General features: G+C 41.4%; 17 protein-coding genes across 22 annotated transcripts in view; 7 read left to right on the forward strand and 10 right to left on the reverse strand.

The window, feature by feature from the left end:
- The window catches only part of tdrd1 (tudor domain containing 1), a gene marked incomplete at both ends in the record, with an annotated part of 11,342 nt that extends 8,968 nt beyond the window's left edge, over positions 1 to 2,374 (reverse strand). The window contains 8 exons of the mRNA XM_083993938.1: positions 1 to 47; positions 147 to 326; positions 434 to 514; positions 635 to 701; positions 851 to 965; positions 1,529 to 1,589; positions 1,689 to 1,726; positions 2,026 to 2,374. The exon at positions 1 to 47 is cut by the window's left edge and continues 97 nt beyond it. Coding sequence (XP_083850064.1) covers positions 1 to 47; positions 147 to 326; positions 434 to 514; positions 635 to 701; positions 851 to 965; positions 1,529 to 1,589; positions 1,689 to 1,726; positions 2,026 to 2,374 — 938 coding nt within the window. The remainder of the gene's footprint in view (positions 48 to 146; positions 327 to 433; positions 515 to 634; positions 702 to 850; positions 966 to 1,528; positions 1,590 to 1,688; positions 1,727 to 2,025) is intronic.
- Positions 2,375 to 4,096: 1,722 nt separating this feature from the next.
- On the forward strand, positions 4,097 to 31,769 carry ccdc186 (coiled-coil domain-containing protein 186). 2 transcript variants are annotated; one of them, XM_083994684.1, is made up of 16 exons: positions 4,097 to 4,210; positions 5,568 to 6,560; positions 6,936 to 7,062; positions 8,410 to 8,538; positions 11,514 to 11,726; positions 12,026 to 12,145; positions 12,907 to 13,011; positions 13,769 to 13,867; positions 15,259 to 15,345; positions 15,435 to 15,577; positions 17,095 to 17,350; positions 17,485 to 17,674; positions 18,983 to 19,081; positions 19,335 to 19,563; positions 25,841 to 26,060; positions 28,783 to 31,769. In XM_083994684.1, the coding sequence occupies exons 2-16, from the start codon at positions 5,587 to 5,589 to the stop codon at positions 28,864 to 28,866; spliced, it is 3,075 nt and encodes a 1,024-aa protein (XP_083850810.1). In that variant the 5' UTR covers positions 4,097 to 4,210; positions 5,568 to 5,586; the 3' UTR covers positions 28,867 to 31,769. The 2 variants fall into 2 exon arrangements, with proteins under 2 accessions (XP_083850810.1, XP_083850811.1); XM_083994685.1 differs by having other exon boundaries at positions 18,983 to 19,063.
- Positions 31,770 to 41,970: 10,201 nt separating this feature from the next.
- Positions 41,971 to 43,149, reverse strand: adrb1 (adrenoceptor beta 1; the record flags this gene model as incomplete). The annotated part of the gene is made up of 1 exon (XM_083993615.1): positions 41,971 to 43,149. The coding sequence occupies one exon, from the start codon at positions 43,147 to 43,149 to the stop codon at positions 41,971 to 41,973; it is 1,179 nt and encodes a 392-aa protein (XP_083849741.1).
- A 6,685-nt stretch (positions 43,150 to 49,834) lies between these two features.
- On the reverse strand, positions 49,835 to 71,409 carry nhlrc2 (NHL repeat containing 2). The gene is made up of 12 exons (XM_083994039.1): positions 71,240 to 71,409; positions 69,139 to 69,291; positions 65,038 to 65,087; positions 61,931 to 62,336; positions 60,759 to 60,880; positions 60,537 to 60,666; positions 57,465 to 57,558; positions 56,936 to 57,167; positions 54,580 to 54,702; positions 54,145 to 54,354; positions 53,753 to 53,966; positions 49,835 to 51,164 (listed from the first exon to the last, which is right to left on the reverse strand). Exons 1-12 carry the CDS (start codon positions 71,400 to 71,402, stop codon positions 50,902 to 50,904), a joined length of 2,160 nt encoding a protein of 719 aa, XP_083850165.1. The 5' UTR covers positions 71,403 to 71,409; the 3' UTR covers positions 49,835 to 50,901.
- Positions 71,410 to 71,939: 530 nt separating this feature from the next.
- On the forward strand, positions 71,940 to 81,825 carry dclre1a (DNA cross-link repair 1A (PSO2 homolog, S. cerevisiae); the record flags this gene model as incomplete). Its single annotated transcript, XM_083993709.1, has 9 exons — positions 71,940 to 72,351; positions 73,247 to 74,608; positions 74,706 to 74,839; positions 75,679 to 75,797; positions 77,057 to 77,200; positions 77,313 to 77,458; positions 78,964 to 79,118; positions 79,994 to 80,135; positions 81,456 to 81,825. The coding sequence occupies 9 exons, from the start codon at positions 71,940 to 71,942 to the stop codon at positions 81,620 to 81,622; spliced, it is 2,781 nt and encodes a 926-aa protein (XP_083849835.1). The 3' UTR covers positions 81,623 to 81,825.
- A 3,697-nt stretch (positions 81,826 to 85,522) lies between these two features.
- Positions 85,523 to 93,395, reverse strand: LOC311002545 (pleckstrin homology domain-containing family S member 1-like; the record flags this gene model as incomplete). The annotated part of the gene is made up of 12 exons (XM_083993939.1): positions 93,239 to 93,395; positions 92,820 to 92,917; positions 92,605 to 92,723; positions 92,374 to 92,508; positions 91,700 to 91,775; positions 89,930 to 89,979; positions 89,788 to 89,829; positions 89,556 to 89,681; positions 87,813 to 87,938; positions 86,949 to 87,044; positions 85,715 to 85,850; positions 85,523 to 85,594 (listed from the first exon to the last, which is right to left on the reverse strand). Exons 1-12 carry the CDS (start codon positions 93,258 to 93,260, stop codon positions 85,523 to 85,525), a joined length of 1,098 nt encoding a protein of 365 aa, XP_083850065.1. The 5' UTR covers positions 93,261 to 93,395.
- A 1,656-nt stretch (positions 93,396 to 95,051) lies between these two features.
- LOC311002546 (E3 ubiquitin-protein ligase TRIM58) lies at positions 95,052 to 99,048 on the forward strand (the record flags this gene model as incomplete). Its single annotated transcript, XM_083993940.1, has 6 exons — positions 95,052 to 95,087; positions 95,195 to 95,290; positions 96,369 to 96,602; positions 96,693 to 96,712; positions 97,857 to 97,999; positions 98,471 to 99,048. The coding sequence occupies 6 exons, from the start codon at positions 95,052 to 95,054 to the stop codon at positions 99,046 to 99,048; spliced, it is 1,107 nt and encodes a 368-aa protein (XP_083850066.1).
- Positions 99,049 to 100,062: 1,014 nt separating this feature from the next.
- On the reverse strand, positions 100,063 to 109,234 carry casp7 (caspase 7, apoptosis-related cysteine peptidase). Its single transcript, XM_083993682.1, has 8 exons — positions 109,205 to 109,234; positions 108,631 to 108,844; positions 108,170 to 108,273; positions 104,999 to 105,150; positions 104,786 to 104,914; positions 103,232 to 103,407; positions 102,823 to 102,961; positions 100,063 to 102,710 (listed from the first exon to the last, which is right to left on the reverse strand). The coding sequence occupies exons 3-8, from the start codon at positions 108,271 to 108,273 to the stop codon at positions 102,484 to 102,486; spliced, it is 927 nt and encodes a 308-aa protein (XP_083849808.1). The 5' UTR covers positions 108,631 to 108,844; positions 109,205 to 109,234; the 3' UTR covers positions 100,063 to 102,483.
- A 175-nt stretch (positions 109,235 to 109,409) lies between these two features.
- nrap (nebulin-related anchoring protein) lies at positions 109,410 to 129,303 on the forward strand (the record flags this gene model as incomplete). Its single annotated transcript, XM_083994254.1, has 42 exons — positions 109,410 to 109,688; positions 110,527 to 110,621; positions 110,790 to 110,877; positions 112,999 to 113,106; positions 113,358 to 113,465; positions 113,567 to 113,671; positions 113,757 to 113,864; positions 113,950 to 114,057; positions 114,249 to 114,356; positions 114,747 to 114,863; positions 115,737 to 115,841; positions 115,976 to 116,083; positions 116,305 to 116,409; positions 116,491 to 116,589; positions 116,729 to 116,833; positions 116,998 to 117,105; positions 117,226 to 117,333; positions 117,475 to 117,672; positions 117,768 to 117,872; positions 117,967 to 118,065; positions 118,154 to 118,258; positions 119,385 to 119,492; positions 119,632 to 119,789; positions 120,111 to 120,264; positions 120,375 to 120,479; positions 121,757 to 121,855; positions 122,090 to 122,194; positions 122,348 to 122,455; positions 122,584 to 122,697; positions 122,811 to 123,008; positions 123,297 to 123,401; positions 123,601 to 123,699; positions 123,818 to 123,922; positions 124,017 to 124,124; positions 124,885 to 125,196; positions 125,280 to 125,384; positions 126,154 to 126,252; positions 126,349 to 126,453; positions 126,575 to 126,682; positions 126,936 to 127,247; positions 128,760 to 128,915; positions 129,001 to 129,303. The coding sequence occupies exons 1-42, from the start codon at positions 109,623 to 109,625 to the stop codon at positions 129,301 to 129,303; spliced, it is 5,322 nt and encodes a 1,773-aa protein (XP_083850380.1). The 5' UTR covers positions 109,410 to 109,622.
- Positions 129,304 to 130,192: 889 nt separating this feature from the next.
- LOC311002547 (uncharacterized protein) lies at positions 130,193 to 150,592 on the reverse strand (the record flags this gene model as incomplete). Its single annotated transcript, XM_083993941.1, has 25 exons — positions 130,193 to 130,350; positions 130,809 to 130,951; positions 131,116 to 131,253; positions 131,361 to 131,500; positions 131,598 to 131,838; positions 133,026 to 133,117; positions 133,782 to 133,953; positions 134,058 to 134,174; positions 134,362 to 134,481; positions 134,585 to 134,695; positions 134,791 to 134,868; positions 135,140 to 135,152; positions 135,268 to 135,320; positions 143,308 to 143,470; positions 143,562 to 143,707; positions 144,247 to 144,384; positions 144,492 to 144,634; positions 144,729 to 144,987; positions 145,382 to 145,473; positions 145,996 to 146,167; positions 146,276 to 146,392; positions 146,475 to 146,591; positions 147,352 to 147,462; positions 150,114 to 150,206; positions 150,490 to 150,592. 25 exons carry the CDS (start codon positions 150,590 to 150,592, stop codon positions 130,195 to 130,197), a joined length of 3,228 nt encoding a protein of 1,075 aa, XP_083850067.1. The 3' UTR covers positions 130,193 to 130,194.
- LOC311002767 (hyaluronan-binding protein 2-like) lies at positions 136,251 to 140,727 on the reverse strand. 2 transcript variants are annotated; one of them, XM_083994255.1, is made up of 12 exons: positions 140,517 to 140,727; positions 140,045 to 140,101; positions 139,863 to 139,973; positions 139,637 to 139,756; positions 139,399 to 139,503; positions 139,081 to 139,252; positions 138,635 to 138,726; positions 138,307 to 138,541; positions 138,086 to 138,225; positions 137,694 to 137,837; positions 137,369 to 137,511; positions 136,251 to 136,552 (listed from the first exon to the last, which is right to left on the reverse strand). In XM_083994255.1, the coding sequence occupies exons 1-12, from the start codon at positions 140,590 to 140,592 to the stop codon at positions 136,400 to 136,402; spliced, it is 1,548 nt and encodes a 515-aa protein (XP_083850381.1). In that variant the 5' UTR covers positions 140,593 to 140,727; the 3' UTR covers positions 136,251 to 136,399. The 2 variants fall into 2 exon arrangements, with proteins under 2 accessions (XP_083850381.1, XP_083850382.1); XM_083994256.1 differs by having other exon boundaries at positions 140,243 to 140,641.
- An 831-nt stretch (positions 150,593 to 151,423) lies between the features above and the next one.
- dnmbp (dynamin binding protein) lies at positions 151,424 to 198,295 on the reverse strand. Of its 3 annotated transcripts, XM_083994669.1 has the most exons (17): positions 198,156 to 198,295; positions 185,781 to 185,935; positions 184,919 to 185,041; positions 179,729 to 181,978; positions 161,996 to 162,210; positions 160,578 to 160,677; positions 160,059 to 160,206; positions 158,924 to 158,941; positions 157,747 to 157,946; positions 157,487 to 157,617; positions 157,285 to 157,389; positions 156,623 to 156,751; positions 156,198 to 156,533; positions 155,911 to 156,102; positions 154,866 to 155,064; positions 154,023 to 154,768; positions 151,424 to 152,526 (listed from the first exon to the last, which is right to left on the reverse strand). In XM_083994669.1, the coding sequence occupies exons 2-17, from the start codon at positions 185,923 to 185,925 to the stop codon at positions 152,341 to 152,343; spliced, it is 5,223 nt and encodes a 1,740-aa protein (XP_083850795.1). In that variant the 5' UTR covers positions 185,926 to 185,935; positions 198,156 to 198,295; the 3' UTR covers positions 151,424 to 152,340. The 3 variants fall into 3 exon arrangements, with proteins under 3 accessions (XP_083850795.1, XP_083850793.1, XP_083850794.1); XM_083994667.1 differs by lacking the exons at positions 184,919 to 185,041; positions 185,781 to 185,935; positions 198,156 to 198,295 and having other exon boundaries at positions 156,201 to 156,533; positions 179,729 to 181,598; XM_083994668.1 differs by lacking the exons at positions 179,729 to 181,978; positions 184,919 to 185,041; positions 185,781 to 185,935; positions 198,156 to 198,295 and adding an exon at positions 171,980 to 173,848.
- Positions 198,296 to 206,181: 7,886 nt separating this feature from the next.
- On the reverse strand, positions 206,182 to 220,024 carry cpn1 (carboxypeptidase N, polypeptide 1). Its single transcript, XM_083994739.1, has 9 exons — positions 219,550 to 220,024; positions 216,688 to 216,884; positions 214,713 to 214,868; positions 210,759 to 210,935; positions 210,561 to 210,672; positions 208,318 to 208,457; positions 207,490 to 207,589; positions 206,716 to 206,834; positions 206,182 to 206,537 (listed from the first exon to the last, which is right to left on the reverse strand). The coding sequence occupies exons 1-9, from the start codon at positions 219,782 to 219,784 to the stop codon at positions 206,424 to 206,426; spliced, it is 1,350 nt and encodes a 449-aa protein (XP_083850865.1). The 5' UTR covers positions 219,785 to 220,024; the 3' UTR covers positions 206,182 to 206,423.
- A 5,329-nt stretch (positions 220,025 to 225,353) lies between these two features.
- Positions 225,354 to 242,528, forward strand: LOC311002563 (integrin beta-3-like; the record flags this gene model as incomplete). The annotated part of the gene is made up of 15 exons (XM_083993963.1): positions 225,354 to 225,426; positions 226,233 to 226,318; positions 227,152 to 227,350; positions 228,863 to 229,115; positions 230,330 to 230,492; positions 230,630 to 230,791; positions 230,930 to 231,025; positions 231,824 to 231,913; positions 232,546 to 232,680; positions 233,632 to 234,076; positions 238,324 to 238,546; positions 238,641 to 238,741; positions 238,843 to 238,962; positions 241,128 to 241,294; positions 241,959 to 242,528. The coding sequence occupies 15 exons, from the start codon at positions 225,354 to 225,356 to the stop codon at positions 242,025 to 242,027; spliced, it is 2,382 nt and encodes a 793-aa protein (XP_083850089.1). The 3' UTR covers positions 242,028 to 242,528.
- Positions 242,529 to 244,534: 2,006 nt separating this feature from the next.
- LOC311002261 (serine/threonine-protein kinase tousled-like 2) lies at positions 244,535 to 255,332 on the forward strand. Its single transcript, XM_083993564.1, has 21 exons — positions 244,535 to 245,084; positions 246,515 to 246,609; positions 247,948 to 248,019; positions 248,238 to 248,310; positions 248,578 to 248,615; positions 248,842 to 248,934; positions 250,212 to 250,319; positions 250,879 to 250,971; positions 251,426 to 251,536; positions 251,689 to 251,825; positions 251,919 to 252,071; positions 252,222 to 252,288; positions 252,396 to 252,493; positions 252,607 to 252,688; positions 252,839 to 252,930; positions 253,085 to 253,174; positions 253,389 to 253,558; positions 253,681 to 253,819; positions 253,997 to 254,108; positions 254,222 to 254,329; positions 254,797 to 255,332. Exons 2-21 carry the CDS (start codon positions 246,517 to 246,519, stop codon positions 254,968 to 254,970), a joined length of 2,103 nt encoding a protein of 700 aa, XP_083849690.1. The 5' UTR covers positions 244,535 to 245,084; positions 246,515 to 246,516; the 3' UTR covers positions 254,971 to 255,332.
- Positions 255,333 to 256,111: 779 nt separating this feature from the next.
- Positions 256,112 to 262,779, reverse strand: becn1 (beclin 1, autophagy related). 2 transcript variants are annotated; one of them, XM_083993576.1, is made up of 12 exons: positions 262,627 to 262,779; positions 262,298 to 262,430; positions 262,136 to 262,200; positions 260,584 to 260,642; positions 260,328 to 260,418; positions 260,072 to 260,208; positions 259,768 to 259,962; positions 259,534 to 259,680; positions 259,222 to 259,371; positions 258,890 to 258,950; positions 258,643 to 258,785; positions 256,112 to 256,924 (listed from the first exon to the last, which is right to left on the reverse strand). In XM_083993576.1, the coding sequence occupies exons 2-12, from the start codon at positions 262,422 to 262,424 to the stop codon at positions 256,756 to 256,758; spliced, it is 1,344 nt and encodes a 447-aa protein (XP_083849702.1). In that variant the 5' UTR covers positions 262,425 to 262,430; positions 262,627 to 262,779; the 3' UTR covers positions 256,112 to 256,755. The 2 variants fall into 2 exon arrangements, with proteins under 2 accessions (XP_083849702.1, XP_083849703.1); XM_083993577.1 differs by having other exon boundaries at positions 262,298 to 262,433; positions 262,627 to 262,763.
- A 423-nt stretch (positions 262,780 to 263,202) lies between these two features.
- LOC311002478 (uncharacterized protein) lies at positions 263,203 to 287,166 on the forward strand. Its single transcript, XM_083993861.1, has 21 exons — positions 263,203 to 263,276; positions 264,578 to 264,656; positions 264,786 to 264,839; positions 264,971 to 265,051; positions 265,164 to 265,252; positions 265,341 to 265,377; positions 265,471 to 265,601; positions 266,220 to 268,862; positions 269,069 to 269,142; positions 270,111 to 270,246; positions 270,768 to 270,825; positions 273,706 to 273,809; positions 274,219 to 274,397; positions 274,490 to 274,577; positions 276,869 to 276,946; positions 277,138 to 277,178; positions 277,696 to 277,779; positions 280,375 to 280,432; positions 283,279 to 283,352; positions 283,864 to 283,924; positions 287,002 to 287,166. The coding sequence occupies exons 2-21, from the start codon at positions 264,583 to 264,585 to the stop codon at positions 287,103 to 287,105; spliced, it is 4,248 nt and encodes a 1,415-aa protein (XP_083849987.1). The 5' UTR covers positions 263,203 to 263,276; positions 264,578 to 264,582; the 3' UTR covers positions 287,106 to 287,166.
- Positions 287,167 to 287,279: the final 113 nt, after the last annotated feature.

A 287,279-nucleotide genomic window follows, 5' to 3' on the forward strand; every position in this document is an offset into this window, starting at 1 on the left:
GTTTTCTGGTCAGCAGCCAAAGTCTGGACCAGGCCTCTGTACCAGTTCTGCAAAGAAAAACAGGTAAACACAGCCAAGGAGTCAGCTAATGTGCGTGCTAAATCTTGTGACACTTGTTAAATTGTTAAGAGATGATGCCTGCTCACCAGATCAGAGGAGAACTGTACTCCACAAACCTCCCCAACACAGGGTACATATGTTGTTGCTGTGGGGCAGCTGTACGTTTTCTGAAGCTCCGTGCTGATGCCCCGCAAAGCTTCCAGCATCCCTGGGGTTTGGGCAAGGAGGAAAAACCTGCCAGGGCTGTGGATCTCTACAACAGAGGCCTAAAACATCCAATCACAAGAAACAAATATTGCAATTTGGTATAACAACATAAAATAGCTCTGTTTTTTTTGTTGGTTTTTTTTTAGACAAACTGGGTATGTTATACCTGGATGTCTGCTCCCAGATTGATTTTAGTCATATTCAAGTCTTTCAAATAGACCCTCTGGAGGCTGGATGTGTCAGCTGCCTGCTTCAATAAACACAGGTAAAACAAAGATTGAATTTTGATTATTTTAAATCATGTAACTGCAACTGTGGTGCTTGAATGGTTACTTGCACGGCAAGACCATCAAAGCAGTGCCATTACCTTTATCTCCAATTGGCCAGCTCTGTCTCCCGCCCCTGGTGAAACTGTTGTTTCCTTTGGTTTCTCTCTTTAAATTAAGAGAAACAGATGACTGCTTTACATCATTTAGCAATTGAACTCAGCTAGATAAGTACAAACTGATCGGTTGTTGTTAGTATTGAAAAATAAACTGATGACAGTTGGCACTTAAGGACCCCTAGAGTTCAAACAGCTTACTTCGCAGGTTCTGGATCAGTGGCCTTGCACACATGTCTGTGTGCCAACCAGTCTTTTGTCTGGCACGCCGAAGAGCAGTAGGTCGTCTTCTTGCAGCATGAGCACCGAAGTTGCCCTATTGGTGGAGAGTAGTATAGTAAACTTCATTAACATGACGACATAAAAACAACACTGATGAAATATGTATTATACCATGCATCTACAATTTTGAACCACAGTTTTTTAATTCTATCTGGAAAGTTAAAATAAAAACCTGTACATTGGAAATATTGCACAAGTGTGATATAAATTGTAATCAATCTGCCTCAATGATAGGTAAACTTCCGACCAACTTCTGTATCATCATTTCCATTAATACACACCCACGCATGAGAAAACATCCAGGCCATACTGAGAGAACACAGGACCAAGGATTTTTTTTTTTTTTACTTCAACATCCATCATACACATTAGTCGCAGGTTATTGTGTTCTTCACGCGCAGCAGTATTTGTCCATATAATGGTTGTGAATGGATACCAACTTTCTTCGTTCAAAAAGACACACCAAAAAGACTGGTCAGTGCAAATCACGCGAGACTTTGTGAAAACCTTTTGACTGGAAATGCAAACTTATATTATTGGCACTCCATGGTACACAACTGGGAGACATTTTCAAACTCCGATAAATTGCAATATTACCTTGCTGCCCACAGAAGTTGCAGGGATAAACAATCGGTGCTTGTGGCATTGATCCCAACACCTGTGAAAGCAGAGAGGAAATAAATGGCATGGATAAATCACATGTGGTTTTAACAAATCACATTAATTCATGATGAAGAACTGCAACTTTGACACGTACTGCTGATTTATCCCTGACGACAAGTGGATGGATGGAACCTACAGGGGGAAAAAATCAGAATAAAATCGTAAAATAAAGACAGAAAATTAACAAGAAATTATATTGTCCATGTCATACAACGAAAATTTGTTCAGCAATCTCTCTCCTGTAGCAGCAAAACGTTTTTTGTTTTTTAAAAAGGGAGTACATAAAGTACACCAAGGAGTCAATAAATAATTAAATAGCAACATATGAAGACATGAACTACATAACATACAGTAAAAGCAATATCAACCACAACAAGTCATGTTGTGTGTACATGGATTGGTGGGGGTTTAGTAGGGTGCCATTGACTTACCTTCTCCAACACATGTAGGCAAAGGGCTCAGGGATGAAGGCAAAAGGCTCGGGGATGAAGGCAAAGGGCTCGGGGATGGAGGCAAAAGGCTCGGGGATGGAGGCAAAGGGCCCAGGGATGGAGGCAAAGAGCTTAGAGATGGAGGCAAAGGGCTCAGGGATGAAGGCAAAGGGCCCAGGGATGGAGGCAAAGAGCTTAGAGATGGAGGCAAAGGGCTCAGGGATGTCCCACCGGGCCTGATGAAGTGTCTCGGGGGAGTTGATGCGGTGGCGACGGCCACAGGGCTCGAGGATGGTTTCCTCAAAGGCAGGTTAGGTCGAACCAGGTGTGGCGCGAATGGGCGGTTCATGGTGACAGCTGTCGAAAATATATATATTAAAAAAGGCGGCTATATCGTACAGTTTATTAACATTATTTTAGCATGAGAATGTACTAAAATGCCCAAAGTCAAACTAGCTAACGTTAGCGAACGTGGCGTCGAAGCGACTGACACGCTTTCTACTCTCGACAAACTAGTTAAAAGCGACGGTAATTGACGATAATTGAGCTTACAACAACAAAAAACACAGACACTGGTCTAATACATGGGCGCGAAATATAACTATATATTTTTAAACCCAAGCAAATTCAATACATTTGGTACATTTTTGTGTTGCGTAGTCTGGATTTTACCTCTCGAAGCACGTGTCCGTCGAGCGACTGCAGGTGTTGGGCATGCGCACTGACTAGCCTCGGCTGCAGACAGGTCAAAAGGTCAGGAGGAAAGCGCCACTGTCTGGAGAGGAGAGGTAAGGCAGTTCAGGTTTATCTGACTCTACTGGTAATTATTTTCAATCGGTAAGAAAATGACTGTTTTTTAGGGAAATAAAGGCACATTTATCATTAACAGTTGTGGGGAACTTCTGTCTGGTGATGATGTTTTATCATAATTATGGCAGACAGTACAATAAAAATTGATTAAACTAAATTCAAGATTTTAATATTCGCTTGCCTTGAAATGATGTAGATGTTTTCCAACCATAACACCTTTTATCTTAAATTCAGAATCTCTTTAGATGCAGGAAAGAAAGTTTTGTGGTGTGACAGAGCCCAAATATAAAAAATGTTAACTGAATTATTTTTACACAGAGGTCTCCTAGGATGGCTGAGCATTTTAACAATCTGCAGTGCAGACATATGGCACAAGCCTGCTTGAGGCATCTACCATCTTTGCCCATGTTTCAGCCTCTTCCTTTTGTTGTGACTCATATCTCTCAGTCTCAGTTTGTTACAATCAGTTTCATGCCTATTTTCTTATAGGATCATATGCCAGCCTTATTATATGATATTCACAATATTAGTTCAATTAGAAACACCAAAAATGGCTCTGTATCATCTCTCTATCAAGTCAGCTTGAGTATACAAACCATAGCACTGAGCAGCACCATGAAAAATGTCATGCTCTAAAAGCTGGGACTCCACATTTAGTCACTGACATTGACTCACTTGATATATATTTATTTTTGATTGTGTCGTTAAATCCCCAAACACTCAAACCGTCTGTTTTGAAGCAAAAATTGAACACCAAAGCCTTCACAAAGGCTTTATAATAATAATAATAATAATTCATTTAATTTATATAGCGCTTTTCAATAACCCAAAGACGCTTACAAAGACACAAAAGAAACAACTGAGTAAAATAGTTTTTTGAGTAAACGTATGGGTGTTAAAACATTAGAGACATACCAGCTCACCATTTATGCATGTCATTTGAATTTGCCACATCAGTGGTATGAGATGCAAAAAAAAACTCAGCTGTCCTGTCCTGTATTAGGTACACCTACATAAAGCTAATGCAGTCTAATACAACATGTTCAACCTTCAAAAACTGGGTTGATTCAAATGTATACGTGTGGAGGCCAGGGAGTGTGTTATTGTGTGTATTTCTGTGTTTATTTGTATGTATACTTTTTAATTTTCTGTAAAAGATTAGGTGGGGGCGGGGCCTACTCGGTGTCGTCACACTGACGTAATTTCTCGCTGGCCTCTTATTGGCTTATATCGCCTCATCGTTTCCCCCTGCAGTGGCCATATTTGTTGATGTGTCATATCAAAGTGACTTGTTGGGGGCTATCAGCTGGATACACTGCAAGACAGAAGTTTGGTTGTCTCTGCGGTGAACCACACCATGGAGGTTTCGCATATGGTGGGTAAAACAAACACAGACATCATTTTTCATTTAGCTTTGTTTGTCGTGTATCTTAGACGCTAGCGTTAGCATCGCTAGCTGAAGCGTTAGCGCCTCTCTTATCAACGTTAGCCTAGCTTGCCAAAGTAAAAGCAGCGGCTTCCTATTTTACTATTTTACTATTTTATCACCCTTTATTTAGATGTTATGCTGTGCTTTAGCCTTAAGGTGCTGTGTTTTAGCCTCAAAGATGCGTGTTTCTGGTGCTTTGGCGTGGCTAACCAAACAGCTAGCGTTAGCATTGGGGCTTAAATGAACCGAAATATCCTTAAAACAGCATTAAATACAAATGACACAGTCAGTAATTGGTTTGCCTGGACTCCTTGAGACTGTTTTTGTTGAGGCTGGCCATTGTTGCTGCGTTAATTCCTTCTAGTAGTGTTAAATTGTAAAACACCTGTCACAAGAGCATCATTACTGTTGCTCATATGCTATAATTGCTGAACAGGAAAAGCTGGATTATGTTGCTGGATGTAGCCACAGAACTTCCCTGTATTATAATAGGGTGATACCAACCACAAGGCTGCATGGTGTTCGTGTAAGACCTGAAAATAACAATAGATCCCTATCTGTGGGGAGGGTTATTGCTGGAGGGTTATTGCTGTAGTGGCTATGTAGAAGATGGTATTGGAGGAGAAAGGTACAAATGGGGCTGGGGGGATTTTTGATCAGGAAGCATAGTGTAACAGAAGAAGGAGTCTCAGCTGCTAGATATTGTCTGTAAGGACAATAACTCTGTATCAAAGATTACATTGCCTCCAGTTATTCTTAGACATCTTTGTAATTACAGTAATATCACTGTAAAGGCTGACAAAGCCAGAGAAATTATGTACAGTATAACATTTGAATGTTTGATAAACCAAGCCTGAGTGAATAACACATTTTGAAGACAGCAAAAGCAGAAGTGTCATTATCTCAAATACCTATCTTGTAGGTAGTTGTGTGACGTCCTGCACTACGTCACAGGTGTTGACAGAACCACACCTCCCAGTTTGTGACAAAGCAAACATGTGTGTCTGTTTGGCATGCCTTTGAGCTACCTCTTACTTTTAGTCACAGATACATTTGTAAATTACCACAGGCATGACATGAGGAAATACGAAGTTCACCGTCAAGACTTTTCCTGGCTCAAAACAAGGTTGAAATTCTGCCCAATAATGTGTGATATATATACATAGCACAGTGCTGCTGTATTAGTGGCATCCAGGACTGTCATGATTGTAATGTTTTAAAACCCAAGCAGTTTATCAGTCTTTTCTTCCCCTCATTTTCCATTTCCCCCCTCTCTGTCCCCTTCTTTGTTTCTTTCTGACAGATTTAACTAAGGGAGGACCATGGAACAGCCTGGTCCTGCTTCAGACACACACACAATGGAGGGATCAGAGGTGAAATCTGCATATGAGGGCTTTCCCCTTGAGGATCAGCTTCATAACAACACAGACAACGTTGAAAATGAGGAGCAGATATCTCACAAGGGGGCAGATGAGGCAAATGATGAAGCACTCTTTGAAAGTGAATTAATCGAGACTACAACAGATGTTGAGACAGACACAAAAACAGAGCCAGAAGCTCAAACATGCAGCCAGGAGCAGGTGTTTGGGAGTGAGATGGATGCTGACACCAGCTGTAATGACAGTACACTTTCCGTGGAAGGCGGGATTCCTTCATTTTCAAATGAGGCTGGTGGAGGTGTGGTAGCCCCCGGCTCCTCTTTAGATGATGTGGTTGAAAGCTCTCCTTCTGTTCTTGAAGGCCCAATCGAAACCTCATTGACTATTGATGAAGATCCTCATGCCACAACTCCAAACCACAGTGAGCAGCCATCGGTCTTGGTTACAAATTGTTCTACAGAACCATCACTTGCGGATGATAATGGTTCAGCTGAGAGTCCATCATCCGCTTCCGTCCATAGCACTTCCAAAAACTCCCCTACCGAGTCCACGAGCACCTCTGGGATCTCTAATGGCCCCTCGACCCCTGGCTCTGACACTGTCAGCTCCTCTCTTGCTTCTAGTCCTCAAACCAGTGCCAACATCTCAGCCCCCTCAAATCCCTCGTCGAGCCCGTTCGACACCGACTGCAGCCGCAAGCTCATCTCCCAGATCCAACGCTCGCTGTCGCAGGAGTCACTGCTGGATGAGCTGGAGTCAGAGCTTTTGGGTTGTCAGCTGCCCGAGGGAAACGGTGAAAGTGAGAGAAAAGGGAGCCCACCAGTTAATGGACTCCCAACAGACCAGCAGGACTGCATGGTGGTCTTTGAGAAGTGTGTGCAGTACAAGTATGCACAACAGGAGAAAGCTATTCAGAGGTAAAGTGCTATTTTGTAAGTTTAAAGTGATGCAGTCTGCTTTCAGCTTTGGTTTATAGTGCCATTGGTAAAATGCTTATCTTCTTTTGAAAGGGGGCGGTTTAACAAGAGATTAACCTACTTGCTAATTGCTATTTTTCTTTTTCATTCCCCTTACTTTAGATTTGACACACAAGAATGATTGTAATTTAAAGCCTTGGCAGTCTGCATTTCTTCAGTAATGAAAGTGGCATTTTAAATGACCCAGAATCCCTCATACATGTCCTTGCTCTTGCACCAATAACATCAGTCTAAATTCTTCAGTGCTCTGTGTGAACTTGACCTGGATTGGTATTGAGTGCCTGCATGTGTGTGTGCTACCTTTTGTGTATATAGGTTGCTTGAGGAGAACAAGAGACACCAGGAGCTGATCCTGGGTATCTGCTCAGAGAAGGACAACATGAGGGAGGAGCTGAAAAAGAGGACAGAGACTGAAAAGCAGCACATGGCCACCATTAAAAAGGTTAGTGCCATTCTCTGTTGTCTATTTATGTTAAATACGGTCATATGGTAGTGACTGTGCACAAATAATGTGATCTGTATCTGTCACTTAGTCCAAACAAGCATATTCTAAAATAATGGACTACGTTCATCATTGCAGGCACATGTCTGTTCAAGCTATTAACAGATTTTTGAAAACAATGGAAGCAAACAAGGACGTGCTCCACTGCAATGTTTTGTCTGACTTCCTGTCTGAGCTGGACATTGACCTCTGCTCATAATTGTACCTGCCATTTTGAATTACTTAATTGTTAGTGTACAGTGTAGTGGTAGTGCTCGTTACCACAGCCGTCTGATAAGAGGACTGATTTGCTTATTAGATTCTCAGTTCAGCACCATTTAAAAAATATGTGTTATTAAAATATTTCCTCATCTAAGATACAGAAACTGCTTGTGTAACATTGGTTTTAATGAGTTAGTTACATATGTTTAATGGTTGAATTATTCATTTTGGATAATGAATTTAAAATATTTACATTTTAAAGAGACTGGAGATACGCCAATGCTGAGTGTTGAACAGTCAGAGGATAAACCAGAGGATAAATGATGTGTGGCAGCACCAGTCGCACTGACACTCCAATTCAATTAAATCTGGGGTCTAGCCCTGTATAGCTGGCAATTAAGGAAGTCAAACAAAGCAACCTGGTGGGGAGAGGAAAAGGCCACAGAGTCCTTATTCAACAGACCACATGTGCATCAAAGGCTGTATCCATTTGTGTGAATCGTTCGTTTTCCAGTGCATTGTGTGTTTTTGTGTACGTTTGTCTCCTGCACTTTGATTTTAAAAAGCATATCATATACCAGGCTCTCCAAAACACAAGTGATCCAGCAACGCTGTTGCCACAGAAGGAACAATAATTCATTCATGCTGTCTTCGAGACAGCATTTGTTTGAGCATTGTGCGAGCCAAAGGGTGTAGGAGGGATTTCTATTATCTACGTTAATTGTATGCATAGCTCTACTGTATTTATTTCCCCCATCTTAGATTTAGACTTGATATATTAAATCTCTATTACTACTGATTCTTTTAAAATAAACAGTTTAAACCTAACTGTTAGATAAAAGGTCTTTTCTGTCCTTAGGGATTATTTAGGCCTATTTCAATAGACACATTTCTTCTTTTATGATAAGTGTTTGATTTTGAGCTGTAGAACAAACTTCCTTCTCCTTCCTGTGCTGTCTAAATTGATTTTTGCCTACAGCATTTTCTTTTCAGATGTCATACTGTGTAGCAGGTTTACCTGGGTGTGGTCCAAGGTTGGGTGCTGCCCTGCAAGTTGTTAACCCTGTATTTTCCCTGTTCCTGCAGTTGGAGGGCAGGTTGGATGAATTACTGAAAGAACTGAGGGAGTCGAGGGATAAGCTAATTCACCAGGACCAGGCAGCTAAGGCTGCCCTCCAGCAGATGCAGAAGGAGATGGCTTACCGGCTAGAACAGGTATAACAGGGACCTAAATACTCTGAGACGTCTTGATAAGCTGGTCACACAACATACATACACACAGCGGTTTGACCCTTTTTACATGTCTGGTCTTGTCCATTTTAAGTTGTAACAATGTTTTTTTTTTTTGCTTAACTAAGGCCAAGGATGACATTTGTCACACTAACCCACAGTGTTATTACTTACAAAACAATCAACACAGCCCTTTTTCCAGTTTTATAGATTACTTTACAGGCATCTGATTCAATAAATTGAAATTTTAGCAGTCTTACTCTTGTATCACCCTGTCCTTAGTAATTTATTAATGCAGTCATGAGCTCAGGCTGCAGCTTCTGTGGTCAGAGATATCCCACTGAGCCAACAGCTTGGCAGAGATGAATGAACAGCAGCAAACACCAGACAGTTAATGAAGACATTTCAAACCGCAATATAGCTTAATCATCCCCAACACACATAATGTCAATAAATTAGGGCTGTAAACTCCTAGTCGACTGGTCGATTTATTGGTCGATACGTTCTGGCTCGACCAAAATTCTGATTGGTCGATTATTTGGCGTGTTAATTTCATCAGGAGGACCGGGGCCTTTATTTACAAAATTGCCGTGGAGACCCGGCCTTTATTGGGGCAGGCTTTTATCTGAGGGGGACTTTTATTTCTAAATCCCTCCTCATTGTTCAGTAGCTCATCTTCATCTTCCTCACGTGTTGTTCTCCTTGCTGGGTTGTCGGACCTGGGTCAGCCCTGACGCACTGCCCGCAGGAGTGCAGCGCGCGTCCTTACAGGTCAGGTGCTTGGCTGGACGCACAGGGAGCTGCTTCTCCTGCTCTCTGTGCGCCAGTCAAATACGACTCCACACACACAGCTCTGTCTCTAGCTCTGTGTATGGATGTGTGTGTGTGTCTCGTGTGCAGACGCAACTGACAAATAGGCTATTTATAGACGGGCAGCAACAACTTAATTAATCAGCATTTAATTATTTTTATTTTGAAATTGACCGGATTCTCTCGCCTTTTCTGTGCCCAACTTCCTGTCTGAGCTTGACAACGGCGCTCACGGCTCGCGTGAAAAATAGAACAGACACTGAACTGAAGCGCTGCAGCGGCCGCCCCACAACCCGAGATGTGCGTCCGGTCAGAGAGGTTAACATGGGCGCTGATCATAAACTGCCTCCGCTCCAGGGCGCTGCGCTTCGGTTCCGCGGGCAGTGCGTCCAGGCCGTGTTGCGCTGTAGCACGTCACTCCCATTCAAGTCAAGCATATTCACAGCATGTGCTGCAGTCCATCTCCCGTCCCGACCGGGATCCGGACACGGAGCAGAGACCTGCAGCTGTCCCCTCTAGCAGAGGATGAGGCCAGATTCACTCCCGTCAGTCTTCACCCCCCACCAGTTTTTTTTTTTTTTTTTTTGGACTAGTTTTTTGACCCCCGATTGGTCGATTTTTTGTCATAATTTCAGGATTTCAGTCGACCAACAATTTCTTTGGTTGATTACAGCCCTACAATAAATGCATACAGTATATACTCTGCATACTGGAGGAAGTAGATTCTCAATACGTCATCTTTGTGTTGTGATAAATGTTATCATTAATTGGCACTTTTGGCTGCATTAATATCTGCCAAACTTGTGGCTGGCTGTCTGTTTTTTAGGATCTTGTCCATAAATTGATTAAATACCTATGCATCATTGTGCCACCACCAGAGATAAAGATGTTCTGTTTATCTTAAGATAAACAAAGTTGCTGAAGTTGCAATAGCTTAAACAATGGTTGCTCACAACAGCCCAAAATATTTTTTGGGGTACTCAACATCTTTGAAGAGGTTTGCATATAAAGTTAGCAGCTGAACAGTCAAAGTCCTGGCACACCAAACTTGTGTTACTGCAGATTGAATTACTTGATAAGCGAATAGTGCAGGAAAGCACATTTTTCATCCAATAGTTTAGTTAGACACCCGGTCGAGTACTTTCCTCTTGACAGTTTTGTCACACCTCACAATTTTTAATTTCACTGTTCAGTGAACTGCGTGAGGTAGATCTTGAACTCGGTCATCCATTTCTACACTGTCACATGTATCAGTCCTCCCCTGCGTTAAGATGGTGACCTAGTCCTAATCAGCTTTTGCCCCAGGGGTTTGAAACATTTTCTCATGTTGTTTAATACTGTAGCATCTCTATGCCACCTGAGGCTTTCTTTCATCTTATTTTTTTGCTTTATTTTCATCAAAAGTATTCATTTATATTTAAAGTAGACGCTGTGATATCTGCTGCACAAAAGCCGACGCAGCATCTGTGAAACGGTTTGTAAAGTTATTCCTGGGCAGATTGAACTCAGGAACATTAAACTGACCAACTGAGAAATGGCACATGAGCCTCTCGTTGGAATGAGGAATGAACACTCAGGTGTGAGACTTGTGGGAAAAGCAATGAAAGAATCAAATTCAGAGTGAACAGTCTGTGTCCCAGGTGTACTTGAGATTTTTCATACTTTTCTGACTTTTTTTATTAAAAAAAACAGTCAATTGAAAATAGTCTACAAATTAATAAATGAGAATAATAATAATTGTTGCCACAGTAGTAAGTATTGACATTTTAATATAGGTGCATCTTAGAATAACAGACTTTATTATTGCACTGACAGTGAAATGTGGCAGTTGGATTTGTGCTATCACTGCCAAGAGAAACCATGTCAGCGCTGTTTGTAAAGATGGATGGACTGACAATACAGTATGTCAGCAGTTCTAACTTTTCATCCAGCTGCTCATGTTTCATCACTCGTGCCACTCCAGGTTGAAGTTGTCAGCAGACTTGCCAGAGTAAACTATGCATCTTTTCCTCAGCAGTTTCCTTTTAAGGACTCCCAGGGAACTGTCACTCTCCTCTGGTCTTGTTTTCAGCCTGACAGTATAAACAGCTGAGTGGCTGAAGTGTGGGAAATGCTCTAAACCTGTCTTATCATATCAACAACTACCACAGGCAAACAAGAAGTGCGAGGAGGCACGTCAGGAGAAGGAGGCCATGGTGATGAAGTATGTGCGAGGAGAAAAAGAGGCCCTCGACCTCAGACGGGACAAAGAGGGTTTGGAGAAAAAGCTGAGGGAAGCCACCAAGGAAGTGGACCGCCAGGCGCTCAGAGGAAACCAGCTGGCTCAGGACAAAGGCCGACTACAGCAGCTGTATGATGCTAAGGTAAAACAAGTTTTGATGTATCTGCTTGAGCTTAATGCATTCATCAATTTAGAAATAGTATAAACATTATAAAGCTGTTCCACTCATTATTTTGTGCTTTGTTTATCATGTTCAGGCTTGCTTGTAGTCTTAATCATGCTGGTTAGTTTTGTTACATTAAATGGACGTCCTACTTGAAATATGTCCTCTCTGCACTGTATAAATATTCAGACACAAGCAAGGGGAAAACGTTTAGTCACGTTATACAAGTAACTCAGTCCTGTATTATTCCTGCTTCACTTAACCCCCTCTCCCCACAGGATGGTGAGGTTGGCAGGTTGACCCGAGAGGGGGAAAAGTTGAAGGAGGAGATCAACTCGCATCTTATCAAGGTCAAATGGGCCCAGAACAAACTGAAGAGTGAGGCGGACTCACACAAGGTAATGCAACTGTGGTAATTATCTCTCCAGCCTTGGCATTAGAATAGGAAATATTATTTTATTTAACATATCAGAAAAAACACCTGAACATGGGGTATTCAAATTTTAATCAAATGATATGCTAAATGCAAACAGCTTAACATTTACATGGCAAATACTGTATGCTGAATATGTGAAGTTGTTGCAGCTCCAGTTTACAGTGTATAACAAATGAATTTGTAACAACATACTTGTTACTGTACAGGTTAATGTAGATTTCCTTCATTCACCACCCCTGTTGTTTATCAAACATGTGCGCCTGTTTTATATTTCCAGGACACAAACAACATTCCCTTCAGTCATTTCATCTGCAGCCACCCCATGAAAAAAACATGATTAGATGGGCCTCTTGATTGAGGGGGGTGAAATGAAAAGAGGTGAAAATGGTACAGTAATGATCCTGCAAGGAAATCATCATTAGCACTTTAGCTATTTTTGAAAATTTCTATTACAAAATAATGGGTTTTATTTTCAAGCGCCTCCGAGCAAATGCACAACTATAAACAGATAGAAAGAAAGCAAAACGCCCGTAGTCGCTCAAGGCCACTGCAGCTGACTTTGTCTCTGTGGCTGTTTGTGTGGTTGATGTCTGTATAAATCACTCTGTCTGCACATGTGTATTTGCTTGTAAAAGAAGACAGTGGAGGCTTTGGTTGGAAGAGAAATGCCCTGTCTTTTAGATTTACACTTACAAAGCCATGCTTATGTTTCTGTGTGTGCAGGAAACTAAAGACAAACTGAGAGAGACCACATCTAAGCTGGCCCAGGCCAAAGAGGAGACCGAACAGATCCGCAAGAACTGCCAGGACATGATCCGAACATACCAGGTCTGTGATAGTTGTGACGTAGGAGTATCAGTTTGTTCATGACCAAGGATGTTAAGCAAAGAGAGAATATCTGTCTGGGTGTGGGGTTTTTGACTGAGTAAGGATATGGATTAATTTGTGTGCTAATCAGTATTTTTATTATTGGCTGCAATCAATTGGTTAACTCTCAACCAACTGGTCATAGATGATCAAAAATTAAATGTGAAGATACGGTTTAGTGTGCAAATTTAAATTTACATAAACACGATTGATGATGATCTGCTGCAGGAGAATGGCAGTTTTCATTTGTACCTTATGATGGTAGTAAAGAGCTGCCTATGTTTTCTCTCTGTGTGGTTCGAGTGTAGTTTCAGCTTCCGCTGTTTCATTGCTAGTGTGTCACAGAATATATAAACAACGCTGGCAGTGTGATTCGTTGGCAGCGTATAGTCACACAAGACATCCAGATAAAAACAACTCATTCCATTAAATTCCCCCCAAAACAAAGGCATATATCAAATCTTAGCAATATGTATTTTTATCCATATTAAAAAAGGAAATTATCCTGTAATATACACATTAAAGAGAGAGAAAATAAAAATTAACACCTGAGATCTTTATTCTGATCGTGAGTTGGTGCCTCATTGTTATTATCAAACTAGTCTTCTCCATATAACTCTGCTGTTCTCTCAGCCATTGAACTCTCCCCATCACCCAGCTATACGTACTTTACCTTATCTTTTTTTTTTAACAATCTTATAACCCCCACGTCTTCCAGGAATCAGAGGAGCTCAAGTCCAACGAGCTGGATGCTAAACTGAGAGAGACCAAAGGAGAGCTGGAGAAACACAGACAGGAGCAGACCGACCAACTAGAGGTGACGACCACTGTGCAAACATACAAACATGTCTAATTTCCACAATATGAAGCAAAGCAACAATACCATAACATGAGTAGTTTATATGCTTATTGTTTTCTATTTATTTTTATCTACTGTATGTGACAGTCCACCAGAAATACCCACTAAACTGTAATACACGTTTGTTCTCAATTCTGAATTACATATACATTCTGCTCTGCCAGGCCATTATTCAGCCTTTTATTGATGGCATTAATGCCAGCCTTTCTAGTAAAAATGTTTATTTTCAGCTGTGGTCATTAGTTTGAGAGGTGTAATTGTCTTAACTAGGGATGAGTAACGAATTGGCACATGGACTCTGCAGAAAGACACGCATGCACACAGGCACAGACATGGACTCACTCCAAACACAATGGCCTGTTTTTCTCTCTGACCCATTCTGAGGGGAACCTCGCTTTAAAAATAAGTGACCTAGAAATAATCAATATGATGCTGTGCATATTAACAACAACCCAGAAGACATCACCCATTTCCTGCCATCATTCCACAGTTTGGTTTATCTCTCCAAGGTGTTTATAAGCCATAAAATGTTATAATATTGTAATGAAATTTTTTAAGATGTAAGATGCTGAATTTACATCTGAATTTTGACAAATTTCTCTAACTGAGATTTCAATATCGTGACATACATTTTGTTGCAAATATATACACTCATACTATTGTGCCAGAACATCACTTTTGGCACATGTAAACCCTGCTGATGAGCTGATTAGTCCATGCCTTTGTTTACTTTAGTGTGTGTGTTTTGCTCGAGTAAAGATGCAGCTCGGTCATAAACATCACAGATCAACCAACTGAGTTTACATCACGACGCTGAAGGGATGAATTTAGGAAATGGATGGTGAATTTCGCAGGCATCTCCTTTACTGACTTGTTGTCCTGGATACCATGGGCTGCTAATAGCTTCTCGGAAAAGTTGACGAGCTCTAGTGCCATTAATGGTTTTGTTTAAAAACATGAGACGAAACATTATTAAGCTTTGCTTTCACACGCTTAATGAGTGCATGAGCAAAATAACTTTAATGAATGCAACACTCAGATTTCCAGGAAATGCATCTACAGTGAAATGATGCTACTGTAAGATTTTTCATTAAGAAGAAATGTGTTCCATTAAGTGTGACTGAGGTTTAAGTTGATGTGTAAAACCACTGAGTTGAACTGGCAATGGATATTAATTGTTTTTTTAATCATAATTTGAACTGGCAGACGGAAAACCTTTTTTAGTTTTAGGTCTGCTGCTTCTATAATCACGATTTAGAGATTAGAGACAGAAACAGCTTATAGTGGGCTCAAAGGAAAATGCATAATAATGGGTAAATATCTAATGTAGACCTCAATGCATTTGGCAGGTACACAGAGTGAAGGCCAAAGAGCTGGACGACCTGAAGAGGACTTACAAAGAAGGCATGGATGAGCTGGATACACTACGCACCAAGGTTTGTTATACAGATAAGTGCTTCACCATCCGTGTGTGAATGATATCAGCAGGCCTTCAGCTCAATAAGTGGTTGTTGTTGTTGTGTAGTTAAAGTGTTTGGAGGACGAGCGTCCACGCTGGGAGGACGAGCTGAACAAGTACAGGGAGATCATCAACAGGCAGAAAGCTGAGATCGGCCGGCAGAGAGAAAAGCTGGACGAGATCACGGCGCTCCAGGAGCAGCATGAACGGTACACACGCACACGCGCACACACTAATCATGTAGGAACAGTGCTTACAGTAAAAGCTAACTGAAGAGTAAAATCAATAGTACACACCATAGGACAGTACTGCATGTCCAAAAGCAGAAGGAAATGACTATGGGATCATTCATTTGCACAGTCATTTTTAAGTGTTGCCCCGTCACATCTTAGTTTTCTCATTTAGTGGTGCTGGGTTGTTTTTCTGCTGCAATAAGTAACACTTGTAATTTCCTAAAAAGAAAAGTGCTGCTGAGTACAGCTTCAATTTGCTGTAAATGTAAGCATTTACAAATAAAAATCTGTCACTGTAGTGTTACTGAATTTGATCATGCTCTAGCCATAAATTTCAGTGTCTTGAGTTTTCCACTGTTCCTAGAAAATCCTAGTCCAGAAACATTGTAGGCTCCAGGACTGAATCTAAAGACTGCCAGCACAGAAATATGGCAGGCAAACCAGTCCAGCTAACAAGCTCGATTACAACCACAGCAACACTTGATAACACTTAATCATTGTTGTTGCTTGTTGGTGTGTTGATAACAGAGGACTCAGTAGCCCCACTGCATTTTGGGAAAAGACAATATGACGTGGAAGCACTTATTTTCAAATGTCAGTGAGTTACTCAGATCAGCTAAAATATACATTGTGTGTTTTAAAGATATTCTTCCTGACATTTGAGGATGGTGTGGTGGTGGTTTCAATGCTTCTTTTATCACCATTCAGACAGAAGTGGGTTTAATACAACTGTGCAGGTTATGATGTAGTTCTTGTCCCCTTTTTTTATTAGTTTTTTTTCTCCAAAGTATCTTAACAGAGCGTTTAAAGATAGGCCAGGGATGGATATAGCACACGGGGCAGAAAGGGACTCAGGTCCCTCTGTGGGTTTGTGGCTCTGCTGGCCATGTGCAGATGACTTGACAGAGAAACTTCTCCACTTTTTGAAATGCTGCTTTCTGCGTCTGCCAGAGTGCCATAAGTAGGTGGCGCCGACCCAAATTGATTTATGCAAAAGCTTCTCAATTTTTTTTTTCTTTTTTCTTTTTTGTCCTGGCTTTCATTTTTAGCTGCAAAAAGTTTTTTTTTTTTTATCCTCCACAAGCACCAACGTTTTTAGTTATTGGCAAGAGCAAAATAAGTTTGTGCCATCACTTCTTTAGTCCATAAACAACATCACTGTCAGTGAAGACTGTGCCATTCATTGCAAGTAGTCCTTATGAATGTAGATAACAACAAGCTTATTGAATTTGTCACTGATTACATGCAACATCTGGGTTCAATTTAATATGTACTTGTGTTTCAAGCATTCCTGTCTTAAAATCAGCTGTTTGTAACTTATTGTTGTATTGTTTGTGTCAATGATGTGTTTACAAATGATATATTTATATAATATTAATATATCCTTAATAGTATGAATTTCGCACACAGGGAAGTTCTTAAGTGAATGTCTAATTAACATGAGCTGCTGTCTTGTCTTTATTAACATGTCAAATTTCTTTTTCTCCACACAGTGACGCACAGGAGATCACGTCTCTTCGGGAGGAAGTGGACGGCCAGACCAACCAGATGGCCGACCTCCAGCGTGATGTACAAGGCAGCAGGGAGCGTGAAGCTGAGTTACTGGGCTTCACCGAGAAGTTGAGCAGCAAGAACGCCCAGCTCCAGTCAGAGAGCAACGCACTACAGTCTCAGCTGGATCAGCTCACCAGCAGCTTCACCGAGCTCCAAGCAAAGCAGGAAGAGACCAGCAGGCTCCTGGATGACAAGGTTGGGGAATGACCGTGTTTGGATTTTGTTTTTTTGTACAAGCAGCCATTGTCACAACATCTTAGCGCTCTGTCAGTGCTGTTGATGCATTATTGATCTCATTTCTTTCTCATTTCTCTCCACTAATCGTGCAGTCACGGCAGCTGAAGCAGGAAGAGGTGCTGAGGCAGCAGGAGGTGCAGGGCTTGCAGGAGGCGCGTACAGCACTGCAGGCAGAGGTGGCACAACTGAAAACCAGAGTTGAAGAGCTAAGAGACGAGCTGGTGACACAAAAAAGGAAACAAGCTGCCAACATCAAGGACCTGACAAAACAACTAACACAAGGTCCGGAAACCATCAGATATTCATGCTGCTCCATTATGGTCCAGAACCATGTAGACAAGGGAGGAGGTAGCAAAATCTTTAGCCTTTATGGAAGATATCTATCAATAAACATGGGTTATTGATTTCTATAATACGTCTGTACAGTACAGGTAGAAATCCATTGTAAATTGAAGAGAGTATATACAGTACAATGGTGTGTTTGATACATCCAAGGAGAAGTAATTTTTACAAACAAATACAAAGTGAAAGTGCGTGCTATTAAGAGACATCAAAGCCTTTATCCAGGGTCAGCACATTATGAAAGTGATGCTACCTGTACCTTATAGTAAGTGAACATATTGGTATTGGTCTAGATTTATCATTCGGCGTGTTTTTTTAGGAAAGCAGCTGATTTGTAAAAAATATTATGACAGGATTACTATAAAAAGTATTTTATTTCAGCTGTGAGGTTCGAGGTAAGACATAAAGACATAATATGTCATAAGTACACTCAGGATGAAACGTCAGACTACACGAGCAGCTTGAGAGGGGAATGTTCAGGTGATAAGAAACAAGAAAGATGGGTGTGTTCAGATAGGCGCCAGTGTTTCTTTCATGCTGAGCTTGGATTATACCATGTATAGTGAGCCACACTCCCCTGCTTTGTTCTGTGGACACACCTCTGGAAAGCATGAAGTTCAGTGCTATCATCATGTATGCAGAAGACCGCCTGTGATCATTCATCAGTTTTGTACTTAAACTTTATGACTACATTGAAGTCATTTTCAGGCCTTTTGTTTATGCACGGTTGCAAGGTTTGCTGAGCAATCAGTCTTCTTCAAAAGCAACACCACATTTATTCAGGTAGACACCTTCACAGAGGGAAACTCACAGACTTCAGTTGAGCAGTGATGCTTGGCTTTGACTTTCACTGTGTCTTCTTGAGGGCTTCTGCCTTGTTTGAAAAACTTCTATAGTGAAGCAAAAATTAACTGTGCATGAAATTTTCAAAGTCAGAATCTCTGTTTTGCTTTTTGCTCAATCAAGGCTTGTTTTGATATGAGTTTATGATAAATGAGTAAGAGATACAATATAAATTGAGTCCTCTGACATTTCAATAATAAGTCTGTTTAACAATTGAAGACATTTCCTCATTTCAGTCTTTTACAGCTTATTGTACTAAAGAAAAGGATTTTTTTTTTTTTTAATTTGAATTTGCCGAATTCAGCTAATGATATAAGTGATTCAAATTTCTACGTCACACAGATTTTTTGGTATCAGTGTGTTCTTTTGCCAGTTGATAGATCTTTATTTGTTCTTCTTCTGCAGCCCGTAAGAGGCTGGAGCAGGTTGAGAATGGAGGCTGTGACCGGGATGCCAGCAGTATGGGCAGTCGCTCTAGCTCCTCAGGTACTACTCCAGGATTTGGTTAGTATTTGACACATACTGTAGTAATGTCATTAAAAAGGGTGTGGTTGGTGTATTGGTTGGTGGGATGAATCTAAATCTAGAAAGAAGGTAGTGTTCATTTACTTAATTCAACATAATGGGAGAGGGTAAAAGAATACAAATTATATCTTGTGGAAATTTCACATAAAGGCCACAGTTAGTTGTGACAAGACCTAAAATAAGCAGTTTTCTCTGTTATTAATCTCTGTCTCTATCCGCCTTCATTTCCCAGGCTCCTTGAACGCACGTCACGGTGGGAGCAGTGGCGTTGAAGAGCGGTCGCCGGAAAGCATGTCAGGTCCTTCAGTCGTGGTCGTGGACAGCTTCCCAGAGGTGGACAAGGCTGTGCTCGTGGAGCGCATTGTCCGTCTGCAAAAGGCCCTGGCTCGCAAGCAGGAAAAAATTGAGTTCATGGAAGATCACATCAAGCAACTGGTGGAAGAGATCCGAAAAAAGACCAAGTGAGTGGCACGGGCCAAAGCACAGAGAGCAGGGAAAGAGAGGTGGTGGGAACCTGTTTTTTTTTTTTCTTTTTTCTTTTTTCTTTTTTACGGTAGTTTAACCATAGAGCACAAAGTGTTTGGATTTTGTGGTGCAGTGGGTGGTGGGATGTACTCAAGCAACACGACAGCACTTCCAATGCAAATACTAGAAAACCTCACAAACCTGAAACGTCTGCTACAGTGTTTCCCCATCTTAAACCTCCAGCAGTTTTAATGCAACAGTAGATCAGTAAGAATCTCAGTACTTGTGTAGCACATTCACAAGAACAAGCCACAACCAGCAGCCACTAAGAATGAACTAATGAGAAAATCCTCTGGGGCACACTCGGGATGCTCCACTACTACTCCAGTACTCTTACACAGGTCAAGTACTAACTACAGTAAGTGCTTCATATCCAGGTACCTTTAAACATCCTGTGGGCTCTCATGTGTCATCAGGAGTCACTCCAGTGTAGAATAGGAGTGCGAGCAATTTCCTGCAGCTGTGTGAAGGTGTGGAAGGGAAAAAAATGTAACAACAACAATTACTTGATGCAAAGTGTATATTTTCTTAGCTGCATGTGTTAAACAGCTCTTGGCACTGGCAAGAACTGTGTCGCGGATAAAGTGGAACATTTTCTTTATATTTCAGCACATATTGAAGGACACTATACCTCAGTCCTGGTTGTATATGGGACACCCGCTGACCTTGACAGGCAGTATACGCTTAAGCACAGAGTTTATGGCTCCCTACCTCCTTCTCTGTCTCATCTTTAGATTCCAACTCATGCAAGCGTTGCACTTCTGATTCGTGACAAACTTCATGTGGAGCTATTTATAGTCGAGTCAATGGGATGGGGGGGGCAACGCCTCCGTATGGATCCTTAATGATAATCCATCCATATTCATGGGTATCACCTAAACTAAAGAGACAGTGTGAAGGACGTTTTGTGCTATCTTAATCACAACACCACTTCATGTATAGTTTAGGCCTTGAAGTGGATCGCGGACCAATGCCAAGATAAAACAGGGTGTGAATATGAATTTTTTTACATTATATAATCTCACATGAATAAAATGAATGAAATCTTGTTCATTGATCAGTAAAGATCACTCCATTCAGTTCATTAAAGTTTTTGCACCACACCGGCTCTCATACCGTTTGCCAGTGGTTATGAACAGTGCTCAGAGACATCGAGCCATCTGAGTTGATTCTACTTGGATCGTCTCTTTTTTTCTTCTTCTCATTTGTTTCCCAGCTGTACACTTGGATTGAATCCATTAGCCTCAACCTAAATTCAAGAGTTAAAATTGAGGACGAATCCCACGGTTGCCAGTCTAAATTTAGCTCTGTAAAATCTCAGCTAAGCGGGGGGTGTTACGCTACCCAGGATGTCGATGTGAGATGTGAATTTGTCCTTTTTGCCTTTCTGTCCCTATCCCTCCAGGACAGCCTGGTGAACACTGGCGAGATACTGTGAGCCTGAAGCAGGTGATGAATAAAGAGACGGAGATATAGAAGCAGAAGCTTAGTGGGTCTCTGACAAAGGACAGTTAATGGGGGAAATTCAGTAGGCTAAGTTTTGATTACCGTTAGCACATTCACACCCCTCTCTTATACGACGGCAGTGTTTTGAATTTTTAGCTCATGGACTTATAACGATCGCATAGATTTAATACTCTAATACTTTAGTACTTTAATATATTGTGTAGTATAAGTATATGGAGTTGAAAATTGGGAGGAGCGTTTATGGGTACTGCTGGTCCTGGAAGCAAAAGTCCCAGACAGTTGGATCACCTCTACAGCTTGAATCATCATTGAGCAATTGCACTGGAAAAATCTAATTATATCAGTGAGGTTAAAGCTTGTGTACATAAAAGCATAGGATGAGGAATTGGACTAAACATCCCATTTGAAAGCTTAAAAGGGTTAAGCTAACCGTCAATGCAGCGCTAACCAAGATGTTAACCTACAGAATATGCTGTTTAGCAAACTGACACAATCTGCAGTTCAAGAACTTGCTGCAGCTCTCATCCATTCACAACTCTGACCAGCCTGTTCTCTTTTGCAACATCAGCGGACAATTAAGGGTGTTGCAGGATTTAGTTTAGCACTGGGCTATTCCAAACTAATGGAAATGGCACAGCTTCCAGCCACATTATAAACCTGCAGGGTTGTAACATTACTCAGGAGAGTCTGCGTCGTGTGGCATTTAGGATTTAAAAAGGCATTTTAATGCATATTTGCAATGGGGAAATATATTTCCAGAGTCAGCAGCTCCTCCCAGTTCACAATGTTATTGCTACATAATTAGTTTTATTTATTTATTTTCCCCTCACCTGTCGTGCAACAATTCATTCCCATTCACTACACTTCATCAGTTAATCATCACAGTGAACATCATCACCTCTTTTTTGTTTGTATTTCATATATTATGTTCCCAGAGTGCTGCTGCGAAGTCAAACATGGGTCATTGGCTGCAGTGTTCAAACAGTGTATGTGATTTGAAGGAAATGAGCTAAAAAAAAAAAACTGCTGAATTGCAGCATCATCCTTCAAGGGCAATGATGTCTGTCCTTCAGCCCCCACACCTGGTTATTATGACTATTAAGTCTAAATGGTCCATTCATGTGACTTGAATTAAAATGATGATGGAAAAGCAGATGAGAACAAAGAACAAAGCAGGAGGCGTGTGCTCCTGTGTAGGAGGTGTAGGAGGCCGTTTATCTGGAGAGCATCCTTTTCACTCCGTTAAGGGTGTGATCAATACAAACTGCAAATCAAAGCGATGTAAAATCTGTTGCAGGCGGCCGAGGATCCACACCTGCTGAATGTGTTAAGATATATTATAATGGATCCTTTTTTAGGTCATGTGGACTTTTTGCCCCCCTACCTCTCATGCCTGTTCATTTTTTGCTTTATTTTTAGTTGGTCGGTAAGCCAGTGCCTGTGATGTTTTGTGAACAGTGCAGAAGATTTGTTCAGATTCACGTAGATCTGAATATGAGTATCTACATTCATCAAGCATGTGCATTTGTACATGTTGTGACCAAAAAATCTCCATTAGTTGTCTTTAAATTTATCATCATCAACCTTTATTTAACCAGGCAAAAAAATTGCTAAGACAAATGTCTTATTTAAGCAATGGCCTGGTGACTTTAGCCTGTGTGGTACAGATAAAACCTGGCTTTCACACTACATCTTTATCTCTGCATCCTCTCTCCCTGTCTTGCAACTTTTTGGGCTCAAGGTTTGAGAGCCAGTCTTTGTATTGAGAGCTGTGCTGCAGCCAGAATTGCCACCCTCACTTCATGCATGCTTGACTTGCAGCCCTCATTGCTCACTCTCGGTCAGCTGGAAAGTAAGGACACGTTCACTCCCAAATCCAAGAGCAAAAGTCGTTGTCTTGCTTACTTCCCTGCCCTCTCCGCCGACCCGTGCATGCCATTCAGCACACATTGTGGCCACATCTTTAATTTCTGTCACTTTTTTGTTTTTACTAAACACTGTCGTGATGGAAGTGGGGTCCAAATATGGACCCTTGCAAGTCTAGTCAGAGGTAAGTCTCATTTTATGTCTGTGTGAGCCCAGGTGTTAATGTGTGTGTATGTGTGGGGATGGGAATGATTTATGATGACTGCTTCTTTGTAGTGCTGACATAGCTTCAGTTTTTTTGCACCATAGGCTTATTTGCTTTGTTAGTTTTGGAATACGTGCATTGCACTGTGCAGTTTTAGATTCATGTAGTGCATAGATATTGTGTTGACTTCTGTGAAAGACAGAACAGACTGCAAATGAGAACCAATACTGAGTACGAGAAGAACTTCTCTAAAAAACACAAAATGATTTCTGATTAAGTCATCATCAAAGAGGTCATCTAATTCCTCATTGAAAGTAAAATGATGATAATCGCTCTGCATTTTAAGGTGATTTGAGACCCAGGTGTCCCAACCTCACCACAACAACAACTTTATCTATTTATCTTGGCATTGACCACTTCATGTATGGTACAAGATGAAATGTCTTAAACAGAAGTCACTGGCATGTTTTTAACCTCTCAAAGATTTCTGTCACAACATGCTCATTTGAATTAACAGGAATATTTGAACAGCAGTCTCCTTTATCGTCACTTTGTCCCCAGTAAAAGACTGTCCCATATAAAATCTTTGTACTTAATATTTTAAGAGACCGCCTGAAAGTCAGTGTAATTGTCTAGATTGGACCCTTAAAGTTATTGATTCTTTGTCTCACAAAGTTGCACAGTGGAGCTCTGTTTTTTGCACATAAAGATTCATGACCAGAGTGCAGCACAGAAAGGATGTAGCACGCTAATTGTTTATCCATTTATTTTCATTTGTGGTATTTATGGTATTTATTCCTGGTCTGGTTTTAAGTATCTTTTTTCCATGATTGATAACTAGATCATGATGCACAGTAGTAGCAGTAGTAGTTTATGTTTTTGTGGTAGAATTTTCAGAATTAGATGTTCGCCTCCAGAGAACCTTCTAGGGATTCTGACTCTGTTTAAATAAACTCATTTTTATTGTGAGAAAATATTTCTGCAGAGTCTCACTGAATGGTCAGGAACGTCCCTTTGCACAGAGCTCATCCTGCTTCAAAAAACCCTCAGACACACATTGAATCTGGACTGAACAGTGAACCGTATGGACCTGAATGTTGTCTGCGTTTCATAATAGTGCTTCAGGTATATGGCTGCTGGGTAGAGAGCAGGGTTAGTATTGATTAGTCGCCCATCTTAAGAGGTTGTTGACCTTCTCTGTAGGTCGCTCCACAATGCTCTTCACCTACACACATACACACACTCCATATCTTAAGAGAAGATTAAGAATACAGATGCATTTGCAAAGCCTTTCTAGTTTCGACCCTCTTCATGTCTCATTTATCTTTAGTCCATGCAGTAGAGAATGTGGAGAAGAAATGTTTATGAATGAGTTTCAAACACTTAATAACCTTAACCATCTCCTTTTGCATGTAATAGTGCGTTGTATTGTTTTCTCCTTCTCTTGCATATTAAGAGACAGATAGTGACGTGGGAGGCAGTAATGGATTTGAATCACAATGACAGCTCTCTGTTTTACCCTAGTCAGTGTTTTCTAAGCTGCGCTGGGAAAATTGGACGACAGGAAATGCTGAACTTATGAATAATCTTCTCTCCAGCTCTTTGACGCAAATGTAGTTTAACCTGGACACCTTACTGTTTTTGAAATGAGAATAATGACCATGAAGATTTATGTCCCTTTCACACACTCATTAATTGCGTCATTCACCTTGGAGTTCCCACTTAATGTCATGACATGAATTTCCTTAAAAAACAAACTTCTATTAAATTCATGGGATGTTGCATAATCTTATTGATTTACTCCTATATCTGAGTTATTGGATTTTGCCCCCCGACCTAAATTTTACTGTTTTTGTGATACCTTGTATGTCTATTCCAAACCTCACCAATTGTTTTTTTTTTTAATTTTCTGCTCAAACTGATAAATATAAATATTTTTTACCCATAAAAATATGGATTAATCAGACTCATTTCAAAAATGAACGTCTTTTCACTTTCTTGCAACCAGTGTAGTATTACAGTACAGTCCTATCACATCTGGAAGTTATTTGATATATTTTCCCAGGGATTATTTTTATTTCCTTGAATCTTTTTTTTATGGGAGACTTATATTCACTGTAGACAAAGATTCAAAGCTATAATTAGCAACCTCTGTGGCACTCTGCTGTCTATGCAGGACCAAATATCTTCGAGATGCATGGACAAACTTTCAAAAATTCATAACAAAAAATGCATTTTGCAAGGTTCCATGAATTTAATAGAAATTTAAATGGATTCTTTTTACCCAAGAAAATCCATGGCATGAACTGGGGTGGTTGGCATGAAATGACCCAACTGAATCCTGGCTGCCCATTCTAATACCACTGTTTTCATTTCCTTCTTTGACTGGTAACACAGTAATAATCTCTCTAGCTATGACTGGATATACCCTGTGCCCATGAGTTCAATAAGGCATCCCACTGGAATTACTATTCTGGTACCGTCCTTTGCTGTTGCTGCTGGGAACAGTTTTATTGCTCTGTAGGAGCTCTTCATGCTCCCACCTGTAAATCCCTCTTTCTCAATTTTCTTTGCTCAACAGTCTCCAGCCGATACTACGCGTTCACTCCGCGTCCCCTCCTTTTTTATTTTGGAGAACACAGTTTTTAATCATCTCTTCCTTTTCCTCCCCACAGAATTATCCAGAGCTATGTGCTAAGAGAGGAGACAGGGGCCCTCTCATCGGAGGCGTCCGACATTAACAAGGCCCACCTGAGCCGGCGGGGGGGCATTATGGCCTCGCTTTACACCTCCCACCCAGCGGACAGCGGGCTGACCCTGGATCTGTCGCTGGAGATCAACAGGAAGCTGCAGGCTGTGTTGGAGGACACACTGCTGAAGAACATTACTCTGAAGGTAAGCCTCCCCCTGCAGGAAAACTGTCCCTCACGCACTGATGATACTGATGATGTGTGCAGTTCCCTGCAAAACACTGTAATTTGCAGCGGGTGCATAATTGTTTAAGCTTTGATGACCTGAGTGGATAATTAATTGGTGGTGACTGTGCTGTGCTCCACCTTTGGGCTACACAGCCTGATGCAGCTCGACTATCAAAGTGTCCGGACACTGACATCACCATAAGGGAAAAAAACAAAAAAACACTTTCAGTCAAATCTGCTGGTGTGTGTTGTTCTGAGGTCACAGCCTGATATGATATTGCACACGTAAATTAGAAGTGCAATGCACAGCAGTACTTATAATTTATGCCTGCTGTCAGTACAACACTTTCTTTGCTCTCATTGCATAGTGTGTGAGTGTGGGTTTACATATGTTCTACCTTCACGTGTTTTGTTCAAGAACTTCCATCTAGCTTTTTGTACATGCATCTAAAATGTTGTGTAATATTGTATTTAATGACATGTTAGTGTCCCTCTGCATACATTAGCCAAGGACACCTAGCAATTAGGTATTTTTTTCTATTCTGCGAACTTTATGCTCATTTCCTTTTAAGTCCTCACACCTGCAGCGGCCCAGGAGAGCGCAGCATCCCCGGGTGCCTCCACTGTAGCACTTTCACACAGACTGCAAACTATTCGTGCAGAATACTGATGAAGAACCTCTTTCAGTTCTTACGTCCTTCATGGTAATGATGCTCAGGTATCAAAGACCAGCGTACTCCTTCCTGCAGAAGCAGCTGTTAATCTTCCCTTCAAAGTCATTTATACTAGAAAGCTATACTTTATACTTCATGCTGCTGGGGGTATCCACTATTCGACTTTCACCTGATCTTACCCAGAGATTTGACAGCAGAAAGTGAGAGTAATATTGTCACTTGAACAGTTTTACATGAACGACAACCGTGCGCAAGCAATGTGACGTTGTAGGTGTGGATAAAAGAGTGAAATCAGGACGCAGGAGATGTCAGACCATACTCTACCTTTTGCTGACTGAGCTTCGTCTGACATTTGGGTTGTATCTCTCAAATCTTTAAAGTCACCCACGTAATGTAACCTTTAGTTTCATCTGACAGACTGACAGTCCTGTCAGGACAGTGTGCACGTCAGGTTGTCTGTCAACCATCTCCGTTTTGACAGAGATGACATGTTTGGAATTTGTGGTCTAATTCAGAACCTGAATTATTGATGCTGCTGCTAAGTAAGGAAACGGTGACCCCGCTGTAATGGAGTTGTGTGTTTTTCTTCCTTACTAGTCCATAATCTGGATAGTGAGTATAAGCCTGTGTTCACAGTGTGTATCCACACTCCTCCCGTGTGTTTGGGTACTGTAAGCTTTGCCCAGCTTCTCTACCTTAGGGCCTGTTAGGTGATTTAATTAAATTACATTTTTCTGATGTGTTGGTATTAAAGGAATGAATGTGTTCCACCTCTCAGCTCTCAGTTTACAGCAGCAGCACGTCTTGAGGTGATTTCTCCTAGTGGTTCGCTGTAACGTAAGAAAGTGAAGCACAATTAATTTCCACTCATGTACATTTCCCACATTTATCTTGTAAACATTTACTCCTATGTTTCATTCGTCCCACTTTGCCCTTTGTATTTATATTGGTACGTTTGCCTTTGATTTACTTATATTTACATATATTTTATTGCTGCATGGGAAGCTGTTGTCTCAGTTTGACTTTGATGGATGTAACCAGTTGTAGTAGAAGAGAATCAGCACAGAGCAAAGTTTTCCTTGCCTCCTGTGGGAAATATCTGCCTCATCTGCTAAACTCTCCACCATGACCACTGTCAAGATGCTAATTTTGTCTTTCTGCCAGTTTGTGCTGGATGCAGCAGATTCATCAGAGTGTTGTCAATGGAAAAAGTGAATTCTGAGTGAGAGTGACCATAATATAATAATGAGCTGAGTAACACTATGTTGATTTGTCACTACAAGAATCTCTCTCTTATTACAGTGGTTGGATTTGTTGTTGATTTAAAATGTATTGATTTGCACAGCAATTGATGAAGGGAATATCAAGTTGTGTTGTGTATATAGCTTATTGATTTCTTGCTGGTCCATTTGATTTTATATAGATTAGTCTAATTTCCTCCTTTGGTTTGATTACGTAGTGAAAAACTAATTATACCAAAGGCTTAACCTATCTTCCCCAATTATTTCTGTCCAAAACATGTCTCATGTCACGATGGCTGCATGCTGAAATTGTCAAACGTGTGTGAATGTCTATGGCCGGTACGTGTGGAATAATGTAGTCAGTGTGCAATCATGTAACCATGCTCAGTCTGGGTAAAGTAATCATCTAGTCTGAGCGTGTGTACATGTTTTATAACTCAACCAATCATGTCCAATCCTCCTGCAATCATGTACATCTACTTATTTTGTTATCTATCGGTCCTCTGTTTTTATGGACTTTCTATGTCAGATGTTTTATTGTTTGGGGACTACGGATAAAATTTAGCAGCAGTACACTGAGTACTCATGTACTCAGTATTCATCAATATGCACTGTCCTGTTTTAATAAACGAATAAATAAATAAACACAACCTCAACCTTCATTAATATCAAAATATAGCAGGGTAAACACAAAAGAAAGACAATGCAGAGCTCTTTCTAGATTATTTCTTTGTAGAAATATATTTAAAAAAAGCAGTCTAAAAGATTTTACTCTCTTCAACAGGAGAATCTCCAGACACTTGGGGCCGAGATCGAGAGGCTCATAAAGCAGCAGAGAGATCCTGAGGATGGAGTGAGGAGGAAGTGACATGGCCACATCATGAAATCTGAGACACCCCCCCCCCCCCCCCCCCCCCCCCATTCTCCCAACGTATGAAGGAGCATATTGAATGTTGTAAGTGCCAGTAGCACCTCAGGATGTGAGGACCTTGGTTTCTGTCCATGTTGTGGAACATGTCTGAACTTACTTGAACTTGTCACTAGTCCATCTGCGTTGTTCCACCTCCATCGGCTCCTTCAACTCAACAAATCTTCCTTGGGTCATTGTCCGTGTCCCCTGGAGCCTTTGCCAACATATAAATTCGTCAGGCCAGTTTCTTCAGGCTTGACGCCTATTGACTGCCTTGTAAACAAAATTTACTGAAGATGCCATAATTATGAATGTATAGCAAAAATCTAGCTAGGAAATGATGGCAAAACACACACAGATTAAAAGAACCAAGTCTTCTGGTGAATTTGTCCCTATCATACAGCTCTGCTGACAGTAAGTAAACTGAGATCAGATGATCATCGCCCAAGCATGCGCTCTTTACTTGTCTCCTGATGTCCGTCTGCCAATAAGCCGAATGTATTTCTGAGAGGCTGCTTCTTCAGCTGTCCAGCAAAGCACTCCGTATGTGAAGAAAAAGGATCAGTCCAGGATTGCGGGGACCTTGTGTGCCACCATTTTTCATTGTTTTCTGCTCCGCGCAGCACTTCCGACCAGGTTGGTGAGGCTGGGTGCCTCATGTCAGCAGACCCACTCATGTGTGCGACACCGGTGCTAGACTTAACGCAGACTGTCTCCCTGCAGTGTTTCATGCCGCCAAAAGCACTATGCCATCCGTGTGGAAGACTCTGTTTCTTGAGCTGCGTAAAAATTTGAAGAAAAATCTATGACAAATATACTATCACCTTTAAAGGTTTAAATGTAGAACTTTTTTGAATGTGATTTTTGTTGGTTTATTTTAATTTATTCTCATTTTTGCTGGCTTAAATTTGAATTTGTATTTTTATTTCCATATGTCTGATTTAGTTTTTTATTTTTTATTATAACCTTAGATAGCTTTATTTTAGACTTTTCCGTCTTTGCTCTTAATTTAAAAAAATGGACACCTTGAACATTTCTTTTGCCCCCCTCTCTCACTGTAATCTGAATGTTCCTGTTGCAGGCGTCATTAGTACCAACTGGCAACAACTGCTCTTTATCAGACACAAGCATCTTAAGATGTTTTTGTTTCAGCCTCTCATGTGGTTAGTTAGCATCATTAGCATTCCTGATCTCAAACAGCAGCCACAGACGTGCGACTGGTAGAAACTTTCCTGTGCAACATGTGCATGATATGATCTGGTGAGGGGGGGGGGGACTAAAATGTGAAGGTACTCCTCTTTATTTTTCTTTGTAGTGTCGCTGAGTTTGTCGAAGGAAATCTAAGGAATCAGAGGGAGCGCAGGAGATCTGTAGCTGTAGCTCAGGAAAGATTATGGAACCTGCAGAATTCTAACCAGGGACAAAGTGCAATGCTGTTCCTTTCTATGATTTTTTTTGTGTGCGCCTGTGTGCTGTTCTGAATGTGTTGCGTGCCAGTTTACTGTTTGTGTATTTTTATGGTTGTGTATGTGTAACATGAATATTTAAGTGTCCAAATTGTGTGAGTGTGTGTGCATGCATGTATGTGTGTGTGTGCCTTAAACCTCTCAAGCTTTTGTGTTTACACCTTGTGTACATACTTTAGCTATCGGGGCTTATAGGCTTTTACCAGATTGTCCATGAAGTTTGTTTCTTGCAGAAGGATAAAGCACCATTTGCATTTCGAGCTGGTGTCTATCAGCCACACCAACACGCTCCTGCAGCTTAGTACCGCAGCTACACATAATAATGCTTCTGTCACTCATTCACAGCTGTTTAGTCTATATACAAACACACACAGGTTGAAGGGCATATACCAGGCAAGCTCCATCCAACAATGCTAAAGTTTCTTTCGTCCTCATTTGATCTTATGGCAGAGGCTGACACCTTCATTTTTTTTCTCACAGCCAACCAGAAAACAGGTTTTTTTGTGCCATGGATGTTTATAGGCTAAACTCCTCCTAGTACAGCCTGAGGCTTCGCTGGACTGGCCCCACTATGTAGAGATGTAAGTTTCCAGGATGGAGGTCACAGAGTCCTTAAAGCCTCCCTGCTGCTGCAGTAGCTGCTCGCTGATTGATGTAGTCTTATTGAAGCCAAGCTGATGTCTCAATGTTAGGCTGTTATCTCAGACAAACCCTGAGATAATGGCTTGATTCTCCTTAATGTTGAAATGTAGTCACTTTTTTAAACTCTTAATCCAACACTGGCTCAATAAGGTTGCATTGCATTTATGTTTCTTTGCCTATCAAGTCATCGTTATGTGCATCTTAACTAATGTGACTGTGAGCTGCTGAGAAGGTTGAAATCGTAGCATTTTTTTGTTTATTTGTTTCTTTTTGCACAGTCTGTTTTCTGGTGCAGAAGTAAAATAACAACCTATGCAAAATAGTCGCATGGGATTTCCCTAATGAATGCCTCCTAATTCTCTGAGGCACGCTAATACGCCTCATCTGATTTGGTCACCTGTAACAATCGCGTTGATCCGAGATGTGATACATTTCCGCAGCCTTGAAACGAAGCCATGCTGCAGCCTCACGTGGATGAACGAACAGAACCTCGTGTTTCACTATATGGATATGAAGAAATGGTGTTCAGTGTGTATGTGTGTGTTTGAAAAGTGACATGAAGTGAGAAATTTGTAATTTTTCTGTTTCCTTCTTGCTGTGCAATGAATCCTCCCCTCGCTCTGTTTTGTGGAATATTCAAACTGTGATTATAATATACATTTGTAGATATGTCATTCTGTAAAATTATGATGAGATGTTTTTAAAAACACTGATTCTGGGTTATGTTTGTATATATATGGTGATCCCAGGGAATAAAAGGAGATTAGTCTTAACTTTCTCTTGAACGTTCCACAGCCTTCTCGTCTGTATTTTTTATTTATTTTTTTGTTGACACTAACATCTGGTTGTTTCTGTTTTTCACCTACACTGGAATGATAATTCAGGAAACAGGACAGTGGTGCACAGAGATGACCTCTCGCACACTGACTCTTGTCAGATGCAGCTTTAGGTCCCACTTAAAAAGCAGCCAGGTCAGCATTGCTTGAGGTCGTGGACATCACTGCACCACTGTCACTCAAAGCAGCTGGCCATTGTGATGATTTAGGAGCCAGACGTGAGGGGAATACTCCCAAAATCCAGAGGAAAACAAGTCAAAGGTGAACTTTCCTCCACAACCTATCATTTTAACATGACGGACGGCATCGTTCTTGTATGTCACTGAGTTCGTTAAGGGCACTGGGGTCACAGATACTGTATAAAGTGAAGGTTTCAGATTGGGCTGGCACTAACCTTTATATCACTGTCGATTAATTAGATACCTACTAGTTGTTTGGTTTATAATATGTTAGAAAATGGCAAAACTGCCCATCATATACTGTATATCTGTGGCAAAGGCAAGGTCTTGAAATTGTTTAATATCACATACGACAAAGAAAAACAATAAATGCTCCTAAGTGAGCAGCTGCAACTGGGTATGTTTATTTTTTCTTAAAGGGACAACGAGGAGTTTCTATTTGGTTATAAAAAAGTCTCATGTTAATGTGGATGAATCTACGTTACCCACACTTGTTAATGGGCCCATTTTCGATAAATATATCGTTTTGTCTCTATCGTTATTTTGTTATTATTAGTGTTGGCGGAAATGCTGGTCGAGCCGACCAACGTTTCTTTACTTTCAGTTTCGTGGCGAGTCATGATAATAACGCCGCCGAATCGCTGTTTATGGTCGGAACTACGACGGTATCTGATCGTCTTCGAACATCTGACTTTAATTCTTGATGAATGAAAACATGAGTCTGTCTTGCACATAGGTCTTGCACCGGTCAAAGAAATGTACGGTGTGCGCGGAGGCTCATAAATGTAGTGTGAAAACACTTCGCTTTTCCAAAATTCCTCGTTGTCCCTTTAAGACTGAATTCATAAATCCATAAATCAATTATTTAAAGGAGCATTATCGCAAATCCAAATTCTTAATTCGGCCACTAGATGGAGCCAGGCGGAGCATATCAGATATAAACAAGCGGGCAGCTGTCAGAGAGAGAGAGCAGCCTCGTTTAGTCCCCCCCCCCCCCCCCTTCCTCCCTCCTCCTCCCTCACCAGGCTGAATGAACGTGCAATCGCGGGAAAGGAAAAAGAAAACTCGCTAGTGGAAGCGGCAGCTCTACTCGCGCACAACCACAACAACGGCAACAACAGCAACTTCCTCCTACAAATGTATGATCGTTGGTGTGACGTGCAGACCGCAGTGGGACGATTCAGTGACTGTAAGCAGCCTAACACTGCTACATTACAATTTACTGTTGCATTTTTCCGGTTCGAAGGTCGGATTTGCGAGTTCCGAGTGCAATTGAACGCAGCAAGCGCCGGGCCGGCTTGGATCATAACAAAGACAAATGCTGCATTTGCCCCACGGACACTATACTGTTGGCGATTTTTTTTGTAAATTTAGTTATGGCTCCCCCTGACCCATCTTTTGCATATTTCAGTTTGTTTTATGCTATTACTGCTGTATTTGCGATAATGCTCCTTTAAGTACCTTCAGTTAATAAAATGATTGTTTCTGCTCCTGTTCCCTCTGGGTATTTTGTGTAGGTACTACATCCTTTGTTTGGGATCAGAATGAGCTGAATAAAAGCAGTGTAGTTGAACAAGACCCTTAGTCACCCTGTCAATCTGCACACATGCATGAGCTTTTCCCTGGTACTCTGGCCCACACACATGCACATGTGCAAACATTGGAAAAACGCCTCCAGACCAACTGAGACTGAGAGCACCTGTCATCAAAATAATACATCATGTGGCATGACAATAACACGTTCCCTCACTTGAGCATTCTTGTCACGAATGGCTGAAATTTCCCATCTTCTCTACAGGCAACTGCAGCAGGTTCAAATATCCAATTCAGGCCAACGGTTACCAGCAGGCTATTTTTAGCCCTCTGATAACAGATTCTGCTATCAGCTTAGATGACCACCCTTGAATTCATAAAGCATTGACTGTGTCCTTTAGACGCGGCAGCAGGCGTGACAGTAGCTCCCAAGGTATGATAACAAGCCTGTCCTGTCCGTATTGGTCTGTTTTTTTGTTTACTTTGTTTCCTGCTACCCAACTACAGCAGCAACATCAGGATAAAACAGTCTGAATATCAATTGGTCTCTATCATGAGTGTAATTACATTCCACTTACTGTCTTTCAGAGTCAGAATTATGCAAATCTGTGTACAAAAATAGACTTTTTAATTGGGAATATTCATGTTTCCATCTGGTCCATCCCATCAGATCAAGTGGAGTCACTTGGTAATGCTTTTATCGTGTGACGGTCTCCGGCTCCTTCCCTCAGATGCTCAGAGCTGGAAAATGAGAGGGATCATTCTCCCCTGTAGTGCTGCAGTACATTCGTCATGTTCATTCATATTTTGGGATTCATAAAACCCAAAGTACAGCGCAGCAAGTGTCAGCTGAGAACATTTTGTGAATGAAAAGGATTTCGGTTCATGTTTGAACCAGAACTCCCTTGACTTACATTCATACTCACAACCTCGTGTCTGGAGATTGTCTTGTCTTCTTACACTGGAGGTAGACAAGTCAAGAGAAGAGGAAGAAGCCTTGAGCCTAAGTTCTTATTAAATGCAAAAAGAAAGGTAGATGTAGTGATGGCCATGGGTGCGATGAGGGCTTTTCATAGTTCACCAGTTAGTGTAGAGAGTGCACTGCGTTTTCATTTCCATTCCATGTCACATTTTTGTTTCTTAACATTTCAGATAGAAATCATCCAGTATTTCACTAAGAAACAAAACCACCTAGTTTCCTTTGCACAGTGGTAGTTGTTCCTTGTTCGGGAATCACTGGACTAAACTATTAAACATTATACACAGAAATAGATTCTGGTTATGCTTGGGCTTTCACTAATACCATATTTTCAGTATTGTATTGGCATGTATACCCTTCTCCAGTTAAGGATGTTTCTCACCAGTTTCACCTTTTCTTCTTGTTAAGCCGGTCTAGAGCAGCAGGAAACTGAGGTGCTCAGCAGAAGTCCAGAAAAACATCTGAGGAGGCCTCAGGAATCTGATGCACCACTGCGATGTTTTACTGCTGTGACACAGTGGCCCTTTACTGTGAGGGCTAAAAACCCTCAAGTCAGTTGGAAGTCAGCAAAGGGGCACTTTCTGTGACTCAGAATGGTCTCTCAGACAGCTTTGAACTGTCTGTGAAGCCACTTACCATGGATATGAAAGTCCACCTCTAGAGCTGCAGTGTTATTGCGAAAAACTGTTCATCCGGCCAGAAGTGTTTAAAAGATGCACATAGGATTAGGGGACCTGGGGCTTGGTAGAAACACCAACAACCCCCCTTAGAAGAAGAAAGGAGTCCTAAAACATATTTTTGGATTGTTGTCTAAAAGCTCCGACAGGAGGTCAGTCTTGCAAGTGGCATGGCCAGTGCTCAAGGCCAGTTTCAATGCCATCACCAGCTGCCAGCGGTTAAAACCAGAGAAAAGCAGACTGTCATCTTCATCAGAGCTGGAGAGAAACCAAGAGCAGTATCAAAGGCAACACGAGGGCTTCCCAATTCAGGACTGGCAACTGACAGCGGACCTGGCTCCCACCCAAACCTCAGGCCTGATATTGTTCTCGTATCAGAAACAAATAAGGACATTGTTATGCTGGAGCTGGCCGAGCTAAGGGAGGGCCGTGTGGACCAGGCTTCTGAGTGGAAGAGAGAATGAGGGGTCTGGTCGGCGACTGCATCAGACAAGGTGCTTGCCTCTGGAGGTACAGTGGGATGCAGAGGCTTTGCAAGGAAAGTTCCTCAATAAGGCTTCCAGTCTGTTCAGCATCACGGTCCAGACGAAGAGGAGAGCAATCCACAACAACACAGAGGTTGCTGAGGAAAGCAGGCGGCTGCAAAAGCACATCTGTATCTGAAAACACTTGCATGTGTGTTGATAGTGATCAGATCTCCACGACCTGGAACTCTTGATCAAAAACTGAAAGCTGGGCACGGTATGGGTCCGTGCTGGCCGACCCAGTGGACCCCGTGCAGTCACTTCCAATCTTCTGATAATCTGCTACAGATATTGGTGACTTAAAGGGAAAGTTTGACATTGTTTACATGCTGAGAATTTCATAAGAAGATTGGTATCAAATTTCAAATTTATTAAGGGATAACCCCTTGAGATGCATCATCTCGTCTTCCAGGGGGTCCTAGAATCACTGGCATATCAGTTAAATGTAAGGCTTTAGCTATCAGCCACCTTTGCTTAGTTTATCTTATGTTATAGTTTATCTTAGCTTAGCATAACAACTGAAAACAGAGGCTAGTCAGGCTAGTTGTTTCTGTTTGTTTCATGTGTTTATGCTAAACTAAGGTATCAACCATCTCAAGGCTGTACCTTCATTTTTTCATTGGACAGGCATGGGAGTGAACTGATCTAACTTTAGACAAGAAAAATAAACAAGATGAACAATACAATCTCTGCTGGCACACAGAGTTCTTGTAACACTAAATCTCAAAGCTTAAAAAAGTTCCCCTTGGGACCATCAGACACTGAATCATCAGCTTATTGGGATTCAAGTTTAGGAGCTTGTGAAAGGTTAAGATTCAGAAGGTTAGCACCTCCTTGGAGAGAAAGTTACAGCTTGGCTTTTGCAGCCATTGTGCATCAATGTCTAGCTTGTGCCAAAATGTTCTCATTTGGAAAGAGAAACCAGTTTGTTCATCCTCAGTTCTGCAGTTTTATCGAGGTTCTGATCGACACCTCTTGCCAAAGTGGTTCATCTATAAGCACCTTGTGCCATCATGTGTAAAATTACAGCACTCTAGGGCTGATTGGAGTTTGTTACCGTCCCAACTTCATTTATGCCAAGGTCTAATCTAAAAAGTAATGTTTTTTCTTCATCTGTGACCAGCCTCTTTTATCATTTGGTTATCATAATCTGGAAATCTGGGTTGAAGTGTTTACTGGATTTGACACTGACAGAAAATGTAGGCCTACCTTAGTCATGTTTTCTCTGACTAGTGCCAGTGATTCTAAATTTATGTATGTCCTATGCTCATTTTTCTTACAACAGTACAACATCATCTTACATTATTGAGGTGAACACAAACACTGAGTGTGAATGACCACATTCACATCGTCTTCATGTAAAGCAAAGCTAGCCCAGGCACAGCAGATGGACTCTGCGCCAAGTTCACGTGGGAATCCAAACAGATGGACACACGAGGTGAAGCACCTGCTTTCTGGCACCACACCTCAACAGTCACAGTGTGATTTAGAGAGGGGGGGGGGGGATCACAGCAGGATTTATATCTTATATGGCATTTATTAGACACTGGAGGTTGAGTTTTATCAATGAGACAGATACAGTGAGACAGTGAGCTGGAATTCAACTCTTACTGTTTGCCAGTTTACAGTTTGATTTCCTTGCTCTCCAGATGTCCACTGAATCCATCAATTGGATCACCTTTGAATATATGGGCCTTTTTCATGTAATGATACACTTTCATTAGATTTAATGTGGCCAAATCATAGATTTTACACAACATAAAAATGGCTACGGGTTGCAAAATGTACACACTGCTCTCCCAGCATAAATTTGGCACATCCGCTGGGGTCTGATAAGGTTGTAATCATTAGCAATCAGCAATAATTACCACCAGGTGCTGACATTTCTTACCTTCCGAAATGTTTTGTTTTTCTTCCTCAGAGATAAAGCCTCCCCTCCAACTGCCTCCTGAGGAAAATGACAGTATTTGCATAGTATTTTACACTAGTATAGTGTTTGATAAACATGTTTCTCTTGGCTCTCTGCACCTCTGTTTACAAAATACTATTGTTTTGCCCCCATCCACTGAAGCAGTTTGGTAAGTGTCATCATGAGTTATCTACCTTCCTTCAGTTAACTTTGATTTGTGTGTTGTTTTCTCTGCTTTTGAATCAGCATTTGGACGTCTTGTTGTTCAGTGGCTTCTGCAATGAAAAAACATGTTATGTAGCACAGTAACATTTTGGGGGGAAAGAGTAGATTATGGAGATTATCAAGTGAGACATCCCATCTTTTTAAATGTTTTTAATCCTCTCTGATGACGATGATGATGTTTGTCTTGGTTTTTAATCATGTGCAGATGGCAAGAGGAGGTGGTTGGCAGCAGATACAGTATTCATGATCTGGACGAGAGGAGACGCAGTCCATTTAATAACTGAATGAAACCTCACACCTGTTGCTGAGTGGATCTGAGAGAACGCAGTGTCGGCTAGATGATGGGAAATGATTTCATTCTGCTGTGAAACCACTTTTGAATTAGGTATAAAGGTGCATGAGCATGTGGGAATATTGATATTTTATGGATGGTTGGTTGAGTTGTTTCAATTGCCCCCATATTCCTTATGAGCAAGTTTGAACAGGGGGTCGAATACAGTTCATAATTTGGCATTTTCTATTTCACTTTCAGGATTGGTAGGCTATCAACCCCATACCTGTAGCTGCCTGTACTGGCAGCTGGTTAGCAGGGCTGCTAGACCTGATATCCAAACATAACGGCTACATCTATTGGCTACATTTCTTTATCTACAGTAGGTAGAACTACCACCTACTATTTCTTTGCTGAGAACAGTTTCTCATAGTGTCTCTGCTGCTTGGTTTGAAGAGGTTTGTAGGTTTTTTCTGCCCCTGAATGTAGTTTCTTGCCAGGAGCAGGTGGTGGTGATTGTTGCTTGATAAGAGGTTTGGCCATCGTTGGAATAGGTATAATTTGCCTTCCAAGAACAGCTATCTTCAGGGCAGATTTGTGGCTACAGTGTGTTTTCTGTCAATAAGGAATTAAATGGCCCATGCTAGCTCATTTCAGTAGAAGAAAGGACTAGTGTATGTCTCAATATCAAAACAAAAAAATAGCTCCCTTTACCGCTCCTATAGCTAATAAATAATTGGATACGTATAACCTCCCAAAACACATAGCTTGATGCTTCACGGTAAATAGGATAGACAGCAAGGAGATGGCCTGGGGCTAGCTGGCTAATTTCAATAGAAGAAAAGACATGACTCAGATTAGATTTAACAGTGGCATTGCTTTCTATCCTCAGAGACAGCTTCCTATGCGGTAAGTAAAGGAATTAAGTTTGATGAAATCTCAGTGTTTATTCTTAACTTTTAAGTAAACAGCTACTAATGCGAACTATGGACCAGAATTAAAATGAACAAATAGTTCCTTTAAATGCTCTTAGCCAAGAAATACGATAACCGCCCAAAAACATAACTTGTTTGTTTTTACACTTTACACTTTGTAGGCTACTCATTGAAAAGGGAAACATAAAATGTTGCTTAAAGAGCTTTAGTAAGACGTTTTTTTTTAATTAAATCTAGAGAGCCATTGACATGCCCCTATTTCCCTCTGTTTACCAACAGTAACCTCTGTTACTGCAGAGGTCATGTTGATATCAATTTATCTACTCTGACTTGGAGCAGTTAAAATGCCTACTGATACACAAGCAATTTGAAACAATTATTCTTAAAGCCGCTGATTAGCTTCTCCATCTGTGAGCCCACTGCTAATCTGCCCAAACACAAACTTCCTGCCAAACAAACAATGCTTAATAATGAAGTGGGACTATGCCAGGAGGCCATCAGTGATACTGGCTTCATTCCTGTTATTATTTTTCCCCCTAAAAGCTGGGTCTCATTCACGCACATTAATTCAGCCAATCAGATCTAAACAATGTTCATTAGCCAAAACAGCTGAGCTCAGTTCCATTCAGTTTTCTGGTCTAATTGAAATGTACGACTCGGCCCTTCTGGGAGAGCATCATTAGCAGGACACATGCTAATGCATTTTAAAGACACCCAGCTCAAGGGCTGATTAATATTCCCCAGAAAGGACGGCAAATCTCTTTTGTAAGAGCCACTTCATCATTATGTTTATTACAACATTTTATACAGGATCTCAAAGCTTGTGAAAAATGCAGTGATCAAATGCGAATGGTATCTGTCCTCACTGGTTTCTATGTATCTTAAAAACAAAGGGATCAGTTGGATTCCAGAGTGTCTTAACAGGACTGACCAAGGAAAGACAAATATTTCCAATCATAAACAAGATGACACGTACCATTCGTTTGAATATGATGACTTTAGGAAAAATATTTAAAGGCTTCGGAAATAATCTCAAATTCAAATCAAGTCAACCTCGACATTGCTCGGGTTGCCTCATCTTAGATTTAGTGTGTTACAACCTATATGTGACATATGGGGTTTGAAACCCACATCCCAGCATCTGGCAAAGAAAGATGCTTCATAGTTGCATTATTGTACCCAGGACTAAAAGTCAAGATATTTTCTATTTTTTCAGGCTCTTGTCTGATATGAAACCTTTGTATTGTTTTTTGTGCAATACAACTTTGAAAGAAAAGTCACATTGATCTGTGGCAAAATGCATTTTAAAATACTGACATAGACAAATGCATTCATCCAGTAGTGCAATTTAATATGAATGAGAAGCACTTACAATGCTTTAACATTTTAATTAAGAGAAATATTATTTTCTTAAGAAAATTGGATCAACTCAACCACAACGTAGTTCAGTTTCTCATTGTGTGCTCTATAATGCATGTGCACATTGCTTAAAGTAACCCAGATGTTTACCTTGAATGCATGGCAAACATGTAAACACTTAAAGCAAAACCTTATTAATCCACTGTGTATGAAAGTGTAGAAATCAATTTTCTAATTAAAATAATAAAAAAAGGAAGAAAAGAAAAATCACATTTCATGGCTCATCTCTCCAGAGGCCAATCAGATTCCAGTTGCAAGTCCAGCACAGAAGAAAATTACATCCCATCATGTGTGCACAAATGCTGTCCAACCTGTTTAACTTCTGCATGTCCTGCTGTCTCACCAATTACTTGAAAAAGAAAGAAAGAAATGATTTCTCCTCATGCCTTATTTTTCGATGAAGAGTGAAACTTACAGTAAACTTTAAATAATTAAAAGAATAAAACAAGAAAATGAAGCTTAAACAGTAAGTAACAATGACACTTCCTTTTATTTCACACGAGTCGACACGCCACCTCACTACAGCATGTAGAAATGAGAAAGACAAAGGATGAGGCTCAAATTCCCCACTTGAGTACTAAACACCACAGGACTAATATATGTACAAAGGTCCGTGGGATTCAGACCCACGGCTTTCTGCGTAGTTGTAAAAGACAGCGCAGAATAAATACTTTTACACCAATGTTTAATATAAACAAATACCTGTCGTACAAATTGCACTTGCCGATGGCTGTGAGGTAAAAAAACAAACAAAAAAAAAACACATTGTGATCACTACATGACTACAGTACAGTCACTCCGACAAATGCTTCGCTCCAGTCCAATGCTTTTAAATTACAATCATGTTTTACTATTATTACACTGCGCCTGAGCGGTCAATTCAAGAAGAAACTGAACCTGGGCTTAACCTATAGGATACCCGCCTCCCATTAATAGATGATCCTCCTTAATAGGCTATAAACGATCCAATAAAATAAGGAATAAAGAAATAAACCAACAAAACATCAGGAATAAACCACAGGAGCGTGTGCGCGCTCTTTGGCAAACGTGTCAGTGCTTTGACACCTGTTTTATGGCAAAGTGCATACAATCATTATGATTCATCAGATGCATCAAAGTGTTGTTTTAAGGTGGCTATTATCTAGCAAATTGGGTCATCTCTAACGGATTCGGGGAATTTGCGCATCTTGGAACGTTGGTCCTGAAGGGTTAACCCTAACCCTATTGAAAAATAAATATGGCTTTCAGATGCTATTCTAGTGATTTGTTGTTTGTTTTTCTTAGATGATAAAATAAATCGACCCACTTACGCTCTACAATAACAGATCTCGCACATTCCTGCGCCCAAAAGGCGCACAAGCTACAGGAGTCAGCGCGCGCTGCTGCTGCTGCTGCTGCGCGCTGTGCGTCTCTCTCTCCCCGGGCTGTTGTAATCCACCTCAGTGAAAGTTGAATGTTTTGTTTCCCTCATAGCTGTGATTCTGAGTGAGACAGCTTTGCGGTCCCCACCAGGCTGCTGTCACTGTTGTCCAAGCCGGCGCAGTCCGACCACATCCCCAGAGCGCCGGGCTCCAGAGAGGACACGAAGCCCCCGGAGCAGCGCGTCAGGTCGCAGGAGCTGATGTGCAGCCTGCGGTCGGCCTGCCGCGGGCAGCACAGCAGCCTCTTGAACGCCTTCCTGAAGTCCGGGCTCCGGCAGTAAATGATGGGGTTAAACGCGGAGTTGACGTAGCCCAGCCAGTTTAGGAACACGAACAGGTCCTTGTCCACCACCTCGGCACAGAACACCCGCACCACGTTGACTATGAAGAAGGGCAGCCAGCACAGGGTGAACGTCCCCATGATGATGCCCAGAGTCTTGAGCGCCTTCTGCTCCCTGAGCGCCAGGATCTTAGACGGCTTCTTCTTGCACTTGGAGGTGAGGCCGGTCAAGGTGTTGTGGAACCTGCCCTCGCACTTGTCGATTTTCCTCAGCTGTTTTTTCGCCTCTCTATACACACGGGCGTAAACAAATATCATGACCAGTAGAGGAATGTAAAAAGAAATGACGGATGAGGAGATGGCATAAGCCCTGTTGGTGACAAAGTCGCAGCACTCGGGGTCGTCGTAGCAGTCTGTGTCCACGCTGTCCCGGGACCAGTGCATGAGGATGGGCAGGAAGGAGACCAGCGCGGAGATGGCCCACACTATGCACACCACGGCCTTGGCCCGGGCTTTGGTCAGCAGGCTCTGGTAGCGGAAAGGCGAGGTGATGGCCACGTACCTGTCTATGGCGATAACGCACAGGGTCTCGATGCTGGCGGTGACGCAGAGGACGTCCACGGAGATCCAGAACTCGCAGAAGAAGGAGCCGTAGAGCCACGAGCCGCTCACCTCGAGCGCGGCGCCAAACGGCACCACCAGCAGACCCATGATCAGGTCCGCGCTGGCCAGAGACACGATGAAGACGTTGGTGAGAGTCTGCAGCCGCTGCGTCCTGGCTATGGCCACGATCACCAGGATGTTCCCGAACACGATGCACAGGACGATCAGGGCCATCAGCAGGCTCATCCCCGCCATCCACTGCTCCGACCCCGGCGCGTGCGGCGCCTCGCGCCCCGTGCCGTTCTGGAAGTTTACCGGAGGAGACGCGCCGCCGTCCCCCATGACGGGCTGCTGCGCTGTGTGCGGGACCAGGTCCGGTTCATCCACGCAGCGCGAGGCAGCCTTGTCCTATAGGTGTGTCGCGGTCTCACGAGCTCCCACAGCTCTGCCCCGGTCGCCCGCCAACTCCATCTGGGGCTCCTCTCTCGCCCTCAGCCTGCGCGAGCTGCTGCACCGGCCGGGGTTGTCAAACGAGGCTGTGACATCACTACTCGCCGGGACCAATCAGGCAGCTCAGCAGAGAAATTGTACTGAGATACTCAGAGTGAAGTTGAGGACATAAACAACAGCTGAAGACACACACAGTCTCAGTTTCTTCTGATTGATAAACTAATGCGCATGAATGAACACACAACACTTTGACTGAGGCTGAGATTAGAAAGTTTGGCTGCAGAACTGATGCAACACTGTGTGTGATTGTGATCTCTGACAAATCTGCCAGTCTTTGGGAACATGAGGAGCCAAATATGGACCTCCAGAATTCACCAAGACATTATGAACTACAGGGATTTCCTTCTTTTCATCATTTGCCATCACAAACAATATTTGTTTTTCCACTTGTCCATTTTATATTTTTATCACTAAGAATACATTCCACAGCTACAGGGGTCAGGCCCAACCACAGATCTGCTCTCTGCCTCACAGCAGCAGCATGCATTACACAGACATTTCTTATCTTAAAACAACTGTAAAACATGTTTTGACTCACAGCCGAACAGACACAGAGCATGCAGGTCAGCTCATCGTGCAAAACACCAGCCTTGATGATTTGTGGTCTGCAGGATGAGGCAGGATTAGCTCTGAACTGGTCAACATCAAGATGTCAACAAAATGAGGAGAAGTAGACACAGAGGCTGAGGAACGTCAGGCGTGGACCGGCTGACAGACGGATCTTGTAAACGGTCTAGTTTAAACAAAAACATGGTTACATAACAGAGGAAGAGGGACAAGACAAACAAATAACAGTGGAGACAAAAAACTGTATAGCCTAGGTCTTATACGATAATAATTATAAAAATGATAAAGAATAGATTCTGTTGATAACATATCTGATTTAATTCATCTTAATACTTGAGAGTAGGAGGAGAAATAACCCTGTCTACATTCCCCTCTGAATTTTACAACTGTGAGACGTTGAAACATGAAGACAATGACAGGCATCTTCACCAGCAGTTAAGCATTTTGCACCGTCCCTCGTGACACACAGGCTTGCACACAGAGACGGATGACACCGCCGCCGCCGTGCTGCTTGTTTTTCTGTGCTCATCAGCATGCCTGCTCATGAACCTGACGACCCAGCGCCACAGGCTGTGACACGGCCCGACCCCGAGCAGCAGAGGCTCATCTGAGGGTGTGGACGTCTTCTCCTCGAGCACTCCCAGCTAGTTGCATGGGGAGGAGCAGAGGGGTCTCAGTGAAGGAGATATGAGGGGGTGTCTGACAAACGTAGGTCAAACAGAGTCCAGAAGGTCAGGTTAATGCATGAACTCTGTTTCAGTAACAGGTTTCTCATTCATAGAGTTTAAACGGCTCCTTGCATCCTGCGTCACTACAGCAGCTGCTGGTTGGCTCAGCGCTGGTTAGTGACACCTTGTAGTTTTCCCACCTATGCGTGACTTTAAACACAACCCCACTCAATATGCTTTAGGTTAAAGGGATAGTTCACCCAAAATTCAAATTTCACTCATTATCTACTCACCCTCATGGGAGCTGTGAGAATTTTCAGAGTCCTCCGTGCCTTCTCTGAGTTACGGGGGGGTACGTGCAGCAGTATTTGTCCATATAATGGTTGTCAATGGATACCAACTTTCTTCGTCCAAAAAGACACACCAAAAAACATCCAAATACCTCCATACTGCTCGTCTGTAATGTCCCTCTTGTATTGAAGCCCCGACATGAGAAATGCAGTATGGAGGTATTTGGATGTTTTTTGGTGTGTCTTTTTGAATGAAGAAAGTTGGTATCCATTGACAACCATTATATGGACAAATACTGCTGCGTGGACCCCCCCGTAACTCAGAGAAGGGACGGAGGACTCTGAAAATTCTCACAGCTCTTAGTCGACATGAGGGTGAGTAGATAATGAGTGAAATTTGAATTTTGGGTGAACTATCCCTTTAACACCCAGTGTTAAACAGTTGGGTACCACTTTATCAAAGCTCCCTTTTAAAGGCTTTCTAAGTATAATGTAGGCAAAAGGATTTTTCATAACATGGCATTTCTTATACCACTGGTCTGTAGACATCAACAGCTGATTTATTAACCATTAAGAAAGCCATTAGTTACAGCTCATAAACACATATAGACTGTGGTATTAAGTTGGTTCAACTTCATAAAACAAATAATCTATACATATTTTCCTTCTTCTTCTCCACCACGCACGCACAGATGACAACATCTGCATTTCATTTAGGCAGGTTGGTGTTTGTTGTTTTTTATTTTCAACCAAGACAGTGAGTATTTAACAGTCCGACTCAAGTTCGGTGTATTTTGAAGACAGAGTGTGAAGTCTGATTTGTGCAACAACAACAACAAAAAAAAACATTTCTTCACTGAGTCCTTTCTTAGCACTGTGGTGGTTAAACACATGAATTAGTCAACAACCAGTGGCACCCGGAACAGCAAATCAAAATGTCACCCCACTAACCCTAACCCCTAACCACCAGGAAATACACAAAATAGATAATCCAATGCTGAGTTTGTCTGTGAACCTTTACAAAAAGCAAAGGGAAACTCTCACTTAACCCGTTTGGTGTAAATGTGCAGAAAATCAATTAAGAAAGCTTTTCCTGCTTTTGCACTCATGATCTCAGTGTTTCAAAAAATCTTGACTAAGGCCATTGTTAACTAGTGCTACCTGTAGACAATGAGCCCATGGAGACCTGACAGTGTGGAATAATCATCCATCACAGCATGGACAGATGTGTTGCTGCTACTGAATATTTAAAGTGTCTACAGCTCTGTGAGCATCTCAAATGATATCTCTGTTGCCTTCACTCTGCTGCAGAAACTCAGAGAAAGATTGCTCAAAGTGACAATAGGCATAATTTGGGTGAATCAAGCCTTTATGACCAAAATCCAAATTAAATTTTTTTTCTCCTCTCTGAAAATGATCCCCTCAAACTCTTTGGAAAAGCTTTTGACCTTTGCTTAGAGGCTACATTTATAGCATTCACACCTCTTTGCTGTAATTCACCGTTCAGCTCCCTCGCTGCTCTCACGCAGGAATAAACCCAGCGTAGTGCTCTTGACCAGTAGCAGCAGCTCCCTCCTACATACTGTATCTCCACGCAGGTTTTCTACACTGGAAGAAAGGGGCAGTAGAACAGGTTCAACTTGACTTAGTAGCTTGACCTCATAGTGTTGACAATGACATGGGGTCAAAGGTCAAAGTTGATTCTGAAGCTTCACCTTCCTGTTTCTTAGCTTTGAGCTTCTCTGCAGAGAAGAAAATGAAGTTGAGCAGCAAAAAGGGAGACAAACTGGTATGATGTGTTCAGGTAACAAGCCCTAGTCACCATAAAACACAACTCTTTCAGAGTTAGCATTCCTGCTTGTGCTGTCACACTGACTGGAAATAATATTTGATCTCTTTCAACGATATGATCTAAATCGAGCCCACTCAGAGTGACGAGACAATTAAAACCGAGCAAAAACTGTGATTTTCTCCTTCACTAAACCCTCTGATAGTTTTTTATTTTTTAAACTTTCAGCCTAACAACACTGCCGACATCATTTCATAACTATTTACAATTAAACCAGTCATGTTGAGTGAGCAATTAATTTAGAGAGGTCAGTAACAATTAACCAGTGTCAGCTTCATGCATCATATGAGCATCATAAGAGGCGCAGGGTTTACAAGCCCTGCAGAAAGCTTTTAAAAGCCTTTTTTTGTGCTGCTGAAAGAAGCTGTGTGTTCATGGGGACTGTTATCTAATCATTCAGACTCAAAAATCCTCATGGCTTACTTGAGGCATGTGGTTACTTTTAAAGAAATATTTAGATCAATGTGTTATATCATATAGCTCGAAAAGAGGTAGTGGTGCCACGGCTCAGCTCCTGAAGACACCACTGACGTGTATTTGTGGGAACCTTCTGTATTTTATGGTTGGTGTACTCCCTGGTGATGTTTCACCTGTGTTTATTGAGACTGTGTTGATGTGTGTGTTGATGTGTGTGTGTGTGTGTGTGTGTGTGCTTGGCCCCCCAGAAGCCAGAATCACATGGGGTTAATGATGCTGTCAGGATGTGGGTGCAGGAGGCTGAGGGGGGAGACAGCAGGCAGCGAGTTGGTGATGGTGGAGGAGGAGGATAATTATAAATGTATTTATTAATAAATGCCACATTGATCTGCTCATACCTCATATTAAACATTTCTGTGTTTAAAAACAGATTCATAAATGTTTCCACGTGATGACTTAACTTTACAACATTACTATCTTGGCACCTTAATGATGAGTTGTATTTTGTGTTACGATTCATGCTGGCACCAACAGGGAATGTAAATCATCTTAGCAACTTCCTTCATTGTCACTGGCTGATCCTGTTATATACACCGCTTTGGCTTTTCATGTTTTTCCAGGTCATTCTGCTGTGTCTAATGGCATTTACATAACCACATGTATTATACTTTATATTCATTGTTGTGTATGGACACTATAAATAATGTTTTTGTCATCTTTTCTGATATCCTACTAGTATGAATACCTTAAAAAGGAAAAAAAGAGCTCATATTCAGATAACATTTAAAAGATCTGGAAATTAAATGTATTTTTTATTTTCCATAGATCTCAGACCAGATATGTCACACCTTTGCACTTGGTGACAAGCAATTAATACACTATCCTATTACTGTGATTACCCATGAGCACACCATTTTCACAGCTGAAAAATAGGCTTCAACAAATACTACTATATGTTTGACACCTGGTTAAGTAACATCGGCCTGAAACCAGCCACTTAAGAAAGTAGGTTTGTGACCTGTTTTTTTTTGTTGTTTTTTTTTAAGTTTTATGTCATCAGTAGAAATGGATGGGCTTGGGCCTGAGTGTCACAGACAGTGTAGTGAAGTCAGACAGTATTGTAACACACTTAGAGAAATATAGGGCAGCAGCAGCTTTATATCTTCAGTATATTGTTCTCTATCATCAAAGGTGTGCTGACTGATCCTCGATGCCACCACCTAGTGTGTGACTATTGGTATGTTTTTGTGATAGTGATTAAATGATCAGACAGTAAACTATATGTGTAATAGAGACATTTACACTGTGTTGTGGGCTCAGAGTGAGACTAATGAGATGCTTTTACTGCATGTTGTCAACAGGGAGTCTGTCATCTGAGGTCAGCTCACATGTAACCTGGCTCTGTGACAGATTTATGAGCGAACAAGCTCATTAGCGAAGCTTCTGATAATATCTCACATAGCAGAGCTGCAGCCTTCCACTTTATTAATGCATTAATTGTGGTTCTGCAGAGTGACCTGAATCACAAAGGCAGGAAATATGCAAAGATGAATATGAGAATAAAACTAAAGAATGTCTTTTTCATATGAGACCTCACCTTCTTATCAAAGCACACACACAAACCAGAATATTAAAAATGATTTATTAGGTTTTTTCTTATTGCTGTGCTGCATCTTAAAGTGCAGAATACAAGTATATGTATTAATAAGGAACCCTTGAAGACAAAAGCATGCCAAGATGTGCCTGAAAGTACAGTACAAAGAGGAAACACAAGTGAGATCTAGAAAACACAATCGGGACCTTAATGTCCACCAGTAGCCACTCAAGCTCATCACTGTTCATTAAGAAAATGCCAGAGGGAGCACAGAGAAGAGAAAACACACTGGCAAAACATTTGCAGTTCATTTGAAGAAAAAAAAATCTGGGAACAAAACACAAATATGTTGTTATTGCTTCTGATACAGTCAAAGTGTCATCGGTCCACCATTCATTCTGTAACGCCGCTTTTCCAAGGCACTTGGGCCGAGCAATCCAAACCAAATAAAAAAACAGTCCGACAAACACAATTACGTTATAAGGCATGATGACAGCGATGACAATCAAAACACTCTACGGCTCATTTCTGACAACAGCTCATAACTTTGAAAACCAATAAGGGAAACTGACAATAACAACTGCCACATTATAATATAACATTACACAACAAAACCCCCACCTCTTACAGTGTCTCATCAAATGGTTAAATCATCTCTTTCATATTATGTTCCCTTTGTGGGGGAGTAATGATGTATATAAATATAAATGCCTGGGTTTAATAAGACTTTGTTTTCTTAGTACAACATCCCATAGTGCACAGAGCCAAACAATGATCATTTGCCGTTATCAGTTAGAGAGGTCACTTCTCCTTATCAGTAACAGGCACTTTATTCATGACTTACACAACAGCCACACTTCACCATCTGAATTAAAAGGGCTCCTTGTGTCATAAATAAACATATTGTAAAGTGTATTCAGTCCATAGACTGAGGAAAGCTTTAAGCTATGGCTGCAAACTTTATGACTCTGTAAACAACTACCACTACTCATGCTCAGTCACATGTAGACCAATATTTATGAAAGCTTAATCGAAGCGCCTGAAGGCACCGTCAGACCGGCTGTAAACTTGACTAACCACACACATATGTATACACATGGAGATATATTATTTTTTTAAAGCATAATGGACATCTTAAATATACAGTATAACAGACACTAAAGAATGTGAGTCTGCATAGATCATTTATCATAAAGATTCATTTCTGTCCTTTTCCACTCGCTACTTTTTTCCCTGGACTGAGATTAAAGAAAAGTTTCCCTCTTGGGATTTCAATATCGTATTCTTAAGAAGCTGTCCGTAACTCACCATTAGCATTCAAAAGCATCGCTTGGCCGAGCAAAGCTAGAATAAAACATCTTTCTCTGGGTCTGAATCCAAAATCAGCTCCAATGAAGTGTCTCATTTTTTATTCCTTCTCTTCAATTACTCGAGGGACTGGGAAAAAGTTCTTGAACAATTCTTAAGAGAAATGGTTTCAAATGCAAACAGAAGGCTTCCGATAATTTCTTTTTTTTTTGCATCTTGGAAATTCACGTCCATCTGCCGGTTCAGGAGAAAATGTGAGGCTAATTGGAGGTTTTGGCTTTTACATCATTTTTAATATCTGCGAGAATTTTAAATCCTCCACAATTTTAAAAGACAGAAAGTCTGTTTGTCACCAGCCGCACCATCATTATTTCTTAGTCATTCATTAAATCCACAGAAATGTACAACATTTTAGTGTTAAAATTTTAAAGTCTGATGAAAAAGACAGTGTTTTTAGTTTTTTTATAATGGCGACTGTTTTCTTTCACTCGGCAGGACAACCTGTCCTCTGCATATATTATTATATAGTTACTATACTATACTTCAGGCTGCAGTTGTGTTTGCTGTACTGCCTTTTAGAAGATGCATGTGAATGCATCTGTTTGCGTTCCTATCAATAACTGTCCAGCACAGTCAAGGACATTGCAGCACTGATACATTATATTTCGGGGAGAAGCTTTTTCTGAGTAGTTTGAAATGAAATTCTGCTGAAAATCAGGTTTGTGTGAAATACATTTTTGTCAAAAGAGAAGTGACCCTGTCAGAAACAATCTGTACTTTTTTCTTCTACCTCTTCCAGAACAACGGACAAAACATGTGATGGAGTTAAACTGAGATCCGAACCAAAATTGCGCTGCAACGGCACAAAAAGTGGAGACGAGAAATGAAGCCTTAAAAGGCATGAGTTGTTGCCACGGTGACCTCTTTCTCTCCTTGATTGGGACTTATTTGAAGAGGCTGAGTGAAAGCCGCTGCTTTCATCATACAGGCGTTACCTGCTTCCATGCAGTAGTACACCCACACCCCTACAGTGAGGCTCGGAGTGCTGCTCGCTTCCTTTAGAACAGCTGGAAGTTTGGTTGAGATGGAGAGGGGCTTCGACAGATCCAGAATGTCGCCAGTAACCACCTCACCGTCTAACAGCCACTCATTACCTGTGAAAAACAGGGGGAAAAAATCAATAGTCTGAATTACTCTGGCTAATTGAAAAATAAACAACTGCCTAACTGTGCTAAATGACCCTAACGTTCATGAGGTGATTCACATAAAACAAGACCCAGATCATTCACACAGCTCATTTTCCAAAAGCGCAGATGAGTTTATATGGAAATGTCTGCCTGACATCTACATGTATTGTTGAGCGCAGCAATGTGCATTCTGCCTGCTAGACTGTCTCCAGCCTGAGCATTGCACTAAAGCACTGCTAAATGGAGTAGGCCAATATACAGTATTACCCCCAAAACCACATAACCCCACTGAATCAGATGAAGTGAGGGAGAGGACGTGAATTTTTCTGAAACAAAAAGGGGGATATTTATAGAAACAAATACTCATCATGAGACGGGAGCAGTGAAAGATAAATGGCAGCCGAAAAGAAATGGCTCAAGCTTCAACTGTGAGAAAATATTATTATGCCAGGGAGACCGTCAAATCCATGCCAGCGGTGATTAATGAAGCTGGTGCCTAACGTGAAATCCCAGGGAAGCCATTTCTAAAAAGCCACTAAAAAACAATTTAGATCTGGCGTGCACTTCTAACTTGATCCATTAAAATTCCTGCCTCTGCCGTGATCTGATCGGCATAAGTCTAGACCGGGTATAATCGGACAGCAGAGGATCACGTAACATAGCCTGGTAGCTAATTATGTGAACCAAGGCATGTCGTCTTATCAAAAGGCTCTAAAAATAGTCTGCTGATATCTCTGACTGCATGCTGCATCACTCACAATGATGGAAACACTTTTGTTCCAAACCTAATGAACAGACCATCAACCATCACTAACATGATATCTCTAATCACTTCACACTTGATCCGAGGGTCAGTCTGCTGTTGATTACAAACTGAGAGCACCAGGCGAAGCCTTTCTATAGATTGTGGCAGTAAATATCATACAGTATATTAAATCATCCATACCCATGTAGAAGCTTGTTGCTGCTTTAAAAAGACTGATCTGTTTTTCCATCCCTCAACTGGAAACTATAAATCTCATGTGTGGGCCGGATGAGTGTGGATCCACTTGTTGTACAATGAGAACAACATGAAGGTTAAGCATCATTCACTTGCATTTTTTTTGTTTGACAGAATCGTGGATCACTCACTGAAATAAAGCTTAGTGGGAGAGGTTGAGAGGCTCAATCAGAATGAGGTCATTATTAAATGTAGAGAACAAGATAGGTCACAGCTAGAAATCATTTTAACAAAGCAGGCCATTGAAACTAAATTAAACAACAGCAACATGATTTAGATTTTAACATGCCTTGGTTAACATGAGTTTAGACAACTGAGGACACCAATGCATTTCCTAAAGAGCAGCCAATTTCTGAGGTGTGGAAATGGGATTTGTCTGTTACTTCCTCAACTGTCCTCTTACTTAAATCCCCGCACTTCCCCCCAATAAACCTTTTCCAGCAGGTATTTGTCAGGTCTTTGTCAAATACTGGAGTCTTTTCAGAATGGACCATCAACAAAGCCCTCCTCCTGAACAGTGACTGTCCAATCAGAGCCTGCTAGGCTAGCAGCCGCCTGAGTAGGCACAACAGCCTTGTCTAGCTTTGGGTTTATGCACATGTTAAAGCAGCGTGGGACTGTAGCAAGAGTTCTGAACCCGTGCAAAAAACACAAGATTGAAAGTGTAAGAAATGTCATAAATTGGTGTTTGCTTTTAACATTAGCTGAAAAATTAGCATGCTAGCATCTAAATTGTTGTCATACGGTCAGCTTTGCTTTGAAACACAAAAACCAAACATGGATAGCCTTAGTGTTTTAGCATGATACATGCTAACAATACATGTAGCCAAAACATAGAATGGAAAACCTACTATAAGCTAATGATTTTAAGATAGCTAGGTTAGCGAGCTACAATACAAACACTGGGACAGTAAAACTAGCTAGAGTCGCCAGAATTGAACACAATATTTCAAAAATGACTAGGGCTGGGCCAAAAAAAATCAATTTTTATATTAATTGCGATTTTTTAAAATTATTTTCTAAATTTACGGGGAGGACGACCAATCTTTATTGTACGATCATGTATTCTGTGCCATTACACTCGACAAAGTCAAACCGGCCTGTTGTGTTCGTTTGTTCACAGATATCTATGTGAACAAACGAACACAACAGACAAACTGATGTGATGTGTGTATTGTTTTTGTAATTATGACTTATGATGTATTATCAAGTCTTTGGTTCAACCTGCTCTTGTTTAAGGAAAGAAAATCACAATAATTGAAATATAAAATTGGTAAAATCGAATCGCAATACTTGTTTAATCAGAATTGCAATTTAAATCGAATCGGGACCCAAAAATCGTTAGAGAATCTAATCGGCACAAAAGCATATCGGCCCAGCCCTAAAAATGACTAATTTAACTTCTGTATTACTGAATAGAAAATGATGACAGTGGCTTGGCCAACCCTAACACGATGCCATTTGAAGGTATGAAGTCAGATATACCTTCTGGGATGAGGCTGAATAAAACATTTTGGAGCATGACATTGGTCACTGTGATTGAACTGTGTCTCACCGTCGGCTGACAGGGCCCAGGAGCTCGGGGCCTCTGCGGTGAGCCTGGTTCCTTCTGGAAGGGACAGCGTGAGTGACAGGATGAAAGTCTGGCCCGGAGACACTGCTACTGGTGGCAACGCTTTCCTGACAGCTGATTTAGGAAGCGTGGGGGCTTTGGCAGGAGCTGAGAGCTTGGTGGGTACCGAGTCTGTGCAGTCCATGGAAATAGGAAACTGGAGAGAGGAGAGAAATTTGGCTGTTTGGATTAGATAGGAGCAGGGAGAAAGCTGTTGAGACTTAATCTGTCCTGTCTTTGTAATCTTTTACCCAAACTCTTCTAGTACAAGAGGAGTGTCAGCGTTTCAGGGCACATTAATTACACAAACACACACACGCACACACATATCTAACCAGTGAGACAGTCTTGGAGTCGAGGTCCAGCATTTTGATTTGGTGGTTGTTGGTATCAGCCACGTAGAGAAGCTTCCCGTTGTCGCCCACACAGATTCCTCCGGGTTCGTTAAAGCAGGATTTGATCAACTCGGGGCCTGTAGTGTCTCCGGCTTCCCCTGTCCCTGCTAATGTGCTACACTGCTTTGTCTTTGGATCCACCACCTTGATCTGAATCACACAGGCAAATAGACACAATCAAATAAAATAACAGGGTTATTAAATTAAAGGAAAAAGGCCAAACCCTGTATGTTCACAGTATGGTGCAAGATCAAAAGGAGATACCAGCTTTGTACATCCACTCATCAACGTAAAGAAAGCCCTTATGACGACAGAAGCTTCAAATGTGAGCACAATGCAGCTTTGAACTGAAGCCTTGTGACATGCAACAGTTACCTTGTGGTTGTAGGAGTCGGCCACATAGAGCAGGCTTTGTTTGGGAGCCCAGGCAACACCGAGAGGATGCTGCAGCTTGGCGTCCACCCCTTTTCCGTCTAAATCCCCGAAAGCAAAGAGGTTCTGGTTCAGAGAGGATAAAAAAACGTTCAGAGGAGATCGAATGAAGATAAAAACACGTACAAATGCCCAAACTGCAACTTGTGACCCCCTGTGTTTCAGCTCAGCCCGGGTCAGAGTACAGTCTAACCAATCTAAATTTGTGAACCGCCTATAACCAAACTTAAAACATAATCATCATGAAGAAAGACTTTCATCTGAAAAATACAAGCTGAACCCTTTTCTATAGACTACAAATGATCAGTTTCTATTAGATGATAACTTGGAATGAAAACATGAAAGAAAAATTGGCTTCATTATCTTGAGAGTTTCTGAATAATTCATACAGGAACAGTAAGACAAGAAATATAAGGCCATATTTGTATGAACCACCAGGAATATAACAATATCTTTAAATTGCAATGGCTGCTGTGGCAAAAAAATAGTTGGATGAGTCATTTTGGAGAAGTTAGAGAGATGTACAATAACATTGATGATAAATGCCATTAAGATATCACAAAGTGAAGCGTTTTCTAATTACGTGGAAGAAATTGTTTTTTAAAGTTGATTATTTGTGGGATATTTTCAGAAAATTATAAGAAAATGAAGTGAAAACAGTTTTAGCGCGACAGATTGTTTCAGGCCAACACGAATCAATAACTAGTTGGTGAGAAATAAGGATGAATTAAAATAAATAGCTTTTAATGCTGCATCACATCGATAAATAAAAGTCGCATGATTGTCTGCGCTCCACTGACTCTGCACAGCTGCAGCATTCACTACAATGGCAACTTCAAAAAAGAAAAGAGTTTCTGCACCAACACACCGAGGCCAAGGTGTTCACCCTCACTGCAGGAGCGTGCCCTCTGTTTCAGACTGTGACACAGCAGAAATGCATTCGGTGGATGTTGGGAAACAGTGCACTGTCTGTATAAACATGTCTACTGTTGTTTTCATTTGGAAAAACACAAGCAGATGATAAAAAAGGGTTTAGAGTAATAGCTCCACATTAGGAATTAGCCTCTTTTGCAAAAGTTAGATGAAGGGTTCAAAATCCCTCTCATGGCTGTTGGATGGATTTGAGCATATAGCCAGCAGCTAGTTAACTATTCAAGAAAGGAAAGAGGGGGTAAACAGCCAGCCTGGCTCTGTCTGATGGTGACATCATCCTACCACCACCTGTAAAGGTGTAAAAACAAAAAATATGTAGATGCTCTGCTGAAGGTCACGCAACCGACTGAGAAACAATCCAGCAACATCCCCCTGTGAAAGCTCAACTTCTTATACTTAGGAGTTTTGTTTTTGTATGAATTGGTTCGCTTTAGGGTTAGGGGGCAGGCACATGCAGGCTGCTGCTGCTGCTGCTGCTGCTGCTGCTGCTGCTGCTGCTGCTAAGATAACTGACTGCTGGCTGTGGCTTAATGAGAATGGGAATGATCCAGTAATGACCAGATACAATGCATGCTGATGTAAATGTAGTGCCGTTCAAAGTGCAGACATCAGATGTACATTTACTTGTAAAAGCTTTAATCCTGTTTAAGGTTTTATGTTTCATTGTCTCAGTTAAATGGCTAAAATGTCTACAGGCAGCGGAGCGTGCAGTGTATTAATGGATTTTGCTGGCTCGGTGCCATGTTGAATAAACTGTATATGACTCTCCAGTTAATTACTCTCTATCCTCATGGGTGACCACAAGCTGCAGAGCTCTTGGGACTTTCCAAAAATACACCAAAGAACACAGGAATAAAACAACCGCAACAGCGAGGCTGTGAGGACATGAAAGTGCGACCAAAAATTGTTTTTTTGGCCTTTGGATCAACAACAAACAAGAAAGACTGTGTTTATTTATGGCTTTTTTCAAAATCGATATTTTCTATCTATAGAGAAACGGCCCTGAAAGCCTGTGGTGTCCACGAGTCCAGAATAGTGTCAGTGTTTCTGTGCATGAGAGGATTTTCAAATCTGATCTGGGAATGAACTTTTCATTTTCTCTGTCATTATGTTTGAGATGCTGTTTGTTGTTATTGTCTTTAGTATTAATAATAATAATAATAATAATAATAATAATAATAATAATAATAATAATAATAATAATAATAATAATAATAATAATAATAATAATAATAATAGTAACAAACCACGTTATATCCCAATTATAAACAAATAAATGAAGAAGGTATCTAATAAAAAAAATCCACCCTTTGAAGAACAAAATGAGGCATCATCTAGACATCTGTCCATCAGCTGCTGTACTCACCATTGGATCTCTCTCTCCGCCCACCAGCAGCTTGACGCCTCCGTCCTTGAGCGCTAGCGTGCGGACGGTGCTGCTTTCACTGTCGGCCACAAACAGGCATCTCCAGGGCTCCTCTGGGGCCAGAGCCAGGCCTGAGGGCTGGGCGAAGCTGGCCTTGTGGGGGTAGGAGTTGTTTCGGTTCTCCTCGTTGCCGCTGCCTGCCCATCGCACGCACGTCCCCGCCTTCGACTCACTGTTTATGTTGCAGAGTAGAAGATAAAGACCAAATGAGCCCAGATTATGGCTAAATTAGTTCTAGACATAGACATGGCTTCTTTAATGATGCTACACTTTTTTTTCTCAAAGTGGACATCCGCTCCACTGGACATTTGTATAACATCATTTCATTGACTAGCCACACATAGATAAAACAAGTTTATGGGCAGAGGCAGGTATACTATGTCTTTATCTGCTCGTAATTCTTTTCATCCTTGGCTTTTGACCGTTCTTCTTGCCAGGTGGACATGGTGGTCTTGTACCAGTCTCTCACCTTCCTTTGGGCAGAGTCCCATCTTCTAGGAACAAAGCCCAGATCTGGTGGGTCCCTGCCATGGCTATCCACAGCACGTTATCTTCAACACCGCCTACACATGCAAATGAAACACACATATGTGAACACACAAAAACACTGGTTAAGACTGATTAGAGAGAGAGACTAGAATCAGGAAGCCTGTGTCACAGCTTCTGGTAGTCTACCTGACACATCAGGCAAAATCTACAAGTTACTTATATTCGCTTAACACATGAAAATCTCTTTCAGCTTTTTGTTAAAAAAAAAAAAAAAAAATTCACGTGCCTGAAAGATAAATTCATTCATAATTCAGAGATGCAGCGACACAGGTTGAAATGACAGCACGCTGTCTGTCAACACCCATTTGCCACCTCAGACGCACTCAGCAGAGACAACACTGCCATGATAATGGTTACACAACCCTTACAGGCATGCAGCTTCTCAGTTGGATTTTGAATGCAGCGCAGAGCTCAGAGCTCAGAGCTCAGAGCTCAGCCGTTCTCCATCACATCTGCTGGACTGTCAGGAACATTGGACATCTGACTCAACGACAGCCTCCATCACTCTATCACTGTATAGTTGAAAAGGTGTAGCGTCCTCCTGGTTCGGTCAGTTTAATTATTCATGCTCGCGGTGAATAAATCATGAATATGCAACGAGTGTTTGGATGTGGAGCATGTTAGCAGAGTTAAAGGTCTGATGCCACATCCTCGGACCATGTGGCCACGTTCCACAGCAGCAGGTTGTGTCATCCATCAGCCTGTGCAGGAAATGTGACTAAGACGGATTACCTCCTGCTCCCAGACCTGCTGCAACTGTTACACTACATATTGGTGCTAATGGCAAAAACAAATGACTATATGACTTATCAATCATTTAATTACCCTACCTCTAAAATGTAAACACAACCTGTTGATGAGTACAGGCAAAAAAAACAACCCCCTCTGACCTTCAGCTGGTGTTTGCTATCAGTTCCTACACAGTGTCACAAGGACGGAACAACACATGCTCCAAGTTGACTTCAAACACAGCCGAAGCTTTTCACAACATCTGAGGCTTGAAGAGGCGACTGAAAGTAAACACTGGCACCTGACGCAAGAAGCTGTAAGACCAACAGACAATAATCTAAAATAAATGTCCTCTGAAATCCTTCACCACTGTAAAGTGACATACTGTAGCTCTGAAATGGAAACTAAGAAGCTACTCTGTGGCAATTAACACTTACTCACACTTACAATTAACTCACTTACAATTAACTCACTTACAATGGCTTATATTAAAGGTGAATAATATTAATAAATTAACACAAATTTTAGGATAATTATCAACTTGAAACATATATAAGGCAGTTCAAGTACAACAACAACCATGTATTCAACACGAGGGCCAATGGGTGCAAGGAGCCTATTGTTTTTGGAAAGATCATTATTAACAGGCTCGAGCGGATCTTCTTCTTTTAACCTATAAAGCTTTGAACGGACTTGCACCTCTGTATTTATCTCAACTACTCACTCCCTACACTCTGTCACGTCCTCTTCCTTCTCTTGGTTCGAACCTCCTGGTCATTCCATCAATCAATAAAAAGTCAGCTGGTGGTAGGGCCTTCTCTTACCGTGCTCCTTTTTTATGGAACGGCCTCCCACAAGATATCAGAGACGCTACATCCACCGCAATTTTTTAAATCCCGTCTTAAAACATACCTTTTTACCCAATACTTTGATTAAACTAACTAATTTTAGCATTTTCCTCTGGTGTTTTACTATTGTAAACAAACTTTTAACTGTTTTATCCTTTTCCTCTGGTGTTTTTTCTAATGTTTTTTTTTATGATTTGTTGTTATTACTGTACTTGTTTTTATTGGAAAGTGTATCGAGACCATGTACCATGGTGATTTTGCATTTTAAATAATGAATTGATTGAATATTCTGCTGGAAAACTGATTTCTGTGGAGATTTGCAAGCTTGAAAACATGTGAAAATTTGCATGTGGCGGAAAGCGAGGAAAACTTCCCCTTTTAACTGAAGTTGTTTGCACTATTGTCAAAACAAAGGAACACAATACAGTCCTGAGTGAGGGGGTGTACATACAAACTGTGTGAAGGATCTGCTGTGTATGAAAACCATCTTGTGCTGACTGATTTTAAATCTGTAGTCTGAACTTTTTCGGATAAGAAGGCTTGATGGAAACACAAGATATACACGTAACATTCAGACATAAAAGGTCTAAAAGATACAAAAATAACAGTTTGAAAAAAAAGCTTTCCACTTAAGATGAAAAAAAAAAGTCTGGCAAATATTCAAAAAAGATCAATAATAAAAGAACTCCAAATGCCCAAGGCTAAATAATAAAAGCATGGTATAAAGAGGGACTGATGATTGATTCTGAAGCAGCGGCCTTAGATTACTTTGTGAGAATATGGACAACCTTATCAGAAAGTAGAGGTAGAAGAGGAATTTGTAAAAGAGGCTTATTGATTATCCCCCCATGACTTAGATAAATTAAAAAAGTATCTTCCAGTAACATAATCAGCCCTTTCAGTTCTTTGAACATCTATCTCTGTGGATCCCTTGTGCCCTGATGTCTTTTCTATTCAATCAGCTTCAGGAACACTGTCTGAAAAACTAAGGACTTGGATGTTAATGACTATTTGTCCAGTAAATTGCTTATGAAGGGCTGCTTTAAAAAACAAACTAACTCTTTTCTTTTGCAGCTCAGGATAGACACTTCAAGAAGAGGAAGCATTTGGAAGGTGAATCATGTCAGGCTTTGAAGCCGCACGACTTGATAACTAACTGAATGTACAAAGTGGAAACAGTGTCTCTGAAGGTGTGATCACACCACATCTCTTCAAAGGGGGCGAGATGCAATCACTTCCTGTTTACTTCCCTGTCACCTCCATCTGCCTGAACTCAGAATGACCCATCAGCGCCGAGCCGTCTGAGGGGAGGGGCCGACGGCTACCTCAGGAAGCAGGTGAAGGTGAAAGTGAGGAAAGATGATAATAGTCAGAAATGTCGTCCCTTGTGTTCTGCTCTGCACCTCGAAACTCACCTGCAGTGCCGAGCGTCACATCCCAAGGGGAGCTGATTGGCTGCTGAGGTCCCATGGCCCCGCCCTCTTTGTCTGTGCCTTGAACGCCCACACCAGCCAGAGTGCTGACTCTTCCCTCTAACAGGTCGATCTGATACACGGACACAAACAGACAGCCATGAATGTGAAGAGAGTCACTGAGGAATAAACACAGCTTTTTAAAGAGACAATAGCGGGCGCTACCTTCCGGATCAGGTGGTTTTCTGTGTCGGCCACGTACACGGTGTCTCTTTTAAAGGCCACACCCTGAGGGGAGCTGAAAGAAGCTTCAGACAAGTCGCCATCATGCCTCCCGCTGTCAGGCCCTGAAAGAGAAGTGATGATACCATGAACATTATGAAGACGTCACATGGATTACACCTCCGTCCTAACAGAATCTCCACTTTTCCAATACTAAACCAGTGGCTCAGAGCTCATTCTGAACATAATGCACTGTGCATCCTCTGCATCTCTGACAACAAACTGACAGTTTTAATGTTTCATATAGATCCTCTCTGTCATCCTCTCTGCTGAGAGTCCTCCCAGGACATTTCTGCATCTCATGTTCAGATATTTAACATTTATTTTGTGGCTGGTACCCACCAAATGAACTGAGCAATTTTAATCATTCCCTCATGTAGCGTACTCGAGAGCTGAAGTTTGTTTTCACTGCTTAGATGATTAGTAGAGAAAAGAAACAGATTTGATAAATGGTTTTTTACTCATTCACAGTATATTTACTGACATATTTGCGCATTTACAACTGGAGCAGCAGTTGTCTTTAATTTCCATAAGTGGATCAATTATTTACTTCATAACTGGTTTATTTGATCTAAAGTGCTCACACTGTAAATAAAGTCACGACCCTCTGAACCAAAGCTCAGAGTCAGCTCATGTAGACAAAACAACCAGTGACATAATAAACTTTTACTCTTCCGCCTGCTTTGAAATTCATCTTTATGCCCATATAAATATTCTTTATGCATAACGATGAGGTCAACCCACAAAAATAAAAACAAATCTTGTGTTTGGTTTTTTTCCCCTCATTTTGTCCACACTCAGGTCAGTGCCAAGTTCCCAGAGTGCACTTGTCCCTGCTGCTGCCAACCTCTCTGCTGGTCTGGGGACAGCACAGACAACCATGTGGCTCCTCTGAGGGTTGTTGAGACATGTGAGTTATCTAAAAATATTAATATTGCTTAGATTTTTGTTGTTTTAATTTGTGCACAAGCTTACTCTCAGCAAATAACAAGATTAAAACAATATCTCAATTTTAAATGAACACATTTTAACGAAGATTTATGTCCTTATTTGAAAATAGCACAGACTGGAGGTGTGAGGATCTGTGTGTCTCTGTCCTGGATCCTGCTTCTTACCTCCTATGACATGTAACAGCTGACCGGTAGAGGACACCACCAGAACCCGGTGATGCCCGGTGTCTGCTATGGCCAGTCTCTTCTTGCTGTCGTCCATGGCCACCTTCCCAGGAAAAGACAGAATGGTGGGAGGCAGGGAGTCTCTGTACAGCCTGATGCCCACTGTGTGAGGCTGCAGCAGGCCCTGCTGCCCGTAGTGGTGCAGGGCGCCGTCAGTAAAAAGCATCATCCTGTCACGGTGGCCTTCGCCCACGAGGGAGAAGAGCAGGTTGCCTCGTGGCCCCAGCAGAACCAACGTGGGCCAGCAGGACACCTCCAGGTCCTGCCAGAGCCGCGCCTCGCCGTCGTTCACCACTGGGTGGATGATGTCATAGCGGAGGACAGCGCTACGGACGTTGGCCAGGACCTTTGAAGGGTTGGTATAAAAACACAGAGGGAACTCTTAGAATTGAATCCCTTACAAAGGTCTTTAATCTCAAAGGTTTACAGTTCTATCCAATCATATGATGATCATTTACCCATCAAAACAAGGGAGACTTGGGAGCGTGAGTTGGGGTTGGTCTTTGATGAAGACTGGTGGGAATCTGCACTGAAGGTCATTCACAAAACCTCTATTTGTGCCCGCCTGACCCTCATACAGTTTAAACTTGTATTTAGATGCCATTATTCGAAGACTAAGTTGGCACAGATTTTCCCAGATACAGTATGGTAGATGTCTGTGACAGATGAGGAGGCACATCCTGCAATCTTACGCATGTGTGTTTCGCATGTTTTTTTTGTCTTTTGGCAAATTTACTTCAACACCATGTCTAAGGTATTTTCAATAACTATTCACATTTCACCACACATTGGCATTTTTGGTCTTCCGGATGACTATACCCTATATTCTACTAAAGAATTGGAAGTAATAGCTTTTACCTCACTAACTGCTAAACGCCACCTCCTTCTGAATTGGAAATCCACAACTGCTCCCTCCAGTACACAATGGATTAAAGAGGTTATGTACTTTTTGAAAATTGAAAAAATTAGATATTCAAGGGGGAACTTGAGCAAATTCTACAATAAATGGCAACCGTTTATGGACTTTTTTGCAACGATGTAACCCCCCCCCCCCCCCCCCCACACACACACACACACACACACACACACACACACACACACACAAACACAATTCTAAATCCAAGGGTGTATACAAACATGTTTAATGCTGACACCAATGTACCATGTAAGTGCCTTTGTTATTCTTGTATACACATTAAAGGGATAGTTCACCCAAAATTCAAATTTCACTCATTATCTACTCACCCTCATGTCAACTAAGAGCTGTGAGAATTTTCAGAGTCCTCCGTTCCTTCTCTGAGTTACGGGGGGGTCTGCGCAGCAGTATTTGTCCATATAATGGTTGTGAATGGACACCACGTTTCTTCGTCCAAAAAGACACACCAAAAAACATCCAAATACCTCCATACTGCTCGTCTGTAATGTCCCTCTTGTATTGAAGCCCCGACATGAGAAATTGTTCCGCCGGTCAATGTAAATCACGTGAGATTTGCACTGACACAGGAAGAGCAGTGAACTGAGACACTGGGAGCTTCCGCTACAAACAAGCTTAAAATATAGACTTATTTAATTTTTTTCGGAACAATTTCTCATGTCGGGGCTTCAATACAAGAGGGACATTACATATGAGCAGCATGGAGGTATTTGGATGTTTTTTGGTGTGTCTTTTTGGACGAAGAAACGTGGTGTCCATTCACAACCATTATATGGACAAATACTGCTGCGCGGACCCCCCCGTAACTCAGAGAAGGAACGGAGGACTCTGAAAATTCTCACAGCTCTTAGTTGACATGAGGGTGAGTAGATAATGAGTGAAATTTGAATTTTGGGTGAACTATCCCTTTAATAAAAAATATGAAACAGAAAAACACACAGGAGCTATGGATTACTCATCAATTAAATGTTTTTATAACTAATGAATCAATTAATACATTAATAAGAGTTCCCGAATATTCAGTTTATTTAATGTAATAAATGGTTAAATAATAAAGATGTTAGCGGGATATTGATTTTCTTTCTAATTATGAAATATTAAACAAATCCTTTCAATGACTACATCCTCATATTTTCATTGGACGCCTCAGCCTCAAAATGAAGCCAATTAACAAACTCATATTCTCTGTGAGAATGTGGAAATCTCTTCATTAAATTAAGGAATTAATGTTCTTCTGTCTACTGAGCTCATTTATAGTAATGAAAACTGTTACTCAAACTGAGAACCAAGATAATAATCTGCTGTTTCATAACAACATTGAAACTTCTTGTTATTTTGCAGCAAAAAAACAAACAAAAAACAAAATATGCAAATCTTTATTTTAAATGTGTAGAATGGAAATGTTCCCACATCCCCTCTAATACCCGCCCCCCGCCCCCCACTCCCCAATATCTTTATCCATCTTCTTCCACTTCTCTCACTAACAAGCATGAAAAGCAGTATGTGCGTCAGGCATGTTTTTCATGACTTCACGGGCTCAAGTCCAAACAGATATTTGTGCAAAACTTGAAGGGGTTTCCCTGAGGACTTTGTGAGGTATTATGTTCACAAGGCCAAAAGAACTGATCTTTGACCACCCAAGACTAATCCATTCACCTCTGGGTCCAAGTGAATGTTGCTAAATGAAAAAGTCAAGTCAAGGCAATTAGAGATCTCTTGTGTCCACGACAAAAGGACGTATAGACAATCTGAAAACAATTTGACTCTGGCTCTGGACGTCAGCGGTGCTGAGGCATATGAAGGTCAGGCTGTCAGGGTCAGGAGATGCTCTAAACATATTTTCTGGTCTTAGTGAAAATTGAAAAATACTGCTATGATAATTCTGATGATTATGCTCGTACACTGTTGTAACATCACAGATACTTTCCCTCTTTAGGGATTTTGCTTGAAGAAAAACTGCTTCTTGTTGACTAAAGATTGTCTTGCATCATATCCAAATTTAACAGTTTTGCCAAAATGGCACATTTACTGGAAGTTTGTTGTTATGAAAATGCATAAAGAAAATAAATCCTTCTCAAAGGCAAAATAATGCTGTGCAATTAAAACCACTTACCTTTTCATTGGGGAATTTGGCAGAGTGCACACCAATCACAACCAGCCCATCTGAGAGAGAGAAAGAAACAAACATAACAAAACACTAAGTGATTTGACTAAGACAATTATCAGAGTGAATCCTGACATTATTATTATTTTTTGATTTCCAACACGTGATTTAGCTTTTTCAGCTTTGTTCCTTCATATAAAACATCCACAGTCCAATGGCAGCAATGAAACACAAAGAAACTGTTCATCTATTAACCGAACATAACAAATATCTCAGTAAAATCTTCCCTCTAAATCACGTTGTCAACCAGTTGCATAAGCCTGATCAATAACAAGTTAACACAAGACACAAGCACCACACACACGTACACATGGATGCAGTGGCTGCTTGTGTGAAGTGAGGTAACATGTGATTCGCTACTGAAAACCGCTGAATATCTTAGACAAATCTCTCTCAGATATAATATTATATAAAATCATATCACTGAGCTCTCAGTGAGGTTCCTGGAATTTTTTTTACTGCCTCAAAGCTTTTTATGAGTTTCTTAGTGATTTCTCAGTAGTCCTCAAAGTCAACTAACACTATAAACTGTCTGGTTTACCGGTGTTATGCAACTGAATGGGCGAAAACTGTGGAAAATACATGTTTCTGATGCCCCTCTTTGAACCCACGATTTGTGGTACTAACAAAAGTGGCCTCACACGGTCTCAATACGTTTCCTTCCTGTTTCCCTATCAGTGCAAGGCTCTGTTGTGAAACAGTTACTTTTATGCTCACGTCGTCAAAACCCGACAATACTGTTTACAAAAAAAGTAGGACTGGAACGACAGAAATGTCAAAACTACACACAATGCTTTACTCACATTGAACCGAGGTTGACAGCTTCTGGAAAATATAGGTTATGTAATACACATACAAACAAAATTAAAGAATTTAAAGAATTGCACACCTGCCTAAATAAAACAAATATTCTACTTTTCTATTGGTAGTCCCTGACAATAAACATTTACATTCAATACAACTGCTTTGAGTGTCATTATGATGTTTTTGAAAATGACCACAAAGGCAGAAAAGACCAGACTCATGTGTGTGTGATTTCTCATATTCATATCCATTTTCAGCTTTTCATATTGCGAGCAGTTTGGCCAGCTCTAAATAAAGGTAGCGTCAGGCAGGCAGAACAATAGGTGATAAAAGCTTCAAAAAAAGAGAATAATATGCAAATCTAGGGAATTAAGGAACAGACAGAATTTAGTACATTGAGGGCAGTCATTAAAAATAGTGACTAAAATTGGTTTCCCATTTACTGAGGCCTTCAAATGAGATAAACTCAGAAAACAAAATGCATAATTTTGAAAAACAATTTAAAATCTGTTTCTTTTTATCATCAAGAAAATGCATATATTCACTCTAATTTAGTTGACTTTGTTGCAGAATATGGGGAAAAAGCTTATATCTTCATTTCAATTTTATAATTTTTGGCTCATGACATTGCATGCTATTTTGGAGAGCAAACAAAAGCCCTCAGTCCTCCATAAATGGACCCCACAGGACACTTCCTCAACAGAAGTAAAAGCACACAACTCCAAACCTTCAAACCCGGCAGCGCGGCAGCGCGGCCTGCAGTGCATGTCGTCATCCCCCGTCTCTGCCAAGCGCTATAGTACTGGGACAGATTGGAGTGACGATGGGTGGGTGGCGGGGTGGACTGTGGGAGTGACTGGACAGGGTGGCTCCCACACCTCACTGACCAGAGCAGCAAACAGAATGTACCCATAGCCGTGCCAAAGATAAGGCAAGTATGATAATGTGCAGTGGCACTACAGTGTGTGTGTGTGTTCTGGGTCCTGCATCGCTCACGACTGTATTACAAGCGGCACAGCTTCCTCAGATGATCCCTTGAAGCAGTGGGAGGGAGCCGAGCTGCAGCCGGTCCGATGTGACTCTGCTTTACATGGAGCGTACAGTGAGCTGCAGCAGGGTACAGTCATGGGCCAACGTCCTCACTGACACTGCAGCTCGGAAATATTTTTAGTCACTGTCTCTTCACAGCTGAGATAAGAGCCTTCATACTCACAGAACAGAGGAGGACAAGTTGATGTACTACACTTTTTCCTGCCCTGGTGAACCTACACGTCCCCATGACACAGCACCACATAATAAGGTACTGGTGGACTGTATTCCCTCAGTAAGACCTGCCAGGCTGCTCCCTCCTGCAGGGCCCACTCTACCTGTAGTCTGCCTTAATGACTAGGCTACATCTTAAAAATGCAGTCTGGCAGATGCATCTGCACATTTAAAGGGATAGTTCACCCAAGATTCAAATTTCACTCAATATCTACTCACCCTCATGTCGACTAAGAGCTGTGAGAATTTTCAGAGTCCTCCATGCCTTCTCTGAGTTACAGGGGTTCGTGCAGCAGTATTTGTCCATATAATGGTTGTCAATGGAGACCAACTTTCTTCGTCCAAAAAGACACACCAAAAAACATCCAAATACCTCCATACTGCTCGTCTGTAATGTCCCTCTTGTATTGAAGCCCCGACATGAGAAATTGTTCCGCCGGACAGTGCAAATCACGCGAGATTTGCACTGACACAGGAAGAGCAGTGAACCGAGACACTGGGAGCTTCCGCTACAAACAACCTTAAAATACAAACTTTTTTTTTTTTTCGGAACAATTTCTCATGTCAGAGGACTCTGAAAATTCTCACAGCTCTTAGTCGACATGAGGGCAAGTAGATAATGAGTGAAATTTGAATTTTGGGTGAACTATCCCTTTAATAATTCTGCAGTACAGGAATAACACTTTATTCAAAACTTATACAAGTCATTATTTAGTTTTACCAACTTAAAAAAAATAATAAGCCATGCATTTAATAAGATGGGAAATGAAGTGGTAACTCACCGGAGGAAGACCATTTCTTAATTAGCTCACATTTAACCACAGCTATGGTTAACAAGCTCTGGACAGCAACCAGTCATTTCTTTGTTTGCAGACACTGGGAACAGTTTCTCCTAATTAAGCAAAGCCTGCGAGCTCCACTACGAGACGCAGATTGTGTTGTAACTTCATTACAATCTGCTGCAGTCTTTCAGAGATCAAAGCCTATCCACTGACATGAGGGTGTGTGATTGAAATTCACAATGGACAGGCTTAACATTCACACACGACAATTTAATTTTACCCAGTTTGGTGAAATTACAATAACATGAGGTACCACAGTTTTCTTCAGCCAAATGACTTAGAGTAGACCAACGTGACCAGTCGTGCTTTCCAACTGGTAACAGCATCAGATCATTTCATGTGATAATTCATTCATGATTCGTGATGAGAATTGCTTCTCATAATTTTGACTGTGTGGTGATGTGTAATCCATTTGTGGAGGACAGTTAGGATTGGTCTATTTCTCTAAATCATACAGATCTATTTATTCCTGAGCTTAAAGGGATAGTTCAACATTTTGGCAAATTGGCCCATTGCCATAATCCCTATAGTCATAGCAGTAGGTTTGTTACCTTTAATTGTAGGTGCAAGCTATTTTTAGAAGCGAGTTGCTCAGAGCTACGCTACGGAGGCTCATGGGATTTATTGGTTTCCCTCATCAAACTCAAATCAATGTGTATCAAATACACAATCCAACAACTCCACAACGCTCTGGTGGACAAGTTGTGACCTGCACATTCACCACACTATGAGATAATAACAGAACGTTACCAGACAGAGTTGTTTTCGAGGCAAATGCAGAGACTGCTTGCCGAAAAACTGCGCCCGACAGCAATGCGCATCAGCGGTTTAGCATGAATTTACCTCGAAAACAACTCTGTCTGGTAACGTTCTGTTATTATCTCAAAACGTGGTGAATGTGCAGGTCACAACTTGTCCATCAGAGCGTTTTGGAGTTGTTGGATTGTGTATTTGATGAGTTTGACCAGGGAAACCAACCAAGAAATTATGCACGGACAATTAAAGGTAACAAACCTAGGACTATAGAGATTATGGCAATGGGCCAATTTGCCAAAATGTTGAACTATCCCTTTAACCCAGCTATATAGAGCCAGGGAGTCTCCCCCAGGATCACCATAACCCCCTGGGATGAGATCCGTACCTTTAACAGAGTGCTTCTCCTCCAGCTGGTGCAGGTCAGGCAGGATGTGCATGCAGTTGATGCAGCAGTAAGTGAAGAAGTCCAGCAGCACCACTTTGCCAGCCAGCTCCTTGTTCAGAGACAGAGGCCCCTCCGTGTTCAGCCATTCCAAGCCTGGAGCGAATCACAGAGTGGAAATAAATGACGCTGTCATCTTATTAATTATGTTTAGTCACAGTGTAGGCAAGCGCTTTACGGTGCCCATCACAGTCCTCGGAGGGTAATGGTAGTCATCACAATATACCTAAGGGTTAAATCTGTCTCAGGCCTCACACAGCAATCATGTCACATGGGGGAAAAGAGTTGGACAACGTGATGGATCAAAGCATTCACTTGGAAATACTCAGAGCTTTAGAAGCCTTATGAAGTTATCAAATACCAGAAATAAATTAAAGCTCATGTCTGATGAAGTTTTTTCACTCTTACCTCACATGCACTTTGAATATTATACTGCCTGTTTGCGATACTTGTGCAGCTGCTTAGCTTTGAAATGTCCACTTTGAAAAATGATCCTTAATCTCAGCAGCACTTGACCTGGTTAACCCAAGGTTAAAGTTACAGCGTTGTCCCTTTTTTTTCCATCTTCAAGAATGATGTATGCACAGCAGGAGAAAAACAGGAGAAAGAAGAAATAGCTCCACTGATTTCAAAGTCTGAAGATGTTATCTGTTAAAGAGAGTGTTTGCACATGGTGCACAAAATGGGGCATGTACTGTACTGTGTGCTTTGCTTTACACACAATCCCTTTCTTATTCTACTTAAACTGGGCTATGTGAAGAAGAGATTAAGGCATGGAGGAAAACTTGTATATTGTACACTATATTTTAAGGTATAAAACTGTATGAATAGCAATGATTACCCTTTGACTGTTTCGCAGCTCTGGAAATTTAAAAACAAATTCAACACATTGTGTATTCAGACCTGTTGTCTGTTGGGTATCCTCAGTTTGAGTCAAGGAAAACCGTAACACTACAAAATTCAACATTTTAGATCAGCGTTCGTTATACATTTTTGATATCTTCACCTGAGAGGTTGAGGACCCAGTTATTGTCCCATAAAGCCCTGTTTAACAGGCTGGTTGACGTACAACTGTAGATCACCATCTACTGGTGCTACGGGATACTGCCAACATGTGTCATTCCCAAAAAGAGGATTCAGCCTGCCAGTATCCTCACATTCATAATCTATAACTTTATATCATTCTCTATTTTGCCAATCATAGATAGATATAGGCTAGCAGCTATAATATAACTGTCATAAGTATGTTGTTGATGCTATTGTTTTAAAAATGGGAAAAACACTAAGTAGTTTTGATGAAGTCTGATATCTTATAATGATAAATGAATAGAAAACACACATAGATGAAGAAAACAGCACATTATTTTGTGTCATCTTGCAGTATTTAGATTTAGATTTAGATTATTTAGACTGGTGTATGAATGATTACAACTGATTGATGATTTTGTGTTGCAATACCCACTCCATCAACGATTAGGCTACTATTACAAGTGAAGTCACTTTGTGAAGTAAAGTACACTGATCTGCTATTTTAAAGACTGCTATTATTGACAAATCAGTGCTGTACAGTTGTTGCTGGGTGAGATCAGGCTAGTTTTAACTGGTTCAACCCTTCCTAATCAGGGATCATTCTGACCCCTCCCAGTAGAGTCCACAAATAAGTCTGAGGGATATGTGAAAATGGGAGAGGAAAGAAGACATTTCTGTCCATTGTTTTAAATATCATAACTGTCACTGAAATGAAACCGTGTGAGATGAGTGTTGTCTTGTTTTTTGTTTTGTTTTGTTTTGTTTTAGCTTATCTTGAGTTTTTAATGTACAATCTGAGATAACTGGAGAGGTAAACTGCACAATATTTCCATATGAAATGTAGTGGAGTAAGAAAAAAACGTGTTTTTTAAGTATAAAAATGACAAAAGACATGTTTTCCCCCATCAGCACACTAGAAAACCTAACGTTGCACTGAGGCGTGTAATGACATGCCATGACAGCAAACTCTGCTGGATCAGCTGGTGTACAGGAAGAGGGCTAAACATGGACTAACCCGTCTGGAAATCCGGTATCTTCAGGTCTTCTTTCTCGTCTAGTTTTTTCAAATACTGGAGCACCAGATTTTCCTTCTCCTGGGTCGTCGTAGCTTCTTCTAGGGCGATATCCAGCTGACTTTGAATAGGAAATAAAGTAGAGAGGCTGCACCGGGACGCCATGTTTCTATCAACAACCAGCCCGTTAAGTAAATCCACCACGTAGATTCATGCGTCTAGAAATAATCCTTAATATAATTTAACACGAATTCTTTGCTTTAACTTCAAACATATTCATGAAGGAAATTACGGATAAATTATCGTATGAATGTTTCTGTATTTATTCAGGGGCTATGTAGAAAATAATTCTTTCAAGATTTGTGGAAAGTGCTGCTGTGTTTCTGTAGTTGTCTTTACTCCGTTCATTGTAGCTGTCTGGCGGTAAGAGCTCCTGCTGCTAAACCTGTGCTAACATGTTGTTACCGCAGCACACATCATGTTTAAAATGACAAAGTAGGTAAATACTGTAATTATTAATTATGACATGCACGAGGATAAATGATTGGCATTTATCCTCACGTTGTTAAGGAATCTACCGTAACGTTTATTATTGTCGGCAAACCGCGGGATGTTATTGAACAGCAACTCTTGTGTAATACAAGAGGTTTTGAGGAGGTCGTTGGGTAACAACAGGGACATTACACTTATACTGTCCTCCAAATGTCACAAAAGGACGACTCTGAAAATGACATCTGGGAATATAAACCTCTGGAAAAGAGAAAGAAGAGACAGAAATCACCGACTCCAGTTACAAAAGTCACTAAAAGAAGATGTACCTTAAGAAAACCCTCCAAGAGAGACTCTGCTACTGTCTCAACCGAGACATCAGACAGTGGACAGCTCAGCACTGCTGCTCATGTTGGAGAACATGGCAGCTCAGAGACACAGAGAGATACTCTACCCTCACAGTTATCTCTTACTCATGAGACACAGCAAAGAGACAGTGCTGCAGATGGACCATCCTCTGGACACTTCTGCCCCATGTGTCAGATGCCCTTTTCCATCTTGGTGGTGCAGAGTCAAAGGTGGCATGTTGCCGAGTGTCTTGACACACCCAGGGACAAATGTAAAGGTACAGACCTACACACTACTTCTGAATGCTGATTGATACACTTAATACACATGATAACACATCAACACCCCTCCATCAAATTGTCTAGGTGTGTATTTATAGTTGATACATGTGTGTTGTCCTGATTTAAGCTGAAACAGAGCTGAGCTGGACTCACATAACAAACCCTACAACTGCCAGAGGCTCTAAAATCACATGTGTTATTGGAGCATCCTCCATAATGCCATAATAAAGTGAAAAAACAATCCTAATTATGCTGCCTTAATGCCAAATAGGATTAATTCACATTCTTATCACAAACTTTGTTGAGTTTTCATCTGACAACTGTATATTAAAAAAATAACAAAAATAAAAATAAAATAATTTAACTTTGACATAACACTATATCCATCCAACAAAGTCTGTGAATATTCTCATTTGTCAAGGTCATTGTTATCCCCAAAGAGATTTAAGTCAAAAGCAACTGGACTTGGTTATTTGTCCACACCTCCAGTTTTCTACAGGGTTTTTGCTCAAGTTTTGAGCTCAGCTGCAGGGGAAAACACAGAAAAAAACAAACAAAAAAGCAATGAAGCATTTGTACCAGAAATATTACTCAAGAATACAGTTCTTGACAGCTGGCAAGTAAATGTATGTGTGAGATTACAGGAATCCTTATTAAAAAATCATGTTGGGAACCATGATTGATTCCAGTATTCTTTAACTTGTATTAATTGCATTACTAGGTTGTTTTTTTAGGAACTGCAGATGGCAAAGTCTCAAAGTCAAAGCCTCTGTTAAGTATTGCATAGATCAAAATGTAATGCCAAATGCCAAATTTTGAATTTTGGTGCTTTTAAATGATTATCAGTTTTACTTTGCTCTGATTAACCTAATCTTCTGTCTGCTTGTACAGAGTGTCCAGACGGTCTACATTGCTCCTCCACCATCCCAAACCATTACAAGAAATTCAACCACTCACTCCTGGCCCACAGTCGAGCCAACGGTGACATGGCTCTCCTCAGTCTGTGCCAGCAGGCTGGAACCAGAGCAGAGACCAGCCCCAGTCGTCTCCGAGGACTGACACACAATGAGGTGGATGGGTCTGCTGTAGAAACCTCACCGCACAGTGCTGCCAGTCTTTCTAACAAAAGCGTCACTGGGACACCTCCGTCTAAACCTACAAATGGACTTTTGTTTCTGCGCTCGCCTGGCCCAGAGGATTTTAAGAAAAAGAAAGGCTGGTCATCTTCTACTAAAAGCAGCAAGGCTATCAGTTCTTCCCAAGAGGGTAAAACGGAGCTCGCATCCACTCCTGTAACAGAAGATAAAGGAGAACCTGCTTGTCAAGATTTCTCCAAAAGTAACCCTCCTCCTGAAATCGATGATGCTATATCTTTCTCCCCTCTGTCTGAGTTCCCTGCAGAGACTGAAGTCAATAATAATGAGTGTAGAAAAGCCCTTTTTAAGAGTGATGCATTTGAAAATGAGGATGAGGACTCAATGTTACTCTTCAATGATGACTTCTCAAGTGAAGACGATCTCCTGACTGAATTTATAGATAATTTGGAACAAGGTAATGTGCCATTGAAGGACCTGTCTTCCTCAAACACCCAGCTGGAGTCAGTTGCCTCATTAGCACCCACTAATCATGTGGCTGCTGCAGCAGTGGGTGAAAACAGAGCTGACAACACGGGGGAAAAAGGAGCTCCAGGTAAATCTAACATCAGTACTGTCACTCCATGTAAGACTTCTACTCAATCCCAGCAAAGTATTGTTTTGGAGCGCCTGAGAGAAACTCTTCTGAGCTCTGATAACCAGCATTTGAAAAGTGTAAAAGACAGTGTTCAGTCAGAGCAGCCTCACACTAATTCTCACCAGGTGCCTTCATCTCAAACCATGCCGCCACAAAGGAGCCAGAGCAAGGCCGCTCAGGCCTCTGGTCTGAAGCAGACAGACATCGGGGTGTTTTTTGGCCTCAGACCCCTCAAGGAGAAGGAGAAAGAGGCTGAGAGTGAAACAGCCCAAGTGTCTGCTCCAACACTTGGCGAGAACTCAGGAAAGAGACGACAGAGGAAAGAGAGGACAAGGAGAAATAGGGCTGACACAACCACAGACACCTCACAGGGGACAGAGGCCGTCAATAGCAGCGATGTGGTGAACGCTCAGGGAGAAGGAAAGAGAGGCTGGACCAGAGGATGGAGACAAAGAAGAAACAGAGTGAACGCTGATGGAGAAGTAGAATTTCCACGTTGTCCGTTCTACAAAAAGATTCCAGGTCAGTGCTGGACCATTCTTCTGTCATGTTTCTACATAAATCTGAAGGTTATGCAGTTTTTGTGCTTATTATCATTTTTTTGTAAAATCTTATTCAGGTACAAAGTTTGTCATAGACGCCTTTAGCTACGGGGAGATGGAGGGCATCACTGCCTACTTCCTGACACATTTCCACTCGGACCACTACGGAGGACTGACCAAGAACGCCACACTTCCAATCTATTGTAACAGAGTAAGTCATGTTTTGGTTTCTGTAAAAAAAAAAAAAAGTAATGACTTCTAATATTTTTTCATTGCATTAGTTGATAGGTAATCTGGTTGGCATGCTATAGCCACATGTTAATGTACTTATTATATAACCTGTTTTATGAATTGCTTGTCTTTTTTGTGCAGGAAACTGTCATGGGTGGTGTTTAAGTTTTATACCATACATGAATAGCAGTCTCCCCACGAAGGCCTGTTAGGTCTTGAATATTAAAAGATATTCTCAACTTAGAAGAAGCTATACATCCCCCTTTTTTCGCACCTCATTAAAAAGCTCCCTGTCTTCTATTTTCCTATGGAAGTAAATGCCTGATTCATTTGTTATCTCACTGCTTTGCATTGACTCAGAGGACTGAAATTTCATTTGCAGTTGGCAGCTATGAATACTAATTTGCCAAGTGGCTCTAACCATATTGGAGTTGATTGAAATTTGAAGACCTTTGTGTCATTTGTGTGAGGGGGAAAAAACACTTAAAATCCAGAAAATGTAGTTTGTCTGAGTTTCAGCTGGTCTTCACACTTATCACTCTGCAAATGTTGCAACCAATTAAGGTGTGAATGAAGCAATAAACTGAATGAATTGAGGTATTCAGCAAAACAAACATAATATTCAGACTTCTTATTGCCTCTTTTATGTTAAGTTACGCACATTTCGTATTGCACAACTCTAAGTTAGTAGGATATTTAAAAACATAGCCTCCTATAGGGAATAAAATATATTGATGAAAGGTTAAATTTAAGTTTTCCTATTAGACGTGACATGAGGCGCTGACATGAGCTCATGTAATTGCTGCCTCTTGTGGTCAGATTACAGGAAACCTGGTGAAAAGCAAACTGAAGGTGGCAGAGCAGTACGTCCACATCCTCCCCATGAACACCCCGGTCACTGTGGAGGGAGTCAAGGTCATCCTCCTGGACGCCAACCAGTGAGTCATCAGCTTGACGTCATCAGCCACTGAGCAGTGGTCATCTACTTAGGAGTGGCCAGGAGGGATTATTTTGTGGCGAATTTTTTATTTACAGACATTTAGGCTGTCTTTACACTGCAGGCCTCAATGCCCAATTCCAATTTGTTGCCTATATCTGATTTTTTTTTGACAGAAGTGACCCACATCTGATAATCTGCATTTACACCTGCTGTGCTTGCATGAAACAACTCGCTGGAAATAAACTATTGATTTTTTTTTTAATACAGGAGATTGTCATGTTATGATTCCATAATATTTGTGAGTCTGGTGTTCAGAGTTTATATCCACCACGTCACTTACGATGTGAACGTCTGTCCTTACAAAATAACGTTAGTAATAGTGAAGTGGCTGCGTGGAGCGGAGCTGCTGTGAGATGAGCAGCTGACAGTAACGGTAACGTTGTGCCACTGTTCGATCCTCCGTCGCTCACGTAGTGAGGACGGGAAAACGTGAAATCTGGTGTTTATCTAGCGCACTCTCTTTTTTCACACTCCCTCGCTTGGCCTCGTATCGATCCGCATAGAAATGAATGTTACTGTAGGCCTATATGAAAACAAGAACTAGTGGGGGTGGGGGGGGGGGGTGGGGGGGGGGGGGGGGGGGGGGGACAGACACGCAGACACGCAGACACCACAAAAATGAAACACTGTAACTCCTGTGACAGTGACCACAGCTGGCCACGGTAGTCCCGGTCAGCCCCACGTGTCAATCACAGGCTACAGAGGTTCAGCGAGACGCGTGAGCACGTGAATTAATATTATCATTGATGACGTATGACACGCATTGCTAGGAAACGTCCGATCTGTGTGTTTAGACTGCAGACGCATTGGTAGATATCCGGTTTGTCTCTGATTTATTTCCACATATAACGGGGGCCGGAATCCGATTCCATGCATATTTGTCCCGTTTACACATTCATGTTACAGATCTGATCTGAGCCACTTGAGAGGAAAAAATCTGAATTGGGCCACTTGAACCTTGTAGTGTAAAGACAGCCAGACAGCCCCAAGCTAACGACCTAGATTATATCATTACTAAGGAATGTGATGTTTTCCAGAATAACTCTGTCTGGAAATTCCCACTCAGTTTGTACCTTTACCTTTGAATTCAGGCCTAATTATACCAACAGTTCTGATGGCCAGTCCTTATATGTTTTCCTTGGTAAAGATGATGCCCCTGTCCTGCAGCTTCACCTCCATCTGTGTTTGTTCTTTCAGCTGTCCAGGAGCTGCCATGCTGCTGTTCTTCCTGCCTGATGGACAGACAGTCCTCCACACTGGAGACTTCAGAGCCGATCCCTCGATGGAAACCTACCCTGAGCTGCTCAGCTGCAGGGTGCAGACGCTCTACCTGGACACCACGTAAGTACCTCACATAAACATGTGCCCAAAGCAGGATTGGAGAGGTGACACAAGAGCCTTGAGCTTCCACAGATGTTATGTGTTTACAGTGTGAACTCTCTTATTCCTAAAGCTACTGCAGCCCCGAGTACACGTTCCCCAGACAGCAAGAGGTCATCAACTTCGCAGCAAGCACAGCCTTTGAACTGGTGACGCTCAACCCGCGAACACTTGTGGTCTGCGGATCCTACTCTGTGGGGAAAGAGAAGGTCTTTCTGGGTGAGTGTTTGTCTTAAATCGGCTTTTCAAGGCAAAACATGCAGACTTGGCATGATTTATAAATACAGATTATTAGTGTAGAATAATGGGTTTTTGTCTAGACTGAAGGTCATTTAAAGAAAGTAACCCTTTTGACTGGGACTAAATGAACAATAAAAGCACGCAATTCCTTTGAGGGGAAATCCTTGCATCTTAAAAATGTAATAATTATCAGGAATTTTAGAGATTACATTTTCTTAGCTTGACCACTATATTTCAGTTGAGTTTTTTTTTTTTTGCTTTTGCTTTTTTGTTTAAATGGCTGCTTTGTCAACCAAATATGGGTATTTTGTTCACAAGGTAATATTAAAACATGGTGCTCATGGAATTGAAGTCCCTGTTGATAAAGCTTAACCCTAATCTTTGTGCTTTTTTTTTTTTTTTTTTTAGAATTGAGGCTCTTTTAGTGTTTTAAATTTATTTTATCTATTTTCCCAGTTCTACTTTTTTCCCCAGCCTCCTTTAAAATCAGGGAAAAGTAATTTACCTTACTTTGAGTTTGATGTGAATACTCAGATGGCATATACTGTAATTACAGTGATCTTGTGGTCATTTAACTGGTTAAAAATCAAATGAAGTAATCAAAGTCATCATGGGGCCTATTCCTGAGCACCCACTTCAACCAATATTATATTTTAAACAGTTGGGAATTGGAGTTTCTATGTCGACACATAATTGAACATCAGTCAGATAATTATAAAGATTGATAAGTGACATTTTTGATGGCTGTTACTGCTACTGAAAAATGACATGGTAATTTATTCATTAAAGTCTGGGAATGGTGATATGACTGAGTTATAAAGTAAGGCATTACAACCACCACAAACTGATGGAAACCAAGACCAAATGTTTCATTTATTCTGTGGTCTCCATCACTACCTCCCCTCGCCTCCCACTGAAAGGTCAGCAGATACGTCTTTCATTAAAAAGGGAGCAGTTTGGAGAACTTGGATTAGAGTGTTTTGTTTTTTTTGTTTTCTTTTTTAAAGAGCCTCTCAGTATGTTCTGTCCTCATGGGGAGGCAAACTGTCCTCTGGTGACACAAATGAATAATGGTCTATTCCACTTTAGTATTGTGCTTTAGTGCTCAAAAACTTGTGTTTTCCTAAGCGAGCGGCCGATGTGCATTCATTCTGTAATCAACTTAACTTCAACAAGCTCTGCATGACATTGGAACGGAAAAAACAACAGCCAATTGAATTGTCTGTATGACTGTACTCATCCACTTCATACTTATTATTGCACAGCAGCATTTGTGCACTTACAGCACCACAGTTTACAAGGCAGGAAATGCAATGCATCATATACAGGAACTATTCCATTTAATGAATATACAGTATGTAGCCTGTAGAGTTTGCACAATGTGTTGCAGTGATGCAAATACACACCGGGTCTTAAAATAACACAAGCTAAATTTTCCACATCCTTCTTCTTCTTTCACTGACCCTGTTGTGTTTTATTGGTAGCACTGGCAGAGGTCCTGGGGTCTAAAGTGTGCCTCTCTAGGGACAAATACAACACCATGTGCTGCCTGGAGTCGGAGCAAGTCCGACAACGTATAACCACCGACTGGAAGGCAGCCCGAGTCCACGTGCTGCCCATGATGCAGCTCTCCTTCAAGGTGAGTGCAGCTGTGTGGTTTTTCTAGTCTGAACAGGGCAGTCATGCTGGGTACACTGAATGCTTGGGGAAACAAAGTACACTAGCGACGAGAGTAAAACAACCAGCAAATATATCAGACTTGTATCCAGTAATCTGGATCCTTGTTCTCTGGTGATAAACACTGAGAGATGGGATTAACTATTTCCTTTTATGATATTAAACTACTTAACAGAGATGAGGGTGCTAGAGCCGGTGATTGTAGTGATAAATCATTTCTGAAAGATCTTGTGATTAACCATGGGCTGCGGCTTCTGAGTATTTATTTATTTTGATGTGCAAACACCATCTTTTATTGGGTTCATGGTTTACCAGTAAGACTAGTGGCGCCTTTTGAGGCACGGCAAATGGGAATCCTTACTAATAAACAAACATACTCATCTACAAGTATGAAGGAAAGGGGTTAAAATAATTAGAAAATGCTAATTATGATGACCCCAGCACATCATCTCTCCTCAAAGCATTTAAATTTTCCATCTGTAGAAGCACAGATAAGCACCAGGCTTGGTATAATTCACACATCACTAGGTACAGAAAGGCTGACTGGGAGTAATGGTTGCAGGGTAGATTGGCGCAAAGACATTCTGAGTAGTGAGCAATAATACCTTGGATGGAATACATGAAAATAAATTGAAAACATTTAATGCTAGAGTTTTGCACAACCTGTGTACACATCTCTATTTTACGAAAAATAACTACATTGAAATATATTTCCATGTCTGTTTTTTGATTGGTGAATGTCAGTCTGATTTTCCCCCCCAACATTTGGCAGCTGATTAAATATATATATATATATATATATTCTAATTTTTTTTGTCACTGTTGTTTTGTCCCCAGAAACTGCAGGATTACCTGGCACGGTTTTCCAAACAGTATGATCAGCTGGTGGCCTTTAAACCCACTGGTTGGACCTTCAGCCAGCAGGTGGAATCGGTGGGAGACATTCAGCCCGAGATCAGTGGCAAAGTCTCTGTTTATGGTATGCATAGATTTTCCTACTGACATCCTTATATCCAGTCATTTGTCAAAGGACATAACAAACATAGATGTTTGTTCACATGAGGGCATCAACAGGGATAAAAGATAATTGTGGACTTGATGTGAGGAGTGACCGAAGGTATTTCCTTCTGAAAGTTAATCCTAACAGCAGCGTGTCGTCTGCCAAAAACAGGTCCCACTATGTTGCTGTATTTAGCCTACAGCTCCCTCTTTTGGCAAGGTGGGGATGAGGCAAGGTAGACTCAGGAGTATGACGATAAACAACGGCTCATATCTCAGATTCAGGCTCACCCAACGAGATGCTACATTAAGCAAGACGGATGCTGGGTCTTGTCTCCCCGAGTCATGGACAGCGCCACGGGAGAGTAGTCGAGCATTGAACCCCGGCGCTGAAATGGGTTATGACTCGATTTGCCACTGCAGATTTGGCTTGTTTTCCTTCCTGTCTGCTGTTTCACGTTCTGAATAGATCCATCAACAGCACCAGCCATCTGGCCCGTAACCCACAATCACCAGCTAGAGGCTTTTGCGACACACACTCGCATATAATTTCTTCCTCCTCAGCAGTTTGTGTGTCATTCAGGCGGAAGCCAATTTGTGTGCTCTCCCCCCCCCCACCCCCTTTCTCCCTCTCTCTCTGCCTTGTGTTTTATCTCCTCCTCCTTGCCCTTCGCAGCCATATGCTGCTACTCCTTCTAATATTGTTCTCTGCATGTGGGAGGATTGAATATACTTGAATGGGCTTAGTTTCAGCCCATATCTGCTAAAAGCGGTGGATGAGCACATTAAAACCTGTGGAGGAGATGGAGGACAAACAAGAAGCGGCGGCTCTGCAGCACTCAAGCTGTTTTCTTATTATCACCTCCGAACAGAAATGACGACATGTCCCGGTCTTAATGTTTCAACATCTGAAATCTGTCCTCGGAGACGATCTGAGCCTGTGGGTCACTCTGTTGATCATCCGGTCCCTACCCTGAGACTTTGCCCTGTTCCTTATCTGACTGGCTTCCTCATACTTCAAGACATCTGGCTCAGTGACAGTGTTTTACCGCAAACCAAACCTCTTCTGGATTCACCGAACTTGACATTTTTCTTAATGGAGAATTTGAGGATAAATATCCAAGCAGATGAGCCACAAGTGAAAACCATGTCTGAAAAATCCCTCTGGTTCAGTTCAAACTCTTTTTTTGAATTGAGATAATTAGTGAGTAACAAAACAAAATGTGCATCATCCTCAGGCCTATACGTCTTTTTTGAGTGGAAAAGTTCAAGATGTTTACTCCTCTTGTTTCCTCAACAGGAATCCCGTACAGCGAACACAGCAGCTTTCTGGAGTTGAAGCGTTTCGTCCAGTGGGTCCAACCTCTCAAGATCATTCCTACAGTCAACAATGGCAGCTGGGCCAGCAGGAAGGCCATGGAGAAGTGTTTCAGTGAGTGGCTCACGGAATCTAAATCTAAACTGTAGCTTCTTTACCAGAAAAAACAGTTACACTCTGCTGCTCAATGAAAATAACAGACCAACTAATTCTCATTACTTGAAACGCAGCATGAGCATGGGGAACAAACATCTCTTGACACACCATGCATTTTTTTTTCTTTTCACTTAAGTTGTTTGCCTCTGACAGCTGAGTAACAATAACAAACCAACACTGATTAAAAAGTATTAAGGTTTTGTTTTTATCCACACAACTCTATTAAATAAAGTGACAACATGATGTGAGGTCATGGCCCACAGTCGGACCTCTGTCACCCAGAAGGATTTTACATTGGAACTGAATAGATTGTGTGTGGCTGCTGTTAGCTGTCGCCACTCACAACTGTTTGTCACTGTGCTGCTTTAAAACTGTGCAATTCCTGTTTCCTAATGTGTATATATTTTTTTGTATGTAATCAACATTTTTATGCTGGAAAAATAAATGTTTTTAAATTCTTTCAACACTTTTGCCCCCCCCCTTTTTTGTGCACATGAAGACAATAAAAACGGTACAAGAGATTCAAGGTGAGAATTAGCAAACTTTGCACAAAGGGATTTCAAGCTTACATTATCTGGATTTTCACTTTTCATTTCGTTGACATCTTTACTATTCAAATCATGCATACTGATGGATTCGTGCAGCACCTTCCTCTGGCAAATATCATATTCTTGTATCATAGCTTTTGAAAAACTGGTTTTTAGAAAAGTGCTTTCAGACCAGAGACAGCAGAGACTTTTACATAGAGAAATAGCTTTTTGAATTTCACCCATAAATGAGCCTTGTCACAGAATTAAAGGAGATATCAGTGAAATGTTTTTGTTAATATAAGTCCTAATTAGTCATATTTTCCGTCAGCAATCACTTACATAGAGTGTTTCGACCGGAACACGAGTCTCTCCGTCACTCTGCTCTGCTGTAACCCGAGGAGAAAACATTTCTTCTGGGATACAAGTGTTATCCAATGAGGAGAGAGAACGGCATGAAGGGCTGTGTGTGCAGCCAAGGGATGCGCGTGAATGTGGTGACGTAGCACGAGGACCAATTGATGCCTGACAAGGGCGGGGGCTGCTAACTCATGGTGCGTTCAAAGAAACTCGTACTTTGTGTTTTTCCTTCCTGTGAAGTCATACCAGTTCGATCTGGTACGAGTTCACGGGTCGGAAGTTACGAGTGGCCGTTATAGGGAACTTTCACAGACAACAGGATGGTAAAAACACGAGCTACGGGTTACCTGGAACGCTACCAAGTCGTAGTTGTGACTTGAAGCTGTAACTTACGGTTTCAAAAGCCTGCCTTGAACGCAGCATTAGCCGAAACGGCCGTGAAGCTGATATCTGCTTTAATATAAAATATCTATACAAAATTATGTATAATATACATATTTTGACCTATGTAACTATGTTATTTTCACATTTAACACAGTCCCAGAGCTCTGAGAGAGGCCTGGCATATTTTTGTCAACCAAAGTTTCCTGTAAGTTTCCATCACGTGTAATAGGAACATCATATCACAAAGTCTGTTGTTTTTAAAAACAACAGTCTCTCTAGACATTTCATTAAACATCTTCCCTCGCCTGTTTTATGTGATACTTAATGTGTCTCACCCACTTTACTTGGTGACTGATATAATAACCACTCTATTACTTTGTGCTCTCAGCAAGTGATTCTCAGTAAGCCATGTCTAATAATAATGTCATTTGCTATTCTTCCCCTGGGCATGAATGAAATTTATGAAGTCTTGCCAAACTGAAATTGGATTGACTGGGCCGCTTGTTGAAGTGTCTTTCTATTTCAGTCGGTACGTACTGTATGTCTCGTCTCGTGCATTGGTATCTGATTTTAGAAAAGAATTGCATCTACAAATAATGACTCTGCCATGTGAATAACAGAAATGTTGTAATCCTGTATTCTTAAGCAATGATGATGATGATGATGATGATGATGATATTGGTCTCTCTGTACATGCTGTCCTACAGGGGGAGGACATTCAAACAAAAATAGATCAGGAATAAATTCCTCAGATTAGATTCTTGCACCTGCATGCATTCGCCCAGTTGAGTGTGAGACTGATTCCCTGCCAAGTTGTTATGCTTAAATGGCAGCTGTCCGTCACTGTTGCTTACAAAGTGTCAGTGTCATCACATGTTTTAAATAACAACAATGAAAAAGAAAAAAAAACGTTACAAATGAATAAACCTTACAGTTATTATGTCATTTTGCTGCATTGACTCTCCAACTTTTTGTTTCTGTTATTGTTTTCTGTTAAACTTGATGAAGAAAAACAAAACCAGGCCAGTGTTTTCAAAATCTGGTCAACTTTATTCATAATTTTGTTTTTTACAAAAAATATTAACATGTATAAAACAGGTATATTCTCCATATGTGACCTGCAATGGGTGAATGTATTTATAATGACACCTTGAATATCACAGTTGAAGCTGTGAAGTTGAGCAATTTCTTTGTCAGAACTCCTATCTATTGAATAGTGGAAAATGAGACATTAATATGACCTCATGGGAAAAGGACTTTTTAATATTATCAGTATTTATATAATGTTATATGACATTATTAGTTCAGAGACGTCACTGGACGTCTCCATGCCGCTTTTGTTGGGGGCAGAGGAATCAGCCAATAGACATAAACCCATCTTCCCCAGTCATGTTGAGATTACATTTCTGTTTCAAATCAGAGAGAAACAGGTGGAATTTAGCCTGAGGAGCAACACCACGCTGTCTGCATATGAATTCACTAAAGTCTCCCTGAGGTGTGGTCGACACAAAACACCCGCCTCTTCCCACATCTCATGTTCATCATCTTATTACTGTCAGGAAGTATTTTTTTTGGTCACATTTTAACATGCAATGCTGCCAATCTCTATATGTACCATTAGAAGCTGTAATTATCTTACTAAGACATGTGATTATGTGCAGCATGCTGACGTAAATGGAAACATTTCTGGGTGCAGCTCAAGCAACAGCAGTGAGATAAATTGACATATGAAATAGATAGTGGGATTTAAATATTTCTTTAGAACCATTGTATTCACAGTTTTGTACTTTCCTGTCATCTCAAATTAAAGCTGGTCACTAAAAATAGCTTTCCTTTAGAGGACACGTCAGGGTTTGATGCAACACTTGGTCAGAATCAACAGAAACCTTTTGCTGTCTGGGTGTTTACAAGTCATCTGCAAACTGTGACTGAGTTTGTCTCACGCACTTTGGCTTGGTTTATCAGTCTGCCTTTCCTGGCAACACAAGAGTGCTATGAGGAAACATTTCAGAAAAAGCCTATCCTGTTCCTATCTTTCTATTTTTTTAATCAACACTGAGAATCAAACAGACATATTTCAGACACTGTGTTTGTATCATACATTACAGTTTTGAGAGCCAACCACTTTAAAAAGGTGTACACATAACATAAAAAAGGGAAAATGCTCAACAAGTATAAGTTACATTTTTTTCTACAATGTTATTTCTTATTTTTGAAAACAAGAGTATAAAGCAGATTGTTCCAGTTCATGCTATTTTCTGGGGATATGACATAAAAAAAAAAAAAGTAATGTAAAGCATTTTGTGTCCCTCTGTAAGTCAATAGACTTTTATGAAAGGACACTCCCAGGATAAACATCTACTGCAAATACAACACAGTCATCATTGAACACCTCATAAAACACAGAGCATGTGTTTACATACACTGTGAGTCATGTCAAGTGAGATTGGTAAAGTAGGTTATATCTGTCAGGTGTAACCTTTACCGTCACTTTAAACCTGGTCAGCTGGTAGAAATGACCCTTTACAGTGGTGCAAACTCACCAGCTGTAGGCAGGAAGTCCAAACACACCCAGACACAGAAGAAGGAGAAACAGCTTTGTCCTCAACAGTCAACTGTGGACTAGTCGGTGCAGGGAGAGTTGGAGAAATGCAGTTGAAGACATCCAGGGAGACGCAGGATGGTGAGCTTCACCTTCAAAGAGAAACCATCTGACTCTCAGATCACAGACACGCATGGATGTGGATGTCATACAAACAGTAACACAATGAACACACACAGTGTGTTGACTTCTTTTGCGATTTGTAAATTTACCTCGTTCTTCAGCGACTTGCTGAGGTAAATGTTGAACTCGTCCACGCTGCTGACGTGCAAGTCATTGATGGCCAGAATCTGGTCTCCTTTGTGGAACAGACACACTGTCTGTGGCTGGCCCGTCCATCCAGACACACTGTGAAGTTGATTTTGACTTGAATATACAGTATAAGGCAAAGTGTTGAGATCACAATAATTACAAAAAAACAACAACTTCCTTTAGTATTAACAAAGGTTTGTTGACTCTGAAAATCGTCACCATTGTCAATTAATGGCTTTAGCTACATAATGTAAATTGAAAATATAAAGTCACTAATATCCTTGACAAAATCATTGTCTGTTCTTCTGCAAGTTTGTTTTAAATCACACATCTGACAGTGGATACGCTTTGATTTTATCAAGCCAACATCTTCCATCTTAGGTGATCTACACTGAACGCCTTGCATGAACACAACCTGTCCACAGACACTGGAAGAAGACTGAATGTGCTGCTACTGCTGCTTCACCAGCATACTGCCTTCATTAACAATTACTGCTGTTTTAATAACATCTCCAGAAGTCAAGACCAAAGCTGAGAGTCCCAAAGAGCCAGGCCTGACATAACAACTCAACCAGGATTATCATAAATTAGAGTAAATAGCAACCTAAGTGAGACATACATGTAAAAAGCCAAATTGCCTTGTAAAACAGAAAAGAAATTAAACCATGATCATATTTGTATTTTGTGCAAATAAATGAATGAATGCTGAGATCAATGTGTAAATCTACATTAAGTCTCTAAGTCTAACACAACACATATAAAAGCTCTGAACCAGAATGCAAATAAATAAATGAGCAGACGGCTCCTGCAGTGCACATTCAAGTCAGACTTTTCTCAAATGCAAAAAGTGCAAATGAGGACGTGCAGCATCGCTGCCAGCACGGCCTGATCTGAACCGTGCTTTCAAACAAATGGAAGCTGTAATTTATGGGATGAAGACAAATCTGCAGCAGAACAGTCAGGAGTGACTATGACACACATCTGTGACTTCAGTGTCTTCATTAATAATAATGGACACAGTGAAGGAAATAAAAACAGACTGGAACATTGGTTCCTATGCTCTTACGTTCTTATGTTTTATATTCTTTTCTTTAGGTAACATTGGTGAAGCCTGTCCAGATATTTTTGTCGAAGAAGTCTAATATGTGAGACATCTCTACAACAGGAAAGTCATTCTTCTTCCTCACAGCCTACCTTGGTTTTCCATCCACTTCTGTGACAGTCAGGTGTTTTTTCAAGTCTGCCTGCTTGACCTTGATATCTCTTTCCTCTGGGGCCATGAAGTCAAGACTAGAAGGAAAAACAACTGAAGCTGTATTCAACAGTTCTCTATATATTTTAGACACGATACAAAGAAACATTTAATTGTACAATACAATAGGAATATTGTACTCCTCAGAATTTTAAGTAAGACAATTTTCCAAAGATCTTGCTACATTTCTATTAAATCATTAGTAACTTAATTGCCATACATTACAAAACCAACACCTTAACTAAAATGGTCAAAATGTTATCCAACAATAAAAGTCTGTTTTGGACGTGGTGAACAATCTCATAAAAGCAGACGTTTGTGGTCCATTGTATTATTGTGAGTGTCTGTAAAGATAAGCACTTCTAATTTTATTTGAACGACTCATTCAAATTCTGAATGAGTCACTTGCAGAGTTATTGATGTTTAATGTCGGCTTCTTCTTGAACTATTATTACGCCACCGTCTGCCTTGCAAAAAATCTCTGGAAACTGCTCCAACGAGTTCTGCAACATGTGCCGTGTCTCAGTGCGCTGAGTCACCATAAATCTGGTCGTATCGGTTTAATTTGATCTGTGTAACCATTACAAAGCTGTTTCTGACATTTGTTGGCACAGGGGGGGGTTTCAAATGTCTCCTTGTACTATTTACAAGTAGAGCAACTTTTGGATTCGAGCCTCACTCAGTTGATCATCACATCCCACATTAATGTGGCTTTTCCCCTTGTTTGTCTCATTACCATCATTCAAACAGTCCCTTCCACTGGCAGCTACTTTCTGGATTCAGGGTCAGTTGCTTCACCATCTCACCTTTCAGTGGAGCTTTGATTTTCCTGTGTGTGCATGTTTGTACTCTCAAGTATCTCCACAGGAGGGATGGCGGCAGCGCTGTAGTTGCTGGGGCTGCTGCTGAAGTCTGAAGGAGATGTTTCTTCTCTGTAAGAGCAAGTGACATCATGAGGGATCTTATCGGGAACATGTCTCGGTTACATTCAGCTGGTAGCCACTTATATATTCTTGGCTGGCATCTAACAAAAGACCATGAGACAGCTTGGAGAGACGGTGGGAATAAACAGCAAAGAGAGAGAGCCAAGGCCAATACTTCATGCTGACGACACCCACTGCAGCTAAAGAGTGACACAGAGGAAGAACTATCTAAATCTGTATGCACTAACATGGGGGGTGACTAACACGCAGACAGCATAACAACAGAGTCTGGCAGTGTATAAGAAGCTTTGGATGAACAGAAATCCACATTTGTCTTTGTGGCGGAAAAATAACAACAATAGAAAAGGAAGAAAGAGTCAATATGGTGAAAAAGCATCAGGATAGGTTTCTCTCACTTGCATAAATTCGGAGCAGATGTCGTGGGGTTTTTTAAAAAGTAGAACATAATAGCAACATGAAAGGAGCAAATAATTCCCCCATCACTGCAGAGGCGCAAGAGGAATTCTAATTAAGAGGCACTTAAAAAAAACAAGTCTTTTGACCCATATGGCAAATGTAGTGGTGAAGACTGTCTTAAGTGTGGCAGCACAGTGGTCGGCTACTTAGAAAGAAATCCGCCATCAGGGTGAGGCGCAATTATCTCAGAGTTTGATATTACAGCAAAATGTAACAAAGCAAACAACAGAGGAGAGTGTGTTTACTGTAGAGATGATTGGGATGAAGAGGGTGAGACACCTGTTGCACTGGTCATTGATTAACACACATGTCTGAGGAACAGGAAGGTCAAATGCGATTGGCTGAAAGCGGCCATCACATGCTAGTTAGCCATTGTTAGCATTGTAGCAGCCTTGCTACTTCAAAAGATTTATTTGGGGAAAAAAAGAGATTTAGATCAAGAGACAATGTTCCTTTTACAAATTAAAAGCACATAACACAAGCTTCTTCAGTTCACTGCACACAGGTTCGTAGTGTGGTGGCTAATCCTTTGCAAATTATTTTGGCAAAGTGACTAAAATCTGAAATTGACTACTTGGACTAGTGTGCAAAACCTGGGCTATGGCTTTGATGAATATCACCATTGCAGTGCAGTCAATTGTGAATGCAGTTAGTTTATGTGGGATATACTGTATTAGTAAGAAATAACATCCGAGTCCAGGGAGATGTTAATCAGTCCTGAGCTGTAAGACCAAGTTCAGTTTACAGACGGTCTGAACCAACAGCAGTAAAACAGCTCTTGTAAAAATCTGTAAAGCTGATCAGATAAACAAGATGAAAAGACTGTATTTTATCTGGCCAAGTGCGTGAGTTACCAAACAGGCTCTCAGGTGCCTCCCTCAGATTCCTGACCGGTCCTGGAGTGTCAACAGTTTCATGGTATAAAAATAACACCCTTGTTATTGTCAGTGAAGATGTGTCAGCCAATGAGGCCATGGTTACCTCTGAAGAGTGAGTTATTTTGGTATCTGGGCCACTGAGAAAACATGTTGCACAAAGAGCAGAGGGCACTGACATCGGAGAAAACGTGAAAAGTCAAGAATACACACAAGGACCAACAGAAAAGAAAATAAAAGAAAAAAAACACTGTCATTAGTCTGAGACGTCTACCTGTCCTCAGAGTCTGTCTCCTCATCAAACTGAGGCAGTGGGGAGCTCCGGGTCCTCAGTCTGCTGAAGGCCTGAGTCACAGACAGCAGCAGACCGTCACTGGCAACATCTTCAACTTCACGGCTTCTAGAGACATTTGACACAATGAACTTCTTTCTATATAGGCTATACAGTATATATTACAATTATTAGAAAACATAACTTTTTCTTCAGTGATGTGGATCAAACTTACGCTGCCTGAGCTACATGGCTGAGCTCGTCCATTGATACGTATCTACAAGAGAAAGAGGTTTGCAGATCAACAGACAGGATCAACACTGGCGCAAATCCACATGAAGAGAAGTGACACATCTGGGAAACATTTTAACACTTACTCTGACTCCTTGCTTTGGTAATCTGTGCTGTATGAAAGGTTTTCATAGACCTGGCAAATCAGACAGACACGTGATCAACATCTCACACTCACACACTCACATTAAGGAGCTGTGTGTGTGTGTGTGTGTGTGTGTGTGTGTGTGTGTGTGTGTGTGTGTGTGTGTGTGTGTGTGTGTGTGTGCTACACTTAATTCACAATGACTGAAAAAAAAACCTTTGACACACTCGTTCAGAGAGAGAGGTAATAGAAATTAGTGACAATACACTACAGCACTACAACATCTCAATCAAAAGAATGTCTAAGTTGAAATAACAAATACAAAATCTGTTTTCCTCTGGTACCAAGAGTAGAATAGATAATGTCAAGTATCCGACTCCAGCTTCTTCAGGATTTTATGATTTATTTTGTTTTGAATGACAGTAAAATGTGTGTAAACTTTGTTTTAAATGTGCTTTATAAATAAAGTTTGACTTGACTTGACTTGAATAAGGTGAATGTGTTTTTTTCTGACTGTCTGTGTTCTGACACATCACAGACAATTACTGGATCATTCAAGAAAATAACTGGCAGATTCATTGATATTAAAAGCAATAGAAATGGCATCCTACTGGTGCTTGATTCGGGTAAGCTCTTGGGTAGTCGTAGACTGGATTCACAGGCTCTGATGCACGTCTTCTGGAAAAATATTTAGCCTGTTGTCAGAGAGCAAAGCACCATACTCATGTTACCAAAAGTGAAAAATAACTTCCAATTGCCCTACCAGATATTAATTAAAAATGGTTATGTTAAGATGTTGCACCTCTTCAGTGACATCCAGAGAATTTTGAAGCGGATAAGACATGGGCCGGTTTTTTAATGATTGCTGTAAAAGAAAAGAAAAACACCTTTCAAAGCATTAACGTGTAGCAATATTTGTGTGATTACAGCAAGTTCCACATAATTCTAGAGGCACTTTGTGTGCTGCCTTCGCCTCAGTCTGCCAGGGTTGGACGTACAGTTGGTATACATGTGGGTATATAAGAAATAAGTGTCATGAAACAGTGAAGAACAGTATTTCATGTGAAAGAATTTCAGAAAAAAATGATTTTAAAAAGCTGTTATAAATTTATTTGGATTAATAGGTAGTTAGAGTTCAATTCATGTTGGTAACAGGGGAATTTTTGTCACGCAGCAAGATCTTGTCACGCAAAACCGAAGGTGTGGCAGATATGTGCCATGCATTGTAACTATTCATGCCAGTGTAATGATGAAATTAGAAGTTCATCTGCCTCCTATAGAATAAATATTATAAAAGAAACACTGTGATTAAGTTATACGGATGATGAGTTAGTATTTGTTTGACAGGATGCATGCAGACAGAATTAGGCAATTCACGCAGCGTTCCAGTGAACCAATTTTTCAAGCTCAGTATCTGAATTCTTCTTGGGTCTGGAAATAGCCTGATGAAACAAGGAAAAGAAGGTCTAATTTCAAAAGTCAAAAGTAGTTGGGGGAATTCAAGTGCTGTGTGAACAAAGGCAGAGGGAGACAGCTGGAAATAAGGTTAACTAGTGACATAAATTATTTATATTTACCACGGCTATTTGCTCCGGATTATACAGTTCCTTCAGGAATAAGAAAATATGTCAAAAAATGATTGTCGTTGTCAGCAACACAGTCAGCAACAGGAGCTGGTAAGCATATGTGATATAAAAAAGCATGATGCAAGAGAAATGTAGGCAGACATTAACAAAACACAAAGAAGTAAAGCAGTCAAGTAAAACTCTACCTTAGAACTCGTGCATTTATGTGGCCGGTTTTTCAAAGCCTCAAACAGGTCAGTGAACCAACCATCCACTTCATCACTACAAGAAAAAGGGAGAAAAGAACCTGAATGAACCTTTTAATCCCCCACCACCCCACCACAAATTATGGATGTTACATTCAATTTAAAATTCAATTCTAAAGTCAAATATAGAGTGGTAATGCTGACATTTAGTGATAATTTAGTGTGGACAAAGTGGAAGGCAAAGCCATTATCAGCTGTAGACTGTTACTAAACACACAGGCAACATCATAATTTAATCCTGATTGTTAGACCTCCCAGAATAGTAGATGGTGTAAAGGGCAGGGAAGTGTTTTATGAGGCACTGTGAAAGTGTCATTAGGGGCCTTGAGAGGAGGATCAGCCAACCAGCTGTGGCCTCAAACCTGGCTACACTATCACTGCCTTTCAAATCAATGCAGTTCATTTACTTTGGACTTTGTTCTGAAATCCAAAACGGCTTCCTTCTGAATATAGTTTGTGGAAGAAGTGTGGATTAGTATTAACCCTTTTTTCATTAAGATGTCCATGTTAAGGTGCCCATCTAGACATAATGAGTCATAAAACTAAATGAAGTTGGTCAAATAAATAAAAACCATTTTGTGCTTTATATCACCATTTAAAATCAGATGACTGACCTGTTTTCCCCGACAAAGAAGTATTCCCGCTCTGCAGCCCTAATGAACAGGACACAGGACAGAGGGCACTTGAAGCTCCGTTGGATCCATTCCCAACTCTGGTGGTGCTCAGGACTCCCATACAGCAGTGAGATTCTAAAACAAGGACACAAAAGATCGAGGTGTGAAATGGAAGCAACATTAAGATCATCATCCTTATATTCTTATTAAATGAGTAGTTTGATGACATACTGTGACAAGTTAATCCCTCCGAGTGGCTTGTCCCTCTCCTCTGCACTCTTGAAGTACTTCAGATGATGCTCCTGATCACTGACTTTAAACAGCACGAAGTATCTCCTCTTCCATGATCTCTGCAGGACAAACCCAATGAAAGTAAATAAAACACACCCACACAAATGTAACTGATTGTTAATTATCTTTTGTGTAATTATCATGGTCATTGTCACCTCTGCCTTCAATCGTTTTGGCGGAGGAGATTTGTGCAGATATCCAGATCTTATTTCCGTTATGGTCTCAGCTGGTTTGTAGAAAAGTGTAGTTCCACCTGAGGGCAGAAGGAAAATCCCTCATTCTGTGATCAGTTGTTTAAATATTTGTTTACAGAAATCTGACTTTACTTTCCAGTAACTATCATGTGGGAAAAGCCCAAAAGGATTCATAGACTGAGAATAATGAACAAGTAATGACTCAAAGAAACATGTCACAAAAAGGAAGCAATTAAACATATCATATGTATTGCTTTGGCACATTCTTTCAGATCAGATGAATATTTTCACATCCAGTTTCCTGATACAATGTCAACAGCCCAACAATAATAGAAAACAACCTGTAAATGTAAATCAAGTTCCCAGATTTAATACATTACCTGCATTCTTCTGCTTATACATTGTAACCAGTCCTCTGTCTCTTCAAACGTGCATGAAATATCCAGAGGTAGTTAACCTTTTAAAGAAAACAATGTAGGGGTTAAAAATACTCTCATGCTTCTGTGTAAACAGAGTGGGCGAAGAAGAAAGTTCACATGTACACCAAATGACAGGCAACTGTGAGGGTCAATATATAAGTATAAATACGTACAGTATAAACATACATACAACATACAAACAGAATCTCAACCATGTGAAAATTGTATTTCAAACATAAAATTCATACAAAAAATGTATTTAAGTTCACACAATTTATATCTCACATGTCTAAGTCTCTTAAAATAATGTGTTGTCTTAGAGGATGCACATTAAATAATGTGTTGCATCACAGAGAAGTTAAAAAATAAATTAGAAAATATATTGAGGATAAAAGATTCTGACGCGATACAAAATGTAAACATAACATCCTCACCTCTGGAGCACCTGTCCGCTCTGCACACCTCACCCAAGTCAACCAAGGTTTAGAGCTGCACCAGGAAGCTGGATGGCTGCTTGGAAACTCAGGCATTCATTAAGAAAACTGGAGTTTCTGGTTCAACGGGTTTTTTTTCTTTCTTTTTTTTAAAGGTTTATTTGTGGGCTTCAGAACAAAACACCTATTCACTCACTGAAGCAAAATACATGTTTCATCCTTGATAGATTTGATATGAAATAAAACTTAGCCCTTAGACAACAAAAAATAAAGTTTGTGTCACAGACAATGCTGATTTTCAGTGTTTATGTATAGATATGATTGGTTGGTATCTCATAAACACAAATGGGGGGTGAAACTGCTACTATGCAAATATTTATTAGCAGAATCACTGTTACTGTATATGTTCCCTATAATGAGGTGATTAGTTAATCTGTCTCTAAATTATCTTTCAAATGTTTGTGTCAGTCTGAATGATGACATTCCTCACATGGAGCCATGTGGCCCTGCTGTGCTGTGCCGTGCCGTGCCGTGCCGTGCCGTGCTGTGCCACTTTGCCCGTGTCCTCTGATGAGAAACACGTCAGGATCACAGTGAAGAGGCAGGAGGGGGTCAGTCTGAAGAAGCAGATTTAAGAGATACTCTGTGGGTGCTAGCGTGCTAGCGTAGCGTGACTACATTTCAACGTTAGTCATGTCGGTCGTTAGACGGACGGGAGTCAGCTGCGTTAGTTGCTTTTGACGTCTCTCTACACGTGCATATGCACAGAGCATTTGTGCTATGCATGAAAGAAGGTCAGGGGGTCATTCACGCCGGCATCAGCTGAGACAAATTTAACTTTATTGTGCAGAAACCTCCATTTGTACTTTTGTATTTGTGAAAAGGCTGTGTATGAACACCAACTGTGTCTCACTCATTTCAAATTTCTTCAAATAAGTGGGTCAACACATAAACACACTCACACACACACACACATACATCAAGGTCAGTGTCAGGCTGGTATATATAGAGCTCTCATGGGCATCTCGATCAGTAGGACATGAAATAACTCAGGACTGACAGTTGCTTGTGTCCTGCTCCAAAGCCCTTCTCCACCTTCAGTCTTGTTTCTTCTTCTTGTCCTCACAGTTTAGATTCATGGGTACCTCCTAAATAAAACCATGTACATGCATGCCAGTGCACCAGCACAGTGGAGCTGGTGGGTGGCAGATATCCACCCCCACCGCCTCCCAACCCCCCTTGCTGTGACAGAGCCTTCACATCCATGGCAGGCCTATAAAAGCCCTAGTGGCTGTGTTGTCACTGGTTGGTGGAGTTGAATCTGCACTGCTCTACAGAAGATGAATGGTAAGATAGGAGGGAAGGTCACAAATGAAGTAAGCACTTCCTCTACCCCACCACTCTTAGCATTTGTCTTCACCTCCCTCCACCTGCAGCTGGTGAACTCTTTCTTTTGATTTTGTTGCCTGTGTGTTTTTCAAAGGAAATCCTTCTGAAACATCAGCAGCACTTGCAGCGACAAAGAGATGTCATTGCCTACAGGATGAAGAAGCTAGCGGCTAAGCAGGAGGAGATAACTGTAAGTATGTTTGACTTGCTGTCGTATGAGATTAGTCAGTCATTTCTAGCTGCTTTTTACATTAGCAAAACACCTGCAAATCTGAGCCCACACAGGGGAAAGTGACTTCAGATTTGAATAAACAATGATGAGAAGGATATGAATTCTTTGGGTTATGAGATCAACAACAACAGGAAGCCAGGCCTATTTTTTCCCATCAGCATTAACCTCTGTGAACGCTATGTTCCAAAGATTCCCGTTCTCATATTCCAAAAATCATGATACGTGCTGTGTAACCTGAATACCTCATTTATTTGGTTTGTTCAGTGCCTCTTATTGTTGTTTTTAGCTGATAGCAGCAGAGTGCACGTCCTTGTGCTACTGAAGCACATTCACCTCAAGGTTAAATGAGTTATGGATTGTGGAGTTATGGATCCTGCCAGTTTGTTTTTGTGTATGCGTGTGTGTGTGTGTGTGTGTGTGTGTGTGTGTGTGTGTGTGTGTGTGTGTGTGTGTGTGTGTGTGTGTGTGTATATCATATTGTGGTCGTTCTCTGTGGGCCTGATTTTGTTGATGGAGCTCTGCAGACTCTGTGCTGCATTTAAGCTCATTTCATAGAAACTCTCATTGTTGCTCACGTACCAAGTTGACATATTGTGCTCTGGAAGCTGAACGGGTCTGAAGTCTATTCAGAGTCAATTAATTTATCAATCTTTTGTCATAAAATGTATCTGCAACTATTTTTGTTAATCACCATCAATCATTTCAGTCACCGCTCAAGTAAACACATCCAACATTTATACTTTCAGCATCTCAGCTGATATGATCAGCTGTTTCTCTTCATTAGATGTAATGTGATTGTAAAAATTGCCATTTGATAGGCAAAATAATTAGAGGATTAATTTTGACAATTATTATCAGCTTAACTTATAATGAAAGTAGCTTTATTGTGTTTTGAGATGATTATATTCATGGCTCTCACAGTGGTTCTAATTGACAAATGACTTCACCATAACATTTAGCCATATGTTACCTGTATTATTGTGGTATTAAAGTACCTATACAAAGGCATTACTACTCTACTACAAATGTACCGTAGAAAAAGACCAATGCAGTGAAGGAGAAAATCCGGAAGAAGTACGAGGACATGAAGCGGGTTCTGGATGAGGATCTACGCATCACGCTGACCCAGCTGGACACAGAGCACGAGGCCACAGAGAGGTTAGTGGAGGAGAGGATAGAGGACTGCTACCACCTCACCCAGCAGCTCAACAGGGAGCTGGACAACCTTAGCGCACAAGTGAAAAAGGACACACAAGAAACTGACATCCAGGTAAACTACAAGTCACAAATTCATGCAACTCAAGCGCTCTCAGTGGAATAAATGTCAGTGATTATGTGTTTTTTCTTGTATCTTCTACAGAATACTGACACAGACAAAAGGTATGTTTATGCTAAGTTAAAAAAGCTTCTCTGTGTGAGGTAAATTGTAGACTCCTGCTTGATGAGGCAGCTACAACAGGGAGCTTTGATAGATCAGCCTGCGTAGTAGCTAGTATCTACCAAACATCTTTCCTCTGACAAACAGGAAGTGGAAAATTCCACAAAATTCAATCTGCGTAATTTATCTAGAGCAGTTACTCACAGTTTGAAACAAATTTACCTTGGACTCAATGACATAACTATGAGAGGCCGTTTAGGAAATAATTCACATTTGCTCTCACATGTTGCATCATACTCTCTTACAAACACTAGTATAGTCACGCACACATACTATCATACTCTCTCACATACACTACTATAGTCACACACACTTACTACTATAGTTACACACACACACTTACTATCATACTCTCTCACAAACACTACTATAGTCACACACACTTACTATCATACTCTCTCACAAGCACTACTATAGTCACACACACTTACTACTATAGTCATATAGTATGATAGTAAGTGTGTGTGACTTTAGTAGTGTTTGTGAGAGAGTATGATAGTATGTGTGCGTGACTATACTAGTGTTTGTAAGAGAGTATGATGCAACATGTGAGAGCAAATGTGAATTATTTCCTAAACGGCCTCTCATACATAACAGTTTATTTTAGTTAGATGTGATCACACTCATATAACAAATTTCAATTCTAGTAAAGTTCAATGTAGATATATTGTTTGTGGTTGGAACTGTTACATAATAGAAGAATTATTATCAACATCAATAAAATTAAGATGATATATATTTGTCAGCGTCCACTCTAATGCATTAGCTACATGTTTATTTGTGTTCAGTAATTGGGAAATTTGTCACATGGGTTATTGCTGGATTAAAAATGTAATTGAGCTGACAAAAAGCTAGGACTTATTGGGGCGTTGTAGAGCTCAGTGGTTTGAACAGGCGGCCCATTTGCAGGGGCTGAAAATGTTGTTGTTTATGCACAATGACAAATAAATCTTAAAGTCCTCACTGCAGCGGCCCCAGTTCGATTCCGACCGGCAGCCCTTTGCTGCATGCCGCCCCCCCTCTCCTGTCACTCTCCAACTGTCCTGTCCATCAAAGGCAAAATGATTTGTTTGTTCTTTTGTTTAGAATTCACGCGACTCTGAAGTTGACCGACCCCGACATGATTCAGATGGACGAGTTCAAGAGCGAACAGCTGCTGAGTCAAACCATCAACCTGCTGCTGTTCATCAGATCCCAGGTCCCTGTCACCAAGAAGCTGTTTCAGAGCTGTGAGTTCACACAGACACACATGAGACTTCGCTAACACTTTACTTGAAGGTATCGTCATAAGAGTGACATGACACCATCATAAGTTGCCTTTTTCTTTTTCAGGACAAAGCGTTTTTTTCATACCTTGTTGACGGTTTCAGCGTTATGATCTTATCTATTCCATACGGACATAATGAACTTTCATAGTATATGACACCATCATGAACGTGTCAAGTGTCATTCGGTTAACCATAACCCTAACCCTACAAACACCGAATGACACTTAATGACAACGTTATGACATTGACATAATGTTTATGACACGTTCATGACTGTGTCATGTCACTCTTATGACGATACCTTCAAGTAAAGTGTAACCGAGACTTCTTGCTCAAAGCTGCGTCAAAGGTCATGACTGTTGCATGTTGGGAAGGACGTGACTTATCACCTCCCTCCGTCTTATATCAATTATTCTGTTGTCTCTCACACAGATGCTTCAGATGTTGTCCTTGACGCTGACACCGCCCATCCCAAGCTGATCGTCTCTCCCAAAGGCGACTCGGCCTCCTACATAGACACCTGGCAGGAAGTCCCAGAAACCCCCAACCGTTTTGACACCACCCTGAACGTAGTCAGCCAGCAGGGCTTCAGCGAGGGCCGTCAGTACTGGGAGGTGGAGGTGAGTGAGAAGACCTACTGGGAGCTGGGGCTCACTTACCCCAGCATCCCACGCAAGGGCCGCGAGGAGGAATGCTGGCTGGGCCGGGGCAAAGAGTCTTGGTGTGTGGAATACTATAATGGAGCCTACAGCGCATGGCACAATGGAGTCCAATATGAGCTGCCTCTGCTGGCAGGGAGACAGTTCACACGCATTGGGGTATTCTGCAGCTTCCCCGGGGGGTTGGTGTGCTTCCTGGGAGCCGACACCATGACCCCCCTCTACTGCTTCTGTGCCGGGACCTTCACTGACACCTTATTCCAAGCAATGTGTCCTGGTCATGACAACGAGGGCACAAACTGGAAGTCCCTTAAAATCTGCGATGCTTCCCGATCACCTCCTGTTCTCTGAGCTTGGGGCAGGAAGGGAAGGGTGGGGCCAGAAGTGGCTGAGAATGTGTCACCCCCTTGGGCATAGCCTACGCATGAGGTGCTTGATCAGATTGTGGAGATGTGTGGTGCATGGCAGGTTGGTCAAAATACCTGTGAGGGGGAATTTTCAGGTGTATCTCGATTTTTAATCAGGTGTGATCCATTTCCAGTTATTGCTGCCTTTGTTTATCATGGACATACCAAAGCTCTCTCTCACCTGCACTTCGTGGGAAATGTCTATTACGTTTATAGAGTAAGCTGTGATGAATCAGAAGTCTCAGATGACAAATTGAGGAACAAGGAATTAGTTGGTAAAGAAAGAAAAAAAATAGTAATTTACACTTAACTTGGAAAGACAGATCTGCTTTTACCACTTGATCAAGGTTTTGAACTTTTCTATCATTACTTTAATTTTAGGAGTAAAGATGGTGTTATTCTAGATTATTTTGATCCAAACCCCGTCAGTCTTTTGATAATGAGTCGGAACAGATGGAAACTGTAAATCTGTGGTTCTTATAGTCAGGATTTCTAGGGGTTCCCAGAAACAAAAACATTAGAGAACCACTGTAATCAACACATCCCATAAGGGACTTGTATCTCGGTTTATATGCATAGATTTATTAATATTTTAAATGAATTTACGGTTGGCTTTGATCTTATTCTGGGATTTGTACACAATTAGAAAAATATAAACATCTCCAGCTTTATCATTCAGGTGTAAACAAAAAGAAACAGTCTACTGTTAAAAGTAGGGATGGCTAAAAATTAAACTGAACAGTAAGATTACTTTAAAACCTTCTAGTATATTTAATATTTGGTGAAGTAACTGAAACTAAATGTATTCATGATTCATGTATGAAGCATCAGAAAAGGTATCCCTTTCATTGTGTTCTGTGTTCACAGATGTACAAGAAAAAAGTGACACTCAAGCTTATTACACAATAAATTCTTTATGTTTAATACAATAAAATGTTTTACATAAGCATTCCTCTGTTTTGAAGTTATTTAAACAAGGTATTGCCCCAAAATGAAAAAAGAAATATTGGGCCAGATTATAATTTCTATGTAATTCATTCATTCATTTTTCCAAATATTTTCAAATATATTCCTGAGGACAACAGCATTTAACACCGGAAAGCATTAAAAATTTACCCATAAAAATCAATTTTTCCCTCCTTCAATTCCATTCCAAAACAAGTGGAGCAAACACTCCGTTCAGCACAGGTTGGGCACCACGTCACTGATCAGAGATCCATGTGTTGAGAGGGTTTGAGAGTTGTGGCTGTATTGGACAAAGAATGGGGAATGCCAGTATTGATCACACTCCTGGCGCCTATAAATATAATGCAAGTGTGATTAAAATAATTAAAAATGACTGATAAAAAAATACAAAGCGAGAAAAGGAGAAAGGGTAATAAGAAAATTAAAGCTACAGCTGAACTTCCCCCCTTCATTACTGATACATGCAATCATGTGAATAGTGATAAAACATTGTAGCAACAGTGTGTGTGTGGACATGTGGATTGTGTATGTTCAGACTTGTCACCACCAGTAATAGCTGCCTCTGTGAATGACAGACTTTGGAACAATAAGAGTGTATCTGCATAAACAAACTCTGTAATTTCTAATGACCAGCAGCAAATGTCTTGTTATATATGAAACAGCATATTTTCAGATTTTCACATATTTTTATAGTACGCCACTTTTTTTTTTTTAATGCAATATTATTTGGGGAAAAACTTGGTTTAAGAATAATATATAAACATCTTTTTTTTAATTATTATTTATAGTTTGGGTTTTAAAATCACTCGAAAGCAAAGCTCAATTTTTAAAATTAATATAGTAAGACATTGCTTGGCACCTGTTACTACAGTGTAGATTATGACAATGTACAACACAAATATACAGTGAAATGATGTGGCATTTGTGCTTTGGGCCCCAGTCCAGTTTTACGCTATGATATTTCCCATATTTATGACACTATTCAGACATTCTGAAATTCTCTCTGTTGTACAAATGCCTCAGCGTGAATCTTATCATTCAGTGAAGCTATTTTAGAGAAATGTCTATTGCAGGGAAATTCATAAAACTGATGTGACTAATAAATAAAACAAGTGCATTGTTTTGATCATATGCAAATACGCAAACTTCACCTTCTCGGGCAAGTGAAGTCTTCAACATCACGCTGTGAAAACTCGCAAAATTGCAAATGATTATTGCCGTCATGGGAGTGGACTATGTACTATGCACTTGACCCAAAATCTCATAGAACTAATCACTACACAGCAAAAGATCACACCTTCCTAGCCATACATATATGAAATTCTTTAACAGAACATTTACCCACTTCATGGGACATTAAAGAACCTGAGGATGCCAGCATGCTGCTACCAACTTAAACTTGCTAGGAAGGCTGAGACACTGAGCCTTTGGCCAGAGCAGCGTGATACGTCTCTGCTCAGAGTGTTGTCCTTTTATTTGTCTCTTATTTTCGGACGACTGACAGCTGATAACATTAAAACATTTATAACTGAAAATGATCTAATTCATTTTCCAGATGATACTACTGTAAGGATTCAGCAGACCAATTTTATAATCAAAGCAGGTCCATCATTTTTTCCATTTGAATTTATTAATCACTCTATTCAGTTTCAAAGTGCAAATTTCCGTAGACTTAGTGCTTCTCAAAAAGAGTGTTTTTTAAAAATCATATTACATAAATATAAATATGAAATGATACCTGAATAATTAATGCTTTAAAAGCTTTCAACTCTGACCCAGTTCCAAATTTATTTTTCTGTGACATGGCGATCGAGTATTGTCCTCTACACATGCACTGGACTGCTTTAGACAGGTTTATGATCAGTTTCTGGAGAGACTACTCTCCAACACCAAAAGCCAATTATTTCAGTTATTCAGAAGCCGATTCCATGCACTAAATGCTAGTGCCAACTTTTGCCTGTCCTTGCTCACCCTTGTCCAGTAGCTACTACTACAAGCTGGAAAATGGAGAGACACATATTCAGATATGATTCCCCAGACCCACAAAAACTGGCAGCAAATTTTCCGGGCCGGTAGAATAACATGGATATTTCACAATGCCTGTCGACAAAGATCAGATCAAATGTGACGCCATTATTCTGAAGAACAACCTGAAGAAGTGGAATAGATGTCACCATCAACACATGAACGCGGAGTGCCACTGTATTTTTTTTTTCTAACGAGTGCTGGTTTTCAGGCCCAACTACACATGCTAAATGCTTTTTTCATGTGCTCCGAATGTGCAGTGTCCTGCTGGGCCTGAATCATCCCTGAATGCTTTGACCGCTTAGCCAGTTCCTGAAACAGTCAGTCAAGTGCGTCAGTCAGTCGGTCAGTCTTTGATATCATCCGGTCCGGTCGGTCAGGTTGGCGGTCAGTTGAAATAGAGTTCTTTCGTCAGCATAGAGACCACGCAGGGAATCTGCTTCTTCTCACTGAAGCGTGGGTCTTCAGACCAGGACTCAAAGCTGGTGGCCACCATGTAGTTGACCCGTGTCAGGATCTGCATTATCTCCAGCTGCTTGCCAAACTCGTTCAGGACGTTGCAGAGCGCCTGGACAAACCAGGAGCCGCGTCCAGGGTTCCTCCATGAGTAATACCCTGAGAAAAAAAAAGAAATCACAAGTCAGGATTCTTTCATTTTAACCATTCATTAATTTGGCAAGAAAACTTTTACTTTAAAATGAGACTTTGGTTCAAAACAGTCTTGTACCTGGCACAGTGGAGTAGGCAAAGAGGAAATCTGCCTCTACAGGGATCTTATGTCTTGGATTAGCATCTGTCTCCAGGGTGTCGTTTGGCGGACCCGAATCTGTCTGTATACCATCATCAAATTCGGAACCCCGACAAGCCTGGTGAAGTAAATGAAATGACATTTCATTGTGATCCTGAGTAGTTTTCTCAACGATGACCTGGTGAAGCAATTAAAACATTAACTATTTTTAAAAGCTGGGATGGGCACATTTTCTTTGCACAGCAACCATCATCTGTCCATGGGGAACTACTGAGAGTCATTCAAATGTTTTTATTGACTTCTACTGTAACATTCATGTTGGATTATCGCTACTGCTACCACTACTTTGTACATCACATCATCATTTACAAATGAAAGAGCTGCGTACCTGGATGAAGAAGAGTTTTGGCTTTCCGACTAAGCTTTTGCACATGTCGCCCCTGAACAGCGAGGTCATGGTCTTGATGGGCATGGCTCCATCTGTGCCGTAGATCATGCCCTCTTCGCCGTGGCTTAGCAGGATACAGGCGAAACACGAGCTGTCACTATGGTCTTCCTCCGAGGCTGACCCATACACACACAAACAAATACTCAACTCTTAGCTCGGCTCGGGCCTTGTTAAACTTCTCGAAATTAAAGCACAACCTCAGTGATTTAATGGATTCTTTTAACCACACGACTTTTACATCTATGCTAATGTTAAAGATCTTAACAGCACTTAAGCTAATTAAAGTGTATAAAATGTCACATGTTTGTCCCCAGGGGAGCATGAAAGTGCAGATGAACGTTAATTATAATCATTTTATTGGATGTTGACATTTCTTATGAGGGACTCAAAGGTTCCATGTATCTAAAATTATTAGGATTTGTCCATTGAGAACATACAATAATGTCATGGGAGACCAGCCATTCATTTATAAGAGACTGTCTCATAGAACGAACAGCTGACAAAGGTAAACATTTTGAACTGATTGTAATGCAAGACCAAATTATGCATGGCTCATCCTGTAGGATGAAACCTATTGTTGTATTAATAATGCATCATTGGTACTGAATTTAATGCCATGGCTGACAACAAGACAGATTGGCAGCTTCTAAAAATAGCAGCCATTAAAATGTCACGTCATATCATATCAAACAAAAGGTTCACCAGCCATATGACATTAGAAGTGACCTTTCAACTGTCTTCACTAAGGCTAAAGTCATGCTGGTCACTTGTTATAATGCAGTTAGTTTTACAATGGCACCACCTGCTGTCTGACCTGGTGATTTTAGGGGGAAAAATACAACAAAATACAACATTCATAAAGATATCGGGGGTTTAAATATCAACTTGTGTGTACAGATAGAAATGCATATAAGGGAGATATTTCAAAGCACCTGACTGTGTGTATATCAAACCTAAGGACTGACACTAGATTTGGTGTCTAATACAACCTATCATGTATTTTTCTGCTACCAGGTCTTTAAATCATATTTTCATATTCACACTAACCCTTCCATTGAAAATGACACAACCAAGCTGCTGTTTACACATGTATTGCAGTCACAAGGTCATTATATGAAGATTCAATTGATGTATTGAGATCTGACCAGCAGCTGGTGAGAGTTACAGAGAATATAGCTGAAATTTGGGCAAAGTTCAAATTATCATCAATGACTTCCATAATTAAGGTGAGATGCATGACCATATTGAGACAGAGAAAACTCTGCTCAGAACATTTGTTTCTAAGCATTAATAAAGACATTTTAATCGTAGGTCATCATACCTTTAATGATTACTAGATCTGTCAGCATCTACGATGAGACTGACACTACACAGAACAACATTTCTCCAAGCAGTTGTATCTAGACAAAGTTCAAATTATCTCTTCTGTGACTGTGGAGCCCGGAAAAGGTGCTTAGATCCCAACACTGAACAACAGAGGATTTTCCTACTCACCTTCTCTGAGAAGACGTTCCATCTTCTCACATGTCTGATCATTGTAGATGCAGACATCGAAGCCCAGGCTCTTGAAGCACTTGAACAGCTCGCCTGCGTCGCGGTCCGTGCCATTGCGTACATTCATCCCTGTCGAAACAATTTGTTTAGGTCTGTCCAAAAATATTCTAGTCGAATTAAAAAGGCAACGTCCTCGAAACTTGTTTGCCGTACCTGTCTTTTCATCAAAGTTTTTGTTGTTGATGATGATGCACTTGCCCACTCGCTGGTGGCTCATCTTATACTGGAATGTTGGTGAAACAATTCTGTAATGGCTTTCAGAAGAGTAGTCCTGCTCCCGCGTCTGGCCATCCTTATTCTTCTTACTGGTGGAATCAGAAAGATACAAATATTAGGGTAACACTCCCACAATATCATTATAAAAAATTACTAAACTACAATATTATCTACTTATGAGTAGTAACATACATTTTAAGTCCAGCTACACATGTCAAAAATGTAAATGTACACAATATACAGTAATACATCAGATCCATGAGAAATTTCCTGATAGACACACAAAGACTAAACATAGAATTTAGAAAAAAAAACATTCAAGAGAATAACAAATGCACTGGCCTTTCAATTAAATAACAGTATTGTGATACAACCAAGCCAAAGTTCTTAGATGCTACAAGTTAGCAAGAAATGCTAATCTTCAAATCCATAATCTCACATAAAACTATAATATTCACTGTATATGGCAGTATATCTTGACTCTTAAAGAATAGCAGCAATTACTTCAGCAAAGGTAAATGTCCCTCCAACATAACTGAACTCACATCAAACTGAAAACACTGGAACCACTTACTCAGAAACCAAAGAGTACATACATTTTCAAATAAGGCATTAATGTCTCGGCCAAATTTGGTCGCAGTAATCCACCGTCTGGTTAAAGAAGAAACTAGAACATTTTCGCTCGGAGCAGATTTTAAAAATTATAACCACATCAATGTAGATTGAGCGAGAGGAAATCTTCAACGAGTGGCAATTCTCACACACCTGTCATATTTCCATTCTTTAAACGATGCATCCAGATAGCTAAGCCAACACTGGCCCACTGGGGGCTCACAAAATCCAGGCTTGTTCCAGAAGAGCCTAGTCATCAGGTTACTCAAGCACAGGAACAATACACAGCAATGCAGTCCAACAGTCTCATGCACAGACCCTCACAGGCAGCACAGCCATATTCTAACAAACATGTGATCCAGAACTTTTTGAAGCCCCCCTCCCACCTCCAAATTGTGCCAACATACTGTACCAAACAATTGCGTGAGGGTGGGCAAAGAGCTGCAACTCTGTTTTGCTGTGGGCTGGGCATGGCAGAAAGAGCAGCAGGTAGGAGGACGGTGAAGAGGAATATGAGGCAGTTCTGTCGGTCTTACCTGGGTTCGTCATTAAGCGCTACGCCACTCTGCATCTGAAATGCGTTGGTTTTGTCTCGTTTCTTTTTTTTTTCCCCAAAAAGAGTATGTTTCTCCAGACCTGGCAGCTTAATTTTTGGCTGTGTGCTAGGATACTGACATGCTCTCTGTACTGGATGGAGACCTGACTGGGCCAGCGGGTGCTGAGAACAGGGGCGGCGCACTGTGAGCCCCCTGAGTCAGCACCCTCGCCACCACACCAGCGCTTTCTAAAGGCCTATTCACACATGGCCCCTGCACCTCGCTGCCTGCTGAGGTCAGACAGGGCAACAAGTTGCTCCTGTGCTGACAGGCACAGAATCCACCTGTACTGACATACGTACTGTGAGTGACTGACTACTTCTACCTTTACACTAGAAGGAGTATATCTAGTACCCATAAATTCCTGAGAACCCTTACTAAACGACTTAAATTACTACAACTACTGTAACCAAAGGGTCTTTGATTGATAGTTTCTGTCTTGGTCTGTCTGTCTAAGATTTGTCTTCAATCCAACACGTATACACACATGATTACCCTCAGTCTTTATGATGTAATATTTATTTGAAGTCTTTTATAGTTTAAAGATGACTTGGCATCACAGGCGTGACTAACGAGGTGCCACGAGTTGATCTGTTGAACTGTTTCCTTGTACTGTAGATAAGGTGACATTAGTCTAACGTCATACGTGTAAATATAGCACCTCTGTCTGTTATAAAGAAGCCATGACTAAGTGGCTAAGCAAAACCACTCAGCAGATTATAAATACTGCCTTTTAATACAAAGTTTTTTTTATGTCCTAATGTACAATAAGATATTTTATATTTAAACAATAACTCTTATTATCTTAAATCTAAAATCTAATGTGCTTTTTTTGATTGTTTTTTTTTCTTCAAAAGTAAGAATCATCTTTTACTCTTGTGACAGTTTGAGGTAAAATTTTAAATACCAAAATACCAAGCACAGACTTGAGTTTGATTATAAGTGTCGGAAGAAATACTATGGATGACTAATATTCCTTCACAATAAAGACTCACAGTGCCACCTAGTGAGTGAAACTGGAACACAAAAAGGGGAATCACTTGATGATGCATCGTTTACACCTCTACCAAAAAGTCAGATGTAAGACACTGTAAAAAGACCCACACTCTGGAATATAATCTTTTTTTTGGATCCTAGTGTGGTATAGTCTAATTTTGAGCAGCCACTTGAGGACTGACCCCAGTCCCAAAATTGAGTTTAAGATTGTATTCACATTCATTCCCCCATTATACTAATTAGACTATCCAAAACTGGGTTGCAGTGTCAAATCAAGGGTATATATCTCATATCTTTTAAAGTTTGGATTAGTGAAGGCAAAGAGGGGCCAGAACCACAGAGCTGTACAGAGCTGAAAGGGCAAAGCCGTATGAAGTTTGTGATGCCTTCTTGTAGTAACTGCTTGAGCTAATAAATAATAAACCACCGCAGTGTTTTTACAACCACAGTTTGCCAGAATCAAACAGAAGCAAATCTGTTCTGGAGGACAACACTGAATAAAATAACAAACCATAAATTGCCAGTGAAAAAACTGTCAAAGGTTGAAGGGCTGCAAATCATGCATCTTCAAATCTCTACTTATGCATTACAACAGATGAAATCATGAAGAAAACACTAAAAACTAAAATACACACAGGAGGTTGCTACATACAACTATCTATTGCCCAATATATTAGACAATAGATAGTTGTATGTAGCAACCTCGTCCAATACTGTTGCAATAGTGATTTCCCACGAACTAGGGGGTGAAAAATAATGAAAGTGAAACACAAATGAATATGCAAAGGTCTGTATGAGCGAATTTAATCCGAAATGAGATTTATAAACCCTTACATCCCAAATGGTTGTATAGATTTTCCTGAGCAGATGCAGTAACGTTACAGGTGTAGGAGAATCAAGTTACCTCCCGAAGAGCAGAAATCTCCCCCTGCGGTCAGGCTTTGCATCCGTTTGGTCTCCTTCCTCAACTCCACCAGCAAGTTCAGCTCTCTCAGGTTCCCCAGCCATCTGCAGTTGGTATGATACGTGTTACATCTAAGCCTACAGTGGTTTCAGCAGCAGTGGTTTCCATGGTGTTAAGAACAATGATTATGCTAACTTCTCTGCATTATTCCTCAATCGCTGCTGACACCAATACTGTTTTTAAAAACTGTTCAAACTGTTTCAAAACATCATAAACTTTTATACAACAAAATTACCACTATATTACATCGTTAGTTTCATTAAAAAGCGTATACGTCATGGGTTAAACTTCACTTGCTAGCTGAACTGGGCATGACGATTAGCATAAACAAACAAAACAGTGCCAAGTCTCGCTAAACTAAAACAAACCCACTTTCAGCAGCTGTGTCTGCATGAACTTACTCTCTGTTACTGTTATTATATGATAATAATTGCGTAAAGGTTGGCGGTGAGTCGCTTCTTCTACTCCACAGTTGTCGTCAACTTTCTGTTCCTCAGAAAACTTTCTACAGCAAAACGAAAGTAGTTGACACTTCGGACACTTCGCCTCAAACTCCCGTGGTGCGTAATTACGTCATAGCGGTGCGTCATCAACCACGTCTGTCTGGTTTGGTACCTTAGCAACAAAGAAAGTTACGGAACAGTTACAGAAAACAGTAAGTCAAATATTTTTCTGGGGAAAAAAACTACACTTCACTACTATACCTAAATATAATGGGCACTTTATACAGCACAACACAACACCATTAACCTTCAGAATAGAAATGAGATTTTATAAGTCATCACAAGAGTAAGGAAACTCACTTTCATTGAGTTATTCTGTTTTTATTATATCAGTGACCATGAGACTGTATCCATAATCTGTCCATGCCCCATTTATATTTAATTCACCGTACAACACAACAACCCTGTATGTTCAGATGACACTAACTATTTGCCCATACCTCCAACTTTACAATGTATTACACACTCTTACTTCCAAGCGCTGTGGCAAAGTTGAACTAGCTGTCCAACTCAGGATGATTACTCATATGCAGTGACATCTGAACTCTCTTGTCACTCTCTGCCCCTCTCCCTCCTTCTCTCCCCCTGCAGACAGACAGCTGAGCTTGACCAGTCCTCTAGCATGAGACTTGGAAGAGGGCTGGTCCATCATGGGACATGGTGTCAAGTAAGAGACAGTTTCAGACTTTCACAGTCACAGAGCTAAGTTTACCGCCATCAGAGACGGACTAACGCCACTGTCTGGGAGTCACCACCACCACCAGTTGCTCCACTGAACTCCTGTTTGCCTGCCTGACCTGACTCCTGCTTTTGGCCAATATTTCACACTAGTTCTTTTCTTCTGATATATTTTTTTTAAAGGTTTTTTGGGAAAAGGACAAGCAGACACCATGCAGTCCTGTGCCAGGTGTGGGTTTGTGGTCTACCCAGCCGAAAAGATCAACTGCATCGATCAGGTAAGATTAAAAATTGCGAGTTTCTAGAGTGACAAGTTAGTATGAAATATCTATTCCTAAATACTCTTTTGACTACAGTCAAAAGTGAAAGTAACTTGAAAGTAAAAGTCTTTAATTTAACTATTTAGTATTGAAACATTTCATATACGGTATCTAATCAAATTTTAAAAAACAGATTTGTCAGTGGGTAAAATTAGGGAGATGGAGGGATCATGATAATAATCCAAGATCAATTATTTACCACAGAAAAACACAAACAACTTAAATATGCCAATATTTTACCCTGTCCCTTGACCCTAACCCCCAAACCCTGTAGGTAGAATACAGCATCTGCCAATAAAATGTATTTTTAAAAACACAAAAAAGTGTATTTAGACAAAAATTACACCGTACTTAATGAAAAGCTTTTAACATGCTGTTGATCTGACCATTATTCTTGATATAAAATGCATAGCAAGCAATTCATTTCCACAAAAAAATACACTATAACTACTAATATTGGTACTGCAGCATTAAAAACAGCAGTGCATTATAGCACTGACTGGTTTCTGTGATGAGATGTCTTTGTTTTAAACTGACTAGTACAAAGTTTAACAGTCACATAAAGTCGTACATCTTGAATTTCAAGTTTGAATTTCCAGTTGGAAGAACACAGTGATTTCTGTTCTTCTTTTGGGTCATGTTCAGTCAGAGCTATCTCATTGATCTGATGTTATCTGTCATCTGTGCAAATTTGTAAACATTTTCTGTTCCCAGCGTGATGAGCAAGATTGAAGTCATGTCTCCTAAGTTTGAGCTTGGATGTTAAAATAACGTGGTTTGTCTTTTCATCTGTCAGAACTGGCACAAAGCGTGCTTTCACTGCGATGTCTGTAAGATGGTTCTCACTGCCAATAACTTTGTCAGCCACAAAAAGAGACCATACTGCTCCGTGTAAGTACCAGACACCAGTAACTCATGATTCTATAACTTTTTATATGAGCATTACCTTTAAAACTGATCAAATGTCAGTCCTCATTGTCAATTTTGGTATGATACACATCACTTACCCCTTTGTTTTTATACACTATTAAATGACAACCATTTCTACTCCACCTCCAGACACAATCCAAGGAACAACACATTCACAAGTGTCTACGAGACCCCCGTCAACATCAATGCAAAGAAGCAAACCAAAGCGAGCAGTGAGGTATGATGATGTCACACGCAAAAACACAGCGGAGGCAATATGAGATGAAGTATTTCGGCCTTGGTCTGGTGTATTCCTGACAGGCTGACATAAGTCACTGTGTATGTGAGAGGAATGATCAGTCACCTGTGGTTGGCTGCGGAGATTGCAATTCACAGTGGTCATTGTGTTGTATATATAAAAAAGGGGGTTGATTCATGCATCACAACTGAATTTAGATACACCTACGCCTCATTCAGATCAATAAGCGCATGTGCGTATTGTTTTAAAATCCCAAAAGGGAATAAAAACAGGTCAGTTCTGCGGTGAGGCACCTATGGTTTGGTGCCTCATCCCTATTGACCTGTAAACATACATAAAGTCAGAACGCTATAAGAACACGTATCCTATTCTGTCCCGTCAAAACGGCCCCAGAGAGGTGCACTGCTGCTCCACGGGCACGGTGACAGCAGTCGTGTGGAATGGAGAGTGTGGCCCAGGTTATTTCTGTGACTGTGACAGAGGCGAGACAACCCCTCTGCTGAGCCCACTTTATGCCTCGGGGGGCTAAAATTATAGGTCAGGAAAAACAGCCTCACATCCCTTCCTCTCGTCTGCCCTGCCACCTGCTCCTGTCTGTCTGAGTCTGTCTGCGTCTACGAGTTCATGCAGTGCTCTTATGCTTATATTAGCAGTAGGCTAGCAAACTCTTCGGCTACACTGCTGAATGCAACTGGACATATTACAGGACTTAACTTGTTGATATTTGATCTGAGGGCTGACCTCAGACCATACTGATGAAAAAGCACACTGGTTAACAGGCAGTGCTTTTGTTTTTATGTTTTAAGTTTTTGTCTCAGCTGATAAATTTCAATATTCTGTATTTTATTGTATTAATTGTACAGTAAGCACCAATGATGCCTCACTGCTGTCTCACATCTCCTGCAATTCTAATATTAGTCTCGAGCTCTTCAACAGCTTAAGGATGATTAGGAAACAGCTCAGAGATCCATCATTCAGTCTCCATTTTGGATCCTTCCTGGAAGGTCCAGCTTCATCCCGACTGGAACATCTAAGTTATTAATAACAGCAAGCTAATATTATACCTTTATAACATGGGAGTTTCAGGTTGTCTGGGTTCAACCTGACTACAAGAGAATGAAGTGATGTTTGGTGCTGTGGCTCTGAAGTCCAGATAATATCAGTCAGGGTTGTCAGGTTTTATGAGGATTTGTTTATTGTCTGTGCATTAAAAGTAGATAAAGTAGATGCTGCAGACAGGGATGGTCCATGCATGTGCAAACGTGTGCTGGCCTTGGCTTAATGCTTATCGTCTATGTGCATTTGTAGCTGAAGTATCGCGAAGATGGCGAGCGCTTTATGTCCACCTTCCACTATGACATGAGGTCCATGGAGCTGGAGAAGGCTCTCCTAGCCAAACAGATGGCCAGCCAGGTGAGCTCCCGGCAGAGCAACTGGCCCTAACCCCGAGCTCAAAGGAGTCCCAGCCCAAAATCTTGATCTTTACTTAAGTAATAAACATTAGTAAATCTGTTTGTTTAACATATCTTGAATATACACAATTGCCCATAAAGTTGGCATTCTACTTTTTATTCCTGTTATTAAGGTTAATTGTGGTTGTTTTTTTTAAACAGTGATATGTTTGAAAGAGATTGGTCAATAACGCTTTGAGAAGATATACACTATATCTATCAAGAATAAATCACATTGTCAGAATCATTACATGAGAAGACGTAAAAAAAAAAAAAATCCAACTCAATGGGCAATCGCGTAGAAAGCAAACAGCACTACTCCTTTACAATTTGTCCATCGATGTTAACAGATCAGTGAGTGCAATGATACTGTATTATTGATTTGGAAAAGTGTGATTTTACTCATCATAAATAGATAACTAAATGAATGACTAAACAAATAAATAAATAGACTAAACCTAATCTTAGCTCTTTTCTACTTGGTGTAACATCACCTGTACAACTCTGCAGTAAACACAGGTGTATTTGCTGTTGTTAACATATGCTAACAGAGGCCTTAGAGGAAGTGCACAGGGTTGGGTGGAACAAGGCATGAAAGTGTAGAGTGAATGTATGAAAATGACTTGCTTTGTTTTTGATGTCCAAACAGGCTTTCCATTCTCAATCTGAGTTCTCCCAGCAGCAGACATGGTACTCAGGCTCAGTGACCAGCCAGGAGATAGTAACAATGTCTCAGGCACAGAAGGCCGTCAGTGATGTGAGTACACTTTTTGTCCCCTCAACAGTTTTTTGGGGGCATAAACTTCATAATACATGGTTGTTGTCTTTTATTCGGTGATTATATAAGCAATTTTGTTTTCATTTGATTCACATTTAATGGTCTAAACTTGACAGAACACGGCAAATACAATAAAAATGATTTTTTTTTGTGGTGAAAGAGTTATGTGGGTAAAACTTTAAACTCTAAGTACTGTTCAGATGTCTTGACTTGATTTTGTTCCATGACAGGTGAAGTACACAGAGGAGTATGAGCAGTCAAAAGGAAAAGGCAGCTTCCCTGCCATGATTACACCAGGTTACCAGGCTGCTAAGAACGCCAACACCCTGGCCAGTAATGTAAGTGGATTTTTTTTTTGTATGAATATTCATTTTAGCAGATTGCTTTAAGTGAACATGTTTCCACATCAGTGGCTGTTATTTGTTTCTTTTCTCTGCAGCTGGAATATAAAAAAGGACACGAGGAGAGAGTTTCAAAGTACACAACGTTTGTTGACCCCCCAGAGGTGATTCTGGCCAAGAAACAGGGACAAATCGTCAGTGATGTAAGCTTTATTTATTTAGGCAAGATAAAACTAACTTAAAGTACAGATATTATTACATGTCTGAATCATTGTTTTCTTCTTCTAGTATGCATACACAGAAGAGTATGAGCAGCAGAGAGGAAAAGGTAGTTTCCCGGCACATATTACCCCGGGATACAAGATGTCAAAGAAGGCCACCGAGATGGCCAGTGATGTAAGTGGTAAAATAAAAATGCATATTGTAAGTATTGAAACACTGTCATTGGTTGACAGAGGAGAATGTTTTCATGTCCAACCAGATCAAGTATCGTCAGACGTATGAACAGGAGATGAAGGGTAAAGCCAGCACCGAGGTTGCACTAGCTGAGGCAGCTTACGCCAAAGAAAACGGAGAGAACTTCAGCCAGGTAAGGAGTTACTCATACCAAGAAATGTTGTTTTAATTTTCTTGAAATGTTTGCCTTAATTAAAAAGTGGAGGGTGAATTATCGAAAATATACTGTAGAGAGGATGCAAGATTTCGTTGGATTCAGACCCCAGTATGTTGCATCTGCATTGCATGGCAAGGTTTCAATTTACTTGTGTCCTCTCTTCGCAGATCGCATATACTGAGGAGTATGAGCAGCAACGAGGCAAAGGAAGCTTCCCTGCAATGATCACTCCTGGCTATTATCAGGCAAAGAAGGCCCAGGAAAATGCAAGTAATGTGAGTATCTACTTTTCAACAGACATGCAAACATAACACTGGATCCATAAGAATAAGTCACTATAGTTGTTGAGTTAAGTATGCAGAATTTCAGTGGTTGGATCAGTTGTGCAACCATTTGAATTTGTTGTAAACGCTGTGAAAACAATACAGAGTCAAGAGTGTAAGAGCTTCATCCATCAAACGTCCTTGTCATCACTGGGCAGAATAGATGAGGGGACTACAATGAGAAGCCCTCGCCATGATGTCATTCTTCAAACCCTCCACCTTGACCGAATTAGACTCTGTGTGTGTTTATGCGTGTGTTCTGCTAATCTCCTGATCCTTCAGTAACACAACATGTTGGCCTTCTGCTGGGTTTGCTCTAAGTCATCTTTCATCCCTCTGCAGCTAAAATACAGAAAGGACTTAAACAAGATGAAGGGCACCTCGCACTTCCACAGCCTGACATCCGAGGACAATCTGGCTCTGAAGAACGCCCGGAAGATCAACAAGCTTGTCAGTGAGGTGAATTTGTCAGTCACTGCTGTCAGGCTCTCAAGGCAAAAGACATATCTTCATTCATCACGTGTGCTGTTTGTCTCATTCCTACCTTTTCTCCAAGAAACATCATTAAATCAATGTTAAAGTTGAGGACAAAGCATTTCCAGATACAAATCCTATTGCTCAGTGTGTGTGTGTGTGTGTGTGTGTGTGTGTGTGTGTGTGTGTTGAAGAGCTGAAGATACTGGGCATACAGTGTCAGTGTCCAGCTGACATGAAGCCACTCAACCTACATTTTTGCCGTCTCTGAAATGCCTGTCCGATGGGGTTACAGCTTACCTCCAAGGCTGCGGGACGTCCTGTCAAACAAATGTTACCTCACACATAAACACAGTGCTTCACTCTTCTCACATCTATTTTAAGCCTTGGGAATATGTCATAAAAAATATTACTCAACCACAATTATTTTTGATTTTTTTAAGAACAGTTTAAAAAAAAATATATATATATATATATATATATATATATATATATATATATATATATAAATATATATATATATATATATATATATATATATATATATATATATATATATATATATATATATATATATATATATATATTTGTTGGTGATAGAAATTCTCCATGTGTGGTATTTCTTTGGGGTGGTGATTGAAAAATCAAAACTCTTGTTTGTCTCAATGACTCTTGAGTTATGACAGCATGTCAGTGATGCTGAGTGATTGGTTGCAGGCACTTTATTGTGTATATATAGCACATAACATGAAGTGGAATGGCTGGCATCTCAGGACTCTAACTGTTCAACAACAAAACAAGAGAAGACGGTGAAAATATTACAAAGCCACTGCTTTAATTTGGCCTATTCTCCAACAGGTGGAGTATAAGAAGGACTTGGAGAACACTAAAGGTCACAGCATCAACTTCTGTGAGACGCCACAGTTTCAAAATGCAGCCAAAGTCGCCAAGTTCACCAGTGATGTAAGTATTTTTTTTTTTTTTTTTGATTTTTTGACTACATAATACCAGAAAATACCATGTTTTTTTTTTTGCAAAACCTATACCAAAGAGTTCAGCATACTCATTTGTTTTCCATTTTTCTATATCTTCATAAGAACAAGTACAAACAGAAGTACACTAGCAACATGAAGGGCCACTATGAAGACTCAGGAATTGATAAGAAGACTATGCATGCCATGAAAGTCAGGAAACTGGCGAGTGATGTAAGTAAACTCCATATCTTTAATATGGTTTCATATTAAATGAATGCACAGATTCTAAAAAGCTGTTCTCCACCTGATGGCAAACAATTGTTTTAATTAGAAATATTACAGTCATGATATACATACATTTTTACTTTAAAATATCTCACAATTGATAAATACTGAGTTGTAAGACTGCTGTGCCCCTGAATTTGCTGAGATTATCCTCTGGTGCATTTCAGATTTCTTATAAACAAGGCTGTGAACAGGAGCAGGGTGACTACAACTACCCCGCCACCCTCACACCAGGTTACCAAAGCCAAAGAAAATTGGACCCACTCAAAGACGTGAGCTTGCTCAAATTTAATCCAGCCAGTCTTTTGTGACAGATTTTTGGTTTATTAACAACATTTCTTGTCTTTCTGCAGAAGAACTACAGGCAACATATTGACCAGGTCAAGTACAGTCCAGTGACAGACACACCTGAGATCATTCTCGCCAAGAAAAACGCTCAGCTTGTCAGCAATGTAAGTAAACACCACGACTCATAGCTACCAATGACTTATTCTGAGCACTTTGAGAAACACCTACTTTATCACCTGCACACTACTTATGAGCACTGCCTTGACCCACATTTTTCATTTCTAACGTGAATGTGTCCTTCAGCTGAATTACAAAGCAGGCTATGAAAAGACGAAGCACCAGTACACACTGTCCCAGGATCTGCCCCAAATCAAAAACGCCAAAGCCAACGCTGCTTTGTGCAGTGATGTAAGTGAACATGCAGACACTTCCTCACGCATGCATGTATGAGCCTGTGTTCACACTTTTGCACAACCAAAACTAATTCACGTAGTCACAAGAAATTGAATTGATGTCGCAGGAAGCTCTCATTCATCAAGTAACAATTTGACCATCTGTATTCATCATTAAAGATTAAATATAAAGAGGAGTGGGAGAAGACAAAGTCCAAAGCCTGCGACGTTGGCATGGACGACCTGAGTATCAAAGCAGCCAGAGCTTCCCGAGACCTTGCCAGTGATGTAAGCAAACACACACTCTCCAGGAGGGGCAGAGCTAATGGATGACCAAGAAACCTAAGTGCATTTAATTACATATAATAGCTACCAAATGAAATTAAGTGAAATGGACATGTGTTTCAGATTAAATACAAAGAGACCTACATGAAGAACAAGGAAAAGGCAGTGGGGGTCAACATGAGCGACTCCAAGACTCTGCATTCACTCCAAGTGGCTAAGATGAACAGTGATGTAAGTTGTTTTGATCAGTGATTGCAGGCATTGAAATACATGTGTTCATGTACTGTAACAGCCGTTGTGGGCACACCAGGGACACAAGATGTTCTCATACAACTTTTCATGGACTTATAATTATTGTGTTGCCCCCTTCAGATTGAGTACAAGAAGGGCTCCAAGGAGAGCCAGGCTCATTACACCCTTCCTATGGACATGATCAACCTGAGCCATGCCAAAAAGGCCCAAGCCCTCGCTAGTGACCTGGAATATCGCACAAAGCTCCACGAGTACACGGTGATGGCGGATGACATCAAGATCCAGCAGGCCAAGAAGGCTTATTCTCTGCAAAGCGAGGTACAAGAGAGGAGAAAGAGAAGAACCACCATCTGTTTTTTTTTATATGAATCTTACCAGGTTAATGATGAAGCTTTTGCCCTTTTGCTCCATAGAACAGCTATCGGTCAGACCTGAACTGGATGAAAGGAGTGGGCTGGGAGGCCGACGGATGTATGAACATAACCCAAGCAAAGAAAGCAGGAGAGCTGCTCAGTGATGTCAGTGCAGTTACTATTTTAGTGTGCACATTTTGGCTAGTTGCATTACACATACATGCATTCATCTACCATACCGTCTTTTTCCCTCTTTCAGACCAAATACCGTCAGAAGGCAGATAAAATCAAGTTCACCCAGGTGGCGGATGATCTCTCCATCAAACATGCCAAGAAGAGCCAGGAGCTGCAGAGCGACGTAAGGGCTTCACTTTCAACCTGGCGCTGTGTACGCACTATTTACGGCTCATTGTGACAGCACATGTCTGTCTGCTTCTGACTTTCAGTTACAGTACAAAGCAAACACAGAGCAGATCATACACCAGTACACCATGACAAAGGATGAGCCCCTCTTCAGACAAGCAAAGGCTAATGCCGACCTTCTCAGTGCGGTAAGTTCAGTGAATGTCAATGTGGACACAACGGACATGGACACAAAATAAAAACAAGCATTTACTGGACATCAAAGCCATGTTTTGCCTCACATGCAGTATTAGTTGCTATTCAGAAATGTAGTTACTGTTGTAAAACCTAGGTTGAATTTGTGGACTAGGAGACTGTTGTAGTTGCACTTAAATTACTGCAATGCTCCCTTTCATTTACAGCCTACATTGGTTATATAGTACAGTAGCAGCCTTGTCTCTCGGAGTCATGCCCCTTCACTTTAAGGCAGAAGGTCAACAATCAATACAGAGCAAGAGGTGGTTTCCGTGGTGACGTGCTTTTGCAGTAGAGCATCATACATTTTAGATTTTGTGACTGACCACCGGTTCATCAGGCTGCTATACTCAGAGCGATGAATCACCTCAAACCAAATTTAAATCTTAGACTGAGGATTCTCCGATACTGTTCACATGAGGCACAGAATAAAGCTGATTAACCAAGTGTTTAGCTCACTATTTGGAAATTAGCACAATTAGATTAGTACGGAAAATCAACCAAATCCTGACTGACATAATGCTGTTTCACTATCTAGAGGTTTAACTGCCATTAAGGTCCACACAGTGTCAGACACAGAAAGGTCATTCATGGCCAATCTGCCGCGCATGTGGCCAAAATCAGTTCATTTAAAGGGACAGTAGAGAGAGTTGTTGTTCAGGTTCACTGTTTATTTTTAGACAAGAATTTTGCATCACCATGTAGTGCATCTACGCAATTTGAGAAACATTTTCTTTTATTTTTGATTACAATAAACCAATGTGTTTATTTCCATATACACAAAAGCCATGGTGACGACTTGTCGGTGGTAAAACACCTGGAGCATCTATTACTCTAAACATTGGAGACACATCCATGTTAGTTTTCTCAGAGAAACCAAATTACTAATGTACATCAAATGATGCCATTGGCTTTCTGATTACTCAAAAGTCTTCAGCATAATTTCTCTTTATGTTATTGTTGCATCTTGCATATTTCATCACAGTTTTTTGGAGCCAAAAGTATACACATACCAACATCTTCTTTCAGACCTTTCAGTATACTGTACATTAAGTGATTTTGATGTTAATGTTTTTCTAGAAAGTGTACAAGAGCAACTGGGAGAAGCAGAGGGAGAAGGGCTTTGAGCTGCACTTGGACTCTCTCTCTATACTCACTGCTAGAGCTAAGAGGGACCTGGCCAGTGATGTGAGTCATTAACAAACACTCTGTATCTTTGAGATCTGCCTAAGGAGAAAAAAAACTATCTTTTAAATGCCACTTTCAAACTTGAATATTGGCTTTTACGGACATAACTAATGAGGAAAACTATAATGTCTGCTTACAGGTGAAATACAAGGAGAAGTATGAGAAAAACAAAGGCAAGGTGATTGGCATTAAGTCAGTGAGCGACGACTCCCAGATGGCCCACTCTGCTCTGGCCACCAAACTACAGAGTGACCGCCACTACAAGAAGCACTATGAGGACACAAAGACCAAATTCAGGTGACTTAGAGACAGCTCTAGTCAGTGATAGAGTCACACCTACTGTAGTAAGTTATGGGTTAAGTGTGAATTAACACTGGTTAAAATTAAAACATTTTTTGGTTTTTACAAATAACACAGTTCTTTGCCGAAGTTTCAGACCACACATGTCATCATTCTGTTCAAGTCCAAATGAAGATGAAGTGTTATAGTTAGAGGGAATTACTCCTGTAACCTGCTTTGATTCAGTTCATTAGCAGCAGAACTTCCCTTACAGTAAATCTTGTCTCTTTTCGAAACAAATCTCCTCTATTTACATGATGAAATAAATCTCCTCCCCAGTGTCTCTCTGGATATGATGAACATCAGCCATGCCAAGAAGGCTCAGGACCTGGCAACTGAGACCAATTACAGGACTTTCCTCCACGAGTACACCACCCTGCCAACTGACATGAATGTTGCTTGGGCTAAGAAGGCTTATGGACTGCAGAGCGATGTAAGTCCCATCTTCTGACATCCAAATAACAAGTGATTTGTTAACTACCAAATTGGTTTTGGTGTTTAAAGAATTGAAAGTGAAGTGGATGTGTGGATGTGTGTGTTCAGAAACAGTACAGGTCAGATCTGAACTGGATGAAGGGCGTTGGCTGGGAGGCCTCCAAATCCCTGGATGTCCAGCAGGCAAAGAAAGCCGGGGAACTTGTCAGTGAGGTAACTCCTGATCCTGTGACCCAGAATGCATTGCTGAAATAAGCTGAGAGCTATGGGATGTAATTCTATATTTCTATATTAGACAGGAAAAAAAATGTGCTTCAGTCCTTGAACTTTGTTAGCACTTCCCTCATCAATAGGAGAACTAAGTAGGTCAATTGGTGTGGAGAGCATGAGAAAATAATAATCATGATTGTGTAACGTATGACTGGAAGGTTCATATCTAGGTTTACGGCTGAGGTCAGAATGTATTTAAAGAGCTGCAGCCACAGGATCATTCCTGCTCTCCTGCAACTGGGTTAAGTACATGGAGTGCATTGCAGCTATAACAAGAGGCCAGACTGATTATAGTTACTAGGCTATTGCAGAATACAAAGATTCCACTTCACCATCAGGATGCAGTTTCATGCTTGATAGTTTGTCGCCTTTCCCTGGTTTATTTCTCTTCTGTTGATGGGTCCATAATGTTTGTTGCACTGATATAAAATAGGCAAAGGTAATTAAATGATAAAACACAGGGTGCATCAATGTGTGTCACTGGTGCCGTGCAGACCTTCAAAGGAAAAAATCTTTTAGGCATCTCCATTAATACCAAGTGTCCAGTTTCCTCAAATCTTCTTTGGTCCACAGATGGTTCGTTCACAGTTAGTTCACAGTGTCCACACTGAGCTGCCTCTGAAATCCTATCTAATTATAAATGATAGTAATTTGATTCATATTTAACAACCTAAAAAAGAAATGAAACAGTTTGAAATATCCTGTCATTGACGATCCACGATTCTTATACGTGTTGTGTCTTATACTCATTTAGTCTCATTGGTGAAATATCCTCCGCATAGCATGCAGTATGCATAGCCTCTTTTTCTAAACATTTTATGTCAGTGTGAATAATACAAAGACATTTCCGTGACATATCTGTGACAGACTGGCAACACCAGACTCTATTCATAACCTCTATATAAGTCGACACTTATTTTAAGGGTCATTCCAGTCATGGTTACCAACATTAGACCACGGAGTGACTAAACACAAATAGACTAGAGCTGTGAGCTGCTCTTGAATGAGTTTTTACATATTTTTCCATCTATATATGTATCTATCACTATATATATATATAAAACAATTGTTGTTTTATTTTGACACATACAATATGCAGGAATATTTGTCATGTTGCAGTGCCCTCTGGTGCTCGTCAAATGCATGTGCAGCTGGTGTTTCATGCCTGTCTTTCTGATGCTCACCACTCTTCTATTTTATGTGTTTTTCTCTCTCTGTAGAAAAAGTACCGTCAGGATGTGAGTGCTCTGAGGTTTACCAGTGTTGAAAACACCCCAGAGATGGTGCAAGCCAAACTCAGCAACAAGCTCGCTGTTGATGTGAGTTTAATGGACATTTATGTTCTTTACTCGTTAATTTAGTGTAGAAGGCTCATAACTAAATGCAATCAGATGCACACTTGTTTCCACATCAAAGTACTGTGATATTCTTTAGCAGAGTTAGAGCAACTGCAGCTGACCTTTATAAATACTGTAAATAAAAAGGAAGAGGACGCCTATGCAACAGTGTCTGAGGTGAAGTGAATGATCAGTGATGCTGTGTTCTCTCTACAGAGACTGTACAGGGAGAAGGGTGAAAACCAGAAGCACAACTACACACTGACTGGAGAGCTGCCAGAGATGGTGCAGGCCAAGCTCAATGCTAAAAACATCAGTGAGGTAAAAAAAAAAAAAAAGAAAAGAAAAGAAACACGAACAACATGTTTTCAAGAACTTACACATAAATAGACAATAAAATCACCCAATCAGCTGCCTCTGCGGGGCGTAACCACAGGGAACTGAGTCTTTACATCTGCTATGTTGCATTTGCAGAGCCATTACAAGGAATCCTGGACTAAGTTACGTGATGGCGGTTACAAGCTGCGTCTTGATGCCATTCCTTTCCAGTCCGCCAAAGCGTCTGCAGAGATCCTCAGCGATGTAAGGCTACAGTCAATGAGCATTTTCACAATGGCTTCTGCAACAGTGGATGATTACTTTGATGTTGTTGCAGACAAATTTGAAACAACCTACTTGATTCATCTTATTTCACTGATTTGTCATTGCAGCAAAGGTACAGAGGAGACTTTGAGAGGAGTAAAGGGAAGATGATCGGACTGAAGGGACTGTATGATGATTTGAACATCTCTCATTCAGTCAATGCCAGCAAACTACAGAGTGACGTGAGTGTTTTTTTTTTCAGCCAACAACTAGAAAAGTTATATGTGAGGGGAAATAAAGGTAAAAATGCCCCCAAATACCTTAAAAAAAAGAAAATGTATGTCTCTCTCTCCAGATTAAGTACAAGCAGGATTCAGCAAAAGAGCTCTCAAAGGTCCACCTGTCCATGGACATGCTGGAGGTCGCCCACGCTAAAAAGGCTCAGTCACTGGCCAGTGATCAGGACTACAGGCTCACACTGCATCAGTACACCTCACTGCCTGATGACATGAAGGTGCAGGCAGCCAAGAGAGCGTACGCCCTGCAGAGCGAGGTGAGAGGGTGAAATTGAAGTGTGTCACAGCAATTAGGTGTTGCATAATCAGTACTTTAGCATTACAAGTACCTCACTTGGTTTTATACATCAAAAATGATTTATGTTTTTCCGATTTTTCCCTGTTAAAAGGGTTTTCTATGGAGTTTTTCCTCAGTGGATGTGAGGGTCAAAGGGCAGAGGATGTTGTTGTGATGCCATGTAAAGCCCTTTGAGACAAACTGGTGGTAAAAACAGGCTATACAAATAAAATTGCCTTGCCTTGCCTTGCCTTTTTATTTGTTACAGAACGTGTATCGGTCTGACCTGAACTACCTGCGTGGTGCAGCCTGGATCGCCACCGGGGCTCTGCAGATTGAAGGCTCCAAGAGGGCCACAGACCTCATCAGTGATGTGAGCTTCCTTGTTTGTCTTGTTTGTTTTTGTTTCATCATCATTTTTTGTGCAAATGCAGCAGTAGGTACTACTCATGCCCACACGCCGGTCAGATCTTCAAGTGTCTGTTTAGTAATACTGTAATTTTTCTGCATTTCTTTGATCTATGTAAATATAACAGGGACTAATGATGTTTCCAATGATTCTTCCTAAACAGAAAAAGTACCGCCAGCAGCCGTACAACTTCAAGCACACCTCCGTCACCGACTCTCCAGATATCGTCCACGCCAAACTCAGTGCACAGATCACAAATGAAGTGAGACATTAATCTTATTTCTTTAAGTTGTGTTCTCATAGGCTTCCTCCCAGTTTCCTGTTTTGTTGTTTTCTGATTTGATGACGACGATGATGATGATGCTCTCTGTCTCTCCCAGCGTTTGTACAAAGCGAAAGGGGTGAATGACCAACACAACTACACAATAACAACCGAGAGACCAGAGATTACACAAGCAAAGATCAATGCAGCCAACTTTAGTGAGGTACTCTCAAATATCAGTGACCTGAACACCATACAGTATGTATAGACATCTCTGACTTCTTTTTCATCATTTACTCTTTGTATTTCTGCTGTAGGTCAAGTACAGAGAGTCCTGGCACACCCTGAGGGCTCAGGGCTACAAACTCACCATGCAGGACATCCCCTTCCAGGCTGCAAAGAGCTCCACAGGCATCGCCAGTGATGTAAGAAAATATGAATGAATATTGATTGAAAATATCCACTTGAGAGACCATATAGTAAATACCAATTAACGTATATAAAAGAATAAGAAGATTTAGAAATGGTAGATATTGCTTGTTGTGTGTTGGTGTTTAGTAGGGGTGGGAGAAAAAATCGATTCACATAAATATCGCGTTATCTTTTTTGACGATTTTTAAATCTTTTTTTTTTTCAAAAATCGATTTCTTTTGGGGGGGGCGGGAATTATTTTTAAATATTGTGTAATGTGCATTTGTTGTTAGCCTTTTTTACATACAGAGAGTACAGGTTTTGAAAAGGGTTTAAGTTCACTTTATAATGGAGTATGTTAATGTATAGGCTCCTACAGTATTTGTGTGCAGATAAATGTTAAAAATGCGACTAAAAATCGAGAGAATCGGCAATATCGTAGAATCGCAATTTTTTTTACATTTTTTTTGGGGCGTTTTTGCCTTTATTTGATAGTACATAGTGAGATAGACAGGAAAGGGGGAGGCAGAGAGAGGGGGAATGACATGCAGGAAAGGTCTGCCCGACGCGGGATTCGAACCGCCTGCGTTGAGGACTGTAGCCTCTACATGGGGCGGCCGCCTTAACCACTGCGCCACGCACCGCCCCTAGAATCGCAATTTAAAACGAATCGCCATCTAAAAAATCGTAGAAGAATCGAATCGGGAGAAAAGCATATCGTCCCAGCCCTAGTGTTTAGTATGGATTCCAGCTGTAACTTCTGTCTCTCTGCAGTATCTGTACAAACACAACCACCTGCTGGAGAAGGGAAAACACATCGGTGTGAAAAGCGTCTTGGAAGACCCACGTCTCCTGCACTGCCTCCAGGCGGGCCGGCTGGCCAGCGACCAGGAGTACCGCAAGGAGGCGCTGACAGCCAGCGGTCAGTACCACCTCACCCCAGACATGATTCATCTGGTGACGGCTAAGAACGCCCAGGCCCTGGCCAGCGAACAGGACTACAGGAAGAAGCTGCACGAGTACACGGTGCTTCCTGATGACATGAAGGTCAAGTGGGCCAAAAAGGCGTACGACCTGCAGAGTGAGGTGAGAGGACAAGATGCAGAGAGAAGATGAGAGATATTTTTCAAGGGGAGCTCTGTTTACAAATGCCATTGCCTTCTTTCTAGAAACTCTACAAGTCAGACCTCAGCTTCATGAAGGGAGTGGCCTGGGACGGGGTGGGTGCACCTCAGCTGGAGTCGGCCAAGAAGGCTGGAGAACTGATAAGTGATGTGAGTATATGGGTCAATAATGTAGAAAATGGTATCAGTTAAAGCAGAAGTAAGCGATCCGGTGGTTTTGGCTAACTTCCTGTCAGCAGATGGAGTTAGCAGTCCCCGCCCTCGTCCCTACGTCACCACATTCACGCGCATCCCTTGGCTGCACACACAGAGAGGACCGCCCCTTTATGCCGTTCTCTCTCCTCATTGGATAAAGGTTGTAGGATACAAGGAACGTTTTCTCCTCGGCTTACAGCAGAGCAGAGTGACTGACAGACCCGTGTTTCAGACCAAACACTCTATAGAAGTGATTGCTGTCGGAAGATACAACTATTTAAGACTTATATTAACACAAACATTCCGCTTGCTTCTGCTTTAATGTATTTGTATATTATCACATCTTAGATTTCTCATAATCGGACCAAAAAGTGAAAATATCTTTAAAAATGTACTCATCTAGGTTTTTAAATCTAATTCATTGTGTCTAAATATATATAGTTTTACTTGTTGTAAATTTTACCCCCTCACACAAAAGTCTAAATGCTGTTTCAAAGCCTTCCACCCTAGGAATTAGATATGTCGGATTGCTGAACCCTTTCAATACTTTTTGCTGGGAGGGTTGTTAAATTATTATTTCTAATGTTTTACTCACAGTTGACTGTAAATTTAATGAATCATGCGTACAACTTGTTTCAGTACTTTCAAATTGTCTTATTGTACGTCAAGTTTCAGCCATTTTTATTTCCTGCTGTTAAAGTTTTTGTTGTGTCCCTTCATGCAGAAGAAGTACCGTCAGCTGCCTGGCCATCTGAAGTTCACCTCAGTGGCTGACTCTCCTGATATTGTCCATGCCAAGATGAGCTATCAACAGTGCAGTGAGGTAGGGTGAGAGAAAGGAAATCATTCATCCCACTTTAAGGTGCTTTTGACGTTCTGACCTGTTCAATATCACATATTTGTCTTTTGTCCACTGCAGAGGTTGTACAAATCTGGAAAGAATGATGACATGCACAAGTACACCTTACACTCAGACGATCCAGACTTTGTTAGAGCCAAGATCAACGCCCAGCAGATAAGTGATGTAAGCCCCTCCTCAGATTCTTCTCACAAGCAAACAATGTAAAAAAAAAAAAAAAAAAAAAAAAACACCAGGAAAAGATGTTGTTATCTCTTGGTGACATTTTTTTTTTCTTAATTTGCAGAAAGTTTACAAGGCGTCTGGGGAGCAGGTGAAGACGTCGGGCTATGACCTGAGGCTTGACGCTATTCCTTTCCAAACTGCCAAGGCCTCCAGAGAAATTGCCAGTGATGTGAGTTGAGTGTGTTACAAGATTCATGTTTTACTGTTCACGCTTTACTAATTTTTTTAACACACACAAATTTGAATTTATTGTCTCCTTAATATACTAAAAGCACCTGAGCAACCTTGGCCATAAGTTTAATTTATTGATTTTGATTAGATTTTTTTACTGCAACTAAAATATTTTAGGTATTTAAATATATTTACTACTGAGGGTGGAAAGTTTAACATAACACACATAACTGTCTTTCTCCCTCCAACAGTTCCGCTACAAGGAGTCTCATCTGAAAGACAAAGGCCAGCAGGTGGGGCTGCGCTGCGTGGAGGACGACCCCAAGATGGTGCACTCTCTTGCAGCCAGCAAGCTTCAGAGCAACCTGGAGTATAAACGTCAGTCCAAGGAGGAGCGCGGCCAATACAAGATCCACGCTGACCAGCCGGAGTTCCTGTTGGCCAAGAAGAGCCAGGCGCAGGCCAGCGACATCTCCTACCGCCACAAGCTCCACGACTACACATGCGACCCCGAACAGCTCAACGTCAAGCACGCCAAGCAGGCCTACAAGCTGCAGAGCGATGTACGTCATGGTGCAAGTAGAGCATATTGGTGAAAGTGTCTTTTTTACAGGCATTATCATTATTTCACTCATAATTGTTCAATAAGTTCAAGGGAGAGTGAACATTTACAATTAGTCCTTCAGTCCTACTTCAACTAATGTGCCTCTCTAAGGCCTAGTCCACACGAGCCCGGGTATTTTTGAAACCGTGAACATATGTTCCCGGTTGTATGTCCTGTCCACATGCAACCGTGCTTTTGGAACCCTGAAACCGTGGTTTTTTGAAACCGGAGTCCAGGGTGGGGTTTTCGGCCGGGGTTGGTTTCACCGGGTGCGTGTGGACACTGCAACCGTGATTGTTTTACTCGTTTACGTCATAGCTGCACACGTGCTGATGTAAACACTGCCAGCTGCAGAGGTTGTTGGTTTGCAGGTGAGCTCGCAAAAATGGAGGTGACAAAGTGGATTTTTATCACTTTTTTTTATTTATTTTTTTACATCATCTAAATTCTATTTGTATAGTTTTTCGATGAGAAAAATATAACGAAACGGTCGTCAGGACGATCCTCTTGTCAGCTCCAAAATCACCCTCAATCACAGACCACAGCTGGTTTTCCACACAGCATCATTTGCAGTAACAAGTGACGCTACAGATCAGCTGTTTTAAAAATGACAGAACTACTATAGTAGCGCCGCAGTTTCTTGTTCCGCACATTGTTTGATTGAGAGTTTTTCGGGATGATTTTCATGAATGAACAGGCAATAGCCTATGTCACTGTCAGGCCGGGTACGACGGGAGGGGGGGGGGGGGGGGGGGGTCGCATCATGCAGTGATATAAAGAGCCTATGCGGAGATGAGGAACGAGCCAAAAGCCGAAAATGTATTCGTGACGTCCGCGGTCGATATAAAGTGGATATGTTTCATTCATACATGTTTTGACAGACAACACAACAGCCAGTGATAAAGAGTTGCGCTGCACCGACAGTCATGTGGCTCAGCAGCCAGGTGATGCACACAGCACACAACAACACACAACACAAGAGTCAAGACACAGCGCAGCAACATCTGCAGGCTGCTGCAGCAGTGCACGTCAAAGGGACACCGCCGAAAATAAAATAAATAGGCTACATTTTTATTAAATTAATTAATATTTAATTGTTGGACTTGGAGTCTGTGAAATAAAGCTATAATAACACGTAGTTTTGAAATGGTTTTTGCGCATGTTTACATCCATAAAATGACCAAAAATGAACACTTTAAGCGGATTTCTTGATAACGAATTATTTAAACAGCATTTGTATAGAAATGATTCCGCCCCAAGCCTTTTGATCCATAAGCGGTTTCCACTGTATTTTGATTGGTTAAAACAGCCTTCCACACGTGCATTGCGTCACTTGGTAGCGGATTTCACGGTTGCGTGTGTACGGAGTGTTTTTATTACACCACTGGTGTGGACGCGAAGCAAAACTCCGGTTTCAAAAATACCCGGGCTCGTATGGACAAGGCCTAACTGTTTCTCTATTTTGTTGCAGGTGAACTACAAATCAGACCTGAACTGGATCAAAGGAGTGGGCTGGACCCCTCCTGGCTCCCACAAGGCCCAGCTTGCCCGCCGGGCTGCAGAGCTGGGACTGGCTGAGGGAGTTAGTACTGACGAGGCTATTGCAAAGTACCAGCACATGATGATGGTGAGAAAACACGTAGTATGAATTATTGTAATTTATCGTGTAAAGGATAAAAAAAATCCATTTTAAATGATGGTCTTTGTTTCAGATGTATCACCAGCAGCAGATGATGGAGCAGCAGCAGCAGGAGCAGCAGCAGCAACAGACGTCAGAGCAGGTGGAGACCAGCGAGGAGATTCAACAAGGTGTCAACATGGACGCCATGGAGGTCCTTCATGTCAAAAGGAAGAAAACCATTCAGACCGTCCAGAAAAAGTCCAGCAGCACTACAACCTCATTCAGATCCATGGAGAAGAAGTCCAGCACCACTTCATCTTCCTCGTCGGCTGCCCTCCAGAACACAGTCAGGACATCTATGTCTAGTAAAGCTGCTGCGATAGAAGACGCATAGATCAGAGGAGATTTTTATAGATGATAGCATTTAGAGATTGTTAATGATTGCCACTTCCAGAAGGTGAGGTGAACTTTTACTGAAAGGTTAACTTTCCAGGTGCTGCTTTTGGTATCTGTTTGAATGAAATGTTGTAGTCTAGTTACACAAGATGCAACACCAGTGTCCAACAGAGCAACTGTAAGTGCAAGAATGGACTGATTTAGATGATTAAGAAGGAGATTAAGCAGGTTGAATCAGGGCTGGACTTGAAGAGCTGGTCATGTTTGTTGAAAAGATTGTCGTACGTGGTGCACAAAAGGGAATTCAGAAAAAGAAATGTATTGTCAGATTTAATGCAAGTGTTTTTTTTACTATTTATCACAGCTTCAGGCCAGGCTATGTGGCCCATGAGATCACAGTTCATATGAAAACCTCATCCACAGACTGAATTCACATTGTTTTAGATCAAAAGTGATACTGGGGGAAAAGCTGGATGGAAAGTTTGTCAATGCATTTGTATATTGAGTGTGTTCAGAAGATAGGAAGCATATATATGACCAGCACTTCAGAATATTTTTTTCATCTTTTTCTTTTACAATCTTTAGACATGCAAAAATCTTTTTCCTACAAAAAGTCTGATCATCACTTTGAGCAAGGCTCAGTGACAGAGAAGTACAGACCCACTGAAATAATAGGTGATCTACAGTTTGTCTGGCAGGTTCAGCTTTGTGAGTTTGTAACGGTGCCTCTTTTAACTCAAAGCTGGACTCGGAGTAAATGCTTGGTTTTATCGCTGGTAAACAATAAACAGTTTTTCTTTTTTCAAGGCAAACTTAGCAGTCGTTTCATTGACTTTCTAAAGAAGCATTTAGCAGAGCAGTGTATCAGTAATGCAGTTCTGTCGACTGATCAATTCATCTTGCTCCTGATCCAGTTGTTGAATGTGTGGACGTTGGCGTAGACTCCAGGCTTGTTCTTTATACCGCAGCCCTCACCCCAGCTCACCACACCACTGATGTAGTGTACACCATTGTGCTCACACACCAATGGACCACCTGAATCTCCCTGCAGAATTATAGAGTTAAGAGGTTAATATTTCCTCTAAAGAAGAGAGCTGTGAGAGGAGTAATACAGGTATCTTGCACAAGGATTTGAATTTAAAGGTCCCATAATATACATACTGAGTCTTTTTAAATCAGGAAGTAGGTCTAGGTTTGTATCAATATTTATAAAGTATCAAAGTAGTCAAGCCACAGAGAAATGCACACAGTGTGCACTCAGAAATTGTGCCTTAAAACAAGCCAGTGGGATTTTTGTAACTTTATGATGTCAGCCATGCCTAAGCCCCGCCCTCCTGGTCTTGCAGGATTTGGTGTATTAGGAGGTGACATATTTTCTTATGCATATCAAAACTGCATACAAAAGAAGTTTAAAAGAACAAAACATGGGACCTTTAAAAAGCCGTGCAAGTGTATGAATAGATTTTCAAGATGATGCAGCATGTTGTATAATTTCATACACACCTGACAGGAGTCAATTCCTCCCTGCAAAGTCCCTGCACAGAACATGCTGTTGTCCAATACATTTCCATAAACATGGGGAGCTTTGCATCGCTCTTCAGATATCAGCAAAACATTAGCATTCAACAGCTGGCTGCTGTACCGATCTGAAAAGTAAAGTGGAGGTGAAAGCAAATCAATACCGATTTGAGTTTTCCACTGAAGATTAAATATCATTTTTATTTGATAATATACTATATAAGTATATAAAATATAAGTTATTTCTAGGGTTACGTTAGGAAAGGATAATAATAGTAGAAAACTTAATTACTGGTTTCAGTGGCCCCCCATCCGGAGATGACACACTGCTTTCCAGCAGGGAAGTTCTGGTCTGGTAGACACACTGTTTTCACAAAGCGAGTTTCCTTTGCACAGTAAGGACTGTCTGTCACTTGGAGTTGAAGCAGAGCTACACAGAGAGTTGACACAAACAGTAACAGATATGAATCATTTTATGAACAAAGTACATCACGTTTCCATAAAAGAAATTACTCTAATTCAATAAATGCAGCATACCAATGTCATTGTATGGTACTCCAGTCGACCTGTAGTTCTCATGAACAATTGTTCGTATTACTGGGATGGTCTGGTCCATGTCCTCCTGTTTGTCTATGTTCACTCCTCCCAACACCACCTGGTATTCATTTGCTGGTTCACTGGAAAAAATAAATAAATGTAAATTGTTTATGGTAGAAAACAGACCTACTGTACACACACACACACACACTGGTTTACACACAATCCAGAACCTACATGCAGTGGGCAGCAGTGAGGACCCAGCAGGATGAGAGGAGGATCCCACCACACATGTGACCAAACTGCAACGAGGACCTTTTGGGTTTGCTCTGGACCGACACCTGCCAGGGGTGGGCACCTGGGAAAGCCTTGCTGCCCCCAAAAATCCTGCTGGTGCGAGAAGGCTGTGGTTTTCCACACTGGGAGAACGGCAAAGAGCCCGTCTGTGGAGTGACAGGTGGAGGTGGAGGAGCTGGAGCTACGGCACAGCAGAGAAGAGTTCACTTCAGCTTCAACATACATGTAGAGTACACAGTGGTGGACAGTAACAGAGTACATTTACTTGAGTACCGTACTTAAGTACATATCCAGAGGATTTGTACTTTACTTGAGTATTAGATTTCTTTGGTACTTATTACTCTACTTGAATACATTTCCAAGACAAATATTTTTACTTTTACTGGAGTTAATTTCTAGGAAGGCTGAAAAGTACTCGTTACTTTCAGGTCTGCTCTTTTTTTTCTTTTTTCTTTTCTAAAATCCTATTGGACACAAGCTGTGTTTGTCAAAGAAGGAAACCCTAACCCCTAAAAGCAGCACATCAGTGCAGCTGGTTTCAGAGAGTTCATTCTCACAAACAAGAGTTAAAAGCTCCTTACATTCATTTAGAAAAAAATATAGTAATTCACTGATGTGAAAAATAAGAAATTTACTCTTACTCTTACTTTTACTTAAAGGGACAACGAGGAGTAAGGGTTTTCACACTACATTTATGAGCCTCCGCACCGTGAAATTCTTTGACCGGCGCAAGACAGACTCATGTTTTCATTCATCAAGAATTAAAGTCAGAGGTTGGAAGACGATCACATACCGTCGTAGTTCCCACCATAAACGGTGATTCGGCGGCGTTATTCTCATGACTCACCACAAAACCGAAAGTAAAGAAACGCTGGTCGGCTCGACCAGCATTTCCATCACCACTAATAATAACAAAATAACCATAGAGACAAAACCATAGATTTATCTAAAATGGAGCCATTAACACGTGGTAACGTAGATTCATCCACATTAACGTGAGACTTTTTTATAACCAAATAGAAACTCCTCATTGTCCCTTTAAAGTAAATGTAAAAGCATGTACTTTTGGATACTTAAGTACCTTTAAAAGCAAATACTTTTTTGCTCTTACTCAAGTAACATGTGGACTGAGCTACTTTTACTTGTAACGGAGTACATTTTGACCAGTAGTATTTGTACTCTTACTCAAGTACTGAGGTCGCGTGGTCTGTCCATCTCTGAGAGTACAGAGTACTGTAGCTTACCGTATCTCTACTGTGTGTGTGTGTGTGTGTGTGTGTGTGTGTGTGTGTGTGTGTGTGTGTGTGTGTGTGTGTGTGTGTGTGTGCGTGTGTGTGTGTGTGTGTGTGTGTGTCAGAGTGGGATCACCTCCAGAACATTTCTTGACTTTGCAATAGTCCCACTGTAGTTTGCTTTGCTTTTTAATAAAACACCATGGCTTGTCGTCTCCATCTGGGTTCCTAGGATGTAGAGAAAATAATGAAACAGCTACATCATGAAATTTAATATGTATATATTCTATATATGTCATTTATGTACACTTAAGATGAAATCACACAACAACAAAGATTGGAAATTTGAACTACTAAGTCCGTACAAGTATGTATTTGTAGGTATATGTGTGTTTTGTACCATGAATATATATGTTGATATTATATACAGTACAGTCCAAATGTCTTGGACAACTTTTCTAGATTGCGCCATGCAAGGTAACACTGATAAGAAATGAATGATGTATAAACACATAGAATTTGGATAGTATGATTTAATAAAGTTGTAATCATGGTCACAAAATATACTAGCTATATATAAACAATCATAATAAAGGACAGATTTGACTATGGTTACTTTATGCAATTAAATTGTAACTTTTACACATACAGTATATCCAGAGGATGAACACATGTGATTAAAAAAAAAACCCTTATGGGTAACATATATCACATAACACCCCTCTTGTTATATAGGAACATTATTCCATATGAGTCAAAGAATATACCTTGTATAGCAAAATAAAAAAGTAGGGATTTAAATCATTTTGTATCGTCAAGACTCTGAAAGGGAAGTTTTTGCTGGTATTACAGATAAAAGAAAATAGAATCTAATTGGTGAACAGTAAAATACCTGCAATGGTTGTTAGGTTCCAGTCCAGTGAAGTCTGAGAACACGCTGAACGGATCCTCCCCGTTCAACAGGATGAAGTTGGAGTGCCAGTCCAGACACTCCACCCCTTCCTCCGTCGTACTCACGTCACCTCTGTATGTCTCTCCATTCCCTTCATAACAGTCACTGGGAGCTGTAGAGAAATAGTGCAGTAAAAATAAATCTTGTGTTTAGCAAAATGAATGGGGTTATGTTAGTGGGAGTGATTTTTGGCTGTGTCCTTTATAAGATCTTTACCAGTTCCACAGAATCTCCCAGTATATCCATCAGGACAAAGGCAGCGGAAACGACGGTTCCCTTTTGTGCAAGAGCCTCCGTTCAGGCACGGATTGGGCTGACAGGGAGATGCTGGCACTGATTCAGACAAGACAAACAAATGATCAGTATATCAAACAGCAGAGGTGAAACAAGGACATCTGGGGCTCTCTCACCAGTCTCATTTCACCACATCATTACATTCCACAAGGGTTCCTGTTCCTGTACTAAAGTAATAGCATCTGATTTGTTTTTTAATGATATTTGTTATTTTTCTCATACTCACATGTTTTACAGTCTGGGCCTTGGAATGGAGGATTGCACTTGCACTCGTAATATGGAGGTTTACTGAGGTTGACGACACAGTCACCATTTCCACATTTGACATTTTCACAAAGGTTTCTGACTGAAGAGCAAAACACGTTATCAGTCACAGAACTAGCAGTTGTGTATGTATGTGTACTAGCATTGCACATAGGTCAATAACATAACATAATCTTCCTGCTGACCTTTTTGACACCTTTTGCCTGTGTAAGGATTGGGACATGCACATTCGAATTCTGCATTGGATTTGCTTATGCATGAGGCACCGTTGAAGCAAGGGTTTGGCTCACAAACACCTGGAGGAGGTGAGAAAATGTCACTGTGGATGAATCTAAATCAGTGAGATGGGAAACAATCAAACAATTACACACAGTCTTCCAGATCCACTTACTGGACTCATCCAGGAGGTCGAACAACCAGTCGTTGAAATCAAATGTAATACTCGGGGCATCTGTGTAATCTTCATAATCTATGTTTGTCAAGAACAGATGATAAGGTATGGGACAAAGGTGACAACGGTAACATAGCAATGCAACTTCTAAGCACTGGAACCACATTTTTCTATAATGATAATGATAACACGCTATTCAATTTCACCTTTGAATACATAATGTTTAAAGGAGCAAAATGTTACAAGATTAGAAACAATTGAAACTTCCTTTCAAAAGAAAGATAAATCAGTGCTGCAAATATGAAAATAAACTGTCACCACATTGATGAGGAGTAGAAAAGAGTCTTACACAAGTAGTCCACCTTAAATGACAAAACAGAACAGATCAGAAAGCTTTTGTTACAAGAGAAACTCTTATCTGCATGATTCAAAAATAAATCCTCCCTGACTGACTTATTCATAAAGACAGAAACTTACATTCAGGTCGTGGCCACAAACAGTCAGTATGCTCAGGCTTATGAGCAGAGCTCCTGCAGACAACATGGTGCTGAGTGTAACTCCCTCAATGTAAAATGCTGCAGATGTAGTGTGTGTTTAGTACCTCAAACCCCCTCAGTATCCTGCTCATCCTTGTCAATCTTTAGCCAGATGCATTGATTCTATTGGTTGTGTGTTTGTCTTGTCTTATTTACCTTTATACAGTGACTTTAAACTGCACTGCACTGCTGCAGACTTTAAACTCTATAAGCAAACCTTACCTCAGCAGAATTTGTTTTTATATGATATCAAAACCAAGAACACAAACTATTGGAATATCATTGCTTCATCATCACTTATTACGAATATGTTAAGTTGCAAATACACCTGTAAACATTATATAAACCAAACCTTTTCTAAAAGAGAAAAATGAAGACAAAGAAGAAGAAGACAAGCTTACTGTAGGCATGGCTGTCACAGGGCCTCAAATAAACTTTAAAAAAAATATGATCCACAATGTCCAAAGCAAAACTCATCAAATGTGTGCACTTCTTAGAGAGGGATCGTACTATGCCAGATTTATCACAGCTTCAGGCTGAGCTACACTACATGGCATGAAACAATTCAATTCAAGCATCATAGCAGCAAAACATCAGAATGTCTTATAAAATGATGTGATAAAGATGTGAAGTCTGCTTTTGCTTTTATATATTATATACAGTATATATATTCATCAAAAAATTAGGGCACCCCATTTGGATTACACCAAGCATGTCCTCTGTTCTGGTGCCCAAATAATTCAATTTTAGACTCATCTGTCCAAAGAACATTATTCCAGAAGTCCTGGCCGCTTCCTCTGGAAGACTTCAGTCTGGCCTTCATGTTTTTCCAGTATTGTTAAAATTGATATTAAATATCCATTTGTCCAAATATGTTAAAACTGACTGTATATATAACACTTCAGTATGTACATTGTATTTTCATATTTTTTATTTTAATCTTTAGAGAAGAACACATGCAGGTACAGACAAAGCCTTCTTACAGCCATGCAAAAAGTTTTCCCATGAGTAATCAGAAATTGTTTTATTTATTTGAAAATTTAGAGAGGATAAATAATACGGTCAACAGATGTTCAGTTGATCTTGCTCCTGATCCAATCAATGAACGAGTAGACGTTGGCGTGGACCGCAGGCTTGTTCTTACCGCAGGCGTCAGCCCAGCTCTCCACACCAGCCACGTAGTTGGTCTCATTTTGGACACACACCAATGGGTTACCTGCATTTCCCTGCAGAATTATAGAGAGTAAAGGGGTGACTATTTCCTCTAAAGAAGGGAGCTGTGGGAGGAACGATATATCTTGCACACTTCATCACAGGCCTGATGTGTGCATGTTTGAATTTAAAAGGTAAGAGATGAGATAAGATATTCCTTCATTTGTCCCACACTGGGGAAATTTACATTGTTGTAGCAGCAAAAAGGAAAGAGACCAAAATTATAAACACAATACAAATGTGAAAAAAAAGGATAAATAGAAAATTTACAGATAATAGAATATACAGAATATACAGTGCTGTAGTGAGCAGTGACAGAATATACAAGAAATTATATTAAAGGTCCCATATGAGTACATTTTTAAATTATAAAGCAGGTTTAGGTTCCATATCAATATTCAGAAATGAAGGCACTCAAGCTACAGAGAAATGCACACAGCCTGCATTCAGAAACTGTACCACTGTAACTTTGTGATGTCACAACAAAGCAGTCCCTGCCACCAGCCATGGTTAAGCCCCGCCCCCCTGGACCTTGATCCAGTCTTGCAGGATTCGGTTTTGTTACCTGAAGTCTGCTTGATTTTAACTAAAGCTTAAGATCCTCTCCTCTGATTGGCTGATTGTACTGTTGTTACTTACAGAAGAGATGTAAAACAATATAGAGTTGATTTTTGGCTCTTGGCATCACAAATATGTTCTGTCATTCTTATCAAAACTACATATAAAAGGTCTAAAATATGGGACCATAAATAGCATTGTTAACTATACTACGACAGCATATGAATAGATTTTTTGAGATGATGCAGCACATTATGCAATTACATACACACCTGACAGCTGTCAATGCCACCTTCCAAATAGCCTGCACAGAGCATGCTTTTGTCCAGTTGATCTCCATGGACTTCAGGAGCTTTGCATTGCTCTTCAGATATCAGCATCATATTAGCATTCAACATCTTGCTGCTTATCCGTGCTGAAAAGTAGGTGAAAGCAAAACAATACAGATTACATTATAGGATATATCATATAAATATATATTACATACTATATATTCATGATATATTTATAATGTTATATGCAATTATTTGAAGTTGCTTCTAGAGTGAGAGTTAGGAAAGGCTAATAATAGTAAGTGAGAATAGAAAAGTTCTTTACCGGTACCCGGTTCAGTAATCCACCATCCAGCGATCCCACACTGCTTTCCAGCAGGGAAGTTCTGGTCTGGTAGACACACTGTTTTCACATAGCGAGTTTCCTTTGCACAGTAAGGACTGTCTGTCACTTGGAGTTGAAGCAGAGCTACACAGAGAGTTGACACAAACAGTAAGAGATATGAATCATTCTATGAAGTACATCAAATTACATTTCCATAAACAAAAACAAAATATGTTTTGAATTCATGAGTTAAAAGCTCATGAATCAATGACTCAAACTTTTTGATTGAAGTAATCTAAGTTCAACTATTGTGTACATTGTAATGTATTGCTGTACTATATTACTTTAACACTAGGTTAAATATGACACTATATTCATAAAATGTGACAAACCAATGTCATTGGAAGGTGTTTGCGTCGAAGTGTAGTTCTCATGAACAATCGTTTGTATTACTGGGATGGTCTGGTCCTTCTCCTCCTGTTTGTCTATGTTCCCTCCTCCCAAAACCACTTGGTATTCATGCGTAGCTTGACTGGAAAAAAATAAAATGTGAAATGTTTATGGTAGAAAATTGAACAAACTTGAAATTGCGTACAAGAAAAACAGAACCTACAGACAGTTGGCAGCAGTGAGGACCCAGCAGGATGAGAGGAGGGCTCCACCGCATATGTGGCGAAACTCAGACGACGAGTCTTTGGGTCTCACCTGCACCGACACCTGCCAGGGGTGAGCAGCGACGTAAGCCCTGCTCTGCCCAAAATACCTGCCAGCCGGGGAAATGTCAGTTATTCCACACTCGGAGAAAGGGGAAGAGGCTGGTTCTGGATTAACAGGCAGGGCTGGCTTGGCTGCAGTTGAGGTACATCAGAAAAGAGTTAAGTTTAGCTTTGGCATACATGTTGAGTAAACTGTGTGTGTACTGTGTGCAAGAGCATGATCACCTTCAGGGCAATACTTGATGTTGCAATAGTCCCAGTCTAGTTTATTTTCCTTTTTAATAAAACACCAAGGTTTTTCATCCCCATCTGGGTTCCTAAGATGTGAGGAAATCAATGAAACAGCTGCATTATTGTTTCTCCCAATGCACAGATTTGTCTATATTCTACGTAAAACATTTATGTACATTTGAAATACAAATTTAGGGATTGAAAATTGCAATAACTCCATATATTGCCATGTCTAAACCACACAAATATGTATGTTCATGTACACTGTTGCCCATAAAGTTGGAATAGTTTTGAAGCCATACACTTTATCTATCAAGAATAAATCACATTTTCACACTTTATGGGCAACAGTATATATCCATACACAATAGTCCAAAAGTCTGAGACAACTTTCCCAGATTTAGAAGATGGATGTTAAAAGTTGATAATAAGTAAAATACCTGCAAAAGTTGACAGATGAGACTGCATTGAGGGATGGGTACATGTGGGGAATATACCCTGCGTTTAACAGGATGAAATTAGAGTGCCAGTCCAGACACTCCACCCCTTGTTCCGTCATACTGACTTCACCCCCGTATTCCTCTCCATTCCCTTCATAACAGTCACTGGCAGCTGTAGAAAAATGTTGCAGTAAAAAATGTGAGTTAGTATTTTAAATGTGAAAGGTGAATAAGTACAGACAGAAGACTTAGTGAATGGGGTTATACATATATATTAGTAGGACTGATGGTTGGCTGTGTCCTTTATAAAACCTTTACCAATTGTACAGAGTCTCCCAGAATATCCGTCAGGACAAAGGCAGCGGATACCAACACAAGAGCCTCCGTTCTGGCAGCGATTGGGTTGGCAGGGAGTTATTGGCACTGATGCACAAGACAAACACATAATCAGTAGGTTCAACAGCAGGGGGGTAACAAGGACATTTGGGGCTCTCATAGGACACCACCCACCCTGACTCACCAGAAAAATGATATTTGATATCTTTGTCATACTCACACGTCTTACATTCATCGCCTCTGAATGGAAACATGCACTTGCACTCATAATATGGCGGTATCCAGGGGTAAAGGAGGCAGTCACCATTACCACAGCTGACATTTTCGCAAATGTTTTTGACTGAGGAGCAAACCACGTTATGAGTTACAAGCAGGTATGAACATATGTATTAGCATTGTAAATAAATATTTTTGCCGCAAGTGACATAATCGATCCTCCTTCTGACCTGTTTGACACCTGTCGCCTGTGAAATATTTGGAGCATGTACATCTGGTTCCTGTAACGGGATGAGATCTGCATCCGCCACCGTTGAAACAAGGGTTTGAGGCGCAAGCAACTGGAAAAGGTGAGAAAGTGTCAAACAATCTGATGGGAAAGAGTTACACAAAGCCGTCCAGGGCCACTTACCCTGGGTTTGCCTGTATCTCTCCATGAAAGCCAAGCGTTCACTCTCGTTGTTGTGAGCTATATTTGTCAAGAAGAGAGTTGATACGAAGGTTACATAGAAAAACAACTGGTGACCTAGGTTCTCTGAGTGCAGAGACAGGTGATGTGTCTCGAAGAGTAATTGAGAAGAAAGAGAAAAGGGTTTGCCTGCAAACTCACTAGTTGCCTCAAAAGAATCTTTATTTCGCACGTTTCGACCACAGGTCTTCTTCAGCTGCTATTTTTGTTTTTTCTTATCCACAACACTTAGTGGGGTCAGTCCCCAATAAGGCACACAGTATATAGTAGGAGAGATAGTCTTGACACAATAGAGTACACATTTTACATTAACAATGACAATAATCTACAATTCAATTCACACAATTTCAAAGGTTTTTCAAAGAAAGATAAATCAGTGCTGCCAAATTGTGTCACCGCATAGATGAAGTCTTACGTGGGCGATACACCAGGTCCTGACCATGAATGGTCAGTATGCTCAGGCTTATGAGCAGAGCTCCTGCAGACAACATGTTGCTGAATGTCACTCTCTCAATGCATATAGCAGATCCTGTGTTTGACTTAAATACCCAGAACCTGCCCTTCCTAATCCTGCTTCATTTTTTCTAAAGGTTGTCCTATTTAGCTTTATACTTTAAACTCTATACGCAAAATTTCTCTTTGCAGAATTGTTTGCTTTTGTTTTGAAATTCTTTCTTTTTTCAAATATCAAACCAAGGAACATGGACTATTGGACTAACATTCATTCAACTTGGCTATCATGTCAGTGATCCTAAATTGCAACATACTGCAAATACAACACACCTTTTCTAAAAGATACATGTAAGAAGAAAAACTAATGTCACCAGTTGCTTGACCTGAATTAAACTTTGCTTTATAGAAAAATAGGAGCAGTAAAGAAAACATCAAATGTGGGCATTTCTTAGAGAGAGGTTGGGACATTAGATCAGTTCATAGAATATGAAATCAGAAAGGTAAGGAAAAGTAAAACTTTAATGTCCCTGGGGGGGAATTTGGATTATAGCCAGTAGTTCACACAACAAATAATACCACTAACAAAGTCAAGTAAATATACTCCTAAACCAGATACACAAAATCGAACACATCATTCAACCATACGCACAAGACATGACACAAGAGATCGTACAACATACAAGGTAAAAGCAAAGCAAGACAATGCAATGAGCTGATGTCAGTGGTTAAGAGCCACTACAGTATGGCCGACAGGACAGAGGACAGCCTGTACCTGTTGGTGTGACATTCATTTTGAAGCCTGCAGCCTGAAGGGCGTAAATGTAACTCGGTGTGCAAAGGATGCAGAGAATCAGAAACAATGGATAGAGCCTTTGAAATCAGTCTCTCCTCTTTTTCTTTTTTTTTTTTTTTTTTTATATTTTTTGGCTTTTCATGCCTTTATTAGATAGGACAGTTCAGAGTGTAACAGGAAATGGGAGGCAGAGAGGGGGGGAATGACATGCAGGACAGGACCGTCCGACATGGGACTTGAACCGGGGCCGCCTGCAGCGAGGACTACAGCCTCCACACATGGGGTGGGAGCTCTACCAACTGAGCTAAACACCACCCCTCTCCTCTTTTTGTTGAGGTTGACTGACTTATTCCTGCTATTGTCATGCATTTAGTCTTTTCTAATAACATATACTGTAGGCCTATGTTTGCAGTGGTGAATGTTGTGTAATGTTAACATTTTAAAATGAATGACAAAGAGACACTGTAAAAAAAAAAGAAGAAAGAAAGTTTTATTGCAGTAGTCCATTCAGTGACTTACTCAGAAAGTCCCAGAGATGGGGACTCGAGTTTGCGACTCGAACTCGAGTCGCACTTAAGTCGCACCCACAGAGACTTCAGACTTGACTTGGACTCGTGCCCCAAAGACTTCAGACTCGACTCGGACTCGTGTTTTGAGACTCGTGAACAATCTTTATTTTTTTTGGCTCGTGCCTCCCTCCTGACAGGACGACCGACGATCTTTTTTTTTTGTTTTTTTTTTGCCGTTAACACACCACTAGCGGAGCAGCGCCACATGGCCGGTAACGTTATTCAGATGGAGGTTAGATCTTCATATTGAACTCCTACAGAGTGCAGCCAAACACCAGTGTCTAAAGAGAGAGGAGCAGCAGAGCTCCTCTGACAGCGCAGTCAGCTGCTGCGGGTGAGTGACAGGCGACTGTGAACCGGCTTTTTTTTTTTTTTTTTTTTAATAGCGGCACCGTCCGTAGCCTACATGTGAGGTACAACGCCCGTTTGTTGTCAGACCTTCCTTCACGGGGACTAGCTGCTGTATAACTGGCACATATCAGGCTATTGTAGGCTAAATTCTCCTGTTTATTTATGTTTTTGCTGCGAAATATGACTGAAGGCACCTATAGAAGTCTGCATGTGTCGACACGCCCCCATGAGTTGACGGAGCTAATTAAAATAATAATAACAACCAGTTCTCTCAGAAACATGCGGTTCCAGAAAGGTTTTGCTGCACATAAAGATGTGAGTTATAGGCCTACCATCCAGATCTTATGACCTATAATTAACAGCCTAAATCATGTTCCATGTTGTTCATCTGGGTTTTCTGAATTCAACAAAGCAAAAAAAAGAGAGAAAAGGCCAGTGCAGAGGGGCAGAGCAGCCTTGATTCTTTCTTGACTCAGAATACAGTTTCCTTTAAAGGAAAGCTTTAGGCTATGTGTTTTCTTCATATTGCATTGCAATATCCTGTTTAAAGTGATCATATAATAAACAACTAATCAATACTGTATAGATAAAGGAGTGATAATAACCTACAGTAAATGCTTTGAATCTCTTAGATATAGCTGTGCAGTATCTTTAGTAGACCGGGTAGCAGCAGATGATAGAAGAGTTATTACAACCAGAAGAGACCGGAGACTTTTATTTTTTAGAGACTTGAGACTTGACTTGGACTCGTGACCAAAGACTTCAGACTTGATGAAGTCTCACCCCTCAAAGACTTGAGACTTGACTCGGACTCGTGACCGAAGACTTGAGACTTGACTTGGACTTGCAAAAAAAGACTTGTGAACATCTCTGGAAAGTCCTGAAGAACATTTTTTATTACATTAATTTCATTTCATTAAGTGACTACTTTAGTGAACACTGATATCTATAGTGTAGAGTTGGAAGTGAGGTTTTTTTTCTGTTCATTTATTTATTTTTTACAGTAGGACATTGGCAGCATGTCTGTGATCCTCAAGTACGTAGTGATGTGAGTAAATGATAGGCAATCCAGTCATCAAATCTGCGGACGTTGACGTAGACGCCAGGCTTGTACTTCTTCCCGCAGCCGTCACCCCAACTCACCACACCGACAACATGGTGCGTCCCGTTACGCTCACACACCAGGGGGCCGCCAGAGTCTCCCTGGGGGGGGGGGGGGCACACAGGAGGGTCAACCGATAGTCACAGTGTCACTGCATAGAAGAAGCAAACACAACTTCATACATGCACAGACCTGGCAGGAGTCCACGCCTCCTCTCATGTTGCCTGCACAGAACATGCTGTCATCCAGAGAGTCTCCGTACACATGGGGGGCTTTACACTTCTCCTGGGAGATCAGGAGGACTCGAGCATCCAGCAGCTGGTTGGAGCCATACTTCTCTGGGGAAAAAAAGTTCAAAGATGTTTATAAAAAGAAGCATTAATAAAAAATAGTGATTATCCTGGCATGATAGGCAGACTTACCTTACCTTTGTCATGTAAATAGTGTTGTCTGAGACTCCAGAGTGTGTGTGCATAGTAAATACTTTGAATTTGAAGATCAGATACAATCATGTTATCCACTTTTAATCACAGAACAAACTCTGATGCAACGTTATGTCAATATTTAAAGCGCAAAGTAAAAGGTTTCTCTTTACATTTGTTTGAATCTCATGGCTGTTAGCTGCTAATGAATCAATATAACACAGTCTTTGAAATGACAGACTTTGAAATGATCAAGTAAACATTACATTACCCTGTTTTCCGATGTAAATGCGTGATATAGGCCTAGGTGAAGTGGATGAATATCCATGAGCTGCCAGGGTTAAAAAAATCGTCCATTTTATTTGTTTAATCTTTATGCTATGTTCTTTTTGGCTAAATGCTGACTGATGCTCAGACTGATCATGTGCAGTCTATAGATGATAGCACAGACTTACGTGTTTCAGTCACACCCCATCCTGAGATCACACACTCCGTCCCGCTGCTGAAGGGCAGCCCGGGCAGACAGGCCGTCTTCACAAAGCGTGTTTCTTTGGCACAGTACGGTTTGTCTGTGAATTTCAGCTGAAGCATGGCTGCAGGCAAAGCAAGGAGTGGTTCACTGGAAAAGTCTCTGTTATTGTAATTTTACCACACTTTTTATGTGGATGCTCATAATCAATTACACAGAACAGAACCTCACCAATATCATTATGAAGGGCAAAGGGGCTCTCTCTGTACTCCTCATGCACAACAGCCTTCTCCACGGCAATGACCTGATCATACTCTTCATGCTTCTCTATGTCCACTCCTCCCAGCACCACCTGCATTTCCACCCCATTTTTACTAGACAAACACACAAAAGTTATGATAAGAGTGTGTCCACATTTCAAATCTACATCAAACAATCTCTAAACGGTATTGTATTGTGTGTGTTTACATGCAGTGGGCAGCAGTGAGAACCCAGCAGGACTCCAGGAGGATGCCTCCACAGATGTGGCTGAAGGACCCGGTGGAGCCTGTAGGTCTGGTCTGCAGGGACACCTGCCAGGGGTGAGACCCAGGGAGAGACTTCTTCCCTCCAAAGATCCTGGCTGAGCGGCCGGGCTGCGGCCGCCCACACTCAGAGAACTGGGCGGTGGGGGTCACCTCCGGCCTGACTGGGGGGGGGGCTGTTACACTGATGGTTGGTGAGGTCGCTGGAGAAAATATCAAATAAGAGAGGTGGAAGGAAGGAGCTGTGTGTGTGTGTGTTTATTGTTTATTATTAAGATCCCCATTCGCTGCAGCAAAGTCACAGCTTCTTCCTGGGTCCAACAGTATCAAATATACAGTTGAAAACACAAAACATAAACATTATAAAAATTAAAAACAAAAAACAAGTGAGCGATATGCTTAACCTAACAAAACAAAACAAAAACAAAGTGAGCGTTTACTTCTTTGTGTGTGTGTGTGTGTGTGTGTGTGTGTGTGTGTGTGTGTGTGTGTGTGTGTGTGTGTGTGTGTGTGTGTGTGTGTGTGTGTGTGTGTGTGTGTGTGTGTGTGTGTGTGTGTGTGTGTGTGTGTGTGTGTGCGTGTGTGTGTGTGTTTTACCTGTAGAGCATTTCCTGATTTTACAATAGTTCCACTTCAATTGGCCATTTTTGTTAATAAAGCACCAGGGCTGATCATCGCCATCAGGGTTCCTTCAATACAGAGAGACTTTAAAACTCTAATAATCCTTTTTTTTTTTTTTTTTTTTTTACAAATAGTTACAAGATACATCAACACAAATAAGTTGCATGTGAACAGCTCATTACTTATTCTGTAAAGATCTAATGAAGCTGCATTTTTTTTTTTACATAATTGCATCAGCACAAACACAAAGCACATACCTCACGGCACATACTGTACGGTGCATCTCAATAAAATAGAATATTATAGAACAGTTTATTTATGTCAGTAATTACATTATAGATCCATTACACACAGAACTAAACATTTAATGTCTTAATTGTATAATGAATATGGCTTACATTTAATGAAGACCTAAAATTCAGTATCTCAAAAAATGTGAATATTACAAAAGACCAGTTTTTTTTTTTTTTTTTTGGCCTTCTGAATATGTCCATCTATATGCACTTGGGCTATTTGACTTGAACTACTGGAATTTACTTTTCCATGATATTCTAATTTATTGAGATGCACCTGAAGTATTAATACTTCACCTGCAGTAATTGTGGGGTCCAATGCCATCAAATCCAGCATAGTCTGTGAAGGGATCTCCTCCTTTCTGCAGGATGAAATAAGAATTCCAGTCCAGACACTCCTCCCCTTCAAGGGTCACACTCACCATACCACGGTACGACTCTCCGTCCCCCCGGTAGCAGTCCTTTGGTCCTAGAAGCACAACAGGCCACTGAGCATTCATTATTGTGTTATATCTGGATTCTTAGGCGGATTTCTCTTAAAACGTGATTTTGTTGTGAGTGAGAGAGTTATATTTACCGACTTCGCAGAATGTCCCACTGTGTCCCTCAGGACAGGAGCACTGGAAGGAGGAGCGCTTCGGGCCCTTCAGGCAGGAGCCTCCATTCTGGCAGGGACTGGGCCGGCAGGGAGAGGCTGCACACAGGCAACAACATCAGAGTCTCCTGAAGGCAAAGCATTTCACTGCTACAAAATATTATGAGTTTCAAAAGCAGACCTTTCTTGCAGTTGGGTGGTTTGTATGGAGGTTTGCACTTGCACTCGTAGAACGGGGGAGTAGATTTGACAATGCAGCTTCCGTGGCCGCATTTCGCATTCTTGCAAACATCTTTCACTGAATAAACACACAGGGTCAATAATAATGCAAGGATTTAAAACCTCTGTTTATTCAAGGTGTGTGTGTGTGGGATTTTAACCTCTCACAAAATGTCATTTTGATACCGCCACTAGGTGTCACCAAAACTGGGATTTTAAAATTATGCAGCTGTGTGTTTTAGCCTGATAGTAAAAGCTGGTAAAACTACACTGATGATTCTCATATTTGATCATTTTCCTAAGATATATGTCAATATGTCAGAATTTGTTTGGTGACCTTTAAACTAAGAAATGTCAAATATCTGTTGCACTCAAAACCTTGATGTGAATATAAATTATGTAAAAATACTCCACTTAGGTCATTCGTCTGTACTTCAGTAAAAGTAGCCTATGTAAGATGGTCACTGTAGTTTTAAGTTCCTTATCTGTAGTTTTGTCTTGCAATTCCCAGTACAGTGGTTGGGCCCAAGTAATGGCTCACAGTATAAATCTGAGTGCTTGTGAAGTTATTAATAAGTCAGACACAGAAAAGGTTACAAAATGCTAATTTCTATAAAAGTTTTTTTTCTTTCTAAAAAAAAGTTTGTGGAACTGCTAGCGTTTCGTAGACATCTAAAAATATGTGATTAAAACATAATTTTGTTTGTGCCTCAGAGTTGAACTCAGTTATGGTGCCGTTGTAAATATCTTTCTGCTGCTTTGACACACAATTATCAAAAGGTATTTATTTGAGATATTGAACCAGAGTCACATGGTTGAGAACAGGTACACAGTCCTACCTGTCTGACACTTCTTCCCTGTGTAAGGCTCAGGACACACACACACAAAGCCCCCATAAGTAGCCGTGTCACAGCTCCCTCCATTCAAACACGGGTTTGGATCACACTCATCTAAATGAAGACAGAATCATGTGTAATGCTTGTTAATATGGTGACCAACATGCACAGTTTAACCAGTCCACACACATACTCAAGTCAGTCAGTCAATCAGTTGGGAGCAAAGTATGACAGCTGGATTATCAGGGGGTGTCTTGATCAATATGTCTTAAGACAGAGGAGGTATCCCAGTTACACTTCGCTAACACTTTACTTGAAGTATCGTCATAAGAGTGACATGACACTGTCATAACAGTGTCATAAACATTATGTCAATGTCATAAACGTTTATGACTGCTGTCATTAAGTGTCATTCGGTTTTTGTAATGACAACTTGACACTGTTTGGGATGTCTTGATTATGACAACTTGACATTGATCAAAGTGGCGTTACCTGAAAATGTCTTTGTTGTGACAGTCAGTTTTGGGTATCCTGTCCATATCCTGTCAAACATCAATGACCAAGTGCTAGAACTGGGGCCGTATTCACAAAGAATCTTAAAGCAGAAGTGAGTGGTCCGGTCGTTTTCGCTAATGCTGCGTTCCAGGCAGGCTTTTGAAATCGTAAATTACAGCTTCAAGTCACAATTTACAACTTTGTAGCGTTCCAGGCAACCCACTCGTGTTTTTCCGACCTGTTTTACCGGTGAAAGTCACTATAACGGCCACTCGTAACTTCCGACCGGTGAACTCGTACCAGATCGAACTGGTACGACTTCACGGTCGGAAAAATACGAGTTTCCTTGAACGCACCATAACAGTCCTCGTCGCTACGTCACCACATTCACGGCGTTCCTTGGCTGCACACACAGCCCTGCATGCCGTTCTCTCTCCTCATTGGATAAAAACTGTAGGATACGATAAATGTTTTCTCTTCGGCTCAGAGCAGAGCAGAGGGACTGAGAGACCCGTGTTTCAGTCCAAACACTCTATGTAAGTGATTGCTGTCGGAAGATATAACTATTTAAGACTTATATTAACACAAATATATCACTCACTTCTGCTTTAAGGTTAAAAGTAGCTCCTAAGGGCCGAATTTAGGAGCAACTCCTAAAAAAAGTGGGTGTGTCAGTCTTAAATTTAGGACTCCTAGTTTTTTAAAATAAGAGTAATTCACAAAGTATTTTATGCCTAAAAGTGGCTCCTAACTCAGTAAGACCTATTCACAAAGAATCGCAAATGGCTGCAGCCAGGCAAATGTATGGAGGACTGCGAATTGCTGCAGGGGGGTGCTGGAGCACCTGTCCCTTTGCCCTTTGATGCCCAACGTGCCTTTTTGTCGGTGTGTTTTTTTGTTGTTGTTTTTTTTTTGGGGGGGGGGGGCATCTACAACATTTTCGCTATAATAAAACGGGCGTAGTGACGGTGACGAACTGTCCAATATAGGCGTCACAACGGTCGAACCGATAACTGCGACTGCTGCGATGCAGTCATGCTGATGTGAACCAATATTATTTTTAAAAAGTTGGTGGGTGCGCTAGACACATACATCTGTTAGTAGTAATAGCTCATGTGATAAGGCTGCTACCCCAGTCAACTAAACTTATTGTTAGTCTGGGTTCAAATCCTGCTATAGGCCACAAATGTGGGTAATGCATTTTCTTTTCTCATCATTATTATGATCACCATATAGGGCTGTCAACGAATGTGAAAATTAATATTAAAATGTGGGAAGAAAAAAAAACCAGCGGCTGCTTTGCAAGTGGACGCACTGACCCTCATTGCATTTGCACAGCGTCACACTGCAGAAAGTGAGACGCGACAAAAACTGTAGCAGAAAGATGCAGATGGCAGAGAGAAAGACAGAAAGTTCAGAGCCCAACTCGGCAGCAGAGACAGTGGTTTGGACTCGAAGCAATCTGAAAAGCCCCGTCGGACCTGACGGAAAAAAAAAAAAAAAAAAAAAAAAAAAGTGGAGCGGAGCGGCGGCGAGGAGGAGGAGGAGGAGGAGGAGAAGGAGGAGGGAGGGAGGGAGGGGAGGGGGGGCGCCGCCGGCACTCAACAACCAATCACCGTGTTGAGCGCCTCGAATTCGTGCACGAGAATTGACGTAATCCATAGCAACGGGGCGTCACTCTTAGTTTGCTCTTAGTGATTTATCCTTAGTAAGAGTAGGTCTCAGCGGCTTTGTGAATAGCTTTTAAGAAAAAACTCCTACGTAAAAACTTTTAGTGCGAGTTAGGAGCACTCCTAGCGGTAAGATAAAAGGCTTTGTGAATACGGCCCCTGGTCTGTAACCTTGCACATCTAATTATAATAATCATTATATCAACTTGCCATAAACACAAAAATGGGTGCATATTTTTTTAATGTCAGGTTGTCGTGACAAAGACATTTTTTGGTAATGTCACTTTTATCAATGTCAAGTTGTCATAATAAAGACATCCCAAACAAATTTAATGTCAAGTTGTCATGACAAAGACATTTTCTGGTAATGTCACTTTGATTATTGTCAAGTTGTCATTACAAAAACGAATGACACTTAATGACAGCAGTCATAAACGTTTATGACATTGACATAACGTTAATGACACGTTCATGACTGAGTTATGTCACTCTTATGACGATACTTCAAGTAAAGTGTTACCTAAACTTCATACACATAAAAATATGTACAAAAAAAATACAAAAAAACAAAAGCCTCATTGTTCATATTTGCGTGCTTACTTGTGAGATCCACCAGATCATACAACCAGTCCTCTGCAGTTAGATCATCCTCTTCTGGAGGAATTTCGGTCACATAATCATAATATTCATAATCTGCAAAGGTAAAACAGACATTAAGACATTCAGCAAGTCAGGTTTTAGTGTTTTATAAGATGAGTAAAGTGGAAATTGTCTTCACCACCAGTGTCTTCTTCAGTGATTATCTGTAACAAAATCGAAACATGTCTCTTATTTATTCTCTCAGTTCTACATCTGACCAATAACGTTAATAAATGCTCAGGTTTTATATTTCAGACAAATTGTGTGTACTTACAAAGAATTCCTGTCCAAACGCAGTGAGTGCACCCAGTTGTGTGAGTAAAGCTATGATGAAGACCTTGCTGGCCATGATGAGGCCAGAGGAAGACGATGGGGGGCTTTCTGCCCAGACAGTCCTTAATAATCCCCCTCAGGACCCTCTCCACCCACCTGTTAATCATTACAATGCTGCATTGAGTTGACATAGATTTGACATGTCAGTCAATTTGTCTTGTTCTCACCTGTGACCTTTATTTCTGTTGAGGTCATCAGAAACAAAAGCAGTAGCGTTCACCACAAAAAATAAGAAAATAAAAAAAGCAAAGATGCTGATGCTAGACCAAAGTGTTGTCAGAGTTGGTGCATTTGTTTTTATTGACAAGTGTAAAGTTCTCCTTCACATCTCTAAAATCAATTTGTAGTCATCAGGTTTTACTGAGTGACCTGAGGTTTCTTAACAAGCATGAGAAATGTTGCTTTGCTTCAGCAAGCTGTTCATATTCTGCTACTAAAACTGATTTAGACTTTATGATTTCAATGGCAGTATGTAAAATATCATTGTTTTGCATGTATAGTAACCAAATATTTTCTTTTTCATGGCTTCAATAAACCATTGAAATATTTCTAAAAGCAACAAAAAAGGTCCATAATATTACAGATTTTATTATACTGTGTTTAAATTGAAAATTTTCTCATCCTCCTGTCAGATATTTACCGGTATTAATTTTAAAACAATAATGTACAGTTGATAACTGAACATACACTGCTTATAAATATGCCTAGGTTTCATAATATAATGTTATGCATGTTTATTTTTGTAAAATCTGTATTTTTGTTGACAGGCAACATTTGGAAGATATGAGATAAGTCTGTACTGGAAGGAAGCTCAGGAATATCCTGATGGCAGACTATTATTATGTGTCAGTCAAGAATAAAAACTGTGTAGAGCGCTCTGACACCATGACAGTGTGTCAACATCCATCTTTCACATCACAGAGGAAAACAAGCGTATCAATATTTGTCAGCTGAGCTGTCTTTTATTCAAATAGTGATCACTTTACAGTGGGTGCAATAGCATATTTTCACTGTACAGCACTATGTATATATTTATACTGTATATAATTTACATGGGGAGCTTATGGAGAAATCTTAGCTAAGATCACACCACAGTCTCTCTCCCTGTCTGTTAACCTCTTCTCACAGGTAAAAGGGTCATCAGCTGTTTACATAGTGTCAACCCAGTAAAAAAAAAAAAAAAAAAGGTATTCAAACAGTTCAAGGGGCGTATTTGTAAACCATATTACATATGCCATTCAACTTTGTACTTGGTCTTAATTCAAACAGTCAATGTAAATTTCATACAGTGGCTCCACAGGCACTTCAAACTTGCAACCAATGGATAATCACCTTAAGTGCCTATGATATGGAGTAAATGCAACTAATATTCCTCTGTCATTCAAGTGATGTAATGAACCACATGAAGAAAAGAGTTACTAACACAGTGTTCAGGTCAGTCTCTGTGCATATCACTTGTTTGTTTATAAGAAGCAGTCTGAACTCAAAACCCCTCACATTTCCATCGCAATCTCCCAATGTGCAAACCTTGAAGGCCGCTCTCTTAAAACATTCGATTTATTGTCTTCAGCTCCAGAGAATATGGCAAAGGTCTGGTGCAAGTCACAGGATTTCCACTAGAAAGGGTGCAGTTTCCAGGAGGTAAAAAAAATTAAAAAGTCTATAAATACAGGCGATAATAATGTGAACTTTCTGGAGCAGAGTCATCAACAAGTCCAGCTCTTCTCACTATCAAACTGCATGACAACATATGAAAAATGCGCCACCACACAAACATGCTTGTTTGTTTTATTTGATCCATCTGCTCGCGAGGTGGAAGTGCAGTCTCAGGAGTCGTCCGCCTGATCAAACCTCCTCATGTGTATTCGGATTTACGAATGTAGTTGGAAGGCACGTAACCGCGGCGGCCGCCCGCCTCCCCCAGCCACCATTCACTGTTGCCATTCATGTCCTGGAACTCCAGGATCCGCAGCCTCTGATTTGCAGAAATGCTCAGTTCATTGGGACAGCGGGCGGTGAAGGAGTAGAGGGCGTAGTAAATCTGAAAAAAAGAAACAATGTTAAACAAGCTGAAAACACACAACTGACATATAATCACCTTAAAAAGGCTCTCTGTGTGAAAGATCCAGAAGAAGTGCAACAATACATTCACTCCAACTGAACAAATTAAACATTAATTCTCATGTTGGCAGTGTGTCTCTCTTTAAGTGTGAAGTGCTCTACTGTGTTCACACGCTAGTTGCCAAGCCAACCTCATCTGCCAGACTCATCTGCCAGACTTTTGGTTGCACCATCACCAAAATAAACCTTCTCTCCAAATACTATCCTGGCTTGGCTTCAGTAACTCCCTCCACCGCATTATCATGACCCCACTCCGCTGACCCCACTTCATTCTAAAATTGATTTAAGGTCTTCCTGTTTGTGTTTAAAGCCCTGAAGAGATAAGCCTCTCCCCACACCAGCGACCTATCAAAGGGCTCTAAGACTGTGTGACATGGGCCCCCAGACCATATTAGACCCCAGACTCTGGAGCGGCCTGTCTATCTCATTCAGATCTGTCCCACTTATTAACACTTACTTTACTCTAATACTCTAACTTAATTAGAGTTTCAGCTAAGATGAGCTGTCAATGTTTGATGATTGCATTTTTTCTTATAGCATTTTAGTTTGTCAGTAGCCAAGACTGGGTGAAGGTGTGAGAGGCCGCGGGTTTTACTCTTGTTTACGTTTTTTTTTTACCTCTACTGTACATGACTTCACTACTTTCTGTCAATGTGGGCTCTTAATCTAATTTTCATTTTATGTTTTAGCTTATCTATACACCCTTAATATCTTTATCATTGTTGTACGTTTTTTTTAAAGGGACAACGAGGAGTTTCTATTCGGTTATAAAAAAGTCTCACGTTAATGTGGATGAATCTCCGCTACCCACACTTGATAATGGGCCCATTTTCGATAAATATATCGTTCTGTCTCTATCGTTATTTTGTTATTATTAGTGGTGGCGGAAATGCTGGTCGAGCCGACCAGCGTTTTTTACTTTCGGTTTCGCAACGAGTCATGAGAATAACACAGCTGAATCGCCGTTTATGGTCGGAACTACGACGGTATGTGAACCTCTTTGAACCTCTGACTTTAATTCTTGATGAATGAAAACATGAGTCTGTTTTGCGCCGGTCAAAAGAATTTTACGGTGCGCGCGGAGGCTCATAAATGTAGTGTGAAAACACTTCGCTTTTCCAAAACTCCTCGTTGTCCCTTTAATATATATATTCTCAATGTTTTATAGCTTATCTTTTGCTTAGCTATTTTGCATAAGAGGTCTCTACCTCAGTGTATCCCCATGAACTGTAATCATGTTTGAATGAATAAAAGAAAGAATGAATGAATTAGTTAATGAATAAAACAAACAAGGAGCTAAATGAAGTTACAAAGACTTCACCTTTTTCATAATTTTTCATTATTAAATTTGTCTGGTAAAAGTTTTATTATATAAACAAACACACAATGCATCTTATTCATCAAACAAAATCTCACCTGGTGACCATCCAGTTCGCTCTCATCTGCCTCTGGTTCTGGTTCTGGTTCTGGTTCTGCTTCTGGTTCTGGTTCCTGTTCTGGTTCTGGTTCTGGTTCCGGCTCAGGCTCCGGCTCAGGCTCGATGTATTGGTCTCTGGAGTAAACAGACTTCTTCTGGCCTCCGTTGTCTCCGTTTCTCCACTGGTGTGAGCTGTAGGATCTGTCTGTGTGTCCGTAGCGCTGCGAGTGAGTGTTTCTGTGCGAGGAGGACGAGTCCGTCTCCGAGAGGTCCGACGTCTCCCTGTGGCTGCTGGAGCTGGCGTAGCTGGTGTCGTAGGAGTCTCTGTGGTTGGCCGAGTGTCGGTACAGAGGCTCCGCGTCTCTGTGACTGGACGAGTTTCGGTGCACGTGGTCGACAAAGTCCCGTCGGTTTGAGATATTTCGCGGCGAGGAGTTTATGGAGTTGGTCTGACTGGCTGAGTCGGGGTTGGGGGCGTCTCTGTGGTGACTCCTGCGGGACGAGGCCGAGTCCAGAGACGGGTGGGGCGACGAGTGACTGTGAGGCTGCGATGACGTGGAGAAGCTGACGGTGGCCGTTTCCTGGTTGAAGGTCAGAGTGCTGTTGCTGTTCTGGCGGGAGAAGACGGGCGAGGAGCCGCCGTAGCCCGACTCGTTTGAAGACTGGCTCTCGATGGACACGTCCGACTGGCTCCGGCGCGGGTTGTAAGGTTTGAGGAAGCTGCTGTACACAAAACCCTTGGTGACTGCAGAACAAGAAGGAAGGACAGAGATTTTATTGCTGCACCATTTTCCCCACCACCAGGCAGGTTAATATCATGTTTTAGAGCTTGAAGGCTTTACCTCCGTTATCAATTAACCAGCGGTTGTGGCTTCCCATCGGGTCCTGCTGCTTGATAACACCGACCAGGTCTCCCTCTAGTATGGACACATCCAGGTCCTGAGCAGCATTAAAGTTCCTCTCAGCCTGGAAAAGCTTCTCAGGGCCGTAGCGAACCAGAAGTCCTGCACGGTGCTCCTCCGTCTGCATGATGTAGTTGGGCTGAGGGCGACAAGGAGGAGATTCGTGATTAATTCATGTTGAAAAGAAAGGAGTCCACACACTGGAGTGGACTATAGCTCCCGACTGAGTTTAATAGTCACACACAACATGTAACGTTTCGGGTTAGGGTCTGCCCTTCATCAGACATGAAAAAACCTAGGTGACACACCTGCTTAAAAGTCATGTGACATAATTAAACTGGATGAATATGAAAAAAAGGGTCAAATACAAAGATGTACAGGAAAAAGAAAACAATCAACCTGCACAATATTATCTTATCACAATCAGATCAAATGTAGCACATGTCACATCACAACAACTTGAGTATTGCATAGCAGAAAACATCAGGTGTACCCGTCATGATGCAATGTAATACCAAGAAGAATGAATATCTACATAACGAGGTGCCTCAACTAGTCATAAAGGTGGTGACATAGGAAGTACATTATATCCAAAAATACAAAAATACTTCAAATATTATTAATTCATGTTACCATGGTTATATTAAACAGCATACAGGGCTCCAGACAGCCCCTAATTGGGAGCATTTTGCCCCCTAAATTTTTTAACTATGTATGTATGGTACAGTATGTGCAACCAGTAAATTTGCAATTTTTTTGTTACCACTGGTTAAATGTGAAAGGGACGACTTAATGAATCTGGTATCTGTTATTATAGGTGGGAGGCCAATATGTGCGAGGATCATGAATGAAAAGGAAATAATGAATATTTCCTTAGCAAGTTCATTTGCACCCCTACATTTTCTGCTTGTGCTCTAAAATGTTAAGTTAGGGGCCACTGTACTCGTCACCCTGATGACAGAACTGGGATAAAGCTTCAACTCACAGGTCCCTGCAGCTGCTTCTTGGAGGTCTGCTTCTCCAGGGTCTTCTTCTCAAAGGGCTTCTTGGCGGCGGCGGCGGCTGGAGGCAGGTTCTCGGGGCAGAAGCTGAAGCTCTGCAGCAGCTGGAGAACGCGGCCGTACTCTTCTTGGAACTGCGCGATCAGGTTTCCCTCCATGCCGACTTTGTTGGAGAACTGGAGATTGGGGTAAAGAGAGGGATGTTAATATGAGAATACCGGTTCATTTACCATGTCTACAGTGTCTACGGTGCAGATGAAGACACACTCACAACCTGGAGGAGGGGCTTCAGCTCTCCCAGCGTCGTCTTCATGAAGTCCTTCTGAGCCTGAGCGAAGGCCCTCACGCAGCCGGTGAACAGGTCCTCGGCTGCGCAGTGGAACTTGGGCAGCTCGTCCAGGAGCTGTGCGTTGAGCGCCTCGTAGTTGTTGCGGGCGACCTGCAGCTCCTCCTGGACGCGCCGGTCCTTCAGCCGGTCGGCTCGCTCCTTGCAGTTGTCGTAGTCCAGCAGCTTGTCGAAGCGCTTCTGGATGAGTTTGTGCGGCCCGGCGAACATGAGCAGCAGCTGGGTGAGCGGGTTGATGACCAGCGCCTCCGTACGCTCCTTCTGCTCAGGGTGGACACGAGATTAGGATGTGATCAGTGATTTATTTCCAACACACTTTGACAGAAAATGAGGCGGGACAGGTGACTTACAAACTGTGTGAACTGTTTGTCACTGATGCAGCGGTGAGCTTTCTGGAAGCGCTCGGGGTCCAGCACGCTGCGATCCGTGTAGATGTCACTGAAACTGATGGCGGCCAACACCTTCACGGAGGCCGATTCCTGAGGAGATGTATTTTTTCACAGTCACAATCAAAAAGTATCATATCGCAAAATATTTACTGGAATATTAAAAAATAATGAAATGCATGCAACAATCAGGAATAACATTCAACAGGCGCTTCTCTACATGAATCTGTGAAAAATAATTTCAAATTACTTCAGAGCAATAAAACCAGTCACATATTTACATTTTGTGGCTGATCAATGTGAATTAATCTTTTATATTGAATAAATCCATTAATTTTTATTTTACATTATTACTTTAATGATCCCAAGTGTTGATGTAGTATTTGCACCATTAAACATTTTATATATTTCTATTGTCGTGGCTCAATATTGCATTAGTAGTAGGCCTATATTTAATTTCTTGATTGTTCCCAACAGATTCTTTACTCATTTTTATGCTAAGGGTAACCCAAGACTGAGAATGTAAATATAAATATGCACATTCACAAAATTGTGTTAATCAAACACAGTAGTTAATTCTAGGATTTCTTCTGTGTATTTCCGTGGTCATGCTCATGGTCTCGTACCCTGATGTGTTGCAGGTACAAGGAAATGTCTCTGATGAAAGACTTGATGAGTCGCTCCTGCAGCCTGAACCTCTTCTCAGCCTCATCGAACGCTTCGTCTTTAATCTGGGGACAGAGGACAGAGGTTTGAGTGGACATGTTTTCATTTGTAACTCAACCGTCATGTGGAGCTTTACTTCAGCTGGGAGCGGGGTGGACGTACCTGGGGTGAGATCCCTGTGAGGTGCTTGAGGTGGCTGCTGACTCGGTTGGACTTCTTGATGATGGAGTGCATGCTGAGCTTGGAGATCTTGTCAATGAACGTGTCCTCGTCCCCTTTCCTGTACTTCACCACTGTGGACAGCAGAGGGAGAGCATGAGACAGGAAACACACCTGAGCCATGCCCTCCGCACGCATGTTTTGTAAACAGCAACAAATTCAGTGAGCAGAGGAGATGTGAGTTTTTTCTTTGTTCTTTTTACCGAGGTCCTTCCTGCGTTTGAATTCGTTGATGTTTACGTTGATCTCCTTGACGTCCTGCAGAGCCTGAGTCAGCTGGGGCCGGTCGTGGTGGCTGTCCGGCGTGGCCCCCAGCAGCTCCATGAGCAGCAGCGGGTAACGCATCACCCGCTGCACCGGCTTGATGAGGAAAGAGCCGAGGTTGATGTAATTTGTTTTACCCCTGGAATATGGAAAAGAACAGGTCGGAAAAATGAGAATAAGCGACGTATGAGACACTCACACCACCACAGTTACACCTCATGTTTCCTTCCATGTTCATGTAACGTCTTCATGTCATTTGGATTCATACGATCCAATGATCCAACATCATCACATATCAATATATTCTGATGATGACAGATACAGTTTTTGGGGAGAGACATGAAAGAACAGGGAAGGCACAATATGTTAAACAAAATTGATTTGCTTAGTTATAATGTAATCTAGAGGACAAACAGCTCACACAGCTTCATTTTGTCATTTGGGGGCAAATGTGATTTGATTTGACGCATGGAAAAAATAAATATGCTCTGTTATAATTACAACATTATTTATTTTATTTTTAAAAATTGTCTTTGATGTAAAGCTTCTGAACAGTAAAACATGTGACTACACATTTCACACTTAGTCAGAGAGCTTTGGACAATTAGAAAAAATATTATTATCATGAATTATATTATATTATATTATTTTATTATATTGAAGCTGTGAATTGCTGATGCTGTTTTAGTCCAGGAGATGGCATTACATGTGTTTTCCCAGAAAACAGCAATCACTTTGAATGAAGGGAAGAGTTGTGTAAAAACAGCAAGATGGGCAAGTTGAAAATTTCATTTCACAACAATAAAACACACACACACATACACACATGCACATGCAAACACAGATGGTAGAATATGGTTATGAGTCCATCTCAGTCTAAGGAAAGAAACTGAAATGGTCTGATAAAACCCAGCGCAAATGCTTTTAGAGCCTGTCGCACAAAGCACACGTTGATGTTTAGCTATCATACATGGTAAAGACACACACACACGCACGCACGCACGCACGCACGCACGCACACACACACACACAAGGGTCATTCCCAGGAGGGTTAGTGAGCAAAAAGCATGCGGTCACGATGATTTTCATGCTGGAAATCATGACGACAAGACTTACCACTCTCGGTACATGGCCCTGTTGAGGGGCAGAATGGGAAGATAACAGAAAACAGCATTTATGAGCCGGTGACCTGAGGATAACTTTCATGAAATCGTACATTCTGCAAAACATCCACAGGACATGTTTCTGTGATCCATAGGATTTCACAACTTGGGCCCGTTTACATTAACTTCACTGCTGGTTGTTATGGTTTTGTGTGTGGATTTTCTTTTAAACCTGGACAGACGCCCAGAGAAGCAGTAAAGCACACATGACCTTTCCAAAGCTGAATAGGCTGCAACACACATACAGCCAAATAATGAGGCTGAAGACTTCACGGTAAAACAACAAGAGACGTTCAGGGTGCAGGCCCATGCTTACAGTTTCCTTTTACTTTTGTTTATGCAGATTGGTTCTTGGAATCACCGCCTTTTTTCTTTCTTTCCCTAAAGCTTACGGTCTAACAAACCGTGGTTTATCTTCAAACATGAATTGCTGGACTATATTTCGCTCACTGTCTGAGTCACAGGTGGTGAAACCTGGCAGGTGAAACCAGGCCGGTCACATTCTTCAACTGGCCCACATCACACACTGTGGAGATGGAGCTCACAGAGTAGGAGAAAAGCTCCAGTATCTGTCCAGAAAGATTTAGAGCACAAATATGTTTCAGAGTAAAAGAAAGTATTTCTTCTGTTTCCAGATTTGCTGTACCTCCCTCCCATAACCGGCCCACACATTGAAGCTCAAAGTCTGCTTTGAAAAGCTGTCATAAATTAACACAGCGTACGTAGCCTTCAACTCTGTAACAATGTGACTTTGTCAAAGTGAAACTTAGTTAAACTAAAGTCCAAAGTGTGCCAGCGACAGCGTAGTTTTATTTTGAAATGTGACGCACTTTGCTACAAACACTCCATGACCACAAGTCTTTAACAGTTAATGTTTGACTCTGGATTAGTGGCCACTCTTTGTTTTCATGCTTATACACACACACACACATACACACACACATACCAACATGCATGTTTTTCTTCAGTCACATGCAAGAGATTTTTTCACAGTCAAACACACGGGTCAGAGCTCAAATCTGGAGCCAAATCTTGAGAGTGAAACTTGTCAGTTTTCTTTTTTTCTCTTCCTCCTCTCAGTGACTGACCTCAGTCTGTCCAGACACTCCAACACGTGGCGCTGGATGTTCTCGTCTTTCTCGTAGCTCTCCAGCAGAGAGATGGCATCGTCGTGGTTCTGACAGTAGATCTTGTACACCTCCTCCAGCTCAGCTTTGTAGTCTACAAACACTTTTCCTGATTGGACAGAGAGGAGAAACATAACATGTTCAATCAATCATGAAATAACAAAATTTTTTTTTTTTTTTATCATCACATAAAAACTGAAATTGATGTAAGTGCATATCTCCAATATATCTGTGATTATCGATCATTTCCGCAATAAATTGAAGTAATCAATCATTACTGCACATAATGATGATTCTTCACTTCACATCATCTAATGGTTCAAAGTCTTACTTAGCCAATAAACTGTGATCAGGTGACTGTGTGTGTTTAAAACCAATCAAATCCAAGCACAGTGAGCCGAGAGAAGCCGTCTGATTGGACTGTTGGTGAAACAGTAACTTCAGGCCACTTTGTGCGTCTTTTGAAAATCCTCTCCTCACCAATAGAGTCGGTCTCCTGCAGCGTGTCGAGCAGCCGCTGTGACAGGTCGATGACGGAGCCGATGTTGCCAAACAGCCCGTCGAAGTCCACGTTCTTCACCTGCAGGAGACGAAGGCGGAAAGAGTTAAAACAATGTGCTGGAAGCTGATTCCACATCCTGGTATCCTGCTGCTCAGGTTCTGAGCACGTAAACACTTTTTGTGCTAAAGCCCTTATTCCACATCTGAGAAACACGGTGATAACCAGCTGGAGGACCGAGATAAAAAAGCTCAGCACTGTGGTGTGTAAACAACTTATCTCAGACTCTCATCATGTCCTCAGGTGCCTCCTCAACTCATTTAGATAAAAGTCACTGAAACAGATGTGACGACTTAAAAGCGAAGGTTTGATCGGGGAGTTATAGAGGAGAAGGTCACAGAACTGTTTTGAAACCTGAACAATAACTGCTTTTAAAATAACCAGGTAAAAGTGCTAAATTTGATCAAAACAAAAAGCAGACAAGACCAGGCAAGCCTAGCATTCATGTTTGTTTTTTTTATTCCATTGTTCAATCTTTCTGTTCACTGTTGTGAAACACTTTCTATGGATTATATTGTATTTGACACATCTGGTGTGTCTACTCCACATTATTTTGATCTGATATTTGTAGAAACTCAATGTCCTCACTGTTTCATGTGTTTAGACTTGAAGCTTTAATAAACTCTCAGTGAACTCGTCACAGGTAACTTCTTGCATTATCACTCAGCTGGTGCAGCAGCAACTAACACCGACTGTAAACACAACATGACTTCCTCAGTTCCTCAGTCCTCAGAAATATTTCAAATGATGCCTCTATCCTTGAAACACTTTTTTAAAAAGTGGCTAATTAGTGGTCAAGGCTGTGAACATTACATTTCCTGTCATGTTGTCTGTCAGTGTATTAATTGTCTAGTATTGTTGCTTTTTGTGCATGGCTTCTAATGGGTTTAATGTGTGTAATGTTATTGTGTCTTGTGTACTTTTTTTTTTTTTTTTGATGTTGCTGCTTAATGTTGCTTCTGTTTTGTCTGTAGCAGCTGCTGTTTGAGTTGAGTTTTATGTTAGTTTGTGTGTGTATGCATGAACCTTCTCTGAGCTCTCTGTCTTTTGTCCACTATTCAGCTTTTTAATCATTGAATGTATTTATTTGTATGTTGATAATCAAAATGTTTTTATTTCTTTTAGGGTGACTTTTAACATCAGTCCAGGGACAACAGATGTAAAATAGCCTTTTGGCTAATTCTGGCATGTTTACATTTGTTTAAATGTTTTTATTAATGTGCAATGTCCCTGATCCTTAAACCTTTAAATAAATAAATACATAAATAAATAAAGGGATACTACCTAATTCTAACAATATCACAATATCTAGGTCCAACGTTTCTAGTCATGTCTCTACCTGCTTCATCTGCAGCGGCTCGATGATTTCCTTGACACACATCTGCAGGTCTTTGATGTAGTCCTTCTCCGTCTGCAGGAGCTCCTCGATGACCTTGGACCTCTTCTCCAGCATCCTCTGCTCTGGGTCCTCTGTGCCCAGGCCGGCGCTGGGGGCCGAGTCTGAGGCGGGACAGGAGTCCAGAGGTTTGGGTTGGGACGACAGCAGCGTCATCTCTGGAAAGACGGGGCAGAAGACACATTTAGCTTGGATATTCAATTCTTTTTTATAAAACACCATTTAAAATTCCTCTTATGAATGTATTCATTTCTGCTCATTAACTGCCATGAAATTGGCATTAACACAAAGCTTGTTGTAACAAAAAGGGGGATTACGCTACGCTACAGAGAAACCTTTCCCAGCCCATGTCCTCATTGAGTGTATCCACACACGCACACACACACACACACACGCTCATGCCCACCCACCCAGTCCACCCTCTACTCTTCATCTTGTCTGACTGGCTTTTGATCAATGTCTCTGCTATCACTGGTCCCTGGGACTGGAGGGAGAGCCCGGTTCACGCATCGCTGCTTTTCATGAATGGATCCAAAACTGGAGTGAGACTCAGGGTCTTTATGTGCAGCACAATGGCCTGTAACAGCAACTACAGACACACAGGCTGTGAGGGGGGGGGGGGGCATTAAAGAAGAGGCAGTTAGAGAGGGACGGCGAGATAACAGCACTGTGAGACAAGACCAGTGTGTGTGTGTGTGTGTGGTGCATCATGGACACTGTGCATCTGCTGTGTGTATTTATATTTTTAACATCGGTGGTGGAAGTGTTAAAATCCTTCTCTTTAGTAAAACATGATAATGAAACACCACAAAAATCTAATAATTTAGATTAAATGTTCTAATTATTAGAAAACTAAAAACACTCACTAAGCAGAATGAATCATTTCATACGTATATTATAATATAATTTATAAATGCATCAGATTTTTAAAGTGGATTAAAAAGAATCCACTGCTCTATAAGTGCTGAATAAAAACACCAGGGTGTTGTGTTGTATGTGATGTTGACATGTTGTTGTGCAGGAGGAAACCCTGCAGTGAAGCAGTGCTGCAGTAACAAGTTGTGTAGTTGAGTACAGAGATCTTCAGAACAGCTGCTGTCAGCGGCTCATCAAGTTAACTCTGCTTACCCTCCTGTTACCTCCTGGAATTTCTAAGCACTTGAATGCAGTACACTCACGCACGCACAAACACACACACTTTGCAAAAACCTCAAAATTTTATTGTTGTTTTTGTTAATTTACACAAAATGGGGTTTAGTTACCTCCATGTAAAAACTATTTTAAAAATATTTCTCAAGGGAATCTTAAGTATGAGTTAAATTAATACCTAAAAAACTTTTCAGACAAAATGTTCAAAATGTATGTCTGATATCTAATGAACTAATATGTGTGTGTGTGTGTTCCTCGTCTCCCTCCCTCCCTGACCTCCTCCTCTCCCTCTGTCTGTCTCTGTCTCTCTCTCTTCACGTGATTTGGCTAAAGCTCAAGTCAAAGGAGCTTTTCTCATCTCTGTCGCCTCTGCTGCTCTGACCAGCGCCAGCGTTTCCCCCTCTGGTGAGAAAGTAGTAAAGTAGTTCACCGATGGTCTGAAAAGTCAGAACAGCAGCAGCACAACCCAGAGAGAGAGAGAGAGAGAACAAAGGACTGAGGGTTTAATTGGAATCAATCGGCTCATTCCCACGTTTGATCCTCCACACACACACACACACACACACAGACCACAACATCATATGCTCCACTTCACATGGTTAAATACGCAGCCACTTCCATCATAACCAACATGTGAAGCTGCTTTGCCATGTTTTGACCCACTTCTGTGAAATTCCACTGTTATTTGTTCTGTGAAGTATCATAAAGGAAATAAAGGCACCGCACACATTCACATGACTGCACAAACACACAACAAGAGGCTTGACACAGTTTAAGTAGAACTCACTTCACTTATCTAAAATCTAATGCAAAGCAAAGCTGTTGTACATCAGTGATCAAGACTGTAGTCCATCCAAAATATTTTCCATCTGACTCCTGAGTTTGAAAGAAATCCGATATACCGTCCGGTATATAAAACTAAATCACAGGAGCCAATAGGATCAGGTGTCACTCAGCCAACACCCATATGACAAACGCTTGGTATCAGTGAATCACACACACCTGTGAGTGAAAACCAGCAATCCCTCAGTGCAAACAACAACCTGCTGTTGAAAACACCAACATGGCACGAGTCAAACTAGGTTTTGAAATTATTTTTCTACATCGCCAGGGAGAATAAAATACTTTCTGATTATTATTCACAGCTGTTGGAAATAGTTCTAAAGTCAGAAAAGCACTGAAAATCTCTTCTGAACACCTGTTGTGCTGATTGCACTTTATATCAGCAAAACTGTGAGGAATAAAACCAGTGTGCAATGTGATTATATAATAAAAACAACACAAGAGCCTCTATCACCAACCAAACAATGACAGCACTGTTCTTGTTGTCTCATCCCAGCAGAAAAACATCAGATCCTCTGGTTTTTGAAGGAAGAGAAACAAAGTGTTGGACGTGGTGTGGAGGCCTAGTGTGTTAACAGTATATTCAGAGCTGTGTTATGATAAAATGTGGATAGAAAACCTCCACAGAGAGGGGGATCAGGGGCCGTGACTCTGCAGGGGGGCCACGGTGTCTGAGATCTGGCAGCGTTCAAACGCTGACCTGGTTCCACATATTTGAGAGTTTGGGAAATAAAACAAAGAGATTGTCTGTGTGGACTGTTGAGATACAGAGTTATGGATTAATTGGGTTAATGAAGGCAGGAGAACTGTGCTGCTTTTGATTCTCTCCCTTCACTCCCTGTGTTTTTACAGACAGGGAGTGAGACTGTTTTTACAGAAATACTGATTTCACTGATAACTGATAGCCACCTCAATCGTTATCTAACCTTTTTCTGACAAATCTTGGTGAAGTTTGGACTTTAACACAAATAACAAAAACCCCAAAATAAATACAAGTTTGTTAAGCCTCAGATTTTAAATGTACTTGCACAAGCCTAAGAAAACACTGAACACCCACCATAAACACAGCCTTTCTCCCTCTTTGTGCAGGAATTGTCAACAAACGGTGAAGCAACCTTTCAATGCAAAATGATAAAAGATACTCAGACACAAATTTTCTTTTCTTTTCTCACTTGAAAACAAACTAAATCACAGGCTCCAACAGGTGGAACCAATACAGCAGAGTAGAGCAGCAGTCTGTTTTTTTTTTTTACACACCAGTGCATGTTCTTCATCATGGGAAGATTTGGATTTTAAGTTATTCAGAGAATTCAGGAACATTGAACAGTTCAGACTCATGGAGCAGGAACAGGATCTTTATGAATCATGTTCAACACACTAATCTTGACTGAGCTCTGGGTCCATCACAGCAGGCAGTGTGCAGCATTTTATCGCAATAAAATATGACGTAAGCCAGACATCATCATCTCTTACAACACCTGGCCTTCTATCTTCAGACACCCAGTATGACTACAGCCACGGTCACAGCTGATACTATATTAGCACAGGTCATCCAAGGTTTAACAAAGACTAAACAATGGAAGTAAAGTCAGAAAACAGGGTTTAAAATGTTTAGTGAGACTGTGACTGAGAGTTTGTGAAAAATTAGATCAAAGTAATGCAAACTTAATTTTACAAATCCAAGCTGTTAAGAACAAACATTATGAGAAGCATGATTCACTGATGCATTCCCCTCGAAGCCGCTTCGTTTCCACCGCCTCGCACTCTTACACACAGACGGAGGGAGAGAAAGGAGAAGATGATGATGATGGCGTCACCCACCTGCTGCTTGCAACTTTCTTCAATCCACTTCAAAAACAAACACGCCCCCTCCTCCCCTCCGTGCACACACGCATGGTGGTTCAAACAACGCCACCCATTCTAAGATAGTCCATTGTCAATCTGAAGTCCAGCTCCTGAGCCCTGTGGAGGAGCGAGCGTCCGGCTGCAGAAAGCCCATTCCACAGCTCCAATTACCATGAGAATGGATGGGAACCCACTGTGATTACACACACACACACACACACACACACACACACACACACACACACACACACACACACACACACACACACACACACACACACACACACACACACACACACACACACACACACACACACACGGAGACACACACACACACACACACACACACACGGAGACACACACACACACCAGGGAGGACGACCACTCTGGCAGACATTAAAACCTGGAGCTGGACTCTGTTCTCAGGTGTCCCAAATCCACACTGTATCCTAACCTTCACCTAAATACTATATGATATTAAATGTCAAACTGCAGATTTGGAAAAGTTACAGCTAATTAAACTTTACATTGAGACAACAGGAAGTTTTTTTGTTGTTGTTTTTATCTCTTTAATTTTTGGAGCTGTTACACTTTTTTAAAGCTGGGGGCAGCTTCTTTTTTTTCTTTGTGCATTGCATTGTGGGAGAATCGTGCAACAGCATCACACCCCAAAATCAAACATACTTATCTGCATGCTGTCTGGGAAAGACTTTACTTTGTCACTTTTCTGACGTGAACATTCACCTGTTGTGAGCCTCGAGCTTCACTTATCTGTTACGTTACCTATCCTGAATGCAGTGGCTGACCTCTGCCCATCATGTTACAGTAATGCCTACGATACTGATTAAACTATCAAGACTTATCAATCTTATCAGATCTTAAGTACGTAACATGGAAAATCAAAGAATGGCTGCTCTTGTTTTCCGCCTCCTTTCATTTCTACTGTTGTTTTTCTGATGGATGTAATCTTTTAATGGCACATGAACTCACATTGAGTTAGGCTACTTAAACTTAAATTAACCAAAAGTCCTGCCAGGCCAGAGAGATCCAGTCCAGTCGGATCCAGTTCAGTGATGGGTCTGTTTCACGTTTCCCATTCAGCTGACACTTGACCAGACTCCTCCTCTGACAGGCTGAAATCTATTAAAATCATGATGCTTTGATTCAACATGTGAACTTCAGGCTTCTGAAGGATGTTCAACGTTATTTTCAACAACATATTTATATATAATCTGCAAACTAAGTAACTCATTAGAAAAATACATTTTCTTTCCCTCTCTTGAAGATCTGTTTCCTTGTTTCACAACTGCAGCAAAACCAGTTTTTAACTAATACATCCCTGGATTCACAGTCAGCTCATGGCCGTGCAAAGTCACACACACACACACACACACGAAAAAAAAAAAAAGTTCACCCTGCACCAATCTCTGTAAGGTCAGACACAATCGGCGCTGTGTGCTTTCTGCTCCAAAGTTCACAGCAGAATGCACAGTCGCCACGGCAACAAGAATAGCGGGGGCCCTCCTCATATCAAGCCAAGTTTTTAGGAGAGCAGGGAAGCAGGGAGTGGCTTTACTGAAGCGATCACATGGACAACGCTGCATGGGAATGTGTATGTATGTGTGTGTATGTGTTACAGAGTTGCAGACTTCCAAACCTGCCATGACCTGTAATTAATACTGAATGCACTGGAGAGACGGAGTGGATTTTTTCCATGACGCTGGAAACTGGCACAAGAAAACAATGTCAACGCTGCAGTGTAAATATCAACAGGACTCTTAAAGGCCATTGCTTTGGCACATGGGCTTTGTGTTTTAGCACCGTTGCAGTAGATAATATATTGAAACAAACACAAATCTGCACACAGGAGCTTTCCTTTTCGTTACATCCCCGTCCTTTTGTTCAGATCTGCACCTCCTCCTGTGGCACCACCACGTAGGCATCGCTAGGTGGATGGACATCGGGGAGTTTATTTAGTGACATACCTTCCTGTTTATCTCTTTTAGGGGTCAAATGTCAGAAGGTCACATTCCTGTTACTGGCAAAATCTCTCAGCAACCTCTGTGACCATTGTTGTGTACTGCTGGTAATTACAGCCTCAGTTTAGTGTGTCCACTGTCGGTCACAAAGACACGCAGCTCTGCTTGTTTCCAGGTGGATGAGGCTACGATCTAATTAATACAGTGAATAACTAAGTTGCTTCAGTGCTTCATGGCAAACAAGGAGGAACGCTGTGATCTCATGCCTCCTTGGAATTTCTCATTATGTCTCATTTCTATAACGAACAATGTCCAATTACTTCAAGAGACTGTCCGTTTTGCATATGTGCGGGGAGAGGTTTAGGAGGAACCCAAACTATCAACTCAGGAGTCTATTCAACCAAAAAGAAGCTCTACTGTCTTCAAGTTAATGGAGCAGAGAAGCACAGAGTCTCACAGGTGCCTCAAAGACACACAGTGCAAAACACCATGGAAAAGAGTCCAACTTCTCATGTCAGGGCATTTGGTAATTTTATCTACTTTAAATGTTTTAAGTTTCTTGGGCTATACAACCCGTGTGTGACAAGTACATTTGAATGACTGAACTTTCAGGATTATACCTGTTGCTAATTGCAGGGCAAGTTAAAACAAAGATCTGCCCGGGGCCTTGTGAGTTTTCCCACAACACAAGACACAACACAAGAGATTGCAGCTCTAAGATTCTTTCAACAGCGCTGTAAAGAGAAAGTCTTAGTAAAGAAGCAATTTCTTTATATTCCTCAGTCATGATTATTTAAATATATATTTGCAGTAAATGAGGTGAAGATCTTAATGTAAACACCCTCTCAAATGACAAATACTGGATACACAGTAAGTAAATCTAACATGAACACTGCTGTTCATGCTGCTACTGTTTGACACTGATGCTCTTATTTACTAACCAGAGTCATTTTAATCACTCTGTGTTTCTGTGTGTGAACATATAAATACATTAGTTCCCTGGGCTAATGTCACCACAACTTAGATCAACATCTATAACCACTGTGTCAACTTGTATACACACACACACATACACACATACACCAAATCTAACAAGTGTGTCAGCCAGGCTTTACCACAAATTGACATTCAAACTAGCTCATTTGTTTGAGTTTGTTTATCGGACCGTGATACAGCAACACGGGAAAACACTTGCTGACTGAAGAGTAGAGGAGTATTTCATGTTTACAGATCCAGTTGTGGCATTTAGATTTCAGTCTCACTCAGAGTCCAGCTGCAACCTGAACATGACTGTGTCACACTCACATGAGGTGTGACAATCCCATAAACTGGCTGTAATAACGTGGCCTTATCAAGAGTACACTGGTCCTGACAGGACAGGGACATCCCAGAAAGGTCAAAGGTCTTTCCCCATACCACATCAGTCTTGTTACTCATGATGATACCAGTAATATCCTCTAACCTAATAGATATTGTACACAATCACAATCACCACATACTGTCGCTCAAAAGAAGGAGCAGTCAGGAACAAAAACAAAAGGCATTTCCAGTAAGCCAGTATGATTCATGCCAACTGTTGAGCTCAATCATTTTTTGCTAATTGACTTCTCTCCTCGGCAGCAGTGAGATAAGACGCCTTTAGACAACAGTGTTGTCAGCCGATTTTAAATCTTGCCCAAAGATTTCCAGTCTTAACTCCTAGCCCCCCCTCACCCCCTCACCCCCACTGCCCACCAATAGCAGCCACTGCTGGAGGATTACACAGGACAACAGAGCATACGCTGCATGATCATAGCTGGGTGACGACACTTCACTCCCTAACACCCTGCACACACAGCAGAAGAGGAGTTCAAAAGCAAAACCATGAAATCAAATCTTATGTCTAGAATTATTCAACAATTTCATTCGTTTCAAATATTAAATAAGTTCAACATAAACTATCGAGCCAATCAATTCCTTCAAAAACACATTCTGGGGCGTCGTTGGTTGAGAAGGGTGCCCCATATACAGAGGCTCCAGTCCTCACTGCAGCCGGCCCCGTATCGAATCCCGACTCGGGCGGCCCTTTGCTGCATGTCATTCCTCCTCTCTCCGTCTCTCTCAACTAAACTATCAATGAAAGGCAAGAATGCCCCCAAAAAACACACATTCAGTTCCCATCATCACAAACACACACAATACACACATAAAGTTAATAATACATTAATACAATAATACATCTTGACACGAGGCTCCTCGTATGTCTTCTAAAATATTGATCACTAGCTTCTGTTTAATGATTAGGGAGAACAAAGGGCCCTTGCACATGGCTGGTGGCTCGTGGCCGACCTCACCGAGCCTCGGCCATCACCTCAATGTCACTGAATCACAGCGTAAGCCCAATAAGCGCTGCAACAAGATGCTCTAATGTTTTTAGCCCTGCAATCAAATGCTCTGCTCAGGACAAACCCCTGACCAGGCTGAAACTCTTTAACAAGATTAGCGGATGACAAGACACTGCGGCTGCAAGCGTGCATAAGTGTGTGTGTGTGTGTGTTTTGAAAAATGGCGTCATCTCTGCAATAAGCCTCCAAGGGTTTTTGCAACACACACACACACACACACACACACAGAGTATCAGTCTAGTCGTGCAGTGAAGGAGTCAGGCCAGTGCTGGCCAGCGCCTGGCACCAGACAGACCCCCCCCCCATCCACTCACCATGCTGACGCTAGGGATTAATACTGGACTCCCCAAATGGATGGGGAGTGGGGTGTGTGTGTGTTTTAGTTTCTAGGTGACTGGGGGAGGGGCTGTGGGCCACCACCTGCTTCTTCTCAGACACAATGAAGTGAGCCAGAAGAGTTCTTTCTCTTTCTTCAGGTCCTCATGAAACACACTTGTGTGCACAGACACACACACACACACACACACAAGCAAACACACCAACTCTGATGTTACATTAGTTACCTTTTGTGTTAACAGACTATGACAGTTTATCAGTAAACACAAGTGACTCTTCGCCAACACCCCCATGGTCAAAACTGACCCTCTAACAGCTTTTTGACCAGGTGGATTAAACAGGACTGGGGGTTTAACCTTGACATTTTCTATGTACCAATTTGGAAGTAGGTGTCTAATGAGACAATTTAACCAATATTAGATTAGATATTTTCTCAACTTTATCAGTAAGGTTTTCTAGCCTTTTCTAGCCTTAGACTATATACGTACTTTTTTTTTCAAAAGTGGCTAAAATGCATTGATGTCCCTTTAACTTCCCCTAAAAATCATATCATCCCCAAGATCAAGCATTTTCAAATTACACCCTGCCCTTGATGGTATGTTATGATAAAAGTGTGCCTATCCCTCGGTCTATTTTAAGACACTTTAAGTCTCACAATCACAAAGTCCTGTTATCAGTTTTAAAGCTGTTTTAGCTAAAGTTGTAATTCCAGCATCTACTTGAAGTTACATTAAAACGGAGCTACTTCAGACTCTGCTGATGTTTATAGTGGTTGTTTTCGTCTGACAAAGGTCTTCAAAATCCCAAGACAGGAAAAGATGACCTTTCAGTCAAGAAGTGAACAGACTGGTTATGGGAGCACATTGCATCAGTGATGCAGCACATGGCAGCAAACAGGAAACCCTACAGACCAGAGGAATGACAGAGAAAACAAAAACCCAAGAACATTCGAAACTTGTTCTGCAGGTTCTTCTGCCCACAAATACCTGACAGCACACTTTCCTATGACATGCACACACTTTCAAGGCAGGTGACTGTGGCTAGTCAGCACTATGAAGCCACCACCATTGATTAAAGAGAAGCTCTAGAGGTCACGAGTGATGAAATGAGACACAGAAGACAGTCGCCCTCTCCTCCCTGTTTCATCAATAGAGGCCGGGGGCAGACAGAGACACTTTCAAACCCCGCTTTTGTTTTTCAAGATGTGTTTAGTGAGGTTGAGTTGGACCTGACCATTTCATCTTAACTGTTGATGAAATGCATGGTGGTATCAACCCCTCCCTCTATTAGATCTAGACATGATCACACAGACACACACTCCGAGCACCTCATGCTGTGTAAATACAGCAAGTGGAGCAGCTTCCCTCACGTGACAACATCCTTGTGTTTACCTTGTTTCTGTCTCCTGGCGGTGGCGAACTGGGACTTTTGCATGGAGCTCGGAGCCGTCTTCCTGTAGAAGCTGTTCCGATCTAGCGAGCCCACGTAAACAGGCTTGCGACCCCGTTTTGAACCCACGCTCCCGGCGCTGGACTCGTATCCCTTTTCCTGCTCGTCACTGTGCCGGTACACAATGGGATCCTCAAAAGAGTGCATCTCCCTGAGTGCCAGCTTCTTGTTCTGCTCCTCAACCCACTCCTCACAGTGGCTCTTATGAACTTTTCCAGCGTAATCCTCATATTGCGACTCCGCCGATATAGAACGTAAATTGCGATATCTGTGTCTGGGCTGTTCCTCTTCTCTTCTGGATTCGTGGCCGTCTTGGTTCTGGTGGTCGTACTGGTCCTCGTAATGCTCCCTGGCTCTGTAGTGGTCCCTCCTCCTCTGGTCGTAGCGCTCATCTCTCCTGTCATCATCTGTATCCCTGTACCTGTAGTGGTCTCTCTCCTTATAACCACCATGTTCATTGAGGTCACGGTCATACTGGCCTCTTCCTTTACTGGAGTGTGTCTCCTCACCCCTTCGATTCAAGGTGTCCCTGTATTTACCGCTATCTTCTCTGCGGTCATACCGATCCTCTGCATGCCGGTCGTGGTAATGGTCCCTACGTTTTCGCTCTTCGCATCGGTCATCGTCTCTACGTTGGTAGTACTCCTTTTCCGTGGAGCGGTGACTGTCTTTAGAGTCATAGTAATCCCTGTCACGGTCATAGTAGCGATCACTGTCCCTGTAATTGTCTCTGCGAGCATAAGTGTCTTTACGATCATGGTGGTCCTCATACTCACTGTTGTAGCCTTCATGTTCCCTGGGATCATGCTTCTGGTGTTTCCTGCTTTCGTAATATTGCTGCTCTCTGTCGTCGTAGCGCTCGTTGTATTTCCTGTCATAGTGATCCCTGTACTTGTATTTGTCCCTGTGATCGTACTCCTCCAAGTCTCTGTGGCTCCTGTGATCGTAACGATCAGAGCTGTGGTTGTTTTCTCTTACCCAGTCGTCCCCTCTTCTTCTGTCCTCGTCTAGTCTGAAGTTATCGTGTTCTTCTTCTTCTGGCAGTCTGTTGTGGTCCCGCTCCTCGGGGCCCTGGTAGAAACAGTGTTTACCCTTCCACTCAGATATCCTCAGCTGCAGGTGACCGTCCTGTGAGCCCGGGTGGTAGTAAACATCGTGGCCTTGAGGTCTCTGGTCTTTAATAGCTGCCATGTGCCGCTCATCGTACTCCCAGTTGGGTTGTTGTTGTTGGCAAACATTACCCTGTCTAATTTGGGCTTGATCCCCCCATTGTACCGGCCACTGAGCTGGCACATGCCCTGGAGGTTGCACTGGCCCAGCTGCAGGTACCATCATGCCACCATGTGCTGGCACTGGGCAGCCTGGAGCTGGGACTGGGTGACCAGGACTTGCCACCATGCCGGGTCCCTGCGGGTGGCCGGGCGGAGCTCCGTAGCCAGGATATCCAACCTGTTGCTGCTGCTGGAGCTGCAGATGGTGGAGCTGTTGGAGCTGCTGCAAATGGGCCATCCTTTCCCTCTCCCGGGCCCAGCCGGCATCCCCCAGCTCCTCCACGCTCTTCCCTCTCCTTACCATGGCTCCAGCTGCATAGTTCCAATCCACAGCACCAAACATGACTGGATTGCCATAAACCACCGGGCTCTGCATGGCTCTTGCTGGTTAAATCAGCTTCCCCGGTGCTGATACAGTTTACTTCTTCAACGTGGCTTAATCTCTTTTTCCAAACTCCTACATTCCATAACAAAGCGCGGTGGGAGACTCCACCTGTCAGGCATATTGTCTGTGACTCTCCCACTTGTTTTCTCTGTCTCCTCTCCACTGCCTCAGCAGGACTGCCCGGCCCCAGCACCTCCCAGCCTTCAGTGGAACTGAATCACACCCTCCCTGCAGCCATCTCAGCCAATCGTAGGAGGAGAGGGGGGGTAGGGTTATTGAAGGTGGGGCCTCCTTGGGTTAATGATTCAGTGGAGTCACATGAGTGGAGGATTAGCCCAGTGGCTCCTCCCATGGTTTCAATTGGCTAGTACCTCTGTTTGCAGGAAAACAGCCTGCCTGGAGATTGTCTTTGATGGAGAGTGGGGACTATAACTTCACTTCAATTTGGCACCAAATGTTTTTTTTTTCCTCTCCCATGAACAATCCCTCATCCTTCCATGTTTCCTGTTTGCTTTGTTTTTGCTCCTTCCTGACGCTGCTATGTTCACCAGACGATTCATGCCGGCTGCAGTCACAACAGCAGTGATGAACCTCATTCCTGTCTGTGTACAACCTGTTCCAACTTTCCTATTCTAAGTTTCAGCACCGGTCCAAAGGCCACCGCGTTGGCAGGTAAACTGAAACTAGAGAGAAACTGATCTCAGTCTAAAAGTTTGACTTTGCCCTACATTTTAGGGAGTAGCAGTCTTCTATTGAAGTAACAACTAATTGAAAGAGAAGTGTGAAGTAGAAAACAATTGAAAGAGAAACATTTGTGGATAGTAGGCTATATATTTATATAACCAGAGTAAGTAAATGCGAGTGAGGAGGGATTTTCAAGAGTGCACAACCTGATTAGACCAGAGCAGTGACTGAAAAAGTAGCTGCTGGTGTGTACAATGAGCTATTGTTAAAGACTGTCCCCACTCTGAGAGGAGACACGATCTTTTAGTGTGAGAAAAAACTCAGGCCTATTCATAAAGCTGGAGTATAATATATCGTGTCCCCCCCCCCCATTAAATCTCTATGAAAGGGACAAGTTTAAAGGGACTTTGCATCCACTCAAAAACACGTGATACACACAGACACACACACACACACACACACACACACACACACACACACACACACACACATTCGGGATAGTGTTAATTTACCATGATGAACCCAAACAATCTAAATTATTAGTAGAAGTTGGCACTTGTTTTACTGCTGAATACCAAACATGGAATAAAATCAAGTGCATTGTTTGGTTAAACTAGTTTCAAGTTAGACGAGCCAATACAAACTTTATCACAAACCAGGAAATCAAACACTATGATGTCACAAAAAAACAGAAAACAGAGAAAGTTTCAAATAAAAAGCTTCAGAGTTTCTGTATAACTTGCCAAATATCATCTCAGATGATGACTTCATTTTTAACAGCCCGCCTTTTTATAGTGCCAAGCCAAAAGCTCATGTTGGACACAGACACAGAGTTTTGCAGGGTAGGACTGAGCACAGAATCTGTCTAAGACATTGTTCTATTCTTACACAATACTGTTTAATTATCAGTTTTCAGCATCTCATCTTTCAGTGGCAGAACACGACCGAAACTGTGTAGTTGTGTACGTGTGTCAGCTGTAGGAATGTCAAATACAGCATTCCTCTCCTTGGCTTGTGTTAGCTTATGTAAATTAACCTGTTGGGCGCTTAATCGACATCCCGCATATCAACAACAAGCGGTGTGATGTCCGTGGATAAGGCCGTATATCAAAAAAGATTCTTTTGTCCCTAGAGCTATCAAGTGCTACAACTCTGCACTGGGGGGAAGGGGGAGGGGTGGTGGTTGGAGAGGGGATGGGGAAGATTCATATATTTTATTTTATATTTATTACTGTTCTTTTAGTCCTGAAATTTTATATTTTTTATATTGATGTGTGATCTTTCTGTTTTTAATGTATGGTCGGTGCTGGGCTGCTGCTGGAACCCTCCCCAAGGGATTAATAAAGTACTATCTACGTATCTATCTCTATCTATCTAAGCTCGTCTACAGCCTAGAAGTCTCCTTGTGAGACCGGCTGAGGGGAAACCTGAGGCTGAAATGGATCCCGAAAACAGTGTTAAAAAGATCAGGCTGTGGTGTTCTGGAAGCCGAGGAGGCGTTTGAATATTGGGTTTAAAGAATTAAAGCAGGCTGAAGGTCAAAGAGCTTAAACAGGAAACGAGGTGATGGGTGAGATGGTGTTTGTGAGAAAAAGAGAGCTCTTTATGACCACTAAACAGCATGAGGGCTTCTTCAAATATGTTTCATAGTTCCATTGGGCAAATCAAACTGTGATAGTATATTTGTTCAAATAAGAGCTCCTGAACAAATCTAACTGCATGAATCAGTTTTGTCAACTGTGATTTGTAACATCAGTTTTTCTGTACTGTGATATATTTTCATAATTAAAAAATGAAACAAACCATTAAGACTACATACTCTACATATTAAGATATCAAACCATATACAGAATTAAATTGTTGGGTTTGGACTTAAAACCTCTATGAGGATTTTGCATTGTTTTCTTGCACGGTTAAGTGCAAAGCAAGCTCAGTGTTGAAGTAACTCCCTGCCTTGTAACAATAAGCTGCCATTGTCTCTGAAACGTCAAACTCAGGAACACACCCTGCAAAAGCACGGGAAGACACACACTCCTGGGTGAGTGAGTGTGTGTGTGTGTGTGTAGACAGACATAGCAATAGGATGACAAACACATTTTTTTGCAACAAAAGATCCTGAGAGTTTGCCTGATATACTGTAAACACACCTTGACCACACCACACAAAGAAGGGGGGCTTTTAATATCATCTTACTAAATGCTTTTATGTCTGACTAATGTGTTGATAATTACCATAACAAACAAATTGCAGTGGGTGTGTTCTTGGCCTTTTATCCCCTCCACGTGGTTAATCTCAGCTATCAATCATGTCGCCATCTTCACCCATTTCCACATCTAACGGTGTGGCAAGAATCAGAGGAGGAGCACCGAGTGAAAATCTGAATTTATTACTGTGAGAACAGGGTGGGAGAATCCCTACAATGTGGTGAGTGAATGGAAACTATGTTTTTCTTGCATAAGCCTTGGAGCCACATGCAGCACATGTAACACTCTCTCCCTCGGGCTGATTCCTCTCATTGACAGATGTAAAGATCACTGATCCCATCAAATCTAACAGGACATGAGCCACTTGAATGCAACAAAACCATCAAAACCAAAAAGTGTCTCTACACATTATTAGTGTACAAGACCAAGACGTTTCAAATTAAATACTCTGCATTCATCTTGTCGTAATCAGAATACCTCAGTGAGATGAGCCTTCTGTGAGAAACTTCACTACAAAAAAACTCCATCCAATTAGCATTTCTTTAATAGACATGAAACTACAACCCAAATAAGTGTTAAATGAGATACATTAACATCACAAAGCAGCCTGGTGGTTCCTATGAATGACAGTGATTACACTGGTTTCTAGATGAATGAGGACGCTTGAACGCATTAGTGTGTGTCTGCGTGTGTGTTACAGAGAGAAACAGTGAGCTCTGCTGTCCGGAAGTTGATGCAAGCACATCCAGCTCCAATGAGCATGAACAGACTGGAAACTAGCAGATTACTGATACAAAATCAATAAATAAAGCAGGACTGGGTGACAGTGGGATTATTGTTAATGGATAAAACAACTTGTTGTTTTTGCCTCTTTGTGGAATATCCTGCAAATAAGATGCACATAATCAAGTAATTCATTATATTTATGCAAAAATAAAAAACAGGGTTAGGATTAGTATTTACACAAAGCAATGTATCTGCCACATCACTCTGACAAACATAGAGAAATTAAAGCAATAGCAAATAGATATCTGAAAATTAAACATCACCATCACTCAATCCAAGAACAGTGGATGTTTTTCATTACCAAGCATCCAATAATTAAAAAGGTACTGATAAAACTTGTAAGTAAATTTCAATGTTTTCATACTGTATTTCCACCTTTCAAAGTCATATAGAAAAAAAGTCCACTCCCTTGAGCAAGGCACTTAACTACAACCAGTGAAGCGTGCAGTGAGAGAAGTGCAGCTGCAGCTATGAGAAGAGGAGATGCTCAGAAACAGCAGTGATGCTCCGTCAACACAACACTGAGCAACAACCTGACCAACACCATGTTTATCTGAGGCCTACCTGCTGCTCTGCTGGAGCCCGCCTCCCCAGCCAGTCCCAGCAGCGTGGAGAGGTGCATCATGGGCCATGTCACAGCTCGCCACAACCACACTCTGGGTCCTGCTCTAAAGGGGGACATATTCTGTCCGTCTCCACTGTGGCAAAAATCCCAAAACCCCCACAGCCAGTGTCCTGGGAGCAGAGAGGAGGACAGTCTAGAGACGGAGGCCCACGTGCCTTTCTCCACCCTCTCACTATGTGCAGGAATGTACCTCGTACCTATGTGAAAAAGCGCTTGGCTGCCAAGGACAGAACTGAGCACCCAGATAGTATGGGATGGCAAAGACGAATCCAAGCTGATCGGCACTGATTGACTGTCCAAGAAGTTCCAGATCTAGACCAGCCTAATTTATCAATCACATATTTAGAGAGGGAGATGAAGTGTAATGGGTTAAAAATATGCAAGTGAATCCTGACAATAAATAGCAAATACCTGTGAATTCTTTTATATAAATCACCTGCTTTTATTCTGGGATTCAACTTTTAATTAAAAAAAAAAGTCAACTGCAGTAAATTACAATAACACAGTTTGAAAACACCGTACGAAAAATGAACAAATTCCTCAAGACTCACACGCACACACACACCGCTGTGCAACCCTTCAAGGGATAGTTCACCCAAAATTCATATTTCACTCATCATCTACTCACCCTCATGTGGACTAAGGGCTGGGAGAAGTTTCAGAGTCCTCCGTGCCTTCTCTGAGTTACAGTGGGTCTCCGCGCAGCAGTATTTGTCCATATAATGGTTGTGAATGGGCCTCACTTTTCTTTGTCCAAAAAGACACACCAAAAAACATCCAAATACCTCCATACTGCTCGTCTGTAATGTCCCTCTTGTATTGAAGCCCCGACATGAGAAACTGTTCCAAAAAAAATTTAATAAGTCTATATTTTAAGCTTGTTTGTAGCGGAAGCTCCCAGTGTCTCAGTTCACTGCTCTGACCGGCGGAACAATTTCTCATGTCAGGGCTTCAATACAAGAGGGACATTACAGACGAGCAGTATGGAGGTATTTGGATGTTTTTTGGTGTGTCTTTTTGGACGAAGAAAAGTGAGCTCCATTCACAACCATTATATGGACAAATACTGCTGCGTGGACCCCCGCTGTAACTCAGAGAAGGCACGGAGGACTCTGAAAATCCTCCCAGCCCTTAGTCGACATGAGGGTGAGTAGATAATGAGTGAAATTTGAATTTTGGGTGAACTATCCCTTTCATTTAAATACACAATCCTCCTTCCGCTGATCATTGTGAAGAGTAAATAAGGAAGTGGTGCTTGTGGCAGAGGAGTCACAAGAACAAGGCTGAGGGGAAATCTGCTAAATACTGATGTCTCAGTTTTAGATTCCTTGTTTATTACATTTTGTCCTCTAAGTCGCACATGAACTCACCTGCAGGCAACAGGGCCATGACATCAACAAAAACAAGCTCTACTTTATTTGTTTTTCATCGTTTCAACATGTATTTAACCCATTTTTCTTCTTACCTACTTTTTTAAAAGTAGAACAGGGCTCATGCTCAACATCAACCTGAGACCTGACATTTAAGATATTTACCTAGTGTTTAGCTCCACATCAAACTAACCTCATCTCTGATATCCATGAGTTTTATGTCCATGCCTAAAATTCCCACAAACTCCCACATGTCCTCCGGGTTTAATACTCTGACTTCTCTACAATGTCATTCTCTTTCTATCTCACTCTCCTTTCATTTCCTGTCATCTTATTACTGCCCCCCCCCCCCTCCTGCAGTCCTACCTTGTAGCTGCTGCTGCTCCAGGGCCAGCGTCTCCAGCGTGTAGTTGCAGAACTCCAGGTTCTCCATGGCCTGCATGCGCGCCGTCTCGTCCTCCTCCTCCTCCAGCATGGCCCTGAGCTCCTCGGCCGTGTGCGAGTAGGCCTCCATGTCGTGCTCTACCTCTTGTAGCCGTAGCAACATCTGGTACCTCTCCTCCTCTTCCCTCTGCCTCTGGCACTCCAGCTCCATCTCTCGCTCCAGCTCCTTCTCCGCTTCCAGCTGGCACCGGATCTCGTGTTCCTGCGAAGCCGCGAGGTCGCCCAACTCGGCCTGCCCCTCCGCTATCTGGTGGAGAGGGTTGGCAGCTGCGTCGTCGGGGGTGTAGAAGACGGGGTGGCCGGCGCTCGGAGCAGCCGTGTTGTGTCTCTGGCAGCGAGGCGGGGGCCGCGGAGCGGGCCGGGCTGGTCTGTACGCAGCGGGGGCCTGAGGACGCTGGACTCTGGGACGAGGAGGAGGAGGGCGGAGGGTCCGGCGCCGCTCTAGCGAGGAGGAGGCCGACTTGGACCGCCAGAGGTGGGACACAGGAGAGTGCGAGGAGCCTCGGATGATGTCACTTTCATCGTTGTAATCCAGAATAGAGAAGTGTCGTAGGATGTGGGACTGCTGGCTCAGGTCTCCTGCAGACGAGCCAGCAGCTCCAGAGCCCACGTTAGTGTCGCTGTATGAAGCAGTTAAGCTTTTCTCAAATTCAAAAAGCTGCTGCGACAGTTTGGCCTCCAAGTCGCCGGCCGAGGCTGCCAGGGCGTCTAAGGTGAAGGACGTAGGCAGGATGCCGTTGGAGCCGCGCGCCGTCTGCTGGGAATGTGTCCGTGTCATGTCGGCATCTCCCGCGCTGGCATGGCGCGTCAGCTTCTTCTGTTTATGGGCTTCAACTAGGCTGATCAAGGCCTGGCCCAGACTGCTGCCTCTGCTGCTGCTGCTGCTGCTGCTGGCTCCATCCGCTGGCCTCTGGTAGTATCTGTCTTTAGTGCTGGGGAGGGTCAGGCTGTGAGTCAGTCTGGTCTGTGACGGCCGGCTGGTACCGTTGGTGTAGTGAGAGCCAGACGAGCCCTGGTGCCTGTGGCTGCGTGCGGGGCCGGGCAGGCTGGGCCGGGGCGGGAGTCTGGGTCTGGCTGGAGGAGTGGATCTGGGTCTCTGGGGGCCTCTCTGCGGTGGGGCCACAGGTCGACGTGGCTGAGAGTCTGACCTGATGCCCCCGTCTCTTTCTCTCTGCGCTCTGTTGTTGCTTTGAGCTGCGGTGCTTCTGTTCTCACTCTGCCACCTCTGCTCCTCGCTCCTCTCAAAGTAGTCCAGGTCCCACACGGTGTGATCCTCGTACGTCCTCCAGTCTGGATCGTTCTGGGAGCCGTTGGGACACGAGGGTTCTGGGCTGTATTCAGGGCTGCAGCTGTTCTCTTTCTCTTCCTCCGGTCCAGCGGCGTCGGTCTCCTCTGCAGGTTTCTGCCCCGCGTGGTCCAGTTTGACGAAGCGATGAGGGAAGATACCACGCTGTCCTCTCAGCTCACCCTCCAGCCAACCGTCCTCCAACGTGCTCAGGACACGTATCCGATCCCCCACATCAAAGTCCAACTCTCCTGGCTCCATGGCGCGGAACTCATACAGTGCCACTCCATAGACACCACCCTCCTCCTCCTCCTCCTCCTCCTCCTCCTCCTCTTCTTCTTCTTCTAGTTCCTCCTCCACTACATCCTCCTTGTGCTCCTCTTCCTCTCTCAGAAAAACCTCCCCATCCTCCGCTCCCTCCTCCTCGGTGCCCTCTCCTGCATCATAAGCGTCCTCGTAGCTGAATTGTTCAGCTTCATTGTTCAAATACCGGCAGTCCATGGGCTGCTGTGGAGACCGAAGGGGAGCGAGGAGCTCCACGAACCCCTCTGGGAAGATCCCCCTCCGGCCCTGCAGCTCTCCCTGGAACCAGCCCGGCTCGGGCAGGCCCGTGATGATGATCAAGTCCCCCTCGCGGAAGTCCAGCTCCTCATTGAGCTGTGCATGGAGGTTCATGAGGGCCCGGGCCTGGCCCAGGGCGTAGGGGGGCAGGTCTGAGGCCTGGGCCTGGGCCGAGCGTTCAGACAGCTGCCGGGAGCGGCCCGACAGGCTCAGCTCCTTCACGCAGGACGAGGGGAAGAGGCCGCGGGCGCCCCAGCCGTTACAGCCACGCTGCCACGTGTCCCCGAGGTCCATGGAGCCGCCGGCCTCTCCAACAACCACATCACCTGGAAACACAGAAGATAAAGAAGAGCGTTCATAACACTGGTAGGAGCTGCAGGTTCAGAGTTGAACAGATTTCTCCTCAAGGGGATCTCTTTAAAAGAGGAACTACTTTGCTACATGCTATGCTACATTTTTTACCTTAATTAAACAGCTTTGGAGTAATGATGAGTAATGATTAGTTAAAGGGACAACGAGGAGTTTCTATTTGGTTATAAAAAAGTCTCACGTTAATGTGGATGAATCTACGTTACCACTTGTTAATGGGCCCATTTTCGATAAATATATCGTTTTGTCTCTATGGTTATTTTGTTATTATTAGTGGTGTTGGAAATGCTGGGCGAGCCGACCAGCATTTCTTTACTTTTGGTTTTGCGGCGAGTCATGAGAATAACACCGCCGAATCGCCATTTATGGTGGGAACTACGATGGTATGTGATCGTCTTCCAACCTCTGACTTTAATTCTTGATGAATGAAAACATGAGTCTGTCCTGCGCCGGTCAAAGAATTTCACGGTGCGGAGGCTCATAAATGTAGTGTGAAAACACTTCGCTTTTCCAAAACTCCTCGTTGTCCCTTTAAATAAATGACTTGTAACTTGTTACAGGGAGAATGGAGGGTCTTTGCCTTCCACCTGGCGTCTCTTGGCCGAAAAGTGTCTCAGACTCGGTGTCTCAGCTCACATCTCTGCGGTGTCGTGACACAAACGCGCCCCGTAATCCCCCATAATCTCTTGTTTATGACAGATAAGACTACACAAATATACACATGGCAACGCGTATATGATAAATAACGTTATCTACCACTTCATGGATTGCTTTCTCACCGGCTTCATTGAAAACAAATGCACATGGCTGGGAGGAGGGTTAACAAAACAGAGGAGAAGAGACCGGACTTGTATAGTTCCCCTTTAAGAAATACTGTCATATTATGATTTCAGCAAATGGAGCAGAGGGAAGTTGAAGGCACTGGGAGAGAAAGCACAGATGCTTCTGCACGTAGAGGTAATAAAAGCAGACACAGGCCGTCTTACAGTCTGTTAATAATCAACTGAACTGGACATAATTGACCTGAACAGGTAGCTTTACTTACACTACAATGACATCTGAGTTCATTCAGATGAACTTTATTATTACATTACTAATGACTTTAACATCAGAGCTGCCTGCAACTAAATTATCAGCAGAATGAGGGATTAGAGGAATGCCGACCGGTCGGGCAGAAGTCATGGAGGTCACATTCCAAAGACCTGCGGCTCCACCTCCCATTGTGTCTGCAGCCACGACTGGATCGCTGCCAACACCACCATGGAAAATCATACTGGAAATGAACATTTCCACACAGCTCGTAAGGACTGTTTCCTATTTTTCCTCTTATCCAGGAAACATGTCTTATTTATGACTTTATAAAAATATACTGGAATATTGCTGTTGAGTAAATATGATAATGGCTTCAATCAAATATGAGATTTAAAAAAAAAATCAAAAGCAAACAAGGAATAGGCTACAAGAATTGAATGAATTAATGATTAATTATTTAACATGATCAGAGCAAGTTGTGAGTTTTCATTGTGTACTTTCACTTTTATATTTTTCTACCACTATTACTATTACAACTACAGCTATTACGAGACCATCTAATGACATCAAAAGAACAAAAAAAAAGGTTTTACCAACGTAGAAGATGGCTGAAAACATCAGTGTTGTATACCTGAGAGTATTATTGAACAAAAAATAAGCAAAACACCAACACAACAACTACTGTAATCATGTCAGACGGTTCAGGAACGTGGAAAGAAAACAGATCAGTCAGCTGTCGTTGGTCTCTCAAGGCCTCAGTTTGTCATTTGGGGACACCTAGTGGTGATCTCTGGAAATTAACATGGTGTGTTGTTGTTCAATGTGTGTTTCTGTCAAATTGCTGCGGAACAATTTCCCTCCATGTGAGATCAGAAATGGTTTGTTATTTATAACTTGAGAGGTCTCAACAACACAAGATAATTTCTAAAGAAAAAAAAAGATGAATGAGCCGAGGATTGTCATCGTGAGCAGCTGTTTCAAAAATGAAATTATTTATAATTAGCTGACTATTTAAATTTGGAAATTTTCATATTTGTGGAACATGCTGAGTTCCTGAGAACAGATGGGAATCCTGGAAACAAGATGATTCCATTTCTGACACTGAAGAAAACATCTGTCATAAGTCGGTGGCCACTTAACAAACAGCTCTTATAAACATGAGCTCTTCCAAAAAAGAAAAGAAACAACACAAAATCAGATTCCTGTTCCTGACTCTCTACTGTTGTAGTTGTTATCGGTCTCTTTAGATTTGACTGCTCCATCATAGCCTCACTCTCTTCTGTGTGTAATTTCTTCTTTCATTTGTGTTCAAACTGTTTCTCTGATCATGTAAATAACATGCACATAATAGTTATTTCCTTTCAATAAAAGAAAGAAAAAACATACTGTATACCTTGTCTCCAGTCATGATCCATCCAATCAGGATCTCCTTAGTTACAACAGGATTTCTTTCTCAAGTGATTATGTTCATAAAGCTAATACAGACAATGTTGCACAAAACCATTAAGTGAATTGGCAGCATGTGATTGTTGGTTTGCAGTTTGTGTCCGTGGAGACAAGGAAACAGTAAATCAGACTGTCCAACAAACACAACACAGCTACACTACAACACAAGACGACGTTTTACCTGAGCACAGCCACATCAACAAGAAGCGTTAGGCTGAGTGAGAGAACACGCTCCATTAGAGTTACCAGTGATACCAGTCACAACACAGCGGCTTGGCTGTGTGCTACATCCACTATCCTGACCTGTGCTAAAATGTAACGGAGCCAGTGAACTGATTAAAGCTAAAGAATGTGGGACTGATTGAAATTTAAATAATCAGTTTAAATGTGGGCGTCAGTGAACGCAGCATGTTGCATACCTCTCTTCAGAGGCAGGTTGCCCGGCTCTGCAGAGCTGAAATCACTGATGCATACGTAGAGTCGGTCTCCAGGCTTGGTGCTGGGGATGGTGACCTCTTCCACGAAAGTGCTGGGGAACTGACCTGAGGGTCGGAGATAACAGGAAACAACACATTTGAATGACACAAATGAACAAACAAATGAACTTCTCCTTCCTAAAAAAAAGAATCAATACTGACAATTACAGTTTCCTCCAGTCTTACTCTCAACTTTTTGGATGCCTACAGTTTTAGTTTGCTCTTCTGTCTGAAATATGTCTAAATAATGAGCAGTTTCAAAACCAGGACCACGCCAGGTTCTGTAGACACGACAGCTGCTTTTCTTTGAACTTCATGTCAGCACTGAGCCACTTTCATCTGTCCAGGGAAGTTGTATCACAGATGTATCCATATCATCCGTGTTTTCCAGGAGCAGGAGAACAAGCCCTCGCTGCTCGCTCGCTTCCCCTCTGCACTTCCTTCATCATCTTAAGTGACGCTCGACTTGTGGAAAACTTAAGTGGATTTCTGTGAGTTTGACCTTTGAAGGGCAGAGGGAGCGAGGGGACAACAACACACGCACACACACTTCAGGTTCACATCTCTGCCCAGGATGCATTGTGATTTTACACAGATTTCTCTGCACATCTACAAAGAGTCTGTTGTACTGCATTTACTGAGGGTAAACCATGAAGAACACATCATTCTCTTCCTTCAAATTAGTTTTAATTCTCAAAAATGAGACAAAATTATAAAGGTGAAGAGGCTAAAAGTTGCAGTGAATCGAACCAATCAACCATATATAAGTTCATCTGCAGAAAATAATGACCCCCTGACACATTACCTGTGACTCCATCTTTGTTACCGAGCAACCAGAACTCATCCACGACACTGAGCACCTCAATGACATCACCGGTGAAGAGTGGCAGCTCCTCAGAGACACTGGGGAGAAACTCGAAAATGGCACGCACCACTTTTCCTGCTTCCATCACTCATAACCTGCAGAGGTAGAGAGAGAGAGAGATTAAAATTAGTTTTATATTTAAATAAACGGAGAAGGTCACAGTGAATAGGGAAGAGTAAAAATAAAAGTCTAAATTGCATAACTTTATTGAGAAATTTTCAAATCAAGTAATTCCCATGAGGAATTGCGTCACAGTTTCTAAATGAAGCACATTGACACTATTCTAAGAATCCTCTTTATACAAATCAACACATGGCTCAGAGACAGCGAGCTTTCATGTAACATCACCAAATGAAAGGGGAAGTGAGAGCGTGAGAAAAGCTGCAATTGAAAAGAGAGACAAAAGAAGGAGAAAAGAAAAAGTGAGAGCTGTACTTAAGGAGACTGGAGGACATTCCTCAACACCCCTCCATCCTCCTCCTGCTTTTCTATGTGTTGATTTGTGGGATGGACGGTCGCTACAGCTCTGTGGTGATACATTAAACAAATACACAACCTTAATAAATAATACAAAAAAGGGTACACAATATATTCACATTTACCAACTTCTGCTCTTTTTAAATGAGCCATAAACTGACACTGGACGAGTTAGCATTTATAGATGCCCACGGTGTAATCACAAGATAATCTGGTTTGGATAAAAACCAACTGCATTCATCACAGTAAGTCACACTACATGTATTCAAATTTGCTTACAGCTTCACTTATCAGTAAAATGAGGAAATGTGCTCACAAAACAACGTGAAAATTCCATCTAATAAGTGTTTGAGCAGCCCTGGGGTATCATTATCTGGAGACAGACTAACCACAGGTGGGGATGGACACGCTGAAAGGGACGGGAAACGGGAGAACAGGGCTGTAGTTTGCTACAGTCAATGGGGCCTCTGTCTGAGGGGTGGGGGGGGGGGGGGGGGGGGGTGGAGGGGGGGCAGGACTCTATCCCAGATCGCTGCCACAGTCTCTGGGGAGACGCAGCTCAGGTTCTCCTGGATGTGGCAGTGGAGGTAGATAGAGGGGATAGACGATCAGCATTAAATACTGTGTGTGTGTGTGTGTGTGTGTGTGTGTGTGTGTGTGTGTGTGTGTGTGTGTGTGTGTGTGTGTGTGTGTGTGTGTGTGTGTGTGTGTGTGTGTGTGTGTGTGTGTGTGTGTGTGTGTGTGTGGTTGCTTGATAAACTGTGAACTCAACACCAGACAGTGTAAAAGCCCCATTGAAGACCCAAGCCAAGGCTTTAACCAATGCAAGTGATGCCAAAGGGAGGTGTCCAATGAGATACAGCAGGCAAAGAGCACTGACAGTGTGTCTGTCCGTTTAAAGCCCATGATAACTTCTGATTATTTTCATTTGTGCAGCGTTCACTATCTCAGATAAGCTGTACAAACTCACCAAATCAGAAAACAATGCTTCTTGGTTTCCCTACTATCCTTATTTCAATATATAAATAACAAAATAAACAACAATTTAAGTTAAAATTAAGAAACAAATAGTTGTTTTTTTCTGGTAGGATTAAAATTGCAAAGGTTTCATGTGTTGTGCATCAGGTTTTAGTGACATCAGTTCTTTTTGTTTTATTGCTATCGTTTCTTTATCAAGTCTAACGTCACTGAGAGTTTTCAGGATGGTCCAGACTTCCTGAGATCAAGACGTGCTGTTGTCCTTCATCATCCCCATCATCACAGTAAATCTCTGGACACTCCTTTGTAGTGACAAAACAACTCCAGGAAACTACAGCTACAGAGATCAGCTGTGGGACATCCCCTCTGCCTTTTGAGATGTTTCTGCTTTTTCATATTTCTTCTTATCACCTCTGTCTGTGCACTACTTAGTTCTCCATTCAGCTGCTACGCAAACCTTCAGAGTTAATCATGATGGTGGCTGAAGAGTGGAAGAAACTAAAAATTTAAATAACATCTCTCTCAAAGTTTGAACAGAAAGAAGAAAATAGGTTTTCAGGCCGTCTGATATTGTTTCTCCGGGCAGTGTGTGAACATGATGTGACTCATCATTCCACCTATACCCAGTTAAAATAGAACAATAGCTGGGTGGGAACCAACGTGTTGAATTAAACATGTCCTGACACGCGCACAGGTGAAAACATATCAGCCATCTGTGATCAATGCTGTCCACAAAACAGTGGGCGATGATGATCTACTGTAAACAGAAACCAAAACCCAAGTCTTGTTGTGTCTGTATGAATGAAACCACTTCCTGTGGATGTCAAAGATATCAAAGTGTGACTTTGTGTGTTTGGTTGGTTGTTAAAAAAAAAAAAATGACAAGGGTTCTCTATTACCAAACAAGACTGTGCTGTCTGGCATCGCGCTCACACAAACAGAATTTGTGTGGAACGAACGTCTTCGCACAAACTGGTGTCGAGTCAAACACATAATGTCTCACTCTCTCTACTGAGGAAGAGCTGTGCCAGCAAATGTTGTGACACGAATTCAAAAGAGCGACACAGAAGCTCCCACCACATGAGGAGGCCTTTACAGCCCAATCACAAGCCACAAATGAAACCATTTACCCTGATGTTCTGCATTTCCATCACTTGTTACTGCACAGCTGGGCTATGCAAAGATCCGCCAATTCAACATCAAGCAGGGACGCTCCTCACTCTTTCCTCTGCAATGTGTGACTACTAATGTGTTACTACTAATCATTCAGTCAGTTCAGTTTAGTTAGGGTGTGAAATCACTTTGGTACTAGCTACATGGTCTCAATACATCTCCCCCTTTTTTTTAAAAGAAAAATTCCCTTACATCTGCTTTTTTTTCTTCCACGTCATCTTCACATCACATTGAAACCCTAATTAGGAAATATTTAGTGCAAGAGCATACAACCAATAAACAGTGAACATTACACCATTAAAAACTAATCAAGGTTAATCAATCACAAGAAATGACTCAATATTGGATGTTAGTGTTAAGGCATTTCTCAAATTCATTTCTGTAAACTCTGTAATGTATACAACTATGATGAAGCATTATATATTTCAACACAGATTCGTTTATTTTAAAGAGATTGTTCCCTTCCTGTTCCTGTTTAATAGTGCAATATCCCTTTATCTCTATATGCAAACAGTGCAACAAGCTTCTTGCCCTGCATCTTGTCCAGCCCAGCGTGGCGTCACCACCACAGCTGAGCTCACAACTAAACGCCCAGAAAAAAAATCAAACGTGGTCCCACCCGACTGCAGCAAAGAGTCACTGCAGCTTTCTGACAGTTAATCCTCTGATTTGCTTCCAGCCAGACAAGCTCCTTAGAGTTATTTATGGCTCTGTCAGTGTGTCAGCGGCTCCTGAGCTCCGTGACTTTTACACCTTGCTCTGGCACACAGCAGCCACACAAAGTGGTTTAATAAACAATATGTAAATATATGAATATAATATTTGACATTACATTAGAGAACTTTTTTGTGACATCTGTCTGTCTCAATATTACAAAAAAAACTCCCAACCTTTTCAGTTTAAACCTATCCCTTTTTCCATTAATCATTAAACATATCATTATTAAATATAGGTTATTTGAGATCAGAGATAATAAAACAGCAGAAGTATGGCGTTGTTGCTTCTCTCCAATCTGTTCCAATGATCAAAACACTACCATTAGATTCACAGTTCATATCCTTCATGCTTGGGTTTCTCAGCAGCTCAGTCTGACTCATAGCAGCACCAGCTGAAGGCCATTTTGTCTGTTTAAAAAAAAAAGCGAGGGAAAAACAGGGTCAGGTCAGGAGTGGCAGGAGTCCAGAGGAAACTTAACTAAACAAGAATCTACCTCCACACATTCTGAGATCATCAATAAACTGGACAGTTAAGTGTTAAATGCTTTCTACCACTGCAGAGGAAAAGTCTTGGAAAAGTTGAGGTCATTTCACACAAAGCTCTTCAGGTGTGTCTCTTCTGTTGGGATTTATGAGGCTCTGATAAGAACGGGGACTCTGATCAAGACTGAGGCTGAGCTCCAACAGGCCCCAGATCATACAGGAAGTGCATCAAAGATAGAGTATTACATTACAATACAGTTCAATTAATGATCTATAATATCAAATTATACAATTTTTTAAAATCAATTTATAAATTGTTTTATTTTGATAGAAAATGTTTCACTTTGAGTTTCCTCTGCACTAATTTCACTTCAGCTCTTTGGCACCGTTTCAGAAAACACTAATGACATGATGGGTGAATGAGACTGTGTGTTACTCTTGGCACTGTCCTGGAGAAAGTAACAGCATTACGACAGACAGCTAAGTCAACAGCTGACACACACACACACAGTATATACTCACACACATCTCACAGCTGACAGCAGGACAAAGCAACAACTGTCTGACCTGAGGGATGGCCTTCAAACCATCATCGCCTTTTACTTAACTGTGTCTGCATGTGGATTTGTGTGCGTTTCCAAACATAATTCATTAGTGCAATTTAATGCAATTCATTCAGTGCATTTGGAATAAAGTGTGCTCACTTTAATTGAGTTTTCATGTCACCTACGCCTCAAAAGGAATTTAAAAAATGACTGAAATTATTATTTCTTCTGCAGAGAACTGTAAGATTCATAGGAAATACTGTAATAGTGTAAGATTGCTAAGAAAACCCACAATGAGATGCTGCACTACAATCTTTCAGCTCTATACAGTACATTACCTACTGTACATTAGCAGTGCAGCAGTAACTGGTCGAGCTCTGTCATCTCAAGTCTTCCTGCCCATACAGGTGCATTAGGGCGAGTGCTGAGACAGGCTGTTGTTGGTGTGGGTCGGTGCAGAGTGGAGGAAGTGGTATCTGCTGACTGTCTGTATCTTTTATTGAACAGAGTCATCTGATGCCAACAATGAAGCCGCTGCCTCATTATCTGTCTGCCCCCCAGCACCAGCTCACACCCATACACACCCATACACACCCATACACACACCATGTGCCATTCATCCTATTCAGATTGGCCTGAAATGGCACGACTGGCACGTGCCTGTGCATGGATGTCAAAAACACAGACACTCACACGCATACAGACTGGTAGAAGCCTCTGGAGTGAGCTGGATGACAGCTGATGTCCTTTGATACCCCGATTGTTTAGCACACAGCAGCGTGTGTGTAGTCCTCCCGCCCAGAGTGCTGAGTCGGCTGAAAAGTCTTCACCTCGAAAAACAACATCACCGAAGCAGGTGGACGGCCAGCCGACGCTTCTGGATATTAAAACCTGCGGGACATCTGTCGCTGTGCGCTTTGACCGGCGTCTAGTGTTTCAGCATGTGACAGGGGGACGGGGGGACGAGGGGGGGACGGGGGGGAAGGGGAGGAGGAGGAGAAAGAAGGTGGGAGAGTGAGAAAGGCTCTGACTAGCTGACAGTTGTCAACACAAGTCATGTGGCTTTCAAGGCCGGTGTTTATAGAGACACTGCCTCACAGATCTCCTGCAGCATCATGGGATAAACTATGCAGATGCAAGTTGTGTATTTTTTACACAAGAAAAAAAAAGTGGTAAAGTGGTCGTGATCTGAATCAGGATTAAACTTTATGATGTGTGACTATAAATAACGCCTCAAATGACACACACACAAAAACCATATGACATGAATCATGCTGGATGGGTGGTCTGATCCACACTACAGCTGAACTTTCATTGTTGATAATCCTCCATGTGTGTTGTGTCAGTCTTTAAATGTCTGTAAATCCAAGAATGGGCTTTATAATTCCTTTTTTTATATATACAACCAACAGCCAAATACCTTAAGATATTGAGTTTATTATCAAATAAGACCAAGAAAAGTCTCTAAATCTCTCAGCTAAGATGCTATAATGAGGGAATATTTGACATTTTTCCTTGAAAACTTGACTCATCTTTCAATTGGCTATTATAAATTAATGGACTTATAATTTAAACTTGTTTTAAAAGCAGCCTCAGGCTATTCTCAAATGCCACACCTCAGCATTTCACTCTCTTACACAGAAACATGCTGCATGAGCCCTGAAGCTTCAGATAAACGATGCCTGTGCCACATTGTGCTCTCATGTCATGTCTGTAAACAGCCAGTAAAAGGCAGGGCAGCGAGGAGAGCAGCTTGGCTTTAAAATGCATTTCAACCAGATGAGACAGCAGCAGGATTACGTGGCCTCAGCCAGCTGGATGAAAAGAACACATCTGGCGAGCTGAGTCAAGCGCCCGAAGACGCCAAACTCTGTTGAAATATTTGGCGAAGCCGTCTCCTCCGCACAAACACGTGAGTGGTAAACACGTCAGGATGGCCTGTACCATACCGTACTGTACTGTACGCCAACAAGCCAACTCTGCATTTCAATACAAACTCTGGCTGTAGGTGTTAACAAAGCCACTTTGTCACAAGCCCAACATCAATACACATTGTACACAACAAGTGCTTTACATGAAGAGACGGGAAGGACTATTCCTTCTATTCACAGCGGCACAAACAAAATGCTGACTTGTGTGGTTAGGATGACATATCTGGTTGTCTAGGAGACAAATATCACTTTCCTACAGGCTACAGCTGCAACATATGGCACACAGGGAGGGGAGTGACCAAGACACCGGCCCTATAAACTGATCTAGTGTTGGATGAGGCAGATGCTGTGGCACAAAGCAGCGATTACTTTCTTTTCTGTGCTGATCCTGAGTCAGGGCAGGACATGCCCATCAGACATCCTCCACTCCTCTGAGTCTCTGCAGCCAGTCCCGTCTTGTTCACATTTCCTCGTCCTTAGCTGTTTCTAGAAGAGCAGCACGGCGCGGACACAATAAATCTTCATTGTCGTTAAATATCTGGAACAGGGGAGATTTACAGGAACATTAAGTGTTGCTGCTGAATGTGGGGGAAAACCCTGGGTGGGTTCTTGTAAAAGACTGGAAACACTCATTTTCGGCCCGATCCATTGATGTAAATCCGCCTCCGTCTTCACATTTACATTCACTTTGTTTTCCAGCATCTCTGCATTTTAGCAGCCTTCCCTCCAGGGAACGTGCTTATTCCTCACAGTCCACTTCATCCTGACTTTTTCCCTCTTTTCCATAACTCACTCCCATATTTGTTTCTCCATTCCTTTCACAATCATGCACATGTTGAGAATCAATGGCTTGTATGGCACCCACACACACACACACACACACACGAACACAAGACACTGGGTGGAACTGCTCCTTCGCATAAACATTTCCACCGTGAGGACGAGAGCTCAGATGTCTCTGCTCAGAGGGCCGAGGCTGCGTTGTCACGGATACATGGATGTGTTTGGACGGCGGAGGGTTTTCCCTGAGAGGACCCAGAGGTGCCCGAGTATATGCCGCACCCCTCAAAACATAGCTGAGCCTTAATAGTTTACATATGAGCCGTTACATAACGTGATCTCTCCCTTGGAATCACATCACAACATGCTTGCAGGAACACGATCAGTTCATGGGGAGTAAATGAAGTTTTGGAAAAATCAGTTCATGGGGGAAGTAAATAAGTGCTGGAGAAATCCAGCCAAACACAAAATTCTCAAAACTTCTTCCCAAACTTTTAGGCAAGTCAGGGTGAAGTGGGGACATCAGGAAGAGACTGCCAGGATGGCAAAAACCTGGGCTGCTTGTGATGACTTTTCCTACGTGGATTTGATGCTGCTGCTGCTGCTGCTGACATGTTTTTGAATCAGCTCTTAGGACAGCTCGTACTGGGACTGGCCTGGAGTCAGCTAGAGAGAGGACCGTAACATTGGTCCCAGAGGAATTCAGCAAAACTACCCAAACAAGAGCAGAGCCAGCCACGACAACCCTCCAATAGTCACATTACATACTTGACAAGAAGATACATGAGAGAAAATAGATGGATTGCTCCCCAGTTTGAGACCTAATGGGAGCTACATGATTAAATAAAGCAGATTTAAGTGAGTATCTGCAGAGATGCTTCACATGGTTACAGTAATGATACTGTCATTGAGTCGAGATTTAATGGAACTATAAAACAGCAACATATTAGTCAACAATCCTAAAGAGATGAGCAGGAAGATCAGGGCACAACTTTGATTCTCATGCCACTGATACTTTAATCAATGTTGTAATATCTATAGTATGGTGGCCAAAGGGTTGTTAGCTACGATGGATGACATATGGCTATGTCATTTGTGTATATCATTAAAATCTCCACACACACACTCCCAGTAAATTGCTGTGGCAGGAGGCTGCTTCCATGGGACAGCCAAAACTGACTTTCAAAAGTTGAAAATAAATAGCCTTGATCAAAATGTCAAGAAGTGTGGGAGGGCGGGGGTCAAACATTCTGTCTGAAGCCTCTGTTCTCTTAAAGTCATCACACATGCACCATAAAGACCTGGACCCTGAGGGTGACAGTCAGTTGGAGATTATTGAGCGCTCTCTTGTTTCGTATGTGTACAAATCTCAGTCTCTCTGCTTCCGTGCATGTTTGTCTGATCCAGTCCTCAGACTTCACTATTTTTAGACTTAGAAATAACATTCAGTGCTTTTTCACATTTTCTTCCCAATTATGGATCCAAGTTATGATTTACAAACATCTCTCTGCCATTCTTTCTGAATAAAACACTCAATCATATTGTTGACTTCTACACTGAAGACAAAATGCAAAGTTTGTGTGTCATCTGTGGAGGTGGAGATTACTCCGATCACCAACACTGGGGATTTACACATTCATTATTCCACATTTAGTCTTATACAGTACTATCTCAGTGTAACTCTTCACCTCTTTCTTTGTAGCCTCTCTGCTCATACCGGCTCAAAACTCATCTGGCCCCTTTTCACATGCACTTCAAATCTAATTAATCCTCCTGTCCTTTCCCCAAAGCAAACTAATACCGTGCTGCCTGCAAAGAACGTACGGAATGTCGTCATTTTTTAATGTCTGAGCCACGGCTTCTCTCTGAAGTGATGCAGCATTACACAACAGGATGAAAAATTGAACCTTCCCATGCATCAAGTTATTTTTTATTGTTGCTCTTTATCTCTCTCTTTATCTTTACATTCAGCTCTGCTACCACAGCAGCACAATCAATGATCCTCTTCATCTGAGGTTTTCTCTGGGACAGCTAGGCCTACTGCATAGTGTGTTGTGTGACATGTAATACATGAAAACTGAAACAAACATCTCAAGTTTCCTTTGTGACCTGCTTGTGATACAGGACCCTGTTGCTAGTATTCAATAATTCAGTAGGTGGGATGTGTATGTGTGTCCAAAATCCTGACTAGGCACTAAACACAAAAAGCACGACAACAGGTGAGAAAAAGATGCCAACGCTTGATTAATGATGAGGATTAGAGAAGCAGCTGATGACTACACAGCTACACAGATGAAGGAATATACTTGTACAGTTGTCTTACACAAGAAAGAACACGTCTTTTTAATTCTTAGTTAAAGACTAGTGATGGAGTGCCAGCAGACAAACGACGCTGCAGTAGACAAAAAGTGATGATTAAAGTAAAATACTGACTTGTTGCAGTCTGTGGATTGTGAATGAAGTCGCGCCTTCTGAAGCTCACTGCAGGAAGTGAAACCACAATTCTGCATTTGGCAATTTTTTCAATACAATGACATTTATAAGCTCCACATCTGAGCAGCTGATTGTTCTCCTGCATTCAAAGTGTTTTAAGCTCTAATCTGAAGCATTACACCCACTTCCTTTGTTTATGAACATGCACATGTTGGAGGAGAACATGAAGGATGAGGGTGAAGGGGTGTTGAGGGTTGGAGCAGCAGCACAGGCTGAAAAGAAGCTAAGTCGCTGCAGTTAGCAGAACTCCTGAAAGACACCTACAGTAACAAGACAACACACAGCAGGACTTGTCATGTTACTACAACACAGTGCTGAGATAAGACTTCCTCCCTGGATAAATCACGAATGAGTCACATTTAACTTCTGTTCTGGCCTTTTGCTTTTTTAAGATTGCTGCTGTTTCAATGGCTATGGCTATATACTGTATTGAAAAACTAATCCTGTACTGAGTGTGTGTGGCTGTTATACAGCTCCATCAGCTGAAGTCTGGTCCACCCTACAACAGTCCATTGAGTGGACACAATTTGCAGCAAACTCCAAGATTGTTCCATGACTGGGTTCAAGCTTCAGACTCTTTAGGGACAACAGATGTAAAATAGCCTTTTGGCTAATTCTGGCACCAGAGGCGCAGTTTGTGAACAGGCAAGGCAGGCAACTGCTTGGGGCCCCGAGCCATTAGGGGGCCCCCGAGGGTCGGGGCCAGAGGGCTGTTTTATCGACAGAAATCTCTCAAAATGCGCTACCCGCAGTGACCGCACCCCCCTCCCCGTATCGTCGTATAGCGTCGATTTGCAATGACATGTCATTGGGAAACCCCCCTAACGGGGCCCCATGTCATTCTCCGGACCTGATCCCATCTAACGTCAACCTGTAAGATGCACCTTATCACCGGGAGTTTCTAAAGAAGCCGAGGGAAAAAGAAGAGTCCACCTGGGAGCAAGACGAGAAGAAAAAAGAAGCTGAAGTAAAAAATAATGCAAGACAGTGGTGGTAAGTGGAGCAGAGTGTAACGTGAACAGTAAATAACTGTTGAACTTATGCTAATAGTCTAACTGGGAGACACTTGAATAGCAGCTAATGTTAGCTTCAGACCAGTGGTGAACAGTTAGTTAACGTTAGCGAGTGGGACTGCACTGGAGTCAGTCCGACTGACCACCGGACTGAGGGACTCGGTGCGGGCGGTTCTGGTGCTCCACTCGGTCACGGTCGTTAAGTGACAAAAAAAAAAGCAAGGTAACTTAACGTTATCTGCTGGCCACCTTGGCAGCAAGTAACAACACTATTAACTTGCTAGCTAGCAGGGTGACATAGTAAAGTTATGTTACAGTATTGACGTGAGTAGCCTATTATTATTATTATTATAATAATAGCCTATGAAAGTGTAAAAGTTAACAAGCTATTGCTGCTATGAAAGCTATGCCCAAGGAAAACATTAAAAATCACTCTCTTATCTCTCCTCAGGATTATTATTTAGGTTTCTGACAGCAGCAAAACAGATGGACAAAGTGCCTCCTCCCAGTGCTGTCAGTGAAAACTGTAAGTGTATTGTCATAAAGAATCTTTAGAGGGCATGGCATATTATCAATTAAAGTAAAACTGTATTTTGTTTTTTTGTCATATCAGTTGAACGTCCACCTCCAGTGAGACAACAACAACTGCCCATCATGAAGACGACATGTCACCAGCTTACACCATAACTGGACATTTGGAATAAAAAAAGTTTAAATTTCATAAATTTTTTGTTGGTGTTCGATTATTTATAAAATGATGGTGATAAACACTGGTTGGAGGGCCCCCTGGGGATTTTTGCTTAGGGCCCCACCAGACTCTAAAATCGCCTCTGTCTGGCACGTTTACATTTGTTTAAATGTTTTTATTAATGTTAATGTTATAATAATTGTCCCTGATCTTTAAACCTTTAAATAAAAAAATAGGCCAAGAGGCTGGGTCAACTGCATAACAAAAAAGAGCGGCAGATCCAACTACTGCTGCACTGACTCTGATATCAAGCTATATACCATATGGAATAGAGTAGAATACAATAGAAACTGGTCATAATTTATTAGTATATAGAGTAGAATAGAGAAAGAAAGAAACAGCCCATAATTCATCAGAATAGGATAGAATAGAATAGAATAGAATAGAATTAGATGCACTAGAACAGAGCAGAAGACACTGGACTAAAAACAGACAGCAACACAAACAGTGGTAAACATCAGAGTGCTTGTGAACAGACCACCATAGTTAAGTGCATGTGTGTGTGACCAGAATATTCCCCCAGCTCAGTGTGTGTGTGTCTCACATGGTGGAACAACTGACAGCAGCGGCCACAGGTGACAGACAGACAAGCACACACACAGAGACACACACACACACACACAGTCAGATCATTTGGTCTGCAGCACTTGTGTCCACCACCATCACTCATGCAGCTCACGTCACGAGTGGGGCTCAGCCAGACAGTGCTGCTGATCTGAGGTCTGTGAGTGTGGAGGAGGATAAATCACAGTAAAACACTGTTAACAGCACGACGACTTTCTTCATCACAGCGTCATGACTGACCACAGAGCAGCTGCTGTTGTGGCTGCAGATGTGAACGCGTGTATTTACGCGCTCTGACCAAACTTGGACGCGTCTCAGAGAGCTCATCCATGAAATGAGTTTTTTCTATCTGCTCTGGAAGTGTCCACCGAGCCACCGTGGAGAATCGAAATGTTTAGTCGCCTTTTTTCTTACCTGTAAAGTGGTTGAAGCACGTGAGGAAAACGTTCGATTGGGTCGTTAGATCCAGTCAGACTAGATATCCAACTTGTGGAGCCTGGTGATGTGGAGGTGGCGGCGGAGCTGCGTTTTCTCCTCGACACAACTTTTCAGCAGCTCCAGAGACAGTGGAGGTTAGACATGATCATGGTGATTATCCCCCGCTTCGCTTCGCTGCTTCGTTAGGAGGAGAAGAGCATGTTGGCGGTGGGAGGAAGCGACGCGGCTCTGTCTCGGTACAATCAGCTGTCATCACATTAGAAACAGGCGCAGCGGAGTCACCAGCGCCTCTCCGCTCCATGCCTACACGCAACAACACCACCCACTTTTCTCTACAGTCACCCGGGGCTGGCCCGGCTGCTGCCTGACTGAAAAACAAAAGAAAGTGGGTCCAAAATTTTAGGGCAGCGCTAATTGATTACTCAATAGAAAATTTTTAAGCCACATGTTATTTTCCAGTAGCCTATGTGTTTTTGCAGCCACAACCGGCGGTAATTAAAAAAAAAAATAAAAGACAAAAAACAAGAAAAAAAGTGCCTAAAACTCAAGGTGGCCCACTGTACTTTTCCTTTTCTTCAGTTTTTCCATTTTATAATAGGCTACGTGTATTCCTCTAAATGTGAATGCTGTAGGCTACAACACATTTTCTTTTTAGGTACAGATTTTACAAGAAAATCACATAACCTAATCCATTTTTATTATCATTCTACCACCACTGTGAAAGTTATTTGAAATGAAATTTTCACTTTAATCCAATCACAACTTGATAAAGTTGCAATCACATATCCTATTATTTTTTATGTTGTATGTCTTTCCAGATGCAGAGGTAATACATGCTGCTTATGTGGCAGAGAGTGAGCTTACAGTAAGTCAACATGAACATTTCTTCAGGTCATTGGCTCATCCCTGTGCAGGTCAGCACATGTCTGTGTGTGTCCACTCCACCCAGACCAAATACTGCAGCAGTTCAAGGAAATAACATTATCTAAGTTTAGAGATTGGTCATTCTGATGATTTTTTCTAATTTTATGTTTCAATTAGTCATTTAACTGGTGCTTTTGCTCAGTCTGTACAGTTTTGAATTAATAGTAGTACTGCATGCATGCTTGATGTAGTTATAAATGCGCTATAAAACCTTTGTGGCTTTCTTCACACTCTTTTATTTAGGGACAGCGGGAGGGAGAAAATCATAGTCATTATATTTTGGAACCATTTTCTCAGCCGTGGCCATTGTGTGCAATGGTGTGAAACGCTGAACCCTTTTTTCGCTGTGTCTGCAATAATGGCAGCTTCCTCATATGTGATCTTAAATGTGCAGAACAATAGCAGGAAACGAAGCCACTTGGATGCGCTCACCCTCACGTGTTGGCACAGACAAGGAAAAGACACAGAACACATGAAAACAGCCTCAGTCAGATACACACAGGCACACACATACACACCAACACATAGCCTACACAACAGAGCATTTACAGGCTACTGGTATCACTTTAGAAGCTGTGTAGCCTATAAGAGTCGTGTTGCTTCATGGCTGGTTTGTTGCCTGTAAAATGCTCATACTGTATGTAGGCTATGTACAACACAGTCAGTGTCAGTGTACTTCACTGCATCAACCATGTAGTTATACTGTATCACTGAGAATAATACTAAAGATCTTCTCAACTACAGGTTCCATAGAAATCACCATGTGCTGTCTATATTATGTCTCTATCATGATTAACTCAATCAATACTTAAATTGTGTAACAACTTATCACGTTTACTGACTGATTGAATGTATCAGTGTTTATTTTTTTATTCATTTGCATAGATTTAACAGGGAAAATACAGATTGTTACATCAACTGAAACATTTTGTTGACTAGGCTTTTAAATTCATGTTATACGTAAAACAACAAAAAAAAACAAATTGATTACATTTTGTGGTATTAAGGCCAATTGTCAAACTAAAGACACACACAATAGGTGCAAGAGTGTAAAAAAAAAGTATGCAGGTGTTTGACATGAGTGTCAAGTCATGTGACAAGAACAAAGTGATAATTGTTATAATTACAAGAAAAATCTGTGTATTGTGAAGTAAAATCTAAAAATGGAGAACATGACATACATGTCGGTATCATCACTGTCCAGCGGAAAAAGCACCACATCCCCAAAATGTAAACTTTTGAGCTTAAAAAAATATATATATAGACATGTATTATTCATTCTTAGACAGTAACTTCCAGTAAAGTTTGTCGTAGGATTTTGCTGTCACCTCTGAGTCAATGGACGTGGGTAAGTCCGTGTAGGAAGTGTCTGGCACTGTGGGCCAATCAGTGGGCTTCATTGACGCCACATTTGGGCCAACGAAGTGCACACAAATGTGAACTCGACCCCTCATGCACACGCTCTGAGGCACACACGCACATGCTGACAGCCATGCTACAGCTGAGAACACTCCAGATCAGTGGCACTGTATGAAACACAGGCTTTGTCTTCTCACACAGTGGCCACTTTCATTCGAGGGCAGTATGTGGGTCTATTGTTGTCTTTCAATATTTGCAGCCAGTTGATCGTCACTATAATGGTCCGCAGGCAGAGAATACATTGGCTGTGGTACAATCATCCCATTGTGTTTCCTCTGAGAAACACTGTTGTTGCAATTACTGAACCGATGTCAGTAAGTGAATGATTGTTGTGACTCAGTTTGATGTTCCCCAGCCTCTTCTTAATTTGTGTGCGTCTCCATATTTGTCTTTGAGGAACCTCTGTATCACTGTCACACAGTCAGAGTCACAGAGTGCCCAGTGAAGTGCGCTTTTCCTCTTTCCTGTTCGTCAGAGAGAGGCTATTGTTGTACTCTTTAGTGTTCATGAATGGCACAGGAAAAACAAATGGAGAGAACTGGAGTGCAGGAGTCCAGTCTGCTCTTAGCAGTTTGTCAGGCCTCTTGGAGAATCGTTCAAGCGAGCATGAATTTTCCTGTCCACCAAAAAGAACAGCATGAAATTTACCAGAATGATATGTTTTTTGGAGTTTTTGCATTTCAGATTCTGTTCAGATGAATGCTTTAATGAATGTGTAAAGGAATCTACACATGAAAGTGATTCAAAGAGCCCACAAGCATTGGATTTACACAACAGACTCACAAAGGACAGAGCCCCTAACCCTAACCCTAACCCTAACCCTCTGGAACTCTCTCCCAACCCCAATCAGGCACTGTAACTTTTAAACTTCCTATAAATGTTTTCCTAAAAAACTTTTTTTGTGCAAACTTGTATTTTGTTTTATTCTTACATATTCACAATCTTCTTACATTATAAGTACTACCATATAGAGATCTGAGCAAGTTAGGATGAGAATGACTGTCCATTCAATTCATTGTGCATCATCAAATCATCCTACCCTCTACTGCCACCCCCTGGATGCTGAGGCTTAGTGTTGTGACAGACGATATTTAAGTTTTCTGCACTATACCAGCATTGACTTCTCACTATGACCCGTATGATGGTTTCCAGAAGTAGTCCATGTTATTTGCCAGTGGGTTTTATGATACTTCATAAAGTTTCAGATGTAGATGTTTTCCTAGTGCATACGTGCAAATGGCAGAACTTTTTGATGGCTTCCTTCCTTGTGCTGCAGTGACATCTACTGTTCTGCAAATGTACAACAGTAGGCCTATGTGTGAAAGGTCAACAGGTAGGCTAAAAGCTACATTTCCCAATGAGCCATATTTTCCAGATGACCAGAGGAGATTTGAAACATAGCACTGCTTGTACATTTAGAGAGGGAGATGTCTTACCAACATAGGAATCAAAACCCTCTCTAGCTAACACAGGTCTATGTCGACAGCAGCTAACAGTTACCACAACACCATCACATGAGATTGATCTACAATATGTCAATTTGCTCCTTTAATTAATCATTTCTCAACATCATTACTTTGGTCTGACATGTTTGTGTTAAATGTCCTGCAAAGTAAAAAAGGTTCAAAGGTGACTGAGAAATCTCCATAGCAACAAGAATAATTTAATTTTCCCCATTATTTCAACACGACAGAAACAAACAATTATTGAGAATTTATTTTCACACTAATTTGTTTTGAAAATACAGATTAAATTAATTTATTTTAACCTCTTACCACTCCTATAAATTCTGTAATATTCGCCTATCCAAGGCGTACCCAAAGTAAATTGAATGCTGTTCTTGGAACTGTTTGGAGAATATGGATGGGCTTGGTCTCTTTTGAAAGGTATCACTCTGAAGTTTTTCCCCAAACTGAAATAATCACTATAAGTGCTACTATCATTGAATAATCTAAGTGGGAGCACACTGAATTAGAATGTTTTTATTCTCGCCTGAATTTTTTTGTTGCAATCAGATGCCTGAAGATGAGTGTGGCTGAGAATTTTTGCTGGAAAACACAATGGGACTACAGCATGAAGCCTTACCTGGCCCCAGTTCAAATTTGATAACAATCCTGCTAAAAATGAGTATTTTACACATGTTTTTCTAAGTGTATATCTAGGCGTTTTCCTAAAGTTGCCATTGAGAAACAATACATGCGCCAAAGTGCAGCTTTTGCAAAGTTACGCATGAAGATGGCAGTGCTGCCTTTTCCCAGGGACCGTGAATGCAGCACATCGTTCGTTTCGTAATCTCATTGGCTATTCAATGCTACAGTTTCCATCGGGATCGGTTCCTAGTGGCTGAAGCCATTCAGCGCTGTCGGAGGGGATGTTCCTCATGAGACACAGCCACTCATTCGCTATTGCAGGCGGCAGCCGGGGACAGGGAGCTTGTGATTGGTCGAGTGAGCTGTCAATCGAAAGGTCAGAGGGCAGCGCCATTTTATAAAGTGAAATAAACATTGTTTATATGTAAACGCCGGACTTATGAGGAGAAATAAACGGATTTACTGGATATACAATGCGTAATTTCATAAGATGCAGCAGCGGGATGAGGTTATCTACCGGTACAACCGTGTGTTTTGGACTAAATACTTTACTGGATTGGATTTACTGGACTTTTCTGAATGTAACGACATGCAGTTTGTGGGGAAACCCTGTGATCCTGAGCCTGCCCTGACACAAATCGTGAGTTATATCGGCTTTTTACGAACTTTGTTAGCATGTTTATAGTCTGATTCGAGTGTTGCTGTGATGATTATATTTAGGAATGGTCGGCATATCTTTAATCACAAGAGTTTTAGCTTTCCAACGATATGTGGCATGACTATTTCAAGTGACTGGTGACATCCTCTATGACACCTCCCTGATTAAAACCCCCCCGCGGGCCCGCCGGCGGGCCGTCGGAATGGCAAGGAAAATACACATGAATGATATAATTTCCTGTGAAGTCACTCATGATGTCATTATGGAATGTAATATCATTATGATAAACCTGTATGATGTCATAGTTGTATTATGTCATTATGGAATGTATGACATCATTTACTGTGACCTTGATCTGTGATAAGACGTCAGAAGTCACTCAGTCTCAGAGAAATTCTCAGCGTCTCACACACAGAGAGAAAACTGCACGTGATAGAAACTTGTTTTGTTCCTGAAACAAAAACAAAGTCATCAACTGTAGAATTGAAATAAACTTCAACGATGGCAGAGAAACCTGCTGCTGGAGCAGCTGACCAGCCCAAACCCTCCCAGACCACCTCCACTCTGCTCAAGGAAGAGGCACAAGACGAAAAGAAAGACAACAGCCAAAACATGAGTCTGGTCTTGAAACCTACCAAAATTATCCGCATAGCAGAACGAGAGCTGCACCAGATTCTGGCCGAGAAAGATGAAAAGATCTGGGCCCTGGAGGGAAAGCAGCAAGTCATTTCTAAAGGAATGGACAGGATGAACCAGAGGCTCTCCAGAGAAGTAGAGGAGACCACCTTCATCAACAACAAACTGTCCTTCTTGCTCAAAAGTAAAGAAGAATCTGATACAAAGATTCAAGAGCTGGAGGAAGCACTCAGAGCTGAGAACCAGAGGAAGCAGGAGACCACGATCCGCCTCAACCAAGAGACCAATGAGACCTTAAGAGTCCAGCTCACATTGGCCCAGACTGAACACCACCTGGAACAGTCACATGGCCACTGTGAGGACAACAGGTCTGTAGTGGCTCAACAAAGTCAGGAAGTCACCGAGCCCAGAGCAGAAGTGAACCAGACCCAGCCAGACCTGGACCAGCAGATGTTTCCGTGGGAACAAGAGAGGTCCCACCTGCTTGAATCCATCAGCATGACCAAGCAGGCTATGGAGCAGAGAAAAGAAGAACATGCTAGATTCATGGAAGCACTGATGGACAGAATCACAAGACTGGAAACACAGATGCAACCAAAAAAGAAAAACACTTTGTGGAGACGGTTTGTCCGGTTCTTTACAAGGACATAATCTGTCCTCCAACCACCAAGTACTCTTCCTCTAACACACACACACACACACACACACACACACACACACACACACACACACACACACACACACACACACACACACACACACACACACACACAGACTGACAGCTTCTTCTCTTCTCTCTGAGGTTGTCTGTCCTGTATGTGAAAGGGTTTTCTCCGGGGTCTCCGGTTTTCCCACCTACTTTTGATCTTATCAACAAAAAAACACAAAAAAAAAAACACAAAAGAAACTCTATTTTGCAGAAATTTTATTTTGATACAAATTCATGAGGAAGTGTTGAAAAAAGGAAAAAGAAAAAGAAAGAATATGAATGTGGACTCACTTCACTCTTCATAATAATATATATATAATCTATACTGATACTTACTACCTGGCAGTTTTACCAAGAAACTGTAATAATAATTTAAAGAACAACAACAACAACAAAAAACACTAAACCAACTCCATTTTGCAGAAATTTGTATTTACTTCGACGCAAACTCAAAAGAAAGAGTTGAATAATTTAACCTGATATGAACCCATAAAAACAAGCCGAAAGGTCAAAGGTCACTGTTACTAACATGACTGCTGGGTTCAATTTGTCATATGAAGCTGCAACATTATTTAAATAAGATGTCTTTAAGTCTTAACTTACTGAAATCAATCTACTGTCTGGAATAAAGGACCAGCAGCCGCACTGGTAATTGGTAACCAGTCACCTCTCTCCATGGGTCAGAGAGGCAGACACTCTATCTACAGTACATTTACTGTAAGTCCAGGCTTAAAACCTTCTTATATGACAGAGCTTTAAGTTAGGATATTTTATAGCTACGCTGCCATAGGCTAAGACCACTGGGGGACACATCAGGTTACATGGAGCCCTGTCCCCTCCCGAACATTTTGAACTGTTGTCTGTTGTACTTTGTAGTTTGGCCTTGGTGTCTCGCACTCTCTCCGTGTTTCCACAGATCCACCAGAGCTCCATCCCTCTGCACCAAGTTACTGTACCACCGCCTGCATCGCCCCCCTCCCGCCCTTTCCCCCGCTGTTACTGTAAACCGGACTGCCCTCCCTTCCCATGAACCAGTCTGCCATCCACTAAGCTGGGCTGCTCTCCCTGCCTCCCTCCCACCAGAAGCTGCCTTCATTCTTGTAAATAATTTCCATGTTTTCGCATATTCTGCGTTACAAACTGCTTTCTTGTCTGTAACAACATCTATGTCACGTCTGTCCGTCCTGGGTGAGGGATCCCTCCTCTGTTGCTCACCCTGAGCTTTCTCAAAATATTTCCCTGTCAAAAGGGCTTTCTTGGGAGGTTTTCCTCAGTGGATGTGAGGGTCTAAGGGCAGAGGATGTTATTATGATGCTATGTAAAGCCCTTTGAGACAAACTGTTTGTAAAAATGGGCTACAAAAACAAATACAATTGCCTTGCCTTGCCCCATGAGATAAAGATTCATGTTAATATTATCTATAGGACAAATCAGCTATGTCATTCATTTAAATGTATTGAAGAAGAATGAAAGGACAGAATAAAACAATAAAACACAAAAGAGATTGTAAATTGTGACAGCAATTTATTTTCAATTTCGATTTTCCTCAATTTATAGAAATCAAAACCTCAAAAGGTCCTTTAAAAAGACAGGATAGCTGTGCTCATACAAATCAACACCGTTACATAAATACAACAAGTTTGCACCAGTTCCTTAACACAGACACACGGTTTATATTTATCAACAAAAACACAAACAAAAACACAGAGGTTTGAAATACATAATCATAGGACTACAAAGGTAAAATTACATACATATATTATGATCATTTACCATGTTTATGTGGTGTCTAATTCATTGTCCATGTCTCATCTAGGGCCGAGCTTTAACGGGGACTTAGGAGACGACAGGTTCTTCTTGCTGTTGTGGGGCTTCACTTGTTTGGGGTGTTGTTTTGGTGCAGTTTTCAAGTAAAAATGAAGCTGTTAGGGAGGAGATGTAGAGAGAGATGTAAGTCAACAGACAGTATCATCATCAAATTACAAGCCTTGACAAGGTTACCTGCATTTTCCTCTAAAAAAAATGCAATTTGTGAGCAAAACTATGAATCCATTAGGAGTCTTATGGCCGTATGCCCATACCATACAGACACAAACTCACCTGTATGGCCTCAGCTGGTCCCACTGTGACAGTGCTGCTAGATGAGACGTAACCCGGGGCAGAGGCAGTCACAGTGTAGGTGCCTGGTAACAGCAGTCTGAAATAGTCGCCATCCACTCCTGGACGAGCACATGGAAAAGATGAGACATTGAAATATCCAACTATTCTTTCATACCTACTACTCTAAGCATTAAGATCATGTAAAAATAGAAAATACAGAGTAAAAGTCCATTGAATCAATTATCAGAAACATTCAATTATATGAGTAAATTCAAAATCTTGGTTTGCAAAGTAAATGGTGATTGTGGTAAATAAAAAATATGACAAAATAGTAGTATTTCCCTACTAAATGCAGCCAACTGGGAGTTAAAAGTACCATGACGTTTTCAGTATTTGAATAATATTTGAAAGACATACATTGTATCAGTGCATTTTTTTCAAGGTGTGTTTCTATCAATGACCACTAGACGGCAGCTTGACCCACTCCAGAGAGTGGATTGACTGAACTTATTTTTCATTTTGATGACAATGAAATTAAGCTCATGGAAAAAAAAAAAAAAGATTCTTTCTCACACACTCTTTCCCAAGTGATATTTTCGGACAATAATCTTATATGTCACTGACCAGGACAGCAGATCATCACCACAAAACCAATCCCACATTTCTGGTCAGTCTCAGACTTGAGGAGTAAAAAAAACTAAACAAAAAAAAGTTCCAGGAACAACGGCCACATCTGTATAATAATTAAGTGGCGTTCCACCAACTGCTTCTTACCAGTGGTCACGTCATGGTGGATGCCAGCAACTGATACCTCAGCGTTGGCGATAGGGTTGTTGTTTTCATCGTACACCATGCCCTTTATCCCATGATGCACCTGAAAAAGGAGGAACATGTACAGTATTTGACTTTTTGTACATATTGTGCAACCCCCTCAATATATAATGGACAGCATGTGCTCAAAAGTGTATTGAGTAAGTGTGACTGCAGATAGCTTTGTGTTTGAATGTTGCAAAAGATTACATCATTGATCACGGGTCGTATCAGGTCTTCAACCACAGTTTAGAAACAAATGCCTCAACACTAGACCTTAACAACCTCCCCCCGTCTTGTGGTCTGCAAGGAACACACAAGCAAAACAAACCCAAAACAGCATCTGCAGGGTCTTTCACTTTGGTTTGTTCAATCAGCACTGTGGAAAACTGTATGTATCTCTAAACCAGCCCTTGTGGCTTTTAGAAACACTATCAGTGGCAAAGGGTCACTGTATTGTATCTCAGTGGGATAAAAGACATTTAGTCTTCAAACCGTGGCTTCATTAAATGCTCAACAGAAGATAAAAGTCAGTTTACTTGAATTACACCGAGTTTCATGCAGCTCATTTTGACTCACTTTATCCAGAGGATCCCAGCCAACACTTACAAGAAGCTAAAGTATTGGACTCTCCACTCTTGGCAGTTGGATTTTTGTGTGTGTAACTGTATGACTGTGTGTTTGTGGTGTGTGCAGCGAGTTGTTAAATTGTAATTCTTTATTGACATAACTGTAACCTGCCAAACTGTGTGTGTATTGTGTGTATTTATGTGTGTGTGTGTTTGTTCCGACCTGTTCCAGGTAGGAGACCAGCGCCTCTCGGTTGCCCAGCCATTCTCTGGGCAGCGCTGATGCTGGAGGGAACTTATCGCAGCTCAGCTCCAGGGTGATCTCAAAGCAGTTGGTGTACAGGTAGTTGAAGTCCTGCATGCCTGAAACACAAAGGTATTTGATTTCAGTTCAGATTTCGTTGAAGCAATGTAGTCGCCTTTGTGATTTATCAGGAGGAGGAATTTTGTACAGTGGACCCAAAAAACCATGGGTGAGCAACTTTGGTCAGGGAGAAACTGGACACCAAACTTTTACCAAGCTGTATAAAAGCTGTTTCATCTCATTCTTTCACAAAGAGCTGAGCTTTAAGAATATTTTCTTCATAGACTTTCAGAACACCCAAAATCAGGCAGACATTTTCAAAGACTGAACTCTCTCCAGGGTAATGCATATGAGGCCGTTGTTGGGAGGGAAAGTTCAAATGTAACCTCATAGACCATGACATAACACTTGGAGCAAAAGGAGTTGTTAAAATAAACATAACATACTCTTACTAAATGCGACTGTGGGTGTTTTTCACCCAAATCAAAAGCTTGCATGACTCAACTGAAAAGCTCAACAGATTCACATTCCTTGGAAGAATCCAGACCAGCTCAGACCGGGATTTATAGATCAAAGACTCGGGTCTTGTTATTACTGCAGTTCCAGATTAACTGAGCTCGAATTGAGTACGTGTCCAGACAGTTTGATGAACTTGGTGTACTGCAACTTCCAAGCATATGGCAAAACATTGCTGGAAGTATTCATCAAGCTTTAAAACAAAGTTCCCAACCCATAAACCAAACAAGAGGGGGATGAGGACTTCAAGTTAGCTGCCAGTGCCAAAGCTCGTATAACTCCCAACGGCCTGTAGGTGGCCAACACCAGTAAATGATATTACTTTGAAATGAAGCCTAATAACGGCTGCACTAAGCTTTCTGGTTTTTTGCATGGCTTACAAAAATGCAAAATATGCATCTCAACTATCCACTGTAATCTGACTGAATGACAGCAAATCTGCTGTGCTACAGATGAGACGCTTGATTCATGTGTACAACACAGGGGTTCAAAAAAACCACAGGCCAGATATACTGGTTAACACAAGAGCAAAAACAAAGCAACAGTGTATATTTAATAAGGTGAATTGTTCCAGTATAACTGCGGAGGCATAGTTAGTTTTAGCACCTGTGTATTTAGAGGTAAAACCAGGTTTATAAAAAATAAGGCTGTTTATTTTAGCCAAACTTATCAGCTACTTACCAAGCATTAAAGGGACTGTATGAAATGCATTTAGGTGAATTGATGAAACTTACTGAAAAAAAACAAGGCCCACCTTGGCTTCCAAAATAATGGCAAAGTGAGTCCAAAATATTCCAGACACTGCATTTATCAACCAACTAAACAGTTCTGAAAACTGTTGGCAAATATGTAATTAGTAAAAAATATAAATCTGATGACATACATTAAAAACCACATGTCCTATACCACTAATCATTTTCATACAGGAGGAACGACTTCAAGTTTTTTTTGTTGGCACACCTTGTTACGTATCTGTGGTGAAGTGACTGTGTGTGAGCAGCTAAACTGGAGGGGGGGAGGGGGGGTGCAGCTGTTGATACAGGGGGTGAGGAGGTCAAAGCACCCAGGCCTCCAGGTCATGTGGAGCCTGAGGCCGGCGTGCCATGCCAGCCATTCAGGGCATTTCATTTCTGTTGAAGTGTATGCTAGTGCCTGCCATCATTCTCACAGGTGGCCTTGTCCTTGTTTTAGAATAAGAAAGATAATAGCTGCTTCTCCAACATGGAAGCACGGAACAATCTGTTTCACGTCGTCTTCACCTGCCTTCATCACTTTTGCCTATATCCTTTGCTACTCAGTGTGGTATACAACACATACTCAACTAAATACTTTCTTCAGAAGTTGTCTCGTGCTGTCATATCATTATTTATTTATTAACCTTATTAGCTTTTTACCTTTCTCTGACCAATTTTCTTTTTTTCTTTTTTTTTAATGACAGTCTTCTGCCTCTCCTTTTCTAACTGCTGCTGTTTCAGACAACTGATTTATCCTACACGGATAAATAAAGGTTTCAATCAATTAATCAAATCATGAGCAGTGGTTTAAGTGTCTTTACAGGGGATCTGTATATTAGTGTGGTAGTGTTTCTTGTGTTTCTAGTCCTGCTTTATTTGCTGTAACTCTGTGCTGCTCATGATGCTTCTTACCTTTGGACAGAGAGTACCAGCTGGCTCCGTTGGTGATCCCCTCATCGAAGAAGTCCCCGCAGTTCCAGCCCTTGTGCATCCAGCTGTGAGCGTACGAGTAGGTCCTCGCCAACTGTTGAGAGAGCACATGCCCAGTCATCCACACAGTATAGCAGATCTGGATAACACTTTGGAAGGAATTTTTAATCTAGGGCACACCTGTCTGAAGATTTTGTCATCCGGAGTGGCTGCGTACGTGGTCCTCCCTCGGATGCGGGGATCTCTCGACTTGTCAAAGGGGTAGTTGGCCACCACGGCTCCTCCGTGGAGATTGGCTGACAGGACAAAATTGTAGTTCTGCATCCATTTTACGACGGCCATGGTCTCTGGTTCAACCTGTTTGGGATATTCAGTGAGAAGCATTATAGAAAGATTCCACTTGTGACAGTGTAGTTCAGTAAATTTTACGTAATGTCCTTTATCAAATGTCCAACTGTTATTATTGTGAAATAATGTCCACAAATTCTTTCCCAATCCATGATACAAACCATCTGTATATTGTCTAGTTACTTGTATGAAGATATTACACATAGACTACACGTAATCCCAGGCCTTAACCAGTGGGCTGAAGACATCTGCTTTTCCTTTCACCAAGAAATACGGCTTCTCTTGGCTGGTTATCTGGACAAATCCTAGTTCTCTCTGCTTTGCCATATGCACATATTTCTTTGTGCTTTTTCTTGCCTCTTTTTCTCTTTTCAACAAACAGGTTAATCTTTACAGGCAGCACAGTTCATTCTTCAAGGTATCTTCTTCTTTTCTCAAGCCCTTGAAAGTATCCTTCAGCCTGACTCCCAGTACACTTTCCCCCAATGCAGCAGTTTATCTGACTTTACCAAGACAAAATAAATCAGGCGTGGGGGTTAGGGATGAGTTTAAAGTCCTTCCTTTTCTGTTGTTGAGGCTGGAATTCAAGGAGAAAGATGAGTTTACAAGATGATGCAGCACTGGTATTAAAAGCTGCCAGGATGGAAACACAATAGCTGCTTCTACAGTAAATCTAAAACAAGCCAATCGTAGGAAAATAATGATTATGATCTAATAATGATCTGTTCACAAAGCCACTTTCATCACTGATGAGTGCATGTCCTTCTGCACAAAGAGGTTCAGCTTTTGCGTCACATTACCAAACCACACATACTGTAACCTCCAGACATCCAGACTACAGACACGGCCCTTTCAATTCCAGATCATGCTGTTATTTTTTTCTCTGTCAGTGCTAACTATCCTCACATACTCATAGCTGTAGACAAGGAGTAATATCTCCCCTTGAAGGAAGTATGCAGGAAAATAAACAGTGTATTCAAAGTTGAAGAATAAACGGTGCAGTCAGAGCCCAGTAGCCTTGGGTGCAGCAAGGAGCAGGGCTTGTGTTCTGAGGAGTGGCAGGTATTTATGATATATGGATCTTTCTATACCTTCCATCAGTGCTTTGAAGTCAGACCTTTCACCATGGTGTAGGGTTACATACATTAAGGGCACACACGTACACACACTCACAAAAAAACACACTGACAATCATATCTCAGTGGAACAGTACGATATAAAAATAACTGCACCGACAGGGAGGGAACAGCCTGTTGTTTTATACTAATCCACACATTCTGGATCACTCAATGCTTCCATGTCAGTTTGTGGTTACGTATCTTCACACTGTATGAGGGACGTCCTCTGCAGGCCCATCAACTGTCAGCAGATGCTCTTGCAAAAGCATTTTGCCCAGACTCATGGTGTGAAGTGGGCTCTTTTACAGAGGCTAAGTAAATAGAGTATTTCTAGGAACAGATTCCCGCTGTCAGAGGTGGAAACCTAAAAAAAAGTGGATTCCTGAGTGAAATTAAGTGTGAAAAATTATAACGACACTGGGGAAACACTGAGATTGGAGCAAAGCGCCGGTCCTGTTTTGTAATTACTTGCGTGATTTGAGAATGAAAAAAAGTGCTTCTTCATGCAGGAGTCAGAGTCAGGAGGCCCTGAGGTGTTGGATTTGTCAGTTATTGCAGCTGCTTGCCCAGCTCTCCCCTGTCTTAGTCTACTTCTTTAAAAGGAAAAGGGGGGAAACTGTGACTGTTTCTCACTAAACTCATTGGATAAAACCTCATCATTTGGCTCATGTAAATGCAGCATGTCCGCGCCTGCAGGCCAGCGCAGGGGGCTTGTGGCTTCATGTAGCCTGTGAGGATACAATCCTGACCTGAATGAAGTATCTGTAACAGCAGCACAGTTTCTCTTATGTGCATCTCTCTCAGGCAGCAGTCAAGTGGCCAGACAGCCAGCCCGCAACTAGAAGGACCAACGTCAGTCCTCTCGGTGCATCTGCAGCTCATAGCATAGTATCAAAACAAATTAACTGATATGTGAAAATAGCAAATAATAATGTAATCAATTCTCTATATCATGTTATATCTTGTCAAATCAGCTTAAAATGTTTACTGACAGGGTTTAAGCATTCCTCATCTGACTCTAACTGCACATGGGATAAGCACTGTAGCAGATTATAGCTTCTATTTAATAGTGTAGATTAAATTCTGTGTATTTTTCCGGATCAGGCTGTTTGAATATTTCTGTTACTATGGATATGGACACTGAGGATACAAAATATCACCATATGAACAAATGTTTTTCTTTTTATCTCTTTCTTTGTCCGGCTGTATGTCAGCTGGGTGTATCAGGGTGGGGTGTTGTGTTGTTTCCTTCATGTGTGTTTCTCACTGTTAATTTGAATAGACAGAGGACAGTTACATAAAACTGAGTTATTACATTAAAACTACATAGTTTATTACCATCAAACCTAAAGTAATGACAAGTAATGACATATTCGTATGAGGTTGTATGAGGCAATGGTGACACAGTGTGATTAGACCCGTTATATTTAATGCTGTTTGACTTTTGAAAGTTGTAGTAATGTTTCTATTATTAGATTATTTAGACATTTTATTATCCAATAGTAACAACAGTCAGTTGCTTCAGGAAGTGAGGAGCAGAGGCCAGGCCAGCTGAAGATAACATGACAGTGGATGATGTGTCCCCTGGGATCTGACCTTAAACAGTAAAAAACTGTTTCACAGCACACACTTGTGTCCTTGCACTTGTTCTCTGCTCATTTTACACAGCAGGGATCTAAAATATTCAGTCACTGAGATTGAAGCCATGTCTCTCCCACAGCCAAGCTAAACCATGGACTGTCCATTGCTATGTAATATGAAATACATCAGCAGCCTAAGTTTTTTTTTAATATTATTGAATGAATACTTAAGTTTCTTCCCTTGTTATTACTCATTTTGTAGAGCAGGCTTCAAGTTTGCATTGGACAGAACATGTAGTTGCATGTATAGTACTTGACAGTGCAGGGAGCTTTGTGTGTTTTTGCCAGGTTCGAAATATTTCAAGGTGCACAGAGCTTTGCAAGTCGATTCCCCAATAGTCTCATAGCAACAGACCTGTCCACACCCTGGGCTCCGTGAGTGCCAGAGAGCGCAGTGATGAATGTATCGGTTATTTCAAGAAAGAAGGTATTTGCGATCTTGGGATACCGAGACTTGGCGAGGAGCGGGCGGCGCTGAGTGAAACGGCAGGTTTGTAAGCTATGTGGAGACGAAGGCAGCACCTCAGGGTGGCAGCTAACAGCCACACTCTGAGACCGCTCAGTAGCTCAGTGCAATTTCTCATGGTGGTGATGGGGAGACAAAAATGTTTAGCTTGAGCTGAAAGTCTTCATATACATTACAGACTGTATAGTATCAAGTGTTGCTGAGGACGTCTGTATTTCCATTTCCATTTGTTGAATTTCTGAGGCTTAAAGATAATTTGAAGTTTAATGTATGCATAGTTTCTTTTTATTTGATTAAAGCTGGACCAGCAGCAGGTTCTGAGCCTGTTAAAACCTCATGAATTCATTCATGTCAACAAAGTAGAAGCCAAGATAACTCAGCTGTCCTACAGCTGCTCATTATTAAGCTACATATTCAAACACTGAACACACACTGACACAAGCATAAAAAATGTCTTCATTCATCTTTCTGACCCAAACATGCTTACATATTGTCAGCATATGCAAAGATAAATGGCGGCGTACAGTATGTGTCTCCTCAGTGTTCATCCAGCAGCACTGACCTGTTGCTCCCAGTTGTCGGGCAGGGGCAGGTGGTGGTTTCGTCCGTTGTTTTTTTCGTAGTAGTACATGAGCGCGTTCAGGTCTGGAAAGTTCCGGTTCAGATCGATCTCCCTGGCGTTGCCCCGACCCACCAGGTAGCCGTTGAACTCTGGACCCTGTTGACCCAAGGAAACTCAATCAAGTGTGTAAAACTGGAGCCTGGTGGTTCTTCTTAGTGCTCGGTAGCAGAAAAGGAAAAACTGGCTTTTATACTGCACACTCTGCCCAGGCATTCTTCAGTATAACAATGGTAAATTATTTCCAACAGGTTTAATCCACAGCAATTAACTTGTTCTCTTAGGAATCCAAAGCCTCTCAAACCACTTTAATGAACGTTAAGACAAAGTCAACAAGAATAAGAGCTCCAAGCCACTCTCAGTCCTGGCTATAATAAAAGTAGCATTGCATGGCATGGCACGCTATTGTAAGTCTACAGCCATGCTAGTAATGTGGCTCTACGGATGGTAATGAAGATCTGTTGGTCAATGCAGGCGGAAAATCTCATAATTGCTGCTATTGGATTTTGTACAGACCCTTGTAATCCCAAGAGAGGGAAGCCTAATGACTTTTATGACTCCCTGACTTTTATCTTGCCACAGCCTTGTTCATATTCATGGTTAATGAGGAAATGTCTCCACAACTTAGTTGATGCACATGTCATATTCATGATTTTAGGATAAAATATCAATTTGTTTAATGGAAGCATTTTATCAGTTTATCAGTTAGTGCTGCCTCACAAATGTTCGCACACACAGAACTAAGATGAACATAATAAACATTATATCAACTAAATGCTTACGTTTAGCTCAAAGCACTGATGTGACTAATCACAGCCTCCCAGATCTATTGGCTTGGCTACAGACTGATTTATTACACTGGGGAGTCAGAGAATCCTGGAATTCATGTTTTTGTTTGCGCTGGTCGTCCATCTGAAGATGACCTTTTATCACTGAGTCTCCTTCCAAAAATGTGTTTTTGTTATTGACTGTACGGCAGAGTTGTCGAGTGACTGAGGTTACTCCACAAAGTATCTTCCAAAATAGGGTGTCTTGTTGGATCTGCATAGTATTTATAAACATTTCCCTGCAGGATTGTGCAGAACTTTCTACCCTGCTGGCAAGACAAGAGAGAGAGAACTGACTGAACCCTTTATAAAGCTGCTTTAATCTTACACTTCTTTGACATCATAGATATAATAAATTTGGTTGTTTTTCCTCAAAAGCTCAATAACTACCTCCAAATCATTCTATGCCCTCCCCGGTTGAAACAATCCTCCCATTGTTTTCCAGATGCTGTCGCACCCAAACATCTGTTGATGCAACAAATTACAGCGTTGTGTGCATGTGTCGTCTGAGTGGCAACGAGTGGGGCCTTCGTGTGCAACTGGCCTCCTCAGGACATATAATTAGTCTCAAAAGAGATTGTGCACGTGTGTGGGTGTGTGTTAAAGGGGGTTTGCGTGTGTGTCTGTTGTTTCACAGCCCATGTAATTATCCCTGCTAGAAAGCTGGGGCCTCTCTCAGGGAGCTGATCGATGGGAATATTACAGGCATTAGTGAAGAGTGGGAGAAAATGACGTGCTAGAGTTTGGCTCTGAGTTGCTCATCTTAAAACACGGTTATGCACGTTTTTATATCAAATTGCATACTTTTAGTCGTACTGTACGTGATGGGACAGGGGCAAGTAAGATGTGTGTTGAATGTGAACCGAGCTGTGATTCAACTTGCAGGTATTGAGTTTCACTCAGGGACCGTAACATTGCTAAAATTTCCACTGGCATGAAAACAATCGAGGAAAAATGTGGAAACTTTTTTCTCCACAAGTGACAAATGATTACTTAAGAAAAACGGCCAAACGCGCCCCCGTGGAAGACTTTCCATTGTTTTTCTTTTGGCTCGAGGGTAATGCATGTACTGTGCTATCAGTGTACATTACCTGTCTGGCAGCCACCTCGTAGCCGTCTGGGTTCATGGAGGGCAAGATGTGGATGCGCGTGTCATGGATCAGCCTCATGATCCGCTGGTTTCCGGCCCGGTACTCCTCACACAGAAACTGGGAGAACTTAATGAGCAGCTCACGGCCGAGCACTTCGTTGCCGTGCATGTTGCCCACGTACTTGAACTCTGGCTCCACTGAGGAGGAAGTGGAGAGGTGTAAGGAAGGAGGGGGGTTGGGGGGGTGGTGGGCATGAGGTCAAAGAACCACACAGAGCTGCCAAGCGTGACATTTAAAATGACTGGCCGAGCGTGCACACACATACATACACATATAAGAGCACACTGGCTTGTTAAGCTGTCTCTCCCATGTTTCAGCCTATGTGTTTTAATGAGGCTTTCAGCCGCTGTGTTGAGTTTCTGAATGTTTTCAAGGCTTTAACCATAATTCAATATGCTCTCATTATGCTTTCCTTATGAAACTGTGCTAATTTTGTATAAAAGTACCACAAGAGCCATTGAGCAAAATGAAGAAATACTCCACTAATTAGCACTGCACTTATCATTTCTGTATTTCAGACACTGGCCCAGTGCACCAGTGCAGTGGAACTCCACTTGTGACAGTTTGATTAAAGATTTGAGCGTTGCTATGTTGTGGGCAGTTATTGTAGCCACTAGCATTGTGCCGACATGAGAGGAAGGCTACGATGGTGGGGGGAGAACTCCACACCCCCAGACCAACCCTGACTCCTCTGACCTCACCTGAGGCAATCTGTCTTCTGCAGTAGTTCCCCCAAAGACATGTAAACGGACTGATGTGACCTTAATGTGGAGTTCCCCTTCGCTAACATTAGCCGCCATGAGCTACTGATCATATCAGACCAAGTGAGACTGTGTATTTAAACAGACAATGGCTGCCTTTTATAGTGTATATAAATTCAATTTGTCAACTGTCTGAGGGCGATTGTGTTAGTTTTTCCCTTCAAAAACCGCACATATTCTTACTTTCAACTAATTACAAAGCCTAATCTTTTTTCTTTTTTTTTTGCATTATTGCAATTTCTTGATAAGGATCCTCCTACGGTTCAGCCAAAGGTGAGCTCTGGGGAGTGAGTCTGATTACAGCTGATTGAGTTATTTGGATAAGGTCATCTGGCATTCCTATGATTATCTGTCGCTGATTGGGTAAGCCACCTATCCAAACAGTCTCCCTCTCTGTATAGGGTTCCGTCCTCCCAGGGGTCCTTCATTAATCACTGAGACCTGCAGGACCCCAAACACGGCAGCTAGAGGCCGGAGCTACTGTTCAACACTGGCAAAATACAATAGAGTTTATACATGTGTGTGTCCACAGACCATAGCCCTGCAACTATTGTAACCGCCTGCAGTTTTTTCTATTCACACGAAGAAGTAATTGTGGGTTTCTGGGGTTGGGGCATTATGTGGCTGAGCAGATACTTCCAAATTTATGAACACCCTTCTCTAATTGCTTCAGGCACCCAAATGGCAGCTTGGCCATTGCAATTCACCTCCTTTTCTTTAACAAGGGGCCAACTGGCCTTGAGTTCAGAAAACAGTGTTGGCTTGAGTGTGCTTAGAGAAAAAACACACATACACTCACACTCACTCACACACACACACACACACACACACACACACACACACACACACACACACACACACACACACACACACACTGAGCAGCATGTGAAAGACATGAACTTCCTATAGGGTGCAAGGGGGTTGACCCAGACAAGACCTAAGGTCACTCCCCTCCGTGAAGTGCACAGTTCCTGTTTTTCACTCTTGGTCACCTTGCAACAGAGCAGGCACACATCCTTCTATTCTACTGAAGGAAGCCCCTACGTGTGCAGATGCAGAAAAAAAAGCAAGCTCAGGCATAGCCAAAAAAGCATTCCCTGCAGTTGTCAAGCTTTCCTTTTTCTTTTTTTTGTCCAAGTAGCTGCTATAACAAAGAATGGAAGAATGAAAAAGCCTTTTGAAATCACTTACATGAGGAGTACGACCCTTTGGCCTGTTTTCAATACAAACACTAGCTGTAACGAGTTTATTGTTTTCAATTTGCAACCGATATGCAAAATAAACACCTGAAGCTGATTCAGCGGTTTGGACGAGTGAGGAAAAACAATCAAAGCTTCTTTTTTTTTTTTTTTTTTGCAGGAGTGGGTTCAGGGTTAAAGCCTTGTTGACTCAGACTGAACCCCCGGTGTCATCTGCTCAGCTTTGAGTAACACCCCAGATTTTGTCAGTGGTTGGATGGCAAAAATTGAAATGAGTCACAGATGTTGCAAAATTCTTTCACTTTTTTGCCTTTCCACATTCACGTTGGGTTTTCCACTGTTTCTGGTCACTGATGTTTATCAAATAAGCCAGCCTCTCCTCTTTGTCTTCGCTGTTTAAGCCGGACAGTAATCCAGCGACATAAAAGCCAAATCGAAAGCTTGCATTTCATCTCCTCGGGGGGAAAACAACAGAGCCCCCACAGACTGCAATGTCTTCTGCCAGCTATGTTCTCACTCCCCACAGCACAAAATACACAGAATGGGTCGCCAGTGAACGGGCTGGGGGCAGAATTGTTTAAAATCCATTTTCTGTACCACCAGAGACCACCCATGTTACAGGTCTGTCTGAAATAGTCTCAACTTGCTGTCATTTACATGTTTTAACATATAAATAGATTTCACATTTTGTTAAAACCCGAACATTGTATTAACTTCTACTTTGCTGTGTGGCTCTTATGGATCATTTTATATTGGCCTATAGTTATCAACCTGTGTTCAACCACTTTTGATCTTGATGTATCCACACTGGACATCCAGACAGGGAATCAGGTGTTACTCACATGCTTCGTGGATGCCCGGGTTATCACTGAACTCCAGCACGTAGAGGTGGCGCCCCTCCACGCTGCGCCCGATGCTGTAGATGCGGGTGATGTAGGGACACTCGCTCTGCACTGCAAACAGGGCTCGCACCATGTCCTCGTATCGGTGATGCTGGAAGTCCGAGCCCGAGACCAGGAGTCCCATCAGCCCCAGCAGGACAGCAGCGAGCCAGGGAGGAGTCCAGCCCTGCTGCATGTTCCCTCAGTCCAAGTTGTGCAGCACGGGAAGAGAGGAGGAGAAGGGACCGCTGCAACAAATGCAAGACACTCACGTACTTTCACTTGTATATTTATCCCTTTACACGCCAAACATACTGCTCAGTGCCTGCTTGCTCTTTTCCTTTCTTGTTGCCCTTCTTTTCTCCTGCTCTCCCTCTCCCCCTGCCTCCTCCCACATACACTCCTCACACTGAAGAGCAAGTAAGGACAGCCCCTCGCTCCTTCTTTGTCTCACTCTCCTCCTCCAACAGCTGCTTCTCTCCCTCTCTCTTTCCTTTTGGGTCCTTGTCAAGTACATGCAACTTGCTTTATTGCTGCTTAGAATGCTTCTGCTTCAAGTAGCTCGCCCCACAGCCCCCCCTCTGCTCTCCGCACACAATCTGAATTTCATTCTATCTCTAAGACACTCGTTTTCTATCCCTTTCTTTGTCTCTTACTCTGGTCCGGTTCTATGCTCCTTCCTGGGAAAGAGGGGTTGTTTCCACGGCACTGCTCTCCCCAACCCCTGCAGCCCTCAATCATCCATTCATTAACTCTTAAGTCAACACACAACCCCTCTGTGTGTGCGTGTGTGTGTGTGTGTGTGTGTGTGTGTGTGTGTGTGTGTGTGTGTGTGTGTGTGTGTGTGTGTGTGTGTGTGTGTGTGTGTGTGTGTGTGTGTGTGTGTGTGTGTGTGTGTGTGTGTGTGTGTGTGTGTGTGTGTGTGTGTGTGTGTGTGCACGTACATGTGCCTGCACTCCTCAGATGAATCAGTGAGGGAGAGCTCTTTCGCAACCTTTGGACTGGTTTTTGTTGCTGTTTCCCCAAAGCAGCATTCATACACACACATGTAGGGAAACAGACCCACACATGCTCCTGTGGCCCGCAGAAGAAAGACCAAATGCTGCAATTAAAACTTCTAAGGACAGTAGTTGATGCCAAGACACACGCGCACACCCCCCATGAACACAACACATACACACATATACTGCAGTGTGTGCAAGGGGTGCTGTCAATCAAACCTGCGGGGGAAAAGAGAAGCCTTTTCCTCATACAACGTTGTGCAACTGCCGAGGGAAGTGTCTAAAAGGAGAGCAGGGAAAGGCAAATGTGAAGCAACAGAAAGAGATGGAGAATTGTGCAATAAGAGGCTGACTGGATGGAGAAATGAGGAGGAACAGCCGATGAGGATGGGTAAAGGCAAGAGGAAGAGAGACAATGAAAAAGACAGAGGTACAAACAGAAATTTGCTTCACTTTGCTGCACTATTGTTTCATTATACAAATATATCTCTCTATTATTGGGTTTCCTCAAAATGTAAAGTTGAAGCTGTGTACTTTCACATATTCTGAGCATCTTTGCAATCGACAAGCTCAAGTAAGTGCGACTGCCCTGGACTGGTCCTCACTGTCTCCGTTGGCGACTGTGTTTCTTCTGCCTCACTGTTTACATCTGGCGCGCCCCAAGGATTTGCTCCGCTCGCCAGTCCTGTTCACATCTCAGTGCCATGCCAACAGCATGGCTGTTGGCTCTGTAGCTGTAACTTTCAGTACAATGAAACAGTGCCAGCAAGATGCAAATAGAACAAAATCGTCGAGAACTAAATGTTCCAAAACATCCCTCAATTCCTTAAATCTTCATTGTCACTGGATTCTCCAAAACATCCTCAGGCAGGTTCAGCTTCTATGTAGTGTCAAAACATCAGTACAGATCACCTTGAAGGATTTTAGCTTTAACATTAAACAAGATAGTCTGTATGTCTAAAATACGTAGACAAGTGTTCCCTTGAAGCCTGTAAACAATCTGAAATATGTGTATTCCCTAGCAGCCTCAAACACCAGTCAACCATCCAGGATTCAGTATCATAATCATGCTTAGCCAAGGCCAAAAGTCTGACAGATTGAATATTAAGCTTAGAAGATGTGAAAGAGTGTCATCCTCAGACATGCAAATACATGACTCTCTAGACTACTTCTTGCAACAACATGACATCTTGTGGATAGAAAAGGTACAACATCAGACAGCGACACAGCAGCCATGCAGGGTGATGGTGGGGAGCTCAGAACTAGATAAGACTAAGGTTGATCATTAAATGAACAATTTCTTTTTCTTTTTTTTTTTTTTACTTTTCTAGTCAGTACTATATTAGAACAGTCTCAAAGGAAAAATGTCTGAAAAAAAAAAACTTTGGTTAAATTAGTAGGCTATTACTGTACCAGTATGTCAGCAGCCAACTATCAAAACTATTAAACTCAGTATTCCTTCCTTGTTTATTGGTATTAATCCCTTTGGGGATTAATAAAGTCATTCGTATTCGTAAATGAGGGTAAAACCTCAATGTCCTTTCGAGAATAAATAAAGGTTTGAATGAATGAATGAAATATAGTTTTATTAATAAAACGGTTTCTATTTTTGATGTGGGACACTGTGTTCATCCACAGTGGCCTCATATCTTGTTTTCACACAGTTTATCAGGTCACGCGCCCACAGCTATTGGGGTTTTAAAAAAATCCTCTCCAGCTGAGGCTAAACTAATTAAGGTGAGACACTTCAGGCAAAAACATTGTTTTTTCATGAACTTATCAATTTTGAGATTTTGCGTTATTTTGCTTCCTGGTCTTCTTTCAGAATAGTGGATAAAAATGGTAGAAAATCCACATTAAGGTGGTTATTTTACTTCATTTGTCTTCTTTTGTGCCTGTTGTCTGACCCATGTTATGTCAGGTGTCATTGTAAAGCTCTCTCTCTCCTGCACAATGATATGGCGGGAAAAAAAATCGGAAAAGTATGATTGACAATAAAGATTTATGGAATTTTAGGCTACAATACAAATTTTTAAAGGCCATTTTCACAAAATGAGTTTTTCCTTATAGCTACTCTGAGCTAAAAATCTCAGCTTCAGTTGCACCTACAGACACTTTCTGCCTATTCTGAAGGTTTTTACAGAGGGGATTGTTGATATATTCACAATCTGATTTATACAGCATTTTATTCCTAAAAACTTTAGGACTGGTGATAGTATTTTCTCATAAACTTGACTATGTCAACAAAACAAAAAAATAAAATAAAAAAGAATTTTGAAAGTATCAGATTTGTGTTCTGGAAATGTATGCAAATGAGTGCATATTTTGTATGATCTCATTTACATATTAAGACATACAGTTTGACAAAACTTGTTAATCGAAAACATGTAAATGTCTTAAATGTAAAGAAGAATAAATTTGGGAAATTTCATGGTTAGTTAGTTTTTTTTTACCCAATTCACCCAATTAGTTCTCTAGTCTAGCCATTGTCGCCACTAAAATGTAGACCTATGTTAAATACATGCACAATGGGTGTAAAGAAAAATGTCATATGATACCAGCAGTTTATGGATACCGTATGACATGTGGTATGCAAAAATGTTCAGGTGGAAAATACACTACAGACACAAGAAGGATTTTGACAGGAAGTGTTTGAATGCCAACAGGATGTACAGGAAGTAGCCTATGGAAGGAGACTTTACGAGGCCCAAACAGTGAGTCACTAGTTCTCAAAGAGTGACTCAGTTAAAACAAAGTTAAACCATATGGTTACATTATATTATACGTTATATGCTTCATTTTATTACGAGGCTTGTGTCATTGGGTAGCTGTGCTAGCTAGCGAGCCATTTAGCTAACTAGGCTGCCGTTGAGCTAATGTTTGGAATGTTACCAAAATCCTTCTAGATTAGATATGAGAACGTCTCTGATGTTACCTTAGCAACAGAGGGAGTAATGGCTCTAGACAATGACACTAGAAAGCATATTTAGCTTTCTAGTATGATTTGAAGTGCATCCATCCAGACTGATCTAACGTTATTGGTCAACAGAGGGAGTCAGAGAGGAGCTGGGTCTGGTCTATGGTCTGGAGTGAGGAGGACGTTTCATACTGCAGCGTGGCGCCTGTGGCAAACTCACCTGAGAAGAAGATGCTGTTCAAGGAAGGTGATGGATTTTTTGCACCAGAAAGTCAACCTCGGGAGAAAATGCAGCAAAAAGCACAGTCTGTTAGTAGCTGGTCAGTCTGATTGTATCTGCATTATGATTGATTTGATTGGTTGATTTTTACCTGCGTTCTTATTGGATGATTTGCAGCACTTTGTAGGCCTAGTTTTTAGCCACAGGTGGACTTTTGGTCTATAGCTGCATTCCGATTGGTTTAAATATCCTAATATTATTATTATTTTTGGCTATTATCATGTAGGCTACAGGCCAGCAGCAACTTTTATTCTCATAACTGGAGGAATTCAGAAGGACATGGGCGAACTATGACAAATCCATAGAAATGTTAAATATTTGACAATTTTCAGGCCAAGTTTCATTTTTTATTGTAACTCTCATTTCAGTAATTAAAACGCATTTGCCCACGTGCACTCAGCAGCTACACTAGACCTACCACCTACCACAGGAGTGCAGCTGTGTTGGTGACACCTGTCCTTACAGATTATGTCCATTAGTGGGCAGTGTATATTCAAACAAAACTAATAGAAACTTGATAACAGTGAACTCTTAATTTAGTACTGTTTACTGAAAGTCGGGCCTTTGAATTCAGTCATTACAATAACCTGCAAGTTTTCAGTGCATGAGTAGGCTAGCCTTTTTTTTAATTAATTAAAAATAAAAAATAAACTTGAATAAAATGTGTCTGTTTCTATGGCGTGCAAATATTATCCACAGATAGGCTACTATATCCAATGATTTATGCAGTACAAACTTTTTGACACGCAGCAGGCCAAACAGCAGCGCTGCACAGTCATTTCACGTCTGATGCCCAAGACCTGCAAACCCCCCAGAATAAGGGCGCACTCACACTAGGCAATCGTACCGTGCCCAAGCACGTTTGCCCCCTAAAGTCCGGATTCTATTGCTGGTGTGAGTGCAAGCGTTCCGTGCCTGAGCACGGTACACTTCCCTGGCCCGGCACGGTTGGGAGAGGTGTGCTTGGGCACGGTACGCTTGGCCAGGAATGCGCACACATAATACGCTGCGGGCTCGTTCTCCACCACGTGTCTGCAACCGCATGTAAACAACAGTCACTTAACGATTACGTCGCGCCGTAAACATTGCTAGTTAACGTCGCTTTGATTAAACTTCAAGATAACCATGACAACCGGTCAACGCGCCGTTCTTTGTGCAGTCAGAGCGCATCCGCCGTGTTGGTATGTCAACGTGATGACGTATGTGTCGGAGGCAACCGTGCTTGAGCATGCTTGGGTTCGAGGCAGTGTGAGTGCGGGCCAGCGGGGGACAGGGGAGGGGGGGCATTCGGGCTTCAGCACGGTACGGATCAACTGGCCCTAGTGTGAGTGCGCCCTAAGACGCAGATCAGATGCTGGCATGCTGCATTCACTCCGCCCACTGTATTTCATAGTATGGTAATTAGAGGTATGGATGTGGAGTTGGGGAGGTGGGTCTAAAACATTTGACTCTATTTGGAGTTGTGTCGATTGCAGATTTAAGTTTTTTTTTTTCTTCTTGTTTTGTCCCGCTTGTACTCGCCCTGGAGCCCGTTGGCAGGCTCTTTGCTTCCAGAGCCTGCACCAGGATGGGAGCTCTCCCGGCGCAGCGGCTACTATGGATGTGTGCTCTGATCATTACTGGGATAGCACAAGTTTGTGGTAAGTTGTAATTGCTCTACTGTTTCCATGCTTTTTGCTCCTGTGTAGCTGGCTTTTCATAATAAGACACACAATGCATTCTTTTGCGGTTTGTAGGCAATTTTTCAACCCTGCAAATACTTTAATAATGATGTTTTCAAAGTGCATGATCTAGTACACAGGTCCAGATGAAGCTGCTTTGCTTGTTTTCAATAGTTGTCTAAAAAGGGAAATTTGGAAAATTGGCACAGTGAGAAAATGCACAATGTAAAAAAAAAAAAAAAAAAATAGAAAGAAAAAAGAACTTCATTACAAGGAAATGTCTTGCATTTGAAACTTTCCTCTGTTAGATAGAGTACTCACTGTTGCTGGCCTAGATGGAGCTAGTTGTAACTACTTCATATGTACAGTCAGGTAGCTCAGTGATTATCAATCTATACAGTAGATTGGGCCCCACCTTAAATTTGATGAAGTTCTTTAGATGACTGATGTGGCAGAAGCAATAGAAGAAACAAATAGCTTTTACAGAAATGTTGGACATTTTTATTTTGTTACTAATTTTTTCTTTGGGTTCTTAATTTGAAAAATCATTGTATAAGTAAAACGCACAGTATTTCCCTCTGAAATATAATAAGAGTAGAAGTATTTAGTATAGTGCTCAAGTAAATGTTACATTGCACAACCATATATCCACTGAAAACTGGATTTCATTCTTCTTTCTATTTCGTTAAAATACTGTAAGTAAACACAGTTACAAGAGAATTAGCAATTGGAAATGAATAAGATCACTTTGGTTTTGGAAAAATGTGTTTCTCTTTTGGTTCCAGCTTCAAATGTCTGCACTTCCAGAGGAGCCAGCACATGCAAGCAGTGTCTGGCTGTGCACCCGAGCTGTGCGTGGTGCCTGCAGGAGGTGGGTTTCTGTTCCACTTCATTTCATGTAGGCAATGAGCTTTCTGCTGGTGCAGGGTGGTACAGACCTCCACACCAGCCATGTAATCTCTGTGAGAAGAATACAGGTGATTTTATTTCACTGGTTTGTTGAGAATGATGAAATAAGTTCTGGTGAAGGTCAAAGGAGCACATTCATAATGTCTATTAAATGTCAGATCCTCCCATTACGCCATGTACTTGTAGTTTCCTGGCGCTAATGCCACGGTGACCGTCATCCTGTGACTGCATCATACTTTCTGGTTCAAAGTTTAATTTGTGTCGACTGTCGACTCCTCCTTCCATTCAAGAGCAACATTTTCTCAGCCCGACATGCTCAGCCTGAGTACTCTACTTCTTTACATTCAGGATCATGGGTTGAAATATTTGAGGATGTTCAGATACAGGTTGACAGCTCCTTCATGTCAGTGTTCAGAGAGTTCATGTGTCTGTCTGATTAGCTCTGTCTGCTCAATGTGTGAGTCCTTTGTTAAGGTTGTTGATTTGATTCCCATGTTGACAGAGATCACACCCGGTGGCACTCGCAACATTTCTTAGAGGAAATATTCTAGTTAATTTTGATATAAGTTGGAATTTGTCTTCAAGTCCAGAGTTGGTTGAAGATGCCTGAGTGTTTCTTCATTCCAGGAGACTGTGTAACAACAGCAACATATTGTCCTTCCGTTTCTGCATTGTATCATCCCTTTCCAAACAAATCCAATATTCTTTCTCAACACAGCTTTACTACAGATGGGAAATCCAAAAATAAGCTGCTTGAACCTTTTATCCAAAAGCATGACTGTGTTTTTCTGTCAGGACTTTGGCCATGGGGTTGCCAGTTCTTCCCGTTGTGACCTGAAGGCCAACTTGCAGGCAGCAGGCTGTGCGTCGCTGGAGTCTCCCACCAGCAAACTGCAGGTTCTTGAGGACCGGCCCCTCAGCAACAAAGCAGCCGGAGCCACACAAGACGTCACTCAGATCAAGCCCCAGAAACTCCAGATCACCCTCAGGCCAGGTCAGCCTCTCAATTTAGTAATACATTATTAACAGCAATGCAGTTGTAGACATACAGAAGTGCAGAGGAGTCCTCTGTTTCATCTGCATTGTTTATCACCATGGCTTTGTGTTTCATGCCGAAGAAGACAATAAAGAAACACTTATAGTTGCTGTGCAGCGATGGGTCGGGTCCTATTTTTTGGCAAATTCTGAGCAACCAACAGGAGAATAGCGAGACAAGCCAGTTGACCTTGTAACATTCACTTTGCATCAGTTGAGGATTGAACCCGCAACATCTGGAACCAAAGACCATTGTCTATCGCACTGAGCTAATTGACAAGTGGCAGTTCAACATTGGCTTCACAAACTGAGTAAGCCATTTACTGTCGTGCAGGCAGATTTGACACCACTGTAAAAATAGGTAAAATTCTGATATGTATTTGTCAAACATCTACTGTGATTCTAAGATTTTGTACATTTGTTTCACAAAGAGCATCTGGTGTTTTAGCCAACTCCCTTGTTGGGTCTTGAACCCACATCCTCCAACACCAAGAAGCAGCTCCTAACTCACTGAGCTAATTATCTGGAGACTGGGAGTGGGACCTGCTGTGTGTCTCCTCACATAGACTCAGGGAGTCACAAGCCAGGCAGCTGTTGTCAAGGCAGATTTTAAAAATGTCACAAATTCTAATATCTAAACAAAAATCTGATAATACATAAATTCTATCTAGACAGCATGGAAATGTTGGTGATTTGTTTTTAACTCTAAGTGTTTTGCTTCACAAGAGAAAATGTGATGTTTAAAATACCACTCTCACATTGACTGCAGTTGTTCCCATGAGAGCAGAATTCAAAATGTTCTAGAAAATTCAGTTTTTGAGATAAAAATTCTGATATTTGCCAAACTTCATCAACCATGACTCCAAAATGTGCTCAATTTTTTCATGAAGATTGAAAATGTATTTATCAGGAATTTGATGGTATATGTTTACAGTACTGTTTACAGTCAAACCTTTTCATGCACTGTAGGCTCAATTTTTGATAAATCAAAAATCCGAGAAACGAGTTTTGTTGAGGACAGTCTGGAGATGCTCTATAGCAAGTTTGGAGACAGTTGAGCAAAAATTGTGGGAGGAGATACATTTTAAAAGTTTTACAGTTATTGAAAAAAACAGTGATGGACTCCATAATTTGTAATGAGTTTAAGTGGACAAAAGTTTCAGCAGTATCTGGGCTACATTGTGGTGAAGTTTCAAAACTGTAGCATCTACTGTTGGTTTGGTAGGAATTTTTAAAGTTTTTAAATTTAAACGTTTATTGTGGGCATGTCTTTGGAATTGAGTGAATCTGGCATGGGACTGGACCTTTGTGCAAAGTTTGGTGATTTTTCAGCCATGGGAAGTATGACTTCCTCAGAAGAAGAAGAAGAAGAAGAAGAAGAAGAAGAAGAAGAAGAAGAAGAAGAAGAAGAAGAAGAAGAAGAAGAAGCTAATAATGTAAATAAATAAATATTTCTTTCATATGTTTCCAGATGATGCGAAGCGCTTCACAGTGAAGGTGCGTCAGGTGGAGGACTACCCTGTGGACCTCTACTACCTGATGGACCTCTCCTACTCCATGAATGACGACCTGTTCCGCCTGAGGACGCTGGGTAAAGGCCTGGCTGAGGCCATGAACCGGACCACCAGCAACCTCCGCATGGGCTTTGGGGCATTTGTGGACAAACCGCTCTCGCCTTACATGTACATCTCCCCCAAAGAGGCTGTGATGAACCCCTGCTACAGGTAAATCTCCCTGCTATTATTAATGCAGTTTATACTGAACTTGATGTGCAGATCTGAACTGCTGAACTTACATATATTTATATTCCTTCTAAATGACTTAGGTCTGCTCATATTTAATCCGATGCAAGTGCAAATGAGAACCATCTGAGTCTGTTGCTAATTTGTTTTTATTTGTAGAGACTTTAGTGCAAGTTTTAAATAAAAGCAAACAAGTATATTTCCTAAAATGGCAAACTATTTCTAAAAACTGGACGTGCATAATGAGAACGAGAACATCAAGATCAGCGTTAACCTGTTCCCTTGTACAGTAGTTACACATGTATCTTGACTGAATCCAGACTTCTTTGTAATGGAAAGATTTTCATGGCTGCATTTTTTTTTTACATTCCTAATACATTCCCACTGGTGTTGATTTCAGTGGTTGTTTATGTCTGCATGTGGAAGGAGCTTCATTATGACTCAGATGATGTCATTGTAGTGACACCTTTAAACACAGCGTTGCTCAGTTAAAATGGAGGGAAGCTCAGCATCACAGCACTTGTTAAAGGATTACAGTGGCTCCCTGAAGTGCTTGATCAGCTGCTCTGAATCAACCGCTGGTGATCTAACAGTGTCCCAATGCAAGCTGCTGACCCCCCCACTCTCTCCTGTGGGTGACTCTGTGGTGCAGTTGATGGTTTAAGGTCCCCTGGGGTCAGTTACTCTCTCCCTTACACAGTCTGCCTATTTCCAGCCCCCAAGAATGTTTGGTTAAAAGATAAGACAAGTGGAGAAATTGGGTCTAGCAGTGAACATAACAGTGAGAAAGAGGGGCTCAGTGTTGGAGTAAAAGAGGATCAGGAGAAACAACTTTTAATACTGTGTTTTTAACTGTTTTTGAAGTGTTTAGCTACATGTAGTTGTAGTCATGCTAGTGGCATAGCAAGGTTTGGCAATGTAAGTTCACCAGTTTAGTCCAAAATATCTCAGCAGCTATTGGGTGTACACATATTTTGGAGGTTTTATTCGTTCTCCCCACAGTATGTCCATATACAGTTTCCTAAATGAAACAGGAAATTTCCCTGTTTCTACACCAGTTTACCTCCTCAAATCATCCACATAATGAGATACATACAATTGGATGGCTTTTGACAGAGAGGTCAGAAATGTCTTATAGGCTAAACAGATGATCAGCTGATGAATGACTGATTGAGTGATCTCTGTTTGATTGACAGCATCAACACCACCTGCCTGCCCCAGTTTGGCTACAAACATGTCCTGTCTCTGACGGAGGAGGTGGGCCGCTTCACAGAGGAAGTGAAGAAGCAGATGGTGTCCAGGAACCGAGATGCCCCAGAGGGAGGCTTTGATGCCATCATCCAGGCTGCTGTCTGCAAGGTGGAGAGCCAGGCTGCATGTGCATATACACACTCACACATGTTACTCTGATCCTGTTTTACATTCTACAAGATGAAAAGTTACATTTTCAAAAACCTCCAAAATCCTCCTTTTTCATGTGGCTTGAATGGAACCAGGAGCAGATTGGCTGGCGGCCTGGTGCTTCCCATCTCCTGATCTTCACCTCGGATGCAAAGACTCATGTGGCTCTGGATGGTCGTCTGGCAGGAATTGTGCAGCCCAATGATGGGCAGTGCCACCTCAACTCTGACAATATGTACAGCATGTCTACCACCATGGTTAGTATTAGTGTACTGGCTGACTGAGAAGAGAGACAGAAGCAGAGAGAATGAAATAGTTTACACATTCAGGTCTGTAGACGTATGCAAAAGAAGTTTTTATGTGGACATAATGCTAACCTCTCTTTGTCCCTATAGGATTACCCATCCCTTGCTCTGATCACAGAAAAGATGTCAGAGAACAATATCAACCTCATCTTTGCTGTCACCAACCCTGTGGTTGCTCTGTACCAGGTCAGGAACTTAGACGTTTAACGTGTAGCCTTTTTTTCTGTTAAAGTCCAATTCAAGAGCAGCAAACACTGAATGTGCAGTGACCAACTGCGAAGCAAGAATGCACAAATGAATGTTTTTAAACTGAACCTGAGAAGATGTGTAATCATCCCATCTTGAACAGACTGCAACGTTTAGCTAACATTTCTCCAAACCTCACAGTTTTTCTGTTGTTTTTTTGCTGCAGTTCTTGGATCCTGCATTGGAAGAATGGGAATTCAGAATTAATCACTGTTAGGCACTATTCATACAGAGCAACATACAAACTCAGTTTTTTTTCCCCACAAAATGACTTTTAGGTTCAACTACAGTATTGTCCACTGTCTCACTTCTTCATTTTTAGGGTGTGACATTTTTTAATTCTTCGATCAACTTCCTTTTTTTGTACATGTTTGTTTCTTGTCATTAACTGGCCAATGAAGAAAAATTATTTATTTATTAAAACTAATAATTTTGTAAATTACTGTGTAATGCTATAACACGTCATCTCATCTGTTACATACAGTATGTGGTAAAACATCTCATTCTCAGACTTTTATTTTATCATTGGCAATACATGCTTTATGTTATGCTATATATACCATAATAATATGTATTTGTGTAATTAGTTGTCTTGTGACATGTTTTATATTCAATATATATGTTTATGTGACTATTTTACAATATTAGACGTATTAATCATTTCTGTGACTGTGTAGGTTGATAAACATACACAACAACAGCAACTTCAGTGTGTGTGTCTGTTTCTCTGTCTTGTAGAACTACAGTGAGCTGATTCCTGGCACCACAGTAGGAACATTGTCCAACGACTCAGGCAATGTTATTCAGCTCATTCAGAAGGCCTATGCTGTAAGTGTAACACACTCAAACACACACCCTAGGTTAGACAGCGTTTGAGGGGATGACATGTATTTGTTGACACACACCCTGTCTGAGTCATACGTACAGTTGAGCCAGAGTCTCAGTAGAAATTCCACAGTTGCTGAAACATGAAGCTGACCAAATGTAGGCGACTCCTGGCTGTGTTTCACTGTTTTTGTTTTATATAGTATTATCATGCAGAAAATATTCAGCATCTTAGGAGCTGAAATTGATTTTATCATCAGTCCTGGCTGGAATTTTGGTGTTTTCACAGGTGTTCATACAGTCATGTCTTTACACCCAAATAAACACTGTGTATACTGTCTTGGCACACATGTAATTACAGAAGGAAACTGAAAATGCTGTGTATAGAAATGAGGAAATCATTATAATCATTACAATGTAGGCTAATTATTATAATTTACTTGTAGTGATGACTTAGGTTAAGTCTTCTATGACAGAAAAATTGAAGTAAATTACTTGTTTTGTAAGTAAGGTAATTTCCTAATTTTCAATTTGAAACTGAAAAGTCTTGAGTTTGGCACTGAGATGTAATCCTGTATCCTCATCCTTCTATGTGTATGTGTTTTTTTGCTCGTTTCTTTTGTTGGTGCTGCTAGAAAATTCGTTCCAGGGTGGAGCTGGAGCTCCAAGGCGTCCCAGAGGAGCTGTCCCTGTCCTTTAACGCCACCTGTCTGAATGCAGAGGTCATCCCTGGCCTCAAGTCCTGCTCTGGGCTCAAAGTAGGAGACACAGTGAGTTCTGTTTTCTGTTTATGGAAATATGTTGTTCTGGGATTTAGAAAATGTCCTTAAATTAATTTTAAGGACAGAAAAGGCTGAATGGGTGACTGTATTTACCCAGTATAGTAACACATGTATTGTTGTAACAGCTCTCATGCCAGCTGCTTCATATCTGTCCTGTCTGGGGATTAAAAATATCAAGGAACAAGGGGCCACAATCATGTCCAGATTCTAAAAACAACATCTTACTTAGTTCCATGTAATATTTTTCCTTGTCTCTGCCATATCTTTCCATTTCCCTTCTTGCTGTTATCAACATGTTCTTCATGTGGGTTTTTCCCCTTTTTCACATGATGGAAAGAAGTGGATGGACACTGTCTCTGAACTCATCTTGGTTTTCATGTCTTTCCATACGTCTTCTGTCATCTCCAGTTAGAACAAATTGTTTGCTTAAAGAGTTCTTTGTCCGTCCCTCTATTGCATTTTTTCTTTATCACAGCCTCTTTGGCCCGTTGCCTTGTTCTCTCCTCACTCCAGGTGACATTTTTTGGCCTCCACACATTTCTTTCTCTCTGCTTCAGCTCCTTTCCATATATGGCTGTTTCACCAGATGTAGTAACTGCCCTCTTTTGGACATTTACCAGATTTGGATGCAATGTTGAATTAACAATTACTTTGACTAAATACATATGGAAGCATTCCCCATGTCACATCTTTGTACTGTATCTGCCAACAGCGATATACTGTAGTAATGTCATGTTGTGCAGTACAGTCATGCTGAAAATTCAAATGAGCCATTAAAGTAAAGTGCTTTTACATGTTGGGTAATCTACTCCAGGGTGATAAAAAGTCATGATCAGTGTGTCTCAGTATGTTTCTGTGTGTGTTTGCACACTTGCATTGAATACAAATACATCCAAACATTGCCATGGTTTGTAACTCCAGTCCCCTCCTCCTCCCCAGGTCTCTTTCAGTGTGGAGGCCAGGGCTCGTGGTTGCCCCAAACAGAAGAAGAAGACCTTCATCATTAAGCCTGTGGGCTTCAGGGACTCCCTCTCCGTCACCGTCACCTTTGAGTGCGACTGCAAGTGCCAGGCTAAAGCCCAGCCCGACAGCCCCAAGTGTCACCACGGCCACGGCACCTACGAGTGCGGCATCTGCCAGTGCCATCCCGGTCGCTTGGGGCCACACTGTGAGTGTGCGGAGGGTGATTACAACCCCACAGAGCAGGACCGCTGCAGTGGCCCCGCCGGCTCCGGAGGGCCACACTCTGCCATCTGCAGCGGCCGCGGGGACTGTGTGTGTGGCCAGTGTGTGTGCCACAGCAGTGACTTTGGCAAAGTCTGGGGCAAGCTGTGCGAGTGTGATGACTTCAACTGCCTGCGCTACAAGGGCGAACTCTGCTCAGGTAAGATCTTACAAAACCAAATAGAGGTTAAATGGATAGTAGCATTTTTTTAAGTGGGGTTGTATGATCCTTCAAAGTGCAGGAAAAACGCAGTTTTTATTTGGAGCTAACCAACTCACGTATCCCTCCGCCCAGGGATAGCGCCCGCCGATCAGCAGTTGGTTAGGTCCAAATAAAAACTGTGTTTTTCCTGCACTTTGAGGGGCTGGAAAAAATTATATTATAGCGAACAATGGAACTGTGTATTTTTTTTTTCAGGTAAAACCTCTTTTAGGCTGTGAAAATAGGCCGTTTCTTTGGGTCTGTTCACAACACTGTATGTTGTAAATCTCTGAGCAGGGCTATGGGCTGGCGTTGCTAACGGGAGGAGTGCAGAGAGTCTTCTACTGCAATTAAAGTACTTAGGGGCTATTTGTAGATCATACAACCCCACTTTAAAAAAAAATGCTACTAACCCTTTAATATTTGTTGTGATAAATTAAGTTACTTGAACAGGACTGAGACAGTGATTATCCATTTAATTTATCCATTATTTTCTTAATAAATGGATCATTTTCTTTTGTGTAAGAAATGTCAGAAAGCAGTCTTTTGTCAAAAGTTGCAGTCCATCAGTCAACAAGCCCATTAAAGCAGATATCACTGGCACGGCCGTTTCGGCTAATGCTGCGTTCAAGGCAGGCTTTTGAAACCGTAAGTTACAGCTTCAAGTCACAACTACGACTTGGTAGCGTTCCAGGTAACCCGTAGCTCGTGTTTTTACCGTCCTGTTGTCTGTGAAAGTTCCCTATAACGGCCACTCGTAACTTCCGACCCGTGAACTCGTACCAGATCGAACTGGTATGACTTCACAGGAAGGAAAAACACAAAGTACGAGTTTCCTTGAACGCACCATGAGTTAGCAGCCCCCGCCCTTGTCAGGCATCAATTGGTCCTCGTGCTACGTCACCACATTCACGCGCATCCCTTGGCTGCACACACAGCCCTTCATGCCGTTCTCTCTCCTCATTGGATAACACTTGTATCCCACAAGGAAAATTTTCTCCTCGGGTTACAGCAGAGCAGAGTGACGGAGAGACTCGTGTTTAGGCTGAAATACTTCATGTAAGTGATTGCTGACGGAAAATAGGACTATTTAGGACTTATATTAACAAAAACATTCCACTGATATCTGCTTTAACCACTGTGGCTCTGCTGCAGCTTTACTGGTGACATGTAAATGAATTTATGAAGCAAACTTGGGGAACTTTCTCTTGTTGCGACCACTCAGACCCTCCATGTTGTATAAAATTGTACATTGAACGGACAAAACAATGAATTATACATAACTGAGACTTAGCAGATTTGGGGAGTTTGCTCTTCCAATATAAAAATTGATTTAAGATACAAATTTTGCATGCTAGCTGTTTCCTCCCATTATAAATCTAAGCTATCCACAGTTTAGCTGTTAGTGGACGGAAACAAGAGGGAGATCATCCCCCATTTAGAAAAAACAAAAAACAAAGTCTAGCCAATGTTTCACAAATGTTAAATTGTATTATTTTCACATTTTACAAATGACAAAACATGAGTACAACTGAAAAGTGAAGGGGGTTCAACTGGCCCATTGACCCATGATAAAGATTGTGTGTGAGTGTCAGAGAATCTGAATACCCTTTCAGCCGGGGGCTGGCATCCCCCTCACCACACTGACTTGCCACCCACCTCATCTGGGAAGAATTACATACAATAACAACACTCCCCTCTGTCCGGGACATGGGCTCCTCTCACAATAAACACAAAGTGTGATGTGTGCACTGTGTACACGTAAGCCCAGGTTGTATGTTCGTGTCAGCCAAGTAAAGCTTTTGTACCACAGAGTTCAACAACATTCGTGCACAAAGAAGAGCTTTTTCAAGTCAGACAGTAGCTCTGGACGGCCAGAAGGGACTCTTGAGTTTCTTTGTTGTGGTTGAGACTTTTAAACAGAGGGAATGAGTTTGTGTTTGGTAACTGTTAAGAGCTTCAACTCCAAACCTCAGTGTGTCATCAAGTCAACACACATGATGCTAGCCCAAGGCTTTGTTATTGAGATCTTATGAGTAACCTTTCGGTCTGGGATTAGTTGTGTAAAGTGGGCATTACACTTTTTCTGATAACAGTTCATTTTCTGTCACTCCTGAAGAAGTTATACACACATTACATCCCTGCAAGAAATCCCACCAACAACTGAGATGTATAGTTTCTAAGATTTTTTCATGTTAGGAGGTAGCCTATCTTTCTGACGGCTAAACCATTACCACCTCTAATTTATCTTTAAAATCAAATGAACAAAATGAACAATAGCCTGACCCTGTAATTTAGGCTGTTTATCTGGTGTGACTATAATGTTAGCGGTGGACTATGTTTGAATCAGAGCATGGCCACGTACTGTATAGCACAAACACTGAAATAGCTTAGCATAAAGCCTGGAAGCAAGGGCAAACAGCTATCTGGCCTCTGTCCAAATATCACAAACACACCTGCCAACATTTCTTAATCTGACTTGTTAACACATTTTTCTCCTTTGTTTTATCTACGTACAAAACAACAACTTTGAAAATAGTAACTTAGCTGTTTCCCATTTATTGCCACCTCTATTTTTATGCTAGCTAAGCTAATCACATCCTGACTCACACCAGCCCTATAAGGGACAGGAAAGAGTATAAGAAGAGAGTATAAATTCAACTGTCCAAATAGATATGGAGGGATTAAATTATCAGAGAAAGACATGAGACGAAAAGGAGTTACAGGCCTCTATCAGGTTATTCAGGGAATATCTCTTTGTTATGTAATAACAGATAGTAGACACAAATAATGAGATTACTCTGGGAATATTTTTAATTGAGCATTGTTAAGTGAACAATACAAAGTTTTGATACAGAATGTCTTTCTGCTTTCATGGCATCGTCAGATCTCATATATCATTCACTCACCCCTCCTGCTGCCCTCACAAAGCAATGTTTTGCTCTATTCCCCAAAGCCCATATATTAACATGAAAATACCTTTCTGCTTACTCATTGGCTGGTGTGGTGTAATAAGGCTAAAAATAAACCCATGTTTGGGCAGAAAGGGCCCCAGTGGGAGAGTGCTGGAAACGTTCTGTGTGTAGAACATGGTCTGCTGTTGTCTTGAAATACCTTATTCAGTGCATGGACTATTCTTCTTCCCCCCCACAGAATGATGTAATTAAAAGTCAGCGGTCGTGTGGTCAAGTGGTAATGACAGTTTGTTCATGGCTCTTCTTTTATCCATGTCAGACCGTACCATGCAGCTTCCTGTCTCATTGTTTATCTGGGCATTGTTTGGCAGCAGCAGGCCACAATGTTTTTCTGCAATGTCACTGTTTTATTGCCATGCACACTATTTTACACATATGGATGCATGGAGTAAATGTGCACACATACTCACACATGAACTGAATCATGCAGCCAAAAATAAAAGCCAATGAAATAGGTTTTAGGTGTCTGGGCAGGAATATGACTTACCACTTCTGCTTTCCCATGTTCAAGGTCAGAATTCAAGACTTTACAAAGCCACTGAAAAAATTACATTTATAACATTTTGAGTAGATGTAAATACACTGTTTTTGATGACAACATGGCACTGAGCAATATGGACTGTAACCATGGAACCCTCAAATGACAGTAAAACATGATGTTGCAACCAGAAAATACAGCAGGAATATGACAAAGGTTTTAGTCATTTACTCCCTTAACAAACCACAGAGAAGCTGACCACACAAACATTGTTGAAACACCCAACTTTGTTTTTGATACACTGGAGTTTCCAAAATGACAAAACACACTGCACAACAATTGTATTTACACTCATGGCAACCAATTGTTCCTCTCTCCTATAACAGCTAACATCACACACCCTGTTGTTCACATAGACTTCCACTTGATCACATTGTCTTCCACTCCTTTTCTGTTAATTAGACTCCTCTTTTTCTATATACGAATTAGAAGTAAATTGGAAGTAAATGGTGCGATGTGGATGTTAATGTTTTTGGGGCTGATTCAGCTACACAGGCATTTTGGTGGGTTCATTACCAAATAATCATGATTTGCAAAAAGGTTCAAAACTGAATTTATAAATTCACATCAACATCCCATGGTCAGTCAATTAAGTCTAATAGTGAACATAATTAACGCAAATGTTAAGGTCTGTATTAAACTTTTTATGGTTGTATGTTTCATTTTTATTCTTCTCCCTTCTCTCCTTCCAGGCCATGGTGTGTGTAACTGTGGCTTCTGCCAGTGTGCACCAGACTGGCAGGGTGAGAACTGCAACTGCTCCAGACGGACTGACACCTGTATGTCCAGCCTGGGTCTGCTGTGCAGCGGCAGGGGCCAGTGTGTGTGTGGGGCCTGCGAGTGCACCCAGCCCGGTGCATACGGGGCCACGTGCGACAAGTGTCCCACCTGCCCTGACGCCTGCACTATGAAGAAGTCAGTCTGCATACATTTGAGCTTGCACTAAGAATGTATATATCCAGAAACCTGCTTGAAATGAAGGGATGACCTCTTGTTTTTCCTCTTGAAGGGAGTGTGTGGAGTGTAAGCACTTCAAGAGGGGCAAGCTGTTTGACGACAACACCTGCTCTCGAATCTGCAAGGATGAGATCGAGCTTGTAGATGAAATAGGTGAGATATGCTCATATCATTTATTACTGCAGTACAGGTGCTCATAAGACCACAAACAATTAAAAAGACACTGAGAAACTGATCTTGTTTTATTAATGCAGTGCTCCATGACACAAATGCTGTGAACTGCACTTACAAGGACGAGGATGACTGCGTAGAGCGTTTCCAATATTATGAAGACGCCAGTGGCAAGTCCATCTTGTATGTCGTCAAAGAGCCAGGTAAGAGAGATTCACCCCATATAAACAACTTCACTCACAAACACACATTCAAAGCTGCTTCAATTCATATTTTAGATTTTTAATAAAGGATAAAATTACTACATCTAATGTGTGTCACCCAACTCTGCAGTTGCAATCAGCTTTAGTGTTAAAGCAAATGAATGCTTCACTGTTGTATTGTTTTACTTTACATATGTCAATAAAACTTCAAGGGCAGTAACTTCTAACTATGGTCAATATGAGGAAGACTGACTAAAAATAATATTTACAACCACAACTGCATCAGCAAGCTACAGTATATTCATTATACCACATTTCCTCACCTTGTCAATTCAGTGTGTTTTTCGACGCGTATGTTCAAGTTGTCACTCCCCTGCTGCATGCCCTTCATCTGCTTGTTAAGTGGCCGAACAGAAAGCGTGTGCGGCGATAAAACAGCCTTTAACGACCACCAGTGCCCGCAGAGAAAGTCTGTCCCTGGGTCTGCCTTTAATGAATGCGTGTGTTTAATTTAGGCGCAACTGGGAAGCAGAGAAGCACACCAACATTTGCCTTGAACACAGCGCACCCCGTTGTGTCAAAGAGGGTCATAAAAAGCTGCCCAGCTTCTTCAAGAACCCGCTGACGCTACACATCCTCCAGAGGAGAGCGGAGAGAGAGAGAGACAGAGAGAGAGAGAAAGAGAGGAAACTAAGTAAGCAAAAGAAAGGGACCGAAACTGTTTTTAAAAGGAAAGGGTAGAATGAAGGTGTATTATAAGGGGAGAGGAGAGGAGAGGAGAGGAGAGGAGAGGAGGATTAGAGGAAAATTACACCAGTCAAAGATGAAGAATCATATTTTTAATTTAGAACTTGACAGGTGATGCAGAAAAAAGATATTGTATAAGCTAACATGGTGGCAGCTCTAAGGATCAAAGGGTCAGTTGAAAACAGGAAATACAAGACAGTTAGAATAAGTAGAGAGGAAGAGGAGCAAAGCTTTGATGTGGCTATAAAAGTTCACCCTGGTTTCCCCCATAGGTTCACCAAAGCTGCTGTCCACATACATACGTGCAAACAGAGAGTGCTGGAAGCCACTTCAAACCAGTACGACCAGCAGAGAAAACAAAAAGAATCTCTTGTTAAAATCATCACAATTTTTACGAGTTCTGTGGACCTAAATGATGCTGACTGAGAAAGTACGTTTTCAGAAGACGATCTGTAGCCTCAACTTTTCTTCTTTTCCCCTCACAGAGCTGGCTTAATGCTCCCTTGTATGTTTTTTTTTTTTTTAACAAAACCACGCTTTTCTAAAAACATATGTTGAGAATCAATTAAGCCTGGAAACTACAGGCCAAAACAAACCAGTGAACTAATGAGAGCGTTGAAATGATGACTTCCCCTCTTTGTGAAACTCTCCAACTTGTGAACAACTATATAAACTAGCAGCTGCAGATATAAAATGAATAAAAAAGCACGATTCAGCAGGGCATGTCCTATTACACCCATTGGGTTTAATCAGAGACATATTTGCTGGTTAATTTGGTTAATTAGATTTTCCAGAACAGCTAATGACTGGAAAAGTGACTGAGGAGAACACAACAAGTGATGTGTTATTTCACTCTTGTGTAGCGAGTTCTTCATGTTAATGCCTCTTTGAAAGAGAGTACTGTCAGTCATCTGTTGTACAGCCTTCTTGAAAACTGTGCAAATCAGATTCCTGTTGAGTTTTGCCAAACCTCAATGAGGGATGGGAGATTTGTGGCCTGGCTGAGCAAGGTTACTATTTTCCACTTGGACCCATCCTCCTCTCTGCTCTTTGGTATTTTAAAGCTGTATTACTTTCTGTTCCTTGTTATGCAGCCCTTGTTGTTTTGTATTTAACAGATTGTAAATCATGACAGAAGGAACCATACCACTTTGTTCAATGCCTTACGCCTGCCAGTGGGGCAGGTGCCAATATTAAAATTCTCTGTATTTCAGCACTACACTCCTGTATCACAAAAGCAGTAGTATTCAGCAGAACAGTAAATAACAGCAAAATGATCATCCATGTGTGTGAGTGAAGGACAAGACAGGGAGGAAACAGTTTCATGAAATCAGACTTCCTCTGACCCCGGCTTCTAGCTTATCTACTTGTGTGCTTCTCTGTAGCTCATTGCTTTATCTTGTCCTTCTTCCATCCAGACTGCCCCAAAGGTCCAGACATTTTGGTGGTGCTTCTGTCAGTGGCAGGAGCCATCTTGTTCCTCGGCCTGGCCACTCTGCTTATCTGGAAATTACTGGTCACCATCCATGACAGACGGGAGTTTGCCAAATTTGAGGAAGAACGTGCTCGGGCCAAGTGGGACACGGTTAGTGAATGTAGTTCGAAGCAACACGTGCATGAAAGTACTCTGAGATAGCGTCTATTGTGGTGTTTTCTTCAATACCAACTCAAGACTGAAATCAAATAATATTTTAAAATGTTCCACTTCAGCGAGCGCTTGGTGCCTGAAAATCCTCATTTGGACTCTTTTTCAAACATTTTTTTCTGGCACACAGACATGCCTGCACACATTAAAACTCACACACTCATAAGGCCACACACACAGTGTCTTGCTCTCGTTTTCTGAAGATGTTTTTTATTATTTCTGTGGCATGCTGTTACTCCCAGCAGAACAAAAGGCAGCCAACGGAAGGGCTGGGTTTAAATTAGCTAACGCTAATTAGGCTTTACTGGTAATAGGCCTCTTTGTGGCCTCAAAAACACACCCAAATCCCATAGGCTGGAAACCACAAAGATTCACAGTAGTTTTAAGATGCTCACTGAGAAACAGGATTAAGAGCATAACAGTTCAAGGTCATACTGTATGTGACTAAAATACAAGGTAAGATGGATAATGTGTCCTTTGGCAATGACATGCAGTTGAGTTATTTGAAATTTTTACTTTAATTTTCTATCATCTCTAGTATCTATTATTTTGGGAAATGCAATATTTCAAACTAAATGTGTCTTAATATGTGTTTGATGAACAGGGACACAACCCTCTCTACAAAGGAGCCACCTCTACCTTCACGAACATCACATACAAAGGAAAAGACTAATGCTACTGAACAATGATGAGGAGTAAAGAATGAAATAATGGACTCTGTGGGAAGACACCGAATCATGTGCAGGCCTCTACTGTCACAGGACAATAAATAATAATTATTTGTGTTTGTAAATATGTAGAAATGATTCTGAGGACACGTTTTTTTTTTATCAGGGATTTGTCATAAACATCCATTTAAGGTATTGTTTTGTGTGATTGACTGAGAACTGTTTTGTTGTGTAGGCCCAGATAAAGGTTTAGTTCACCCACACTTTTATCTTTGCCAATGTATCCAGCCATGTATATTGTTTTTATTTTGTATGCCTATTAATACAATACATAGAGGTAAATGGAACTTAATTTGCATAAAGCATCCAAAATGACACAAACATTTTAGACTTATTCATGCTGGAAAACACACAGGCCTTGTCAGTATTGATGGTCTTTGTTATTTTTTACCTTTAGTGGAAAATTGTGTCAAAAGAGAAACTATTGGCAGCCAGATTTGTGGATTAACTAATGTTTCCTTGGCAAATAAAACCAAAACTATCCTCATGACTGAATACTTCTGAGCTAAAGAGCAAAAAATCTATTTTTAAAAAGTGATGTGTTTGGACTAATGTGGAGGAACTATATCGCAGATAACGTCACACAAAAAATAAACTTCATTTCCTGATCTCGATGTTGGGATTTCCTGTCAGCGGTATACAGTGTGACTATGGCCAGATAAACTGTCATTCATTCAGCAAAGTGACATTCTGGAGGTGTGATGTGGTTTCGAGTAAACTGTTGAATTCCTGAACACTGGTGCTGTTTCATGTGTGGTCTCTGTTATCAGTGTCACAACTGATGTGCTGTTACTAAAATATGAAGACGTTTTTCATTCATTATTTCTTTAGGCCAACTTTATAACCATAAAATATGTTTATGTTTGAGGTGTAACAGGCAAAGGCAAAAAAAACAACAACATTAGAAGCTATATGTCTCAACATGTTTAATTACAAATTAGCAATTTGTATAATTTTTTAAATAACTGACTGAATGACTAAATCCAACCTAATAATTTGAGGCTGAGCAGCCTGTGACAATATTTCACCAAGAAATACACACACACACACACAAAAAAAAAAAAAACTACAAGAGCTGGATTGTGTTTTCATCATCTCATCATTTTTATTAATGTCCATTGTGCAGCCTGTTAGTGATTTGTTAAGCACTCAGGTTACTAGGGGTGACAGGCATGAACAGAGCGGCAAATTAAATCATTCTGTTCCATTGCACATTACAGGAATGAACTAAAAGCCTGAATGGTTAATGATTAATTGTTTAAAATGATTACAGGTTCATGTGCAACTAACATGTTCCCCCAAGACAGTTGCTTGTGTGTGCAGGACTCTTTGTCTGTAATGCTCTGCTTCCATCTCCTGGACTTAAAATGCAAGTAGAGCCTACAGTGTCGAGCCTTGTGTGAACTGAAAGAATAGTTCATGTAACCCATTATCGAAGACAAACTGCCTCAGCTGAATTATATACACAATGGTGTGATGAATGCAGTTTAACCCCGGTGCTGTGCTGTTCACAAAATCCACACAATAACCCTTTTAATGGAGACACACTCACATTCATAATTTACGCATTCAATAAACCCAAAGGAAAAATATTCTACACACATCAATAACTGCAACATTTTAAGTAACACTGGTATAATCTTACTCATTCAGGCACTGATATATATGTATATATATATATATTAATCAATTTTAATGAGAATGTGAGTCTGTAATGGACTTGAAATTGTACGGCAAACTTAACATAAAGACAAAAGGGTGTTCTGTGAACCTCAAGTCACGCAAATGTTTGCACTCTGTGTTATATGCTATTCTCTTCTGATTTTGGTAGCTTCAGCAAACTTCTGGCATAGCCCCACCCAAAAGTAACAGGAGCACAGTAAACACCTAAATAGTTTAGTATAGCCTATATTACTAAGAGCATAAGATTGTCACCAGCAGAGTAGGATGAAAAGTCTAAGCTCCACCTGTAACACGCTGAAGTAAAATGAACTAATCAGTAGCCTATATGTGTTAATGGACAGTTGACCCAAATTAATAATCTTACAGTCATTAGGCCTAAAACAAAATTGTGTTTTTATGATTGGCTGTGCTGCATTAATTGAAGCATTATTATCATGACTTTTGTATGGTACTGTCACTGCTGTTCTAATTTATAAAACTCATCTTGTGGGATAGATAGATAGATAGATAGATAGATAGATAGATAGATAGATAGATAGATAGATAGATAGATAGATAGATAGATAGATAGATAGCATTATATGCAATAATCGAATTAATTGATTAAAACTTAAGTGGTGCACATTCATAAGCATGTTAATTGGTCTGACTGTGGCTCTTTGGGGCCTGTGGCAGTCTGGGGCCCTGGCGGTAGCCGGTGACCCAGCCTCTCCTGTCAGTTTTCGGGTGGCTCTGACCTGAGGAGTTTACATTATCTGTGAAACTGGCGCATGGGAAGCATCACATAAAGCTCTCAGTGGAGCCCTGTGCGGCCTTGCTGCGGGGGGGGAGAGGTTATTATCTTTTTAATAACAATTAAATAATGGACTCTAACAAGGTGGCTGAACTTCTCCTCCCGGTGTAAACCCTTACATCGCTCGGCAATGACAAAAGAAAAGACCGAGTGAGTGAGGCAGAAATGTGACCGCACTTGTCAAGAGGGCTTCAGAGCAGAGCACTGACAGCTCCAAGTCTGCCCCGACTCACAGGGGCAACCAAGACGGACGAGGAGAGGAAAGGAAACCCCGAGGATCAGGGCCTCCTGTCCGGATGACACCAGTAGGAGCCAGCCACACTGCTCTGCTTAGCTAGCATCGGCTAAGCTACACAAATGTCTTCCCTGACTTCGACATAATTGCAAATGGATAATTTAATTCGGACAACTTTATTTGAGGTGCGTGGGAGTGGGAGTTGCTAAGGAGTTTTCTCTCACCGGATGGACCGACCACATCCTTTCTACTAGGACCGTGAGTGACTGAAAACTGCTGGAGGTCCTCCAGGTGAGACTCCTGCTACAGCTAACTTAGCCTAGCCTAGCCGTTAGCTTCCTCGCTAGCTCGCTTGGTAAACCACCACGTAGCCGTATTATAATTGTTATTTTTAGTAACCAAAACCATTGTAGCTGCTATGGACACAGATAAAAGCCACTATTATTGATGAATTACTTGACACAGCGGAGAAACGATTGATTAGCATGTTAGCATTGGCTACTGTTAATAACTAGCTAATTAGCGTTAGCTAAGTTTGGCATCTGTCAACATCTTATCCGTTAAGTAACAAAACCTTGACATTTGTTCCGTCTGCTGCTGTGAAGTCATTTTAACCCAAAACATCGGTTTAATTAGATTAAGCTGACTTTAAAGCTTTGTCATAAAAAAGTTGAGATGAAGCTACATGTCCATTTTCAGCTAAGAGTCGTTTACTGGCCAGTGTTGTTTTGATAGACAAGTTGTTGGTTTGCTTGAGTGAAATTTACTAGATTACTGAATGAAACCTGTGAAAACCGGTGTCACCTATTATTTCGGTGATTCTGTTTTGCTTTGGAGCAACTGTCATCACCATGAACCGCTGCGTATGTGCCTATGGATGAATTCATCACTTAATAATGGACACCCTCTGAGGTAGGAGGTCCTGGTGGCAGAAAGGAAGTCGTACCCTGCCATTTAACATGGTTATGATAACCTTTTTAATAGAGGGGATAATTTAATAGTGATAATAATCCTGCCTTTGGCCCGAAGTCTTGGCTTTAATTTGTAACATAATGACAGTGGGAAAATTAGTTACCTCCCTCCCTAAAGTCAGTGACCTGAAGCTGCTGCTATGGTTTGGCCATTTTGGAAATTTTAGGACCTGGATCTGAACAAAAAGGATTTTGATTGCTACAGTTGCTGAAATGATCAACTTCAAGAGAAAAAAAGATAGTATTTGGCTGGATATCTGACAGTCTGTCTGTCAAAATCCTTTTTCATTCACATGTTCAGGGTTCAGTATCTTCAGTGATGTTGTCTTACTAGTTCATTTAGTTAACCATACTACAATACCCATTGAGTGGCCTTTTTTTTGTAAACTGGTATCTCTCTGAGGCATTTTAAAACCATATTCCTGTTGGCTGAAGCAAGTTGTGATGTTCGGTTGAGATTGCTTTTGCTCTAGGGCAGTGATATTTAACATGGATACCTCCTATCTGACATGGGGAAAGGTGCAGCGCAGAGGAGGAGTTTCCAACATCCAAGAAGCAACTCAGTCAGAATATTAATCCCTGGTTTACGCCACCGAAGGATGTTTTACATGCATGGTGTATGTAACACATTCCTTCTGATTAGGGCATGATGCTATCCCTCAAATGTTAGGCTAACTAATGGGGGGGAGAAGCTCAACCAAACTTCCACATAAATTACCATTTCATTCACTGTTTGTGTCTTTTTTCTAGGCATGATGGAAGGACTTCATAGCCAGGCCATAAGCCTGGACCCACGCAGGCAGGAGCTGCTTGAGGCTCGCTTCACTGGAGTCGGTGTGGCCAAGGTTAGCATCTCTTAATATCATTAAAGTTGTCTTGCTCAAAATGATCAGCTGTTGTAAGTGCAAATTGTTGTGCAGATATTGCACCTCACACATAATGTATTGAGAGTTCAGTTGAGTGTGTTTTTCCCCAAGATGTTTTGCTTAATGAAATAAATGTAATTGTTTTAATATCTGAAGTAAGTTAAGTGATAAAACAAAAAACAGCCACAATTTTTTTTCTGCAGGGAAACATCCCACAACTCCACTTTTGTTTGTGTGATGCAAACATGAACAGTTTGCCAGCTCTCTTATGTTAGTTCTTCACTTTAAAAAGGCTTGGATGTATTCTCTGTTTCCAGTATTTACTGATGTTCTATGCTCTGGAGTTTCCCTCAGTGTAATGACCCTGTCTTCCTGAGCTAAAGCTAAAACAAGACGAGCTCTGTTTAAGCTGACATGAGGCCTGGCCAGCAGCTCTTTGTTTGAGTGGAGACCAGTGACACTGAAATGGCACCACAGCGGAAGCTCAGAGCATAGGCTGCGTGCTGTACTGCGACCCTGCTGGTGAACTGGTTATTACTCTGTGTGTGGGTGTGCGTTTGAGAAAATGGCAACCCCTGAGAAAGCAATCACTATCATTCATGCTCCGGCCTGTGGTGTGCTCTGAAATGAATTGTGAGGCCTGATTGCAATGCTGTGTGAGTGTGTGAATGACTTAAGCCTGTGAGTATGTTCACTACAGTAAATGTTGTATTAAGCTACTGTTTAAGACATCTTAAAAAGGAAAAATTAGAGAATTTCTTGGCTGCATGAGTGACCTTGAGCAACAGAGAGCCAGCAGGCCTTAAAAGCATTAGCCTTCTGCACCAATTAGCCTGCTGTTTCTTCTTAGTCCCATCAGGTTGTGCAGCTGGTCATGAATGCATAACACCCACTGATTCTACCAACTGCGTGTGAAGGGAAGATTTCAAGCTGAAAAGTGGGCTGTACATTATAATGTCAATCGTAGTGCGCTAGTTTAGTGGTCATACTTTTAAAGCTACAACTGTTGGATGAATTCCTATAGAAATAAATGTGGTTGAAGGACTGGAAAAATATACATGCATCAGCGTAATTGTGAAACAAGCAAGGATTAAATGAAAGTTGAGTCTGAATAAGAATGATCAGGCTATATGTTTGGAAATCTGCACTGTCAACAGTACACATACCACATTTTATACCAGAACAGAGGACTTTTATGTACTTATGTACTGCTATTTAAATGTCTTACAGTACATCTTTAATTTTCAACTACGCACAGAAGTAGCACATGACTAATAATCAGGTCTGTTGTGTTGTGTGTTGTGTTGTGTTTTCCAGAGTTCAGCCAACAGCGAATCATCCAACCAGTCTCTGTGTAGCGCGGGATCACTCAGTGACAAGGAAATGGAGGTTGGTTGAGACAGTCACATTCAGGTCTTTTTGACTATGTGTGACTTCCTGTAAAAACACCTGGCACCATGTCAGTTTATTGCTGGGGAGAAACATGCAACTTTCTGTTTTCTGTCAGTTACATTGCTTTGCTGTTATCTTCATCTGGTCAATGGAATAAACTTGATTGAGTAAAATAAAAATCTGAGCTGTGCTGCTTTTTTTTTTACTCATATCAGACACCAGAGAAGAAGGCCAATGACCAGAGAAGCAGGAAGAGAAAAGGAGACATCTACGACAGCAATAGCCAGGGTAAGAACAAGCTGCTTACTGAAACAGACACATTATATTTAGAAAAGTTCAGGTGCAGTGTGTTTCAGTTTCATGTAACAAATTTGGATAAAATACTGTTAGAAATTTGGATAAAATACTGTTAGAAATTTGGATAAAATACTGTTAAATGGCACTTTGTGGTTTGCTGATCTTATGCTTTACTTAATGATTACACTTACGAGCATGATTTATTATATATTGATGACATTTTCTTGCTTTGTTATAACTGGCCTGTTTTTTTCGTAGGTAAAGGAAGAGGACACAAAATAAGTGATTATTTTGAGGTGAGCACAAACTGAATTGACGTCATACGTTTTAGTCTTTTTGAATACATTTTGCATTGTCGTCACTGGGCTGTGTATTGTTTGAAGCCACTCTCTAGCATTAGTATGATGTCTCACCCTCACGTTCCCACTGTGCCTGTATGGTCCTTCATCAAACTCTTTCTTAATAACAACTCTGTCTTCTTTCTCTCTCTTTCCACACTCTTGTTAACTGCCCTGTGGTCAGTTTGCTGGTAGCAGTGGCTCTGGCACCAGTCCTGCCCGGGGCATCCCTATGTTGGTGCGCTCCTCTCCACAGCACTCACTGTCTAATCCTCTGGTGAGCACCAGCCTCCATCTCCATAGCTTTCTTCTCCTTTGACACACTGTTAACTGTTGGTTATGTGGGTCTTTGTCTATTTTCTCTAAGCATCATTATATTCTTAATTGGACATGTTTGCCATGTATCACTCACTTTTACTAAACTACCATTCCATTTTGAGCATAAGTGACAAGCCATTGGTTTTTCTGGAAAAGTTTTGTTAGTAACAAAACAGTTCTTTAACCAGTTAGTTTTGAAGATTTAGTTAATGAAATGTTTTCCTTTATTCTGACAAAAGCACAAAGTAGCACAAAGTATCACAAAAAAGTTGAAGCTTATGAATTATAAGACTCCAGTCACCCACCATTTTCATTCATCCTACGTTTAGATAACATCTTTTCTCATTTATGTATCAGCAAACTCTATGTTTCAAACTGTCCACACAAACATTTTTATGTTTCACTGGTTACTGTGCATCAATCACTGTTGAAACAAAATCAAAGCAAGAGGCTGGTCCTGGCTAGATCCATTAGTTTGAATGTTATCAAACTGCAAAATAGCAGTAAGAGACAGGGAAGTCATAATAACAGAAATAATTTTACCCATTGTTGCAATGATTGCAGCAAGACTGAATTTTCCTGTTCAAATCACAAAATAATCAGTCAGGAATCTTTGCTTGCTTGTACTGTATTTGTTTTTGTAAACATCACAGGATGACATTGCAGGATGGTGCAGCATTTTATAACCACAGCCCTTAAGCCAGGGCCAACACAGTGGCCCACATTTTCTTCCAGAAGACTCTCACATTTTGTTGCCAGGAAGAAAGGCATCAATGGTTGTGTTGTTGCTGATGCAGTAGTTGCAGTAAGGTGTTTCTTTAAAGAGCTTTATCAGTTCTATGAACAGGCTTTTTTCCAGAATTACCATGGGAAACAGGTTTGAATTTGGTTTATGAAAGACCTGTAAAGTGAAGGACTGGCTCCTGTTGCCTGCTGATCTCACCAATGCCAGTCACGTAAAGCAGTCTCATATAATTTCATCATGTATATTGTGTGCAATTTGTCTTATTAACATTAGATATTGAAAAATACCTTTGAGAATTAACACAGTTGTTTGGGTTAATCTAGCACACATTCCTGCACATATTTGCGTGCAATATACAATTTTGATTTTCTTTCCCTTAACAATCCTTGTTCCTTCTCTTTAAAAAAAAAAAATATCCTGATGCTCTCTGTATTACATAATTAGGTTGTTTTTCTCTTGTGTTTTTTCCTACCTGTCTCTCTGGAATCTAGTTTCAGCACGGCAGTCCTTCGTCCACAGGCTCAGCCCACACAGACTCTTCATCCTGCAGCTCTGTTAAGGCAGCCCCCACACACTTCTGCTCACACAAAGCCATCCAGGTAACTGACAGACTGACCTGGATCTCCACTCGACACTAACTTTTCTGATTCTCCTTCACTGTATCCTCAATCACATTGCTAGAAACATGTTTTGAAATTGGAGCATGCTTTACATCTGGTTCAGCTTTTGACAGTTACTTATTAACAAGAGGAAGCATCTTTAGAGAAAGTTTCACTGCGCACACCATTAGTTGAGTTTGACAAAACTTTTAGGGGTGATGCAACTTCACACCTTCTTCTGTCATATAATATAATGACACTAGGTCAAGATATAGATACTAGAGTTAAAGGTCAAACTTTGAAAGACCCTGAACGCATGCTGCACTTAATCTGACACTATACTTTCAACACACATCCAGCTGTCTTTGCAAATTACTTTAATTAGCTTGGTTAAAGGTCAACATTTTGAATACATGATGTCTAATATCCAAGACAGCTCCATGATTTTGATGCATTTAATGGGGCTGTGTTTTCCAGCTCACTGGCCCGAAGGGTGTTTGAATTTTTTTTTTATGTAACAATATCTCTACTTGTTTCTTGTTGTTGTCCTTGCCTTCAGTCAGAACTGACACTGCTGAAACTGACAGCACTGGAGAGGGACAAAAACTCCGACCTGGAGCAGAAAGAGGGGAGGATAGATGACCTGCTGAGGGTAAGATGAGAAAAATATTGAAATTTTAAAAATCTGACAAGTTGAACATGATTGGGTGCACATAAAACTTTTGTAGACCTGACAACATCTACAACATTGATATTTTGTTGTTTTGTTGTCGCACAATCAAATGATTGTCGAAATACAAATTCATTTAGAAAGCTAATTCACAAATGTCCTGATTAATCAGTTTAAAGTCTTGACAAATATTCTGCCACTAGTCACCACAGCCCCAGCAATTAACCTGCGCCAGTTCGGTCACAGCTTATCATGAATAATGCGCTTGTTAACTTTCAAATGCCATTGTTGCTGGAATGACATTTTGCAAAAATGTCAGCAAACCAAACTGGTACACAGGCTAGTTGTAGCATCCTGTCAGCGTAAATGCAGAAAGGCCTCGAATCCCGGTTGTAATCAGAATTAGATGTCAGAGTGACGGTGTATGTTTTGGCAGGCCAACTGTGACCTGAGGCGGCAGATAGACGAACAGCAGAAGATGCTGGAGCGCTACAAGGAGCGGCTTAACAAGTGTGTGACCATGAGCAAGAAGCTGCTAATTGAGAAGGTGGGTATATAAAATATTGTTTGTGTACTTGAGAGAAACTGCATATGTTACCTCACATTTTTATAGCTGCAATCAATACCAAAACCTGAAGCATTTTTTGCTCAATTCATGTTTCATAACTGTTTTGTGCATTTATTTTTCATTTTCTGCAGTCGAAGCAGGAGAAGCTGGCTTGTAGGGACAAGAGCATGCAGGACCGTCTACGTCTGGGACACTTCACCACTGTACGCCACGGAGCCTCCTTCACAGAGCAGTGGACGGACGGCTTCGCCTTCCAGAACCTCATCAAGTCAGCACGCAGATACACACAACATGTGTTTACATTTCCTCTATTCTGCGTTCACAATGAGGGTTCACACTAGATTGTCCTCATGCCCTGCAGGCAGCAAGAGAAAATCAACTCGAAGCGGGAGGATATTGAGAGGCAGAGGAAGCTGCTGGGGAAGAGGAAACCTCCCTCCATGGCCCAGACGCCTCCGCCCAGCCTGGAACAGAACAAACGAAAGAGCAGGAGCAACGGTCAAGAGAGTGAAACGTAAGACAACAATTACTGAACACAGTAGATGTTGAACATGAATCAGCCCAAAGTTTGCACTAAAGCAGGAATGAATAGTTAAATATAACAGACAGAGGATGTTGTTCTGGTTTTACAAGCCGACTGCTTTTGTGGCTTTATCTCTCACAGGTTGTCACTGGCAGAATATCATGAGCAAGAAGAAATTTTCAAACTGCGAATTGGTCATCTAAAGAAGGTACCAGTTCAACTCTTCTGCCAGATTCACTTCTATTGAGGTTTGGTTTTGAGACGGCGGTCGAGCAAAGGATGAGGCGGGTGACAGATTAGTGTGTTTGTGTGCAGGAGGAGGCAGAGATCCAGTCGGAGCTGGAGCATTTGGAGCGAGTACGAAACCTGCACATTCGGGAGCTGAAGAGAATCCACAACGAGGATAATTCACAGTATGTATCGTCTCTGCTGAGCCTGACTCGCATATGCACTTTAGTGTTGTTTCCGACTTTATCATACTGTTTTAAAAAGTCACTTAATAGAATCATCTTGTCTGAACTTGTAGATTTAAAGACCACCCCACACTGAATGACAGATATCTGCTGTTACATTTGCTCGGAAGAGGAGGCTTTAGTGAAGTATTCAAGGTAAGATTGTTTGGCTTGAGCATAGATCGTTAGTTTAGTTTTTTCATTTTATATTCTTGGATATGCAGGATCATTTTGAGTAACATAAATAAGATAGATCCAGATGTCACTGTGGTTTGGTAGTGTAACTGTGAAATGTTCCTTTTCCAGGCTTTTGATTTGACAGAGCAGAGGTATGTGGCCATTAAAATCCATCAACTCAGCAAGAATTGGAGGGAGGAGAAGAAGGAAAACTACCACAAGTGAGTATTAACACCTGTTTACCTTCTGTTCTCTTCCTTTGCTTCCCTGGAAATGTTTCGACTAAACTCAACATTGTGGAACTTGAAACTTAAAGCTATCTTTGTATTTATGATGTATTTGAACAGTGTCTGAAAGTTGACCTTTTCTTTTCAGACATGCCTGCAGAGAGTACAGAATCCACAAAGAACTTGACCATCCCAGAATAGTCAAACTCTACGACTATTTCTCACTCGACACAGACTCGTAAGTCCACTCACTCTCCGTTAAAGCCGTATGATCATTATCAGAAATAGAATTAAAAAAGAAACATGTTGTTAGTATTTCCAGGTTTGCTCCCTCATTGATATTCATATGCTTCACATAGCCAATGAAAACATCTTTGGATGTGTGTGTATGTGAGTGGGTGATCTATATAGACATCTTAACCAAATCATCCATCTGCTGTTCTCTCTGGCAGGTTCTGCACAGTGCTGGAGTACTGTGAGGGCAACGACCTGGACTTTTACTTGAAGCAGAATAAGCTGATGACCGAGAAGGAGGGCCGCTCCATTGTCATGCAGATTGTCAACGCCCTCAAGTACCTCAACCAGATTCGGCCACCCATCATCCACTACGACCTCAAGCCAGGTAAACAATGTTTGTAGACCACAAGAATGTGATGTAGATGTCAGTCTGTATTTGTATGTATTCTACTTGAATGATTATGTGTGTGTGTGTGTGTGTGTATTTGTGTTTGTGTTTGTGTGTAGGAAACATCCTGCTGGTGAACGGCACAGCTTGTGGAGAGATTAAGATTACCGACTTTGGCCTGTCTAAAATCATGGATGATGACAGCTACAACTCTGCAGATGGCATGGAGCTGACGTCACAAGGAGCAGGGACCTACTGGTACGCAGACTCACATTTCACTGCATTTAGTCGCCAAGCAACCAGCATAGCTTCACAAGTGGGTGGAAGAGGCACAGTCGTTTTTAGGGAAACCCTCTTCATTCAGTAAATTGTGTAACAGAGAACAAACAGAGGGAAATCCAGCTCAGTGTCATACTGTCAATGTGGATCTTACAGGTACCTCCCTCCTGAATGCTTTGTTGTGGGCAAGGAGCCCCCAAAAATATCCAACAAGGTGGATGTTTGGTCAGTAGGGGTCATCTTCTACCAGAGCTTATATGGACGCAAGGTAACCACGACCCTACTCTCTTTAAAGGGAGTTTTTAATTTTTTTTTTTTTATTGGTGTGAGTAAAATTCAGTCGACTGTCTTTTAACCATCTCCCTGTTGCTCTTTTTCCAGCCGTTTGGCCACAACCAGTCGCAGCAGGATATCCTCCAAGAAAACACCATACTAAAAGCTACTGAAGTGCAGTTTCCCCCCAAACCTGTGGTCTCTACAGAAGCAAAGGTGTGGTACCTGTTCATCTTAAACTGACTGCACTGTCCCCATCAAACTGACTATATTTACTCGTACATTTATGTTGTATCATTTACTGTCTTACTGGGTTTTAAAGGCCCTGTGCAATTACACGTTTCCCCCTGAATGTGATATAATTCCTGCACAAGCTGCTTGATTTGATAGAAAGGCCAGAGGGAAAGTCCAGGACTTGATCACCACCAATGCATCACTTTTATTCCAGAAATGTTCATTTTATGGGGTTTTAAGCATGCAGTGCCATGAGCAGCTAATAAAATAAGCCTGTTTACATTGATGGCCTTTGGAAGGGACCATCACTGTTTGTAATGAGCAGAGCATAAAAACTGAGTGAAATTTATTATCAAACATATGTGGAAAGTGGTATTGGCAGAACAATAGAAGTAGAGTCTAGTCCAGAAACAATGAGTCAGGTTTCTGTTTCCTCTTTCCCTCCTTAGGCTTTCATCCGACGTTGCCTGGCGTATCACAAGGAGGATCGTGTGGATGTGCTGCAGTTGGCCAGCGACCCCTTCCTAATGCCCCACATTCGAAAAGCCCTGGGCAGCAGCACAACTCTGGCACCTCCTATTCCCTCCACCTCCAGCTGCTACGGCAGCAGTGCCTCCGACTGAAACGAGCTGAAACTGGAATTTAAAAAAAACGCCCAGTGTCGACAAAAGCCACGCGGAGACATTACACACTTGTTGAAACTCCTCCTTTGCTCTCTTGGTTTGCGAGAGAGCAGAGAGCATGATGGGATGGAGGGATCCTAAAAAGTGTGAATGGAACCAAAATGACGGACGATGTGGTGATGTAGTAGTAAATGTGCCCACCACCATCGTCCAAGTGGTAAAAATGAACGGCCGGTCTCTGGCTGTGGGCTCAGTAGAACCCAAAGAGTTGCCCATATGCATGCACTAACACAAAAACTTTGGTTCACTTCAAGGGGCTTTTTTACATGGTAAATAGTAAAAGCACCGAAAAAAAAAAAAAATTGCACAACTGACAGGCTGAGAAGTAATGCCATGTGTGGAAGATCACCTGCCTGTACTCTGGACAGTTTAAAGACACATTAATGAAATTTCATCCCATTCTGCTTGAAATGCATCATCTAAACTACGTGGAAACTATTTTTCAGAACTAGAGGTCAATTTCAAACACGTGTCCCCACAGGTTGGAAACCTGGGACTTTTTAGGAAGGGCTCCTACGAGTGATGAGGAATGACTGATGACCAAAGTTTAAGGCCTGCCTCCATGACGATGGCACCGTCAGAGGTTCATAAATGACTTGATACAGCAGAGGGCTGATTCTGGAAAGAGTAGCTGGGTTTGACCTATTTTAAATATTTTACTTGATAACTGGAAGTCAGCTGATTATTTTAATTGTCAAGTCCATATTTTTCCATGAAATTTACCCCTTATGTTTTTGTTAACCTTGAAGGGGAGCTGACTATGAGTGAGTGTTGTGATGAGAGGTAAGATTCAACAGAAATAATTATGAAATCATTAAAAACATTTGGTTAACTCTGGTGTGTTGCTTGATTTTGAAAACTCAATGAGCAGGTTATACAGATTTAGTCTAAAATCATACAAAAACAAGCACAGATGTTTCAACAAATGTAATGATTAAATTCAGTTAAGTTTTTAGAGTACTGATCATGATGCAGTTCCATGAATGTGCATCATTGTTTGCAATTACAATAATGTATGAGTGAAGTTTATAGGAAAAACACTCCACAGACACACAACACTGCAGATGTTTTTTTCACAGCATAAAATGTTTATTGACTCAAGTTCCATCATTAGATGTATCCATCATATCTAAAACAGACAAATTCATGTGATGGTGCAGAGTATGAACACAAAGCAGCTGTATCAGTGCACCTCTAAATACACACAGTTTTCCTGCCAAGTACGTACACGACCGGACAATGTGGAAACCGCATTCAAGGTTAGAGAAATACTGACAAACTCCCGTTAAATACCAAACAGTGTTATTCTAAAAATCCACATCATTCTCTTGCATAACTGGGACAGAAAAAGTTTTTCTCACTTTGGAAAAAGTGCTACAAAGTGACGTGAAAGGTGTGCAGTAAGACAGGAGACCACAGATACCTTGAACTTGTCAAAGTGGTGAAACTGGATTTGAGGAAGATTTCTTGTAAATACATTCTAATCCAAGAAGAGTGAAATTTTGTATAGACTCAGATGATCTCCTCTTTGTAACCATCTGGACCGAGGCTTCAGACATTTGTTTGTTTTTTTTAATGTTCAAAACATGAAAAAAGGGGTGCAGACATACTGTAACCATTTCTATTCCTTTGGTCAAATCTCAAGAGTCAGATTCACAAGTAATCTGTTTATAAGAGAGGCATACGGACACAAATCTCAATGAACCAAAGCGCTGCCCAGCAGGTTTATCTGTTGTAGAACTGTGAGGTGACCCACGCCAGGCCCCACTTCAGGTTGGTGAGCATGAACTTGAGAGCCTTGGTCCACTGCTCCTCAGAGTTAAACTGGGTTTTGATGGAGTAGGAGCCTCCGCTGCCTCCTGTGTCCTCAATCTTGCCTTTCTCCACATCCATCCTGAGACATGGAATAAAACATTTGGGTAAGGAGAGGGCATCTTGAGTTCAGTTATGTAGTTGTAGTAATAATAACCAACTATCTAGACAACATCTGAATCTACCCATATATTCCCTGTGCACAGGCCTGTGTTCACTACATTCGACATTGACAAGGATAAAAAAGGAGGAGGCACACAAAACACACATGCTTTGTCCTCAGGACAAAAGTATGTGTGTTTTTTATACCAAGTATAAGTTAATTAAAAACCAAAAGGGTGCACTTCCCCTCTGGATATGAATGTACTCATTTGCCTAATAGATTATAAAATACCTCTTGTGTAAAAATGACATTTAGGTTTTGAGGTAGAGTGAGAGGAAGGTTCACAGACCAAAGTGGAACTATTCATAACTTCCTGTTACCCAATGGGAGAATTTGTCCATTAGATTGACAAGTAATCTATTTGATAAAGGTGAAACAGATAACTTCAAGTATGTAGAAAACAATAACCTATTAAAGACGTAAAATAACAAAAAAAAACATGTCAAAAACAAAAAACTTCACACTGATAATGTATTAACAACAACCCAATCCTGATCTATGTGTCTGCATTTCCTAATGAAGGGCAGATTGATCTGCAGATCCAAGTGGAAAAGGTACATGACTGTGATGTCAGACTATGGCGTTTATTTTGGTCAACATTTTGATAGAAGGTGCAAAACGTGCTTCGATAATAACTGTTAAATATAAACAGTCAACTTTTTTCTCAAGGTTGGTCCCTTAAAAGGATAATTCACCCAAAATTCAAATTTCACTCATTATCTACTCCCCCTCATGTGGACTAAGGGCTGGGAGAAGTTTCAGAGTCCTCCGTGGCTTCTCTGAGTTACAGCGGGGCTCCATGCAGCACTGCATGTCCATATAACGGTTGCAAATGGATACCACTTTTCTTCGTAACAAAAAGACACACCAAAAAACATCCAAATACCTCCATGCTGCTCGTATGTAATGTCCGTCTTGCATTGAAGCCCCGAAATGCGAAATTGTTCCAAAAAAAATTAAATAAGTCTATATCTCAAGCTTGTTTGCAGCAAACTCCTCTTCCTGGTCCGTCCAAATCTCGCGCTTCAATACAAGACGGACATTACATACGAGCACTATGGAGGTATTTGGATGTTTTTTGGTGTGTCTTTTTGTTACGAAGAAAAGTGGTATCCATTTGCAACCATCATATGGACATGCAGTGCTGCACGGAGCCCCGCTGTAACTCAGAGAAGCCACGGAGAACTTCTCCCAGCCCTTAGTCGACATGAGGGTGAGTAGATAATGAGTGAAATTTGAATTTGGGTGAACTATCCCTTTAACTCTTATGCTGATATATATGATGCAGCCGTTAGTGTAGGTGAAGCAGCAGAGCAGAGCACTAGAGCAGGGCTGGGATGTCAGATGTGGCTGTGGGAGGCTCTGTGACTTTTAGACAAGTTAAGCGTTTTGGAAAAATGTTGCACTGGAGGCCATGCCTTAATAATTTAAAGGGTTATAGAACCCTTAGTTCTCCCGCCTGACGATTATTTGCCTCAGTGGAACAATGAAATCGGACATTTCTTCAGCCCCGCTGGTGTAAGTTGAGATAATTGTTTTAGAAACTGCACTGAAACTTCTTGAATATTTACAGCCTCATCTTGAATGGCCTGTTAATGAACACAAAGAACATGACTCTGGGTCTGCAGTTCTCTGACCTGTATGGGAGGCAGAAGCCAGTGTCTCCTTTTTCCACCTCCTCTTTGAATTGCTGGACACAGTCCAGGAAGGCCACCATGGCATGGTCGAATTTATTGTCCCAGAAGAACCTCAGGCCACCGGAGCAGTACAGAGGGAGTTCCTGAGGGAACAGAAGAGAGGAAGAAAGAAATAATAAGACTGGAGCCTGACTCAGTGTTAAAATAATGATGTGAGAGCTGGACTTGATAATACTGTGTGTGTTACCTTAGACTTGTCTGTCAGTGACTCTAAATATGAATGGTTTCCATATGGGACCAGACGGTATCTGAAGAGAGATCAGGTAATATTTCAGCATGATGTCAAAACCTAAATAATAAAGCAACAAATAACTGAATCTAAATAACAATAACAAAAAAGCCATAAACTGACATGTAACAAAGAGTGATAGAGCTTATTACTGGGAGCGCACAAGACTAAGCTAAGATTATATGGAAACACAACTAAGTGGAAATAAATTGTTAACAAGGTTCAAGTGGAACAACACCCAAGATAATTAAATTGTCTGTGTGTGTGTGTGCTTGGATGTTTGTGTTTACCTCTGGAAGCGCAGCCCCATCTTGTTGGCCAGAGCGTGCAGCAGCAGCACCGTCTGCCCCCAGGCCGCATTAATCTCATTCCACTCCACGGGGACGCTGGGGAGTCGGCCCAGCCGGAAATTGTTGATGGTACCAAACTGACCGCTGTGCCTGGACAAGAAAAGAAACAATCCTGATGCTCAGTCAATGAGTATTGATTTATTGACTTCCACTGGGCCTATAGCCGAAGGTTTGGAAAGTCACGGTTGATTGGTGGAAGGAAAAAAGAATATTTCTTCTCAGCACAGCGGTAATGTGTATGTGTGTGTTTACCAGATGTGAAATGTAGCGTTGAAGACGTTGGTCTTTTTCAGTCGATCGAGTTGAATCTGGCAGTAACGCATCTGGTTGTCGACGCTCTTCAGCTCATCATCCAGCTCCAGCTGCTGCCGCTTGAACTCGCTGTACTCCTTCTGGTACCTTATAACACAAGGAAGCAGGGAGGTTCAAAGTTATCAGGTGCTGTATCATTAACAACATTTCACTCTCTGCTGCTGGGACACTCACTGGAGCTCCTCTGTGTCCAGCTGCTGAGAGTGGCTCTTGCTCTGGGCCAGCTCCTGGGCCACGGCGGCTCTCTGCTCCTCCACAGCCTCCAGCTCCTGGACCAGGGCCTCCTCCTCTTCCTTGAGCTGCTGCAGCTCTGCCAGCAGGGTCTCCTCCTCCTCCACCTGCAGGTGTGACAGCAGCTCCAGACACTGCCTAAAAAAAGACAAGCACATTCAGTTTATTTGATCTCTATATTTGTGGCAACAACATTTCTCCTTTCCTTTGAATTCAGTTCGACTGAAAACTGAGACATTCAACTCACTTGTAATTCTGGCATTCGTTTTCTGTGATGTTGAGCTGTGTGTCCAGGTGGTCCAACAAAGTGTCAGTACATTCTTCACACAGTGGATGGTCCACATCCGTCTGGCCCGACATGATGTCAAACAGGTCACTGGTCACCTGAGTGAAATGTGATTCAGTCAGAGATCACGGACAGAAACCCCAACCAGCTACTTACTCTTCCAAACTCATATGATAAACTTTCATTATAAAAGTCAAAGTCTTTCAACTGACTTTACCTTCAGTCTGCGACTAAGATTTTCCATCGTGCCTCCATCAGATGCTTCTCCAATCAGTGTGAAGCTGTTGGCACTCTCTGTGGACATCATCCTGTAGAGCAAGATTCAGCACTCACTCAGTCAAATGTATAGAATATGCTGTATTTTCAAGTCCATCCTCATTTGACAAAGGAACACATCAACAAAGACATAATTAACCATTTTAAATTGACTTCTGTGAGATTCATTTCCTGAATGAAAATAACTGGGTACTCACCGTGCAGGAGGGATGTATTTTCTCGACACTCCATCTTGCTTGTTTTCTACAAAAGTCTCCTAGTAGAGAAAATAAATTGAGACTCCAATAAACAAAATACTTCCAGACAGAGCTAAGTTATGTCCGATAAAAATCTTACCGACGCTTTACTTATCAAAAATGTCAGTTTCCCTGTTGCCACAGTTTTATCAGTCTAAAATCTTAGTATAGTGTGGCCCTGAACTCAGCATCTCTGACTCAGTCTGGGATTAAGAGACATAAACAGCCTAAATCCACAAATGTGCTAAATTCTGTGCAAGTGTGTGTTTACTGCACTTTATATGAAGTCAATTGCTGTATTACAGTTTTTCTCAATTGCTGAAACACTAAACCCTGTTGTCTGAACCAAATTCTCAGTTGCCTGAACCCACTGATTGAATCAGTCACTCTTTTGGCAAAACCATCAGCACTTTTCACCTGTTTAGACACAACTTACCAACACATTTTCATTGTGATGCACCTGTGTTGCATAATGCTGAGCACAGGTGGCAAAAGTCAAACACAAGTAAAGCACAAGTTTCACCGGTTGAACACAACAACTCAAAATTGATAACACTTGTGTCTAATGATGTGGAACACATATACTGTAAGCTAGTTCAGGATGAAGTCCTGTGGCCTGATCCAGTACAGAGAAATGATGCTGTGGCTGAGTGACGCACTTGTCATTTCTAGATTTTTGTACTTTATTTTTACGTAGGCTTACTGCATACAAGTGCTAAATGCACAAGATTTCTGTTTGTTTTTGTACTGTACAAGTGCTACGTGTAAAATGCACAGGATTTCTGTTTTTTGTACTCTTTTTTTTTTTACTGTACTATAGTACAGTAAAAAAAAAGTAGTTCAGTTCAATCTGTGCCCAAAACTGAACTATGTTGTCAAATCGTGCCCCGAGTCAATCAAAATTACAAAACACTACTGAGCAGCCACTAAACACTACATAGAAAATAGAAAACACAACGCTCAGCACATGAAGCTGTAGAAATACTGTAAATGTTTATCGTTCACTGTAGCTAAATGCATGTTGCAAAACAAAAACCCTGTGCATTTACTGTAGCACTTGTACTGTAAATGCACAGGGTTTTTGTTTTGCAAGAGGAGAAGATGAGAGACGACAGGGTGAAGGAAGAGAGGATGAGGGAGGGAGGGAGGAGGGTGAAAGAAAGGGAAGGAGAGAAGTGCTACAGTAAATGCACAGGTTTTTTGTTTTGCAACATGCATTTAGCTACAGTGAACAATAAACATTTATTTCTACAGCTTCATGTGCTGAGCGTTGTGTTTTCTATTTTATATGTAGTGTTTAGTGACTGCTGGGTTTTTAATTTTGATTGACTCGGGGCACGATTTGACAACATAGTTCAGTTTTGGGCACAGATTGAACTGTTTTGAAGAGTCTGAGGTTTTGTGAATGCAGCTTGAAAATTGGGGTTTGTGTTCACAGTTTAGAGAAAATGAGATAAGCTTTCGAGAAATGTGTCTTAGCAATCGAGAAATAGTGTAAGCCTGCTGTAGTTACCTCTGGGGCTGACTCCCCCTCGCTGCTGTCAGCCTGTTTGCTGGGGGTCACGGTGACCAACGGAGCTGAGGAGAAGGAGACACAGAGCAGTCATTTCTTAACTAATCATTTCATTACATCTCACCGCCACCACTCATAGCTGATTTTCACATGAACACACACCAATGAGCTCCTGGATGGTGACCCGGTCCAGCACATTGAAGGAGGTGTCCAGCTTCAGCGGCTGACAGCAGCGCTGACACACGAAGCTGACCTGCATGGTGGTGCTGGACGACTTGGAGCCCTCCATCGCTAGCTACTAAAACACAGAGAAAGAAATAAAAGCACAATGTAAAGCTGTACAGCCTTTTCGCTAAGTTGTTATTTTATTTTAATCTACAATGAAGCTTGACAGCTCGTTAGCTGCTAACCAGCTGGCTAGCCATGGTTAGCTTTGCAGCTAGCTCATGCGTAACACACACCCACGGACTACAAAGAAAAGATAGACTTACTCTCGCTGAGGGAAACCCAACGCTAGTGCATCACAGTCCTGATTTATGCAGGTCGAAAACAGGAAAACACTTGTAATGTTGTTAGCGTGACTGTCGCATTTTTGCACCTCAGGCAAATCCCCCTCCACTTCCTTATTGTTGTTTACGTTCACGTATGACGTCAGGTTTAGATAAAGTCACGTGGGAGCACCAGACTGGGCTCAAACCGCTCTCAATAATAATAGTAAATTACTAATAATAATAAAACTAAGTTAAATTAGTGCATATATAAGCACAATGTATAGTAAATCTACGGTAGACCTACAATCTTTTGACTTACATTAGAACTATGACATGACTTTAAAAGAAATAATAGATTTTTTTTCTCCTTACCTTATATGTGCTGAATATATTATTTGTGAATACGTTTGGGGCAAAAAACAAGAGAAACCTATGAAAAGTAAAGGCAGTTGGAGCTGACCATAGACTGTAGGCTGTACGCTGCAGGCCGGACCAGTAGGTGGCGCTGTGACGTCATCAGTAGGTGGCGCTGTGACATCATCAGCTAAGCACCGTAATTGAGAAGCAGAAGAAGACGCCAGTTGCGGGAAAACCGAAGCTGGAGAAGCCAGTGTTGACTCCAGGTTGACTCCGAACTATCAGAAAACAAGGTAATTGAAGGAACATGTATCTTCTAGTATGAACCAGCAACACGGTGAAAGCTGCTGAAACATCCTGTATTTACATGTTGGTGTGTTGGTTTATCTGTGTCCACTGTCTCAGTCGGAGAAGAAAAGTAGCGGTGCTAACAAGTTGTGTAACTTTGACCTCCCCCTCCCACAACATCCTCTCATGGCAGCGAACACAGCCTGGTGTTGACTGTTAACTAATGTTGATCCTCTGTACGAACATTAATCTGTGTTTCATATCGTTTCAATGTTTTTTCCGCTGTCTAATCTCGCTGGAGTGTGATGTTTAATCACCATCTGTTGTTAGTAACGTTATGCTAATTAATACCAATCTCAGTAACGTTATGCACAGCTAACGTTTTAAAGTTAATAGTTAGTTTTATAGTCCCCCATTACACTATTGCATTGACAAAATGTCTTGGGAACTTTATGAATAATGCACTGACATTACTCAAACTTATGAGTTATTGTGTTTTAACGCTACAGAGACTAGTATACATGAAATATAGCTACGACATAGAAAGTGGGCCTTTTATGCTATATCAGTTTATGTGCACGTATGTGCTAAACTAAACTACTTAAAAGTACTGTATTTGCCTCAGTAACTTCCTTGTTAGATAACACCTGACATGTGGCAACCTGGACAACAATAGATGCTGTGTAACGTTACAGTGTGAGAGACGTGACCAAAGTACAGCTATACAATTTAGTCTCCCTTTACTGGGACAGGACCAGACTATTGTATATATTAGGCCTATATTGTTATACAGAGGTCAGCAAAGATTGAGTAGGTCACCATTCAGTCAGTACATTTCAAAACAATGGTGTCTGTAATTAGAAAGTAATTTAGCAATTTCTATAAGTGTTAATATTATGTCTTTATTGGTAAAGTTGTCCAAACAACATTAGTAAACATTTGAGAGAAATTTGTAAATATGTTGTTCAGTTAATTTAAACAAAATAGTGCATCATAAATCACAACATAGATGAAATGTATTGCTGAACACAACATTGTATTTAACACAATAATGGAAAAATGTTCTGTACTTGTTAAAAGTGTGGGTAAATAGCATAATGTACCATTTATACCACCTTGTGCAAACTATGCAGTTATGCCTAGTATTGTGTGTAAATTTTGCAAGCACTGTGATCTTTATTCTGTGTGTGTGTGTGTGTGTGTGTGTGTGTGTGTGTGTGTGTGTGTGTGTGTGTGTGTGTGTGTGTGTGTGTGTGTGTGTGTGTGTGTGTGTGTGTGTGTGGGCTCTTGTTTTTTTTATCTGTAGCCACCATGAAAACCCCAAATGGTGCGGATGTGAAAAAGGGGATATCAGTCCTCTGGGAGACTCTGCAGTGTCCCATATGGTGAGTGTCATTAAGAGCAAGAAGATTGATTAAATAATTAAGATCTGCTTGATCTACTGATTTTTTTTTTTGCCACTTGGAGGAACTGTCATGTTCTGAACTTACCACCATGCTTTCTTTCATCTATAGTTTGGATGTAATGACAACACCGCTCTCCACTAAGTGTGACCATCAATTTTGCAAGTAAGGAACATTTAATACACCCATGTTTACTCAGATGATTGATGATGTTTTGTTAATTAAACTCTAATTTCATTAATTATTTGCTTTTATACACACTCATGAATAATACATCTGTTGTTTTGTTCCACCAGATTTTGCATATCGAAACTTTTGGACAACTCCAAACAAAACAGAGCCAACTGTCCCGTGTGTAAAACCAGTATAACCAAAAGGTTGGACAGAATTAGAATGATGACATGAACTGGAGTCATTGAAAGCTAATTGTCATTAATAACTGCCTCTTTGTATTCTTCTGTACTGTATGTGTGTTTTATATTCGTACAGGGGTTTGCAGGAGAGCCCTGGCTTTCAGAGACTTGTAGCAGGATTGCAGGACATGATACAAGCATATGAACATGACACTGGCACAAACTGTAAGACTATACAGCAAACCTTTTAGAATGACATGATGTAATTGACTTGCATTACATTACCTAAAAAAAGTTACTTCTGTATTTTCAGACTTCACTGGACTGTCCATGCAGGAAAAACAATCAGGGTAAGAAATTTTACCATTAAGATTAAATGTTTATCAATTAAACGTGCATCATTCATTACAACTGTAAAGTAAACGTATATTTTTCCTACCCAGTGTTACGAATCCTGAAGCTACTAAACATTCTCATGATGTGTCATCCGGAGAGTCACCTGTCACCGATCTTGACATTATGGAAAATGCAGACCATGATGATGTTCCCAGGTCCAATTCTTCAACTATAGAAGGTAAAACCAAGAGATCTATTCAACTCATGACCTCAAATGAACCATCATGTTATCTCTAAATCAGTTATTTTGTACAGTGTAAAAATGTATCACCCATGTGGAAAACACATGGGTCTTTACAAGCCGACCTTTGTTTGGGTAAATCCTCCACTGATGTTATTGTTTTCCTTCTTAAGGATAAAGTCATGAAATATTTAGATAATGGCACATGTTGTTATGTTGGCTCTGCACTCCAGAACATAGTACTTAAACTTTATTGTGATAAATAATTTGATTTCATATATTATATATATATTATTCTGTTGTGCTCAAGATTCATAAACAAAGCCCCCCCCCACCCCTTACACTAACCAAGACATGTCCTCTGCTCTGTGTATATGTAAATTATAGCCACTGTTTTCGTGGAAGCTAATTACTTATCAATCAATCAATCAATCAATCAGTTTGTTTATTTCACATCACACTTAATCTTAGTTCAAATAATACATACACATGGCCGAAAGGGAAAGCGGGAGAAGCAAAAGCTTATCTATTATCTTATGTGTAAGCATGATATCATCTGAAAGGGTCATTACTTATTCATTTAGTCATCCTTTTTTCTTTTTCTTTTTTTTTTAGCCCAGAAGGGATTTGCAAGGCTCATGGGACTTGACGACTCAACTCCTCTGACAACAGAAAATGAATGCCTGGACAGTGGCCTTGGTGATGGCCTGGCAACTTCTGATAAGAAAATTCACAGCTCTATGGATAATTTGGAACCAGAAGAAACAGAAATGTCAGAAGTTGTGGAAGAGATTACAGCAAGACGCATGACAAGAGGCAAAAAGAAATTTGGCAAACTGGAGGACTCCTCCGATCATCCAGCAGTCGTTCCAGATGAGACCGAGTGTCAACCTCTGAGAAAATCCTCACGAAACAAGAAGAAAAAGGATTTGACGCCTGACAAGATTCTTGATCGGAAACAGAGGAAAAGTCTAGAGAAAGTTGCTGAATGGCTTATGAAAGTGCCAACGGAAGGAAGTCTTGAGATGGAAGAACCACACAAAGACGCTGACGACTCCGACAGCTGTTCCTCCACTTCAACGATAGATGTCAAGCAGCAGCAGATTAGTGACATGAATGCTAAAAGAGAGGATCGTGCTAAAGCCCTTGAAGACCAAGTGTTTGGAGTCGTCTACCGACGAGATAGGAGAGTGATCAGGAACACCTCCCTTGTACTGGATGCTGTGGAATCACCAATGAGCACAAGACAGAAAACATGGAGTGACTTGGAGGCAGAGCAACAGTTAATGGAAGATGTGAACGACACAAGTAGTGACATTTTCAAAGAAGCAGAGCAGATGGAAGTCGTGGAGGAAAATGGTATTGACAAATACAGGAAAGAGTTGAACGACAGTGACAAAAACAAAGGCAAAGATGAAGTTCCCTCTCCTCCTTCTCCTGTGGCTGAAATTGAACAACAACTGGAAAAAAGGTCAAAGAAAAGAATGCGTAACACTCTGCAGCAGGTTGACAGTGATTTACAGCAGCAAGCTGAGGCAAAGTCAGAAAGCACTGAGCAAAAGAAAACTGACAAGAGGAAAGGTAAAAACACTAAGTCAGAAAAAGGAAAGCTTGCCAGAGCGACAAGGCCTCTCGTCCTGGTTGGAGTTCAGGATGGAGAAACCAGTTCAAAGACCAAACTGAGATCAGAGGAAGTTCAAGTGCAAATTGAGAACTATCCAAGCAGCGAGGACCAAGAAAGCCCCCTCATGAGGAACACCAGGAGAAGCAGAAGGCTCCAGCTCTTTGTTGAGGAAGTCAAGGGTCACAAAAAAGCAAACTCGAAAACAAACGTAGCTGAAAAAAACAGAAATACTGCAAAGCAATCAGAAGAAGTTGGAGGTGAAACAGTGGATATTACGGCATCACCTCACAATGGAAACATGAAAACAGTGACCAAAAGAAATGGGTGTATTTATGACCAAGATTTAGAAGAAATTGAAAACATTGAGTCTGGTCAGAAGATGTCCAATCTTACACCAGAAGTTCAAGAGTCCGTCGCTGAAGTACCGAATGCTGAAACTGCTTCTGAAGCCAGTGCTGCTTGTAACGTCGCTGTGGTCCCAAGTTCTACGAGTCCAACAGGAGCAGCAGTGGTTGATCCAACACTTGAAAGTAACAATCCAACAAATCATCTCCCAGAATGTCTTCAGATGGAAACGACTGCTTCCAACGCTAAATGTGCTATAACAGAAAATGAGGAGGACAAGAACGACAGTGAGCTGGACACCGAGCAACTTCTCAGGAGCTTCAAAGCCACTAAAAGGAAGTCGTTCCATCTGGGTGGTCCCAGTGTGAAGAGAAGCCGCAGCTTAGACCAGACTGCTGAAGCAAAGCAACGTGTCCCTGTATGTTCTGGTGGAGAATCTGCAACAAGAGAGACAAACCAGGAGGCCTCAGGAGACAACGATAACTCATCTTGTAGCGATTTGATCTCCCCGTCTAACTCGCCCAACCTGGCAAGAAAAACGGTTGCCAAGAAACCAGATCAAGTGGTGGTGGAAGCCTCGATCCCTGACACCGGTAGTTCAGATCAGGACGGTGCTGCTGATAACTGTCTCTCCAGGATCAGTCTCAGCAGCGCCCTCAGTCCTAATAAAGTGTCAAAACTCAAAATGGACAGTCCTCCTGTCTCAGTCGTCCCTCAGCTGGTGGATTCTGGGCTTCGCTTCACACCCGTTGAGCATGAGGAGCTAACCGAAGCCTCAAAGTGCTCTCACATCTCAAACCATCACCTTGATGTTGCTCCGAAGGATGCTGGGAAATCGAAGGAAGCAAGTGGAGAACATTCAGTCAACACGGCTGAACACACTGTGGCAGAGTCCTCTTTAACTCCTGATGGGCTGCTGGCACCAGTTGTCCACATGGTCGGTGAAACAAATCCAAACAGCGATGGAGGAGCTGAGCACAGTGCACATTCCTCCATCAAGAGAAACACAAAGAAGAAGAGACGGGCTCAGAGGCTGGAGTCTTCTTCTGAATGTGACAGCAGTGGATCCAAAGAGGAATTACCCTCCTTGACTCAGATCTTCGGCGCATCAGCTCCTCCAGCTGCTGTGGCCCTGGATCACGCAGACTCCAGTGAAGTGAATAGATGTGAGGCTGCGTGCGTTCCAACTGACGCAGCAGAAGAGGCGAGCCGTCCACCTGCGTGCCCCAGCCCTGACGTAGTTAATGCCAGCCAAGCATCTGTGGACCTGTTTGGCACGCCAGAGGAATGTAAGTAAAGACTTATGCTAGATAAGGCTTCATTTTTGGGGGGTTTATCTGAAGAAAGCAGGCTGCAAAACACCAACTCTTCTCTTTTGTTCATAGTCTGCTGAATATGTGCATGCTCCAAAATCTGTGTTTCTTTAGGAAGTGGGAAAAAAACTAATCTCTCAAATGTTCAGACTCAGAGCTGTTTATTTATTTCTTCCCTGCAGGTGACGTCCCAGTAAATGACAACGTTGTTTCCATGGAATCATCACAATTTTCAAGCGAAGTCCTTGTTACACAGGTAAGCACAAATATGCTCCCAAGTTACCGTCTGTGATGGTGAAGCTGCACTAATGCGTCCTCTGTTTTGAAGAATAACATCTGAGTTGGGGCTTTAAACTCCCGCTGATCCTCGTCAAAGTGACATTTTCCATTAATTCAGACAAAAGTCTGACTCCGTCTATTTGCTTGTTCAGCATTTTTCATTAGCTTTGTGCTCCCAGTGATGCACTGTCACATTACGGCCCATAGAGGGCAGCCACCACATTTTCCTAAGCCAGAATCTGTCAGCTCCTGGATGACGGACTACCTCGCTCAGTAAAAAATGTCCCCCTCAGCAGCTTTCTAAATTGCATTTCATTTACGTTAGAGGAAATGCCGCCTCGGAGATGATTCTTGTTTTCTACCTCATCCATCTTCCAGCGCTCTCACTTTTATCTGTCGACTGTATTTGACTGGGAGTTAAAGTTTCACACCCTGGGGTTTAGAGAAGGAGCAGGATTAAACACATCTGAGAATACAGAGTGTTGGTATTATTGTGCTCTCTCTGTGTCTGTATACATAATCAGTGCACCAGTGCTGTAAACTCTGCGAAATTATTCGACTCTATTCTTCCACAGCAGACGAGAAGAAGCTGTTGTCACTTCTCTGCCCTGCTTTACAAACTCTCTGTAATATCTTAAATATTATGGAGCGTTGGTGTGTAATTATTTTCTCGCTCTCTCTGCTGCCTGGTCAAAATAGCAGTTTTTCAATAATGAATAACTGGCTGGATGTGGACCCCTCCTCTCTGACTGACAGTTGTTATTGTATTCATACATCAATGTAAACCATTACCCAGAATGTGCCCAGTTTTATTTTGTGTAGTAAATGTTGCATTGCAGCCTTTGCTCTCTGCTCACTCCCCCCTCAACCCTGTGTTTTATTAAAGTGCGTGACTCATTTGTAATTATGAGCTGTTCTACTTCACTTTGCTTTCTCCTTTGTAAGCAAAAGATAGAAATGCAGAAGGAGCTGGTGAGGCTGGAGAAATTGATGGCTCTGGTGTCAGAGGTGCTCGAGGAGAAAGAGCGCAGTCCTGCAAAACAAGTCCCATCAGAAACCAACCGCAGCAGCAAAACCACAGGTAAACACAAAACACAGATTGTTTTAGAGCTGAAATGATTAAATGACTAATTAGCTGATAATTACTACTTAAACAAAATGACTAAAATTCAATGATCTTCCTCTATTCTATTCTATAATGTGCTAATTGCCTATTTCAGTATGCATTTGTGACATATTTGTTGTTTAAATTGGTAGTTTAAGCAGTTTGACATCAATTTGGGTTCTTGATCATTGTGATGGCTAATCATCCATGGATCAATCTATCCATTAGCTATATTGCTTTTCCATGCAGGGTCCCGGGGTGGCTGGAACCAATTTATTGACTATTTTTGAACAATTATTGTACAAAACAATTTTAAGATTAATTGATAAAATAATGTGCTGATGAGTTGATAATGGAAATAATAATTGGTGCCCAATTCTTCTTCCTAATTCTGCAAGAAAGAACTAATATAGAAAATATTCGATTTGTATCTTAATTTTTTTCTTTTTATTTATTATTCAAATCACTGACACATGATGGTTACTTTGTGTTTCCAGGCCTGGACACTCACAGACCCGTCCTGCATGACGAGGACGCAGGCCAACATTCAGACCAGTAAGTAAAGCCTGACAGAGTGGACTTTTATTTCTGACTTTTCGTTATGAGTGCATTTTGAATAGCTGATAAAATACTGAAAATTGTTCTAAATGAATCAATACAATATGTTAATGTGGTTTGGTTTAGCTTTGTGGCTTGATCTGTCATGTTAAACCACAAAACCATAAATACTTGTTCAGCTCCTGTCCAACATGAGCCAACATTAAAGCTTGCATCCGGACATGAAGTCATTATTTTGCGGTATGCAGGAAATGATTAGAGCAGCTGATAATATCACAGCTCAATGATCCTCAGGAACTGGACAGTTAGAAACCGGTTGTGTGTAATAACTGTTTTTCATTCCTGCAAACAGGACATTCCTGAGGTTGCAGTCATCTGTTTGATAATATCATACTTGAAAGTGACAGGAAGGTTTGTCAACATGCGACTTTTGATCTTTCTGGTCCTATCAAAGGCGTCAATTTTGCCTGTTTGAAAAAAAAAGTGTCTGTGCCAACAGAGTGCATGTGACTTCAAAGAAATAGTTGAACATTTTGGGTAAAATTAAGAGTTTAATGAGAAAATTGTTACCAGTCTCACGTGCCGTCTAGCTTCAGGAGACTCAGGAAGCCACAAATTAAGTCATAAACCCCTCAGAGAAATGGCAGACTATTATTTCTTCTCTTTGGTTTTTGTGCGGATTAAACAAATGTATTATTTTGGAACTAGCTGATTTCCTCCGTTTCAAATCTTTGCGCCGAAGTAATTGGCTGCTGACTGTTTCATACTTAGTGGTCACATATTAGATGGTATTTATCTTCTCATTTAACTCTCGGTGAATAATCATAAAACTCTTCCTTAGAGAAACAAGGCATTTTTTAACTAAACTAAAAAAGAAAAACAGTTAAGTGGAGCAGCAATGCTGCAAGACACAGAGGACTATCAGTCAAGTTTTAATATTTTCTCAGTCGGTCAGTTAACCAATCGGCTCGCTCGATTTTGTGCTCAAGTCATGTGACACATCAAACTTGATGTCAGTAACAAATCTAATTAAATAATATCAGCCTCAGTGAGTTGCATCTCTCTCCTCAGAGGGTTGTATACATTGTTAATACATTTTAAATGGAGCTATATTTCAATACAGCCCATATTAAGGAGAATAATAAGTGGAGCAAGTGGCATGTAATTGGTCTCTTTCAGTCTGTAACTGATGGAGAAAGTTAGCGGGTGTCTGCGTGTGAGTGTGTGTGTGTGAGTGTGTGCTGCTCGTCTTGTTCTCAGAGGGTGATGCATCTCAAGAGGACAGGCGGATAATCTCACTAATGAACCCAGAATCTGCTTTTGCTGTGGAGAATAAAAAAGTCATTACTGACTGCATCTTATATGTCATTTAGAGCACTTAGAGGGAAACTTGTGTTGCCACAGTAATTTATCTCTCCCGCTTGACTACACCTCCCCCCACCCACCCACCCAGCCTCTTGCCTCGCGGGGTTGGAAGTGCTGTCCTCCGGGCAAGAGAGAGGGAAAGAGAGAGAGACGGCAGATGAAAACATGGAGTTCAGCTACACAAGTTTAAAATGAAAAAAGAAAAAACACATTTTCCACAAACTCAGTGGTGAAATTGGAAAGAATAACTGGCACTGGAGCATTTGACAAGCTTTCAATGAGCTTTCACCTATCACTTTGGTACAGGTAATTTAAATGTAGGCGTGCTGCCAGTTGTCAGTGTTATTTGAGTCTTTGAGTGAGAAAATGAATCCAAAAAGACTTCCAACACTTTATTCATATTAGTTTTGAAGTAGTTTGTATAATCTGCTGATAACAAAGGACACAAGTAACTGGATATTGAGTTTCTGTCAACACTGAGCTCCACCGACGTCAAACGCAACATTGCGCAGTGCCACATTTACAGTGCAGTCAGAGACTGTTTGGACAATGATGTGCTTTTTTTTATTGTTGTGGCTCTGCTCGAACATATTTTATTTGAAATGAAATGACAACAATAAATTTAGATTGCTGTCATTTAGCTCCAGGGGAAGAATGTCTCCTTATTTTCAGACAATACCACAGGATAATTGCCATAAATATAGAGACAAGAAAGTCCTGAATGTTGTTTGTTGTTGATGGCCAACAGTGAAATGTTCTTGAAAGTCAATCACAATGACCTCGGTCCAACTGGGTTTCTGCTTAAGACCAAAGTGAAGGCAGAAAGCTACAAGAGAAGCAACAAGTGAGGATATCTGCAGTTAGGAAGATACTCATCTAATAATCTTGATCATAGACTTCAGTTAATCACTGATTGCATGCGCTTGGCAGCCAGAGTTTATATTGGGTAACTCAATTAAAGTGTAAGAAAACTTTTCCTGTCAAGTTTTGCATTCAGACTGGAGAGAGACTGAAACACAAATAGCTGCAATGCTCACATGATATGGACTCAAACCCCCTCAACAAGGCTTATAGTCATCACTTGAACCAAGAAGTCCAACATAAAAGGAGTTCATTATTGTCCTTACACAGTGTAACCTGGATCAAATTAGAGAGGCCAAACCAGTTTAGCTTTTAGATAATCATTTGACAGCTGAATACCTCGCTGTTACGTAACTGCTTTCCCTTTGTGTCTCGGGTTCTCGTGGTCGTGTATCAGTATCATGGCATGCACAAAACACTGTAGTTCAGTTCTCAGTCAGAGATGAGCAAAGGCCCAACTGCACATGCAAATCCACCAATGATATGAAATGGATCGAGATAACATATTCAGTATTTTAATTTTTAATCTTGCATGTCAGCGTGGGAGAACACCTCTGCTCATTTCTGGCAACTGGATCCCACATCCAAACTCCCTCTGGCTCTTTTACTTCATTTGCCCAACGAAGGTTAATATAAATGTCTCTTTTGCAGGAAAGGCGGCCGCGACACAGAGCGGGAGCCCAGCGCGACGGCGTCTGGTGGCACAGAGGTGGCACAGCCCAGCGCGCCAAAGCATGCTGCTGTTACAGAGATGGGTAAGGGCTCCAGATACGCTGCTGTAAGAACGCTTCTCTGCAAAAACCCTAAATGTAAAACAGTCGGTGGCACATTAGCAGAAAGAATCACAGTCTGTCACAGTGTTTTTGTTTCAGAACTTTCAATTATTGTTTTCCAAATATACACAAGGAGATGTGTGTGTGTGGAAATTGCAGCTGTTGACTTGCTTCCCAAAATGTTTATTATGCCAGCGAGGTTTGGACTTTGTGGAGTGTTTCAGATGTTTTTGGCGAGTGTGTCCTCTTGTGCCGTCTGTGGGTTTCACCCTCATTAGTCAGATAATGAAAATGTGTTGTTGTGTTTTTAGAGAGGTCTCAGTCTGAACAGATTAAGTCCTGCCTGTCTAAATGCTGATGACACTTTCTTTACATGACTGTGTCTCCTCAGCAGTGCAGCGCCCCACACATACAGGGATGAGCGTAAAAGCCACCGAAGCCTCCAAAACACTAAAGAAATGCAGTTCAACAGCAGATGGGCAAGAAGACAAAGAGAACAACACACCCAGGAGAGACAGACGTAAAGCCAAGCTGGTGCTGGTGTCGTCCGGTTTGGAGCCTAACGAACAGGTATCAAGTATCAGAGAGTTTATTTATGTAGCGGTTTCCATGTTAGGACACGTTAACCAATCAGGCGCTGTTGTTGTTGTTGTTGTTGACAGATAATGGTGAAGAAGTTTGCCAAGCGACTTGGGGCCTACGTGGTTTCCCAGGTGACACCAGAGGTGACTCATGTAGTGATGCGCACTGGTAAGTCTGCTAACACGCAGTATGTAGCAGCGCTGTTCATCTCAAGACTGCAGCTGATTAAACAGTGTTTTGAACTTCATGAATTGATCCACTGGACTTTAATAATTTGTGGTTAAAAATGGTTTGATACACAGTAAAGCAATTAAATCTGCCTTTTAAGTGCAAGCTTCAGATCTGTCTACTTAGGCTTTTAAAGTATTTTCCAAAGCAATAACATTTACGTCTCCAGAAGTACATTGTCTTTTCTACATGGACTTCCAGCTTGTTTTTGTGCGTCTTTTGAAACACTCCTTGGAGATAAGCTCTCTCTCTCTGTTTCTCTCTCACCCACACACTCCCCGCTCCATTCATCCACTTGTTGCTAATTACTCTCTGATAGATTATTTTTTATTTCAAAGCTTGCTGTCTCCAAAGCACCTTATTAACTGTCACTGTTTATGAAGCCTTTTTTTTTAAATGGCAGCCTGTTTCCCAGGCAACCAAAAAAAACGAGGGGAGAGGATTCCTCTCGATCTTTGTGGTTAAAGGTTGAAGAAGGAGCAGGATGCTTCAAACCCTAACCTTTTTGCAGAATGTCATTTCAAATCATTTGAAATTAAGTTGTGTTTGAGGCATCAAAAGATTTGCACTTGACCATTGACCTGGAATACAAATGAATGGATAATTATAATATTTCTTGAAGGAAGAATAATGATCTTGGCCCTGCTGATCATCTTTGATTTGCGTCAGTGAAGCTGTTCATTGTTTAACGATGTGTTACAAAACAGGTTTATACAGTGTAAATGAACTAGACATTCATTTTTGCTGCTGAAAATGCTTCTATTATATTTTTGCTAATTCTAAAAGGTAAAACCTGCATGGTACCGAACGTTACAGGTGTCCTATCATTATATCAACTAGAAAAAGCTTTTTTTCCCCCTTGAATAGCTGAAAGACAAAAAGTACATATTTTGGGATGAAATCATATTCATCCATAGTGGATCCAGAGCCCGTCTTTGAAGCCCAAAGCTGAACAATATACATTAACTTGACCTGACAATGGAAATCACTTAAAGGAGAATTCCAGTCATTTTCTAAGTAACGCTCTACAGCTCTAGGTCGATATGGAAACTGTCCCAAGCTCGACAGTCGACTAGTAAGGTCTACCCTGGAAGCTAGAGTAAACAGAAGTACGAGATAAAAACACATGTTAACACTTAGGTCTGGGACAATACGCTTTTCTCCCGATTCGATTCTTCTACGATTTTTTGGATGGCGATTCGATTTAAATTGCGATTCTACGATATTGCAGATTCTCTCGATTTCTAGTCTGCATTTTTAACATTTATCTACACACAAATATTGTAGGAGCCTATACATTAACATACTCCATAAAGTGAACTTAAACCCTTTCAAAACCTGTACTATCTGTATGTAAAAAAAGGCTAACAAATGCACATTGCACAATATTTAAAATAAAATATTTATAATTTATAATTTATAAATATTTAAAATAAATTCCAAAAAAAATCGATTTAAAAATCATCAAAGAAGATATCGCGATATTTATGTGAATCGATTTTTTCTCCCACCCCTATTAACACTGCTCTCTCATATTAATGGAATTATGCACACTCAGTGTTGTGTGGTAAGGAACTGGTGGATGTTGCAAAGCATTTGTAGTGATATTTTGAGCGTTATATAGAGGCTAAAGTTGCGGGTAGAAGAACTGCCCCCATTACTCTGCACAGATTTTTCTCAGATTTTTTCCTATGGTCGCACTCGGGGACCTAGAGCTGTAGAGCGTTACTTAGAAAATGACCAGAATTCTCCTTTAACTGCATCATACACAGTACAGAAAGCCTCACCTCTGTACTGTTTTGTACCATGTAACTTTTGATTTGTAGCACATGAAATCCAGTCACAGTCTGTGGACTAATAATGACCCTAAAGGCTGAGCTGTCTTCAAACACCAGAGAAGAAAAAACAAGCGTCTTGTTTTGAGTAATCAGGAAAAACTTTGTGAAACTTCCCCCTAAGAAGAAAAGCACATGGGGGGTGAGGAAGCACAGACATTAAAGCAAACGTGCACCAAATCTAGGAATGCACTAAATGACCAAAACCTCACTTTTTCCTCATCAGACTTAATATAAAAAAGCCAACCCAGTTAGATTTCTTTTTAGGTAGCAAAGTTTTTATCTAGATTTTGAACATGTGGCCAGTTTGTCTGAATACAGTCCTTGTGGAAAGTCGAGGTGACAATCTTGAGCGTCTTTTCACATATCTCTGCTTGTCCTCCCCGTCTCTGCCAGATGAACAGCTGGTATGCGAGCGCACGCTGAAGTACTTCCTTGGCATTGCCGGCAGGAAGTGGGTGGTGAGCTTCCAGTGTAAGTCCTGACTTTCTTTTCCCGCTGATGAGTAAAAAAAACAAACAATTAGTCTGAACACAAAACAGCGTGATGACGGAGGGATTGGCTGGAATAAAAGGAGCGATACATAATATAGTAGCCACCAGAATCGTGTTTGTGTGCCTGACAATATGCTCATAAGTTTTTTGTTCTTGCCTCCTTTTCCGCAGGGATTTCAGAGTGCTTCAAACAAAAGAAACTCTTAGATGAGGTACGCTCGCCTGTGTGCGCCTTGAATTTGCGCGCCGGCGATTTCCTGTTACATCTCTGTATGTCTTGATGCTGAATTAATGCTGCATGATGAATCTCTCCATGAGGTTCATTGTGATACCTCATAAATTATTTGTCATCCATTTGCTTTCGCGATCCCTGCATCTGCTTCCTTCCTATGCAAGTATAATCCTTTGCCAAGCTTAGTTTAGTATCGCTATCAATTTAAAACTATTTGCCTGTCGTCCAGGGAAACTTTTAGCATTTTTATGCAACACATGGGTTATGTAAAATGGGGCTCATGCAATTATAAGATGAACACTGTCAAATTGAAGAATGTCCAGTGTTGTTGTTGGAGGGTATTGTACACTTAGAATCAATGAAATGAGTATGACCTGTCCGTCGCCTCACAATCAGTCCCCAATCCACGTATTTTAAAGGTAAAAGTGAAATCAAAATCGTTTGAACATCGTGATTGACTTTCATGCTCTGATTCAGTTCCCTTTGTTGTCCCACAGAGTCCCTTTGAAGTGAGAGGTGATGTGGTGAATGGACCCAACCATCAGGGTCCATCAAGAGCTCGGACCACTGAAGACGATAACGTGAGTCTGTCGCACAGTGAACCGACACGGTTGATTTATACAGTGTTTGTTTGATCTAATTGCCCCAAAGGTGAAAACTAAAGCTGTTTGTCTCATCTCCCAGGGGAATATAACCGTGACTCTTGTCTTTCTCCTGCAGCTGTAACACTTTATCTCTAGTTGTCAATTATTCAAGAGTTCATAGAAATTTTAAATCGTACTAAACCAGTCTCGTAACATTTAAAAATGTGTGCTTCCTCAGACTACAAGACAACATTCTTATGAGTAGAAATAAAGAAAAAGACAGTCGAGCTAAATATTTATCTTTGATCTCAATTTCTTATTTTGATAAACATTTTGTCGGGCGACTTGCACAAACACATTCATTTCAAGCAGATTTTGCTTCTTGCTTCTTATCATCTGCTGTTCCTCCCTGGGGAGGATGAATGTCTGTGCCTGTTCAGTCTTGATGTGGCTTTATCACATCAAGTCAAGTCATAGTTATGGGACACAGCTCTCAGGGCAGGTTCATCTGAAGAGATGGCTGAGGCTTCACTGCAGCAGCAGCATCATCTGTTAAGACCAGACCAGAAAAACAAAGCTGCTCCGTCTATGCCAAAGCAACACCAAGAAAAAAAATCATAAGCCACTGCTGAAACTACACAAATCTGTGCTTATTAGAAACAGACATTAGAAAGTGAACTTTAAAGATTGATTGAGCATGTTGCCTTTTACATGGCAAAATACAAAGAAAGAGAGAGATAGGAAATAAGAGGGAGAGAGAGCGAGGAAAGTGACTTCACCAGTCAGACTCAGACAACAAGGTCACTGCCATTTAAAAGTAATTTAACAGTTGGTGTAACAAAATGAAAACGGTGTACACACAGGACCGAGTGAGGAGGCACCTCTCTTGAACCACATGAAAATATCAAAGCTATTTGCTCCTCATTTCATTTACTGACTTAATGTTTCTGACAGTTTTTTCATTTTTCTTATTTACCATTGACACCAATTAATGCTTTAAAACAAATGTCTGTCAGGAAGGGACAGAAATTAAAGAAACAGGAGGGAACAAAGTATGTCACTAAATACGTGATGGAGAAAAGAAGGGTGTAAATGGATTGATGAAAGGAAGTTATAAAAGAAGGATGTAAAGGGAGAAAAATAGAGAAAGAAAGAAGGGAGTTTCTAAGAAAGGAAGGGGGTATGAGGGAGGAAGGATGCAAGGAAGTAGATGAGAGGAAAATATGTAAGTAAAGAAGGACATAAAGAAAGATGAAAGCAAGAAAGAAGTATGGAATAAAGACAGCAAGTAAAGGAGGAAGAAGGGAAGACGAAGATGGACGGAGGGAATAAGTAAATATATAAATATGGGAGTATTGAAGGAAGAAAGTCCGGAGCTAAGGCAGTGTATTTAAGTAAGGCAGGGATTGAACCTGTTTCCCACTCTTGCACCAGCCTCTTAGCTCAGACCTTTTTGTAGGGAGCTAATGGTAATTTTCCCCCTGGTGTGTGGCCAGCAGGACCGGTTCTGTTGCCACTGAGGGGGAAAATTAGAAATGGCTAGATGTCATGTTGGCCGTATCGCTGCCTTTGAAGAACCTCTGCTAATTGAATTAGCTAGTCATTTCAGGCTTATTTAAGTGGCCTCAACGCTGCGCCGGCACTTTGATGAAGCCGGGCAGATTGTCCCGCTCATCTGCACTTTCACCTGCGCTGGCGACAAACACACTAACAGATGAAACGGAGAGGGAGTCACCTGAATGTTGATGCTCAGGAAATAAGTCAGAAATGTTGTACTTATACATATATACGTATATGTGTGTGTGTGTGTGTGTGTGTGTTTGGACATTATCACATCACACACTCTAATACCTCCTGAAGGACATTAGCTGTTGTCTAAATTAAAAATCTGTAACCGAAACACTTTTTCATCTCACCGAGCACCTCTGGCTAATGATCGCCATGGACGGACAGGGGTGTGCGTGTGTGTGTGTGTGTGTGTGTGAGAGAGAGAAATTAGTATTTCTCTCTCCAGCAGCTTGGACATTCATCTTCCAAACGCTACCGTCCAATCACACACTGTATATGAGACTGTGATGCAAGTTGCACATTTCTTTTTTTGCAGTTACCATGGTTCAAGGAAACAATTTTACATTCCCATCCGAACAAAGCTTATTGACCCCCAGTGCAATAAAACAATGTGTCCCTGGTGTCAGACAGCTCGTTTTTCTTGGCGTGCTTAAAGCGTGATATTACCTCGGTGAAGGCGGCTCCGTTCGCTCCGTTGTGTTTGACATCCATCCTGAATTTACGGTATTGCAGCAAGAGCAAGAAAATTAACAAGGTCCTGAGGTTTTAGTCAGTAAAGTGAAGTATACCTGTTATAAATTGGGAGTTACTGTATGCTTGGTGAAGTGTTTCAGCTTTACGCCCTCAGACAGGGGGAAAGTTCAGAAACACACTTGGCTCTAATGGGAGCAGCTATAATGGCTGCCACTGAACGTTGTCCAGAGGTTAAATGCCCTGAATAACTGGTCTCTTGTTGCTTTACTATTGTGTTTTGCAGAAATCTCAAACTAGATTATTTATCTTTCCACTTCCTTTTCTCTTTAGCTGCTCTTGGACGGCTACAAGATCTGTTTCCAGAGGCCCTTTACAGCCATGACCACAGGTAACGCATCACCAAGACATGTCCTACTCAAAAGATGACATTTTGACATCTTGAAAACAATCTTTGACCAATGACATGTGGATCTATGATAGTATCACTATCTGTTCAGCTCTCCCTCACAGAGGCTCACCAACACTGGAGCTTTTAGGGCTAACATTATCGACATTTTGGGAATTTAATGGGTTAAATGTGACTCTTAAAAACTGTTAAACAAAAATAGAATTAGCATAAATCTGTCTATTTGGGTTATTTATTGCATTATTTGGGTTTATTGAGAGGAGTCAACTTATCCTGGTCATTGATTTCCAAGGGATCACTACAGCATTGTAATGCCAAGCCAAGCCAAGCTAAGCTACTGCAAAATCGCCACTGCACTCACATCAAAGCTCTGTTTATTGGGTCAACGTTTCTTTCTATCGACCTTCATCAGGACCGACATTTTTCAATTGTTGTGTGCCTTCTTTTTTAATACTTCAGTACACCAATGCAATTGGCTGATTACTGGTGTTTGCAATGATAAGAGGAAGTGACATGAACAAATTTCCCCTCGGGGATGAAATAAAGTATAATCTAGTGACATTATCACAACACTGGAAAGCAGAGAGACAAACTCGATACTCAACACTCAGAATATTGATCCAACAACAGTATATTCAAGACCACAATAAAAAAAACTTGTGGCAATCTAGAAAAAAAGAGAGAGAAAGATCAAATATAGTAGATACCATCTCCTCCAGCAACCCATCATCTCTGGAAATTATGCTAAGAGCTATGCTAACTATTTACTGTCTGTGGCTTCGTCTGTAGCACCTACTCATGAGAGTTAGGTCGATGTGTTGACACATATTGTGACAATACAGTGTTGAACATGAGACATTTTACAGTTGAAAATGAACTAGCCAGTGCAACCTATAGTGTGGATTTGATCTGTAGACGTCAGTCGGCTTCTACTGTGTGTGTCAGGAAAGAAATGATTGAGAATATTTAGACAGTTCAATTTAGTGGAATTACTTTTCTAAAACAACTAAACTTTGCAAATATGACACAGCGGCATCACATTAATTCCAGCCTCAGCGATGTGTTCATGTATAGCTGTAATTCATACTATGTAAACAGAGCCAGCCAAGTGAGTTGTTCAGTGTTTATTTCTCTTTTTCTGTCTCAGTTGTCTGCCAGCACATGCCACATGCCATTTGTTGAGCTCTGTAAGCGACAGCGCTGAGAGGTACAGGGAGCCGTGTGAAATGTTGACTTTTAATGAGCTGATGAGAAACTTGCAAATAGAAAAGAAAGGGAAAAATGATGTGCCATCAGAGTTCCATCCACGTATTTGTGAAGTTTTTATTCTCGATATTGAATGCAGTGTATGCATCAAGAGGCCATGGTTGCTCAATAGACTCAGGTGTTGTAGGATATATACATAAAATATCCGTCAACCACATCGAAGCCATCTCTGATTACTTTGATTCCCTCTACTTGTAGCTTATCCATGCACCATTTCTTGCTTCTTGATTCTTGAAATGCAAAACTCAGACACTGCAGGAATGGTAAGTCTGAGATTAGTTTTTTTTTTTTATTACGACAGGTTTTCTTTATTTCAAAGACAAGAATGCTAAAGACCTATGGTGTTATTTCACGGCATTGTTGCCATCCAGCTGTCGCCCCGCTGTTCGCACTGTTCAGTATTCTCCATCAAAAATAGCATTTCTCCACCTCAATTGTGCAGTTTTATTGATGTGTGTGTCCTGCAGGACCCCAGCAGACGCCCCCCATTTACTATAAAGAGAAAAACTGAAAAATAAAAAGGGACGGTTAAAGCAGCTCACAGGTTTTGACTGACACAGAGAACAGCTTGAAACCTGTGGTGTTTTTTAACCTCTGTCATTTCAGCACAGGAGAACAATGACAACTGATTCCAGCATGTGGGTGGATTGAATGTGGACTGGTGGCGTCGTGTTGTCATAATATGCAGCGGTTGCTATGCCGCCTGGAGATTATTTCTGAAAAGAAAGTGGAAATGAGCTTTCAGTCGTAGCCAAAGTGCTCTATTTAAAAATGGTAGTAAATTTGCTGGTGCCCTCTTCCACTGTCTGCATGTGCCTAGTTTCTAAGCTTTGGCCCCAATGATTAAACTGCTGATGAAGATCAAGCCAGAGAGGAGTTTGGTCGCCCTTCGTACAAGATACTTTTTAGATGAACGGATGGCTCGATCATGGGTGAAGGTCTCGGGGGGCCACGTTGCTTGAAAACCCACAAGGCAGCGTTCTTTAGTTTCCTTCTTCCTGCGGCTCTCAAAGTGCTCCTGCAGCATCCTCCTGCTGACTGCTGGATCGATGAAGCTTTGCTAATGGGTTGACATCTGCTTGCTTGCGTGAGGAGCTTAAAGACTTTCTTTTACATGACACAAACATTTGGATGGAGTCTGTTTTCTTCAGCCCTAAGAGGATTTCATCCATTATTAAATTGCTAGTAAAAAAGTTTGTGTATGTTAGATGGTGACGTTCGAGCACATGTTGAAGCAAAAACAAGAGATGATGATTTAATGATTTTCATTTTTTTTTAATTGTTTGGTTTATGCTGTGATGTGTCAGAATATGAAGACATTTAGTTGGAACCACATTTAAAGTGCGATGACGGATTAAGTGAGATGTACATATTGATTTGAGTGGAGTCTGAAATATTGATGTTTTCCGTCCCTCTGATCAAAGGAAGTCAGAGCTTGAAATGAATCTGCTCTGTATCCCCCTCAGGCTCGAAGGGGTGAGAGTAGAAAGAATAAAATTAAGGTGTGACCACTTGTAATTTCTCAGTCAGTGTATGTGTGTGTGTGTGTGTGTTTGTCCTAGACGAAATGGGCTGGATGGTGGAACTCTGTGGAGCAGCTGTTGTTAAAGATCCACTTCTCCTCGACAGTAAACAGGTAAGAGCGTCAAGCCTCCTCCACTCGAAAAAATAATAGACTCAAAAAATGTCACTGTTATTACCTCCCTGTTGGTCAGTATCATGTGATTCAAATCTAATCAGTGGTATCTGGGAGCGCAGCTATCATCACCCAGGTGCTTGTCTCATTATTATGTTCAAGTTTTTTCCTCACTCCTCTACATGATGTTTCAGTTTGAATAAATATGCTTCACTTGTGATTCCTATGACTCATGTGCTCTAAGTAAATAGAAAAACTATTACCGTACCTGCAGGGATTAGGTGGACTCCCCTGTCACCAAACAAATCTCTCTCCTGGATATGATTTTATTTTTTGCAATAGCACATTAATGCAGTGTTGTTTAGCAAATGTCACATTATAAAAATAGAACCACCACAGTTGAATTACCCTGAGCAGCATTTACCTTATGTTGCTAATAGATAATCTGACACTGTGTGGTTGGCTGTGAGTACTGTAAATGTGTTTTACTTATTATCTCTTTAACACACAGCGGTCCCATCATGTGGTCATTGTTCAGCCTGGATCAGAGTCATCCACGTCCACATACAGCGGTGAGTCTTGTCCGAAAATTACATTTCATTTTCACCTACTACTTTTATACCAGAACTCTAAATAATGAACTTTCAATCTTGTAGTTATTCTCACTCAATCATCCTCTCATACACACCAACCCACCCACACATACAAACAAACAAACAATAATTGATACAATTAGAAATTAGATTTACAGCAGTGGGAGCTGGTTAAACAGTTAATTTGTGGTTTCAGCTGGAAGTGTCATCATTTTTGAAATGAGTGTCTTTAATGTAGTATTGTGGTGAAAATAGGTAAGTCAATGTTCTGGTTTGAGTCTGGACAGTTCAACCAAGATGAGAGAGAGAGAGGAGTCATTCTGCAGCTGCCGAGCAGGTTTACAGAGAAAATAATTATCATTCAGAATACATTGTTGATACACAGATTGTTTTACTATTATATCAAAAACAGAGTTTAGTCTGATATTTTTTATTCTTAAGTTAATGCAGAAGTAAGCGATCTGGTGGTTTTGGCTAACTTCTTGTCAGCAGATGGAGTTAGCAGTCCCCGCCCTCGTCCCTACGTCACCACATTCACGTGCATCCCTTGACTGCACACACAGAGAGGACCGCCCCTTTATGCCGTTCTCTCTCCTCATTGGATAAAGGTTGTAGGATACAAGGAAAGTTTTCTCCTCGGCTTACAGCAGAGCAGAGTGACTGACAGACCCGTGTTTCAGACCAAACACTCTATAGAAGTGATTGCTGTCGGAAGATATAACTATTTAAGACTTATATTAACACAAACATTCCTCTTACTTCTGCTTTAAGGAAAATAAAGAGTTAATACTTTCAAGCCAGCTCGCTTAGTTTTCTAGCTTCATTTTGTAATTTTCTATGGAAAGATTTAATTAATTATTTTTCTTGATATTTGAACAAAAATAATTTCTTGATGTGTTCACAGACACGGGCATGTTCATTAACATTAGCCAGTGAGCCAGTGCTATCCAGCTAGCATAGCCTTATAATATACTAATATCTTCGATTTTCTGTCTTCAAAAAGAACCTTGAACATTTATCAGTATAATTTAGAAAAGTGATCAAACTTTTGAGCGTCATTTGGTAAAGATTAAAATAACAGTCAGTCACCACAATGCATGTTTTCAGTCGCTCTGTTTGTCGATAAATACTGAGATTTTTTACAATAATTTAACCAAAAGTCTTCTATTGTGTGCTTTAAAAAGATTATGCTAACATTGTTTTGTTTTTTAAAGGACAGGGTTGCACCTAAGTCCATAAACTTGTGAATACATATCAGATACATGAAATTCAATTGGCAACAGATTGAAATATTGTTAAATGTCCATTTTCTCTTCCATCTGAATACACGGCAGGAATAAGCGCTCCTCACAAGTCTCTGTCTGGCATACATCTGTGCACCTGTCGGTTCATTAGTCCGTAGATTTCAGGGCATGCGAGTTTGAGTGTGTGTGTGAGAGGACCAGTTGGAGGGTGACAGAATGGTGTAATGGCACATGGTGTCAGCCAAAATGAGACAGTTTCCCCAACAAGAGCGAGGGGACTGACTTGCTAGGAAAGCGAGTGTGAAGGAAGTTAGGCAGCAGAAGAGAAAATGTCAGATTGGAGCGGGGGGAAATGTCAAAACAAGTTGGCCGCAGAAGAGAGAGGCTGCCATAGCACGAGGACAGCTGACAGTTTAAAACAGAGAGGGAGCAAGTGGCTCTGAGCCCCCCCCCCCACCCCCCTCTCCCTCCCTCCCTCCCTCCTGGCATCCTAATTTGCACTGCTGCATATTTAATGCAGCTTTCCTCTTCCGCGTCCTCTGGCACTCATAGCCCAGGTAATGGAGCAGCCCCTCCACCCTCCCCTTCTCTATCCCCTTTATCCTCTTCTTCTGCACCATTGATTGAAATCACACACATCTCTTTCTTCCTCTCAACCGTCCTCTGATGTAATGGAAATGTGCGAGTATCTGTGCACACACACTCCTAAGGTGTCGATTGTGTTTTACAAGGCTTCTGGATTTGTAGGTTCAGGTTTTTTCCTCCTGAAGGACTAAGCTGCTTATTTGAAATGTATTCAGACTGGTCAGTTAATTATCTTTGAATTATTTCCCCCAGTGATCTTTCATCATCTGCATTGATAATCATACAGTATATCTGTCTTTTAGATTACTTAAGAGAAAAAGGTGATATCAAGCTTCCAGACAAATCCCATGAATGCACTTAATCAACTATTAAATTATTCTGCAAATGTTGCCTGTGAAGTCGGAGCTTATTGCTTTGTGCCATAAAAAATAATTTTTCTGTAGTTGTTGTTTTTTTGGTCTTTTTATGCCTTCATTAAGGCAGCAACAGTGGAGACGCAGCAGGAAACGAGGGAGAACATCACGATTCCCAGCTTGAGTTGAGCTGGGGATGTTGTGGTGCATGGTTGTCGTTGTAACCCCCTAAGCTACGGTTGTTGTCGAAACCTGAACCCCACACAGTTGCACTGGCTTTACAAGATCGCACTTTGATCCTGGGTCGGTGCCAAGTGCAACACTGTGTTCTCATAAATACTCAACCAGGAGTGAAACACGCATTAATCCACAGCCCCAGATAAATGTACAATTGTCCTGTTGTTTGAGTAAAAACATCAGCACTCATCTGTTTTAGGAAATGAGTTAGCCTATTTATAAAATGAAACTAATCATTGTGACCCATTTTGTTTTGTGGTTTTATGTCTTTGGTAGAGCGGATGGGGTTGGGACTGAGAGCCACAGACAGAGTAGAGAAGTCAGAAATGGTATTTGTTGACAGTAAGAAATATACAGAGCAACACTGGACTTCTTCAGTTGTAAAAAAGCCAGATTGTATGTGTCAGCACACGAGGAAGGAACACTGACTGTCGGCGCTGCTCCGCTCTGTGTATCACATGAGAGCTGAAGTATCAGACGGCTGAAAACATTTTAAGCCCACAAAGACTATTTGATGCAAAATGTTATCTGCTTTATCCTCATGCCAACACAAGAATCGTCTTATTTTGAGACATTGTTTTTCTTCTCTTATGATTCTCTCATCCTTGATGTATTTCATCCACTCTCCACCCTACAGGCCTCTCCAGACAAGCCACTGTGGTGACGCGCGGCTGGCTCTTGGATACAGTTGCAACCTACACTCTCCAAAACTTCACCAACTACTCAGTCAACATGAGCTGAGGGAGCCAGTTCATTATAACCAGCCACAGCCATGGGGTGTTCTCTCATGGCCTATTTTACAAGTTTTCAGTGTTGTTTTATGGTGTCACCAAACTGTTATCTGCTTCACTGATAAGCAGACATTTCTTTGTGTTGTGTGTGCACGACTCTATGTATATAAAGTTTATAAACAAA

Source organism: Trachurus trachurus (genome assembly GCF_905171665.1).
Source record: "Trachurus trachurus genome assembly, chromosome: 19".
NCBI classification, from domain to species: domain Eukaryota; kingdom Metazoa; phylum Chordata; class Actinopteri; order Carangiformes; family Carangidae; genus Trachurus; species Trachurus trachurus.

What these genes read in the sequence shown, in the direction of transcription:
- ccdc186 (XM_083994684.1), top strand. Translation starts at nt 5,587, where the DNA reads ATGGAACAGCCTGGTCCTGCTTCAGACACACACACAATGGAGGGATCA. An exon ending in AGCAGACCGACCAACTAGAG is followed by an intron (nt 13,868 to 15,258) that starts GTGACGACCACT and finishes TGCATTTGGCAG; the next exon opens with GTACACAGAGTGAAGGCCAA. An exon ending in TGAAGAACATTACTCTGAAG is followed by an intron (nt 26,061 to 28,782) that starts GTAAGCCTCCCC and finishes TCTCTTCAACAG; the next exon opens with GAGAATCTCCAGACACTTGG.
- nhlrc2 (XM_083994039.1), bottom strand. Translation starts at nt 71,402, where the DNA reads ATGGCGTCCCGGTGCAGCCTCTCTACTTTATTTCCTATTCAAAGTCAG. An exon ending in GGGACTCTGCCCAAAGGAAG is followed by an intron (nt 57,168 to 57,464) that starts GTGAGAGACTGG and finishes CAACATAAACAG; the next exon opens with TGAGTCGAAGGCGGGGACGT. An exon ending in CCGACTCCTACAACCACAAG is followed by an intron (nt 54,355 to 54,579) that starts GTAACTGTTGCA and finishes TGTGTGATTCAG; the next exon opens with ATCAAGGTGGTGGATCCAAA.
- casp7 (XM_083993682.1), bottom strand. Translation starts at nt 108,273, where the DNA reads ATGGCTGGGGAACCTGAGAGAGCTGAACTTGCTGGTGGAGTTGAGGAA. An exon ending in AGATTTCTGCTCTTCGGGAG is followed by an intron (nt 105,151 to 108,169) that starts GTAACTTGATTC and finishes TGATTCCACCAG; the next exon opens with TAAGAAGAATAAGGATGGCC. An exon ending in TGCCTACTCCACTGTGCCAG is followed by an intron (nt 102,711 to 102,822) that starts GTACAAGACTGT and finishes TTTTTTTCTCAG; the next exon opens with GGTATTACTCATGGAGGAAC.
- LOC311002767 (XM_083994255.1), bottom strand. Translation starts at nt 140,592, where the DNA reads ATGTTGTCTGCAGGAGCTCTGCTCATAAGCCTGAGCATACTGACCATT. An exon ending in AGGCGATGAATGTAAGACGT is followed by an intron (nt 139,504 to 139,636) that starts GTGAGTATGACA and finishes CTTGTGCATCAG; the next exon opens with TGCCAATAACTCCCTGCCAA. An exon ending in TGGGAGACTCTGTACAATTG is followed by an intron (nt 139,253 to 139,398) that starts GTAAAGGTTTTA and finishes ATTTTTCTACAG; the next exon opens with CTGCCAGTGACTGTTATGAA.
- dnmbp (XM_083994669.1), bottom strand. Translation starts at nt 185,925, where the DNA reads ATGGAAGCAGGAAAAGTGGTGCGTGCCATTTTCGAGTTTCTCCCCAGT. An exon ending in TAACAAAGATGGAGTCACAG is followed by an intron (nt 185,042 to 185,780) that starts GTAATGTGTCAG and finishes TCCGACCCTCAG; the next exon opens with GTCAGTTCCCCAGCACTTTC. An exon ending in CAAACGCAGGAAGGACCTCG is followed by an intron (nt 157,618 to 157,746) that starts GTAAAAAGAACA and finishes TGCTGTCCACAG; the next exon opens with TGGTGAAGTACAGGAAAGGG.
- cpn1 (XM_083994739.1), bottom strand. Translation starts at nt 219,784, where the DNA reads ATGCAGCAGGGCTGGACTCCTCCCTGGCTCGCTGCTGTCCTGCTGGGG. An exon ending in CCCGGGCATCCACGAAGCAT is followed by an intron (nt 216,885 to 219,549) that starts GTGAGTAACACC and finishes CTTCCTCCTCAG; the next exon opens with TGGAGCCAGAGTTCAAGTAC. An exon ending in TGGTCTCCTACCTGGAACAG is followed by an intron (nt 207,590 to 208,317) that starts GTCGGAACAAAC and finishes CTCCTTTTTCAG; the next exon opens with GTGCATCATGGGATAAAGGG.
- LOC311002261 (XM_083993564.1), top strand. Translation starts at nt 246,517, where the DNA reads ATGATGGAAGGACTTCATAGCCAGGCCATAAGCCTGGACCCACGCAGG. An exon ending in CACAACGAGGATAATTCACA is followed by an intron (nt 252,494 to 252,606) that starts GTATGTATCGTC and finishes CTGAACTTGTAG; the next exon opens with ATTTAAAGACCACCCCACAC. An exon ending in AGAGCTTATATGGACGCAAG is followed by an intron (nt 254,109 to 254,221) that starts GTAACCACGACC and finishes CTCTTTTTCCAG; the next exon opens with CCGTTTGGCCACAACCAGTC.
- becn1 (XM_083993576.1), bottom strand. Translation starts at nt 262,424, where the DNA reads ATGGAGGGCTCCAAGTCGTCCAGCACCACCATGCAGGTCAGCTTCGTG. An exon ending in AACGAATGCCAGAATTACAA is followed by an intron (nt 259,963 to 260,071) that starts GTGAGTTGAATG and finishes GTCTTTTTTTAG; the next exon opens with GCAGTGTCTGGAGCTGCTGT. An exon ending in GGCTTCTGCCTCCCATACAG is followed by an intron (nt 256,925 to 258,642) that starts GTCAGAGAACTG and finishes TCCATGTCTCAG; the next exon opens with GATGGATGTGGAGAAAGGCA.
- LOC311002478 (XM_083993861.1), top strand. Translation starts at nt 264,583, where the DNA reads ATGAAAACCCCAAATGGTGCGGATGTGAAAAAGGGGATATCAGTCCTC. An exon ending in TGTGACCATCAATTTTGCAA is followed by an intron (nt 264,840 to 264,970) that starts GTAAGGAACATT and finishes TTGTTCCACCAG; the next exon opens with ATTTTGCATATCGAAACTTT. An exon ending in GGACCACTGAAGACGATAAC is followed by an intron (nt 277,780 to 280,374) that starts GTGAGTCTGTCG and finishes TTTTCTCTTTAG; the next exon opens with CTGCTCTTGGACGGCTACAA.